This window comes from Miniopterus natalensis, chromosome 21, assembly GCF_054644295.1.
Source record: "Miniopterus natalensis isolate mMinNat1 chromosome 21, mMinNat1.hap1, whole genome shotgun sequence".
Lineage (NCBI taxonomy): Eukaryota > Metazoa > Chordata > Mammalia > Chiroptera > Miniopteridae > Miniopterus > Miniopterus natalensis.
Genome location: NC_142101.1, coordinates 9,729,657 through 10,000,000, shown reverse-complemented (window position 1 = coordinate 10,000,000; position 270,344 = coordinate 9,729,657). Strand labels below are relative to the sequence as shown.

At 42.8% G+C, this 270,344-nt stretch overlaps 8 protein-coding genes across 9 annotated transcripts in view; 4 read left to right on the top strand and 4 right to left on the bottom strand.

Annotated features, from left to right (window-relative positions):
- PLD5 (phospholipase D family member 5) overlaps positions 1-65,596 on the top strand; it is a 143,752-nt gene extending 78,156 nt beyond the window's left edge. The window contains exons 3-10 of the mRNA XM_087828989.1: positions 12,730-12,898; positions 22,187-22,298; positions 38,366-38,493; positions 51,238-51,435; positions 54,166-54,302; positions 57,018-57,183; positions 59,828-59,942; positions 63,862-65,596. Coding sequence (XP_087685115.1) covers positions 12,730-12,898; positions 22,187-22,298; positions 38,366-38,493; positions 51,238-51,435; positions 54,166-54,302; positions 57,018-57,183; positions 59,828-59,942; positions 63,862-64,118 — 1,282 coding nt within the window. The 3' untranslated portion in view covers positions 64,119-65,596. The remainder of the gene's footprint in view (positions 1-12,729; positions 12,899-22,186; positions 22,299-38,365; positions 38,494-51,237; positions 51,436-54,165; positions 54,303-57,017; positions 57,184-59,827; positions 59,943-63,861) is intronic.
- A 21,002-nt stretch (positions 65,597-86,598) lies between these two features.
- On the top strand, positions 86,599-94,741 carry MAP1LC3C (microtubule associated protein 1 light chain 3 gamma). Its single transcript, XM_087829052.1, has 5 exons — positions 86,599-86,747; positions 86,845-86,900; positions 87,045-87,151; positions 89,081-89,387; positions 94,664-94,741. The coding sequence occupies exons 1-5, from the start codon at positions 86,690-86,692 to the stop codon at positions 94,739-94,741; spliced, it is 606 nt and encodes a 201-aa protein (XP_087685178.1). The 5' UTR covers positions 86,599-86,689.
- A 1,058-nt stretch (positions 94,742-95,799) lies between these two features.
- Positions 95,800-97,110, bottom strand: BECN2 (beclin 2). The gene has a single exon (XM_016201379.2). The coding sequence runs from the start codon at positions 97,108-97,110 to the stop codon at positions 95,800-95,802; it is 1,311 nt and encodes a 436-aa protein (XP_016056865.2).
- A 6,189-nt stretch (positions 97,111-103,299) lies between these two features.
- On the bottom strand, positions 103,300-123,926 carry EXO1 (exonuclease 1). Of its 2 annotated transcripts, XM_087829037.1 has the most exons (14): positions 123,516-123,926; positions 122,555-122,728; positions 121,034-121,153; positions 119,371-119,494; positions 118,001-118,138; positions 116,752-116,964; positions 115,776-115,963; positions 114,963-115,059; positions 112,862-113,087; positions 111,223-111,469; positions 109,109-110,102; positions 106,825-106,926; positions 104,867-105,060; positions 103,300-103,764 (listed from the first exon to the last, which is right to left on the bottom strand). In XM_087829037.1, the coding sequence occupies exons 2-14, from the start codon at positions 122,713-122,715 to the stop codon at positions 103,623-103,625; spliced, it is 2,946 nt and encodes a 981-aa protein (XP_087685163.1). In that variant the 5' UTR covers positions 122,716-122,728; positions 123,516-123,926; the 3' UTR covers positions 103,300-103,622. The 2 variants fall into 2 exon arrangements, with proteins under 2 accessions (XP_087685163.1, XP_087685162.1); XM_087829036.1 differs by lacking the exon at positions 106,825-106,926 and having other exon boundaries at positions 123,516-123,924.
- Positions 123,927-137,953: 14,027 nt separating this feature from the next.
- On the bottom strand, positions 137,954-192,631 carry WDR64 (WD repeat domain 64). The gene is made up of 28 exons (XM_016196045.2): positions 192,483-192,631; positions 190,728-190,858; positions 186,055-186,157; positions 184,263-184,366; positions 181,474-181,503; positions 180,112-180,222; positions 177,899-178,113; positions 176,324-176,458; positions 169,835-169,914; positions 166,424-166,563; positions 165,332-165,458; positions 163,473-163,621; positions 162,918-163,041; positions 160,894-161,069; positions 157,412-157,588; positions 156,890-157,020; positions 154,240-154,341; positions 152,871-152,940; positions 151,694-151,730; positions 150,993-151,129; positions 149,462-149,567; positions 148,539-148,597; positions 146,987-147,096; positions 143,791-143,979; positions 142,463-142,568; positions 141,353-141,433; positions 140,219-140,332; positions 137,954-138,527 (listed from the first exon to the last, which is right to left on the bottom strand). The coding sequence occupies exons 1-28, from the start codon at positions 192,625-192,627 to the stop codon at positions 138,444-138,446; spliced, it is 3,273 nt and encodes a 1,090-aa protein (XP_016051531.2). The 5' UTR covers positions 192,628-192,631; the 3' UTR covers positions 137,954-138,443.
- A 6,001-nt stretch (positions 192,632-198,632) lies between these two features.
- OPN3 (opsin 3) lies at positions 198,633-232,326 on the top strand. Its single transcript, XM_087828990.1, has 4 exons — positions 198,633-199,012; positions 223,448-223,767; positions 228,344-228,595; positions 231,504-232,326. Exons 1-4 carry the CDS (start codon positions 198,655-198,657, stop codon positions 231,765-231,767), a joined length of 1,194 nt encoding a protein of 397 aa, XP_087685116.1. The 5' UTR covers positions 198,633-198,654; the 3' UTR covers positions 231,768-232,326.
- Positions 199,886-208,643, top strand: CHML (CHM like Rab escort protein). The gene is made up of 2 exons (XM_016196042.2): positions 199,886-203,835; positions 204,571-208,643. The coding sequence occupies exon 2, from the start codon at positions 204,905-204,907 to the stop codon at positions 206,858-206,860; it is 1,956 nt and encodes a 651-aa protein (XP_016051528.2). The 5' UTR covers positions 199,886-203,835; positions 204,571-204,904; the 3' UTR covers positions 206,861-208,643.
- Positions 232,327-234,172: 1,846 nt separating the features above from the next.
- KMO (kynurenine 3-monooxygenase) lies at positions 234,173-265,392 on the bottom strand. Its single transcript, XM_016196065.2, is given in 16 exon segments — positions 234,173-234,235; positions 234,238-234,375; positions 235,653-235,712; positions 235,799-235,900; positions 237,235-237,317; positions 239,176-239,233; positions 240,809-240,956; positions 242,601-242,722; positions 243,879-243,950; positions 247,078-247,243; positions 249,152-249,239; positions 252,637-252,685; positions 257,534-257,623; positions 258,806-258,903; positions 259,205-259,274; positions 265,339-265,392. Coding segments are annotated over 16 exon segments (1,461 nt in total).
- Between the last annotated feature and the right edge of the window lie 4,952 nt (positions 265,393-270,344).

Here is a 270,344-nt window from a genome sequence, read left to right as displayed (position 1 = left end):
AGCCCCACTGTGGCACGTCTCTGTTACAAACTATATTGAGAACAAAATGGTGTCTTTGGAAATTGCAACCCCCAAAATAGGCACTGATTTTAAGTGTGCTAAATGCTTAGAATACAGTAAGTCATTTAATGATCAGATGATAATGATGACTGGTATTTATTGTGTCATGAACAATAAACAGTGTTAGACGCTGTGCTGAGCACTTTCTACCCGTAATGTCATTTTCTTCTTACATCAATAGTGTGGACACTGGCTCCCCTTTTTACACCAGAGAGGAGTTAAGGAACTCACCAGGGTAACCCTGCCCTGGAGTCGCTAATATTGATAATACCCTGGTATAGATGGTGTTGCTGACCGATGTCCCAGCCACACAGAACGGTTTAGAGCTCCTGCTGGGGGTGGCTTTTTGCTGAAAACAGTCAATCCTATAACCAAGTGAGCTTTCGCCTTGAAGTGTGGACTCTAGAAGAACTGTTGAGTGTTCTGTTGCCCTGATTCAAATTTTACATTGTACCTTTGCCTTTTATCGTGACAAGATGTTCTCGGTGACCTTTTCCAGGTAAAATATTCTTCCAGTATCTTAAAAAATCCAATAAATTACTTATTCCCCTCAGATAGGACCTTGCTCAGAATATCCGTATGGACCAGTAATCAAACCCTTGGAAACTGTCACCCTTAAACTTGATCAGAAATGACTGATTGAATTGCAGTGAGGGAGTCATGGGGGGATAAAATGAGGGAAGGAAGCATTTCCCCTAATGAAGTTTGAATTCTAGAAAGACAGTCTGCGTGTGCTCGGCACCCTCTGCTTCTTGAGTGTAGCCTTTCTCTCAGTTTAAGTTTCCATTTGCTAAAGGCTGGCCTCCCATCATGGAAATGCCAGGATGCCAGTGTTCCTTGATTGCTTATAACTTTCTTTCCCTTTTCTATTTCTGCCTTACGCTCTAATTTTATCTCTACCCTTTCCTTCCATCTTCTCCTTCCCTCCCTCCCTCTCCCCATCCCCGCCTCTCCCCACAAAAAGTCCCAAAATAATAAAATGCAGAAGGTTCATGGCATGTCAAAGCTTGAGAGTGGTGAAATGAGAGGATGAGAGTCGCTCTTGTATTTTTCTAAATGCAGTGATTAGGCTATTACTGTTTCCCGATGGGGTAAAGGTTCAGGAGTGTGGTGAAAGACTGAAAGTACTAAAAAATGACTAATTATATAAGTGGTTCCTAGTAGTCATAGTTTGAAAACATTAAGATGTTTAGAATTTAATGGTGTGTGCATGTGTGTGTGTGTTTATCATTTTATCATTTAAACTGAGAGCATATTGCTCACATTTAACTGTGGTCTTATTGTATCAGCAAATTATTTCTCTTTTCAATTTTTTTAAATTTATATTTAATGATTTGAGACAGAGAGAGAGAGATTTGTGGGTCCATTCATTGGTTCTTTCCCGGATGTGCCCTAACTGAGGATCAAACTCACAACTTTAACATATTAAAACAACGCTCTAACCAACTGAGCTCCCTTGCCAGGGCCAAATTATTTCTAGTATTATATATAATTCTATCTGTACATACACATATATACACCTTGTAATATTTTTAACAAGTTTAAATGATTTTCTGAGTTTAGAAATTTATAATTAAGAGTCTGAACTCTGGAAGGGACCTTAAAGGGACCCTCATTGCTTTATATGTGAAGTTGTTTTCAAAGAAATAACTTGAGTAGGAGACAGACTTTGGCCGAGAACCAAGTTCCGATGACCTAGTTCAGCATTTCTTTTATGAAACCCTCACGTCTCCCACACGGATTCTAATTATATCTTATGAATTTTTAAACTTCCGAGATTAGAGAATTGCAAGATTGAAGTTTTTCATAGACTGGTTGTAATGAGAGCAAATATAAATTAGAAGGTGATTTGGAAGTGAATGAGGAGCCTAAATTTATAGCTTCTGGGATGCTACTTAAATTAAAAAGTTAATTATAATGTGAATATGAAGGAAAGGTTTATTGCTCATTATTTTAAATATTTACATATTTATAAGAAACTTCATAGACCACTTCGCTGTTCATTTCTCTTGTGTCTATAATACCTCATAACTATTATACTTTATAATAGAGTTCATAAGTTTTAAAATATGTTGAAATCCATCAAGAGTTCAAGGCGAGAAATTATACCCCTCAGAGCACTGAACACTCTTTGAAAGGATGCATAACAGCTGCTGGAGAAAATGGAAGCTAGATGTGGCTAATTAATGTGGCCCTTTCAGGATTAAAAATCCATCCGTGTGGATTATAGACAGTTATTGGTGGTGGTAATAAATACGTTTTATTATAAAGCAAAAAAGAGAACAAAGGAGATGAGTGTTAGCGGGTGGTGAGTGTTAGCATTCTCACTGCTGTCCCCGCCCGGCAGAGCAGGGCTGGCTTCTTCACTGTTGTCCTGTGCACACTCCTGTGCACACTCCTGTGCACACACAGGAGGGAGGCTTCCACGGGGCGCGTGCCGAGCAGGGCAGATGTTGGTGCCAGACAGAAGGAAGGCTGAAAACTGATTCTACTATAACTTGTGATGTTGGGTTTCTTACGTTCCACTATTTCCCCAAAACTCATTGTGTTCATCTTAAAAAATGGGAGTACTAATCCCTGTGCCGCAAGGTAACATGCTCATGTCTGCAGAGTTCCTGGCACGTGGCACACTCAACAAAGGGCAGCTATTACTGTCATCACCAACGTCAGCAACAGCACCACCATCATCATCATCATCATCATCATCATCTTTACTATTTTTCAGTGTAGGGTTGTATTAGGAACAAACCAGCAGCCTTTCCCTCCTGGGTGTCTCCTTTACTTACTCATACAGAACACTTCAATTCTGTCACTTCTGGTCCCCAGATGCGGGGGGCTTTTCCCACAGCCAGCAATCCTGTGCAACACCAGCGGGTTGTTCCACAATTTAACTCAGTTTGATACTGTCTGTATGAGATAGCTTCAGACCCCACAGTTTCCTCAACCTCAGTCCCGTGAAACTGTCCCCCACTTCAGATGCCAATTGCAAGTCCTAGGTCCCCAGGTTACGCACAACGTCTGTCCGACTTGGCTACAAATCGGACGTTCCCGTGACCTCCTCCCTCCTGGATTCATTTACTTGCTTGAGCAGCTTACAGAACTCAGGAAACACTTATGTTTACCAATTTATCAAAGGACATGCAAAAGGACACATGAGCAGCCAGATAGAAAGATTCATGGGGTCTGAGAGGGTCCCAAATGCAGGAGCCTTTGTCCCTGTAGAGTTGGGTTGGGTCACGCTCCTGGTCCATGGATGTGTTCTGCCTCCTGGAAGCTCCTCGAACCCCATACTGTTGGGATTTTTATGGAGCCTTCCTCACATAGACATGATTGATCTTTAACTCTGTTGTTAGCCCTTTCTTCGCAAGACACTGGGGGCCAGGGCTGAACAGTCCAAGCTTCTAATCACAGCTTGGTCGCCCGGTGACCAGCCCCCATTCAGGAGCCGTCCAGGAGCCCACTCAGAGCCACCTCAATAGAACAGAAGACATTTCTTCCACCCAGGAAATTAGAAGACTTTCAGGAGCCCTGTGTCAGGAATCAGGGACAAAGAGCAGTATTTATTTTTCTGTTATTTCACGATGGATCTATGGGTACTAATGTGCATTTTTCTCAGTTGAGCGGTAGTGTTGACAGCAATCAAGTGTACAACCCAGAAATTCATTCAGCCCCACGTGGTGCTGCAGGCGCTAAACAGTTAAAAAATAGGGGGATTTGGCTTAATATTCTGTGCTCAGACCACATGCTCCGTTCGCACCTGCAGTTTCCTTTTCAGTGACATTTTAAATCCCTCGCCAGGAATGAATTAACCGTTGACCGAAGCTTCGTCCTCCAAACTGATCATGAGAAGAGAGCCAATGGCAGCTTAGCCCAGAGCCACATCTCTTAGCCCCCTGATTCCTCCTCTGAGAAGCTTAGTGTGATTTCTCTATCAAAAGTTAGTGGGAAATGCATTTTCAGACCGGGGAGTGGGGGTGTGGATGTCATGTAAAGGGCTTGATGGGATGGGTTCAGCTTTACATGACCATCCTGTTTTAAGTCTGTACCTTTAAAAAAGTGTTTGTGTGCATCAGTATGTGTTTTAACCAACTTATTGTTTCCCTTGGTGTGGGATCGGGCTTTTTTGTTTGTTGCATGGTGGATGGGTTTGTTGGTGTTTGGAACCTGTTTTGAATTTTAATTTTGTATGTTCTACTCTTTGAGAGAAACAAATGCTTATTTGTGCAGGCAGATGAGCACGGGTTACAGTCAGAATAACATTGGTTAGAGACCACCACATACATATACGTATATATGTGTATATATATATACACACACACACACACACACACACATACATATATGTAGTATTGATATTAGAGAGGGGAGAGGGAGAGAGAGAGAGGAACGTCAATGATGAGAGTCATTGATCGGCTGCCTCCTGCACGCCCCCACTGGGGATCGAGCCTGCAACCCGGGCCTGTGCCCTGACCGGGAATTGGTCCTGGGTTGACCCTCAACCACTGGGCTACGCTGGCCGGGCGAGACCACCACTTCTCGCTTCCAGAACAGTTTCACAACAAGGCCTCTGGTCCCTGCCAGAATGTGCCAGTTGCAGCCAAACGATGTCCCCATGGGGAATTCCTTCAGCTTAAGCTTAGTAGGCTGGACAGGATCCTGGTATCTGTCTGGCCCATTATAGCACCAAGTGCCCCATTTGTGTTATGGGAACAGGTCTCAGCCCCCAACCTCAGATTTACAAGAAGTTTCATTTATGTCCTTAAATCAGATTCAAAACGTCTCTGAACTGCTAGGCTGGTGGCTGGCAGGAGTTCAGTCTTAGCACTGATCGCCTGAGGCTATACAAAATTCCTGAGCCTTCCCCAGCAGCAGATCACCGGGAGGCAATTCGGGATTGTCCTCACTAGTTACCTAGACTCTATTCAGCACTGTCTTATGGCCCTGTAAAGGTGAGGCCCCAGAGCCCAGGGTCCAGGCTCCCTGGGTGCACCTCAGGACCTTGGACCTCTGGGAGCTGGCCATCTTCCCATAGGCCTGGGCCAAGTGGTGGGTCCTGGGCTGCTTGTAAGACTTCTCCCCCCTTTCCTGTCCAGGGACTCTCCTCTCTACCCTAGTGCTTCTCAGAATCACTCCTCTATCCCTCCACCTGGGGGGGCACACAGTGTCATCTCTTCAACAGCTCAGGATTTTGGATAATATAAAAGAGAAATGGAAGCAGCCTGTGGACAGCCTCTGCCTTTGGCCTTGAACTAAAGCTCTCTGGAGGTCCTGACTCCCTCCTGATGAATCAGTGAAGGAAATGGGTGTCTAAATAACTTACCCTGCATGCTTTGAAAGGTCCAAATATAGAAAGTAGGTACGTTCATGAATGTGTATGCACAAAATATCTTAGTTGCAGGAAATAGCAACTAGAGACAATAATTGCCCCTGGGGCAGGGAACTAGAAGCCAGAGCAACCAGGAGCGGGGGTGGAGTCTTAATTTTACACTGGGGATCATCCCTATTGTTTGATGTATACATGTACTGTATACATGTGATGCTTTTTAAAAATATGAAGACGTTTCCTTGAGTCTTAAAAAATAGGTGAATAGATTTAAGTCACCACCATGTTTCCGCCAGGCCCTAGGCTATTGTGGTCTTTTAATCGGTCTCCTGCTGGGACTCTTATCCCCCTGCAAATGTCTCCCCACAAAAGTCATTACAAAATTGTCCCATCCCTTTTAGCATCTCAACTCAGAAGAAACTTAAAGCATATTCTGTGAGAAGACGCATTTAGAAAAACTATTTTAAATCTCTGGAAATGGCGCATGTTCCGCCAAATGACGCTGACTGCCCTTGGTGGACTCGAAATATCGCAGCCAAAATTGTCCCCTGTACCGGGCAGCTACACTGTACAGCCAACTGGGCCCCTGTAGAGACCTTTTGATTTAAGATTGATTCACAGCGACTGTGCTCCAGTGGGCCACTTAGTTGGCATGTTCCCTGATTTTCAGAAATCACCCTTTGGTTCTAGAAGTAATGTCAGCTGCATACAACGTTCATGAACAAGAAGCTGCTGTGGCCCTGCCAGTGTGGCTCAGTGGTTAGGGCGTCAGCCCTCGCACCAAAGGGTCCAGGGTTCAATTCCCAATCAGGGCGCATGCCTGGGTTTGGGGTTCAATCCCCTGTAGGAGGCAGCTGATCAATGTTCTGCTCTCACATCAATGTTTCTCTTTCTCCCTCTCCCTTCCTCACTCTAAAAGTAAATAATTAAAAAAAAAAAAAAAGAAGCTGCTTTGTTCCTCTGAGGACCCTTCTCGCCCCTCTGCTTGCTTTCAAGGTTTGGAGAAATCTCACTGAGGCATAGAGAATTTACCCAAAACAAGCTGCTGTGCTCTTCAGTGGCCACCAGGCAGGTTGTCACTTAGCTGGTGTCAGTGGGGTACAGGTCACCATGACATAGTCCATGGTGAGCAAACAAGAATTTGTCAAAATAATGGGATTTATGGATTTGGCCTCAGAGTCTGAGAACTGCTGAGATTCAAGACAGAGGAGGAAAGAAAGGGAAACAGAATTGCATACAACCTCTGTTTCATGGAACAAGATTTACCCCTGGCCCTGAGCAATCTGAGCAAAGCTTAGCTGCTGGGCAGTTACTAGGTAAGACCTAGTATTAAGGACTCGGTGACTCTCCTATCTTTTTGTTGGCCCTTACTTTGAAAACAAGTACTACTAGAAATAATAGATGGTGAGTCTTCAATTGCTAAAAATTTCACTGTGCTTTCAGTGGAAGAGACAACTTGAATCCAAAAAGTGTTTGAGTCAAGAGCTTATTTTATAATAAATTCCTGAACTCTTATCAAGTTGGGCCAACTTCCCATATCTTGTACCAAGTAGTGTTTGGAGATCTGAAGGCAAAATTTGAAATTATAAAAAAAAAATCACTCCGTTTGTTTCAATTTTAGAAAATAGTACTTACCTCTTTTAGAAATATTTTCAACAAAGTTCGAAAGAAAAATGGTTTTCTGGGCAAGGGCGGGCTAACCAGAAAGCGTTACTTAGCTTCATTTTCTAATTTGCCTCAAAATTGTCATTCAGTTACATCCTGTCTGCAACGCCAGTTGTTAGTAGCTGCCTGGAGCAGCAGCCTGAGAGAGAATATCATGATTGATTTTCAGGCCTGTGTTGGGCATGATCGTGGGAGGGGACATGCATATCTGTCATAATAGACATAACTTTCCTATCAAGTCAGGAATAGCATTGGGATTCTTAAGCACTGCCCAGCAACGGCCTTCCTCATGATCATTTTTTAACCTATTCTTTCCATTGCAATTGTTCACTCTAGACTCTGACCTGTGGTTCCTCATGCCATCAAAATATCCAGGGGAATTTACTATATTAGAATTCCAACTCATGCCCATTTTAGGGTCCCTGATGGGGCTCTATAAATAGCATGCTTCTTTCTGAGCAAAGAGTAGCAGGTGGAGGCTTAGCCAGACTTGGCACCCAGCCACTGTCAGCACTGGACTAGGGTCAGCTTGGACACGAAGGGTCTTGTCCAGGCACAACTTGTGGGGGCTGGGGTGGGATGGCTTTTCCCAGAGGAAAAAGGGAAGAAGAAGCTGAATATGTTTCTCAACCTCCCAATCAGGTAATTCCCTCTCCACCCCCTCCCCACCCCAGAGCAGGGTAAGTAAAGGTCTAGAGAAAGGCAAAGCTGTGCCACGTCACAGAGCACCCTTGAACCTGGACACGACGTCAGGAATGGGGCAGAAGACTTTCCCTCCATAGTGCCCATGTTTCTATCTGCTTTACCTTCAGAATGTTCAGTGTTTATTACCTGCCTTCCCCACTAAAATGTGAGCTCCTTGAGGGCAGGATCTGTGTGTCTCTGCCTTTCTCCATCTCCAGGATTCACACCCAAGTTGAAGCCACACCATCACCTTCACATGGGCCCTAGTCAGTCTTGCGCTGTAACACTTACCTCCCCGCAACCCTATAGTTTTTGTGAGGAAACCACAAAAGTCAGAAAAATCCTTATAAAAGGTAAATCAGATCATGTCCCACCCTTGCCCAATCCATTTTGTGTCTTCCCATCACCCTCAGTGTAAACCAGGATGGTGTGTTCACAAGCTTCCCCAGGCCCTCTGATTCCTCATGGGACAGGTGAGTCTGCCACCTGGGCAGTGGGTCACCTTCTACTTCAGTGTCAGAGACCCAAGTATCTCTTTGGGAAGATTAACTTTTTGCCTTGTCAAGCCTGGGCTTTCATTACAGCCGGCTGACCCACAGTCTGAGGCTACAGATCTGCATCATTTTACTTTGAGTGCAAATCTAGTTGTATTGATGAACTAAGGCCCTCTGTTCAGCTCATTGATTAATTTCGTCAGATAGTCAAGATCTTAGGAATGAATGTCAACGAATTGACTGCCGGGCAGCCTGTGTAGACCATCAAGTGCCAATAACCTACCCATTGCACTGGGCAATGAAAGAAAGCTCACATTCACGCTGAAAATACCAAGGAGGTTCCAGTTTCTAAGATGCCTTTTAGCCAATGTATGTAGATTCTTTGCAGTAACTCCTATATCGGTTTGAGAACTTGGAGACTTTTTTTTAATTGCTAGTTTTTAGACTTAATTACTTCTTAAAATTCTGTCTTTTATTTAGTGCGTACTAGGAAGCAGGCACTAAGCAGAGAACTTCACGTAGATGATTTCCTCTGATCTTTGTAATAACTTTTATTCTCAGAAGTGGAAACAGATTTAAAGAGGTGGTTAGCCCTGTGTCCAAGGTTTCATAGCTAACAACTGGTAGAGCAGGGTTTTGTCTACCCTATTGCATATCCTTTCCTCTTTAACATTTCTCTACAATATTACCCAAATCAAGTGTGAAAATATAATACCTGATAAAGATTCTTGTGTTTAACACACACGTGTACATTTTAAAGCTAGCAAATGCTGGGACTGCACTTCTTAGTAGCTTATTTGAGGGGAACTGTAGGTATTTCTTTTAAAAAGTGAAATACTGTTCCTGAATGGAAAGAGAAATTTTGGCCCAGCCGGCGTGGCTCAGTGGTTGAACGTTGACCTATAAACCAGGCGGCCACGGTTCGATTCCCGATCAGGGCACATGCCCTGGTTTTGGACTCTGTCCCCCACTGGGTGACATGCAGGAGGCAGCTGATCCATGACTCTCTCTGATCAGTGATGTTTCTATCTCTCTCTCCCTCTCCCTTCTTCTCTCTGAAATCAATAAAAACATATTTTTTTAAAAAAAAATTTTAATGATCACATTAATTTTGGAAAATAAATACATACAATTATTAAAAACAGCCTTCTATTTTAAAATCTACTAACAATGTAAAACTCTTTTTCTTATATTTATTCCCTCCACCTCAGCTCCCTGGAGTCACAGTTCAGACCATTTGTCATTTCTCTCTCAGTACCATGAAAAGAACCATGAAAAGATTTTTGCCGCATCGTGTCTGCATACACTCGGCCTTTCCCCTTGTTATTGGGCATCAGAAGTAGCGTTGCTGCCTGTTGGCAGGATGTTGGCATCCCTGGGGCTTGGCCAAGGATGGATGGTAATGGGGTCCGCCTACTCCTTTCCTTGCTTGAGAAGTAAGCACAGAGCAAGGGCCACTGCCCCACGAAAGTGAGTCCTGCGCGGGTGCTAATTAGATCTGCCCCTGGAGAGAAGCGGGCTGTTGGTTGTTAAAGGAAATAAAATGATAGGTCACAGAAATCAGGCCAGCATTTCAAAGCTGATTTCTGGAGGCTTCTGAGGGGCAATCAAGCTCTCCAGGGCCAGGTCTTGTGGGAGGGGGAGAGCGCGGAGGCCAGCAGTGTCTTTGTCCTGCCCATTCATTACCCAAACCTAAGTGTGGGCCCCAGAACAGGTCTTCTGTTTTTCTTTTTCGTGGAAATTCATCATTTATGTTGTGTTAGTATTTAGTAAAAACCAAAATAATAATAGACTTGGTCTTCCTTGGCGCCCAGGGAATTTCACTCTCCAACTCTTCCAGTCCTTCCAGTGCTTGCTTCTGTCGTCTTCGCCTGCCCCACTTTCTCTACCAACCAGAAGGGATTAGATGTCTCCCAGACTTGGCTTTGACCCAGCCCTCTTGTCTTGAAAGTCTCTCGTAGTGATCTTACCCACTTCGAAGGCTTCAGTAGAGGGGAGGTTGTTTAATAGGAATGTGTGTGACCTAGAAAAAGGAACAGATGATGCCTTAAGCCTTTCTGTGCCGGAGACCCCTGTGGCAGTCGGATGAAGCAGGGGGCCCCCTTCCTTGGAAAATGGTTTTAAATTAAAATACCTCGAATTACAAAGGAGACCAATAATGTTGAGTAACGTTATCAAAATATTTAAAAGAAACAAATTTGGGACCTGTTCCATAATAATTCATGGAATCACGAGATCTGATGACTACCATAATTTCAAAGTAGTGGTGAGTGCTTGGAGATGTCAGCAGTAACAGTAGCATGGCCTGAAAATCCTTAATGGTGGCAGAATCACAGGTTCTTCTGATCTCCTGTGATTTTCATGGCCTGTGTTTTTTCTTTATGGAAAGTATTACAGACGTTCCCCTGTTTTTCTCCATTGACCCCCTCGGCCCCGCACCCACAGGCCTCCAGGCCTTCACCTCACTATTGTCTGAGTCCCTGGGATAGGCACATGTGCCTAAAAGTTCTTTAGTTACTCTTTTCCCACCCCACCCCCCTTTATGGCCTATGTTTATAACTGAAGGGGGTGTTAAATTGCAGTTAGAGATGAGGGGAAATGCAGATCAAGCTCCTAGATCCCCCTGAATTCCATGGATCCAAGGTTAAGGACACCTAGTCTAAAGATTTCTAAGAGAGATTGGGAATCCTTATTTGTACGCCCATCAGAAGCCTCGGGGGATGATGTGGAGTCATCTACAATTATACAATCACTCTGCATTATTATTTCCTATTCTGTTTAACTGGGCTTCATGCGTCTCCTCTTGTCTTTCTCAGCGTGTCTTTTATATTGAAGTAAAATTGAAACTAGTCAGTTCTGTTCATTAGCAGCTGTTGTATTTTGGTTTGGGTTGTTTGGGAAGATTCTTTTTTGTTTGGTTTTAAAAGATGTTCATTAGTTGTAGGGGATGTTGAAACTGCTTCAAAGGATTCAGTTACGAGGTAGAGTCTAAGAAATGGTGAAACAAGAGCAAGACGTGTAACTAGATGGGCAATGCATCATCTATAGAAACACTGGGGCGTGGGCAGAGAGGAAACATTAATTCTGGTTGGGGGCACCTAGCTGGAGGAAGTGGGACTTGAAATGAGCCTTCAGAGCTTTAATTTTTATGGTCAAGCTGGAAGAGAAAGGAATTCTCTAGAGGGGAGCGCTTGTAAAATACAGTGTATTTGGATATTTGTGAGTTGGTGAGCCCAGGGGAGTGTGAGGTAGGAGAATTATGGCAGGAGCTCGAAATGGTAGGGGGGAGGGGGTTGACTGGATCCCCAAATTATGGCTATCTCTGAGTCACACAGCAAACCCCATTCTGGCTATGACATTCATCAGACAGACAAGGACATTTCACTAAGAGCACTGTTTTTGTTTTTTTTTAAAAACTGGCAAAATGGAAAAAGTCTCATTAATAGAAACAATTCACAGTTTTACTAAGAAGTGCTAGATTCCATGTTGGAACCTAAAATTCATTCTGTAAGTATTTCAAGTATTTCTTGAGCCCTAATTATGTATCTGGCACTGAGGATGCCCAGCTATGATTAAAACAGATCTGTGTTCTGGGAGCACTTATAGGTATCTTTATAAGAGATTTCCCATACAGAGTTCAGGAGAATTTACATTTCTTAAGCTGGAAACAAATTGTTCATTTCTTTATTAAAATGTTATGGGTTACCTGGCTAAGTCATAAGTAAAAACCATGCAGCGTTAATTGCAACACCAAAGAGAGCCAGGCATCGTGAATATGTTGTCAATATATAAGGACATATAAAAAGAGCAAACACATTTATTAGGATAGTGCTGATCATAGTTTATTTAGGGCCCTATTATTACTGTTATTTTCTACATTCCTTATCTCCATCTTTAATAAAGCCCCGAAACAGGTTTAAAATTTCCTTTTCAGTATCATTTTATGCCTTAGGCTGGGAAGCATCAATAGAGGTGTTAAGCAATAATCCTAACATTTATTATTTCATTTTCTAATAGTAATAAAACTAACAATATTTTAGCTTATAAACTAGTTCTAATATATACCCAATATTGTGCTAGAAATGGAGATGTGCATAACTTAATTTATGATCTCAAGTAGCTCACAGAAGTAGTATCTTATATATGAGTTGCATTGCTATAGGGAATAAAAATAAATATATTATTAGAGGCAGGTGCTTATGTAGGAAGCTCTGAATTTTTTTTCAAGGCTAGTTTGAAACTGGACCTTAGGGACATATACCATGAATTTATGAAATACGAATTCTAACTGGGGAAAACAGGGCATAAACTCTTGGAACACAGTAGATTAGCATAGGGGAGATGCTAACAGGACTTTGGCGGAAACTGTAAAGTATGAGCAATGTATACATTCGGAAAGAATAAAGGGTGTTTCTCAGATGTCTCTGTATGCATGTACAAAGATCTGTGGCTTCCAATTTGACTAGATCTTGTTTTTGTCTGTTTTTCAAAATCTTTTCTAAGAGTTGCCCTGGTGGAAAATATTCCTGAAGGCCTTAACTATTCAGAAAATGCACCCTTTCACTTATCACTTTTCCAAGGCTGGATGAATTTACTCAACATGGCCCAAAAGTCTGTTGACATAGTGTCTTCCCATTGGGATCTCAACCACAGTCATCCATCAGCGTGCCAGGTAAGCCGCGTCCTCTGCGTGTGTGATGATTTTACTGATGTGCATTTTACGCCACTTAGTGTTCTTGCCTCCACTTCTCAAGGTCAAGCTCATTGTTTAGCCTGCCGTCACCCATGGTACATGTACATCGTTGCATTTATGTGTATGTGCTGTTAGTCGTATGTTGCTCAGCCCCTGCTAGGATGCCTGGATTGCAAGGGCAAAATCATGTTTCATCTTTGCATCTCTATAAGCATTGCTGTGTTGGACAACTTTGGGGGGCACCGTTTACATCATGGTACCGTTGATGGCGCACCCCAGAACTCTTCTTTGCACAACATGCATGTGTACACTTCTAATCCCGTAACCGCTTGCTGAGACATTTGGTTGGTTATGGGTGTCATAATTTGCCTTTGGGACCCAGAGCCAGCTTTTTTAATAGTAGAGTCAAACTTTCCAGTATATTTGTATATTCTTTTTCTTTCATTTTTTTTATTTTTCAGTTTCATTTGACATACAATATTATATTAGTTTCACGTGAACAACATAGTGATTAGACATTTATATAACCTACCAATTGATCACCCCAATAAATCTAGTACCCATCTGACACCACACGTAGTGATCCAGGGGGTCGTTTTGGAAAATATGAGTCAGGATCCTGTCTCTGCTCAGTAAGTGCTAGCAGATGCTTAGAAAGACTGTGGAAACGAGCCCGAAGAGGAGCTTAGGCTTCCTTTCCTCCTGGTTAGCTGTGTCACCTCGAGCAAGATGCTGAACTCTCTGTGCCTCAGTTTCCTCATCAGCAAAATCAGGGTGATTACAGAACCTATCTCATAGGTTATTGTGCAGGTTCAGTTGGTTAATATACATAATATAGAAGAGTGTTTGACTGTTTTAGTGCCTATATAAGTGTTTATTGCTGTCATGAATGTTGTCATTCACATTCGCTTGTTTGTATACACACTGTGACTCTAGTTCAAGTTCAGTTGTACTAATGAGTTCTTATTATCGGCCTTAGGCTATGCTGGAAGCTGGGATGGTTACCTTGTGAAATTAAAAGGGAGTATAATTTCTGCAAGTGTGAGATTCTGCATAGTTAAGAAGGACTTAGCAGGTCATTTCATAATGACTTTCACTTGATTTATTACTTACAACTCTTTACGTGCACACACAGTCCCGCTCCCATCCATCTGCGCAAGCAGCTCTTGGTTGACACATCCCTGCAGAAGTATCTGCTCTGTTTGGTGAAGACCTGGAGTGACTGACCTCCAAAATTTCAACTTCCATTAAGGGAGCTTAAGGGAATTTTACCCAGAATACTAATTCAAGTCATTCAACGGGGTTTAAGTTTAAAAAAAAAATTTTTTAGTGGAGAAAGAACAATGGGCATATTTTTTAAGTAGATTCTTACCTTCCTCTCCCAGCTGGGCAGTTTTCAACCATGACTACCTGGCCACAATAACCTGGGGAGTGATGGAAATATACTAATGCCAGCCCCACCCCACAGTTAAATTAGAAAGAATCAGGCGTTGATACTTTTTAAAAGAGGACTTGGGAGTCCATTGGGCAGCCAGGATTGAGAATCACTGCCTTCAACCACTCTAGTCTAATAAACATTGTTTGATTTTTATAGATTTCAAGACAAGGGCCAGGTTGGTTCCCTCACTCATCCAGTTTGTCAACCCAGTTTTACCTGTTTCAGTTTAATCCAGTTTTTTCCTACTGTTCTCTTGGCGATGGTGAGAAAGAGCAGCAACTTGAGTTTGAATATTCTACATATTCCTGGCCTCCAGGGCCAGTGTCCTATTAATTCTTGTAGCTTTTTTTTTGTCTGGCACGTGGCCAGGAAGAGACGGGATTGCTTGTGGATTTACAACAGATTTCTCTCCAGCCTTATCTCCAGGCTAAATATTATTTCAGCAAAACTGGTGCAGTGTCAGCGTGAAAATTACATAACCTTGTGGAAAGAGTGTCCCCGGTTTTCAAAATAGCATCGTTTCCCTGTTCCCCAAAATCGACACTCAGCAAATACATATAAATTAGCATTCTCCCATTTGAAATGTGGCTACAACATCATTTTCAATGTGCCTTTATTGAACGAGAGTTTATGAAGGTTCTGGGCTGTTTGCTGGGGATACAAAATCCAATAAGCATGGTCCCCACCCCTTTCTGGTAGTGTGGTGGGGAGGCCCACAAAGCAAAAGTGGGAGCACAGCGGGAGGGTGGGGCCTGCAGGCTGGGGAGGGGTGGCCTTGGCCTTGGCCTTGGCCTTGGCCTTGGCCTTGGCCTTGGCCTTGGCCGAGCAGCTGAGCTCTGCTCCTGTGAAGCCCTGTCCCCCTCAGCGCTGTTCTTTCTTGGTGCATTGCTGTCGCTTCTCCACGCTTCCATTTCCCCATCTGTTGAGTAATCCTAATTATGTTCTTGCTCACTCCCCAGTATATTTCCAAGGGAAATCATCATTCTGCTATAAACTCATAAGCACTATGATTAGCAGGAGTTTAACCTCTTTAATTCTTTTTTAAATCCAATCATATGGACATGAATAAATCATGAGGCCAGACAGTCTTCCCAGTGATTTGGATTAAATAATGACTTTTCTTTAAAGTTGTTTACCTATACTCTTGAGTGTTTTCCCTCTGGATCTTCGTCTCTGGGTTTTCCATTTCCCTAAGGTCAAGTTGTGGTTTTGGAACTTTCTTTGAAAAAGAATAGATTGGATTCCTTTTCTCGTTATAATAATAATAGCTTCTTACTATAGAAAGTTTGGAAACTACGGAGAAGCAGAGGAGAAACAAAATTATCCATCAACAAAAAATGTTTTAATACTTTTATATTTTACACAGATTTACATATGCCTATATTGTATAAAGAAATGCATACCTTAATTTTGAACTTAACATTACACCATGAACACCTTTCTGTGTTATTAGAAACACTGGTAAACATTATTTTAAACTGGCCGCATAATACACAATATAGTGGATGCACCAGATTAAATTTCTCTATTATTGAATATTTAAGCTATTCTTTTTGTCCATTTCTGAATACATTCTGCTGCAGTAAATATCTCTGTGCCAAGCATTGTTTTCTTTTTTTGTTGTTTTGGGGGTTTTCGTTCGTTTGATTTTGTAAAAAGTTGACTTTCTTTGTAACTTTTCTGCCTTATCTCAGTTATGCCATTTTGGCGTCCTAAAGCATTGTTTTCTTCTGGCCCATTTTCCCAGGGTTAATTCTCAGGAGCAGAGGGCTGAGTCTGAGCTGCTTTCTTTTTTAAAGAACTTTTTTTTTATTTTGAGAGAGAGAGGAAGGGAGAGGGAGAGAGAATGAAGCGTAGACCAGCCGCCTGCCACACGCCTCTCACCGGGGATCGAGTCCCATTGATTTGCCCGACCGGGAATCGAACCGGCAACCTTTCAGTGCACAGGGTGACGCCCAGCCACCCAAGCCATACCTGCCAGGGCTGAGCTGCTTTCTTAGGACCTTGGGACTCCAGGGAGAATGTAGAACAATCCTCATAGTTGCTCCTGGGGAGGCTGGGATCATTGGGAGTGAGGCCTAGAAGGAATTCTTCCTCCTTTCTGGGGGCTTGGGGGGACTCTGCCCACTTGAAACAAGTGGCTGTGGAGGCGCTGAGTGTTTGGCATGTCCTGGTGTCCCTCCCTGGCCGCAGTCACATCCCTTTCTCTGCAGCAGGAGTGCCGACTGGCTGTGCCATCACACGCTTCCAGACACTGCCAACTGGCACTGCCAAGTGGCACTGCCAAGGTCACATTGCCCGATTGCCTTTGCAGCCGGCCTAAACGCTGATGCACCCGTGAACCTACTTTCTAGCTGCGGTGAGAAGCCAGCCGCCGAGGGCCCTGTTTCAAACAATGCTCCTGATATGAAGTCCTCGCTATTCCCTGGCCCATTGTTGTCACGATGAGCTTACTCAGCTCTCTTCACCTGCCCCTGGCCAGGATGGCTCTGTTCATACCTTCAGGGTGCGTAATTGTGATCATGGTCATTAGGCAAGGCCTTGACGATTCGGTCAGAATAATTAAATCCCCTCCTGGGATGGAACCTGGGATGCAGAGACTGTCTGCAGGCATCCGGCAGCAATCCTTGTTGCTCACTGCCCCAAAGTGGGGGTCCCCTACCAAGTTCCTGAGCTGTGACTGGTCCAGGAGCTCAGGACATGTGTGAACTGAGGTAATGGGCCTCATCTCCCGGCTTCAGATGAGAAATTCATATTCCACAGGCGTTTCCCAAGAGCTGCTGGGACTCTGGCCACCATCCCCAACTCCACTGTCTCTCTCAAGCCCAGGCCTCCCCATCAGGTTCATCACAAATACCTGAGATCCTTCCGTTCGTTGGATTTCCATTGACACGACTCTCAGGCCACACGTCTCACCAAACCAGCCTTCTGATTGTTTTTGCAGCCTCCAGTCTTGCCCTGCTTCATGCCTTCTCCAGTTTGCAATCAGACGGCTCCCTCCCTCCCTCCCTCCCCCCCCATCCATCTCTCCCCCCCCCCCTTCCTTTCTTCCTTCCTTCCTTCCCAGAACAAAAATTCAGTCCTGTCCTTCCCTGTCCAAAATCCTGCAGAGGTCCACATGCTTTCCAGATAAGGTCCGAACTCTTGACCCTGGCTTAGCAGAGCCTGCTTACCTCTCTGCCACAGGTCTCCATCTGGAACAGTCTTTCCTTCCTCCCTTCCTCTGGGGAACTTCCCCTGAGGGCCTTAGGCCGGGTTGCTAGGCCCCTGTCACATCTCCCCCTAAACCTGTACTTCCTCCATCCTGGCTTCTGACACATTGGGCTCTCATTTATTAATTTGGCATCTATCTCCAACACATATCCGGCATCCAGTAAGTGTGTTGAGTGAATATGCTTAAAAGACACTGTCCTGTGTATATGAATAAAAGTTGACACTGACAAATACACAAGGAGATACTATATTGGTATTTAGATTCCTGGCAAACTTTGTGTATCTCACAAACTGAAAATTTCAGTAAATAAAAGGAAGTAAATAAGGATCAATCTTATAAATAATTGAACTTGTTGATTAAATAAACTAGGAAACAAGAGGCGATTTATGCATATATGGTCTCGTCTCTGAAGTCATAAATTTTTTAAAAGGCAAGGCAAGTGTATTGCTTCAGAATGACACTATGGTTTAAAATAAATTTTAATCTTGTTTTCTTGTGACTGTATCATTAAATATGTAATATGATTAATCAGTCATGTGGCCTTTTTTCTTTTGATTGAAATTTTACACGTGTATCTATGTAAGGATTTGCACATAGGATAATAGTACAGCCGAGATATAGCCTGTATTTTTCCATGAGCGTGTAATCATAAACACGCACACATGTCCACACATACACACACACTTACGTTTCATTGGCATGTTTCATTCAGATGTGGACCCCTGAGTGGAAGGAAGCACTATGTCAGGGTACCCTTTCCTCAAATTGCTGCCAAGGCTAAATGTTGCCGCTCATAAATGTTTGCAGCCTCTCTGAGTACTAAGAGATCTCTGTGCTGCTTTGCTTTGAGCTTCCCTGGCCTCCAAAAAGCGTCTCTTTACCCTTTATGTCTCAGCCACGCAGGCTTGCTTTCCTTGGGCGTGCCCAGTCTCCTACTGGGGCTGTTGGCCTTCTCTTATTAATTTCTAATACACTTTTGTAGAGCCCAGCTATAAACCCATTTCTCATTTGCGTAGCAAATATTTTTTCCTAATGTGACTGTTTTTCATTAACTTGTGGTATTTTTTGCTCTGTGTTTCTTTAAACTTTCAGAATTCTGTACTTCTCTATTACCTTATTGCTTCTGCGTAAGCTGGCTTGTGTGTTCGTTTCCTGGGGCCACTGCAACAAATCGATATGGGCTGTAGTTTAAAAAAAATGGACATTTTTTCTCTCACAGTTGTAGAGGGCAGAAGCCTGAAGTCGGTTTCACTGGACTGAAACCAAGGTGTCAGCAAGGTGACTGTCCCCCCAGAGGCTCCAGGGGAGATACACGCCTTGCCCCTCCCAGCTTCTGGTGGCCGCTGGCCTCCCTGGCTTTGCTGCTCCGTCACTGCAGCCTTCAAGGCCAGCACCTCGAACCCTGCTCATCTCCACATCGCCTTGTCCTCTGGGTTTCGCATTCCCTCTGCCTCTGGCACAAGGACACTGTGGTGGCACTTAGGGTCCACCAAGATGATCCAGGATAATCTCCCCCTCTCAAAATCTTTTATCACATCTGCAAAGATCCTATTCCAGATAAGGGGATGTTTTCCTGCTCCAGATTAGGACCTGACATCTTTGGGGGTGATCATTTCACTTCCTCCAGCTTGGGTAAGGTTTTCCCCGAGCCAGGGCTGTACATGTAGTCGCCTAGATGTTCTTAAAGGTACTGACGCCCTCATTCTGCCTGAGAACCTGTTGTTTTATGTGGTGTAATAGAGGGGCCCTTCCACTTGGGCCAGATTAAACCACTTTATCTTTTCCCGGACTGAATTAAAAGAGCCCTTTTGTTATTGATAAAAATCACGTTTGTATACCGTTTCTGGATTCTCTGTTGAGTTCTATTTTGATTTCTCCATTCCTACGCCTTGGCCAGATTAATGTGATGACTGTGACTTTAGGGTATATTCTTTTTTATAACGTTGAAAGCATTCACAGGTACACATTTCTCTCTGACGCAAGATATTGCTTCATTTCGTGGCGGCTATGAAGTGCTCACTTATTCATAGTTTTCTAGAGACTACACAGATTCACTTTTCTGTTTGTCCTTTGATGTAAGGATAGTATAAGAGTGAGTTTTTCAATTTGCAAGTAGCTAAGATTTGTCTTACGAGTTACATATTAATGGCCGGTTTCCCATTTTGTTAGATTACCAACAGAGAGTGAAGCTTGTGGAATACCTCACTTTAACTTTCGTTCAGGTTTTCTGAATGGCACTAAAGAGTTTTTGTTAATGTTCCACAGGCAACAAAAAATTGTTTTGAGGGGTTTAATATATAGAATGAGAAATACCTCTATAAATGTATACATATAATCAAGTTTGTTGATAGTATTATTTAATTTTCAAATATCCTTATTTATTTTCTATTAGATTGGCCCAGTTTTGAGAGACGTATTTAGAAGTATAATATTGTGTTAGTGTTTTAATTGCTTTATATATTTAGCTGGTGTGCTGTTCGGCGCATACTGATTTATAACCAGCTCCATAAATTATGCCATTGCATAAGAATGGCCTGCTTTTCCCCATTACATTTAATTCCTTCCCCCAAACTCTTATTCTGATCTTTACGGAGATTCTTTATCCTTTGGTTATAGATGAGTATTTCTCAACTTTCTTTTAAGGAGTTTTTTTTAGAATATTTTTTTCCTAATCCTGACACCCCCTCCCATGGAATTTTAACACCACAGATATATTTCACATTTACTGTATGTATACGTGTGTTTTATTTATAAAAACAGTAACTTACACACACACACCAATTCTCAGCTCCTTTAAGCCAAAAGCAACACCCCACTGAGAATGCACGTAAGAGATTCTCAGCAGACCTCGCGCCATAAGGTGTCTCATCTGTTTCCAGAATCTCTAGCGTGTACATCAAACACATCTCCATACTATATTGCTCACCACCAGGCCTTCTCCCCTTCGCCCTCCTGGATTGTGTTTGGTATTATTTCCTGTTTGGTTAGAGTCCATCCTGGAGTATATTCCTCGTATGAGTTGTGTAGTTAATATAGTCTCTAAATCTGTATATAGCTGCAAATATTTCTTTCATTCACCCTGGCGAGTGAAATCCTCGCCTGGGCTTCAGTCTTTTCTTTCCATAGTCTGAATTACCTTCATGGTACAAATGGTTAGCTCCATGCTGGGCTGATCCATTTTCCTTGATAGGTAACTATTTTGGTTTGGGCCAGAAGTTTGTGAGATTATTTGTTGGTCCTCTTGGCGTTGAGTCATTGTACAGAATGTGCCTGGATGTGTCTTTCCACGTTCCATTTGCCTCCATCATCCATTATCTTTTCAACATGTAGACGTAGGTCTTTCCAAAAGAGGAACTATGATTCTTCTGTTATTTGCGAACTTACGCTTTTTTGCCTCTTTTTTCTCTCCCAATGCACCTGTTGGTCACATGTTCTATATCTTCGATTTAATCCATCACCCTAAACCCCTATCACCCTTAAATTTTCCTGCGCGCTCCAAAGCTTTTGGGTTTTCATCTTGGGTTTATCTCTCTTTTCCAAGATTGAACTGCAGGAATCGCTGCTCTTCCCCACATTCTTCCCTCTTCTCAGCCTCTAGGTCCTCTCTACACAATCACAATCAACAGTCCATTCTTATCAAAGGAAGATAAGACTTTGGCGCTTGGAGGCCATTAAGAACAAAGCTTTGTGCCTGACTTGACCCTGAAGGCATTTGAGCTCGTGGGTGAATAATAAAAATACTGAAAAGTCAATAAAAGAAAACCAGTTCCCTTTTGTGATTGGGAGGGGGAGTCCATAAAAACACAGGAGGGAAAATAAACGGGATAATGTTGCAACCCACTCACCTGAGATCAGGTGTATGGACCTGTCACTACCCCAATTGTTCCCGAGACTAAAACTTACTATAAAAATTTATATGCTTGTGAAAATGTGTTTTTTTAAAGTCATTTTTTACTGTTTTTATTTCCGTTATTTTTAGGCTGTGCTAATAATTATAGATTGCTCGGCAGAGCATTAATTGAATTCAATAAAACACACTTTAAACAAGATGGTAAATTCAGGCAGATCACTGATAAGTAGCCTTGATCCCCACCCCCCAAGAGCTAATACTTAAAGGAGACTGACTTACCACTAACTCTTTTAATTCTCACCAAAGCCTTTGAAAGTAAATACAGATATCTACATGTTACTGAAGGAAGAAACTGGAGATTAGTGAGATTAAAAAGGCGGTGTGTAACTTAGAAAACCAGCTGGAATCCAGGTCTCTCTGGGTCCAAACACAACTGTTTTACATTCTCTGCTGCCTCTTCATGTGTAAATAACATCAGAGCTCATGAGAATGAAAAACAAGGGTAAATTTGCACTGTAGCTTTGAAATTATTATTGCAGTAATTGTTGAACTGCACAGTACAATAGTCAAAAAAAACCAGACTATAATCTGTGTTCATGTTACTACTCTACATAAACTCGTCTGATAGAATTTTCAACACCAATTGCTGAAGTGCTTTGCTTTCAAAATTTGAATGAATGGTTTGTAATAAGTTTGTTTACACCTATTTCAAGTAGCATCCATTTCGGTGTTCTGACTTTCTTTGTCTCTAAATATTTTTTCTAGGGTCAACGTCTTTTCGAAAAGTTGCTCCAACTGACTTCACAAAATATTGAAATCAAGCTAGTGAGTGATGTAACGGCTGATTCAAAGGTATTAGAAGCCTTGAAATTAAAGGGTAAGGCCAAGGTTGATATGCTACTCTACCACCGGGTATTCTATTAAGATACCTTTAATTTCACCTAATACATAATTTCTTTATAATTAATACATTTCACTTAGTGTACTTATTTCTCCTTTGAAAAAGTGTGAGTAAAGCCTTTAGATGAAAGAACTAATTAATCAATATTACGGGATTTTTAATAGTGCTGTTGCATATTAGTTGATGCAAAATAATCTACTGGCCATTAAATGATAGTTAACTAGAAAGAAGGTTCTTTTTTCTTTGAACGTTTCAGTGATGTAATTAGAGGAAAGAGCCACTTCTGATCAGAACAGACATTGGAATTCTGTTTCTCTTTTGTTCCCCAAATGAAAATTATCCTCCTGCTGCACAGAAATCGAACCTTGATCTCCTGGATCCTAGGTCGATGCTCAACCTCTGAGCCACGCCTGGCCAGGCTGATAATATTTTCGAAAAACTGGAAAAGGCCTAGTTTAGTGGATTGACAGATACAATCCACATGGATCAGAAATGTATTATTACCTTTCCTGTTTAAAAAACATGAACTTGGGTTCCCACTCGCTGAAACTTTGTTATCTGACACATTTGTGAAAATGGATTCCTTTTCGCTGACTCTGGGCACCTGAATCTGCAGATGAGTTTTCTCGTGGAGCCTATTTGCGTGTACTTGGGCTTTGATGATGTGTGAAGGGACGGAATGCAGATGAGTTAGAAGAGAGGGAGGGAGCGGACGAGTTCTGTGATTTCCTGACTGTACATCTGAAAATCTGTTCTTTGCCACAGCTCATCCTCAGCCTTGTCAACACAAGCGAAGTTAAAACCTGGAAATACTGGGGGGCGTAACAGCCTAATAGCTATTAGTGAATTTATGGTAAAGACATGGTTTCCATCTCTTATGAACTATGAATTAAAACTTCAGTCATTGCTTCTCACAAAATAGGCAGTGTTTGAATTTCACAAGCTTATGTATATATTACTACAACTTAGGTTCTTATTATATAATAGGAGTTCTTACCAAATAAGAAAACAAGTGATTTTCCTGCATAATAGTGGAACAAGAAACAGGACCCTAATTCCTCATAGCTATTTTCTAGGTACCTATCTAGGCCTATCTGGCTTTTATTAACATACATATGTGTCTATAGTATCATATATATATATACACACACACACACACACACATATATATATACACATATTTACACACACATATATATATAATATCTTTACAATACAGTTGTATTTCTCTACACTCATTCTCTGGCAGAGACATATTAAATCATAACAATGATTTCAGAAATATTTTTTATGAAACCATTTTAAATCTGTGTTTGAAGACCTTTCTTTCTTAAGGTTATCTTTTAATTTTTTAGGAAGGAAGCCTAGTCTTTTGGTGAAGTTACAGGAAGGGTTGTCCAGAAATAGTCCACAAAAGACAGATAGGCGTGAGGCGGCCATGGGCACCTTCGGGTGTGAGGAAGTTACTGCACATAGAGGCTAACTAGATACCCTGTGAGAACAGCACGACTGAGGCTGCCCCAGGAAATGGCCAGGTTGGGCGCAGGTGTAGGCCCAGTGAGGGCCAGGCAGGCTGGAGGGGGGGGGCAGCCCTCCCCCAAGGCCACAGCGCCCTCCGAGGGTGGGGTGACACCCAAGGCCATTCATCGTTCCTCTCGCTGCCCTCTCCAAACCTCTCTCTGGACTCAGAGTCAGAAAGATACCCCCCACACACACACACAAACACAAGTGGCTCACACAGGGGCTTGGAGATGGGGTGCTTTTGAAACCCAACCCTCATGCCGTCCATGAACCCAGGGAGGGGTTTCATTTTAGACAAGTCTCCTTGTAAATTCAAATAGCTTTACTGATCAGTTTTCCTAGTTTCCTTTTCGAACCATTGCCACTTGTATCCCCCAGATGCATCTCAAAGGCAGTGCATCATCTTAGCTCAGTCACTTTCTGTCCCTCCCCCAACAACCTCACCACCAGCAGTAACCTCTTTCCCTGCATTTCCACACACACCCAGTCACTCAAGGCAGAAACTGAGCTCCACACCCTCATTCTTAACCCTTCAAGGTCCACTATAGGTCTTACCCATAATATTTTTTTTAGACTTCCTCTCTTTTCGCCATTGGTCAGACCATCTTCTCGTCCATTGTTCATTTATTACGTATTCAACAACCATTCCTTGAATATCTGACTTGCCACAGGCTGGGCTTTAGAGATAGGAAATTGCAGGCCATGAGCTCTCCTCTGTCCTCAAAGAGCTCACAGTTTGGTAGAGAAGACTGCTGTAAGTGACATAAACTGACCAAGGAATTCTTAAAACATCTGCATAGAGCCCAGTGTTTCTGAATCTCTTCTTGTGCCTGAGTTGATGCCCGTGTTTTCCACTCGTGACAATGGTCTGTAACTTTAAGAAGCAGATTCTCTACTATTGTCCCTTTTTCTCTGAGCAGACTTCCATTCTGCTTGTTTTTGAAGCTTACCAGAAAGTGTCAAAAGATATTCTGACAGTGAGCGAGCCTCGGGTTCCTTCCTCAAAGGGCCCATACGTGATTTGTCGACTGAATATTGAGAAACTGCGGGAGACCTGTCATAACACCAGACTAACAATGAAGGCCATCAGGTGGCAACTGTCACTCTGCCACCCTGTTTACACCAATCATTAGATGTATCCAGTGTCAGAGATGTGAAGATGGGAAAACAGTGCTATTTTAGAACCAAGGACATATGGAAATGAGGATTGCTTTAAAATTCAGCAATAAATTAGAAAATTCAACTTAGAAACCCTCAACTTTAATAAAGTCAAATTAAATTAAGCCCGGCCCTTCTGAATACCTGCACTAAGGGAGGCTGATTCTAAACCAACCCTTGGAACGGGGCTGCTTTTTAGTGCAGTGATTGTACTCGGTGAATGGAAATTTGGAGAATGCAGGGTATGCTCATTCTTAAGAAACACAAAGAGATCTCTAACAGAATTCTTGCTGGCTGACGCGTTCAGTGATAGGAAGTGTTCCTATCAGGAAGGAAGAAAAACCTGCTAAATTACCTAACGGAGGAAAGAAGTTATGCAAGTCAGTTTTTTTTATGTGCAAGTTCTACAGGAAAACAACGTAATGAAACCAGAAACCTGAGATACACTGGAGAAGGGAACATCTCCTCCTAGGAATACAGCACCATGAATATTTCAGAAGGTCTGTCACTGTCCAGGGGAAGGACTGTCCTAGCAAATGCCATGAATGTGGAGTCCCTTGGGCAGGGGAGCAGATCGGGCTGCCTTCTATGAAGTCCGCTCTGGGAATGGCCCAGACGAAGGTCAAGGTGCTCTTGGTGTCACCGAGACATGCTTTCCGTCCGATTCTGCCTGCATTTCACACCTGCTCCAAGTGGAAGCCACTCTGGCTCATGCTCGGGTGCCCGTGAAGGCCGGTGCCCTTGTTCTGTCCACAGCAGTCAAAATTCATTGCAGGGAACTTTGCCCCCTACCTTTCTTTTACAGAATACCAAATATTTGGCAGCAAGGCAGGACTTTCTTTCGACACATTATATTTCGATGATAATTAGAATAATAATTAGCATAGCATTAGGAGCTTGGGCTTTGTGCGAAAATTCTGGGCTTGTCGTTTGCTCTTTGACGCAACCTTGGCCAAGTTACTCACTTTCTCTGAACCTCAGTGTGTCTTTCAGTATAAGGGGAATAATAGTGGCTTTGAGGGCTCTCGGAATTAAATTAGATGATCTATAAAAAGCACCTGGTGCAGGCACATAGCTCATAATAGCCTGTTCATAGGTGGCACATGGCCACTGTCCCTTACCCAGGTGTGTTTTTGTGTTTCACCATCAACCCCTCTTGGTCCAGCTTGAATTCATTTCTGTGTCCAAAGCGCACACCCAGCCCTGATTTCTCCAATGAAAGGAAGGCTCGGTTCTAATCACATGTTACAAATCATCTTATTAATGCAGCTGCCTCATTTGCCTTTACAGTTGGGCAGTAACTCTAGCGGGCTTCAGCTTGGGACGGGAATTTTCCAGCTGGGGACACCAAGGCCACCCATCTGTCTTCTCCCAGTCTGTTAGCTCCACCCAGATTAGGTCGGAGCTCATTGTGTTTAACCTCTCGGAGGGGCCCATCTGGCACCATCTAGTCGTATCAGTCATACATTTGCTCTAAAACGCAGAATCTTGTGCTAGGGTTTTATTTTTTACCCTTAATGCATAAGAACTTGGCAGGCATGACATTTTTAAGGGAAATTATATGCACATTCAGAAGCCTCATGACATTATAGAAATGAGGCGAATTAGATCTGTTCAATCTAGTGGTGGCTTTATGCATTTCCCTTCTGGAGATACTAGAATTTGGAGAGGATGTCCTTTAAGAGGTAATGAGGAATGCAAGTATAAATATAAATAGAGGAATAAATAAAAATGTTCCTGAAAGCCTCATGATTTCTAGGGACCGTGTCACCATTGGTAGCAACCAGTTCCCTGCTAGGTGACGCCTGCACTCACCTGTGCTCCGAAGGAAACCGAGACAGGTTTCCTCCTTGGTCCGCTATTCCCTGACTCTGAACGGTTTGCTTGAAGGAGCCCCACAAGGAATGCATTGTGTGAATTAGCAAAGGCCATCTTTCACGTCTCTGACCTTGTGTCCCTTTTCAATGTTGGTATCCTAACTAGACTGGCTTTTTTAATCAACGCCCTTAAAAAGTCGTGTGAGTTAAGGTGCAAAGCTCTATTTCTGTGGTTTCCAGCATTCTGCTCAGCATGAACCTTCAAATTTCTGTGCCTTCCTTTGTTTGTTGGGGTTTTTTTGGTGGTTTGTTTTTTTGTGTGTGGGGGGGGTTTAACTACTTTCCTCCAACCCCCTTCCTAATGCCTTGTCAATTCTAACATTTTCCTCTCTCATCCACAGCAAATCACTCCAAATATTCACAGCTCCTCTAAAGTCTTCCAACTAAACCTATCCCTCTTCCTAAGATCTTGTCTCTTTCTTATTAAATATGATAAACAATCTAGAAGCTGCCAAATCGGGGCTTTCCCAACCCAACGCTTCATGCCAGTCAACTTGTCTACCTCCAAGCTCATTGTCACCTGCCTCCGTTCAGTCTCAGAAGAGGGGCACCTCTGCTTCTGTTCCAAGGTTAACCCTGCCACCTGGGGCACCTGCTTCCCCTTTCTCCGGGATTTCATTCTATCAGCTTTCCCCTCTCTTAAGGGAAGAATGAGTTCATGCAAAATAATTATAACGGAATGTAAAGTAACTAATAAATAGAAAACACCTGCACAATAAATCACATAACTATATAGAACCAAAGACAACAATAGTTCAGTAAGTGCTTTGATCGAAGCTATAGCAACTTGATAAGAAGCATCGAGAGCAGAGGTGCTGTGTCACAGTGCGATTTGTGCCATCCGATGACCATAGCCTCAGCCAGGACAGGATTCACTTGGGTTGGGGTCCCACTGCGGCCAACCCCTTCCTTATGTTTGGGCTTTTTACCTTCAGTGGCTGCTCAGAGTTAGGTTCACAGACATATGTATACACATGTGCACTGCAGCACCCTTCCTAAACATAAAAAGAGATGGGTGTGTAAACACTGTGTTGTCTTTTCTACGTAAGTATAGGGTATAGGCTAAAATCAGATTTTGGAGTAGCAATGTGTCCCTGGCTCTGCCACTTGGGTGACTTCCATGAATTTTTTTTTTTTTTTAACCCTCACTCGAGGATACTTCTTCCATTGCTTTTCAGAGAGAGTGGAAGGAAGAGACGGAGAGAGAGAGAGAGAAACATCAATGTGACAGAGACACATCAATTGGTTGCCTGCCACATGTGCCCTGACCAGGGCCAGGGATCTAACCTGCAACCCAGGTACGTGCTGTTGGCCAGAATCAAACTGGGACCCTTCAGTCCACAGTCTGACGCTCTAACCACTGAGCAAAACCGCCCAGGGCTGAATTTTATTTTTAATCGAATTTTTTTTTATTGTTGACACTATTACAGATTGCTCACCCCTTTGCCCACCGCAACGCAGCCCCCCGTCACCCCTCCCCTGGTTTTCACCACTCTGTGAGTTATTTAACCTCTCAAAACCTCAGTCTCCTGATTTCTACAGTGGGCTGATAACAGTAGCTACTGCCTAGGATTATTTTCAACATTAATGAGATAACCCATATAAAGTATTTAACACAGTACCGGGCACATGATATGAATTTTTAAACTTTTTTTTTAAAAAAGCATATTTTATGAGTGGGGAAATGCTGTCAAGGAAGGAAGGGAAGGAGGGAGGAGGGGGGTTAGTCACTCTGTAAGTGCTGCCTGAAGACACAAGCCACAGCAGGGGCGACTTGATGGGGGAGCCACAGTGCTGGGCCACACTAGGGCTAGAACAGATTTCCCTGCTCAGCAAGTCTCTGCCTGGGCCATGTGGCCTAAACACTACTCCCGGGGACATTCTCTTGTTTAAATCCTAAAGGGCTTCTCATCTGAAACTGCCAACACTTACGGATATTGGATTGGAGGAGTGGAAGCTACCAGCAGGGGCTGGATGCTTCCTGCGGTTTGAGGAGGTGGTTGCAGAGACTGGGTTCAGTTACTCATCCTGACAAGCTTGGGGATGGGCCTGCCCTTCCCTGGGAAGCCAGACTCAGCTTTCCCCAAGGAACCGCTGCCACTGAGCTCCACGCACCTGCTGAGCAGGCAGCCCTTGATCTAAGGCTGTTGCATTCAACCAAGAGCCGAGGAATGGATTTAATTATTCACAAAGCAAAGCCAGCCTGTGAGCATGAAAGGTCTATACTGCTGGGTTCCCGTAAGCCAATTTCCTGTAACGATGCCTAAGTGAAGACTACGTATTCAGCCGGGAAGACGTTATTAAAAAGTTTCTGTATCACCTTTAATCTGCTTTTATTTATCCTTGAATGCAAATTATGCTTATCTTTCAAATGAACCTTCTCTAGAAGGCTTCTTATTTTTTCTTAATTCACACAAGTCAATATTTTAGTGGTTCAAGTTTGAAAAATAGGAGTGTCCTATGTGCTAGTAAAAAAACAACAACATGGAAATTTACTTGGAACAACTTTTGAGGTTCCTAGTATAATCAGTAATGATGAAATTTGTTCAGAAGCTGAGTAGAGTTTTACATGATTAATTTATGATTGGAAAACAACTCAATAACATCTGGAAGTTTAATTAAGGTTCTGAGTTCCCTTTGAGTTTCTGAGTTTGGTAGTCATACTATTCTGATTGGAAATTCAGCTAGAAGTTTATTTTCTGATTGGTTGTTATTGAGACCACATTTGAGGAAGGACGTCTTGGTCAGGGACCGCTCATGGCTCAGAAGTTTATATGAATTCAACAGACAGTGGATGACCACCTACTAAGGCTTCATGAGAACTTGAGGTCTTGAGCCTTGAAATCTCAGAACAGCGGTGAGCTATGCTGACACTCCGTATCAGGTAAAATATACAGATGTGTGCATAGAACCTCAAATGGAGAACATAGCCATTCTCAGCTTGTTGTGCGACTTGGAAAATGGTCTAGAAAATACGGGAGCTTTGAGGAACACACAAGAGCTGCCCCTATGCTTCCTGGATCGCATTAAACGCAGGAAATGGAAATGCCAGCTGCTGTTCAAAAACATCATGGTTTTAAGGAACTTGTGTATTCGTTTTACAACTCAAGAAGTAGCTGGTATGTGAAGCAATATGCTATTACAATGTTTCATATTAAAAAGCAAAAAGCTCTGGAATCATTAACAGGATATGCTAAATCACTTTTGTAGCCTTGGGCAGAGAAAGAAGCTCCATGGAGGACAGTACACAGGCCTCCATCTGTAGAAGATCCAGAATGGGCAAGAGCTGAGCCAGAAAGAGTTCCCCAAACTCTGTTTCTCTCCCATCATCCCTTCCACAGCACCCTGAACAAGAAGGCACATGGTTGGGTTGGGTTGGGTTGGGTTGAGTTGAGTTTAATTGAGTTGAGTTGAGTTGAGTTGAGTTGAGTTGAGTTGAGTTGAGTTGAATGAATTGAATTCCCTGCTGTGTACGTAGAACTACCAGCGCTCAGTAGATATTTACTGACTTAATTTCCAGACAAGACTGGATGCTGGCTCTCCTAAACCAAGAGTAGGCTCCTGTGATGATAAACATCTCTTTCTGAGCTGTGCCCATTTATTTGCCCTCTGGTTTAGCTCTAAGCCCTTCCCAGTGTGTACCCTTTGTCCCCATGGCTGCAGTTCAGAGCCACTTCATTTTATTTGCACTTTAGGAGAAACCAAGAATGTCATTCATTTCTAGATTCCAGAAAGAAGTTGTACACACGCTGGGTCCCTTCTTCTCCCGCCACTCTGGTCACAGACTCTCCTTAAACTACTTTTTCCCGCCTGAGCCTACTCCCTGCTCGAGCCCCATCTTTACAGTCGCCTAAGTCCCAGCAGGCACCTGGCATATGGTTCAGTGTGTGCCAACCCGCCACCGTGGCACAGCAAGCTGTCTGTTTGGCAGCCTCAGATGCCTCCTTTCCTTGTTTTTACTGTTTTAAGAGTCTGTTTAGTTACTGAGATAAAATTGCCTGAGAGCCATTTGGTATCTCATATATGTTGACTCCTTGCTAGGTGAAAGTTTTTAAGGGGCTAAAGAGAGAAAGGTGATGCACAGACTCCCCAGTATTGAAAACTTGCTTATAATCACCAAGGGAGGGGATATATATTCAACTGTCAACTTGCTAGAAAACCTACAGATTAAGGGTAATAATAGGATTTACTAAAAGTCTCTTTATTTATCAAAACATTCACACACACACAAAAAGTATTTTAGGTACGTTTGCAATATAATTGTAGTTAATAATAGTTGCAACGAATAGTTAACTGTTGTTCTATATACTTTACATGCATCCTTTTTGAACCTTCAGACTTCCCTAAGAGGTAGATGCTGTTACTGATTCCATTTCCCAGATTGACTGAGCCTTAGAAAGGTGAAATCATGTTTCTAAGGTCCCATGGTTAGTGGGTGACAAAAGATGTGTGTTGTGCTAATTCTTGGCAGAATGCCCCATACATATGGTTTTGGTCAATACTATTGGACCTTTGTAAATTATACATTTAGCAGAGAACTGAGAAAATTACAAAAACATCCATTCTCTTTAGCTGAGCTCCTTTGCCTTCTAAATTAAATGAAACAAAGAAATTAAATGAAAATTTCTAAGAAATTTCATTGTGGTACACTGCATATGAAATGTTGTGATGTTATAAGATTAGTTTTGAAATTTGGCAAAGCATGGTGGTTTTTTTATCTCAGCACACATGCTTAAGAGTGGGACTGGCACCACTCCTGGGTCCTAGGTAAAGGTATAGATCGTGATGAAATAAGAGACTCAGGTTTCAATTCTAGCTCTGAATCTTGAGCAAGTTGCTTTCTTAATCATCCATTCATTCTTTCTTTTAACAGGTATTTATTGTGTTCTTACAGCATTCCATGGATGAGGCCCTGGTGGAAATAACTTGATCTGATTTGGATTTTTAAAAGATTTTTGTGGTGGTTGTGTGGAGAATGGATTGGAGGGGAATTGAGGCAGGGAAACCAGTTAGTGGGCTGTTGAACTATCCCCAGGCAAGAGATGTGAAGGTAGAAAAAAAGAAACATTTAAAATATATTTTAGAGATAGAACTGGCAGACATTGATAATGTATTGGCTGTGGGGATGGGCTTAAGAAAAAAAAAGAAATTAAGAATTACCCCCAGGGTTTAAGTCTGAGCAACTGATTGGAAGGTGCTATCATTTACTGAGACAAGAAAGGTAATAGGATAAATGGGCTTGGCATTTGGGGAAAATAAAGAGCTCTATTTTGAGCATGGCAGACTCTGTTTTGTGCTTATTAAACATGCAAGCAGAGAGATTAATTCAGGTCTGACCTCTCCTATGAATCTAAAGCTCAAGAAGGGTCAAGCCTACAGATAGGATTTGGGGAACCATCAGCATGGAGATCACGTTTATAGCCACAGAGCTGAGCAGGATTCTCACAGGAGTGAGTACAGCTGTAGAATGGGGCCCAGAGCCAAGCCGACGGGCTTCCTAACATTTAGAGGTTTTGTAGAAATGGAGAAACTGGCAAGAGAGACTGAGAGGAGGAACAGTGAGGGAGGAGAAAGGAGAGAAAGGTTTGTCTTACTTTGCTAAGAAGTAAAGGTAGCTAAGGGCAGAGGAAGAGCCATTGGATTTGGCAGCATAAGTGTTCATTGATGAATTTAACAAGGGCATTGACAGCCAGATTGATGGGGGCTGAAAAATGAGTGGTTAGATGAAGGATGAGAGACAGGTATGGATAACTCACTGCAAACGTTTTGCTATGAAGAGAAACAAAGCATTGGAGAGGTAGCTATAGTGGGAGATAGACATCAAGCTTGGTAGAGAAACTAAAAGGATTGTATCATAGTATTGATTGGGATCATAATTTTAAATTGGAATGGATGGCCATGATTGTGAGATTTTCTCCAGCAACCTTTAGCTGTTCTGGTGAAAGTACAGGGAAGGCAAAACTCAGAATTCATCAGAGGTTAAGATTGTACTAGAAAAATGTACAGAGAGATGACCTTGAAATGTAAACTTGATAGAGAAGTAACCACAGGAGTCGTGTGATGGATGTTGCAGGTGACAGGAGCGGCACCAGGTGGTAGGCCCACGGGGTTAGACCAAACTTGGGTTCAGCAACCTCGGTACTTGGGTTCTGGCTAGGAAAGAATTCAGAGCCAAGACTCGAACTCTAAGAGGACATTTATTTGGTAAAATTACAGACGTGGAAGAAGTAATTCCTAGAAAAAACGGGCTTTGAAAACAAGTTGGAGATTAAGGAAAGGGCCTTTGGAGCTTGGGACTGAGCAAGCTAATGGTAACATGCCTGAAAGGGGGTGAGGCACGGGCATGCTCCCTGGAGGGAGAGCGCTGGGTCCTCGGTCCTAATGGTTTTATCTTAGGGGACATCCCAGGGAAAGATCTCATTATAATATTCAGCAGCTTCCCAGGTGTGTCCTTTCAGGGTTGTGGTGTCCACTGATTGGTTGATTGGTTGGCTCCAAGGCGGGGGCCATCATTCAATACAGCTCGTTCTGAGGTCAGCGTAGCTGGTTTTGTTGCTTTTCTGGGCCTGGAGCTGAAACACAACTGAGGCCTAGATGTCATCTCTAAGAAGGAAAGTTCAGGGGTCCAAACTGCATGACCAGTGATATACTAGGGGAAGAAAGGCCACCCTGGGGGCCAGGTCCCACCCTACCATTGGCCTTCGCTAGGCACCCAGGGCTTTCCACCCCGATGACCTGTACCTGGCCCATCGTCCTAGCTCTGCTCATGTCTGTCTAACTGCCTATCACCGTGGACACTGAAGAAATGGCCGAAATCTCAATGGTGTCCAACGGGACCCTAATGCAAGTGAGCTGGAAGGAGTGAAGGCAGAGGTCAGAAACTGTGAGCCTTAAAGTCAGCATTTTGAATGTACATTTATTGGTAATAGCAAAGCCTAGGATGCGATGGGGATGGGTTACTAAAGAGAAAGTGACAGAGAGATGAGTGGAGGTGTCAAGACAAAGTAGCCAAGGGGCTGAGTGCTGGTTACCCACGTCATTGTTTGTATCAGTGACAATAATACGGGGGGGGGGGGGCAGTGAGGAATAGAGCGAGCGGTTAGCTCAAGTCTTTAATGAGTGACTGGAAAGTGGAGAAAGGAGAGCAGTGAGCAGCAGGAAGGGGGAATTCAGCCAAGGGGCATGAATTGTAATGTGCCTGGGGATTTCGAAAGATGAAGGAAGCATAGTTTGGAAATGACAGAAGAGATTAAGGAGAACACGCACTTTGCTTCCTAGCCCTGAGGTCCTGGCAGTGTAAGAGATAAAACAGCCTCCCAGTAAGGGGGTTGCCAGTGAATGAAGGGCCTTAGAATCACTGAGAAGGGCTTGGATGGCCTAGCTTGTTTCAGACTAATCCTCCCGCAGAGAAAGTACAGTCACTCGAAAGGAAGCTATTTGGATGCATCAGGAGCAATTAAGGCATCAGGTCCTTGTGGGCCAAGATCTGACAGGAGGAAAGTTCATGAGGATGGGCCCTGTGTTCACAACCAACTTTTCTTTTGAGGAATTTGTTGGTAACGTCCCAGGGAATTGAGGGCAGACAGGCAGCAGACGCCTGGACTTGGCTTGAGCAGCTCTAGGCCGATAGGCTCATTTGCAGGAGCGACACCTCTGCGGTGTCTGAATAGGTCGGGTTGTGTGCAGTTTTGAGCAGGAGGGCGGGAGGGCCTTGAATGTCAGCTTTCTTCCTAGAGCTGTGCGGTCAGCTGGTCATTCACTTGCCAGAGACTCCATCCCTGGTGCCCGTCTCTAAAGATCCTTGCGGATAGCACACCAGAGAATGAGCGAGTTCTCTGGAACCTTTGTCATTCTTTGCAACAACACGGAAAATACTACACAAATACGAGGAAGCATTGTTGCTAATCGGGTTGATTAATATTATCATTTTTTCTCTTTTAGTGATGAGCCGAAGACATCTCTTTTCTTGAACTAACTTGAACAAGCCCTTGAAAATGCTAAGATCTGATGATTTTTTTTTCCCTATCAATTATATACATTCAGGATACATAACCTCCAAAATTATATACATATGCCCCTCCAAGTTATAAACATTATTTAAAAAATGGTTCATTTCCTGGAGGAATTTGTACCTTAGTTGGGAAAACTTAACGGTTCGCTGACAGCAATAAGAAAATGCTTAAGAACCTGAATGTCCTTGGGGTGGGGCTTTAGAAAGGCAAGAGGTCTCAGCCCAGCTTCCTGGGGCTGGAGCCTGGGATGCAAAGTGGTGGGAGGAGGCAGGGCCCTTTCCTGAAAGGAGGAAGTTCCACTAAAGCAGATTTGAACCACCGATGGTCTTTATGTGGCACTGGAGAGAGAATGCTGCTTATCTTTTTATTATTATTGCTTTTTAAAGAGCTATTTATGTGCTTTTCTTATTTTTGTGATTATAAAAATAACATGCTCACTTTCCAAAATTCAGAAAATCAGGAAGGTAGAAACATAAAAAAAAATAATACCCCAATTTTCTCTCCAGAAATAAATACCTTTATGACTGGTGGTGTCTCCTCAGCACGGAGGGGTAAGAGATGGGAAATCATGAGCACAGGCTCTGGCTGCCAACCTCCCAGACCCTGTCATAGTTTAGTCTAACCCATGAGCCACTGCAGGTCATGTTTTTGCCTGTGTGTTTTGAGTGTGGAGGGCAGAGACAACTCCCAGAAAATACCCTCGTGAGTCTAAACCCATAGGCTAAAAGCATAGTAGCAAAGGCAACCTGGGAAAAACTTGCTAAATAGTCTTGACAGTATTTGAATAGATATGTTAAAACTGAAACTGAAATGTGCCCTGAGATTCATTTTCTCCCCCCATAACTGGAACATGTAATTGATTACCTTAAAATCTTTCTGAATACCACCCACTGAATGATTTGAATGTCATGACAAGTGCTTTTCACCCTTTGGCGTCCCCTTGCGCCTTCAAGCCAATGGATTCCTAAAATGTTGCTTATTAAATTGATGAAACTGTGCTGGTTTTGTGAAAGCTCCCAAGAACGGGCTGGCTCTGACCTTTTTTTCATTGCTCACACAAGCTGATATATTCAGGAGAAGAAGCAGTTGATTGATGAGACAGGTCCCTGCTGCAAACTTTGCTCTCAGGGACCACCTGAAAGCCTTCCCAGAAATCTATAATTATTGATGCAGATGCATTTCCCTTCTATACACACAGAAGCTGGTGCTAAACTCTTTACAATGCTCTTAGGGGCCCATGCACATGTGATACGATATTTAAAAACAAGACAGTGGCAAACACTAAACTCAGGATGGGAGGAAAGTGGCAGGGGTGTGGAATCAAGCAGAAGCTCACCAACAGCCTTAATGCAGGATTTCAGACCCTTGGGGCCGTCAGCATGTGGGCAGCCTTAGTCTTTGTTGTAGGGGCTGCTCTGTGGATTAGCAGCATCCTTGGCCTCTACCCACTGGATGCTGGTGGCACTCCTCTCGCCAGTTGTGACAACCAAAAATGCCTCCAGAGATAACCCCGTGGGCCCCTGGGACAGGATTGGGGCAGGATTGCCACTGATTGGGAAGCACTGCTTTATTGTTTTGTAAATATGTTTTTATTGACTTTAGAGAGAAAGGAAGGAAGAGGGGGAGAGAAACATCGGTCAGCTGCCTCCTGCACCCCCCCACTGGGGATCGAGCCCACAACCCGGTGACCTCTTGGTGCGTGGGACGCTGCTCAATCCACTGAGCCACACCAGCCGGGCATGGGAATCACTGTTTTAATAGGACTATTAAGGTTCTAGTTTTCAGTAAGATGGAAGGTTTCCAGGTGTCTATATGTATATGGTGCTTCCTAATTTACTTGTAATCTACATATATCCTCTTGCATCTATTAATGTGCTTTCAAAAAGCAACTTTCTGGAAATAAACTTGGAGGTGGGGCTTGTCTGATTTTCATCATGATGATCCACGGGGAATGTGGAACTTTATTTTCCACTTTTTAACCCCAAGGTACTAGCGTATTTCCTTTTGAGTCCTTCTGATGGGTATTTTGACAGGATGCTTCTTTCAAATCTTCAACATTTGAAACATTGAATTGTGCCATTTGTGCAACTTGCTAAAAATTGCAGGAGCATTCAGGCTAGAACTGAATGTTTTTAGTCAAATATTAAAAAATAAATATATAAAAGTTGTGGGACTTCTAGAATTATGTGTGCACAAAATAAAGTACAAAGTTAGCTAATTAATACCATAAAAGTAACAGTAAAGAAACTGAACGCCTCCAAAACCAGCTTAAATAACAAGTACTTTGTTCTGAAGATTTAGGGGAACTCAAGGAACAAAGTGGAGCTGGTCTGAGGGGAAAGGACGGCCGTGGACTCTGTCCCACCGCTGCCTCATTCTCTGTTTTACTCTCTTGTCCTTTTATCTCTTCTTATATATCTGGTCTCTGTCTCTCTCTCTTCCTCTCTGTCTGAAATTTTAATGGAGTATTCTCTCCGTTGAAATTATGTATGCACAAAACAAAGTTCAGTATTATCTGGTTAATACTGTAAGAATAACTTTGCAAAGAAACAGAATCCTTCTGAAACAGGAGCATTTTCTATTAAAGTTCAACAGAACATCTCTGTTAAAGCTCAAAGAAGTTGTAACAGTAGGTTGGGATGGTTTGGCTTTTAATGCTTTACATCCCAGGAAGGTGTAAAACACTGGGATTGCCCACTTTATCTTGATGGGTGCAACAGATTAGGACCTGACTGCCCCCCATGACGGCAGCGCATCTGTAGCTTTTTAAGGATTTAATTAGGGCTTCCTAGACATCATGAATGTACTTTATAAAGCAATTATAGAAATAAGTACGTACTTTAATTTTCCACTTTTGGGCATCTAAAAACAGTAGTTTGAATTGCCAATAATCTTACTAACCATTAGTTCATCAAGTAGGTGATCAGGCTAAACAGGAGGACCTGCAACAATCCAGACCACCACCACCACCACCTCCAGTCTTGCACAGCCGCCAGCCAGTGGGCCTGGAGGTCACTGATGCTGGGATGCGCATGCATCTCTTCCCGGTATCCCGGGCCTCTGCACAGTGGGTTGTAGGCTGCAGTCAGAGAGGCTGGCACATTATTTTCTGTTAAAAATGAAATCTAGGGCCTGGCCGGCATAGCATAGCTCAGCAGCTGAGCATCGACCTATGATCCAGGAGATCGCGGTTCGATTCCTGGTCGGGCCACAGGCCTGGGTTGCAGGCTCCTCAATCCCCAGTAGGGGGCGTGCAGGAGGCAGCCAATCAATGACTCTCATCATTGATGTTTCTCTCTTTCCCCCTCTCCCTCCCTCTCTGTGAAATCAATAAAGATATATTTAAAAAAAAAAAAATAGTTGGCTTCCCAGAATTGTAACTGTCGCACACCCTGAGTGTTGGGGCTGGTGGATGACTGCTTGCTAGTCCAGGGCCCGGACCCCGAGGCTGACGGCATGTCCTTGATCCTCCCAGGAGCCGAGGTGACCTACATGAACATGTCCGCCTACAACAAGGGCCGGCTGCAGTCCTCCTTCTGGATCGTGGACAAGCAGCACGTTTACCTCGGCAGTGCTGGTTTGGACTGGCGATCCCTGGGACAGGTAACCTTTCCACCCGTGTATTCGCTCGGAGCTTTGTCTGCATCAGGACCGCCAGGCCCAGCCCTGGCCGGTGTGGCCCAGGTGGTTGCGCGTTGTCCTGTGCGCCTGAAGGCTTCTGGCTTCTTCCATGCAGGGAGGGGACATACAGGAGGCAGCCCATCGATGTTTCTCTCTCTCCTTCTCTCTCAAAACTCAAATCTTTAAAAAACTGCCATGTCCCTAAAGCATTCAGTCACCTCTGCTGTTGGTTGAGGGAAATAAACCCACGGGATTTATTATTTTAACTGCATTAAACCTTTGGTTAATGTGGAATGAGAAACCTTTCCTGGTCAGAATTATCTTACCAAAAAAAACCCCAAACAAAAAACCTGCTTTAGTGCTTTTGTAATTCAGGTAGGTTAGATTATTTAGAGCAGGTCAGCGTGTGATTCCTGTTACCTAAACCTAAATTCCCAGGATCAGATTCCGTAATCTAGGAGACAGAGGGAAACGTGTACATTCTGTATAGTATACTATGTTTTAGAATGGTAATTTGTGTTACCCTTTTAATAAATCTAATATGGAAAATACAAATTCTGATTTTGTATATCTCATGCCTGAAGCCCCTTCAAACACACATATAAAAAAATATTGATTATAACAACTTTGGCTCACCTCTGAAATAAGAAGTAAAGCGATAATAGTAAAAAGCCTCGTTAATTTAGAATATTTAGAGAAAAATAGACTAATTTATGGAAGTATCTGAGGTCATCTTTTGCTTTTCTGTACTTACAGAAAGCTAATCATAAGCATCCTTTGCCCAGAAGTTTTCAGCTGGATCACCTCTAAGAAATAGATAAAATTGGTTCTGTAACAGTATTGATTATATATAAATTCTGCAAATTTTGCTGTTTTTTGAAGATTCCCTTCCCCACCATCAAATTATATTTCCTTTCTTATTCAGCCACCAGTGATTTTAGGCCATGTGGGACTTCTGTAGAAATCTGCATTCTTCTGATGGTTATAAATTTAATAACAGGTTAGACTTCACTTGGGTAGAGGAATTGGGAGGAGGTGAGTAGAAGACATTTTTGCTTCATTTTTTCCCCCCAAAAGTCTGCTATTTACATGCTGGACACCATGTTAGTAGCATTGCATCTACTCATTCCTTTGTCGTAGCAACCTGAGGGTGGATATTATTTCCATCTCCCAAATGAAGATGGTATTGGAAAATAAAACCCAGACAGATCCTGTTGTTGCTCTGCTCACCTGTAACAGTAAAACGCTCTCTAATTGTTGGGAAGCAGGCACTCGGTCAGCTCGTCTGCAGATAGTCCTCCAGGTTGTTTGTTCTGTAATTCAGCTGGGTTTTTGATGTGGTCCTGGGAGGAGGCGAGCACAGCGCCGGCCTGCTCTGCCGTCTTGACTGGAACCTGGAGATGCTTCCCGGAGTCTTTAGGTTGATGGGTAGGTTGGCAGAATCTGTCATTTTATTCCTGGCAACGTGGGACTCGGGTATGAATCAGCCTAAGGTTGCCATTTTCTCATCTCTCTGCTGCTAAACCAAACCCAAAAACTAAAATAAGTCTTGTTTCTGTCCTTTTAACAATCTTTCCTATTTTGCTCCTGGAAGGGACTATGTATATTCTTTGATGGGGTGGAGAGGAGACATAGCTGAGGAGGGAGAGGGATTTTAAACTCTTTTGAATGAACATTTAAAATCCCATTAGCTCATTAGCTCCCCTGCATCTGCTGGTCAACTGCTAACCTACTGGAGACTTGTCTCCTCTCCACACTTATGCACAAATGCTTTGTATTTGGGATCATGTTATTGCACTTAATCATTTATCTGAAATTAGTTTCTCTCTTGTTTTTTTTAAATGTACCTTTATTGACTTCAGAGAGAGGAAGGGAGAGGGAGAGAGAAACATCAATGATGAGAGTCATGGACTGGCTGCCTCCTGCACGCCCCCTTCTGGGGATCGAGCCCGCAACCCGGGCCTGCTCCCTGACTGGGAATCGAACCACGATCTCCTGGATCCTAGGTGGATGCTCAACCGCTGAGCCACACCGGCCGGGCAAATTAGTTTCCCTTTCAACTGTGCTTGACTATGTGGGGCTTTTCTTGGTCTACCTCAGTGTGACATAAAACTCTGCACAGCAGGACCCCTGCGTTAGAACAGATTTTAACTTGAGCAGAGGTGAGTGTGAGGCTAACAATTGCATGAAGAATTATAATCCATTTTCCAAGTGACAAATTCAATCCAAAACTACTGATTTCATCATAGCTGCTATTTCTGACGATAACGGTTTGGTGGGATATTAGGGAGAGCTACACTCCCTCTGCCTCTGCCAAGCCCAGATTTCTTTCAAGCCTCCCTAGAGGGTGAAGTCATAGCCGCACATCAGCAGCCAGGAGAAAGGGTGCTAAGTCTTTCATTGCCTCTTCTAGTCTCTCTTTCAATTAAAAGAACAAAGGACTGAAGAATGGTTTTGTAGACCCAGTGGGCGTGCTGGTGGGCAGGAGGAGGTCACTGTTCTTACAGCACATCCGGCTAACACTATGCTGACATTTCCCTCAGAATTTATGAGGTTCTAAAGATGTGTCTTAGCTCCTAGGAAAGTGGCACATTGTCAGTGCGGATAACTAGATATCAGAACCAACATGAAGAGAAACCAAAGCAAAAGGCAGTTCAACTGCAGGTCCAGCAGAGAATAATTAATACTTCTTAGGCAATAATGAAGGGAAACAAAGGAGCAATTAATTCTCCTAGTGTTGATTTAGAAGACTACCGAGGCTGCACAGAAAGGTGGTTTTTGCTGGCCTATGCCTTTTATTTATTTTTATATTTCTTCTCCATTGAATAAAGTTTTTAATTGAATTTATTGGGTTTTAATTGAATTTATTGGTTAATAAAATTATCTAAGCTTCAGGGGCACAGGAGGTGGGAGAGGGTAAAAGAGGGAAAATGCTAATTTAAAGTAAATGAGGGAATGGAAGATGCTGCTTCTTACAAAGAAATGTATTAGCAGACTGCATTTTCAATGACAAAGTTATGCTTCTTTTTGACAATTTCTAAAGTAAAAGTTTGGCAGATAACACCGTTCAAAAGAGTTTACTTAGAAAGCCTCTCTCCTGGTCTCCCATGGGAGACATTCTCACAAAGCTCGTTTATTATCTGTTATAAAATAGGCTCAACTTGTGCAATTACAAGAAGAAGTAAGAGCCCCATTTGCCCTCTTTTCTGTTTGCTCTCCCATGACGAGATTTAGTCAATAGGTCGTTCCCACTTATTTCCAAAATTCTCCCTCATGTACCTCCAACCTTAGTCTATTTTTACAAATTTTTTAAATTTTATTTTCCCATCACCATTTATCCGCCCTATGCCTTCTTCCCCCCCCCCCCCCCCCCCGCAATCACCACAATGTCCAACCCGTATTCTAAAGGGCATGATCACCTGCAATATCCACGATGGCTCCTCATGTGACATGTCTTGAGATTTTTTTTTTTATCTTGGCCCCTTTTTTTCTAGACATCATCCATTTGGTTAAAGTTCCTCTTAAAATATGATGCCTAAAATTCCATGCAACACTTCAAAAGTAGCCTCCCCAGATGGACTTTGCTCTGTATGTTGGGCTTGGTGAAGACTGGTGACCTCCCCCCAACTCTGGTCCACATCAATTTAGCAACATTTCTGACATTGCCCTCATGATGGTTGAGAATATATTATTCATTATAAAAAATAAAATTTTATATGCAGAAAACTAGCACTTTAAACTATGGCGTTTTGCCCGGCCGGGCGTGGCCCAGTGGTTGAGCGTTGACCTAGGATCCAGGAGATCTCGGTTCGATTCCCGGTCAGGGCACATGCCCAGGTTGCGGGCTTGATCCCCAGTGGGGGGCGTTCAGGAAGCAGCCGATCAATGACTCTCATCATTGTTGTTTCAACTCTCCCTTCCTCTCTCTGAAATCAGTAAAGATATATTTTAAAAGCAAAAACAAAAAAAAACTATGGAGTTTTGTTTTGTTCTGTATTTAATATTGAGGTAAAACTCTATGGGCAAAGTTCATTGAATATACACGTACAGATTTCATTTCCTTCCACAAAAGTGTATTTAAAATGTTTCACCGGATTTCTTTGAGGGCTTAGTCAGCCCTAACTAAGCAATGCATTTATTTTAACGACTATATTTTAAAAGATTCACGTAGATGAATTGTACTGCCCCATTTTTCTTACCTCTCTGCTTTCATTTTCTAATTGGGAAAAATTGGAACGTATTATCTTGATACAGTGACCTGCGAGAATGCTACTCATACCTATAAATCATTCTGCATACTTCAAGTGTTACAGCTCAAGCATCCATTATAATTAGCTGTCACTTCGGTCCTTTATTGTTGAATTCACCAAAATGTAGCTGTCATATTTATCAAAACCTCTGAAGTTTAATTCCCACAGCAATTGCATGTAGAAAATTAGCTCCATTGCCTGGTCCCATTGTAACGTGGCCCTCTTAACCCCCGCCCACAACTGCTAAACCGCTTCTATGTTGTTTTAGCCAAAGGTGAACGCACCATATTTGGACCCTTAAGAACTGCCTAAAAATACTCTTTTGCTCCTGAATTGCCCCGGGGCTGAATACGTTTGTTTTACAAGTGGTGGGTCTGAATTTCATTCTCAGAACCCTGTGGGACAAATCGTGCTTAATGATAAAGCAAGATTAAGATAAGCCAACCGCATAGGTAGAAATATTAACAGGTCGTAGTTTGGAGTAAGAGCTTATACTTTTGGGAAATCTCCCATGAATGTTGATTTGTTTGGTCCTCACAGCAGCCCTGCGAGTTACCCAGGACAGAACCTGAACCTTGGGGCCAGAAGTTCCTGGGGGATCCTTGGTCAGGGACAGGAGGCAGGGAGAGGAGCTTTCACCATCCTCCCCTCTCCCCTTCCCTCCCTCCCCCTTTCTCCCAGTTCCCAGTCCATGCATCCAGTTGGTTTGCAAGTGCTGAAGATTCAGTCTTCACTGTGCATCCACAAATGTAGTCACCTTTCCATCCAGGTGACACTGGAGTGCACCCTCGGTAGTCTGTCCTGGGACTAATTAGCCCACAAGGACGTCTTCTTGCTCTGGCCTCTCCCCATTGTCATTAAGACCCACCCACGGATTCCTGTCCCTGCATGAATCACCCCCTCGAGCACCCGGAGACCACCAGTGACCGGCTCAGCCTGGCAGTCAGAGGTCTCCTCACTTCATGCCCACCCCTCTCTCTCACTGTAACCGCTCTGGCCCCGATCACCCCTGAGAACCTTACTAATGATGCCCCGGGCACGACCCACAGTCCCCTTCTCTGCCTCTGCACATACGCTCCCCTCTACGTGCAGCGCTTTCCCGGATCATGCTGCCTGGGGACATTGCCCCCCCCGCCACGCTCCCGGGTGTAAACCATGAAATATGTACAGAGGCTTGTTTATAATGGCTGAAGAAGGAAGGAAAGGGAAGTAGCCTAGGAATCTAACAAGGTAATGGCAAAATAAATTATGCTACATGCACTTAATGAGATACCATAAGGGCATTAGGTATTATGTCTTCAATAAATAGTTAATGAAAAAAGCAAGTTTCAAAATTATATATGCAGAAGGATACATATATATATATATATATATATATATATATATATATATATGCACATAAACCTAGTATTAATAGTGTATATATCATGGATACGATTGTGCATATTATATATACTACATATATACATAATAGTGTATATGCCAGTTATGAGTAAGTCCAGATGCAAGGAGCAGCAATAAAAACTCAGGCTGGCCTGAATAGCTCAGAGTGCGGTTGTTCTGCAAAGTCCGGGGCTGGACAGCTCAGGGCTCACCTGGTGGCTCAGTGAGGCCATCGGGGACCTTGAGTCTTTCTGTCTTGATGTTCATGTTTATTGCATCAGGCTCAAAAGGCAGCTGGAAACCTGTAGCTCTGTCACCTGTAGGCCCAGGAAACAAGCGGGAGAGACAGTGGTCCCTAAGTCAGAGGGCAGAGGGGTTCCCCCCACGGAGGACGGGCTCTGCGATGGGGAGGGAGGTGCCCCAGGCACTCCTGCGTCTCCTCGGTTGCCACGTGGCCATCGCCAGCTGGGGAGGAGGGACTGAGGCTAGACCCTGGGTCAGCCAGCTGACGGCACTGGCCTCAGTGGACGTGTGTGGAGGGGTCACTTAAGGGCTGATTTTTACTCTTTAGACTAGAACAGTACACGTGTTCCTTGGGTATTAATGAAGGTTTTTGATAAGGAGCCACCTACCCTCATATTTTGCCTTCTGCTTTAGCTGTTTCTTAGTTTCTCATGTCTCAGCTCTTCTTACAAAATATAGAATATAGATTCGTACCTAGCACATAACATCTGATCACCTAGTATAACAAAATTGAATTCATATTTTATTAAAACTACTCCATCACACGGTAGCTGCCAAGACACTGATCATATCGCTTTTTCCTTCACACTCTGGTTCCTTGCGGCTAATGACCTGGAATTGTCGCCAAGCACCTATTTATGAGGAATCACTCTGAGCCGTGCTGACAGATGCTGGTTCCACAACCGTCATCCAGAAGCCACGGGGGCCTAGGGACTTCTGGAATACTGTGAACACCCCAAGCTGTGACGCTTTTCCATTCTTTCCAAGAAAAAAAACAAAAATAGTAAAAGAATCTCAAGTTAAATGTAAAATGCCGTTCTTTAATAAACTAAAAAGCAGAGAGACTTTTTCTTTTCATTTCAGCAATACAGCCAGTGTAGCGTATGTTAGAAAATAAAAAGAGAGACCCATGAAAGTTCTAATTAGGGGAGATAAAAGACCCTTACGGGGCCCGTGGAAGTGTGAGTCTCTGACAGCTAAGCAATTTCCCTTCTATGCCCCAGGCAGGCCTTGCGGAGCTGTCTTACATTATTCTGTCTTATCTGAAAATAAAGCAGACTCTGGTTTCTGGCCATCAAGAAAAGAGCTGCAGGAATTCTCCTGCCCTCCTACCCCCACGTTGAAATGATCAGGAGAGCAGGAGGTAGTCACAGTTTGTTTTGTCAATATTCTTGGTCAGAATTCTCCTAAATAATACATGCATCTAGTTACCCCGTTTTAGAAGTTTCCCGACTGATGTATTGATAATTGCTTTAACCCAGCATCTTTTTCCCTTTCGCTCCTTCATTCCTCGGTTTTTAGAAGCTCCCAGCCTGGGGTGGGTCCATTGCATTTGGCAAATGAAGCATTTTCTTTACGGGAGCGGTGTGAGGCTGGGCTGCTCTGATTTTATGGGGCCAGTTCATTCCTTTCAGGAACAGACTGTGATGGATGGATGTGTTCCCCAGTGGGTTCCAAATAACATAAACATAGGCAGTCAGCTGTCCTAGTACATTACCCTTGTTTCATGCAGTGTGGTCCTGAGTAAGTCGGTTAAGCAAGCTCCTTTGCTTAAGAAGCCTGTACAAGTTGGAGAAGATACAGTAGAAATTAGGAGAGCGAGTCCTGGAGCTTGGTAAGGAAGTTCTTGCACCCACTCCAGGCTACAACGTTTGCATGTGATCTGTTGGTGATTGCCTTTCATCTCAGGAATCCATTTCTGCTATCCCATATGAAAAATAGCAAAGTACTTGTTGATGTAAGAACATCCGAACCTGTAAATAACAAATTGCGTAGGAGTTTGTTAGAATTTATTAGAGCCAAACTGAGGACATGCCCAGAAACAGGATCTCAGTGAACTGAGAAAATGCCCCAGAGAATGGTAGTTTGGCAGTTTGTCTTAGGCACTTGGAATCAAAGTAGAGGGTGTAAGGAAGGTTTCGTGAAATCCATTGGTAGCAGATTAAGGAGGCTGGAGAAGGCAAGGCTGACAAATCTCTATGGTTGGTAAACAGTAAAATGGGCAGATGCATAGTTCTTTTACATTGAGGTGATTTGTGTGCATGTTAAAGTTGAGTATCGCTGTGAACAGTGGTTCTCAGCGTGTGATTTGGGGGCCAGTACCAGCAGTATCAGCATCACTTGGGAAACTTGGGGGCGCCAACACAGGCCTATTGAATTAGAAACTCTGGGGCCAGAAATCTGGGTTCTAACAAGCTCTCCAGGTGATCCTGGTACACCTTTGAGTCTGAGAACCACTGTACTCAAACGTCTTCCTCTGAAGAGAGAACTCGAGCAATTAGCCTCAAATTTCCAGTCCTGCAGCAAAGTATCTTCGTATTGGAGTAGAATGTGAAAGAATCAAAGCACACTATTTTCCTGAATTACAAAATGTTCCCGTCCGTTCTGCACATACAGTTAGATCAGTGGCTTCTTGATAAGGTCAGTTTTAGTACTTATTTTCTAAAGTCGATTATCATTTCTGTTTCATTCTATAATAACCCACGGATTCTGCACCATGGCAGCAGCTTGTAATTCTGCGGAGGTTACACTGTGACTTGAGTGTTAATGCATTCGTAGCTGGCAGCCTATTATGAACATCCTGCTCTATAAGCAGGGAGGATCATTGAAATGACATCTTGTCTTGCCTCAGAACCTATACTTGCAAACAGCCTGGGAAAGTCAGCATGATACAGGAAAGTATCTAGGAAGAAAAAGAGAGTCTTGAAATGGATTCTTTTAAGAAAAATTCCCATTTTACTAGTTTTATTTTTCCCCAGAACAAAGGATGGACCTCATAGATAAGACAAACAGCAAGTGGAGTGTTTATTTTTAACTAAGATACTTGATGGCATTGCATCAGGACTTATGGAGTTGTGATTGGAAGCTGGCACGTGGGCTGGGCTAGGGCGCCAATAATATTTACACAAAGGCAGAGTAGCTGGGGTTTGTAATGAATATAAATATATATTATTAGTTCTTTTCTGAGAGGAAGAGAGTTGTTCTTTGCTGGAAGCTCTCTCCCTGCTCTTCCTACTGTTTGCTTTCCCCTCCCTCTTTTTTTTTTTTCATTTTCTTTCACCTTTTTTTAAATGCACGTTTAACGCAGGCCAAGTACTGAGACACAGAGAGGAAAAATTCTGGGAAAAAGAAAGAACAGACAGCAAGCTTCACAGAGTAAGTGATGTCACTGCCCAAGTTTGAATTTATGACCAAGAATCTCCCTTACTCTCCTGACATGTTGATCAAGCATCCTGACCCTCTCTTTCCATTTTTTTGGTTCTTTCCATTCTAATTCAATTTCTTTTTTAAAATCCACACAGAATCTCTGCCCTCTCAATGGCAACAATTAAGACTTAAGGAAACCCCGGCCGGGCGTGGCTCAGCGGTTAAGCATCAACTTCGGATCCAGGAGATCAGGGTTCGATTCCCGGTCAGGGCACATGCCGGGGTTGCAGGCTCCTCGATCCCCAGTCGGGGGCGTGCAGGAGGCAGCTGATCAATGACTCTCATCATTGATGTTTCTCTCTCTCTCCCCCTCTCCTTCCTCTCTCTGAAATCAATAAAGACATATTTTTTTAAAAGACTTAAGGAAAAAACTTCCCTCTCTCCTTTTCTTTGTTTACATTCCCATGGGTTCCTTAATTCTTTTTGCAGTCCTAAGATGTTTATGGCATTCAGAATCACCCGGTGAAGACCAGTTGATCCAAGGATTGGGGTGGACAAGGTCAGAAAGCTGCAGGGTATCTGACAACTATTTTTGGCAAGGATGATATTGATTATTGTTAATATGATTTTTTTTTTGCATGTATTACTCTTGTTTTCAGAACATAAATGGGCGACCCTGATGCCCTCTTCATCTTGCCAGGTTGGAGGGTAATTTTGCCACCATGCTAACAGCTCCTCCCCACAATACCCTTAACCTGAAAATAATGCCTGTGCTTTATGATTCCAGTATGACTTAAGCTGTTTATTCTTTCTAATTTAGCAGAACCTATTTTGACAGCTTTATTATTTTAAGTGAGCCACAGCAGCGCTCCTTGTAGCTTTTTAGTGCCACAACCTTGATCCCAAAAGAGAAGCCAGAATGAAATGTTTATTAGAAATATTCAAATGAACATTTTATATCACTCATTGCTGGGATCTCATCATTGGGCGATTTTTTAATGCATTAAAGTTGCCTGTAGGACTGAGAAAAGGAAATACTCTAAGCCTGAGAAATGAACACATACTGGATTCCGGGGAACTGGGGCTAGGCCATTTTCTCTGCATTTTAGCTTTCTCGGTTACACAGTGACAATAATCATATTAACCTGCTTCCTAGGTAATGGTTGCAGTCGTCGTGTGGCAGCTTTTAAACTAATAAATTAGTGCCCTGCAAGGAAAAACGATTGATGGCGTGTAACAATGAAAAGCACTTTAGCAGCGACAGCCTCAGCCAGAAGCACCGAGTTTATTCAGAAGGGAAAGAAAGCTCCTTCCTACCGAGTAGAAAACAAAGGTTCCCGCCTCTGTGTTCCCCATTCTCTCAGCAGTGATGTCAGTCTTTGGGAATTTTAATTGGAGATTTAATTCGGGGCCAGAGTCAGAGGAGAATTTAACTTCCAATCCCAGCTTGTTAGTTCAATTCATGTTGCCCTTCGCTTCGCGACTGAATTCGTTTTATATATTTCTTAAAATTTTGCCAAATGATTCTGTATGTTGCCTTTAAAACGTGCAGAAGATGACAGTGGTGGCCCCGTGCCAGGGCTGAGCAGCAGCGTGTGCTGGTTTAAGCTCATGTTCTGGGCAGTAATGCGATGTCCAGGCTTGTGGCCTAGAGCAGCAGGCTATCCCACGTCGCCGGGGTGTGCCATAGGCTCTGCCATCTAGGCCATGCCCCCTGTGATGTTCGCCAAACAACAAAATCGCTTAACGAAGCATTTCTCAGAACATGGCCCCATCATTAAGCAGCACCAGAAGGAAGGAAAAAAACGACACCCCTCCTTCATCCGACAAATGAACCCCCCGTGTGGGTGCCCTTTGTCAATGAGGCACAGCTTTGTTGGGCGCAGGAGACCAGGACCTGACATGAAGGACTTTATTCCGTGATCCTGCATGTCACTTGCCCTGTGGGGTCCTCAGTTTCCTTAATTTGGAAATAAGGTCGAACTTGCTGTTCTCCAAGGATCTTACATTCCCCTCTCTCTTCAATTAGCCGTGTTCTTTCTGCCAAGCTCGGTGACAAAGAAACTAAGATGTCAACAAGTTAAGTGGCACAGACCACCCACCCTGGGAGGGAAGGGGCCAGAGAGGACACCTCTGAGCTGCAGGCGGCCTTCCAGCTAAGATTCAATTCTTTATTTCTGTTCCCAGTAACAAAAGTTTCACCTTGAGGGCAGAAACAAAATCAAGTTAGAGCTCCTAGTAATTAAATTTCCTGCAGTAACTCAGAATATAAATCAGCAACTAACTGGGTGCACGTTAGTCACTCGCGGTTGCAGGTTCTTTTGTCTCTGTCGAGAATATTCAAGAAACGCTTGTTCACATTTTTTATGAAACCATGAAAACAACAAACCAGACATTTGTAAATGATAAGTCGAGCTGTGATGAGGCTGATTGGTATCAGTCATTTAGAATTACTGCGGCGAAGAACGGAGCTTATGCCTCTCCTCCGGTGGTTGTGCTTTGAAACCGGGAGCACTAATATAAATAGAAATTCCGGGGTGGCAGAGACGAGGGCACCCCCACAAACAGTAGGCCTTGGCCTTCACCCACCCACAGGGCGCTGTGGTTTACGGGGGCTCCACTTTGTAAGTAGTTCTCCCGGAAAATGAAATATTAAACTGGTCTGTATCATAATCCCAGCTTCCTGCTCTCTAGCTGTGCATTTGGGCAGGTCCCTTGATCTCTTTGCACCTCAGTTTCCTTCCCTGTGAAATGGGTTGTTGCGAGGTTTAAATGAATGCAGACTCGTAAAGCATTTAGAACAGTAACTGGTGCACGGTAAGTGTTATAACCACTACTGTGGTTATTTCTCCCTAAGCAGTAGGGTGATAGCATCTCCTGGATTGTGTCAAACCCAAGCATTCCACAGGGTCTCCCATAATGTCCAAGTGCAAGGGACAAAGGGGAGCCATTGATAGAACTCAAGTTTTAAATAAAGTCATTACCTTTAAGAACAGCTTCTTGGCAGGGTTCTCCAGGTGTCCGAGGTCCTAAGCCTCTCTTAGTTCCATGAGTTGATCACTAAGTCTTTTCCTAAGAATAATTTTCTTCCAAAGAATCATTGGCTAATTAATCTCCAGCTTTTTCAAGATTATTTTATTTAAATAGTTGGACCGTTCAACCAACTGTTAACTGTGTGATTGAACTGAAAAATCAGGGCAGCCCATCATGATCGTTGGTGGGCATGTTGCTGGCATGTGGCTGGTGAGCCGCTGGCATGTGGCTGGTGTGTGGCTGGGCCGTGCTGAGCAGCCCACCAGCAGACAGAGGACTGATCCCTGACATGTAAGGTTTGTCTTACGGGTAAGGTAGCTTTAAGAATGACTCGGCTGATCGATCAGTCACCCTTTATATAGCTGATTTAAAGATTCATACAAAAAATCAGCATTAAGGAAACAAACCTGAAGAGCCAATGTGAAAATGTAGTGAATGTGGGAGAATTATCTGTAAGAGCCCAAATGCAAAAGGAAAGCAAAAGTTCTTAAATGTTAACTATTTTTATGATGCATCATTTCCATATTCCTCATGTTGACTATATCTACATACTTCTGTATAAAGTACAAAAAAAAAAAAAAAAATCTCACCAGTACTTCAGCATTGTTTTTTCTCTGAAACTAACCCCATCAGACTCGTGGCCTTGACGCTCCCAATTTTAATTTCGCAGATGAAGGAGCTCGGTGTCATCTTCTACAACTGCAGCTGCCTGGTCCTGGATTTACAAAGGATCTTCGCTTTATATAGCTCGTTAAAGTTCAAGAGCAGAGTACCTCAGACCTGGTCCAAGAGGCTCTACGGAGTCTATGACAATGAAAAGAAATTGCAGCTTCAGTTGAACGAAACCAAATCTCAAGCATTTGTGTCGGTGAGTGGCCGCCCTCTTTCCCCTCCTGTCCTTCCCTCCCACGGGCCCTTGGTTAAGGTGGAATATTCCAGCGTGATCTTACCTTGGGCAACCATGAATTCAGGGGTCAGTTCTGTCCCATTCCTTGGAGGGTTCCAATCTGGCCACTCTTAGGCTCAGTCACATGCTGCTCCTAATGATAGATGTTAATAATCATTCCTAATCCCAGATTCTCTGTGTGATCTGATTTGACTCTCATAATTGTCCCTTAAGGAAGACCCAGGATCGTGACCATGTTACAAATGAGGATCCTGAAGCTTACCTGCTGTAGCACAAAGAGCCTCGGGTGGCAAGTGCCCGGAGAGCCACCGGCACCCAGGTCTTCTGCACCAGACCGTATCTTTGATGCCCCACATCAGTGAGGTTCAGACTTGTTTTTAGCCATAGAACCGTTTGATGAAACAAATCTGAGGGAACCCCAATGGGCAAAGCAAAAAAAAAGCAAAGCTCTTGTACTTGATTGAGGCTGGAGGGAAAGAGGCCCTCCCCTGTCCTCCAGGAGGGGTGGACTCCTTGCATAGCTCTCAGGCCTCTGACATCACGGAAAATCACCACCCCACCCACTTTCACTCAGGGCTCCCTAAAAGCTGCAGTAAATGTTGGACCGATTTTATTAGTGGTAGTATCAATAAAAAGTTCCAGGATGCATACAGTTTTCTGAATAATACCTGTCAAACAGGTGCCAAGACAAATTTATTTAAATTCAAAATATTGTAAAATACCTTAAAACAGTGTATTTTATTTTTATAAGGTGACAGTCCCACCTAAATTAGCACACACAAAAATATATATATATATATTTGAAGACTTTATGAATGACCATTTCCAAAATTAGATTTTCAGTGATTAAACTTAGCATGGTTAAATATAAATTTCAAGTTATAATATAAATATGTATTATTTCTTTCTTTTTTCCCACGGAACACAAAAAGGTTAAATTTAACTTGGATGCAGATCATCCCAATTCTCTTACACTTCTCATTGAAGTGAGAAGATGGAAACCATAGTTGGCTGAGCTTTTGCCCTGTCTTGTAGATTTCTTTGAGGTTATGCATTTGCTTTTCAAGATAAAAACTAGTGAGTTCCATGTCTATTCTTATTGATCTGGGTGCTAGACTGGTTTCACTTCTTGTTGTTTATTGTTTAGTTCACTCACCCATCCGTCGTGTTTACTGAGATGATTTATTGAGTGAAGGTAGGCTTTAAGTAGAACTTGCTATGCTATGAAAAATACCACATTATATTTCTCTTTAAAACCTCTACTGTGTGTTGCTAATTGCATTTTTAACAACTTTGTTGAGATATAATTCACATACCATAAAATTTGCCCTTTTAAAGTATACAGTCCGTGGGTTCTAGTATCGTCAGAGTTTTGCGGTCATCTCCACCCTCAAGTGTTAGAGCATTTTCATCAGCACAGAGAAACACCAGTCCCGTTAGCAGTCGCTCCATTTGCCCTGTCCCCCCGCACCTGTCAACCACTGACCTACTGTCTCTCCAAGGAGCCCTTGCCAGTGGAAAAGCAATGAGAAAACCAAAGTGCGTCTTTTTTTTCTATAGCAACTTGGTCTAAAGACACCATACTCTTTTTAATTTTATTTTATTTTTATTAATCTTCATTCCAGGATAATGTTCTTACTTATTTGAGAGAGAGAGAAAGAGAGAGAGAGACATCGATCGGGTGCCTCCCATAAGCAACCTGACCAGGGATCAAACCCACAACCTAGGTGTGTGCCCTGACTGGAAATCGACCCCGAAACCTTTTGGGGTTTGGGATGACTCTCCAACCAATGGAGCCACCCAGCCAGGTAAAGACACCATACACTTTTTTTTTTAAATATACCTTTATTGATTTCAGAGAGAGGAAGGGAGAGGGAGAGAGAAACATCAATGATGAGAGAGTCATTGATCGGCTGCCTCCTGCACGCCCCCTGCTGGGGATCAAGCCCACAACCCGGGCCTGTGCCCTGACCAGGAATTGAACCCCGATCTCCTGGACCCTAAGCCGCCGCTCAACCGCTGAGCCACACTGGCCGGGCAACACCATACATTTTTTAAGATGGAAACCGCTTTGAACAAGAGAAAAATACAAGTACAATTTGCCTCTTTTTTATTTTGCTGAAGTCCTTCAGAATATCTCCCTTCCTCGTCTCTCCTGATGAATTTGGGCATCTTAATCACGCTGTTTTTCCTCTAGAATTATTGATGGTCCTTTCTCAACAATCCATACTCCTCTTCCTGACTTGATGAAAGAAAGATTAGGGGAGGAAAACAAGCTTTTTAGATGGTCTTGAACGTTTGGATAGCCATGTCAACTTTCAGATGAAATGACTTCTAGAGTAAATTGCCTGCTCTGTGTATATGGTGTTATCTAGTAATGCCTGAGGAAATGAACAGCTACGTGTGAGAAGGTTGTACGCCAGGGTCACACGTTTAGAGCTGGAGCTTTCCTCCGAAAACCAAAGGTGTGTGTATTGAAGGCAAGAATTTCCTCCCAAAATAGTCTTAACGGGCAGATTTGAGACCAATCCCACCACGGTTTGATGTCTGCGTGCCTCAACTTTGATAGAATTGAATAAATATTTGTCTTATCTCATGAAGAACTGGAAAGTCGGTTTGCAAAAGAAGAGAAACTAACTCCCAGATGACAAAAGTTAATGCACTGAAAGTTGGATTTTTATGTCTTCACAGAACTCCCCCAAGCTCTTCTGCCCTAAAAACAGAAGCTTTGACGTCGACGCCATCCACAGCGTCATCGACGACGCCAAGCAGTATGTGTACATCGCGGTCATGGACTACCTGCCGATCTCCAGCACAAGCTCCAGAAGGTCAGTGCAGGGCCGGGCGCTGAACTGGGGACCGCTGGCGAGGCCAGGCTGGACGCTGAGACGCTGTCAGGTCACTTAGGTGGCACGTCACTCAGATCGCTGGGTGGGCAGGCGCAGCTTAGCCGTGACGCACCCCTTCCCTCAGTCCGTCTTCAGGACTCAGGGCCTCGCCCTACAGAAGCGCCCCAGTAGTTTACATCAGAGGCACAGGAACGACTTCAGAATGAAGATCGGGTTGTTTTCAACTTGGAAATGATTTGAGAAATAAGGTAAAAATTATTCGAAAAGAATTTTGAGCCCTGCCGAGCGTGGCTCAGCGGTTGAGCGTCGACCTGGGATCCAGGTGATCAGGGTTCGATTCCCGGTCAGGGCACATGCCTAGTTGTGGGCTTGATCGATGACTCTCTCATCATTGATGTTTCTATCTCTCTCTCCCTCTCCTTTCCTCTCTCTGAAATCAATAAAGATATATTTAAAAAAAAAAAAAAAGAATTTTGAAAATTTTTAGTTGAGATGTACCTGAAGGGCATCCTGCACCTGAGTAGGTCTGGCAAGATGTTCCTTAAATTAAGGATGCCTCGTATTCACGTCAGTCTAAATTTTCATAATATCTTTTCAACTTGAAGCAGAAGGAAACTTAAAATGTGTATGTTGTCAGTCAAGCCACCCCTCTGTCTGAGGAAGGGAGCATCTAAAAACGGAGATCTTTTTCAGTAATTCCTCAGTAATAATTCAGGGGCAGAATGCATACCTTGCCTAACTCACGACGTGCAGAAATTCGTGGCTATGCCCCAGATATTCCCCTCTTTTGCTTCCTTGCTGGGAATGCCGAGGTTTGCATGCTTGTAAATGTTCTCAATAATACATTTAATCCAGAAAAAGTATTCCAAGTGCACATTTCTGGGAGTACAACCTGAGCCCTTTTTAATTTGGAAAATTACAATTTCACAATAACCACTTACTGAGCTGAAATGATTACACCCGCCCTATGTTGCCTGAATACTTTCCATGTTGCCATCTTCACGTGTGCATAATATGCAGCTTCTTTGTGCAGATCACTCCTAATGACTGTTGGCAAGCATTTAAAAATGCATATTATTAGGGAGTAGAGAGTTGAGGAAGACCATGACCAAGAACCTCAATTTTGTGAATGAAAAAAGAAATAAGTTTCTCTAGAAAGGGTAAAATTTGGAATAATCAGAGAAAGGCACCAGAGGTGAAAATGACCCAACACAAGGCTAGGGGTTGTTGCATGGCATTGAGCTTGTGTTGCTCCAGTCTGCACAAGACTGATGTGGTTTGTGGTTATAGACACAGACCGAGGGAATCACAGCACTTATCCGAGATTTAGATTTTGCCAAGACCCAGAGGAAGGGAGAGGGGCGAGTGTCCTTCAAGTGACCAGAGCTGAGGTTCCTCTGATCAGGGAAAGAAGACCAAGAGGTTCTGATGGACCAGGAAAAAAACAGAGGGATCATGGATCCGGGCCACCTGGGTGACAGAGCTGGTTAAGTGTGAATAAGAGACTGGAGGGGCCTGAAGGACAGTTGGAGGTGCGATGATTACAAAACTATTGGGCTGAGGTTTTGGATAATATATCATTAGTCCAAACAGTGGATTGGCCCAGAATTAGGAAATGATTTGAAGGAACGAACAGAAGGTGTACAAATGGCAGGGCCTAGGGGAGAGAGACCGACTTGAAACTTATCTTTAAGACGGGAACGTTTATTTTTGTGAGTGTTTTTAACTGAGGATTAAGTGTCAGCTGTGGAAGCAACATTGTGTGTGTCGGTTGGGGGTGGGGGTGAGGGAGGCTGACCTCAAATCCTAAACCCAGTGGGCAGGTTGTGGTAGAAAATACGCAGCAGAGCCTGGCCAGCATGGCTCAGCGGTTGAGCATCGGCCTAGGATCCAGGAGGTCGCGGTTCGATTCCCGGTCAGGGCACAGGCCCGGGTTTCGGGCTCGATCCCCAGCAGGGGGCGTGCAGGAGGCAGCCGATCAATGACTCTCTCATCATTGATGTTTCTCTCTCTCTCTCCCTCTTCCTTCCTCTCTCTGAAATCAATAAAGATATATTTTTAAAAAAAAAGAAAAGAAAATACTCAGCAAAACTTCAGGAGGAGCTGTGGTTTGGAGAAGAGTCAGAACTCAGTGCAGGCAAACGCTAAGGATTCGAGGGCGAGGCTGAGCCTGTAGGGGGAACTGCCTGATGGAGGATTCCCGGGGCCCAGAGTGCTGGGAGGGGGGAGACAGACTGGAAATAAGAGTGTGGAAAGCTTGATAACCAGAGCAGAAGCTCATTTGGGGACAGTTATCAAAAAACAGAGGTTTGAACGGTGTGGGAGAGGGGTTGCTCAAGGCTCCTAACTGGAATTCTGTTGAGAAGTTGATTCTTGGAGCACACGTCGGGTTGGAAGTGAGGTGAGGGTGGCACATGGTGGTTGTCAGTCTGTCTGTGTCCTCTCCCTACACAGCCTGAGGCCTGGTGCTGGGAGACCTCATTTTAGGCAGGAGCTGGTCCCCATAAAGCACCCCTCTCCGAGCCCTAACCCAGGAGGCTGGCATTTTTTTCAAGGCATCCTACACGTTCATGTGTGTATCACAGAACAAGCAATGATCAAACTAATGTCAGTGTTCTCTGAAGTCTAGTAAATTTATTTTCCAAAACTAACTCGCTTTCTTTATTTTTATCCACATGGATATTACTTCTACAGGACTTACTGGCCAGACTTGGATGGGAAAATAAGAGAAGCGTTAGTTTTGCGGAGCGTCAAAGTTCGACTCCTGATAAGCTTCTGGAAGGACACGGACCCCCTTACATTTAACTTTATTTCATCTCTTAAAGCTATTTGCACTGAGGCCAACTGCAGTTTGAAAGTTGTAAGTATTACGTTGACTTTGCTATTATAAAAAAGTTTCTCCCCTTTGCGCATCCCTGAACGCTGTGAGCGCACACATGCACGTGAACTTCCAGTTAAGAACAGGAATAACAATCTTTGTTAGTGAAAAACACTTTAAAAGGTAGAGTAGGACCCTGACTGGTTTGCTCAGTGGTTAGAGCGTTAGCCTGCGGACTGAAGGGTCTCGGGTTCAGTTCCAGTCAAGGGCATGGACCTTGGTTGCAGGCTCGATCCCCAGCCCTGGTCGGGGCGCATGTGGGGGGCAACCAGTCCATGTGTCTCTGTCACATCGATGTTTCTCTCTCTCTCTCCCTCTCCCTCCTTCCCCTCTCTCTCCCCCCTCCACTCTCTCTGAAAAGCAATGGAAAAAATATCCTCTGCTGAGGATTTAAAAAAAAAAAAGGTAGAGTAGGTAATTGTTCAAAACAATCACACACCCAAGAAAGGAGACTAGAACCCAAGTGTCCTGGTGCCCTCATAGTCTAACCCTCTCTACACACACTTTCTGTTGTGTCCTCTCGTCTTTGAATGGCCTCCTTCAGCTACTATTCTCATTTGTAAGACTGTGACCAACAGCATTGGAACGTGCTCCAGCCGGACTCCCCCAGCCTTCATGTCCTCCTGGCCCGCTTCCTACACTCGCTCCAGGTCCCTTGGGCCACTTGCTAACCCAACTCTGCATCCTTGAGGGAGCCAGACTGGGAATTGCTATGCTCTAAACGTGCTGAGTCTCTAGCTCTGGTCCTCACAGGTACCATTCTCTCCCTCCCCTCATGCTGTTCCCTCCGCCTACAGCACTTCTTTGTGTTTTCCCTGACTCATGCCACTAATCCTTCACCTCAAATTCCACCCCAGCCATTCAACAAATGGAGCATTGAGACCCTGCTGTGCCAGGCCCACTCCCAGGTGGTGGGAGTGGCCGCCCACCCCTTGCTCTGTGGGTTTTATCCACGAGGGGACTCATGGAAAGACACTGTAACTCACAAAGTTATCCCAGTCGGCTGGGTGTTTACTTTTTAATAAATTAGCAAATCACTTTTGAAATGTCTTTGCTGTCACAGCATATTCTGCATCTAATAGTATGTCAGTGAACACAATATAATTTCTACTGTCATTTTAGTCTCCCAGATAAAGCTGTTTCCTTCTTTGGGGCCATTTTTAACTTTCTAGAACAAATGGGTTCTCAGTAAAGCCTCCAGCTGCGATGCCATCCCTGACTTAAATTAGGATGTATGTTTAATTCTTTTTAAAGTCATTCTCAGCCCAGCCCATGTGACTCAGTGGTTGAGCGTTGAGCCATGAACCAAGAGGTCAATGGTTCGATTCCTGGTCCGGGCACATGCCCAGGTTGCAGGCTTGATCCCCGGGGTGGGGGTGGCATGCAGGAGGCAGCTGATCAATGTTCCTCTCTCCCTCTCTCTAAAAAATCAATTTAGAAAAATATGTTAAGAATAAAATAAAATCATTCTCAATTTGACATGCCCTCGCCGTTGACTTAGAGCATTCACAGGTTACTAAGTCAGCCTGAAGAGTCCACAGAAGCAGTATGTGAATCCTCCAAATGACGTGGATTTTGCAGAAGAGGGGAGCTGAGGAAGTGAGGTGACCCAGGCAGGACTGCCTGTATCCATGGCAGCGTGGCCCTGGGAGAATGGTCCTCGGTGACAGGCGGCACACAGCGCTTGGGTAGTAGATTCTGGACTGTGCACCGTTGACTTTAAGGGTTCTACAAAAAAAAAATCAGAATAAAATGTTCAAGGCTGGAAAGGACCTTAGTGATCACCTATTTAATAGCCTTCTTTTCGCCCCTGGGAAGGCGAAGAGCAGTTTCTTATTTCCCCACACCAAGTCTCAACACTTACAGTTTTCAAACTATGAATGATGTTTTCATTCCTCGGTATTGCTCTATTTTTCTCTCAAACACACGTGATTCCTCCACCGCTGTAAGGCATTCCGGAAAGGTTCCATGTGGTCCTGAAAATGTCCAACTTTTTCCAATGTGCCAGAGACTTAGCCCCCCTGGAATGCTGTTTTTGGGGTCACATAGTTGAAATTCAGGATTCGTGGTTTGAAGTTGTGATTTTTTTAAAATTTTATTTGCCTATTAAAAGAGCCTTAGATTTAGGTGTTTAAATGCAGAGTGTTTGTTCCTTCGGCAGAATCTCTTTTGACCTTTGCAAATCCCCAGTTTAATCAGCTAGTCATTGACATGGACCTGCTGCTGAGCCTAATGTGTGCAGCCGTAAGAATATTCATTGAGTTCATTGGCATGCTTGCCAGGAGCACCCCGAGGCCCCCTTCAAAAGCCAGTGCACCCTGATGAGTAAGGCAATGAGACTGAAACAGCCTTCGGGCCCTCACCCCGTGGAAAGAATGAATGTGTGTTCATTTTGTACCTTAAAAGTGTTCATTATAGTTGAGCTTGCTCATTTCCTCTCGTTGCCTGTACAGATTTGAGAGCGAAAATAGCTGCATCTGTAGGAATTGACAAGATTGTGCCTTTAATAACCCAATACGAGGCCTCTTGTTGCTACGTGGGTAATAGACCCTTTCATACTCTCGAACCAGACCCAGAATGTGCTCTGTTCGCCTGCTTTATGTATTTACCTGGTTTTGTCTTCCAGAAATTTTTTGATCTGGAAAGAGAGAACGCTTGTGGTACAAAAGAACAAAAGAATCTCACCTTTCCTAAATTAAATCGGAACAAGTACATGGTCACGGATGGGGCCGCTTATATCGGTAGGTGCCGGGACTGCCGGGCTCCTTGGGGGATCCTGCAGGTCAGTGGTGGTCCAGCTGTGCTCTGTCCCCCACGGTGGCCTCGGGAGAGCCTACTAGTGAAGCGGGGAGGGGGCCCTGGAGGTCAGGAAACAGGAGGGTGAGTGAGGGCAAGGAGGTCTTCAGCCCAACATCTCCTCTATGGCTGACTCGTCCACTAAGAGACCATATGAGATTTTTTTTTTTATAAATGTTTTGCAGGAAATTCTTTGGTCCCTTTGCCTCATTTTATAGGTGACTCAGTGACTGGCTCATGAAAGGGGAGTCTTGGCACTTGAACGAGCACATTGCTCCTTCCCCACACAGTACCACAGCCAGCCTGCCGTGGTTGGAGTTCAGTGCCCATCCCACCCCTGCCGTTGTTTAAATGTCTAACTTTAGACAGTTCACTTAAGCTCTCTAAACCTCAGTTTTCTCCTCTGTAAAATGGGGCTAATAATAGCTTCTACTTCATTGAATGAAGGTAAGATGGGATGCCATATGCAAATGACCAGGCACATGGATCATCCCGAGTCCTGTGAGCTGCTTTCAAGTTTTGGCAATTAGGACTAAACTGCTATAAACACCTGTGTGCAGGTTTTATACCAAGCAGCAAGATAAGAGTGTGTTTAGTTTTGTAAGACGCTACCAAAGTGTCTTCCAAAGTGGCTGCACCAGTTTTGCATTCCCAACAATGAATGAGAGTTCCTGTTGCTCCATGTCCTCAGCAGCATTTGGTGTTGTCAGGGTTCTGGATTTGGGCCGTTCTACTAGGTATGTGGTGGTATCTCGTTGTTTTAATTTGCATTTCCATGATGACATGTGACTCTGACGTGGAGCATCTTTTCAGAGGCTTATCTGACATCTGTTTATCTTCTTCGGTGAGGTGTCCGTTAAAGTCTTTGGCCCATTTTTTAATTGGATTTTTCATTTTCTTATAGTTCAGTTTTAAGAGTTCTTTGTCATTTTGGATAGCAGTCTTTTATCAGATGTGTCTTCTGCAAATATTTTCTTCCAACGCATGCTTATCATTTGCTTTCCTTGACAGTGTCTTTCACAAAACAAAAATTTTTAATTTTAATGAAGTCCAGCTTCTCAGTTCTTTCTTTTATGGATCGTGCCTTTGATGTTATATCTAAAAATTCTTCACTCGGCCAGCATGGCTCAGCAGTTGAGCATCGACCCAGGAGGTCATGGTTGGATTCCCGGTCAGGGCACTTGCCTGGGTTTCGGGCTGGATCCCCAGTAGGGGGCGTGCAGGAGGCAGCCTATCAGTGATTCTCATCATTGGTGTTTCTCTCTTTCTCTCTTCCTTCCTCTCTCTGAGATCAATAAAAAGCATTTAAAAAAATTATAAAAATTCTTCACCAAACCCCTGGTCATCTAAATTTTCTCCTAGGAGTCTTATGGTTTTGGCATTTACATTTAGGTCTGTGATCCACTTGGAGTTAATTTTTGTGGAGGGCGTAAGGTCTGTATCTAGATTTAGTTTTGCGTATAGATGCCCTGTGGTCCCCGCATCATTTATTGAAAAGACTGTCTTTGCTCCACTGTATTGCCTTTGCTCCTTTGTCAAGATCAGTTGACTATATTTATGTGGGTCTATTTCTGGATTCTGTTATTTTAATGTGTTTTTAATTGAGTTTATTTTACACACAGCATTTTAGTAAAACATTAATTCCCTAGAGTGAAGCATAGTTCTAGTATAAAAATATTCAAAGGGCATCAAGAGGAAAACTTCATTGATAATTTAAATAATTATCAGCATGTTCTGGAAAGCTCTTAAGTCATCACTCAGACACCCGCTGAGAATTCTGAATTAAGAAAAATCCTCACTAGGCCCTGCATAGAATTATAGCTCTATGAATTTTCACGAGACTTACAGAAGAATCCCCAAACAGTATCATCTCTCTTAATTTTTAATTCTTCATAGTATATTTGAATCAAGCTTGGCAAACTCATCTGGAAGATGGTCTGAATTAGAAGGCTGATTAGGGCTTGTAGCTTGATTGAAGGCACTGAAGAGGCTCATGAAGCCCATGTACCTTCCCAGTGAGTTCATTTGTACCATCGCCGTGGTGTTCCTGGGGCTGACACCACAGCTCTGGCATCAGGGGCCTAAACCTGCATTCTGGAAGCTGAAATGGCCATCTCACAAAGAGCCGCATGAAGCCATCCCAACTGAAAACAATACTGAAGCATATACTGTGATTTTGAAGTTCAGCCAAGCCATCAGGAAGAGAAAGATAGAACATGATCAGCCCGGCCAGCGTGGCTCAGCAGTTGAGCATCGACCTAGGATCCAGGAGATCACAGGTTCGATTCCCGGTCAGGGCACATGCCCAGGCTGCAGGCTCAGTCCCCAGTGGGGGGAGTGTAGTAGGCAGCCGATCAATGATTCTCTCATCACTGATGTTTTTATCTCTCTCCCTCTCCCTTCCTTTCTCTGAAATCAATAAAGATATATTAAAAAAAACACACGTGATCACACTGGGTACAGGAATGCGTCTGAGGGCCTGTGAAAATAGCCAACAGCTATAATTCCTGAGAAGAACCTAATTAGAGCTTTTGAGAATCAATAGAGATACAAGATTTTGGCTTCATCTATTGTATTGAAGGAAAAAGCTGAATTTTATAGATTAAGGATCTCACCCCTTCTCAACCCTCATCTCTTCCCTTTCCCGGGCTACCCCAAAGCATATTTCCATGTATGTCTCCTTCAGAAAATGTGGTCTGCAGATGAAGGGAGTAGAGGTCCCAGTGTGGTCCCATGTGCCAACCCTGGGCTGACCAGGGTGGAAGTGCAGGGTGACACACCCAGTCAACACAAGGTGTGCCTTTAGGATCAGAGGTGACCTGGGACGGAAGGTGCATGTGGGCTGTGCAGTCAGACCTGGCTTTGAACCTCGCCCTGATACGTTTTCACTCCCACCTTGGACAAATGACACGGCCTTTCTGTGCCTTCATTTCTTCGTCAATATAATGGAGTTAGTGTCATCACCATGAGGGTTGCAGTGACGACTGAATGACATCATGTTCACGAGATAAAAATTTTACCCCGATTGCTCCAATGCCTGGCACTTAGCTGTAGGGATGAGATTTTAGGGTCTTACCCAAAAGTTTTCGAGAGGCAGGAGCCTTTTGCTTATGGAATGAATAGAAGATGCCACCTGTCAACAGGCTCCAGAGTAACTCGCCACCTGCAGGAGCCCCTCCCCAGTTAGAGGCCCAAGCCCGTGTCACCCGGCACTGAGCACTTGCGCAGAGCCAGGGCCTCGGGGTGCAGCCACGTGTCCCAGCGCAGCACCAGCAAGGGGGGGTCTGTGTGCAGAGACCCGACGGGATGCCCTGAACCTTTAATAGACGTCTCATTTCTCGCAATAAGGTTCATCCGAGCGAGGAGTGTGCTTTGCGTAATCAGATGGGAACTGGTCCTGGCTTCAGCTTTTACTTTGATGCGAAAGCTCCCAAGCATTTTAATTAGGATCCACATTGGTAACATATGGATTAGATGTCGTCTCTGAGAAGGTAGTAATTGTTCACAGGATTTTTAAGTGGATTCCCGTATATTTTAAATGTTGCCGTATTTAGTGCGTCTTGTGAATGTCAATAAGAAATAACATTTACAAAAAAGAGCAGCAGATTCCTTGTTTAGAGTTTCAAGTCGAGCGAAGCTGAAGAAAATGCCAAAATAACATGCGAATATTAATCTGCCATATGGAAGGCTTCCTGGATTTTTTTATTTCATTTTTTTTCTGAGCTGTCAACACAATTTGGTCTCCCCCTTACCATCTCGGGTGTTGATGTCATTATTTTTTTAATGGAATCTGCTGCATATTTCGCTGTATGGGGGGGGCGCCCCCAGTGGATCCTCACCGGGTTTTCCTTTGTTTGTTTGCAGGGAATTTTGACTGGGTAGGGAATGATTTTACCCAGAATGCGGGCACGGGCCTGGTGATCAACCAAGCGGATGTGAGGAACAACACGAGCATCATTAAGCAGCTGAGAGAGGTGTTTGAGAGGGACTGGTACTCACCCTACGCCAGAAGCCTACAGCCAACCAAACAGCCCAACTGCTCCAGCCCGCTCAGGCCCAGACCCCCCTCAAACCAAACTGCACCCCACAGCGCGAGTGGGAAGGACCCTGCTGGTGTATAACACGAACGACCACACTGACGGGCCTCTGGTGTTTCCCATTTATACATAAAGGACCAGAGGAGAGGGGAGCAGTTTAATATCTCTTTTTTTTTAGGGAAAAAGCACACTTATCAAAAAATAACCCCAACGCCATGTCCTATCTAACCACATCTGAGCGGCGGGGACACTCAGTTTAAGACTTCAGCGTGTGTGGCTTCCGACGGAGGATGTCATCTCAGCGTGGAATTGGTTTTTAGGTTTGCATACAGATTTTCAGACGTGGCCGCCTCTTCCTTTGTACTTTTAGAGCACGTCTGCTGACCCCGTGGTCAGGCCTAGGGAGCTTAGCATGAGGTGAGCTCTCTTTTATTCTGAGAACTGACTTGGAAGAGAATGGATTTCACCTCGGACAAGAGGCCAAACCAAGTCTTTACCCTTGTAAACCATCTCCAAGGCCTACACCGTCATCTGGCCGTGAACTTGTCCTGCCAGCCTTGGTTCTCCTGAAACATACCTTTTTCGCCGCCTTGCTCTTTTCCTTTTGACGCCATAGATTTTATTTTTATCATTTTCTCTTCTCACCGAATGTTGTCATCTAGTGTCCCTCTAGTCACCTCCACACTAGTTCCAAGTATGATTATCTCCTGAAAGGGTATGAATTCCTCGGAACGGACACAAAATGGAAATAGCGGTCTTTAAGTGTCACCTTTCAACTGCATTCTTCGTCTACCAGGTGGAGATTTTCAAACCACAGCCAGCAATATGTATCCTTTCTCTCAAGCTCAGAAAAATGATGCAGCCACCTGCTAATACGCAGCAAGCTATGAGGTCTAGTGGCTTTCCACATTTTTTTGTTTAGTTTCCGCTATTAGAAAGGAAAGATCTCTGTGCGTCCGTGGACTTGAATTTCTTTAGAATCATGCTGTTAAGAGTATGCCAGCAAACGTTTATAGAGCTATTTAATATACCTTCTGCTATTTAATATACCAAATGCTTTTCAGAGAAATGCAATTTAAATACTGTGCTTAACATATTTTACTAAGAAACAAAAACACTGGATTATTGTTCTATAATGTCACTGTGTGTTGTTTTATATCTGTCTATACAATATATAATGTGTATTTACGGAGACTTGCTACACTAGACAGAGGCATGGTCTCCTTGGAGCCCAGAGCAGGTGGCCTCAGGATGCCCAGTCTTAACGGTGCACCTGACTCTGTCCTTGGCCTTGGGTTTCTATTGGTAACGTAGGGACAGCAAATACCTACCTCGCGAAGATGTTGTTACGGTAGGAAATATTTATAACTTGTTTTGAAATCAAAAGAACCTATATAAATGCTAAGCATTATGATGTAGAATATTTTTATTGAAATAATCTTTGTGGTATCCTGATAGAATCAATACCAGGCTCTCCCAGAGAACCTGCAAGACAGAACCATTTCACAGCTTCCAGTTGCAAGTGCGGAGGAGCACGGCCATGGGGACACCCTCTGGATGGACATCGGGATCGTGGTCCTTGTGTCCGTCACTGTGGCATCAGTGACATCAACATAAACCTTGACATGTGTGAAGGATTGTTCATTTGGAATGGCATGTACAGGTGTTTTCAGAGCAAAGAAAGGCAATCTTAATTACTTTTTCCTATTTCTAGAGATGTATTTCTAATATACCATAAAGAGTGATGGAGAAATCCATGAATCTTATCCAGTGGGTTCGCTTGGTGTAGGATGGCTATTTTTTTCCCATTTTTTCTATCTTTTCTATTTTCTTCCATACAACTTATTTTATTGAATTTTATTTTATTTTAATATATTCTTATTGATTTCAGAGAGAGGAAAGGAGAGGGAGAGAGAGAGAAACATCAATGAGAGAGTCATTGGTCAGCTGCCTTGTGCACACCTCCCACTGGGGATCGAGCCTGAAACCCAGGCACGTGCCCTGACCAGGAATCAAACCGCGATCTCCTGGATCATAAGTCAGTGCTCAACCGCTGAGCCACGCCAGCCGGGCGAGACCTGTATTTTTAAGGGTAACAGGTTTTTATGAATGACTGGGGGATTCTTAATGAAATTCTTCATCAATAATGGCCAGCCCATAAGACACTAAATAGTTACCATATACCCAACCCTTGTTTGACTAGGGGGTCCTCCATCCAGACATCTCAGTAAAGTATGGGTGGTTCTGGTGATGCTTAAGAAAGAAAGCAGAAAAAGAGTAGGCGTGGAGACAGACATACAGACATACCACGTTCCATCCCGGGCAGACGAAAGCACGCTGGGCTGGGCTTGAGGACATCGGAAGGGAGGAGAGATGGCTGCTCCCTTGTTAGCTCTCTAGCTGTCTCTTGGAGTCTTTGTCACAGCCATGGGACAAGCATCGGCGCGGTGTGAGGGGGCCCCTTCGCTGTCACTATCTTTTGCATGTGATAAGAGAAGAGAATTCTGTCCTTTATGAATTGACCATCATTGTCGCCCCCCTTTGAGCCCCACCAGGAAGGTAGCCCCAGGAACTGTGCCCGGGTTTTCTGCCAGGCCCCAGCAGTGTCAGAGCCCTACTCGTCCCGGCAACCCCCCTCTTCCAGGCGGCCCAAGCAGCAGTGACCAGGCCACTGCCTCCAGGAGGCAACGCTGGCCCTCCGGGGCAGCCAGGAAAACAGCCCCTGTGCAGAGTGTCACAATTGGGCCCATGTCTCCTAAGAGAACATTTGTTTCTGCCCAACTTTCCTTTTCATTTGGATGCTTTGTCTACCCCTCTAGAAACGGTCTTCCTCCCTTTTAGTGTCTGTGCTAAGTAGACTCCCGACTTCATTTCCCCCTGCAACGAACATCCCAGGAATTATCTCCCAGGGGGTGGGGGAAGGAAAGCAAACCCAATTTGAGACTATATTTTAGATTTCTGTGCCACCTCCATTAACCTAGTGCCTTATTTACCTCAAGCATTGATTTTTTTTTTTTTTAACTTTTTATAATTTTTATTTTTGTTTAAAGTATTACAGATGCCCCTTTTTCTCCCCAGTGACCCATTCCCCCCCACACTGATGCGCTGCATGAGAGCACTTCAGCTAACTGAAGCCCTTCTGCTGGGCCTTCAGGCGCAAACTTGCCCGTGAGCGTCAACAGATTTTATGCAGCCTGCTCTCTTCCCAGGCAACTCGGATCACCCCCAAATCCAGTCACTGACACGCTCTCGATTATCAGTACTCTTGGTCCCCACTGCTCTGCCACAGGCCGCTGGCCTATCAAATAATTGCATCATAGCTTATCAGTCACTGGAGAGGACATGGGACATTCTGGATGTTATCCGTGCTCTGTAAACAGCACACTTGGGTGTACCTGAAAATGATAGAAGCCAGGCGCTGAAAGTGTCCACTGTCTTTAAAGGACCTTGTAAAGAGATGCTCCGGGGACTTCCGAAGTCTCATAGGACCCAGAATGAAAACTAGCGTCTTTAAAAGTCACAGCAGACTCAGTAAAAGAAATGGAAGGGCTGTGGGGAAACGTTGCACCCCTTTTCCCGTGCGGGCTGTATTTGTGACCTTGTTTGTGTCACTGCTGATTTGGTTCTTAGTGAGATGGGTCTGACCACAGTTTCGGTTGACCTTACCCTTTGCAAATGTGTTTTGTTACTGCAGTTAAAAGTGCCTCGCAGAACCTGGGGCTGACAGGAGCTCATTTCCCACCAGCCTGTGGTTATTTTCAAGTGACTTTGAGTCATTCTGAGTTTTCTCTTTGTTTTTAAGAATTTCCATTGAACTAAATTCTAAGGAAAAAATTAAAAGACTAAGAATTTCTCGGTAAGATCAGACCCAGGATCCGGCTGTCTCAGGAATTGTATCCCAGGATCTGCCTTTTTGATCATATGTGTGACCACTTGTGTGAATTTCTTTGTCCAAAATTCGTTCCATTATTTTTAGCATTTAAGGAACGTAAAAAGCTGCCTTCACCTGCAACAGAACAATTATCTTCTGTACTGAAAGGAACTTTGCACTATGGTATCCAAACTCAGTCCCTTATAATCCGCCCCATATATTGTGGACAAAATTCGACTCTTTGGCTTTCTATGCTTATTCTTAGTGAGCTGGTATCCGTTATTATAAGCCTTTTAAAAATCATTTTTATTTGAATATAGTTGGCATACAATCTTATATTGGTTATATCAGTTTCAGGTGTATAGTATAGTGACTCAGCATTTTTATATCTTGCAGTGTGGTCGCCCCACTAATTCTAGTGACCATCTGTCACTCTGTTAACTTACCATAATATCGTTGACAATATCTCCCACCTGCTCCCTCTGGGAACCATCCCTTTGGTCTGTTTCTTTCATTTTGCTTTGTTTGTTTGTTTTTGTTTTCAGATTCCACACATAAGTGAAACCATACGGTACTTGTCTTTCTCTACCCGACTTATTTTAGTTAGTGTAATACCCTCTAGATCCATCCACGTTGCCCCAAATGGCAAGATTTCATTCTTTTTCATTGCTGTATAATATTCCATTGTGTATACGTACCACCTTCTTTTTTATCAATTCGTCTATCAGTGGGCACCTAGGTTGCTCTCAGAACTTGGCTATTGTAAGTAACACTGCGATGAACATAGGGGTGCATATATCTTTTCAAATTAATGTTCTCCTTTTCTTTGGATAAATACCCAGAAGTGGAGTTGCTGGGCCATTAGTTTTTTGAGGACTACTCATACTGTTTCCCATAGTGACTGCACCAGTTTGCAGCCTCTCCAACAGTGCACAAGGGATACTGTAAGCCTTTTTGAAGGAGAAATTAATATAATGTTTATTTGGCCTAAGGTTGATTGAATACATTAATTCATATTTAGCATTTTTCCATATGCTGTGATTTAACATCTTTTCCTTTTATATGTTGGTAACCAAATAGCTATTTATTATTTGTACCTTATTGGTTTAAATTGGTGGAAACTTTTGAGTAGCCCTGAAGTGAACCCCAGTTCATAGCCTATCTTTCCCATTTGAGAGAATTTCCATCTTTGGCTGAATTATGAAGATACTGAATTTTATGGTGACTACATAGGCACTCTTCAGAAGTTTCTCAAAATTGTAAAAACCAAACTTTCTCATTTTTGACCCATTAGCAGTCTTGCACTTAGAGAGGTTACAAAAGGTCACTGGTTGCTTATCCACCTTTTGGCAATTTGATGAAAAGAAATCTGAGATTTAATAGGCTATTATGCGTTTTCTTTTGCTATGTGTAATTACTAAACTTTAAATTCTTTTACAAAGGATATCTTGAATTTTTTAATGTTTCATCATGTAAATAGGATAAAGTTGTACCTGGATATATCTATATTATCAATCTTAAGATACCTAAATAAATTGGTGTGATAAAGGGCTGAATTTGGGGACATCATTAAAATTCTCAAACCTTTCCTGTAACCAAGTGCTCAATTTTTTCAGATAAGTATTAGATTTTTTTTTTTCATTCTGTGAGATGAGGCATTTATTTTGCCCTTCAGCTTGATTGCAGAAACTATCCAGTCTCTTCCGAGTATCCGAGCTGTGCTCAAAGTGTTGAGTAAGGTCGATGCCGTTTCCCAAGGGGCTGTGTTCCCACCACTTGGTATGCCCGAGGAAGCATCCTTGTAACAATATTCCTCTCTCTATAAAAAAGTTTGTTTCCAGTATATCTTGGTTTTGAGTAAATAAATGATTGGTGGTTTTGGGGGGGGTGTTTTTTTGCTTGTTTGTTTTTTAAGTGAAAAAACCAGTGTAGAGACCAGGCTGTGCGTTCCGGCCCAGCAACAGAAAGGCATTTGTGGCTACGATGTCAGCTGCGTCCTGCACTTCCCCGCCACACTGTCTTCTTTCCAGGCTTAAATCCATAATCAGAACACCTGGTAGCTGCTCAATAAGCCCGTATTAAATCGCAGGTTTAGAGGATACCTTGAAAGCCGCCCAAACTGACTCCTCTGAATGCACACATTTCTTCCCCATTTGGCCAATCAGAAGTTGAGGGTCTACTCGAGGCAAACATGTTTGAGCTCTTAGTGCAGTGCCTTTCATAAGACCCACACGGAATAGTTCTGTTGATTTGCTAAAGTAAATTAGATGGAGGCAAAGTCTTATCTCTGAAAGACTATGTGCATACTATGGGTGACCTTTTTATAAAGAGAAGAAATCTAAAGGAGCATACTTTTTAAAAATACATATTTTTATTCGTTTTAGAGAGAGAGGGAGAAACATCAGTGTGAGAGACATCAACTGGTTGCCTCCATAAGCACCCTGACCGGGGTCAAACCCACAACCTGACCTCAGGGAGTGGAACCGGTGACCTTTCGGCGCATGGAATGACACTCAGCTAACTGAGCCTCAGCGGCTAGGGCTAGAGGCATACTTTTTTAAAGCTGTCATTTGAGAGTTTAGCAAAGGCTTAATAAAGCCAACTTTCTGAATCTGCAATAGTCAATAATAATTTGATTTTATCAGCCTTTTCTGAATCCTTCAATTTATGGGATTTTTTTTACTTGAGCTAACAGTCTGATGAGAGAAGATCCTGTGCAAGGAATCCAATTAAAGCAGAGTAAGGGTGAAGGTTATTTATGATTCATTTTTATGCCATATGAGAGAAAAAATAGCAAGGAAAACATTTTCCGTCTATAAAATGGATATCTGGCGCTCAAACCCATTCCTTTTAGCTCCAGACATGTTGTAAAATTGTTAATTCCTTTATGGACTCTGCTGTCTTCCGTGGGTGGAAAGTTCTAAGGAATGATTGAGAAATTTTGAGCTTATAAGACACAAACACCGACACCCCTGGTTTCTAATTTGGGGTATCCCCACATAGGTATACAACAGATCTGAGAAGTATGACCTCAAGTTTCAGGGTTAAAAATACTGACATTATATGTGACTTTCCGATATGAATGGGAGAAGATCTTTAGAGACAACTCAGAAAATATGCTCCAACCATAGTTGTGTGAATCAAAGCTTAATCTACCATTTCACTTACTTCTACCGAAGAGTGGAGCTTATCTGCTTCTTCAGAAAGCACATGTTACTGAAGGCAACATCCCCTTCCAAAATGCGATAAAAGAAAGGCAGCCCTGTAGTTCTAGTGTTGGCAGAGCGCTTTAAAAATCTTGCATGTTTTCCATACTTCATGGGTTGATCTATAGTTTTCCTGGAGCCCTGGACAGACCACACCCACAGCTGCAGAATCACATTTTCTCTCATGTGAACTCCATGCTGGCCACAGTTCATTGGACCAAGGTTCATACCTGGCCCTAAGAAACCCATTTCCATGCCAGGGGGTTATCTTGTTGGATGGCACCTGGCCCAAGAAACCAGCGGCCTCCTTTATGGAGTCTCAATAGGAAACACAAAGTGAATGAGTGCCCCTTGGAGCAGGGATGGCAGCTACTTCAACAGCTGAGACAAGGGGAGCCCTTGCGCATTCCCTGTTTCTGCTCTTAGGACACTGGAGTCACGGTTGTTGATTCCTAAGCAGCAAGGCTGGGCTTGGAGCTGCTGGGTTGCTTTCTTAGCTTCCTTCCTTTCATTTGTATCAACACAAACAAACTCACACTACTCGAGAGAACCTGACTGCGTGTCTGTTGCTGGCCATCCCGATGGGCCTACGTAACACACTCAACTGAAGTTAAAGCTGTCCTCATTTTTAAGTAGCTTGGGAGTAAATGAGAAAGTCAAAGAAGCACTGTAGTGTAACGTGCTTTGATTAGACGTGGACTCACACTGGAAATCTTCTTGGTAAATGGCCTGGATCCACTCTGTAAGTGTTAAACAGCAAGTCAATTGTAACCAAATATCCTAGATTCATAAAGATAAATTAGAAGCATTGAAAATGGAAATTAAAGAGCCGTTTAGGTGACGACCATGTGACAGACAGATTGCTCGAACTGGAAAAAAAATATTAAAACTCTCGAAGTCCAAACCCATCCCTTTTTCCTATGAAGAAAATGGGGCATAGAACACACACTGAGTTAAGTAGAGGCAGATGTCTCATAAATTTAGAAATCGTTCTGTAAAAAAAGATTCTGATGATTGACTTAATAAATGCAAAAGTTGCTAATAATATGCTAAATATTGGGGGCAAACGGTTAGTTTACAGGGATTTGTAAAGAGATGGAAGTGAAAATGCCCCTAAGGAGTCTGACAAAGGAACACAGGCCTACGATGCTGCAGGGACGGTTGGAGGAGGGAGGGGGGCACAGGGAGCCTGGCAGCTCTTCCTAGAAATCCAGGCGGGGTTAGTAATACCAGGCCTATACTTACGTGTTCTCACAGGTAGCTCACTGTGGGCACTCACTCGAAACTGAAAAGAGCTACCACTTAACTTATGGGTTGAAAAGAAAATTCTGTTTTTGAAGTTTGGCACTCAGCCAATTAATTTGTAGTTATTTATATTTAAAAAATGCATGAGATAGGTGGTGTAAGCTTAAGGGCTGCTGACAGTCAACTACTAGTAAGTTGTTCGGACGCCCGTGTAATCAGGGAGCCTGTGTTGTGCCACCGTGGGGTGCTCGGTCGTGTGTCCATTTGGCCAGGTAGCCGCCCCCAGTGAGTCAACGAGACATTAACTTCGGAGTTGTTGGGAAGGTATTTTGTCAATGTGGTTAAAATCTATAATCAGTTTTCTTTAAGGAAGGAAGACTGTTCTAGATAACCTGGGTGGGCCGGATTTAATCAGGTGGCAAGTCTTTTTTTTTTTTTTTTTTTTTAATGCTACCATTTCTCTTGCTCGCGAATCAGATCAGGGGGCTGGAGGGCTGGTGAGGGTGAGAATGGCCTAAGGAAGACGAGTCCTCGCCTCTGAGCTGCAGGCATCACAGTCAAGACGAGTTCTCTGGTTTAGAACCAAAACTAAAGACCAGAGAAAATGTCACAGTCAACGTGGCCACTTTTAAATTTTTTCCTATCGGCATTTTATCGCTCCACACCCTCTGTCACCTCCAGCCCCTCCCCGATTTGCATTCCCCCCACCCTGCAATCACCACACTGATGTCCATGTCAAAGAGTTCTTTCTCGATTTTTTTTTATTTTTTGCTCAGTCCCTCGACCGCACCCCAGACAGCTATCAGCCTGCCCTTGAGTTTATCTCTATTCTGCTTGTTAGTCCAGTTTGTTCATTAGATTCCACATGTGAGTGAAACCCGACAGCGCTTAGCGTTCTCCGACTGGCTTATTTCACTTAGCCTAATGTCCTCCAGGTCCATCCATGCTGTCCCAAAGGGGAAGTTTTCCTTTTTTACGGCCGAGTAGTATTCCTTTGTGTAAGTGTCCCACAGCAGTTCTATCCACTCACCTACTGAGCCCTCGGGCTGCTTCCACATCTTGGCTATTGTAACTCACGCTGCAGTGAACAGAGGGGTGCCTATAATCTTTCGAATTGGTGTTTTGGGGGCTTCAGCTATATACCCAGAAGTGGAATTGCTGAGTCGTAAGGCAGTTGCATGTTTAATTTCTTGAGGAAACTCATACTGTTTCCCACAGTGGCTGCCCCAGTCTGCATTCCCCCCAGCAGTGCACGAGGGTCCCCTTTCTCCGCACCCTCGCCAGCACTTGTTGTTTGTCAATTTACTGGTGACAGCCATTCTGGCAGGGGTGAGGTATCCCATCGTGGTTTTAATTTGCATCTCTCTGACGATTAGTGACATTGAGCATCTTTTCATACGTCTCTTGGCCATCCAGATGTCCGCTTTGAAGTGTCTATTTAGAGCCTTTGCCCATTTTTTAATTTGATTGTTTGTTTTTATGGCATTGAGTTTTATAAGTTCTTTATAAATTTTGGATATTAAGCCTTTATCTGATGTATGGGTGACTATGTTCTCCCATTCAGTGAGTTGTCTTTTCATTTTGTTGATGGTTTCCTTTGCTCTGCAAAACCTTTTTAGTTTGATGTAGTCCCATTTGTTTATTTTTCCTTTTGTTTCCCTTGCCCAAGGAGGTACAGCAGAAAAAACGTTGCTACGAGAAATGCCTGAGATTTTACTGCCTATAATTCCTTCTAGGAGTTTTGTGGTTTCAAGTCTAACATTTAACCATAATCCGTTTTGAGTTTATTCTTGCGTGCAGTGTAAGAAGGTGGTCTGGTTGCACTTTTTTGCACATATCTGTCCAATTTTCGAACATCATTGATGTTTCTCTCTCCCTCTCCTTCCTTCTCTCTGAAATCAATAAAGATATATATTTTTTTAAAAATAAATAAAACTGCCCTGAGAGGAAGAGATTTCATGTGTGGCTTCAGGATCGCTCCTGCCAGAGGTCCAGGCTGGCCTTCCTGACGGCCGCCCTATGGGTTTCAGACTTGCCCAGCCAGCCCCTTGCCATAAATCTCTCTCTCTCTCTCTAATGTGTGTATATGTGTGTTTTCTTTGTGCTGTTTCGATGGTAGAACCCTGACTCATAAACACAGCAATAGCCAATTCCAAAATCTTAGTGGCTTAAAACCACAGGGTTTATTTTTTGCTCGCACTGCACACCCATCACCGGTCAGCCCCGCGTTCCAGGTTGCTCCCCAATGGCTTTCTTTACCCGTGGCCGACAAGCTCCTCCGTACCTGGAGGAGCCCGCATCCAGCTGCCCCGGAGGAGCCCGCATCCGGCTGCCCCGGAGGAGCCCGCATCCGGCTGCCCCGGAGGAGCCCGCATCCGGCTTTCCCGGAGGAGCCCGCATCCAGCTGCCCCGGAGGAGCCCGCATCCAGCTGCCCCGGAGGAGCCCGCATCCAGCTGCCCCGGAGGAGCCCGCATGCAGCTGCCCCGGAGGAGCCCGCATCCGGCTGCCCCGGAGGAGCCCGCATCCGGCTGCCCCGGAGGAGCCCGCATGCGGCTGCCCCGGAGGAGCCCGCATGCGGCTGCCCCGGAGGAGCCCGCATGCGGCTGACCCGGAGGAGCCCGCATGCGGCTGCCCCGGAGGAGCCCGCATGCGGCTGACCCGGAGGAGCCCGCATCCGGCTGACCCGGAGGAGCCCGCATCCGGCTTTCCCGGAGGAGCCCGCATGCAGCTGCCCCGGAGGAGCCCGCATCCAGCTGTGGACAGCGTGCGCCCCTGCAAGCGGGCTTAGGAAACTCCTCCTTGCACACCCTGAGCCGTCTGGCTTTGCTACAACACGTCGGTGCGATAGCCCGTCCCCACCGCAGCCAGAGCGGCTCAAGAGCCGAGGCCTCGAGTCTACAGGGCGGCGGTTCACTGCAGGAAGGAGGCCCCGCCGTGCTCTTGCGCCTCGCGTCTGACTTTCTCCAGCAGGAATTATTATTAGCTCTTCTGCTGGATGATTTTTATCGCCGCTGTTACTCTACAGGTGGGTGACAGCTGTTTACTCATAACAGCCGCTGGCAGACAAATGAGGAAAGACGGCCTGGTTGACAGGCATGACATTTCTACAAGAGGCGCCCCTTCCCGGCCGTCGCCTGGCCCGGTTCGGGGCCTGCTGCGTAGCACAGGCCTGGGGAGGGCCCATCTGCCTTGTCACACTTTCTCCAGAGGTTGAGTCTCCTAAGGGACTGACATCCAGTGTTGGGAAAAGAGACCTAAAGAGATCATTGCACCACGTTTTGCATCTTGCAAAAGCATTTTCACGTTATATTTCGGTTGCTGTCACGGAAATCTGTGACACACATTTAAAGGCACATGTTGTTGTTAGTAGTGGCATGACGGTTTGTAGGTGAAGGCCACTGATCTCAAAGAGGTTGGGAAGAAGAATGGAGCCCTGGCCGGGTAGCTCAGTCGGTTAGAGCATCATCCCGATGCACCAAGGTTATGGGTTCAATCCCTGGTCAGGGCCCATACAACAATCAACCAAGGAGCCCGGCCAATGTGGCTCAGTGGTTGAGCGTCGACCTATGAACCAGGACGTCGTGGTTCGATTCCCGGTCAGGGCACAGGCCTGGGTTGCGGGCTCGATCCCCAGCAGGGGGCCTGCAGGAGGCAGCCGATCAATGACTGTCATCATTGATGTTTCTGTCTCTCTCCCTTTCTCCCTTCCTCTCTCTGAAAAATCAATAAAAACGTATATATTTTAAGAAGAACCAACCAAAGAATGCATAAATAAGTGGAACAACACATCGATGTTTTTCTCCCTCTCTCTCTCTCTAAAAATCAATAAAAAATTTTTGAAATGTTTGTTTCTAAAAAAAAAAACAATGGGAGGACTCTTTTATAGCACTCTTTGCTTTTGAGTAAATCATATTTAAAATATTCATGTGTGAAACAACCAAAGAATGATCTTATAATTCATTTCTCTACAAACTAATCCTATAATATGAAGTTTAAGGATAATTGAGCGTGTGTGAACGCCAGACCATGCACATGCATTATTGCAAATCGTTACCTGCAAAGGAGGCATTACTTTCACCACTTTAGAGATAAAGGAAGGTTCAGGTGATCAAACACTGTGCCCAAGGTTACTGTTTTCCCTTCTGGGTTCAAATCCAGCTTTAACTTCCAAGCCCATGTTTTGTCCCTGACGACACAGCTTCTTACCATGAATCCCCTCACTCCTGGGAAAACCTGGCCTTGCAGGAGGAAACCTCTGTCCCCAGTGCCATCACCTCTCCATCCAGGCTTCACTGCCACCCTCCCTTGTCTGAGATTTCAGCCTTGAATAGACTGTCAGATCTCTTTTTTTTTTTTTTTTAATGTCTTTATTGATTTCGGAGAGAGGAAGGGAGGGAGAAACATCAGTGATGAGAGAGTCATGGATCGGCTGCCTCCTGCATGCCCCCGACTGAGGATCGAGCCCACAACCCGGGCATGTGCCCTGACCTGGAATTGAACCCCGATCTCCTGGATCCTAGGTCAATGCTCAACCACTGAGCCACGCAGGCCGGGCTGTACTCTTCTTCCCATCAGGTCACACACAGCTGGTATCAAATCGATTTTCTCCAAAACAGAACACAGGTGCCCAAAGTGGAATTCAAATGGAGCCTTGAGGTAAAACTACACTGATTTTTTCCCTCCTAGGAACCATCCATCCTACCTACTCACTGAACTCTGGGCTGCATCGATATTTATTATGCAATTTTAGAGAAAGATAATTCAAGAAAAAACAGTGTATGATGTCTCGCCTGGTCACTAACGAAGACGGGTAAGAGGGAGGCCAGTGCATTAGGGCTGCAGACCCCCGTTTCAGTGCACTTGGCCTTGTATCAGAGTCTCTGCTCTGCGGATATAGAAGAATTCTGTAGATTCCCGTGATGGGTCCTGAGAGTGAGTCGGCAAAGGGCACCTGTGCTTAGAGAAAGACAGATCCCCAACTCCCCAGCATTGACCAGTGCTGACTTTGAAAATCCATTCTTTACAAAATGGGAACTGCTCCCCCCATAATTCTCCCTAAAAACTGAAAGCACAGCCTGCAGGATGGGTGAGCTTTTCGTGAATTTTAGGCCGGATATTTAGAAAAGCCAACGTGTCAAACCAAGCAGCTCATGGAGCCAAGCACAGTCCACTGCGGGTAGGAAGTCGGGCGTCACACGTGCTTGTAGAGAAAAGATCCCCTTAGATCATCAGGATTAAGCAACAACGGGGGGAAAGACCTGTAACTGTCACATGGAACCAGCAGACCCCACGGGCATCGCCTTACAGTGGGAGCCCAGGGTCCTCCTTGCGCACTGGCCTGGGCCCTGCTGCTCTGCCCCCGGGGGGCCAGTGTGCAAGGCAGTTCTTTATGAGCCCCACGTCTTCATTCGTGGAGAGGGAGTAACACCCTCATTGCCTCGGCGTTGACTTCTGAAAATCAAATGGGAAAATGCATTTGAAAACCCTACACATATGTTATTTATTATTAAATTGAAAAAAGGCGCCCGTTCCATGCAGAGGCCAGGAGGGTGGAAGATTCAGATTCTTCATACAGATGGTGATGTGATTTTTACTTTAAAAAAATATATATTGATTTTAGAAAGAGAGGAAGGGAGAGAGAGAGAGAGAGAGAGAGAGAGAAAAACAGTAAATCTCCACTCATAAATGAATGTGCTGAGACAATCTAATTTGGGGCAAGCGGGAGCCTGCTGCTAAAAGTGGCCGAGAGAATATAAACGGGGGGGGGGGGGGGGCAGAATTCACTGGAATGTTGGCGAGCACTGTGGCGTTGCACCTACTGGGCGACACAGTCACCCCGCAGACCCCTGAGTTATCACACCCCCTTTCTCCAGCTGCTCTCACGGGAAGACTCTTTTAAAAATGTATTTCTTAATAATAGTTGACATGCAACATTATATTAGTTTCAGGTGTACAATATAGTGATCAGGTGATGTTCATATGCCTTATAAAGTGACCCCCTGATAAATCTAGTAACCATCTGTCACCGTGCGTAGTTATCACAGTATTATTGACTATATTCCCTCGGCTGTATTTTATATCCCCGTGACTATTTTGTAACCGCCAATTTGTATTTCTTAATCCCGTCACCGTTTTTGCCCATCTGGCGACCCTCCGTTTGTTCTCGGGATCTATTCGTTTGTTTCTGTTTTGTTTGTTTGTTTAGATTTCTCCTATAAGTAAAATCATACAGCATTTCTCTTTCTGACTTCACTTGGGGAAGACTTTGAAATGCACTGAACAAAATCAAGAAAACGTTCATCAGAGTCAAAAACAAACCAACAAACAAAAAACTGGGCCCAAGCCAGGATTTCGTGCAAAGTAGCTGCGTGCTTGCAACATGGGGTTCCGCTCTCTCTAAAAAAATCACTGGGAAAAATCTCCTCGGGCGGGCATTAAGAAAAAAATAAAAACTCGCATCGTACACCTTGAATAGAGGTGATTTCCTATTTGTCGATCATACCTCAAGAAAGCTGGGAAAATGCTAATACCGGCTACTTCTGAGTGTTAGATTTAGAGGTAACCTCTGAGGCTTTTGCGCTAACTATGCATTGCTTTTGTAAAGAAAAATCACAGAAGTTATTTTTCAACCTTGGCTACGTGAAAGCAGAGAATTATTGAACACCCTCTGGGTGATATGTGATAGTGGCCTGGTCCTCTCGGTTGATGTGATCAGCAGCATCCTGCCGGTCCTCAGGCCGCGGGATGAATGAAGAGCTGATGAAACGCTGGTGAGTAACTGCCCTTCACAGCAAAGGAGTGAGCTGTGTGGACTCTGATCTATAGGGTCACAGTGGAAAACGCTGCACCGCCTGGGGCAAGGCTGGGCCGGAGAGCCAGGCTCTGGTACCCTCTTTGGAACCAAAAGCCAGCTCAGTAGTCGCCCTGTTGAGCTCCCACAGGGAAAAGTACTTTCTTTAGGCTGAAATGAAAGGCACCCTGTGCATTGCTGTTAATGGGCTCTGAAAGCCTGGGCTCAGCCAGTTGACAGCGTCCCTAACACTAAGGTTAAGGAATGGACACAGCCCGGGAAGCTTGGGCCCCTTAATTGAGAGTGTGTGGGTGCTCTGGGGCGAGATGGGTGACTCATACTCCTCTGAGGGCACCCCCAGGCCATTACTCATTTCTCCGGGCCCCAGAGCCCTAGGCGTGGGAGCTGATCTTAAATGTCATTGTCACACTTAACCCGTGAATTCCTGGATGCTCCCAATGTCTATTTCAGAGACTTCTTTTATTTATTTAGAAAGAGTAGATATGTTGTTTTATTAAAAGACCTTTAAATCTTGGAGACTTCTTTCATGCAATTAACACTTCTAGAGCCCGAGAATAAATGGGTGAGTAATAGGTGATCCCGGGGAAGGATATCCCATTGATTGACATGTGCTAATATTTGTTATGTGCCTGGTTTGGTTTTATGCGATTTATATACATAGCTCATTTGGCGCTCATCATAATATTATCATGTGTGCTTTATTGCACGTCTCGGATAAGAAAAGGAAGGCTCACGGAGAGGAGGTTACGGCTCAAGTTCAGGTACGTGAGACTAAGGAGCCTCTGGTCACAGGCAGGCGAGGGTGACCTCTGGGTGTGACGCAGCTCGAGAGTGAGTGACCTGCCGCAGGACTGGGAAGGCAAGGCTCCCAAGACCTTAGGGAGTTTTAGGAGCTCACTAAAGTGAGAAACGGGGACGGGGGCAGCCAAAGGGGACGAATTGGATTGAGAAAATGCTGTCACAACCACTGGGTACCCCCTCTGGGCAGCCCTGTGTCTGGCATTGATTTGGACAGAGTGCGGGAAGGATACAACTTTGAGCAAAAACGGAATCCTCAGCCTCCTGACCACACAGGCTAGGCAGGGAGAGTACCATTATTTAAAATCAATGTTTTGCACTGCAACAAGTGGTGTAAAAGCTTAAAACTGAGTGTTTAACTTGGCTGTGGCAGGCAGAATAATGGCCTTCAGAGACCTTCACATCCTAATTCCCCCAGACTGCATATGTTATCCCACAAGCGGGAACTGAGGGTTTAGCTGGAATTGAGGGTGTTAATTGGCCAGAGACGCTCCCGGATTATCTGGGTGGGTCCAGTGGAATCACAAAGGCCTTAAGTGGGGTCGGGAGAATCAGGGGAGCACAGTGGGAGGTCTGTGATGCGAGTGCTGGCCTTGACTAGAAGGGGCCACATGCCAAGGAATGCGGGGAGCCTCTAAAAGCTGGAAAAGTTAACAAAACAGATACTCTCCTAGAGCCTCCAAAAGGAATGCAGCCCTGCCGACACCTTGATTTTAGCCCAGGGAGACACATATCTGGCTGTTGACCTCCAGAACTCTAAGAAAATAAATGTGTTGCTTTAAGCCACTAATTTGGGGTCGTTTGTTACAGCAGCCATAGGAAACACATACAGTGCGAGGTCATGAAAATCTTCCATCAGGCGGTGCCTCTTGAACTGAGATCTGAAGGCATCTGAGACTACCTGGTAAACAGAGAGAGGGAAGGAGTCCATACACACCTGGCAGGCGCGACTGGAGCAAGAGGGGGCATGTCCCAGGAGGGGAACGAGCTCAGCAGGTGTCCGAGCAATAGGGCCAGCCAGGCAGGGTGCAGCACATTGGTCCTTCTAAAAGCAATGGGCATTCACTGAAGTGCTTAAGCCCAAAGTTGGCATCATTAGACTTGCTTAATACAGTGTTAATATCAGATTACTTCCCCACCTTACTCCACCTGCATTATCCCACACAGTTTTTAGAAGTGCACATTAGTATCAACCCACTCAATAATAAAGGCAAGTAGGCTGGGAAGGTGTTACATGATAAATTCAAAGTCAATGACAAATTATTTATGCATTACTCCAGACATCGTCTCCTCCCATATAAGCGAGAAATTAAAAGCTGAAATTTACACCAAGAAAAGCCCGGTCAGTACTTTGTTTTAAATGGTTGAGATTAGAGACTACAGTCACAGGAGATTTGCTTTCATACCAAAATCTAAATGGAATTTGGAATAAAATGTTAGGAATTTTCTGTTAAGTGTGGTGTGACATCTAGTGGCCAAAGTTACCAATTTCTGCTCCTTCCTTCCTGGCATGATTTAGACACACTACTGATAAAACACACACTGAAGCCAATAAACATTGAGCAACTCCTGTGTGTAAAACATGAAACTAAGGGCTGAAGGGGGATTCAAATGTGAAAATGTGCTACCTCGGCTCTCCTTGGAGCTTGCGGACTCAGTTAAAAGTGGGGGGGAGCCCAGCTGGCGTGGCTCAGCGGTTGAGCATCAACCTAGGATCCAGGAGATCAGGGTTCGATTCCCGGTCAGGGCACATGCCCGGGTTGTGGGCTCGATCCCCAGTCAGGGGCCTGCAGGAGGCAGCCGATCAATGACTCTCTCATCATTGATGTTTCTCTCTCTCCCTCTCCCTTCCTCTCTCTGAAATCAATAAAGATATATTTTTTAAAAGTGGGGTGTGGGGGGAGATAAGTATTTAGATATCTAAATTCTGGATTGCTAGGGCTGAGTCACTACCCCGTCTTTAAGCGGGTGTTTGGCAACCAGGTGGAAATGAGCGAAACCTGGGCTGGAGACGCATTTTGTTCGGATCCATCAGTGAACAGGGGATTGTTGAGACTGGGGTGTGGGCAATGAACGGAAACACGGAGCTGTGACTGGTACAGAGTAGTTACTCAGTAAATTCTTACTACTGTAGCCCTGGCCAGTGTGGCTCAGTTGGTTCGATTCCTGGTCGGGGCCCAATCCCGGGTTTAGGGCTCGATCCCCAGTAGGAGACATGCAGGAGGCAGCCGATTGATGTTTGGCTCTCACATCGATGTTTCTCTTTCCCTCTCCCTTCCTCTCTCTTTAAAAACCAATAAAAAGTCTTTTTAAAGGTTTGTGTTCTAAAAAAAATAGAAATAATATTTTTAAAATTTCAAATGAAGTAAGAAGTGTCTGGAATTAATATTATCACATGGACTGCCAAATTTTAGGCTGGAAAAATGTCCTGGGAATGTTTAATTTCATACTGGTTTCTGCTTAGGATTTTTACCAATTTTTTCGGCAGTTTTTAGGTATATTAACTAGTTTAGTGAATATTCAGAGTTTCATTTTTAGTACCTAAAAACTGAAGATTTGTGTCAATGCTGTTAAAACCAGTTTTAAAACTGTTAAAGCCAGTCAGGAAATTTGGTCAGTGTTTTTGTGATTTTTTTTGCTCAATTTGGAGAATTGACACTCAGAGTGATTCAAGGTAACTGGATGTGGCCAACATGACAAACAGCAGAGGGCGACAAAGACTCAGTGTCCTCAGGGTGGCCGCGCTTTACTGGGTGTGCGCGTGTGCAGACGCAGTTTAGACATTCACAGACTTCGCAACCGGTTTTTCGTTTTTCTGATTGTTTTTTGGTAAGTGAATGCCCCGTCTAGTTTCGATACAACCCAAATTTCTAATCTAAGGTATCACTCCAAAGTGAATTGTCTTAGTAACATCCCTTGCTAAAATATCTACAAGCCAAAGCTAAGGCTTTGAAAAGATACATTAGGGACAGGTGGACTGGCAGCCCTTGGATGGTTCCAGGCTCACCCTCTGCCAGCGTCTGACGCATTCGGATCCCCCCACCTGCCAGGGGTAGGTAAGGACCCTTTCCAGCTGTGTCTGGCTTCGACGGCATTGCTGAGACTGGGACACAAGCGGCCCAGCTGTGTGCAGCTGGCACAGGCAGAGAACGGAGGGCCCACCCTTCTGTTCCCAGTGGGGGGAGATGTAGCAGGTCCCTTTTTGTATCTCCCACAGTTTTCAGTGTTGGCTGAGAATAAGCCACGTCCAGGGATACTTACTGGGCCCACGTGTGCTGTTCCCTCGGCCTCCAAGCCTTGCCCAGCCCCTGCCCCAGGCCCTGCCCCTGCCCTGCTCGGCCTGGCTCCGGCCTAGTCATTCTGCAAACAGGAGCTCCCAAATCACTTCCCCAGGAACCTTCCTGACCTGCATCTGCGTGATCCCAACCACACCCCTAGCCAGTCCTTTCCGGGCCGTGACCTCCCTTCATCCTGAGGTCGCAGGGCCTGCCTTCGTCCTGCCGTGTGAGACCCTGTGTGTCCTCTTACACCCCAGGACCTACTGGGCAGTGGAGGGTGTCTATCCCGTGGTACGTATCCAATAAATATTTTTTGAGTGGTGGAATGGGTCTATTATTGCGAAGCCACAATAATTGTCTCTACTTTTAAAGATGGAAAACTGAAGCTCAGCGACAAATAACCTCTGGGAATCTGGGAGCCAGGACACGGCTGAGTCAGGTTATATTGGGTGAGTGAGGGGCCAGGCCAGGCAAGTTCCCTGGGCTTCTGAGCTGCAGACTTTCCCGGGAGGCCACTGGTACACCCTCCAGCCGCTGAGGACTCGAAAGTGGGGCTTCTGGTAGACCCCGGGACCAATGCCCAGTGTCCTTCGGGGCCAGGCAGACCCAGGGCACGACAGATGCAGAAAACAAGAAAGGACGCTGGCCCTTGAAAATGAGCTCCGCTTTCCTTTCTGCCTGCCCGCTCGGACTCCTGGAGCCTTCCCCGGCCTGTTTCCAGGCTCCCTCCTCTTACACGTTAGATGTTTTCCCTCTTTCTGCTCCCCGGTGTCTAAGGGATTAGTAAACCCTGGAATGCCTCCTGGTGCCAGAGAGCCATTTTTCAGCCCTGGTGGGGGTGGGGGGGGGGTGAACACAAGCACCTGCAGATGGAATCAGGGAGGAGAAGTGGGGCTGGCTGGCAACGCACCGTGCTGGGGTGCAGGGCCCCCGCCTTGCCCTGGGCACCACAGGGTCTGAAGCATCCTGCTCAGCCACAGTCTGAGCTGCTCGGCCTTTCCTTCCAGCGGCTGCACGTGTGTGAACAGGGGTGGGGAACTGGGGTGTCTGTATTTGGGGACATCTCTAGCACGTGGTCTGTTTTAATCAGAATTTAGGGATCCCTTATACTGAGGGCACTATGGGAAGTAAAGGAACTCAGAGAAACACAAATGCTGTACTGTGTGATCTCACTTATATGTGGCATCTAAAACCAACAAAGGCCCTGGCCAGTGTGATTCAGTTGGGTGGGAGGCGTCGGTGCCCTGAAAGGCTGCTAGCTTGAGGTTTGAGTCCCAGTTTTGGGTTCGATCCCTGGTTAGGGGCGTTCGGGATAGAGCCAATCGATGTTTCACTCAAATCGATATTTCCTCTCTCTCTCTCCCTTTAAAAATTAATCTAAAATAAAGTAAAAGTCATTTTAAAAATAATAAAACAAACAAAAAGCAAAAGCTAACAAACAAACAAAAACCCAAACTTACAGAGAACAGAATGGTGGTTACCAGAGATGGAGGTGGGGGTGGGGGTGGTGAAATGGGTAAAGGGGGTCAAAAGGTATAAACTTCCAGTTATAAAATAAGTCCTGGGGACATGATGTACAGCATGGTGACTGTAGTTAATAATACTGTGTTGTATATTTAAGTTGCTAAGAGAGGTAGATCTTAAAAGTTCTCATCACAAGAAAATTCATTTTGCAAAACTGTATGAGGTGACGGGAGTTAACTAGAACTACTGTGATCATTTTGCAATATATACAAAAATTGAATCGTTACGCATGCACTTGAAACTGATATAATGTTATATGTCAACTATCTCAATTTTAAAAAGAACTTGGTTGGAGTGTCATCGATTTGCCAAGGTTGGGGGTTTGATCCTCTGTCAGGGCACATACAGAAAGCAACCAATGAATGCACCAATAAATGGAACTAGTAGATGTATGTCTCTCTCTCTTTCTCTCTCAAATCAATAAATAAAAAATTTAAAAAGAAACTAAAATATAAAAAGAACTTGGGGGGTCCCTTGAGCAGAGGGCAGAGAGGTTCTGTGCATGTGGAGCCCTCACCCTGGAGCCGTTAGGGGAACATTTCAGGAGGCGTTTTCTCGATGACAGCAATGGCTGTTTTAAGCTAACTTTTTAAATTCTAGAGTGAAAAGCATGATATCATAATGCATATTTTGGTGGAATATAGTCATAAGCTCAAACCTCACCAGCTGAGTGATCCTGACCAGATTTTTTTAACTTTCTGAGCTTCAGGTGTTTTTTTATTTAGAGGGATTAAACCACAAAATGGCTTAACCAGCCCCGTGAGTAACATGTATATGTGATGTTAGTTTCCACCCCCGGCCCCATGACTTGGACACGACACATCCAATGAGGGAAGGTGGTGAAGGCTGTGGTGGATGCCGGGTTGCAACGTCCAGATCCCCTGGGCAAGGCCGGAGCGCTCGTGCCTTCGCCTGTGGGTGCAGTGACCTGGGGAGGCTAATTGTGCGCTGGAGATGCAGCATCTGGGAACTCGCAAGGAAAGTAATTATAAGGACTATGGAATTGTGTAGCTGTTGCTGGGCACTACTGGGTTTTAATTCCAACTGCCTCTCTTGCTAGTTGTGTGACATTGGGCAAATTCCTTCAGGATTCTTTTTTAAAATGTGTTTTCATTGATTTTAGAGAAAGAGGGAGGAGGGAGGGGGAGAGAGAAACATCAATTGGGTGCCGTCTGCACACCCCCTTCTGCGGATCGAGCCCACAACCCGGGCATGGGCCCTGATGGGAATCAAACCAGTGACCTCTCCAGTGCATGGGATGACACCCAACCAGCCGAGCCACCCTGGCCAGGGCTTGCTTTTTTTTTTGATTGATTTTAGAGACAGGAAGGGAGAGAGAAACGTTAATGTGAGAAACACTGGTTGCCTCCCACACGCACCCTGACCAGGGTATGTGCCCTGACTGGCCGGGGTAATGTTTCTGATCATAGGTTTCTCTCTGGGAAAAATGGCAGACTTATTTGTGAGAACTACGCAGCCTATTTCAGTGTCAGGTGGATCCATCGTGGCCTTCCTTCAAGATGGTTCCTAACTGAAGTACAAAACTGTACTTCACAGATGGCAGTCTCGCCTCTCCAGAGCCCCCAGCCCAGACCTAGGCTGATTATAGTCACTGATTTTATTATGAATCCGAATTTCTCCAGCAAGAATCTCTCTTGAACCAGTCATGCGCAAAGTGACTTTTTCTAACCATAAGCAGGTGGCTGCCCCATTTCCATTCTCAAAACTGACCTCCTCCTGCCCAGGGAGGGGGCTGGAGGAGGGGAGGGCTGGAGAGGCCTGATGTCACACAGCCCTACATAAGGACCTCCTTTAGGCCCCTGCAGGAGGATTGGAAGCAGCTGGGGGAATGAGTTAGGTCCTGGCTGTGGGATTTTTTAATTTTTTTTTAAATCAGACACAGACACAGCTGTGGAGCAAAATGCAGACTCCACAAAAAAGCCAAAGCCTCAGACCCTTCAAGCAGAGGAAGAGCTTGGGTAAAGTTCTCGGGTAGCGTCTGGGTTACCAGACAGGGGGGAGAGGAGAGACTTCGCCTGCTGTTTCCTTACTCTTTTGTACTCGAAATGTTCGCAGCAACCAGGCAAGAGGAAGTTGCGGGAATCCGGGCAAAGTTCCCAAACAAGATCCCGGTAAGACTCCACTGTGCCTTTTGAAAAGGGGGGTATGCTCTGTTCCTTGAAAGCCAAAACAATATCCCACTGCCTCCCCTGTTCTAAGAGTCTCGGATACTGAGAGCTCCGAGCCACGTCCTCAGGGGCTGACACTCTCGACAGGTGGTCGTGGAGCGCTACTCCAAGGAGAAGTTCCTGCCCCTGCTGGACAAGACCAAGTTCCTGGTCCCTCAGGAGCTGACCATGACCCAGTTCCTTGGCATCATCCGGTAGGTGGCAAGGTGCACATGGGAGGTGGGGAGGGTCCCTGGGCTCTTTTCTTCTGGTTGCTTAGTTTGCTTGGTTTTGAGGATGGGAGCACTCCAGGAGAGGGAAAAGGTTTCGTTTGTGACTAACTCTTAAATTCTGTAGTCCCAGAAAAGATGCTCTGAGATTCCATCTGTTTTAACCAGGTGGGAGAACCCCTCAGATAACAATCTAGAGAGTCAGAGCTGCCAACATTTCTAAGAATTTTCTAAAACTGTCTTGGCTCTAAAACTAGTCCAGGGTATCTTTCCTTCCTGATCGTGTGGGAAACCCAGTCAGCATTCTCTCAGTAGAGACACTACCTTTTTAGGGCATGTGCGCCAGGGGAGTGGGGGCAGAGAAGAGGGACAAGGATGGTGTCCCCCAAACACACTCCTCCTTGGCATAGGGCACAGCAAAGAAAACGGAGCCACTTTTAAGGCTTCAGAGAGCTAAGTGGTGTCCCCGGACCCATGCATTGAACACAAATGACTGTGGGTAATGTGACCGCCCCGTAGGTCATTCTTCAGAGTTCAAGTCTGGAGGGGCCGGCCCCTGGAAGCAGGGCAGCTGTTGCAGCTTGTTTCTTCAAGATTTCATTATGAAAAAAAGAATTCATTATGAATATGCCTTTGTTTCTGTTTTATTTTGATGAGTTATTCAAGAGCATCCTGAGTCCTCTCCTCAGAGAGACATGTCAGCCCAGGGTGAATGGAGGTGGCTGAGGGACAGAGTTAGGATTAGATCCCATCACATGATGTAACATGTGGTAACCTCCATCCCCCCAAAAACAAAACAAAAAAAACCCTTTGAAGTCTGAGAGCCATTCTTTTCCTGTCCCCAGTCAGGGGTCCTCCTACCTTCTCCACTGCCCCCGACTCACATCCTCATTGTCACATTTACGTTCACAATGTTTATTGAGCACCAACTGTGTTCTGAGTGCTCTCTGGGCTCTGTGTTTACACCAGTGAGCAGAACAGACACAGATTCCCGTCCACGGTCCTCTCTCGGGGAGATGCCACAACCCTCATCAAAGGAGAGCGTGGCAAAGACAGGTGTTGGACACACAGGCGCTGGGAATGGAACTTCCTTCAGGGTCCATGTCAGCACAGTCGCTCCCAGGTCCGCCATTCCCACTGCAGAGCGGTTCTGTTCCACCCAGAGACAGCCAAGCACCTGTCAGAGCCGAAACCTTTGGGGTCCTTTAGGGAGGGATTATCTGGTTATAAAATTCATCAGGCTCCGGCCACCCTCTCCCCCACTGCCGCATGGACCTAGATCACCTGCAGGTTCAGAGCTCAGAGGCCGGAGCGGAGCCAAGGGAGGTGTGCTTTAGGCCGGACGTGTATTAGGCCATCCTGCTGTCCGCCACGCCCGGGATGAGCCTGAACTCGGGTTGACCTTGGCATGGAAAGCAGGTCCGGCTGAACCTGGGTGCAGAAAGGGCAGGGGGAGGACAGGGCCCACGGGGAGGCAGGAGAGCCCCTTCCTAAGGCTATTTGACACGAGGCGCTGGAAGAGATTGGGGGCCCCTTTGGACCTCTGGGGAAACACCTTCCACTGAAAGCCAAGAGGGGTTACTGACTTGGAGCATTTCTGTGTTGGTGCGTCTCCCAGTTAACGACGGGAAGGCTGCCCCCCTTTGGGCCCAGCTAGGAGGCCTGTGCTGTCTTAATCTTGAGCGTCCCAACGCTGCAGAGCCCGGGCTGCTTCCCCACCCACCGCACCGACCCTGCGGGGCGGCGCCCAGGCACCCCATTTCCAACAGGCCGCCCTGGGGGGCTCGCGAGCTCGAGCGGGGAGGGGGCGCGTTGGGGAGGCTGGTGGGCACTGGCCCCGGGGCCCGGCTTTGGGCCCGGGCCCTCCCCGCCCCCACCGGGTAACCGGCCCCTGCCCCGCCCCTCCCCCGCCAGGAGCCGCCTGGTCCTCGGGGCCACCGAGGCCTTCTACTTGCTGGTCAACAACAAGAGCGCGGTGAGCATGAGCGTGACCATGGCGGAGGTCTACCGCGACTACAGGGACGAGGACGGCTTCCTCTACGTGACCTACGCCTCCCAGGAGATGTTCGGCGGCGGGCAGCCTGCGGGGCGGCGCGGGCCCGGGGCTGGGCCTCGCAGCGGGGCCCGGGGCCCGCAGGGCGCACCCGCCTCCTCCCGCGGGCGGCGACGGACCGACCCCGAGCCCGGCCTCCCCGCGGCGGGGGCGCCCACGTGGCCGGAAGTGCCGGTCGCCCCGCCCCTTTCAGTGCGCACGCGCGGCTCCCCGTGGGACCCCGCGGAGGCTCCTGGGAGTTCTGCTCCTAAGGACCCTCTTCTGGGGGCGGGGCGGTCGCAGGCTCGGGGCTTTGGGCGGCGGCTGGGTCTTCAGGGGCGGGGACCACAGGCCCCGGAGTGTGTGTCACCTGCGTGGCCCGAGCGCCCTGGGCCGCGTCACAGAGAACCTGAGCCCGGGGGTTCACTTTTCCACTCTGTGTGACCAGCCAGCCGAAACTCAGCGCCTGACGCCCTCACGACTTCATTATGCTCGTGGGGTCTGTGGGTAAGGATTTTAGAGACCACACATGCAAACACACACACACGCACACGCACACACATGCACATGCACACAGTCACACATGCAGATGCACACACACACAAGCACACATGCACACGCACACATACACATGCACACATGCACGCACACATGCGCTCACACACGCACACACATGCACGCACACGTGCACATGCACACGGTCACACACATCCGTGTGCACGCATGCGCGCACACATGCACACACACATGCACACACACACGCACACACATACAGTGTCTACAGCTGGCCTCCGCTCCCCAGTGGGGGGCCTGGGCCTGGAAGAGCTAAAAGGCGGGGAGTGACTTGAACAGCTGGGAGCTGAAGTCATCGGGAGGCCTGTCACTCTCTCGTCTGAGTCCCGGCTGCGATGACTCACGGCCGCCTGGGGCGGTTCCACGCGGCCCCTGCCTGCAGGGTTCCAGGAGGGAGCACCCTCAGGAGCAGCAGCTGTGGAGCCTGGGAGCCAAGAAGCCAAGACTGAAGCTGACCCCTGTGACAGTGATGAATTTCAATCGATTTTGGTCTAGATCTTTTTTCTTCATTTTCTTAGCCTCTCCTCAGGTACTTAGAACTAATTGGCAATTTGTACTTCTGTCAATTAGGACCACGTTTCTTTTAGGCTGTTCCTCAGTTTGTATTGATTTTTACAAGTCCATACAGTTTGGTAATTAACTCCTCGTAGGCCATGTGTATTAAGAATAATTATACAGTTCCTTTTTATCTTGGCTATGGCAGACTTTCTCATGTAAATGTTTTTTATTCTTATGTGATCTTTTCCTTTGTGGCTTATGAGGGTCATGGTCTCAACATAAAGACTCCCTCCAACGCCAAAATTATAAAAAACGTAAACCCTTCCTGTGTTTACTTCTTGTGTTATGATTTCATTTTGTTTACACTTAAGTATTTGAACCAACTGGAATTTATTTTGAAAACAGAAGAAAGTTACCCAGGTTCCATTTCCTCCAAATGACTAACCATTGTCATGTGCTTTTAATAAATAATCTGTCCGTGGACATTGAATTTGCTGTGATTGTTTATGTCTCGTCACCATAATAACTCCAAAATCCTTAGGAGCATAGACTGTGACTTCTTTGGATTCCCCATGGCTCCTAGTAATGCCAAGCACATCGTAGGTGTTTAATTAATGTGGGTGATAAATTAAGAGAGCTTTGGTGTCAACTTCAGAGGGAGACAATAGAATGACTGGCTTGAGCTTGGATTTCACAGTGATTGAGTCAGGCAGGAAAACTTTTTTGCTTTTTCTTTGCCTGTTGCAATGCATGAGTCACCCTCTCCTCACCCCCATAAAACCAAAGAGGGCCAGACAAAAAATGTGGCTATTTATGTCACAGCTAACATAGGATTTATAGCTGACCCCAGATTTACTTGAATGCGCAGACCAGAGGCCAGTAAACTGCCTCCGGCCTCCTACCTGGGGCCCATTTTTGTACATAAAGTATTATTGGACCACAGCCTCGTCACTGGTTACTATTATTGTCTCTGGCTGCTTTTGTGCTACAGTGGCTGACTTGAGCAGCTGTGACAATAGGCTCTATAACCTGCAAGGTCTAATATATAGGGGGCGGGGGGGCAAAAGATTAAATTACTTAGAGTAAAAAAAAATACTGTCTATCTGAAATTTAATGTAACTGTGTGTCCTTTATTTTTATTTTCTAAACCTGGTTACCCCTTATGCGGCTCAGACACGGGCTCCAGACAGCTTTATCCCTCAGGATGCTAATCCCTGCACAGTGCATTTTAAGCAATAGAACTACACCCAGCTAGGATGGCAAACTTTCCATAGGCTGTTCCCTTTCGACTCACTGGGAAATGCCAGCTGTATCTTCAAAACCAAGGCCAACTGGCTTCTACCACCCCAGGCAGGGGTGGCTGTCACCCCCACCTCCCCAATCCTTCCTGCATACACACCCCATTCATGCCTTTATTATTGAATTCTCCACAATGTCACTTATTGCAGTTAGTACCTTGCCTAGCAGGATCAATATGAATTAAAATTGCATATGTGAATTAACAAAGAAATGAATGAATGAATAAAGCATTATAAAGACTGTTGCATTCATTAAACAAGGGGGCCATTCAACTGAGGTGGCTCTAATATCTTAGCAACATATACAAATCAAGGTTTCTCTCTCTCCAAAATCATTCAATCAATCAATCAATAATCTAAGCCCATAAGTGCCTCAAGTTTACAAAATCAAAACGCTAAGGCTGCTCAGGCCGCTGTGGTTCACACTGTTGAGCATCACCCGTAAGGCGTTAAGCTATAGCCCATCACTTCCAGCTTGGCTCAGCTGGATTTGAATTGATTTTTGCTCAAACTCTTTAAAATTTAGTGATTTTTAGAGAGATAGAAGAAGGGAGAGAGGGAGAGAGAGGGAAAGAGAGAGAAGAGAGAAACATCGATTTGTTGTTTCACTTATTTATGCATTCACTGGTTGCTTCTTGCATGTGCCCTGGCCAGGCCTCGAACCCGCAGCCTTGGCGTATCAGGGCAAAACTCTAACCAACTGAGTTACCCGGCCAGGGCTGCTCTTAAAATTTTTGATATGCCTCAGTTTACCTTTAACAACACAGTGAACATACTCTTTAGATCTATTTTTTGAAGTAGATGCCTGTTTGCTTGGGGATAGCAGGGACGTTGCTGGAATACAAAACCATAAGTGAAGATGCTGGAAAACAGTGAAGATGTCATAGTTAACAGAGTGGAACTTCGGTGTCCAAAGCACCGTCAGACAAATACTAAAAAACCCCAGATATTTAGATCATGAGATCAGATCAATAAAGGGAAAAAGTAATAACTACAATGTTTTTGGTGATTGTATTTTTAAAGGCAGTTCTGAAGACCTCAGGGAAGGTGATTCTCAGGTTGAAACCTAAAGGAATCACCAGGCGAGGAGGGGCTGGGCCCGTGAGTAGGAGGGTGGGTGGGGGTGTGGATGGAAGAGACTGTAGAGTTGCTTCTCCCTTTATTCTTCGGGACAAATTACAATAAAACTGAGTTTCTGAATAGATTTGGAAAACCCCCAGAGGTGCCTCTGTGGTAGGCAGCTTGTTTTGAACCTACAGCGACTTTAGCCCGGGGCTCAGGAGAAACTTCTGCCCCTCCCTTAACTACCTTGAATTAGGGGCCTTACCCAAAATAAGAGATTATCAGAAATAACCTCTTTGACCCACCTACATGGCGGGGCAAACTTCTGTTTACTAAACATCTGGTCTTGTCCTGCCCTGAGCCTTTGAAGCCCCCAGGGGGCCTTACCTCATCCCGAGCTCAGAATGTCTCTCGCTGGGCTGGGCACATGGGGTCCCTGACTTTCTCAGGAATGCGGGGTTCCCACGCACAAGCACGCATTAGATTGGCTCACTTTCTCTTGCTAACCTGTCTCATGTCTATTTGATTGTTAGACCAGCAAGGAGAACCTTGATGGCAGAGGAAAGTTTGTTCCTCCCCCACGAATCCTAATATTGAACATTTGCTGACAGCAATGAGCCAGGCATTGTGCCAAGCCCTTTCCACGAAAGATTTCTGTTGTTGTTGTTGTTAAATCTCATCCAAGGAAATTTTTTTCATTTATTTTTTTAGAGAGAATGGAAGGATGGGGGAGAGAGACAGGGAAGCATCGATGTGAGAGAGACACATCCATTGGTTTCCTCCCTAACACGCCCCAACTGGGCCCGGGGATCTAGCCTGCAACCGAGGTACTTGCCCTTGGCCGGAATCAAACCCAGGACCCTTCAGGCCACAGGCGGACACTCTAACCACTGGGCCATACCATCTAGGGCGAAAGGTTTTATTTAAACCTCACAAAAATCCTGTGAAGTAGGCACAGTTATAATCTCCGTTTTAGAGATGAGACCATTGAGAGGTGGGAGGTTAAGAAAGGTCACCAGGCAAGGAAGAGGAAGGCTGGTGTGGCTCAGCGGTTGAGCATCCCCCTAGGATCCAGGAGGTCGCTGGTTCGATTCCCAGGTTGCGGGCTCCTCGATCCCCAGCAGGGGACGTGCAGGAGGCAGCGGATCAATGACTCTCATCATTGATGTTTCTCTCTCTCCCTTCCTCTCCCTGAAATCAATTAAAAAACATTTTAAAAAATTCATTGAATCAAGTCAGAGAAACTGTGGTGAAGGGAGATTGGGGGTTCAAAGGAGTTTGTGAGAGTTAGTCAGAGGCCGGCTGCTGGGGAAGGTTTTATTTCTTTCCCTCCCACTCATGAGTCACCGAGCTGAGCATATTGCCCATAAAATGTGACTGCACCTTCCCCGAGGTGCCCGAGGAATGAATGAATGAATGACAGCGAGGCGCGTTTAATACGCGCCGTGAAAGACATCACACGAAAGTAAAATACACTTTATTCCCTGTTCGCCTCTCGGGGCTCCAGCTGTGACTGATTTTATTGTGGTGACCAGGCTTAGCGCATATTTTCCCCTGCCCGGTTTCCATCTCCCTCCTGGTGGGATCTTGCCCCCCCCCCCCCCCCCGCAGCTGCAGAAGGGCCACATGCTCGCATGCCAGCTGCCTCTCCCGTTGCATCATGTGTGAGCTCCGGTTGCCATGGAAGCCTGAGGTTGGGAGCTTGTGTTTGCCTTTGCGGAGACCTTTTTGCATCGCTCGCCCCAGCAGCTAAGCATCCTGAGCTTCGGTTAATCTTCGTGTCAGGTGAAGCTCTTCTTCTGTTCCAGCTGCTTGGCACCTGACACTTTACCTAACCCAGAGTCGCCAGGCGGCACAATGCCAGGGGTTTCTATCCTCAGGGCGGCCAGGGGAGCGAGCCCCCCGGAGGCCTGCAGCCCACTTTCCTCCCTGCCCCACAGGCCGCCCGAGCAAACCCCACCCTCCCCCTCGGACTTGCCTGAACTGCTTTCAGACAGTTGGGACTCACCCGGTTAGGCCTTTACCGTCTCTTAGGGTCCTGATATGCACCGGTCAACCACTGCTTGGGTGTCTCTGAACCCCGAGATGCTGCGTGAGGTGCTCTGCAGTTGAAGGGGTATCGGGATGAACTACCTCGAGCTTCAAGGGGTCTCTGTCTGGGCTTCTTGGGGAAAGACTAACAGCGTTTAACGCTGGTCCTCTGGTTCATTTTCCCGAGAATAGTTCAGCTTTGAATGGGGGTGGAAAAGGTGAGGGAATTAAGCAAAAAAAACCCCAAAAACAAACCCTCCTAGACAACAGTGCCTTGATTACCAGAGAAGGGGGGGGGAATGGAGATGGAAGGAGACTTGACTTGGGGTGAACACACACAACATACAGATGGTGTACCCCTGAAACCTATATAATTGTATTAACCAGTGTCCCCCCCAATCAATTCAATAAAAAGAAATCTTTGAATATCCCCCCTCCCAAAGTTCTACTCCATACACCAGCGGCCCGATTACTTTTATTTTCTCAGAAGCAAAAATTGAAGCCCTCTGCTCTGTCTTTACCACCCCCCTCCCCTCCCATCTCCTTCACCACCCTTAATCCCATCACCCGGCAATTTAATCTCTTCGGTCACTTTGAATTTGCCCAGGTGGGCAGGAGGGACGTACAAGGAGTCAAAGGTGTGCTGGGAAGACAGCCACGGCTTTGGTTTGCTCTGGGCAGGACCTTAACCCCTCTCTATGGGCATTTATTATTAAAGTGATAAACCATTATATTCACTCTTACAACTGGTCTGATAAGATTTCCACAAATAAAACATTTTCAAGCAAAAAAAAAATCCCTCTCCCTCATAGAAAATAGTTATTTTCTTTATTTTATTTCTTCCCATCATCATTTATCCCTCTATACCCTCTCCCAACTACACCCACCTCTCCCCCCCAATCACCATGTGTGTTCGTGTCCATAAATTCTCTTTTTTTCTTTTTAGCTCGATCCCTCCCTCCACCACCTCCAATCCACCCCCCCTCCCAGAGCTGTGAGCCCGCTCTCTCCGAGCCTGTCTCTGTTTTGCTTTGCCAGTTCAGTTTGGTCATTAAATCCCACATATGAGTGAAATCACATGCTATTTGTCTTCCTCTGGCTGGCATACTCCACGTGGCATAATGCTCAATTAAGTAAAGTTATTTTTGATGATACCTTGAGGACACCCAATCGAGAGCCCACTTGAAATTTGTCAGCATGAGCTTGAGAGCCTTGGCCCACCGCTCCTCGGGGTTCAGGTGGGTCCGGATGGAGTAGAGGCCGCCCCCGACCCCCGGGTCTTCCATCAGGCCCCTGTCCGCGTGGATCCTGTAGGGCATGCGGAGCCCCTGCTCGCCTTTCTCGGCCCCCTCCTTGAACTGCTGCATGCAGTCCAGGAAAGCCACCATGGCCTGGTCGAACCTGCTGCCGGGGAGAGCCCTGGGGCCCCAGGCACAGAACAAGGGCAGCTCCAAGGAGTCGTCTGATAGTGACTTCAGGTAGGAGTGGCCCCCGCAGGGGACGAGTCGGTACCTCTGGAACTGCAGACCCACCGCGTTGGACAAGGCCGCCAGCAGCAAGGCCGTCTGCCCCCAGGCGGCGTTGATCTCACCCCAGCTCACAGGGACAGCGGGGACGCAGCCCAGCCTGAAGTTATTGATGACGGCCAGGGGGCCATCAACGCGGATGTCAAACGCGGCCTTGAAGGCGCTGGTTTTCGCCAGCTGGGCCAGCTGGGCCTGGGCGTACCACAGCCTGCTCTCCACGCTCCTCAGCTCGTCATGCAGTTCCAGCTGCTGCCAATGCAGTTCCCTGCAGTCCCTCTGGTGCTGCCTTTCCCGCCGGCCCAGCCTCTCGGCCTCCGCCTGGGCTGCCTCCAGGGCCACAGCCGCGCTCTCTCGGTTCTCGTCCACCTCGGCCAGCTCCTGGACCAGCCTCGCCTCCTCCAGCTCCGCGTCCTTCAGCTCCCCCTGCAGTTCCTCCCTCTCCTCTTCCTCACTTACTCGGTCCCTGGTCTCCAAACAGCGCCTGTAGTTCTCACTCTCGGACGCTGAGATAGCGAGCTGGGTGTCCAGCTGCTCCAGGAGACTGTCAGTGCAGTCCTCGCACAGGGGCTGGCCCAGATCGTCACCGGAGAGGATGTCAGAAATGCCCCCCATGGCCTTCTGGATGCTGCTGAGAGTCCTCTCGGAGCTCAGCTTCCCAAGCAGGGTGAAGCTGCTGGGGCTGAACCTGGACGGCTCGCCATCGCCAGGGAGGGGCCCCCCAGACGTACCCCCTGGAAGCTCTTCAACATCTGTGTCCTCCCTGGAGGTAGAGGCTTCCTCCGGAGTTTCTCTTGGCTCCCCCCTAGCTGGGGGGAGCTTCCAGGCTGCAGGTTCCTGGCTGCTGTCAAGGCCCGAGGTCTCCGTGGACTGAGTCAGCTTCAGGGGCTGCTGGCAGCGCTGGCAGATGAAGCGGATGGAGGCCATGGTGGAGGCCTTGCCTTCCAACTTTGATCCTAAGTCTCCTCTGGCTCCCCAGTGACTTGTCCGTTTATACTTCGTAAGATCTTTAGAGGAGTGACTTCTACAATGCATATCTCATCTCTCACTCTCCCACCTCAAACCTGACCCTCCTTAGATACCCACGGACCTCCTTTAGCCGTTTTAGACAAGTGAGTCTTTCTCAAAGGAATATCCAATTATCTCACGTTTCGAAACTTCTTTAACATTCTCAAGGCACATCTGAAGAGCAATCTCTCACATGAAGGATGAGAGTAATCTTCCTAAAAACTAAGATCTGATCATGGTCACCTTCCCTCCTTAAAAACGTTTAATGCCCTTATCTTACCTGAAGATAAAGTCTTAGCATCTTAACCTGATACCAAGGCCTCCTCCCAGGTTTCCATCTTCTCTCCCCACTTCCCGCCACCCTCACCCAGTGGCTTCTCTTTGCTCCTGAAAACCAATTTCATGTCAATCCTTCCAACGTAGCCTGTTGTTCCCTGTGACCCGACACTTCCTCTCCCTCCTCACCTGGATAACTCCTACCCATCCTTTAGGGCCAGGTTAGGTGCCATTTCCTCCAGCAAGCCTTCCCTGACCACCAAATTTAGACTCTGTGCTCTGTTGGCACACTTAACGTTCTGTATCACACAGCAATGTAATGGGCACATATGGAAAAGAGGTCCGTTTAATTAACAAATAAAATCAAATAAGTAATTTGGAGGTCTGCATCTTACCATCAGGTCACCCAGAGGCTGAGATAGATAACAAGATTATACTCCAGGTATTTGCATAACAAAAAACCCTCAGGAAGTAACAAAAAACTTTACAAAGACCTTGACTTCCATCTGTCCCCCACCCCGCTGAGCGCGCTAACAAGCCAGAGATACTTGCTCTTGCTCTCAAAACAAAATCTATGAGCTCTTTTTTTATAATCCTCACTTGAGGATATTTTTTTCCATTGCTTTTCAGAGAGAGTGGAAGGGAGAGAGACAGACATCGGTGTGAGAGACGCACATCGGTTGGTTGCTGCCTGCGACCGAGGTGCGTGTCCTTGGCTGGAATTCAACCCAGGATCCTTCCGTCCGAGGGCCAGTGCCCTAACCACTGAGCCACCGGCCAGGGCAACACCTATGAGCTTTTAACCTGCCGTTACTGACCTGGTGGAGTAGAGCCTAAAATAAATGCAGAAGGGCCCAATTCCTCAACCACAGCAAGGGGTGGGAAGCCACAGGGCCTGTCTGTCCCAGTGTCCAGCAGGAGGTGGCGTGCCAGCCACACCAGGCCTGGCGGGTGGGCAGGAAATCTTCCTGCAGGCTCTCTGCGCTGTGACCTGGGGCTACAGGTTTAGGTGCGCTGCCTCCGAGATAGGAGCTCTGGGGTCACTGGGCAGGGATCTGTCGCACGAGCCTGCCTCCCCTCACCCCGACACCCCCTCAGAGGGCTTGGGGAGCAGCAGAGTAAGGAGCTTTCAGTGTGGCCATCGGCTCGGCGTCCTGACCATCCCTGGGAGTAGACCAGCAAAGCAAGCGCACTGTCCCCTCCGCTAAAACCTCAGGCCTGGCATTGAATTTGCACCAGCCCAGGGGAAGGGTGTGTCAAGCAGGCCAAGGGAACACGGCTGAGAAGGGGAGGGGGGTTGTTGCAGACTCCGGGTTATCTGACAACTGAGCCGAGCCTCTGGAACAATCCAGAACCCAGCTGTGAGCGCTCCTTTAGCGAAGGAGTGGGTGGAACTGGAGCACGGCTCTCAGGTGGAAATTAATCCCTTATTTCTGGAGATTTCCCCTCCAGTTCGCCTTCCCTTCTCATTCCGGGGTCTCATCTGTGAGGGGTGAGGGGAACCCAGGCATAGGAGTTGGAAGCACACCCCTAGCTGGTGTTACACATCGGGGAGTTCGTGGTTCGCGGGTAAAGAGTTTCAGTTTGGGAAGATCGAACAAGTTCTGGGGAAGGATGGTGGTGATGTTTGTACAGCAACGTGAATGCACCTAATGCCAGCGAACTGGACACTTAAAAAATGGTGATATGGTATTTTGTTAGAATTAAAAATAAAATAATAATAAAAGAAATGAAAGGGCCTGCCTACTTCTATCTCTCTGCAGTGTCCCCGGGGTAATAAAAGAGTTGTGAGAAACTGGCTGAAAGACTCTACCTTTCCTGGGGATTTAGCATCCCCAGGACTCTCCGATGGGCACAAAGCGCAAGGCGTCCCATCATTAACTGAAAAAAATAATCACAGCTGGAAAAGGCTAAGTAAATATGCCTCTTGTGGACCCTGAGAAGAAAGATTCATTTGATGTGAACCCTGAGAAGTTTATCTGCTGAGATGTCAACCAAGGGTCCAAGTTTTATTATTTTTTAAACATATGTTTCTATTGATTTTTAGAGAGAGAGAGAGAGATAGAAACATCAGTGATGAGTCATTGATCGGCCGCCTCCTGCTCGCCCCCTGCTGGGGTGGCCCCGAAACCCAGGCATGTGCCCTGACGGGGAGTCCAACCTTGACCTGCTGGTTCTTAGGCAGGTGCTTAACCGCTGAGTCACGGGGGCCGGGCTGTTGGTTTTTCTTCAGTTTCCACTGGATTCACCTGGTCCTCAGCAGGCGGGAGGGGGAGGCAGCATGTCCCCAGAGAGTCCATAAAAAATCATAATAAATGCTCCAGAGACACTGTCTGCATCAGCCGAAAACTTTGAGAGGTTGGCTCGGGCACCAGGGGACTCCCAGGCCAGCCGTGCTTACCGAGCCCCTGGTCAGCTGCTTTTAGCTTCATGTCATTCTTTATTGAGTCCTCCTGGCAGGTGACGACTTTAATCCTGTAAGCTTTATTTTTCAAAGTCAGCACCATTTGCTTTCCTTGCCTGTCTTTGTTCTGAGTGGGATGCGAGCAAAGCCATGTCCTCTGCCCAGTGGTTCCAGCACAAGGAGAGAGTATTTCCCCACCAAAAACTCCCTCCCTGCCCCGAGGGGGAAAATATTCAGAGGCAAAGTGCTGCCTTTGGGCTTTTATTTCACTTCATTTTCATTTTTATTCTATTTATTGATTTGAGAGAGAGAGAGAGAAGCATCGATTGCTGTTCCACTAATCTATGCATTGTCTATGGTTGATTCTTGGATGTGCCCTGACCAGGGATGGAACCCACAACTTTGTTCAGGATGATGCTCTAAACTACCCGACCAGGGCTACCTCTGAGTTTTTAAAACGCCTGGAACCACAGGGTTCTTTGGCCTCGTTTCCAAAGTTTCCTTTGGAAAATTCTTAGAGAAATTTGAAGCCAGAAATTAAAATACAGAACCAGTGAAATGTTGAAATTAAAGAGAAAACAGCTGCCACATCAACAGGGGGAGCTCTCACTTTCTTTGGGTTTGTTAGCAAGGCACCTGCCACCTTTTAAAAACTGGTTATTCCTGAGAGCACCTTTTTTTTTTTTTTTAAATGTCTTTATTGATTTTGGGGAGAGGAAGGGAAAGGGAGAGAGAAACAGCAATGACGAGAGTCACTGACCGGCTGCCTCCTGCACGCCCCCTGCTGGGGATCGAGCCCACAACCCGGGCATGTGCCCTGACCAGGAATCAGAGCACGAAGGGGGGATAAATGGTGATGGAAAGAGACTTGATTTTGGATGGTGAACACACAGTACAATACACAGATGGTGTACCATAGAATTGTACACTTGAAACCTATATAATTTTATCTACCAATGTCACCCAATAAGTTCAATTATTTATATATATAAACCAAAATGAACAGTAAGAAAGCAGTGCTTGGAATTGCTCTTCAGATGTCAGCAATGTGGAAGAGCTGCCCTCCTGTGGAGCTTTTGAAGTAGTGTTTTAATGGTTAGAAATCAAAGAATTTATTTCCTGTGCTTGGCTCAGGGAACCCTGAAGTTGCGGTTTCTGAGTTACAGGTCACCCTCTCCAGTCTGTTTTGCGAGAGGGAAAGTCACACTCCAGCATCTTCACTGTCCCCTCTTCAGCTCAGCCGCTCTCCTGGGCTGCGCTTCACGTCCCCTGTGTCCGAGGCCCTCTGGTGCCGCCAGCTGGCTGGAGAGGAAGCTTCGGGGGATTTTGTGCACCAGGGACAGGATCTGTGGTCTGATTGCTGCGTTTCATCTTTCCTAAGGTACACCATGGTAACATTTAAAAAATAGTGTCTTAAAGTTGATGGAGTATTAATATAGTGGATTTTTTTTCTTTCAATGGTACATAAAATAATAAAAAAGTGCATCTTACAATTAATTACATCTTCAATTTGATGAAATCTTAATAGTATTTTAAAAAATGTTACAGTAAAGCAAAAAATAGGAGAAAATCACACAGACAGCTAAATGGCTTGGTAAGTTAGTATAAGGCTGACAGCTTATCTTATGATGTGGATAACTTAATAAGCTATTCTGTTATTATAAGACAAACTGTCATAAAATACACTACCTAGGTCACCATATAAAATGCTGCCAGCCACTCCCAGAATCCCCTCCATGGGCTCTGTCCTAATAATCAGTATCCCCCTGCCAGGGGTAACCCCTATCCTAAATTTTATAGTAAGCCTTTTTTATATTTCTACTGTTTTATCACCAAAGTGTGCGACCCTTAATTATCTAATTTAGTTCTGTCCATTTTTAATACAAAATTTCCCTTTCCATCCTGTTCCTTAGTTTATCTGTTGAAACTCCCGGGGCATCTAGCCTGCAGTTTCTGTCTGGATTTTGCTAATTGCACGCTCCTGCTGCAATTCCACTTGCTCTCCTGTCTCACTCGCTCAGTGTTGGCTCACCTTCCAGCAGTTTCTCTCCTGTGGGGACCCTGTCCTGGAGGGGGCCCTGGGAAATCCGCCTGTTATTCATGTGGAGACTGCTTGTCCTGCACTCACGCACCGCGGGCAAGGGCAAAGGTGTTTCCCACCCGGCCTGCTGCGCGCCCCCACGGTTCTCCTCAAGGCCCCTTCTCAGGCCCACTGGGTGCCCTGTCCCCTTCCTCTCCCGAGCCGATGGCAGTACCTTCGGGTGGGCTGTGGCCGCAGCTGGGTCGGCTTCGCCCGCTTGCATTTTGCGATGTGAGGGCCCCTGGGTTACCTTAACGGGTTGCAATGTTCGTGGCTGCAATGACTTGCTATCCACGTGTGGGGATTTGAAGACTGAAACACTACGGTACTGTCTCCATTTTCCCTTTTCCAACACCAACTTTCATTTTTTCGGCCAATCCCACTGGCAGCCTTACTTCGAGCCCCCCCCACCTGCGTCACGCCTCCACTTACTGAGCCCATCTGAACGGCTACCTCGTTGGCTTCTGCCACTGGAAACACAATTCAATGCACCACTTGCCACTTACACACGTTTCCTTGCCCGTCTCTTCTTCCATTAACCTTTGTGAATCTACAGTACGTTTCGTTCCTCTGCTGGCCTTTGACGGGCATTTTAAATGGGTGAGAAGATAAATGTTTGTAGACCATGTTTGAGTCACACTCTTAATTTGTTCTACAGAGGGAAACATTCATTGAAAACTCAGGTTTGCTTCTATTTTTTGGATTTGCTTTTTCCCCAGATTGGTTTTCATTTTTGTTCCTTTTTAAAAATGTTATGCTGTTTCTTACAATGCTGTGTTTATCGTTCCATTCTGACCTCTATAGCCAACAGTCCTTTATTTAAAATCTCATTTAAAAATTAAAATACTCTGGGTCCCTATCCTTTATCTTACATACTCTTAGAGTAGTAATTTCTTTACTTCATGTCAGATCTGCACTTGCACAGATGGTTCTCGCTCCAGGTAACTGCCTATTTCTCTGTAGAGTGTACATACCAAAGCCTTCGCAATTTTAGTATCTTACATCACACCTAGGGCACTAGGTTTAAATATATGTTAAGGAATTTCTAGCCCGGACTTCAAAAAAGACATTAAAAAAATAGGCTATTTTTGAAGTTTAAGAATATTAATGATATAAGAAGTAGCTCCTTTCACATAAGGCTAAATGCAATTTTCTTCCACTGTCAAATCTGTAACCCAACCCAGCTCTTCAGGGGTACTAAAGCAATGACCTTGAAGCCTCCCAACTGCCCCTCCCATCCCAGCAACTTTATTTTCAACCCTGAAAGATAGAAGAGGCTGGTGGAAAATTTTAAAGCTTGGAGAAATACAGTGATTTCCTCTAGGATAAAATAATTACAGAACTGTGGTTTACCATTCACCATATTTATGTCTGACAACGAAACAGAAATCTTTAGAGTACATTTTTATAAATCCCAGCAGACTTGCCCAATTAACATTAAAACTTCCCCAAATTGTCAAAAACAAAATAATTTCTCTAGTTAGCTTCTTATGAAAATATAAAAAGCTGAACAAAAGAAACAATCACAGTTAATATACAAAATGCATTCTATTTAAAAAAAGTGGCATAAATCTAAACAAATCTTTCAGACGGGTAACCGCCTCATTCCCAAGCAGGACTTTACATCGACAGAAAGTCTCTCGTAGGCAAGAGCTTCCCAGCTGCCCGCGTTCATGGGAATATTGCTCTCTGCACAAACGCGCACTGGGATTTGTTAAATATGTCTTCTTCTGTTTCAGGCGTTAGTTGGATATTATCTTTGACCGGAGACAGGGGATCTGGCTTCTTGCAAGAAGGCAGCTTTTCAGAATCTCTGCAAAATAGAACAGAATGAAATGCATGTGGTGCTTTTAGGGTAGCAATTAGAAAATGATCTCCCTGGATATATGAGGAAGACAAGACCCTTTGTTGTGTGATTTGCCTAAATTCACAATATGCACATTCAGGTTCTCTGAGCACATCAAACAAACCTGCTTCACAGTGTCCTCTTGCTTCCTAAATTACCTTTCACAGTAGGTGCTGGGTGCCTAATAAATCTATACTGGCTAAGGCGGACCGAGTCCAATACAGAAACTAGTTCTTTTCTACTTAGCACCGTTCTCAAGTCCTGCTAACAACCAATACAAGCGAGGCATAAACAAACGCTTTAGCCGATGGTTTACTCCCCGACCCCCTTTTTTGGGGGGGGGGGGTGTCTGTGTGTTTGGTTGGAAGGGGGTATTTGCATATACTTACACACAAAAAAAGCCAGTCTCACTAAAGAACAGTCTTGACAAAGTAGTAAAAAGCATTCATTTCATTAAATCTCAACCCTCTCAACTTTTAATATTGTGACAGAGAAATACATATAGTGCACTTTTGTTGGACACCGACTTTTGCTGCATGAGGTAAGATGATTATCTCAACTGAAAGCACCTGTAACACTACTGTTATTCAAATTTAGGTATTTGGTAAAGGGCTGCTCTAAAATGAAGAGAGCCTGTTTGTTACTTCCAAGAAAGCAACTAAAAGTATTCATTGCCAGTAATAACACTGAAGCTTTCAAGTGAAAATTTGAATTATGGAAAACCTGAATCTGCCACTTGACAGCTTCCGAATACTCGAAGATTTTGACATAAGATTGGTTAATACTGTAGAAATACTGTATAATGAAAGTAATTTGTTTAACAACAGGGAGACTCCCAGAGCCAGATTGGGAACTGAGGGTTTTTTTCAGTTTGCCACCTTTTCACTAAAAGAAGGCACAGAAATTGAAGTTAATATACTTACAGTCAGCTAAAGGAAATGGGGGAATATAATTCTCTTAGGTAAGAGACAAATAAATTGACTCACATGGAAATACAAAGAGTTGGGAGATGGACTGAAATTACAGAAAAAAAAAAAGTACCCTATTTTAGAGTAACAACAAAACTCACTTTTTAAATCCAAAATTTTTCCAGAGCTCGTTGATTTTTATCTGCAAGCCCGGCTTGTTCTCGGCATCATGATGCTTCCTCTTCTGGCTTCTTGCTGGCCTCCTGCTCAGCCCACTGACTCTGGCGGGTACCAGAGATTTGATCTTGGTTGTAGGAAGACTGTCCAAAGAACTAGATTTATAGAGCCCGGGAACCTGAAGATTAAATGCCCGTTTTAATACTATTCTGTTAAAGCAACTACCTTTAGTTAAATTTCAAACTATTCTTTATACTCTGGAACAGAAAAATAACATAAGCAGTGTGTCAAAAAATGTGCTATTTATAAACATCTGCAAAAATTATCATAATTTTAAAAGGTAATAGATGCAGCACCTGGCACTAAATTTAAGTTATAAAATAGAGAAAAGTGAGCCCCTCCCTTTCGCTTTCATCACCTCTCTGCAATCGCTGTCTCAATCCATTTACAGTCGGCACCCCTTATTCGTGGAGGATGTCCCAAGACCCCCAGTAGATGCCTGCAATGTGGACAGTGCCTAACCCTATAGATACTATGTTGTTTTCTGTACATACATACCTGTGATCAAGTTTAATGCCTTTTCCATCTACAGTAAGCCCTGAACACACCCTGCAGCTGTAACTTTTGCAGTTTGAGGTGCGAGAGCAAAACTAGCACAAATTCCTTTTCTTTCTTCACAATTTCACAATAGAAGGTTTGTCCTTACCATAGATCTCAGCAACCTCAGCACACAAATTTTTCTTTCCTTAGTAAGTCGAGAACATTCACTTTAGGGCTCCTCTTCAGCATGTCTGAATTGTAGTAGTAGCATCCCTACTCTTATGCTTTGGGGACATTATTAAGTAAAATAAGGGTGACTTGAGCACAAGCCCTGATAACACGACAGGCGGTCTGATAACAAAGACGGCTCCTAAGCAGCCAACGGTGTGTAGCGTACACGGCGGGACTCCACTGAACACGGGGCCTCGCCTCCCAGGCGGGATGCAGCGAGGCGTGGAATTTCACTGTGCTACTAGAACATGACATGCAATTGAAAACTCATGAAGTGTTCATTTCTGTAATTTCTCATTTAATATTTTCAGATATTTAATAATACTTTTCAATATTTAATAATAATGACCATAGGTAACTGAAACTGCAGAGAGTGAAACCATGGATAAAGGGGGACTGCTGTACACACACACACACAGCAGCATAATACACACGGTTGTGTACATTGTGTTTATCACCTAATATATCTTGACTTTACTTAATAATGTGTCTAGGAGACTTTTCCATTTCATACATAGAACTAAATTTTGTTTTGAATAGGTTGCCTGTTCTTCCACCGTATAAATGAGCCATAATTTACTTACACAGATCTCTATTGACATTTAGGTTGTTTCCACCGAAGGGTTGATTTTTATTGGGTGAAATGTGGGGCCGTTAAGGTGTTGGTGTTTTTAGGATAGTAACAAGGAGGTATATAAAGCAAGTGAGGTATGTAAAATTGATGGAGCTGGCAGGCGGTGTACAAAGAATGAAAAGATTCACACACGAAAGGTGGAAATCCTGAGTGAGGGTGTTGGTGACAGGAAAAGGGAGAGAGTAACAGACAAGACAAAGAAAGAAACAACCAGAATTTGGATAGACGTTTGGTCGTTTTTCTTTACCCCCTGCAGAGGAAAGATTATAAAGAAAAGGCACATGACTCTATAGTCATTACAAATAATGCTAAGTAAGCACATGGAAAAAGATCTTTATACCACAAGGGAAAATAGCAGGTTTCACAACTTAATCACCTTCAATCAAGCACAAACATTATTGATCTAAGATTTGAAAGCAGACATTTTTGTATAAATGAAAATACAGGCACTTTAATTTTTAATTTGCTTATATTTCTCATTTTCTGGTAATAATCATACACTGCTTCTGAAATTAAAAAAATAAATAAATGTTTTACCTTGCTCCTTAGACGCCTGTCTTTGTTTGAAAAACGAGATAAGTGTACCTTGGATTTCTGATTACCCTGATTGCCAAGTGACTTAAAATTGCAACCAGATTCCTAGATCCCCCAGGTCAAAAAAAAAGTAAAATTAGATTTTTAATATGGGATTTTTATGACAACTAATCAAAACTCAACAAAACATAAAACGAATGAGAAAAACCATATAAATAAAATGTAGTTTTTCAGAACAGAAAGTATAACAAGCTTGGGATAGAATAAAAGATAATGGACCCAATGTGGAAAGAACGAGGTTTGCGGGTTTCTTACAAGTCAAGTCCACGCTACAAAGGGAAGGCCTTTCTGCACGGTTTCTGAAGCCAGCCCAAATGCTGAAACTCAAGGTAACAGCCTCCGCCTGCGCGGCCTGCCTAAGTTTCATCAATCCCCAGCTCCACAGCGCTGAGCCAGGGCAGTTCTACATCTCACTATGTAACACGGTCAACCTTAAAGAGAAAAAGGTGCCTGCTTCCTAGAAGTAGGGCAGCACGGAATGGAAAGCAGTCACTTTTAGCAATGACTGCAAGACCCACCCTCTACCCCAACCCCATCACGGAAGACTTTTCTAGGGACAGAATCATCTGGATTCCCACCAAAGTCAAATAAAAAGGACAAGTGGAAATTTAGAAAACTACATTGCTGCATTTTTCATGACGGTTTTCTTTTAATATTTATCTTGGGATTCTACACAGTATCATATACTTAAAAAAAACCAAGGTGAAAAAATACTCCAGAAACTGTAATATTCTTCACACACTGGGAACAGGAGTGGTGACTCTGGGCTAACCCATTTTCTTTTCTTTTTTTAAGTCTTTATTGATCTCAGCGAGAGGAAGGGAGAAGGGGAGATAGAAACATCAATGATGAGAGTCACTGATGGGCTGCCCCCTGCACGCCCCTGACCGGGAATCGAACCACGATCTCCTGGTTCATAGGCTGACTCTTAACAGCTGAGCCACGCTGGCTGGGCTAAACCAATACTTAAAAAGATCACGAGTAAGGTCCTGAGGTTAATCCACCTCAGATGGGGTCACTGACCTCAGTACCCACAGAATAGATGGCTGCTGTCTGTAAGTGAACCATCAGTGGAAATCGCCACTACAGAAACATTCCCTTGAGAGCCACACAGTAAAAACTGACACTCAAATGGAAGGCCCAGTGCACTGTGGCTTTCTGAAACAGTTTCTGGATGAAACACATTACACAGTCTTTGTTTTATTACTCTTTTATCCTAATAGGAATTTACTACATCCGGAGGCAAAAGACCACTTAAAGAATAATTTCTAGTTTACTTTGTCTTTTGCTGAGGGGAGAGGATTCATGTTTCTATAACTAATTAGTACAACAAATGGTCGGCCAGAAGACAAGAAACTTAATAAAAAATTTTCCTTTTGAGAAATACAAGCTATGCTGGTTTGTTAGATGCTGTCCAAAATTCAGGATTATCAGACACTAAATTCTGTCCAATACCACTGAGGCTATAATTGCTCTCACAACTTGGCAATTATAGTCGGCAGATACAAAATGAAGTATGTTACACTGAGATATCTCAAACTGAGACGCTAAAGTATTTTGAGATAACTCAGATTTGAAAAAAGCTATTATGTTATGTCATTTTAAAATATAATGTCACTGGGTCTCATGAACAGTACTTACTTAGGGTTTTAATTTTATTTAAGTCAGATTAAAAGGTATTTTATAAATAAAAAATGATTAGGATGCTTTTATTAATTCAAAGCAAAATAACATAAAATCTCTTGTTTTGTTTTGTTATAAAGGGGAAATTAAGCAAGAGTAAGAGTTAATGAAAATATATTTCTGAAGTATTAAAACTTAAGATGGACACCATCACATTAATAGGGCCATCTCCTTATAATGTTTCAAATGTTCTCTGAATTCAAGAGTTTATTAAGGAATAAATATTAAATTTATAACAACTTTTCATTTCATAGCTTATCATTCTGCTTAGGTCTTAACTTCCACAACTTCAGACACCTATCACCGGAACACACAGCGATTCAAAAAACAGAGAGTAAATGTACAAGAGTTTAAAACAGGAAAGATACAGAGACATCCTTCAGATGAGTAAAATGTGCATTTTCTACACAGTAACATCTAGAATGAAAAATCTAGACAGCCAATTCTTTCCATAACATAGGCAAACTTTTCTCAATTATATGATAAACACCCTCTTTTGTTCCACACATACATTAGAAAACAAAGGCTTCATGATGCGACTTACCTCTGAATGGAAATCCTTGCTAGAAGGCTGAGAAAGTTTTGACTCATTTAAGCTGTGTGGTGATAATGCCACGCTCTCCTGAGATTGTGAAGACCAGTCCAGTTCATGTACAGGGTGAGTTTCACCATCTGACTCATCACTCTTTACCTGAGACACCTCGGGCATCTCACGCTTAGGCAGAGAGCTGGGGGAATCGCCCTTTCTCTGGAACTGATGCAACAGTGTGCTTGGAGAGGGGCTCGGAGTTCTTGAAAAATCTCGAAGACTTCCAGACCAACTAAAACAACTTCTTAGTGTCCCCAAAGTAGGTGGTGAAATGGTCCTTGTGAATCTGCTGGTCTTGAAAAATGGAGACTCTTCATCAGCAGTCACAGTTATACCCTCTGGAATATGTTTGCTTGGATTATGTGCTGCATTCCTATCAACGAGCTTCTTGCTCTCTAGACAATCTGATTCATCGAGATCAACCAGCTTCTTGCCCTCTAGACAACCTGATTCATCGAGATCGACCAGCTTCTTGCCCACTAGACAATCTGATTCATCGAGATCAACCAGCTTCTTGCCCTCTAGACAACCTGATTCATAGAGATCGACCAGCTTCTTGCCCTCTAGACAACCTGATTCATCGAGATCGACCAGCTTCTTGCCCTCTAGACAACCTGATTCATTGAGATCGACCAGCTTCTTGCTCTCTAGACAACCTGATTCATTGAGATCAACCAGTTTCTTGCCCTCTACACAATCTGATTCATTGAGATCTGATTCACTGAGATCAACCAGCTTCTTGCCCTCTAGACAATCTGATTCATTGAGATCAACCAGCTTCTTGCTCTCTAGACAACCTGATTCATTGAGATCAACCAGCTTCTTGCCCTCTAGACAATCTGATTCACTGAGATTGGTCTTTTCATCTGTGACAGCAGTTTCATCTAGAGGCTGGCTGCCTTCTTTCTTTGATACAGAGTCCATAGAATCCAGAGAATTGCAAAAAAACCTAACAGAAAAAACAGAATGCATAAGTATTATAGTTTCCTCACAAGGTGATAAGATTCAGAAAACGGCCCAGTTTCTTTTTAAAACAAAGTCTCGTAAATAATTTTATAATTAAAGGCAAAAGAGAGCTTGAACGTTCAATTGAGAAATTTTTTTACACAGCAAATTTTTAGCATTTTCTAAAAGCAATCATGTCTATATACACGTAGTTAGAGCTTGTGTATCTTATCGATGCCTAATCACTGCAGAGATATTCTTTCTGCAAACCTTTCAGCTTCCAAACTGACCACAAGCTCCCCGAGGACAGGCACTGCCCATGCCTCTGTAGCCACCATAATGCTGAAACGGCGGCCGCACAGGCCTGGTGGCCAGATTCCTGAACAGGGTTAGAAATACGCAACAGAAAAGACCATTTACGACGACCGCCTCATATTTTGTAGAAAGCAAAATGAAACCAGCCATTTACCCCTCATCTTAGGTTATTTCTAGCAGCAAACCATTTGGGAACTTGTAGGAGAGGGCTAATCTACCAGCTTTTTATACACCCTATAAACTTCCATATTATTTTAATACTGAGGTCAAGACTTTCAAATCAATCATTAAATTCTTATTTAATGCAGCAGCTTTTTTAAAAAACATCATTTAAAAATACTTCAATACAAAGGAAAGAAAGCTGAGTATCATTATTGGAGAAGATGTATTTAAGGACAGTTTTTAGGATTAAAAAGAAAATCCCAGGGTACACCATCAGATAAACTTAGATAACACTTAGAGTTTACCTTCTCAATAAGCACTATTGAGTTCAAGTTCAAGATATAAGCAGAATATTTATTAAATGCTGGAGAGTAAAACCCTCTCTCTCCTTTCATCAAATCCCCCAGTAAGGTCTACAATTCTCATTTTGGTTCTGCATAAAGCGATGACAAATGTCACAGAAGTTCAAGGGAAAAGCTGTGCATTTAGGTCTGCACTAAGGCAATACATGATAAAAATTATAAGTGGATGCAGTCAGGTCCTCTAGCTTCCCCAACTAGATTCAATGTTTATTAAGACAATTAAAACACCTATCAGTGGAGTATGTAATACAGCAGACAAACAGCATTCTAGAGATGTAACCATACCTGCTTCTGGTCCCTGGAACCACAACTGCACCACTCTCTTCATTTTTTCTCTGTAAAAATGCTGCAAATTTGTTTCTCGTCGTAGGTGGTGTGCTTACGGTTTTTTTAATAGTAGTTCCGTTTACCAGGTCAGGCATAAACGTTTGGGAGGAGTTCAAGAATTTACTACCTTCGCAACTGTTCTTCTTGGTCTTCTTTGTAAATGAGAGAGAATATTGGCTCAACAGATCATCTTCGGACAGCTCTTCTAAACAGAAACAGAGTTACCAATAAACCTGTGGTCACAAGCAGGTAGAGATTCCACTTAAATTTCACAGTCCATGTCCCTTTGTCCTAAAGATGAAGTCTTTCTTTGAAAAAAACTGCATCAGGAAAGGAAACCCAAGGATTTAAAAAATAAAAAAAAATTCCATAGCTGTGTTCTATAATTTCACAAGTTAGCTACGATTTCATGTCAATTATTTGTATAATTTTATGTGAAATTACCCAAACCAAAATGTCAGGACACTCAATTCTGTAAGGCTATATATTCATTCTACTAAGGGCCTAATTTTGAATGTAAAAAACAAAACAAAACAAAAACAATTTTAAGGACATTTACATGTAAATATATAATCAATTTAATGTTTGATTTAAAAAATGTTCCAGTAAAACCAGTAGTTCTTTATACACACCATCTAAGGGATGTGGTTTTTCAGGTATTGTGATTGTCAGGTAGTCAGAAGTAATTTGCACTGTAGCTCTGATCTTATTACCTGGCTCTGGGCCCTAGAAGACTGCATGGCAAATGTATTCTGTGGTATTAGAGAAAATAAAAAACTAAATAATACAAAGGCTACACCCCGAGATGGGCAAACATAGAGAAAGCAGTAAGTATTTTTAAATTAGTTCAACTAATTCTCAGTCTGAACACCTTCCATTCACATAGGAGTCAATGCTCGTTACTCTAAATGTCAGTAAAATAGTTAAGGGCACCAAAATACTAGAGACAAGAAGCTGATACCTCAAATTTTAAAATGTAGACTTTTAAAAAGCTAGAGATCGGTAAATTTGATTTTGGCTCCTGGCAAAAGCCTAAATGTGTTTTTTATGAGGGAATTATGAGCCCTTACAGAGGAGGAACAAACAGATATTGTAAGAGCCCCAACAAGGCTTCCCCAAGAAGCCACACCAGACTAATTTCATCTTCTTTTTGTGACAAGCTTCAGATTAGCTACTCTGAGTAATTCCATAGATGTAGCATTATCCTGAGTTGAGGTAGACACTCGGTGTCTCTCCTGTTATCCAGTAGAAAATACAGACAGAATCTATTGTATATTAGTTACGTGGATTAGCGGCAGGTTGAACAGCCCTGAGAGACTCCTGACAATTATGAGCCTGAAAGGAGATCTGTCTCTATATAATGCTTCAGGTTTCTGCACTTGCTCTGAGTCAGTTCAACAGTACATAAGCAAACACATTTTAACACTAGATAAGCAGAGCTTTAAGACACAGGAACCAATGCTTCTCAAATTTCTAGCTGACAAAGATAATACCCATATATTAGAAGATAATACAAATCTTAATGACCTTGGGTTTAGCAAGGATTTTTTACAAATGATCAATACTAACTAATATTTCACAAAAACGATATACATACCACTTCTTGGTCTTTTCACAATGGCCAACTTCCTTGGAAGATTTAACCCTTTAGTACTAATCACTTGTTCAATGCCCACAGTACTTGGCCTTTCCTTCAATCTTGTTGTGCCTGGAACAATACCCAGCTCAAGTCTAGGGCAATAATTCCTATGCCAAATGCTATTAACATTAGATGACTTCTGAGATGTTCTGTCATCCCAGCTACGACTTCTTGATTGGGCAGGCTAAAACAGTAAAAGACAAAAAGTTGCTTGAAGAAAAACAGTCAATTTATTTCCCTCTGTGTCAACATAAATTATAAGCAAATAATTAAATCACCCTTAAAAACAACAGCTTTTTCATGAAATATCTGTCCTTTAATAACATTTTCAGCCCAGCTGGGCGAGGCTCAGTGGTTGAGCGTTGGCCTAGGATCCAGAAGATCGAGGTTCGATTCCTGGTCAGGGCACATGCCCGGGTTGCGGGCTTGAACCCAGTCGGAGGCGTGCAAGAGACAGCTGATCAATGACTCTCTCATCATTGATGTTTCTCTCTCTCTCTCTTCCTCTCTCTGAAATCAATAAAGATATATTAAAAAAAAATTTTTTTTTCATTTTCTAGTCCTACACTTTTCTGTTAAATGTGTCTTATACTCTTAGGTTTGTTTCTCCTCTAACAAAGGTAAAGTGACCTTGTTAGCTCCTTTCTAAGAAATAAGTACTCTTAAAATTTGAGTATTATTTCAATACACAACATTAATTAGTTTCATAATCCCCTGACAATAAGCCTCTAAATAATCATTTACATACCCTTTACAAAGCACCTGAAAGTTAAAACCATAAAATAATGTATTTAAAGTAATCAACTACTGCACCTTTAGAAACGGGGTGAGTCAAATCAAAACAGCCTAATTTACAAAACATTAGTTTCTATTAAACCCATGATTGGAACCATCTTTAGCGGACAATATGAAGACTTTCTCTGGGGAAGGGCTTATTGACAGGTAGTAGTGGCGTATTTACCACATTTATTTGCTGAATGAATGTCTCTTTCATGCATGAGTTACATGATCTCTTTCATCCTATCAGACCAGAAAACTTGGAAACAAGCTGCCTGCTTTCACTGCTAAGTCCCTTTGCTTCTTTTAGTTGTCTTTCTGGTGAACAAGTTTTTTCTTTCCCAGTTTCCAGTCCAATCCTTGCTCTTTCCCATCAGTTCAGTCCTTTCCTAAGCGCTTACTACGCATGTTAAACACATCAGGTTAGCTAGTGTTCTGGAGCACAAGGAAAAGAAACTATAACCCTTGCTTGTAAGGACTTAGCAATGGAAGACCATAAAACCCTGCCTTTATGAAGATTAAAGTCTTTTGGGAAGAATCAGAAAATAAACCACAGAGACATAAACTACACAGTAGTTAAGTGCTAAAAAAGGAAAAAGAAATCTCAGGGAAAGCTGATGAGGATGAAGAGTTTGTCTTTGTGGATAGATTTAAGGTTACAAGACATTATTTACGCAGAGATTCAAGAGACATTTAGAATGATGTGGCTGGTACACAGACTAGAGATTGGGTTAGAACAAATATGAATGAAAAGAGAGCAGAGTCTGAATGAAAATATGAACAGAAAAGAGAATGGTGGAAGAGTGGACCATAAGGGGTATCTATATAATTGGGAAAAAGTAGAAGAAACCAGGAAAGGGCTTAAAGAACATAGCAGGGTGCTCATTAAATATCTGCTGAATTGCGAATGAGTGAGAACCATCTTATACTCCCAAGGGTAGTGTTTCTAGATCTGGGTCTTCAACACCACCAATGACAAAAGCTGAACAGGGTGAGACGAGAAGAACAGCATCAAATGCTTGGTATAGTCAAATGAAATGTTCAAGTCCAAGGTTTGATAATATATAAATGTGGTCACTTTTTAACTTAAGGAAATTAACTAATACACCTGTGTTCTACGAGATATAATTTCCCTGGCACAAGTTGTTTCCAATCTACACTCTGCACAGTGCCTGGATACAGAAGTGCTTAACAGATATTCACTAAGTGAAGGTCTGCTTTTAGTCACGGCTCCCAAGACATAACTAAATGTGCTTTTAGAAAGAAGCCATTAGAGGGTTACCGTAGCAGTGTCTGGACTGTAGTCATCAATCTGTTCAAAAGTATTTATATCTTTATTTCCAAGTGCTATCTGAAGAGCTATGGAATCATCAATATACCTAGGTTGGTAAGATTAAGGAAAAATGCTTTTATTAACAGCCAAACAAAAACCACTGTATTAAGACAGAAAAGTGTATTCTATTGTCACAGAAAATCTTCAGGTTTATAACGTCAATGGCCCCTACTTACCTCTACACTCAGCATTACTGAAACTGCAAGCATATTTACTCATCTCTACTTGTCACTGCAGTAGTTGGTTGTTTCTGAAACAAAACCCCAGGTGACTATTACTCCCTTTCAAGAGATGGAAAGTCCTGGCCCCCAGCTGAATGGCTCAGGGCTCTGCACCACCCGAGTGTGTGTGCCTAGTGGCTGTGGGAGGGGCATCCTCAGCTGCAGTCCTCACATGCCCACAATGCCCCTCCTAATCCATCCAGCTTGCTTGCCACGAGTGTTTCTCTTAGGTGCCACCTTAGGAATATGTTCCTTAAGTGACTGACGCTGGACATGTTTCTATTGTCAATCTAAGTAATTAGCAAGTTCTAACAAACAAGTTATAAACGAGTTCTCAAGTTTACAGTTCTCAGGTTTATAAACGAGAAGTTGCTCTCAATTTTCACTAGCATGGTAATTAAAATGAACTGAATACAGATTTCGCTATAAAAAGAAAGCAAGAAACAATTTGCATGCTGTTTACTGAATATCTCACTAAAAATGCCATCATAAACACATGGAGGCACTGAAAAATTCTACCCCTCTGGTTCAGAAAGGATACTGGCCAGCATAGCTTAGGGTTGCAGGGTCAATGTCATCTCCATAGTCATTCAGAGGGATGAGCTTCCTTCTGATGGGATCAAACACTAGCTGATAAAGGAACGTGTTGTTGGCCCGAATAAATCCTTTGATGTAATCTTCTGGTACAGTTATATTCATCTTGAGATAATGTCCAATCTTCTTGATAACCTAATAATGGATGCAATGATATTTAAGAGTTATCTGCAAATAAAGAGTACAGACTATACCAGCCTCAAAACCAACAGGTTTACATGAGAGCAGTGATGTGAGGTAACTGAGAATTTTCCAGAGGCTCCTTGACATGGGACATCACATCAGACTGCATGAGGAAGAAGATATGAGAACCCCGCTGTCGCCTATTAAACCAGATTAGAGATTTATATAAATGTTCAATTCTTCTCACAATTTTCGTTTGTTTTAGAAGATGTGGCTATTTTTCATAAAAATATACAATTTGTGTTAATATGTAATGAATTTATTATTATTAATTTTAAATGAATTAATAAAACATTTCAACTTTTGTTTTAATTCCTGATTTGGTAAATGTCAATAGCTATAACCCATATAAACAAAAACCACCACTACAAAGAACTTTTAAGAGTATAAAGGGATCCAGAGACCAAAAGTGTGAGAACTACTACTACTGCGTATAGGACAGAAATCAAAAGATGGTACGTTTTACCATCACTCCTACCCCAGAATCCTTTAAGTAGCCCTAACTCTCTTTATATTACTCTTCCTTTTAAAAATCACTACTACTTATTTGTCAATGGCTGAAAAAATGGTTCATTAGCAGGCAAAAGCAAAGTTCTAGCGTGTGAGTCATTTTCTTATTTCAGGGAAACATTATTGGCCATTAACGTAACAGAATCTTTACAATCCACATTCTGAGTTGTTTTACCTGTTATTTAAGAAATGCTTCAGAAACTGGATATGACACTTGGTAAATCGCTTACCTTTACAATGTCTGGGTTATTGGCCAGCCTCAGCACTTTGCAGGCCTTTGCCAGTCCAATCCCGCGCAGCGAGGGGAGGTAGTCGCAGCCCGAAAGAATACACATGTAACGGAACTTCTCTTCTGTGAACACATCCCCCAGCTGTCTGCACATGCCCAGCCGAGCCTGGTCAATTTCCAGTCCGTTTCCAACCTGGTCCATTTTTAAAATCACCTTCGGAAGGGAGGGAACTGTTAATGCCTATGGGGGCCACTTTTCTTTTTATTACACTGTCTGCTGCGAAACTTTTAAGGCACCTCTCGTTCCTCACCCCGGCACTGAGAGCAGAGGCAGCAGGGCCAGCTACCACCGTCAAACCGGCACAGCAATTAAACTGAAGCGCCGGCTGTGGCTCTGACCGACAACTGCCCTCGCCACACTGTTACTTCCTACTGACATCGCAGGGCTGACACGGTGACCAAACAGCAATTCCTATAGAGAGCACTTCCCCAACCTTCTCCTGTTACTTTTTTAAAGTAACCCTTTTTCTTATTTTTAAAGTAATACATATTCATTACAGAAAATTGGAAAACACAGAAACTTAGGAGGAACAAAATAACAGCTGTCCTAAATCTCTCATCTATTAATTACCCAGCATTAACCTTTTGACACAGATCCTGCTAGACGTCTATGAAATATATGGATAATATGAATAACCCAGTTAAGATCACCTTATACTTCTGTATCTTAATTTTCCCCTTAATATATCACAAAAATTTCCACTAAACAGTTTTATACACAATCCCATTAATGGATAAGTTAGTTTATTTACCTAATCTAATTGAAAAATATAAAGCACATAAGTTATCATTATTAAAAAATAAGACTGATAAGTCTATATTCTACTAACGAATTAAGACCAAACAACAAAATGCTCTAATCTAAGGGCTTACTCTGGAAAAGCACTCAGGCTATACAAATGTCAAGCAGCAAAACCCTTCTTTCATTTTAAATAAAATTAACACTAAGTAGATATTAATTTCAGGTATTAAACATAATATTACTGGAGGGGAAAAACTTTAGCTCCTTGATTTACACTATACAAATACCTTATTTTTTTCCCCCCCCAGCACTAAGTCGAGTTCTTTACTTCCCAGAAGTGATGGCTAAGGAGAGGAAGAAGGGGAGGGTAAGACGAGGAAGACAGAAAGAGCCAGAGAGAGCGAGGAGGTGGAAAGAGAGGGGACAGTAAACCACTGTTGTCAAATACCTTTTTACAGCCAAAAGCAAGGAGATCAGAGTCCTCTGTGATTATAGCCTGTACGATGCCCGCTTTGTTTAGATAGGCCAGCTGGGCATCCGCTTCGTACGGCGCCACGAGACAATCTACTCCCTGAGCCCGAGCCGCCTGTGGGAGAGGACCAGTCAATGTGCAGAACAGCACCTGGAAAGAACTAGACCACTTCCTGTTTCAAATCTATTTTACTAGCCTCCACATGCACAATGCTATCTGCAAAAATCACTTCCCTTGAAGAATGCTTTTTCTACTCTTAGTCCTAGCATATATTGAACCGATCATATAACCACTAAGTCTTTTAAAAATCAATTTATAAATCTGGAGAAAATAAATACTGCTATACATGGGGAGGGAGGGGGGAGAATGGACACGGACAGGCAATAACTACAAGCCATAAAATTTAATTATTTCAAATTACAGAAAGCTTCCATCTTAAGAATGGTTATGCTCCAAAACTGCATGAGATGTTTAGATCTCTGAATATATTTTCCCCATAAAAATAACTGGTTCTCTGGTCAGACTACAAAAGTCTTATCTGACAAGATAAACTATGGACTCTAATCACTGTATATATTTTCCCACTTGTTTATCAAGCAGTTTGAACACAGGCCTGAAAAGGGGAAGGGAGGGCTGGAGTTGTGGGCACATGGAAACTAACATTCAGTGACACAAAGGACGCTTCTGCCCGGCCGGCATAGCTCAGCGGTTGAGCATCAACCTAGGATCCAGGAGATCTAGGTTTGATTCCTGGTCAGGGCACATGCCCGGGTTTTGGGTTCAATTCCCAGTAGGGGGTGTGCAGAAGACAGCCAATCAATGACTCTCATCACTGATGTTTCTATCTCTCTCTCCTTTCCTCTTTCTGAAATTAACAAAGCCATATTTAAAAAAAGAAAGATGCTTCTAAGCAGAGCCGATTAGGTAGCGTAGCCTGGCAGTCTGCAGAGTTCCTGAGTCAGGAGGTTGGCTCAAGGTCTCTGACAGTCGTCCAGGAGTGGAGGGTCACTAAGTGTTGAAAATTCTATGCCAGTGGGGTGGGACTGACCCTCCAGCAATGTACCCCTTCCATCTCTACGGGACATGCTGATGAAGTTTATCTAAGCTACTTATTTAAAAAGGGAGAGCTCGGCTTATTCCTTAGGCTTTCTCCCTTGGAAACTGCTGAGTCCCTCTATCTGAAGATGCTGTTCCCTTCTTCCTCTGACATCAGCCTTGTCCAGGAGGTCAAGACTACAATAATCTTCCTCCCTTCATGTCCTTGCTGTCCCATTAATTAACAACTTAGAACCAGCTTCAATGAATGTCATTGTTTGTCACTTGGCATTATTTCTCATTTGGCTTACTTTAATCACTTTGTGGGCCATGGCATGTGTGATATTGATACAACGGGTAAAACATTCTCTGGCTTCTGAGATTTTCCCCTCACGAAGAAGCTGCTTTCCCTTAAGAAGGTTGGCTTGTCGTCTTCTGCAAGGGAACAAAAAAATTAAGAGGTGGAATCGAGAAACTATAATAAAACTAATTCAAGACATTTTCCTAGAATAAAAAAAGTTTGACTCATTTGAAAGTGCATACCAGGTCCTTGAGGATATTAACCCAGATCTCCTGGGCTTCTAGGCAAAAAGAACAAGTGATTTCTGATACAAGCTCACACATCAGCTCATCAGGCTTTCCCACAGCAATGCTTTATGTCAGAAGAAAATGAATTAACTAAGACACTTAAGAAAATGTGAGTAAGGCTTCTACACCACCAAAACTACTTTCAAGTATAAAGGACGGAACTTTATCAACATACAAGAAACCTGAGGAATGCTGTTTCGGTGAGCTTCTCTGTGACATCTACTAGAGAATGAACTTCAGAAAAAACAAAATATTAGGGCTCAGTTCCACCTGGGGTTTCAGGCATCCAGTGGGGGTCTTGGGATATATCCCCACTGAGTGAGGGGGAACGACTATAATTATAAGATGTTCTAACTTTATCATCCCCTGGACCCTTAAAAGCAAGGAGTCTCAGTATGGAAGGAAGATACTGATGCAGTACAGAAGATAAGTAAACACCTGTACCCTGAATTTGAATTGGAAGTTATCAGTCTGAACTAATGAGGTCTTTTAAAATTAAATGCATACACATATATACACACATTCCCTGGTTCCATTTTTAGACTGGGCTGAACAGATAAAGAGACTTTATAGAAAAAGATTATTGCTTCATTGTACCACAAAAACATAAGAGATTCTAAATTCAAATGCAACCAATAAAATAGCTCCAAAATAAACAAAGCAAAAAGTGGACGATGGCCCTGGCTGGTGCGGTTTAGCTGGTTGGGCATTGTCCAGTGCACCGAAAGGTTGCTGGTTCAGTCCCTGGTCAGGGCACATGCTGGGGTTGCAGCCTACAGCCCCAGCAGGGGTGTGCAGGAGGCAGCCGATTGATGCTTCGTTCTCGCATCAATGTTTCTCTCTCTCTCTAAAAATCAATAAAAAAAATTTTTTAAAAATGGACAGATGGAAGGAGACCTGACTTGGAGTGGTAAACACACAATGGAATATACAGATAATGCATTATAGAACTGTACCCCTGAAACCTATGTAATTTTATTAAGCAAAGTTACCTGAATAAATTCAATTAAAAAGAGAACAAAAAGGTAATTAACAAATCAACTATTACAGTGAAATTTTAACATTCTTTTCTCAGTTATTGATGGATTAGAAGACAGACACACAAAAAACAAATAAAAAAACCCAAACAGTAAAGATATGGAAGATCTGAACACTATAATCAACAAGCTTGATTTACTGGACAGGAAAATCATCCACTCAGTAATTAGAGAATGCACATTCCTCTCTAGCACACGTAGAAAATTTAAGGAAATTTGCTCATGTACTAGGCTATAAAATAAGCCTCAATAAATTTAAAAACACACACATACAAACAACTAGTATACAAACCATATCATCAAACCTCTACGCAATTAAGTCAGAGATGAAATGGATTCATCAACTTACTCTCTTCTAGACTTCTCCACTTCCTTTTTAGAAGGTAAAGTACATCCATCAAACACAAGAATAGGCTTGATCCCATGAGACAGTAACATATTTACAAATTTCATACAAAATCCTACATACCTATGAAAATAAAGAAAACACATTTAAGTGTTTTGCATCTTACAAGGTAATACTTTTGCTCTTTTTAAAACCAGATGAAATGAATTATGGAGAGGTTTTTATTTATTTATTTTTTTAAATGTTTTCATAGGAAATGGAAACCAATCTAGACTTGGGTTCAAATCCTGCCTTGTATCCTCATAAGCTATAAGTCATTCAATGAGTTATTTTACCCTCCAAGCCTTGCTCTCTTCATCTGTAAATTAAAAGGCTTTGATATCTCTTCTAGTTCTAACAATTTATGGTTGCAAATCTTGCCTTTCCCCCCATTTTTTTTGGGGGGGGGGGCTTGGAAAATTTTCAAATCTATTAAAAAGCAAGAGGACAGTAAAATAAATATCTAATTCCTCCAACTATACCATTATCACACCCAAGAAAATTAACAGTCCATATTAAAATTTGTCCAACCGTCCCAATGTTTCGTGTAACTTATGGTGTCCTGGTAAATGTTCAACAACTAGTTCTGGCATAAGGAGTGCCTGATTTTAGTATGTCAATTTCCCTGACATGAATATTTTACAACGATGGACAAGATACCAATGTGGGGTCATTGAACTGGGAGAAGACAGGGTATAAAGCAAACTCATATTAATTGACTCCAACACGGCACTGCTACCATTGTTTCCCCCAGACCAGGATTCAAACAAGGACCAAGTATTACGTTTAGTTTTCTATTCTGGCAAGGCAATTGACAAAAATAGCTGCATTACAACTCCCATCATTTCATTAATTCCTTCTAAGAAACAAACAAGATTAACACATTTTACCTACTGTCTATTGTGCTTAAGTCAGTCATATTCCTTCAGAAGATAAATTACATATTGCAAAAAAGGAAATACATAATTAGTGCCCAAATCCCTGCGGAAAATCTGTCTGGAAACTGTGCTTGTTTTTCTAATGTTCCTATTTAAAAAATAAAGAGGACAATAGTCCTGCCTCAAATGAGGTCACAGTTATAACTGGATGTCAGCATGGCCCACCAGCTTTGGCCCCAAGTGAACTAAAAGACAGTCAAAATACCTTGCCCCTTTGAGGCAAATGCCTTGCTTTGGTAACAGGGCTCAGCAAAGGAAACTAGAAGCCTGAAATCACTATGGATTTTCAGTATATTGTTAAAAAGTTTATCTTAGAGAAGAAAGGAGACGATCTTTGGTTTTTGTCCATCAGTGTGCTGATAGTCCTGCTTATTCCAAATAAAAACTAGGCCTATATCACAGAAGGACGTCATTCCTGATTTGGCAACCTTCTAAAACACACACCCTCACTTCCTGATAAAATGGCTTGAAAATGATCCTTTTCTGAAAAGAAGGCACTATAGTCTCGCTCTTAATGTCAACGAGTTAACATGAGGCCCAAACTTACTTGTCGGTGGGTTCACCTTTGGCCAGCTTTTCTGCACAAGCAATCGCGCCTTTGTGAAGCCAGCAATAGGTGTCCACAGCTACTACTTGCCCTTTGTACTTCCTCACGTGGATGGGTTCAGACGCTTCCTTGATAAATTGCAGTAATCCTTGTATCCCCATCGTGCCAACGTAACTACATGATGTGAAAGAAGAAAGGGAGGACAGCGATATTTAAAGCAAATATATATTCACCCAAAAGTTTCAGAAGAAAATTTTTACAAAACTGATAAAGACCTGTTCAGATGTTGGAGAATCAATGTTCTCAAATACTTTTACTGGGCTGCGACCTGTCAAACAATTTCCATAGTCTAGAATTTTTATACTAAACCCTAATGCTATCTCCAGTGCCACTTGACAGTCTCTTAACGCTTATTCTTTCCAAAGTGCTTTCCCACTTGGAATCATGTGTGCTCCAAGCCCTAAACACAGTACGAGACACATGGAGGTGCTAAAAAAAAAAGTAGGAGTCTCTCTTTACCAAAAAGGCATTGCTAAAATCTACAAAACTGTTCTTGCTATGGCATCACAGTCCCTCTACACAGGCATTATAAGCGCCAATGTGCCAATTAGCACAGGAGTTCAAAATGGTTTGTAGGAAGGTAGGCGTTTCTACTGAAAAATACAATAAATGCTTCAGGACAAATGCTTTAAGTTACACCCCCTCCCCACCACCACCACCCTTCCATTCAGGTTGCAACCCCTAAGCCCTTTCTATACAGAAACTGTGGAACCGCCCCAGTCCTTCCAGAAGCAACTACTCTCCCCAACTCCCCACGATGAGAAGAGACAGCGATGGGCCCCAGCAGTTGCTTGGCATTTCCTAACCTAAATCCCTCCCCGCCCCTAAACATTACGTTTGGGGGGGGAGGGGGGCGTTAAGGGAAGAAAGCAGCCGGCACAGGCTCAGAAGTCAGCCTCACCCTGTGGACCCTGCACTGAAGCTCTGATGCTCTAGTCCAGAGGCTCCCAAATTCCAGCAGGTGGCACGTTCTCGATGTGAACCGCAGCAGGGGATCTGGATGCGGGTGGTCCTCCAGCCGCGGTTCCCGAACAACAATCAACGCGCCATCCCTCCGATAAGGTCCCTTAAAGAGAGTTTTCCTGCGCTCGTGGGAAAGCCGACACACTGTCTATTTCATGAAACGCGGTTTCCCCTAAGCGGGGCCGACATCCTCGAATACAGGGTTCCCCTTCAGCGTCCCGGGAACGCCCGAGCGCGCAGGGCACGGACGGTCTCAGGCCCACCGGCGGCCCCCGAGCCGCGCCGGCGGCGACATCCCCGCTCTATTCCTCCGTCGCACGGGGACGATCGCGGGCGGCCCGCAAGCCCATCCCAGAACGCACGTTTTCTTCGGCCTGCGTGAAGGGGGGGAAAAAATGTACTTGTCAACACTGGGAAGCTGGGAGGTCGCACGTGAAGGCGGGGCTGCCAGCCGGGCAGAGCGACCGGAGTCGCACGGCCGGTGCCGGGCCCTGCAGGGAGCGGCCGCGGGCGCGCCCCCCGTCCCTCGATCTGCAGCCCCGGCCCGGCCGAGCGCGCCGCCGGACCAGACACCCTCCCGGACCCCTCGGCCCGCCGCGTCCTCGGCGCTTGGCTGCGGGGTCGGGGAGGCCACGCAGACCCGCAGTCCCGAGACCGCGAGGCGGGGACGAGCAGGAACCCGCCCAAAGCTCCCGCACCAGGGCAGCCGGGTGGGGGCTCCGAAAGCCAGCCCCACGGCCCCACGGCCCCACGGCCCCACGGCCCCAGACTCACTTCTGCCCGCGGATCCGAGGCGGCGCCGCGAAACACACGGAGACTGCAACTCGCGGAGCCGAGCGGGCGCCACACGAAAGGGCCGCCCGGACCTTTCAATTTGCGCGGGAGAGCCCGGGGCCCGCCCAGCGGAAGTGACGTCAGCGCCCCGCCGCCCCGGCCCCCGGAAGTGGACGCGGTCTGCAGCCCTGAGCCTCCGGAGGTGGCTGCCCGCCGGAAGCGTTTGCAGCCTTTTGAAGGGGCGGGAGGAGCTGAGCCGATGGCCAATAGGGAACAGCGCCCAGAAGTTGGGGGTTGCTCTCGCCAGGGCTGCTGGGAGTTGTAGTTCTCTCCAGCCTGCAGCCTGGTTTCCCAGCTGTTGGAGTTCAAAGAGCGCCGCCGCCGCGTGTCTGGGTTGACGTTTTTAAAACCTGAAAAAGGGCTCCAGGGAAACGGGAGATGCACCTTGCGTTCTAGTAGCTTTTGGTCCCTTCCTGTAGATTTTAGGAAGGGAGAGAGGTGGCGCTTGGCAAATAATGTAACTAAATGACAAAGATTCTCTCCCTTACCAGACTCAATCTAGGCTCCTCTAAGCCCTGTTCTTTTTTTAAAAATATATCTTTATTGATTTCAGAGAGACAAAAGGAGAGGGAGAGATAGACACATCAATGATGACAGAGTCATTGATCGGCTGCCTAGCCAGCAGCCCCAGCATGTGCCCTGACCGGGATTCGAACCCAGATCCCCTGGATCCTAGGTCAGTGCTGAACCGCTGAGCCAGGCCTGGCCGGGCTAGGCCCTGTTCTTTCTTAACTAGGCCTCAGCCTTGGACTGTAAAGAGTTGAAAACCCGCTAACGTAGCTCAAGGCCACATCCCTAGGATGACTCTAGCCCCCCTTACAGTGCCTGCCTGAGAAACCTCAAGGCTGCCAGAGGAATCTGCTGTGTGTTCCAGCCAAGGCGCTGAGACAGGGCCCTGTCTCCTGCAGGAGGGTAGGAGCCCAGGTCCCACGCGTGCTGCTTGGCAATGCCAGCTGGGGCTCTCCCTCCCCTCCCTGTTTTGGTAACTTTTCACTTCCCTGACCCTACTGAGCCCCTATGCCTCACTCTCTGTAAACCCCCAGTCATCTCTGTGCAAAGGAGTCGAGTCCAGTTCACGCTGGACTCTTTTCCTGTTGCAATAATAGGATCAGTGGCTAAAATCTGCCTTTTCAGTCAGCAGCGTGGGAAAGCTGTTTCTCAGAGACCAAGCCAGGGAGACAAAAAACTGGGGATGAACTCAGGTGCTGGGCCAGCCAGCAGCCGTTTGTCACAGAGTTGTGAGGCTGTATTTTCATCTCCTTCCCCTATTGCATTCCATCTGAATGATGTTAAAAATGGGGTGCTTAAAGCATAGAGGGGAAGGTGCTGCTGAGAGGCTGGGCTGTGGTGGTGAGAGACAGGCATGGAGCAGAATGCTCTTCTCTGACTGCTCACTGACAGCTCGAGTTTTCTAACCGAGGAGCTTATTTTTAGGTGTTCGATTTATAACTCAATTAGATTGATTTTTATTTATATTAAATTGTTTTTGCATTTTTAAATTATTTGAATTGAATGACTTGTTTTCACTGTATTTTCACAATTACTTCTATTATGATTCCTATAGTGTTAATGTGAAGTTTGCTTTTAAAATGAGTTAAAAATTAGTCAGTTTAAAGAAAACCTATTAAGGAAATAATAGGACAGGTGTTTCTCTTTCATGACAACTATGACTAAGTGGAATTTCCAAAAACAGTCATTTCTCCCATCTTTAAAATAACCCTTCGACTATTGTCCTGTTTCTCAGCTCCCCTTGCGGTAAAATTTTTTGAAAGAATTGTCTGTACTTGCTATCTCAAATTCTCCCATTCACTGCTGTATGTTTTTTCTTTTTAAAAATTGACATATACCGTATGTGCAGGAAGTTGCACAAATGCTAAGTGAGTGATCACAAAATGCACACACCACATTCCCTCCTCTCGGCCCTCCCAGAAGACCCCTTGTGCCCTCTTTCCCATAGCAAATATCTATTTCCTCCTCCAGAGTAGCTATAATCTGTCTTCTAACTGCATGTATTAGTTATGCATTGTTTGTAAAGTTTATATAAATGGAATCATGCCGTTTTTATTATTTAGCATTTGGCCTATTTTACCTAACATTGTGTTTACAGGTTTGGCCATTGTTAATCATGCTCTCATGGGCATCCTAATAATTTCCTGTGTATGTTTTTTTTCAAACTCCTCCTACTCTTGCTCTTGCTTTCTTCACTTTAGCCACACTGGTGTCCTTTCCAGTCCTGGAACATTCCAGGTCCACTCCCACCCCTGGGCCTTTGCATGTGCTGTTCCTTCTTCCTAGAATGCTCTTCCACTAGATGTCCACAGCTCACTCCTTCACTGCTCTCAGGCCTTTGCTGACAGTGTCTCTCTCAGCAAGCTCTGAATAATACAGCTATTTGCAAAGCTCTGTTACAGTCAAATTAAACAAAAAGTTATCAACGTGAGTATAATTTGAATACTCTGGGACATAGGTTGCAGAGAGAATAAACTATGTAATTCAATTACCCAAAATGATAGCTGTAAAAAATAATAAAGCTGGCCCCCAAATATACATTTTAGAGAAATTGGCATAAGTATTTGGCAAAGCTGTCTTTTAGGGAATTGATATGTTAGGATAAACAGTCTCTCTCCATCTATCTAAATAATAAAATTTTCTGTGAGAGTTCTGAATTATAACTCTTAGGAGGACTTAGTATGTTTGAAGTTTGTTGTATAGGTTTTACCTGCTTAACTCATTTCATACTCATGACGGTGCTGTGAGGTTGGTGAATTTATTATCCTCATTTTACAATAAAACAACTGCACTACAAGGGATCTGAGCCCAAGGTAGCTCGGCTCCTGAGTCTGTGCCTTGATGGCCACTATATGTGTTTATATAGAAAGAGATCGTGTTACCATTTTGAAAGTTATCAATTTGCTGATCCCCTTCAGAATTATTTTGTTTCTTTTTAGAGATAATTTGGGAAGAAAAAGGAGCAACTTTTATTTAGAATCCACTATGTTTTGCATGGGGAAGACAATCATTCCCCTACTTACAGAAGAGAAAACTGAAGCAGAGAGAAGTAGATAAGTTGTCCTATCCTAAAGCTTCTCTGATGTGAATCAAAGGTGATTGAAACCTAGGTGGTCCTCACTCCAAAGGCCCATGTTCTTCACGATGACACATAAGGAGAACTGGTGGCACCCAGTGAGCAGGGGAGACCCAGGAGAGGAAGAGCCACGTGCAGTTCCCGCTGGGAGCAGACTGCAATGGGGCCGTGGGATCAGGAAGACGGTAGACACAATTCCAACAAGAATTTCTGGGCCTTTTTCTAACTGTGGCCTTCAAAGCTACATTCTCAGGTGAGTGTTCCGTGAATGGATGGAGGGGGCCCCTGTAATCACAAGCAGGCTAACTCTTCACTCTTGTATGAGATCTTGAATACATCACACATCCCGGGCCCAGTGGTTCAGACCGAGGAAGCTCCTACTTTTGGAGCAGCAAGAGCCTTTGTAACAATTCTCAGAGTTACTACAATTTTTTCATCGCTCAAGGTTATTCCCTCATCTCAATGATTCAACTTTTTTGTTTTGTTTCATGCATTCTTTTGAAAAATAAAAATTAAAAATTCAGAGAATGCCATCCACTTTCCTGGGGAGCTTGGGGTCAGTCACACCAAAGGCACAAATGCATAGGGCTTTTTTGACCTCAGTGGGAAGGTGTGACTTGCAATCAGATATCACAATAGCAGTTGCAAGGTGCTGAGCTGACAGGGGACATTCCATTCACCAGAGAGCTGGAAAGGACACTGCTCCTGACAAACTCAGTGAAATAGAACCTGAGGCAATGAAACAGACATCAGTGCATCAATGGGGTGAGAGAAACAACCAGCAACAGGGTGCTTAGTGGGGAGAAACACAAGAGGGAGAGGCTCTGATTGAACAAAGGGGTCACATCGATTGAAAGAGGGTCCTCAGTGGGGAGAGCCCGGTTCTGCACGGAGCAGCTGCTCTCAGGATGGAAGAATAATGAATTCCTGTCCATTTACTGGTCTTTCAGCCGCCAGGGACTTACTCAGCCAGCAGTTCTATTTTCAGAAGCAGAGAACAAACACATGCTTTAATCTCACCATTTAAAATCTAATAAATATTTTTATTGGACATCTGCGACCGATTTTTCCAATGTTATTTTGCATATCTATGCACATATCTGTATCTCTGTAGTTGTGGCCTGTTATCTCTTGCATCCTGCCCTGCTTGATTAGGAGCTTAAGCTTGCCTGGCTGGCATGGCTCAGTGGTTGAGCATCAACCCATGAACCAGGAGATCGGGGTTCGATTCCAGGTCAGGGCCCATGCCTGGGTTTCGGGCTCGATCCCCAGTCGGAGGCGTGCAGAAGGCAGCCGATCAATGACTCTCATCATTGATGTTCCTCTCTCTCTCTCTCCCTCTCCCTTCCTCTCTCTGAAATCAATAAAGATATATTTTTTAAAAATAATAAAATGAAATTGCTGTTCTTTTTGGAGTTCTTTTGGTCAATTTCATTCATAACAGATCTTGAGCCCAGTTCACTTGCCTACCTCATCCTGAGCCTCTGGTTTCACTCTCGAACTACTCTGAAAAAACGGAATTAGTTAAGTAAAAACTGTGCCTGTGCATATATGTGTTTATCAATCCCCACTGAGGACATGTTTTTTTAATTAATTTTAGAGAGGAAGGGAGAGGGAGAGAGAGAGAAACATGGATCAGTTTGCTCCCATATGCACCCCAACTGGGGTCGAACCCTGAAACCCTGCTATGCGCCCTGACTGGGACTTGAACCCACGCTCCTCTGGTGCATGGGATGACTCTCCAACCAGCTGAGCCACCTGGCCAGGGCGCCTGTACATATTATTACCCATTTCTGGAAACTTGCTAGAAATGATCAAAGCAATGATTACCTAGAAATCCCGTTTGGGTGGAGACTGCAGCGATAAGGAGAACTTCCTTCATGTTTGCAAAGGCCACGGGCTCCATTCATCAGCAGTCCCGGGGCAGGGTGACCTCTGGGCATGGAGCGTGAGTGGCACATAGACCGTGTCCTGCTATTTTACTCTGCAGATCATCACTCCTCTCGATGATCTGGATGCAGCGGTGGGAGTCCCAATGGACCACAAGCACCCCCCCATCCGCTGGGCTGGTTTTTCCTGAAGTTCGGGCTTCTGCAGAACAGGAACCGCAAAAACGCCCCTGGCACTTACTGTGTCACCTCCTTAGGGAAGATTTCTGCTTAGCCCAGATGTCATGTCCTTCCTTCTCAGATGTCCTGTCCCTCACAAGTCAGATGCCCCTGTGCCACCTAAATCAATGCATATCTTCCAACTACAGTAGAAATAGATGTTTTTGTAGTGACCTTAGGAAAACACAAAAATCTGGGGGGGAGAAAAAAAATCCCCAGTAATACCGTAATACTGCTCTTCAGAGAGAACTACTGCTGACGTGTTATGTATTTTCCAGCATTTTTCATATATTTCTGCATTTTTTCAGACATCATTACTTCATGAGCATTGTCCTGTGCAGTAACTGCTCTTTGCACGCATCATATTACATATCCCTTCACTACGAACGGGCCATAATGATTTAACTCTTTGCTTACTGTTGGATGTTTAGTCTCCGTTTACCTTTTATTATAAATATTGGCTATATTTATATTTACATAAATCAGGTGGTGGTGCATATCACATTTAATTCTGCTTCTTAGTTTTACTTAGCAGAACTTTAAAAAATCCACCTCTGCTGCTCTGTCTGCGTCTAGGACTTTCCTTCTAACTGCTGCTAAGTACTCTCTGGAGGGTGCTCCCACCACATTTACCCCAGGTGCTTCTCTAATGAGGGTCACCCTGATGCCCCCCAATTTCTCCCCCACCCCTGCCACTATAAACAATGCTACAGTAAGCATCCTCCTACATACCCTGTTCAAGCTTGTGAGGGTATTTTTGGAACACACACACACACACACACACACACACACGAGTGGAATTGCTGGTCATACCTAATTTGACTAACCTGCCGAGTGCTCTTCAAATAGGAATTCCAGTATTAATTCCCACCAGCAGGGCATAAGAGTTCCTAAACTTTGAGTATTGCTTTTTAGGTTTTTCTCTTGTGTATATTGCCAAATCGTAGCCTTTACCTGTTTTTGTGTTTCCTGTTTTTTCTTGTAGATTCCCAAATCTCATGTACTCTTTGCTCTATTTTTATGCCTTGTTTGTTAGAAGTGTTTTCTCTAGTTTACTTACTTTTAATTTTGTTTATGATGTTTTGTACATATCTAAGTGGTTTTTTAAAAATATTTTTTTATTGATTTTAGAGAGAGGAAGGGAGAGGGAAAGAGAGAGAGAAACATCAATGATGAGAGTCATTGATCGGCTGCCTCCTGCAGGCCTCCTACTGGGGATGGAGCCCGCAACCCGGGCCTGTGCCCTGACCGGGAATCGAACTGTGGCCTCCTGCATCCTAGGTCGATGCTCAACCATTGAGACATGCCAGCCAGGCTACGTATCTAAGTTTTAAATTTATTAGGTAGCCAATCATACTAATATTATTATCTGATTTCATCTGATGCAGTTGATATCTGGCAAAATAAATTGTGTCTTTTTGTTTTCTTCTGCATCAGCAATCTCTCTGCTTGACTGCTTTCCACAAATACCTTCTTCCCGATATGTCAGCCAGTTGTTCAAAAAGTGTGTTGTCGCTTCTGAACCACTAGAGGACAACACTTGCTTGAAAGAAACCGAAGCCCTTTATCAAAACTCCTGTGCTTTTCTCTCTGAAAGAGGAAACTGGCTAAAATAAGCCTTACAGAAAAAAACTAATTTCCATTTAAATTAAATAACTGGAAATTATATAGAGGAGCCTGGACAAAATGAAAAGGCTATTTTTAAAGATAACAAGTTTTTTAGTGAAAAAAATGAAAGACAAAGCTACACATAAAGCAGTTAATTTTTAAAAATTGACTTAGGAGACAGTTTTAGTTTTAAAATAAAAATAACAATGGTCCAGCTTCTACCCCAAAACTACATTAAACATCAGTAAATAAGAGGTGAATAACAAGAAATGGCAACAAGGGCCTTTTCTCCTGTTTCCCCTTTTTTGCTGTGAAAGGCCAGGAGGTGGGGCGACCCGGCCTCCCATACTCTCTAGGGTCCTACACACGTAACCAAGTGGAAGGCAGTTCCCAACTAAACAACAACAAATCCAGTTTTCATTCAAACGAAGTGATGGGTAAAAAAGGACCATGCGGGTACAAAAGCAGTCACTGAAATGTGCTTCCTCTCTGAGTCTCCCGAGTGTCCTTAAAATCCTGTTTATGACACAAAAGCAGACAAATCCACAAAGGCAGGCAAGCAGGCAGGAGGAGTTAACTAGCAAGACTGAAATTCTAGTCTATGAAAACACAGTAGGACAGCTAAAAACAGTTCTTTACATGTAAATAACTGCTTATATTTAGACCTGGAGAAAGCAATCCAGATCAGATAACTCAAATGATAACCCAAAGGCTATAAAAAGCAAGGTACTGTGATTGGACACAGAGGGGGCCTTTTTCCCACTGGGTGCTGGGGGTGAGGTCCTGATGATATCTTGCGAACAAGAATCTTCTGAGACTCGCTCAGGAGGACGAGTGATTTTTATTTGTGTGGAATTATGTCCCTGGGCTTCTAAAGCCCCATTTCTCTTAGTCTGGTCCTAGAAGAAGTGTAGCTGGGGTTTCAGTAGAGCTAGAAGCAAAGCCAGTGTCCAGAGCTTCCTTTCCGTGTTGGAGCCAGGCCCAGCCCAGCATCAGGCCAGCTGCAGGCCATTGGTGCGCTGTGTGGGGGCTCCACATGAATGAGGGGCAGGGGGAGAGAGAGAGGGAGAGAGAGAGAGCGAGAGAGGGAGAGAGAGAGAGAGAATTTTACCAGAAAATAAAAAGTAGTGAGCTCTTGGAAGTTATTAAGAAAATTAAAAAATCTATGGTGCCAGTTGGGTACTGGAAATATTGAGGGAAACACTATAAAGTAGGTGATTGTCTAACCACTAAGCTGTCCACCTGAAACCAATACATAACAGAGAAAAAAGAAAATTTGAAAACCTAGTTAATAGCCAAATATACATAATGAACCAGGAACATTATGGACATTAACATTTCTTAAATCTTTTCTATTATGGCACCTCCATTGAACCTGAGACTAAATTGTCCCTAAAGCCGTGACTGACACAGTCCTGGGGCATGTCCTTTAAACCTGTGTAGCAACAGCTAATGAAAAGAGAGGGCCTCTGCCCCCTTTCCTGCCAGCAGAAGCTGTCACTAATGGCCAGTGACCATCCTGACCTGCTTATTTCACTCAGCCAGAGATGGAAGGTTCTCACTGACTCCACAGAAGGCAGGGGGAGAAAAGGGGAACCAGAGCACCGCAGGGTTCAGTGCAACATGACTCAGTAGCGGACTGTCGTCTGCTAACAGTCAGCCTGCTACTGAGTCATATCAGTGGCTTCACTCGCTTGGGCACACTTCCTTGCTGAGCTGGCTCCCTTGAAGGTGACATTGCCGACTTAGCTCTGTGATTGTGCAGAGTGAGGGTTCAGGGAGTTTCTTGGAGGATTTAGTGGCACTCAGGGTAAGTGGGGGTGCTAGTGAGATCTTCAGACTCGCCTGGACCCAGATGGCCAGTCCCCTCTAAAAGAACTGATGGAGACCCCGGTCAGTGTGGCTCGGTTGGTTGTTGGGCATTGTCCTGGGCACCAAAGGTCGCCGGTTGGATTCCTGGTCAGGGCACACGCCCGGTTGTGGCCTTGATCCCCAGCGGGGGACGTGCAGGAGGTGGCCAAGTGATGTTTCACTCTTGCATTGATGTTTCTCTCTCTCTCTCCCGCTCCCTTCCCCTCTCTCTCTGGAAGTCAATAGAAATATTAAAAAAAAGAACCTATGGAAGAAGCAGGGACCCCAGATCTCAAACATATTCTGGTCTGGACTGAAATGGCCTGGTGATCTGAAGAGAAGAGGGATTCTATTTATTGGAATATTTTGTGGGCATCACATGATTGTCCCATGGTACTGGGGAATTTGAAGCATATATTTCTACTGGTCTGCATGCAGTATTTCTTACCATTCTGCTAGCATCTGCAGAAGCATATAAATAGTAAAATTAACGAAATCTCTTATCTTTACAGTTTCAGCATACACTTTCCCCATCCGTGGCCACCTATCTGTAAGACTGTCCCAGTTAAGCAGAGCCCAGGGAATGACCTCCTCTCTATGGGATGATTTGTGGCTGCCGGACAGCAATCTGCTTCCCTGGCCAGGACACGCATTGACAAGTTGTCTTTCGCAGGCCTGGTCTGGGTACTAACATGCCATGTAGAAGTCAGGGTCACATTATTTCATTTGCTCATCAAATTTACAGATACCTGTTATATGTTTCTATTGTTTCATGGAGCTTTCCGGACTTTCCACACTAGCTGGTGAGGAAGGTTCTATCTTGAGGGCACATGTGAGAAAAGCGAGCCTTGCAAAGGTTGAGTCATTTGCTTTTACTAGTCACACAGCTAGTGAAAGAGCCAGCCAGGCTTTGAAAACAAATGTTGTGCTTTTTTGTTCTTTAAAGCCTGACCTACAATGTATGTGTGTATATAGGCATATAATTGTCTATCCACACTAGATCTTATCCCACAAAAGGGATACATGAATGTACAAAAATACATATAATACAAATGTAAAATAAGTTCAGCGGGCAACCTGGGCCAGAGGACTAGTTATACAAGAGTATGAGGTGAACTCATGTCCTGAAACAGTTGCCAAGGGAAGGATATGAATTTGGTTCTCAACTTTCTTAGCCTTCAGAGAAAAGAGAAACAGCATCCGTTTATAGAAATTATGTGTCCACGAGATCAAAGCAGATTAGTTCTTCAGATAAAGCACAGCCTTTCCTAACCCTGCGCCCTGAGAAAGAGAGAGTTGTCTTGAGTCTTTGTAAAAAAGACCATGTGGGATCCATCATCTCAGCAACCTTGTAATAACTCTCCCAGCAGCTTCTGTTTGGCTGTTTCTTACTGTGCTCCTCAATTTAGGTCCAACAAAGCCAAACTACAAATCAGTGAAAGCAATTCAGCGAGTTACCAAAATAAACCAAGTATGCAGCTGTGGAACAAAATAATATGATACGGGGGACAAACATGTATTAAATTGCTTTTCATACATAAGGAATTGTTCTCTTAAGAAATGAAATGAGAAAAATCATGTTATAATTGGGAGCTCTACAGAGGAAGAACTTAAGAAAGGAAAATAACATCTTTTATTCTGTACGAAATGAGAGCTTTGTGTCAGCCCTCCTGGGACTGGGAAAGAAAGCAAAGCTATTGGGGAGGTAGTTTGCAGGGATGTTTTCCGTAATAGGGAGCTAGCTGCCCATGGGCATGGAACTCCAAAGACCCAATATTTTTCTTTTTTTTTCTTTGTGTTACTAACATTTGCTTATCTGTTTGGCTGCTAATAACATGGACCTTTAAAGCGATGACTGGCAGGCAGATTGAGTTTTTGCTTCAAGAGGGACTGGAGAGGCTGGGACTTCTGGAGCCCTTGGTACTGGTGGTGGCTCTGCCCTTGAATTAAAGAATTATTAGAAATTCACAGTGTGTCTCTGTTCTTCAATTTCCACCGCCTTTACTTACTATGCAGTCTAAATGGGCCTATCAGTGAAGGGCAAACGATTTCTTTTTCAGTTTGGTTTTTTTTTTCCAATTGGAATGCGATGGTTAGAGGACAAAAATCATGAAGGAATCTCTGTATAAATGCAAAGGTATATTTATATTCATGGTTTCAAAGACTTTATTTTATAAAGATATAAATTCTCTTTAGATTATTATTATTTTTAAAAACCACCCAAAAAATCAAATGACTTAAAACTCTAATTGTTTTACTTGCTGATGATTTGGGGGGTGAGTGATTCGGGCTGCGGCCAGGTTAGCAGTCCTTCTGGTCTCACCTGGTGTCACTGCGGCGAGTGACTGGATGGCCTCAGATGGCCTCAGGTGGCCTCCCTCACATGTCTTGTGCTTAACGCTGGCTGTTGGCAGGACCTCTCTATTTGGTGTCATCCCCAAGGAAGGTAGGCCAGAATTCTTGATGGTCTCAGGGTTTCAAGAGGGTGAGAACATTGTGTGTTTTGATTCTAGAATTTCCCTTTGGTTCTTAATCAACAATTTCTGGTTCTCTGTTGAAATTCTAAACCTTGTGTTTTATCTTCTCCAATACAGCAAGCACAGTTGTTTTAAAGTCTATATTTGGTAAATCCAATATCTGGAGCCCCTGGGTATTTGGTTCTATTGCCTGCTTTTTTTGTGTCACTTCTAATTCTTGTTGTTTTTCTCCTAATGTACCTGGTCACTTTTTATAGTGGGTCAGACATAATTTGGGATACTAAGGATATAGTTTAAGGCCTCAGATGATGCCATCTCTCTCCACAGTACCTACCCTTGCTCCTGCAGGCTCCTCAGGGCTCTAGCAATTGAGGATTACCTTAGTCCAATTTCAGGGGTTGAAATGTTGAAAGCTGAACTGTAGTCCCCAGGGAAGATGCATCTACCTCTGTGTCACTCATATTTCTAGGGTGCAGTGCTTTGGAGCCTCGACCCAAAGTGAGAGCAGCTTACCCCTCGATGAGGCCTGGATCCCATTCCCTGCCTCCTGTGCACCCCCTATTGGGGATCAAGCCCAAAACCCAGGCATGTGCCCTGACAGGGAATCGAATTGTGACCTCCTGGTTCATAGGCTCACACTCAATCACTGAGCCACGCCAGCTAGGCAGGCATTTTCTTAAACGATTCATTTAATTACCCTGTCATTCGACAAATGAGGGAAAAGACAAAATTTTCTACATATTATGTGTATCCCTAAAATTTATAATTATATAATTAGTTACACTGCCATTCTTAACAGTATACTGACTGATGTAAAATCTGTTACATAATATGCAAAATCACTAAATTTTTTTTAATTCTAAAACATCAAGAAATTGTATATTTGTTAAAAGAGGTTTGAGAGAATTGCTCAGTCAAAAAGGGAGGTGAACGATAACTTAGAACCTCAAATGCCATATTGAAGGGATTGAGTGCATGGGCAGGCATTCAGTATTGTCTTGTTTTAGGAAATCGATGCCTAGGGATAAAATTGTCTTCTTTAAAACTGAGATTGAAAGGTAGGAAATGGAATCACTTTTAGAATTTAAAAAAAAAAGCATCTTCTGGGGCAAAAATGGGTGAAGGGGGGTCAAAAGGTACAGACTTCAGTTATAAAATAAATAAACCCTGGGCTGTAATGTACAGCATGGCACCTATAGTCAATAATACTGTGTTTCGTATTTGAAAGTTGCTTAGAGAGTAGATCTGAAAAGTCCTCATCACAAGAAAAAATTTCTGACCATGTGGTAATGGACGTTAACTAGACTTACTGCAATAATCTTGTCCCATTATATATTAATATCAAGTCATTATGTTTTATACCTGAAACATATAATGTTATATGTCAATTATACTTCAATTAAAAAAAAGAATCTCTGGCTTACTTAGGTACTGATAGTGCTAATTTTCCATAACTATACTATGTTTTTTCTAAAGTCTCTTATTTGAGTAAATTAAGCAAATTATAAAAACATTAAAGGAGTGGGGGGTAGATTAATCAAAGAACTTAGATGCATATATGCATCACCTATGGCTGCAGACAGTAGTGTGGAAGGCCTGGGGGGAGGATGCCCAGTGGAGGGGATCAGTAGGGGAGAAAAAAGGGGACATTTGTAATAGTTTCAACAATAAAGATGAATTTAAAAAAATAACCTTAATGTTCAATATTTTCTTTTGGAACTTTAGCTTCCTGTGTAATTAAAATACATGAAGAAGAAATTAAAAGTAAAAGGCAGTTAGTAGGGGAAATTGCATTCCTTGCGATTTCACAACAAAAATTAGCACATGCCTAGAGATAAACATAAAAAGAGGTGTGTAAACAAAATTTATATGAATAAAGAATGTCTTTAGTTTTCTAGAATTGTTGGGATTTTAAGAACTATAGAACCCTTCCCAGAATGGAAAAGCAGAATTAAACGCAAGGACCACTGGTTTTTTCTGTTTGTTTTGTTTTTTAACAAATGGCCTGCTCCTTTGGGGAAAGGAGGTTAACCCTTGATGTAGGAAAGCCTTCCTTCTTCAGAGCTCTGAATCATTTCCCGAAGAGGCCCAGGCCAGCCGATCAGCAGGCTTCAATTCTGATCCTTTCCTCAGGCCTTTGACTTATTTAACATCTCATTTATTATTGATCAAATTTAGATGCTTTTATTTTTCACATGAGTTCCACCATTGGTGAAATGAAACATTTGGTCAAAATAACAAAATCGATTAATAAAAGAATTAATAAGTGATAAACCCTAGGAAGTTCAGATAATTATTCAAGTTTTATTTGTCTGGTGTCATTTCTGGACGAAATGTAAACTACTTCTGACTTTACCTAAGAAACTCTGGACATTTTCTTCCATATGACATTTCCCTAAATAAAAAAGACAAATAGCTGGAAGGTTGGCTGGTACATTTTCCTTTTTAATACTAATTCTTCTGTATACCACATAGCATGGCACACAAGCAATTTGCTTCTTAATGCATACATTTTGATAGTAAGTCCGGTTATGAATTAGGGTGAACAGTGGGGAATGTGGAAAGCTAATTATTATAACCATATTATTTTCGATCTACTTATGCTATTGATTTCCTTTGTTTCGTTTGTCATTTTGCTGACAGTGAAGACGAAACATTGCCTATTCCTTAAGTAGATTTCAATGTACGAAAGAAATTGGCCGCCTGGCTGCTTGCTGTTCAGAGCTGAGGCCACCAGAACTCGATGAGCAATTTCTCTATGGATAAGCTGGCCTGAGGGTTCAGAGGCAGGAGACAGGGCTGGTGGCCCCTCGCTTTCACCCTGAAATAAAAACTGGCCTATCATTCAGACCTCGCCATCTCCTGTGCAGCTCAGACCACGGCAGCCAGCTCTGATTTTTCTCTTATTTGGAGATGGCCGGGAAGAAGAAAGAAGCCAGGTTTATATGTGGGACCAAGGGTTTTTTCAGACTTCTCCTCCGTTGTGTCTGTGAAATAAAGAACATGTCAGTTAATAACTGGCCTTACATGACAAAGATAATTTTCTAGGGTCAAGTTGCACCACTAATTTTTACAGATTTTAATCCTCTTAGAAAGAAAGTCTACTTATTTACTTAACTATCCTGTGTGCTTCTAGGGTAAAATATGTTAAAAACAGGAGGTGGTGCTCCAGAAGGGCGTGGGTGGAAGAGCTGAAGCTTTAGAAATACTTGACTGGGCCTGGCCGGCGTGGCTCAGTGGTTGAGCGTCAACCTAGGATCCAAGAGATGGAGGTTTGATTCCCGGTCAGGGCACATGCCCAGGTTTCGGGCTTGATCCCCAGAGGGGGGCGTGCAGGAGGCAGCCGATCAATGACTGTCTCATCACTGATGTTTCTCTCTCTCTCTCCCTCTCCCTTCCCCTCTCTGAAATCAATAAAGATATATTTTTTAAAAAAAGGAAAAAGAAATACTTGACTGGGCAGCTATTCATTCTGTCATTCAACTGCCCAAACTGTAAAGAATTGGTTAAAACCAAACAAAACAACGAAGCTTGCTAGCTTGCTAGGTTGTTGTAAGGCATAGAGATATTGTATAATAATATCATCAAAGTCCAGTGACTTACAGAAAAATAAAATTAAGTGATGATCCCACAAATGAGAAATAAAAGTTGGTTTGAACTGGATGTTTTCCGAAGACATACATATAAAATGTTAAGCTCATCTGATTTAAAGATTCAGATCAAGAAGTGTCTGATATTATCAATAATGCTCAGCCAATATTTACGGTACACGTCAATTTGATTTTATGGCCTATTATGGGAAAGAAGAGAGAAAGAAGATAAAGGGAAGAGGTGATCTAGAGAGTTAGAAGGTAAAGAAAAAGACAGAATGAGCCCCAAGGGCAAAATTTAAGCCCCTAAAGATCCCTTAGGGTTGGACACTCACAGGCAACGTGACTGCTCCTCTTTCTCTCGAAGACAAGGTGGGAGGCTTAGTTCCCCAGATCTATCTGCTGAACAGCAGAGGCCACTTCCTAACTTCACTGACCTTTCTTTCTTTAGTTTTCTATGTATTTAATACCAAAATGAGGTAAAACAATGCAAATATGGGGCATAAAATACAGGAATTATAAAACCCCAAACAAATACTCTCTTATTACCAGTTAGCTTGGGATTATTTGTACCACTGTGTTTCAGCCATTACTTAACAAATGAAAAGTAAATGATACTATTTTTATAAAAAAAACTCTTCTATTGCCCAAAATTCTTATTCAAATAATTGGTAGAACTGATGATAACAAAAGTCATTCACAGTCTCACGAAGGGCACGAGCTAACAGAATTATGGTCAAGTTTCGATATTAATTAAGTAAAGCAGCTCGTTGTTGCTGTTGTAGCTCCGTTTGTGACCTGTTGCTCGTTTAGGTGCAGGCCACAGCAATTCAAACAGAAATGGGATACACCACGGAATTCTTTTTTTTTTTTTAATATATGTTTATTGATTTCAGAGAGAGGAAAGGAGAGGGAGAGAGAGAGAGAGAGAGAAACATCAATGGTGAGAGAGTCACTGATGGAGCCCGCAACCGGGGCATGTGCCCTGACTGGGAATCGAACCCCGATCGCCTGGATCCAAGGTCGAAGCTCAACCGCCGAGCCACGCCCGGCCGGGCTACACCATGGAATTCTAAGTACTGACTCACCTTTTCCTGTTGAACATGACCTCCCTTCTTCCTTCCAGGAATGCCATCTGAAGACTCCTTTATCACCTCTGAGCCAATGAGTGGAAGGAACCTTAGACTAGTGGGGCTGGGTACCTGAAGCCATAAACAAAGAGTAAGACATACTAAAGTGGCTACTTCTGAAATGTGAATTCAGGGGTGGGGGACAGGGAGGGAGGGGTTCCAACTGCTTTAAAATATACTCCCCTTCACAGTTGCCACTATTAATTCTTAATAGTTCACCCTGCCATCATCGGTAGCTTAAGCGTTTGATACCCACACAGTGAAGGTGTTTTTGGCAAGGAAAAGTAACGCTTTAAGAAATAATAAGTTAATCAGTTTATTTTGTTCTTTGGATTCCACATGTAAGTGAGATCATGGGATATTTGTCTTTCTCTGCCTGGCTTATTTCACTTAGCGTAATAGTCTCCAGGTCCTGGAGCTGCGGGTGGGGGTGGGGTAGAAGGGGTCAATGGGGAATAAAGGGGACATCTGTAATACTTTCAACAACAAAGGTTAAAAAAAAAAAGAAATGATAAGATTAAGTTGAAGTGTGTTATCTTCAGTTTATTACTCTTGGTTAATTAATTCTTTAATTTGACAGAAGTTATCTGGAATGGAGATTTGAAGGATTAGTGAGGATTTGGAGGGAAACAAAGGATGGATGAATTCTGGGCAGAGGGGCAGCACAGACAAAGTCACAGGAGAGGGTAAAATACTGATGCTTAAGGAATGGCAAGTCATTTGGCCTGGCTGGAGTATAGGGTACATGGGCGATTGTGGTAGAAATGAGGTCAGGCTGTTCAGGCAGGGGCCAGGTGATGAAAGGTTTGTATGCCAGGCCAAAAGCATTTGGATTTTATCCTGTAGGTAATGAAGAGCTAGGGTCAAGTTCAAAACAGTATTCTGTGGTGTTGTTCAATGTGGAATGCCAGAGACCAGTGATCAAGGGCACTGACACACAGAACCGAAGACTTCTCTGGGATTGGACACAGCATCGGTCAACTTGGTTATGTAATTTTCTCCCAACCTGGCTTGATAGCCCAGGGTCAGGAATGACATGTGAGCTTCTCTATTGTTCCCTAACCACTCTAGTCCTAGAAATGGTCAACTCACCCTATATATAGGCAGAGAACCAAAAACAATCCCCGCCTCTTTGTTTTCAGTCATGAAACCTTCCAAGGAATATTTTCGAATCTGCAAAACGGAGGAGTGAATGTTTAATGAAAAGGGTACACCCCACATATGGCAAAATTCCTGGGTTCAAATTCTGACCATGCAACTTACTAACTGCATGACCTTAGGCAAGTTTTTCCCTGTTTAATATTTATGAGGTTCAAATGAGATGGTGTGTATAGTAAGGTACTACTAAAATGAAAGATTTACTATCATTGTATTATTACTGATAATATGTCATAAATTAGCCAAAAAGAAGTAAATAGAGAAATAATACGTAATTGATAATGAAAAGAAATGGGCAAATGAGATCGCTGATAAAAATCAGAGGTTCCTAAGTGAAAGGTACTTTAACTCAACATTAGTATTAAACCTTTGTTATTTTACCAACCAATTGAGAAAATGAAGGTGTGGCAAGAAGAGGGCAAGCCTTGTAATCTTGGGAACATTTGTTTTAAGAGCTTTAAAATCTTTCTAGAGATTTCCCCAAGTTTACTTGTTCCAGTTAAATTACTTTTAAAAAATATTTCTTATTTTTGGTGAGCAGAATAATGGCAGCCAAAGATGCCTGCACCCTACTCCCCCAACCACCAACTTGTAAATATATTGCTTCACTTGGCAAAAAGGGCTTTGAGGTTAAGGACTTTGAGATGGGTCATCCAGGTGTGCCTGATCTCACCATAGGATTTTACCAAAGCACAAAACCTTTCCTATTGTGTCAGGGCCATGTGACCACAGATGAATGGTCAGGAAGATAATACATTTCTGGCTTTGAAGATGAATGAAGGGGCCACAAACTAAGAAATAGGAGATGCTCCCCGAGAGCAGCCTCCAGGAAAGGAGCACAGGTCTGGTAGCACCTTAGTTTTAGCCCCAGGAGACCCAGGTCAGACTTTTGACCTGCAAACAGTCAAATAATTCATTTGTGTTGCTTAAACTACCGAGTGTAATAATTTGTCACAGCAGCAGAAGACTAACACACTCTATATATCTAAATTCAGGAAAACAAAAGTGAAGTGTTTACAGGCGTTTGTTTTTTTTTCAAGTTACCTTGGGGGAAGAAAGAGACTTGAAAAACTTAAAATCATGTTCCACTTTAAAGGGCTTGGTAGGTGCACGTTTGAAGAGCAAAGACATTGAGCTCATTTTATCCCACCTGTATACAGAGACACAAGAAAAACTGTTAAGTTCCTACCCACACCTTTTCTCTCTGTGCCCCAAACTCTCCAGCTTCCATGCCATCAGCCTGATGATGCCATCTTTGCACTTAAGTCTTATTTCACTTGGCTTTCCAGATTTCCCTCCAGGTAAACTAAAGAGATTTCTACTAGGCCCGAACATTCCATGTAGTTAAATTCATTAATAGCCATTGGAGAAAATACTGTAGAGTAGGGATGAGGAACCTTGGGTTCAAAAACCAATGCTTGGTATTTGGGTCACTTGGGGAAGCTTCCGCTGCAGTTAAAACTTACTGATGTGTATATTTAAAAAGCCATAACTGCCAGGCCGGTGTGGCTCAGTAGTTGAGAGTCAACCTATGAACCAGGAGGTCATGGTTTGATTCCCGGTCAGGGCACATGCCCGGGTTGTGGACTCGATCCCCAGCAGGGGGCATGCAGGAGGCAGCCGATCCATGACTCTCATCATTGATGCTTCTATCTCTCCCTCTCCTTCTCTCTTCCTCTCTCTCAAATCAATAAGAACATATTTTAATAATATATCTCCACTCATTTAAAAAAATAAAAAGCCATAACTAAGCATTAAAAACATTTAAAAAATAATATCCCACAAGCATCTCAGACTTCAACCTGTCCAAAACCAAACTCATTGCCTTTTTCTTTTTCTTTCTTTCAATTTTATTTTGTGTTGGTTTCAGGTGTACAGCTTAGTGGTTAGACAGTCACATACACTATCTTTTCCTTCAGACCTGCTTTTCCTCTTGTGTATTTTGTCACAGTGATTTTGATAAAGTTGAACATTTTTATGTTGGCCCATAAAAAAGCTCATCTTGCTTTAGCCTCTATAAACTTTTCTTGTTTTATTTTTTACAATGTCCTCCTACTTGCTCCCTGAACTCCGAGCCTTGAAAGACTATATAATAGTCTTTCCTTATTTTGTGCCTTTGCTTAGGCAATTGCCTCTTTGGTCTTCTTTATTTGGATAAATCCTGTTTGCCCCTCTGTGATTATCTTAAGAATTGACATTCTTAGCAGTGCTATTATACTGAATTAGACATTTTTGTGTAATCTTCTGCTGGATTGCAAAATTATTGAAAAGCTTCCAGTTTTTCATGTTTGAATTCTCCCCTCCCAGCACAGTTACAGTATCGTAAGAGTTTAGTTCTTGTCTGCTCTCTAAAGGAAACCCAATGGTCTTACCTTTGCCGGTCAAGTATCAGAGGATATTCGTATTTTTGTTTATGCTCTGTGAACTTGCTTTCTTCTTTTATTTCTATGGGATACTCATTAACATCACAAGGCAAAATGAAATCACCTGTCTGTGAGATGTCAAAGGATCTTTGCTGTCCAAAATATCCACAGTAATGGCCATTGAGGGCATGCCAGAGCCTGAGGAAAGGCAAAAGGTAGGGAGGACAGAGTAACCAGAAATCAGTGGAAGTTATTTTGTCACTGATCAGATTTTCACTGGTCCATCGTGGATTTTAAACTTGAGCCCAAGACTCTTCTTATTAAATATATGGAGCTAATCATAACATGAACATTTTTATCAGTTAGAATTCTAACCTACAACAATTTTGGGAAATGTCAGTTTGAATCTATACTTATGATATCCGTTCATTAAAGCTGAAAAAAAGAAACAGATTTCGCCCCAAATAACACTGCTCATTTAGGCTAATCGGAACCCACACCGACGGACAGTGCATTAGTTAAATTAGATCTTCGAATGGGTGATATCTCAGCTGTCTACTTTCTGAATCAGCATCAACAGAACGTGCCAGAGGAGATACCTCTGGATGCTTTTACTATGACCAAAATCCTCTCAACCTCCATCCATGATTCCTACTATTGTGGAAGCACCATACTAATTTTACAACTGGGTTCTGAAATGGGATCGCAAAAGAGGAGGCTCTTCATCCATATGCATTATTTCACCATCAATTCATTTCTAAAGGTCCCTCTAAATAGTTCACATTATTTATTTATTTATTAAATGTATCTTTATTGATTTAAGAGAGGGGAAAGGAGAGGGAGAGGGAGATGGAAACATCAATGATGAGAGAGTCATTGATCAGCTGCCTCCTTCACGCCCCCGACTGGGGATCGAGCCCGCAACCTGGGCATGTGCCCTGACAGGGAATCAAACTGTGATCTCCTGGATCCTAGGCCGACGCTCAACCGCTGAGCCACGCTGGCCAGGCAGTTCAAATGATTTAAAGCAGCGAGTTTCAACCAGTGTGCTGCAAGAATTTTTAAAACATGTGATACCTGACTACTTAGGGGCACTGACTCCTTTTCCCTAGATATCAAATTAAAAAGATGACAACCACCAACACAACAATAGCCATACAGTGTAAATGAATCAAAATTATTCCTGTTTTTTGTGTTTTTTTGCCAGATCGGCAAAAAATATATTTTTTGGTGTGCCACAGAATTTTAGTAATTAGTTTATGTGTGCCCTGAGATGAAAAAGGCTGAACATGTCATTAGCAGGAGCAGGTGCCCTCTGTCTTATGGGAAGACAAGACAGTATTTGGAAGATCTTCCTTTTGTCTTGATTTCAACCTCAGAGCAGCAAATCACAGCAACAATCACCATGTACCTGCTGCAATGACCCAAGAGAAGCATAAACTAAATGAACTAAGAGCAGATTCCACACAGAAGCTAGAGGCATGGGACTAATTGAGGCCAACTCTAAATTCGTTCTACGTAGGCAAGGATGGAAGTAACTTTGGTTTCCGTGTTTGTGGCGGTTCCTGTTCCGTTTCTCCCAGATGACGGATCCTCCCGCTCAGCCTGATGTCCTGGGCCTCAGATGTGAATCCTTAGCCCCTTCTATGCTGGGACCCAGAGGTAAGCCTTGGTTATGCTTTTTCCTATTATAAAACTATAATCTTTTTGACAAACAAGTTTGGAGTGTTAAAACTACTTCTTTAGAAAGTGACTTAGGATGTGGCTTAGTGATAAAGAGCGTGTATTCTGAGATAGCTGTTAATAGAGCTAGGTTTTAAAAACTGAGTATCTGGGAAGATCTTTACTCGAAGGAATCATAAAAGTAATTTGTCCATGTCAAGGCTGCTTGGTTTGAGCAGGGACTTCTTGTAACAACAGAGGTGCTCACACATGTGGTGTGTGTGCATGTGTGTATGTGTGTATGTGTGTGCATTACAATCCCCAATTAACACATCTGATGTCAGGCAGCTGAAAATAAGCCGGAGCAGAGACCCGAGGGACAGAATTGTAAAAAACATCTATAATGATGTAATGTCATATTCTTAATTTTCCCTATGAATAAAACAGCAGATCTCCCTTCTGACTGAAGAAGCAGCTGTTTGCCCCTGAACAGGACCTTCCCCCGACCTTGAACTCAACATTTCTAAAAGTTCTCCTTCATCTTTACACATTTTAAATATTTTCCTCTTTTAGTGACTCCTCTCTCAATGAATGGCACATTTTTTAATAAGCAACAATTTGTCTGATAATTGTCATGGCATTTCTTTTCTATTCATACATATTTGTGTTTTTAGCATTTTATGTATGTATATTTAGCATTATCTAGGCAATTAAAAACAAGTAGGCTTTGTACGTCATGGTGACTATAGTTAATATACTATATTGCATATTTGAAAGTTGCTAAGAAAACAGAATTTCAAAGTCCTCATCACAAGAGAAAAAAATTTATAACTATGTGTGGTGGTGGATGTTAAGTAGACTTGATGTTAACTAGACTTATTGTGGTGATCATTTTGTAATATGTACAAAAATTGAATCATTATGCTGTATACCTATAACTAATGTTATATATAAATTATACCTTAATTAAAAAATAAAAGCTAATTCTGAAGAGAGGTTCTCTAAAGGATGTACTTGACCGAAGTCCTGGTGTAAGTCATCTCAGTTTGCCCCTTTCCAGCACTGTACCAACCCTTTTGAATCAGGTGAGGCAGCCGTGAAAGAAAAAAAAAGGTAGGTTTTGCAAAATCAATCACATTGTCACTGAAACAATGAGCTCGCTTGCACTTTTCTCAATATTAGTTCTTCTCTTTTATGACTTTTTTATGACTTCTGTGCCTCTTTCTGTGGTCTTCCCTGGGCTCATCTCTCTGAGCTATCCACCTGGCTTACTTAGTTCTTTGAAAGAAGTCTACAAAAAGCACTTATTTAGAGCATTTTTTCTACATTGTAACATAGATGAGCATGGCATCTCATTTCCTTAGGCATGGGAAAGAGTTCCAAATCAATGGCCGTCTTCTCAAAGTTGTTTTGTGCCACTCTCATTTGTTGGTTTATTTATTTTAGTCAGTTAAGATTGCATTTAGGGTGTGCACTAAAACTTTAGGTTAATATAGCCTTCCTCGCATGCTCAAAGCCCTGAATTCAGTGTGAAAGTCCATACCTTACTGAGCCATCGACGGAGGCAGTGAGCACCACTTGCTTTTCTTCTACATAGATTGCTTGGAGAATTTCTAAAGCATGAGCACGCCAGGCAAGCAGCTGCTTGAATTTCTAGATGGTAAAAATAAAGCATGTACCTTGGAATAAGTATGTGCGGATCAAAATTCAATCTTGAGCGAAACGTTAATCATTAAAGAGCCCAGCTCATGAGTGAATGGTGTGTGCATATTACCTTTTTTCAATTGCTGAAAAATGCTTTCAAATCAATTCCACTATTTTTCTAATTCATTAGGAGCGTATAACTTTGTTTTAAATACTTTGTCTGAATTTTGAAAGGTCTTGGTTGCCAGTTGGTAGAAAGCCATTTACAAAAAATGACTTGTGTTAAAATTAATAATAGAATATTGATAATCATACCAAATAGGAGAAAACAATTGGATAATATTCTACCTATACACGGTTCAAGCATATGATTGTTTTTGTTTGGCTGACAGCATACTTGATTACAGGACATTTATAGCTGTTGAATAACTGAAATGTTGTGCTTCATAAGCTGAACCTTATAGTTTTCCATTTGAGACCACTATGAGCTATATTTGGAAAGAGCATTGGGTTAGAGAGCGAGAACCCCGTTTCTGACCTTGACCTCATCATTAACTGTCTATGTCATTTTAGGCAAGCCACTCTCTGATCTGCTCTCTGCAAAGTAAACATAATCACATTAATGCTAAATATCTGAATTTTATAAAGACTACAATAGATTCTTGGAAACCAAAAAACCTCCATAGATAAAATGAAATAATGTTTGAGACAATAACCGCTTTAAAATGCTCTGCAAGAAATCCAATCCTAATTCATATGTTAATACCTATAATCCAAAAATAAAGCATTTCTATTTAAGCTCATGTTTAGCTTTTGGATATGAAGTATTAGCTTAAAGGGAAACAAACCTATGCTAAAATAGTGTTTCCTGCTATACTCTTGAATTAGTGTTGAGTCTTTATAATAAATGTATATATTTGTATATCCACGTACACAGAAGAAGTGCTTATTTTATGGTTATAAAACAAGATGGTGACATTTACACTACATTAACACAAAAACTGGGACATGTATGTTTGAATTACAAGAGGGATTTAGACTAGATATGAGAGTTTCCTAAAAATAATAATGGTTGGACATGAGGTTAGGCTTGCAAGGAAAGGTTATGGAATTTTCTTCTATGAAGATATATAAGATATAAAAGCTGACTGTGGAGGACTAGGTGATGTATAAACTCTTTTAAGCTCTGGGTTTCTGCATAGATTCTCACAAATAAGTCAAAAGATGAAGTAGGTGCAAAGTGACCAGGGGCTGGCTCGCTCACTCACTCACTCATCCCTTCTTTTCACTAGTGGACCATCGTTATTTGTCATATAGCTTAAGTTTCAGTAGTAGTAGTAGAAGGAGGGGTAGGGAGTCTTGGCTTGTAGATCTTTCGTGATGTCTAACACAGAGAAATGCTCAATAAATATGTGCTGATTCACAAATTAAACTAAGACTAAAGTTCTTACCTTTTCATCATGAGGTGGATCCAGGAAGGAGCCAATACTGCAAAGGATAACATGCCCTTCTGTATAAAATTTAAACATCGCAACATTTAATCGGGCATTCTGTTGTCTAAGTAAATGCTACCTAGACTGCCAAGATATTTTGACTCAGGCATTTATAATGGTAAATAAAGCAGAATCTGAGAAACCAGAAATGAAAGAAGAAATTTCGTATCAATTTTTATATGTAGGATTCTTTTTTGTTTCTGACTTAATAAGTCAAAATGAGGTTGCCTTATACAATCTAAGTGAGAGTTCTTCTAAGACATCAGTGTAGATGAAATAGGAATGAATACACCACGACCAAAGGGAGTTCAAACTATTATGGAAATAATATTCCTACAATCCAAAGGGTAGTTACGACAACTAGATTTTTAAAGGCAACAGTGACTACCCCTGGGTGTATCATATTCAAACTGCAGAACGTCAAAGATAAAGAAAAAAATCTTGGAAGAAAACAGAGGGGAAAAATTCACCTTACTTACAGAGAAGCAAAGATAAGAGTGACATCTGACATCTCAGAAACCATGTAAGCAAGAAGAGAATGGAGTGAAATATTTAAAGTGTTAAGAAAAAAAAAACCCACCAACCCAGAATTCTGTATCCTTAGAAATTATCCTTCAAAAGTGAAGGAGAAATAAAGGGCAACAAAATCAGATAAAATAAAGATAACCTTAAATATAGAGACAGACTCATAGGTAGAGAGCAGGCAAACTCATGGACATTCATTGTTCTAGTCATTCAGCAAGCCATCCACAGCACCCTCAACACTCTCATTTGAGCACCCCTCTTACACTTTTGAACCAACACATGCCACATATTTTCCTTTTTATATCTTGTAGGTTGAGATACCTGTGGCTGACTACATAAGGGTAATAATGACTTACCTACATTGCCAGTCAGTAGTATCCTGGCACAGGAATCAGTATACAGACATGTCAGAGAAATGGCAGAGTGTTTGGTAAATGGTAGCATATCTTTCAGTAGTCTTCCCTGCATGAGGTATAATAACAAATTCTATAAAAAGTTCATACTGGGGTGGAGTTTCTCGGTAAGTAATCTATCTAAAGAATTATGTCTATTACTGAAACACAAGTCTATTTGTAATAAAAGCAATTTGAAATTATCCATAGGAACTCATTTTCTTGAAATTAAATATTCATAAAGATGTAGACAACTATGAATGATTACCATCTGGACTCTGATTATCATCGATCATTTCTACACTTGGGGGTTGTTTTCAGGACTTTGCATGCCCCTTTCCATGCAATTCCTCAGACCTGTTTTCCAGTTATACGTTCTTTTAAACAATCATTCTTTTTCAGGTTTAAGTGTATCTCACTTGCTTTAAACAGGAATATTGTAGCTGCCCTTTTAGAAATATCTATTTTTGAATATCAGGGCAAGATGAGAGATTGTAAGAGATTCAAATTCAGCAGCCTGTTTTTAGCACTTAGTATGTCAACATTGGGAAGAGTGTCCACATGCATTGCCTCACTTAGAAGGAGCATCCCAGCTAGAGAAAAAAGAATTTGAGTCTGTTGCTCATTTCCTGAGATTGTTTGGATGTAATCTTTTCCCCTCCTAATTCTCTCACTCACTTATTTCTCTATCAGAAAAAAACAACAACGCATTGCTCCAATGCCAAGATCATCTCAGGGAAAGTTATTGTCACAATACTTTGTCTTCAAACCAAGAGTTTCCCCTAATAAGCTAAAATCCACGGACTTGGAGGTTTTATCCAGCACAGCGATGCTGCTCTTTGTTGTTGGACTCCACTACATGTCACACAAAACTGTTGCTTTCTTCTGGGTTTCCATCTAGAAAGGAGCCTATGAGTGGTACGTCCTCTCTTCCCTCTCTATGGACTTCACTATCATCATCACCAGTCTACTCAAGATCTTTCCTTCCATCATCTTCTGTCCTCCAAGCTCAAACTTCGCCTACCTTCCACCCCAAGTTATTTAAAAGCTTCTAGTAGTAAAAGTTATACGTATTTTTCATTATGAAATGTTTAAGGACACCCAATACAATGTAATGGCTTCTTCTAGTAGTTTGGATAACTAAAAAATTATGGATACTCAACATTTGAGTATTCTTATATTACTTTACTATGATACATCATTAACATCCTCTGATATTCAGCGGCATGTACTCATAGCTCAATTTAAAGAAAAGATAGATGTGAAACAGTTAACTTGGCACTTTTGATGATTTGATCTCGAGTTACAAAGCGGGCCTGTTGTAAAGTTTGAGTAGCATGTTCAGTGAGCAGGCAGCAGAACCAGTAACTCGGCTAGGAGGTTAAAAATACTAAAATCGGATGCTCTGTGGAAGCTTGGGAGGCTAAGGTGCATTTAGTAATCCTTTTGCCTCTCTTATCCTTTGCTATTCCAGGTAAATAACGGGCCTCGTCACCTCTATAGTCCATAAGCGGAGGTGTCCATCCTCGTGAGCAGTGACCAGCAGAGGTAGCTGAGCCTCCGTAGCACCGGTGCCTCCGACATGTTTCTTCTCCACTGGTTGCTCTCCCACGGTGATATCTGTTGGCTCATCTATTGAGAAATTAATGAGCTGCCACAGTGTTTGCTATATTTGGAATTCAGAATTTTATAGGACGCAACAGAGGAGGCAGGTAGGAAATACCACAAACAACACATTCTTTCTCCTAGATTTTTTTTTTTAACCCAAGAGAATTTCCACCAGGACAGAGGAAAACACAAGCATTACCAAATGGAATTCCATACTGCTGGAAAAACCTAAAGAGCTTATTTTTGGCCCTATTGCAAAGCCCCTTCACTGTACCTAATAGCTAAAACTATATAAACATCCAGCTTAAGTGTTCCACATACAGAATGGCTTATGAATCTAGGAGAAGTTTTAGAAAAATGAGATGGAGATTAAGAGCCTTGGTAATAGTTTGGATTTTTAAAATCTAGAATTAGCATTTCAAAGGGCATGATCGTAATGGAAATTCCGCCTCTTCGGAGCTGAATCTTACAGCTCCCCAACACTTAGTCACACAAAGACTATATATTCATTAAGAGTATTCTGTCACCCAAGCTCCCTATTGCAAAGGAATCGTTTGGTACAAGGAAGAGAGGCGACTTCATACTGACCTTTACTGTCACCGTCATGTATGCTCTGTTTGCTTCCCTGGATTAGGGTAGAAAAAAGATATTTCTATGACATTCACATCGTAAGGGAGTGAAATCTACTGGATCAGTAGATCCTTCAGATAGTTAATACATTCTAAGCATTAAAGTTATTTTTGAATTAATTCTTTGAAATACGCATTGCAGAGATTTTCATGTTTGTACGTTGGGTACCTGTAATACGACATTTTCCCATGGCTGAGAGTAATAATGAGAGTAATTAAATGCCCACCGCATGTCACGTTCTTGGTGTTATTTCAAATTCTATTAACCGCCATGCAAGTTGGTCATTTTCCCCTGATGAAGAAATGGAAACTCAGAGATTACGCGCTGTCTCTAAAGCTAATCAGATAAATGGAGCACTCGGATCGGATCCTCAAGTTCAAGTCCATCTGACTCCCAACATTTATATAAGCTTGCTCTTTCCACCAGGCCAGTGGTTTTAAAATAGTTTTTATACTGAAAACTTCCCTTTAAACAAAACCCTAACTAGAAGTATCATGTGTAAAAATATGCAAAACTGTAACTGAAAACACAATTTGAAAACCACACATTACATTGTGTTGCCTCTCCCCGCTGGGAAATGTGTGGGATACTTTTAGCAGAACAGGTACTCTAAAATTACTTGATTTTACAAACGTAAAAGTAGCATAGTTCATTTATTTTATTTGCGATTCTGTATTAATTATTTGAAGTTATGGAAGCCTTCAAAAATAGGGAAAAAAGGGTGAAAACAGTTTAGACAATGCTGTTTTTAAAAATATATATATCTTTATTGATTTCAGGGAGAGGAAGGCAGAGGGAGGGAGAGAGAGAAACATCAACAATGAGGGTCATTGATCGGCTGCCTCCTGCACGCTCCCGACTGGGGATGGAGCCCGCAACCCGGGCCTGTGCCCTGACCGGGACTCGAGCCCCGATCTCCTGGGTCCTAGGTTGATGCTCAACCGCCGAGCCACACCCGGCTGGGCTAGACAATGCTTTTTAAGCAAAAAAAAGTTTGACATCCATACACACTTACACATAGGAAAAAGTTCCCCTTTAAGTCCTATCAAAGGAAGGGCTGAAGTGCAACAAACCACGATGTTTGAGCCAGCCCTGGGCGTGTGGGGAAGACGTGCTCTCCCTGTTTCTTGCTTACCTTGCTGCTCTGGGGACCCTTACTAGAGTCACACTGCGACGAAGAGCAGACGGAATCCTGACTTGACCTCCTGCAAGGACAGGGAGGAAGCCCAAAGAGGAAAAGTTAAGATTCTTTCATCCTCAAAGGGTGCTCTTCTCCGCTCTTAATTCAGTTGGTTCCTTCTTCCAGTCTCTGCAGATACTGAGCCACTCGTTTATAAAACAAAGTATAACCCCGTACCTTGTGTAACCAATGCTCATCTGTCTGGTGTTGGGGGAGGCTGTTGGGGAGCCTCAGGAATTAAGGCTCATTGCTGCCTGGTGTGGGAGCTAAAAGTCAGCCCTGTCCAGCGGCTAAGGCTAGATGCAGTCCCAGAGGCTCTGACCCTGGTAGGAGTGGGGAGGAGGGGTGATGGGGGTGGTAGGGGCGTCTGAGTAGCCTGGCTAACTTCTGCTTGACAGTTTCCAGTCCTGGCTGGTCCACTCTGCTGGAATGGGCTGAAAAGTGCCTTGGGGTTCTGGTCAAGCATATCCAAAACAAGGCCTCAAAATATTCTTATAATAGGGACATTTGAAGCCAAAGGCTAGAGAAGGTGTTATACTCTGGCTCACTGCTGGGTGACCCAAAACTAGCACAGAAGCTTTTTCTTTAAATAAATAAGTAAATAAATAAATAAATAAAATTATTGATTTTAGACACAGGAAGGGAGAGGGATAGAGAGAGAGAAACATTCATTGATCAGCTGCCTCCTACACACCTCCTACCCGGGCATGTGCCCTGACTGGGAATCGAACCCTGACCTCTTGGTTCATAGGTCTATGCCCAGCCACTGAGCCACACCAGCTGGGCAGGAAGCTTTTGACTTCTCTCCAGAGATGTGTTGACCATGGCGTACTGATGGAAAATCAGAGCTCACAAGCAAATATAAAGAGAAAAAAATACCTTCTCTTAAATATTTAAATAACGATCTCCTGCTCTCTCAGAAATGGATGGCGATTACTCAGTTTTAGTGGATGGCATATGAGACCTGCTGCCGTCTGGTCTGCCATATTGGCCTTGCAAGTCCGTCTGCTTCACATCCGTGCTCACAGAGTTTGACTTTGGCCACAGGTGTGGTCAAGGGAGCATTTTCCCTTTTTGCTACTGTTGCAAAGGGCGCTGTGAGTCTGACAGAGTCAGGGAAATTCAATTCTCACACAGCAAATTAGATCCCTGGGGACCACTCCCTACAAAAGACAGTGACAGGGAAGAAAGCTGAAACCATGCAGTCTACCCAATTTATCTTCCCTCAACTGTACCTTCCTTAAGGCTGCGATGGGGAGGACTCTTTTTATATCACCCAAGTAAGACCCACACAGTCTATCTCGATCAGTTAGTACCCAGTTACCTTGCACACTCAGGGGGACGGAGGAGAAACAGGATGTCATTAATTCTAAAGCGTTTGGGATCCAAGTCAGGATTTACAGTGAAGCAATCTTCAGGTCTGTATCTGGAACGAAACATACATGTCCATGATAAACATTTAAAAATTAGGTAATTTATGTTACGAATATTACATATCTCGTGCAGAGCTAATCCACTCTTAAAATGTTGATATGATCAAACGTGAAAAGTCAGAGGTGTAGAGCTTGAACATACCTTTCTTAATAAGGCTCTGTATAACAGCATGATCATTTAGTGTTTAAAAGTCTTTCAATTCAACTAGCTGGTCTAGTCTTCCTAATTATAGGTCAGAGTCGCCTTATATAACCTCCTAGATCTTTCATACAGTTTAAAGAATAGAATTCTACTCTTTGAATAGGCAGAGTGACAAATTTGAACAAAATGTACTTACTGCCATCGAGGAACTTAGAACTGAGTGGAGAAGACAAGCAGGTAATTCAGTAATTCTACTACTCAGAGTCTCCCATTGACCCAAATTCCAAAGACCTGAATGCCTTCCTAGGCAGTTTCCTGGGAGCACAGTGATAATCCCTGCTCACCTGCACTGGCACTTCATGCTCAGCTCTTAAAGTCACACTTAACATTCCTTACAGCAAACAAACCTTGTAGCAAAATATTGCTTTTCCTTTAGTGGAAATTGCCTCTGCTAATATCTGTTGAGTGATGAAGGAACCTTTTGGTGGGGTTGAACCAAGCTCAAAAGAGGAGCTTGTGGGCTTGATGGCATGTTAAGCTCAAACTCTACATATTTCTGCTCTGCAGATTAGCTGAATGGTGCAATGGATTATTAACTGGCAAGAACGATTTCTAGTTTGGTCCCCAAAGAGCTTTGAACAGGAAGAGAAGAGCTATTTCTCCTGACTGGTGAAGGGATCTTAGGCAAAGTTTGAGGTAGAGGTAGAGACGGCCTCCACCATGAATGTGGAAACATCTTTCATGTTAGAGCCTTTAAAGTTAGGCCTAAATCACATTAGACATTTCTGTAATAAATTATATAAATTATAAAAATATTCCAGTGATTCTAAATCAATTGGTTTTATGTAATCATCTTTTTCTAAGAAGGGGGCTCTGTGTAGGAAACACTATAGTTAGTAATTTCTCACCGATTAGATGTTGAATTTGCATGGACCCCATGGCAAATGCCTAGCACTTCAGCAGGAAGGCTCTCCACCTTTAAGCTGGACATGTCCTCAGGGTGGCTCCCACCTCTTTAGGGTGTGCCATCAGGACTACAGTCTTTGCCTTCCTTGTCTATCTGATTTCCCTTGGCAGTGAGTCACGCACAAGCTGCCACTTAGAGTGTGAGAACCATATTAATGAAAGGGTGAGAAGTTGTGCAGTGCCTGTTCAAATGACAAGTCTGCAGTCTGTGGGAAAAGCCTACAGAAGAGGGTTGAAGACACAGAGCAGCGGGGTGACAGGAACACTAGGGGCAGGGGCCAAGAGAACAGGGGCTGTGGCACAGAGGGAGGGAGTTGCAGAAACATCTACTTTGGCTAAAGGGTCAAAGGAGAATCCAGGGTCTAAACGAGAACAATGCATGTCCTCTCAAAAACTGGTTAAAAGTAATGACTCAGGCTTAGGTTGGAAAGGGGACGGAGTCCGGGTAGACCAGTAGTATGTGAGGCGCTGTGACATAAAGGCAGAGACTTTTTTGCATTTTCTTCTTCTTGTCCCTTGTCCCTTCCCACTCTCTTTTTCCCTCCTTTATACCTCTTCCCTTCCCCCAAATGCTTAGATAAACTTGACTTTATGGTGATTCATTCATCAAAGTTCTCAACCACCGAGTATCTCACAGTACAATCTTACAAACTCCTTTGACTTATGGTGCTCACACATGGCCTTGCTTTCTAGACTAATGGCATAACTGCAGATCGGTTATTATTTGCAATCCATCTGTAGCAAATAATACAGTGTTACATCATTTCCTTTACAACCAATGGCGAGAACCTTCAGAAATGGATGGCAGGGAGAGGGTCAAGTTTTTGGCCGAGATACGAAGAAAATCTGATTGGTTGAGATTTAGGATTGCATATGCCATGCCCTTGTTAGCACTGACCTGTAATGAATTAGATGTGTTGGGGTGGTGAATGAGAAGGGACATCCATCTAGAACGCCTCTCACCATTGGGCTTTGGTGACTTAGTAGATGGTGTCACTGGGAATACAGGAAGGGGACCTGTTTGGAGGAGGGGTAGTTTGGAGCAAAGTTTGGGGCATGTGGGGCTTGAAGGGACTTGGTAATTGCCAGATATGTATGTTTGAAGCTCAGAGTTTAAAATTAGTGTGTATTTTAAGTATTTGTTGAGGTTATGAATTTGGACAAGATCACACATGAAAGCAGGTTTTAGGATGAGCAGAGAAAAAGTCAAAGCACTCAAGAATACAAACTTAAGGCTCATCTTATTTATATTATTCTGGGATTTAGGCACTTAGAACATACTCTCCTTATGACCATAACCCCAGGAAAACCCCCTTGAGAGTAATTACCACTTTTATTTATTACTTTTGGTGGTTTGTTTATTTTGGTATTGGATGTTACTTTGGCTCTTCTGTAGTACAAATGATATTGTTTCAGGAAAAGATGCGACTTACAATTCTTTGACAGTGGATGTTACAAAATTCCATAAGATGATCACACCATTTAAGGTTCCGGCAACTATCAAATTATATCCGTCTACTTGTAATAAATCTATGCAGTTCACTTCTGTATTAACTGCTGGATTCTAAAGAAGAAAGGAAACCAACTCACTGACTGTGATAAGCATAGTATCTAAACCACAGTACAAGCGCTATGTGTCTACTTTGTTATCCTATCATCAACTTAAAATATCTTATGATTTTTCAAAAAAATTAACTGATGTATAGTTGGCATACGATATTATATTTACAGTGTACAGCATAGTGATTCGACATGTATAAAATCCATTGGTCATGCACAGTTATTATGATGTTATTCACTATATTGCCTGTGCTGTACATTACATCCCCATGACTTATTTTATAGCTGAAGTGAGGTGATAGTGCATTATAATTCACTGCATTATTTTCTCTATTTATGTATGGGTTTGTAGTGTTCCCCAATAAAAAGGAAGAAAGTGAAGAAATGAAACTTACATTAGCATGTTGAGGAAAGGTTTTCTCAGCTATCAACGTAACATCTGGAAAAGGCATAGTTACGCCCCTATCTTTAGTAGATGCCTTCAGGCGCACGATATGATTACCATCTTGGAGGACAGGTACAACATCAGGCAGCTCCCATATCACCGCGAGACAAATATCATTTTCTTTACCCTTTAATAGAAATCCAGTGAGTAGATGAAAATCTCAATTAACTATTTTATTTGAGTCATTGTAAGAATATAGAGAAAACCAGAACATACCATGATGTATCTACCACCCAGTTTTGTCAAATCTTAAGTTCTCTCCATCCCTCCCTAATATAATTTCTCTTTTTTCTTCCCTCTCCAGAAGTAACTAGTAATCTGAGTATGCTGTTAGTTATGAAAGTTTTACTATTTCTACCCAAACATAAACATATATTATGTTATATATGTGTACATAAATATATTGTTTTCAGGCTTTTAATTTTTTTTTTTAATATGTCTTTATTGATTTCAGAGAGAGGAAGGGAGAGGGGGAGAGAGAGAGAAACATCAATGATGAGAGAGTCATTGATTGGCTGCCTTCTGCATGCCCCCTACTGGGGATGGAGCCCCCAACCCGGGCATGTGCCCTGATCGGGAATCAAACAGCGATCTCCTGGATCCTAGTCCTAGGTCGATGCTCAACAGCTGAGCCACACCCAGCTGGGCTTCACCTTTTTATAAATGTTATCAAATTGTATAGATTCTTCTTCAATTTGCTTGTTTCACTTAAAATTTTATTTTTGAGATTTATACAAGTTATTACATAGAGCTCTAGTTAATTTATTTTTAACTGCTTTAAGGTATTGTATGAATATACTACAATTTATTTATCCAGTCTCTTAGTGATGAACGTTCAGGTTGTTGTCAAATTTTTGCTGCTCGTTTCTATGGACAATTGCTATAGCTTCTAGAGCAATGTCTGGTGTAGAATATCAAGTTGTAAGATATGCACAGTATTTCCAAGTGACCCTTCAAGGAGTGTCATCTATTTTCAATCTCACCTGGAGTAGATAAGGCTTCTCCTTTCTTCTCATTCTAGCCAACACTTCGTTTTACTTGATTAAAACGATTTTTTTTTTTTTTTGCCTATCTGATGAGTTTGAAATGGTACATTTAAAAATTAATTTTAAAATTTATTAATTATATCAATCACATTTTCTGAATTAGTGAGTTGAACTTTTTTTAAAAAATGTGTTTATGAGACATTTTGAAGTCGAAAGCAGCTACAGTAAAGTGGAGAGAATACTGGTCTAAGCATGAAGACAATAAATTCCTAGTCTAGTGCTAGTGAGAGGTTGAGGCAAATACATATCTTCTTAGGGCCTATTTTCCTAATTTGTAAGATGAGGCTTGCAGCTAGTTGACAGACAAAAGTCCTTTCATTTTTTAAAAGCTTTTTGTTTCTGGGTGATCTAACATCTCTGTTTTTTTGTATTTATGCTAATTTAGAAGTATGGGCTAATGGTACTTCTGCCTACCAGTTGATTTTTTGGTTAGAGTTTGTGCCATTGAAGGAATTGCAGCCATATCCAAACAGTGAGCAGACACTGACAACTTCAGCGACAGCTCTGTTAGATTCATGCTCCCCTTGATGATGAGCTGACTACAGTGGTTTTAACAGTTAGCTGGTTTCATCTGAACCACGTAGGACAGTGACTCTCAGAATTTCTGAATTTACTGAGCAGTAAAAAATTTTAAAAATTGAAATATTGACTCACAGTTACTAAGATTTAATTTTACCAAGAGGGGATGTGGGAAAGAAAGGGACCAGAATCACTACTATCATCATTTTATAAAAAGAAAGGCTATATTTGAACACAGAAGAGTAAAAGTAGGAAAGATACAATCTTAAAATTTAAAAAGTCAAATTAGCTTTATGAAAATAGTATCCCTATTTTCTTCATTTACTCTGACTTGCGTTGGCAGGTAGGCCTTTAGGAATCGGTGCTCTGGGAAACAGCCGTTCACATAATGCTAAGAGCGGGTCTTATATTAGTTGTTCTACAAAGAAAGATCTTTTGCTTTAAGGGACTTACAAATAGGGCTACATGAGTAAACTCATAAAGTAATGTGGATGGAAGGAAGGGCAAATAAAGAGCAGTAAGTGGGTCTTTAGAATTTGAACTGTTTTGGTTTTTTTTTAACTGTTTAATCAAAATCTATGAACTCCCACAGTGCTTTGTTCATCACGTAAGGACAGCAATCTCTCACTGACCTATGGCTTTTATCAACTAGGGTTTGGGGGCAATTTATCCCAAATTAAACAAAAAATTATGTAGGCAGAATGCAAGCTTATCTTCTTAAAGCTGAGGTCATGAAAACATAATTGTTTCCTTCTCTTGGTTTTTATGAAGTTGTACTAACAGGCCCTCCCATTACATGGCTATGAGACCACACCCAGGAAACCTAGCACTTTTCTGAGGCTTGAGAAGATAAAATCAGAATATGGGTGCAGAAGAGACATTACATTTCAAGCCATTAAGGACTGGTTTGAAGACGTTAAAAAGAAGTACATAAAACTCAAGGGATTCTGCCTTAGTACATAATGCATTAGCAACGGTCTCTGAATGGCTGAATGTGACTATGGAGGCCGTGTTTGCTGTTTGTCTGTTTGCTGTTTGGTTAATGCAGCTGAGAGTCTGGGATGGAGGTTTGGCGCATCTTTCCTTCCCTCCACCCCCAGCTTCAGCTCTAGGAATGAACTACATTCCTGCCGCATACATTTGCTACTGTAAACCTTACAGGAGGTGTCTTATGTTTCTTCATGGGAAGATTATACTGAATCACTTTTTTCCAGCAGTAGGTCCATCAGTCATCTTAATCAGTGCTGGATTTCTTTTTTCTGATCTTAGCTTTCAGAAGGGGAAGAGTGATGATGATGATGATGATGATGACAAATAATAATGAACCCTTGAGTTCTAGGTAGGGAAAGATTCACTCAATAGGCAGCGTAAATGATCTGGCCTTCATTTTAAATATGAAGAAGGCATTCTTAGGTAGTAATAGACTCACAGGGAAAATAAATTAGCCTATCTCAAACTTCCCAACACAACCCAGAACAGACATGAACCTTAAAAGTAAACAAAGTGATTCTGGTGACAATCTGAAAAAGTGTCTTGAGCATCCCTGAATGCATTATGGATTCTAAGGGACAGACAGGAGTCATCGCTCCCTCTCACAGAGCCAGTGGGGGAGCAGCTCTGCCAGGGAATGTTCCCCAACTATGTGTAAATTTAACCTTTCTGATTCCCGCTCCTGAAATCCTACAGCAAACGCCGGATGGGCAGGGCCCGGGCAAGGTTACTTAGGAGCATCCTAGGAAGGTTGGTGGAGAGATGCCACCCTCAGCTGGCTGGCAAGAGAGGAGTTCAATGGGGATGATCCGCTGACTCAGTGGGATTTTCCCAAGAAGAGCAGGGCAAGTACAAACATCAATACGAAACTGCAAACCTGCATCATTTTGATCTTCCCGCTGTGATCCAAGGCAAGAAGCAAATGCTGGTGTTTTTCTGGCACTTTCAGAAAAATGAGCCGTTTTATCCAGTGCTCTTCCTCCTTCCAGTCCTTCCCTTCGGGCAGTATTTTAATCTCCTGCCCGCTGCCAAAGTCCCAGATTTTAACTGTTCCTGAGCACACAGAGGAAAGACTTTGTGGGTGAAAAAAATTGATAGAAAGCGTGGCTTTTATCTCAGAGAAAATTGATCTCATTGGAAGCTCTCTGCCAAAAAATTTACCCTATATCTATTTCCCGCTGCAGTGTGAGCCTCCTTGGCCTTACTGTGCACTTAGTATACTTCTGTGCACCCTGATTTGTCCCAGGCTGATGAAAGCTAAGCAGGACCGGGCAATGTCTTGAAATGGCAAGTTTGCTTTGAGTGCAGACTCTCCTCTCTGAGCTTTCTGTCTTCAATGGATCTTTTCTGCCTTTATTCTCCCAAGGTTTTCCAGTTCGCTCAACACCCCCCAATATCTATCCGTCTGTAATATCTAATATCACGCCACAATTATTAATAGTGCAGGTCATCCTCGCAATACGGTCCCAGTTCTGAAGCTGCTGACGTTTTTTAGGACTTCAGTTCCCACTGGGTAGTAAAAGGTTTAAGAGAACCCCAGCAGATAAGAAGTGATCAAGCTTTAAGTTGTTTTGTAGGTTACATGGGGAAAAAATACAAAAGTGCTGAGTTTCTCTTTCCATTTGAAATCATAATTTCTTTTGAGTTAACTTCACTCATTTAATTAGGGGATCTTGAAAAAGGGGCCAGGAATGGTGATGACCAGTGTGCTTGCTGGATGCCTAGTTCAAGGTCAATCAATGCTCAGTGTAGAGAATTATCCTTTAACACGGTGGTCACCTCAGGGTTAGACCTAGTGGGCTGCCACTCATAGCACTTTGCCTCCCCTCTCTTAACTGTCACTATTTAAAAGAACTCTGGACTCTGGCACTAAAGAAATAAAATATTATGCTTGCATGAAAATAGCACCATCTCAGTCAGGTTGAACTGCTTAATGCTCTTGCCTGATAATAGTTGTGTACATTGCTCAGAATTTCTATTATGACTAATTTTCACAGCGTGCAGGGGATGCTGATAAGAGCAGTGACTGCATTCTTGGAACTGTCCCACGTGGAAAGCAGCTGTATTCATTCACACCCCATCAACTCAGCAGTCACGGTTTTATTTCACGTGCATCGTTATCTGCTCACACATTTAAAAATCACTTTTATACCAGGGTGTTCACTCAATCCATCAGTTGGCTTATACACCAGCATTTATTTAGTAAATATGTCCCTAGAATAAATGTATTCTGCTTAGTGCATGCAGTTGGTCTAGATAAAGCAGTTCTTGTCCAGGAGTTCAGAACAAAAGGAAGTGAGAGGGGAGGCAGGCTGTAGCTTCCTAGTTCCTAGACGTCCCATGGGATGCTCCCCAGCATGAGGGACATCTAACAACACAGCACAGCCTGAGCCTCCAATATGTAAATGGCACATGTCCTCAAGGAGCTGGCACATATAAACAAGTCCAGAGGAGAATTCTAGGTGTTATGTGACAGAGCTGGCTGGATATGTTATCTGGCCACAAAACCCAATGTTGATAAAAATATTACCAGCAATCACTGAATCTAATGTCTGTCTCTTAGCGGATGGTACCCAAAAGTAGGACCAAATGGATCAGTGCAACACAGATAAGTTCAACCAAAGATGGAGTGAGATTGTATGTGGGAGAGACTTTTGCAAACTGTAAAGCAGCTATATAAGTATAATGTAAAGTACTGATTGTTTTGAACATTGGCATCAGGACAGTGATGCCCATCAGAGAAGAGTTTACTATTCTTTGGTCAGGCTCCACAATCTCACTGGCATGGTTATGTTTCAGCCTGATTCATGCCCTTCCTGTAACCCAAACAACTAATGAGTTCCCAGAATAAACTCTCAGAGCACTAACACGGGGAGGCCGTATTCTCAATATTAGTCTGACCATTATATGCTCCTGTGGCAAAAAGAAATCCACTTTCATCGATAGCTGCAGAAGTCAGTTCAACACTGAAGCCATGAGGGTCTAGAATCTGGTATATTTGGAGGCCAGTCTCAAGTTCCCATACCTGTAGGTAAGAACAAAAAAATCACATAACCCACGTGTCCTTCAGTTCTCATCAAAATTTTACAATATTCAAAGCAGCTTCAAAATTGGGGCTATGTCCATCTAACACCTCTCCCAGCACCTGTCATGGATGTTGATTTGATCAAAGAAAGTTCTGAAAGACTCAATGCTGCCTAATAGCTACTGTGCTGTCCAGGAGTGTGTCTGTTGCGTATGTAGGTGGCTGAGACAGGCAGTGACTCTCTTCCAGGAAGCCCCTGGCCATAGATGAAGTAGTCAATTGCTCTTATAAGTATGAAGCAAGATAGAAATGTAACAGTTATGAGTCCAGCAGTGACTTTAGTCCTTCAGTCCCTTGGTCTGAATCTCCTCTCTTCATGGGAGTCTATCTGCATTGTCTTTTTTCCTTCTGAAGAGTCAGCATGTGCTTACCTTAATTATGGATTCAGAGCAGATGGTAAGGACTTGGTGAAAATATTTGTTGTACAGCATGACATTGATTTCTCGTTCATGAGTGTGAGGAACCTGTTTGGTATCTTGTATCATCCTAGCCAAAGGATACATGTCAATAACAGTAGATCCTGGAACAGAAAGAAGAATCTCATAAATACCGAATAGAAGTTTTGAATCACAAAGGACTTGATCCAACCAGTTGTGTTTGGAGATAGCCAATCAACGAGATTAGTAATATCAATGCCTAGGAACTCTAATGAGGTGAGAATGCATTCGTTTACTCTAAAACAATTTTGATATAAATAAAGCAAATGTGATTTAGCCAGAGAGAAGCATTCATTTTGGGCTTCATTAATTTTCAAGTGCAGGCCACTGGGATTTCACTAATATCCTCTTGTCAGTGACTTCTATTTTCCCATTTATTCCTTTTTAGAGCGTCTCTCCATCTGGTGTAGAGTAATAATGGAGATAGAAATGGCAGGTAAACTGCCATTCAATGATTGAAACTTATTGCTAGAGATCCCTTTTCAACCAATGAATGAAAAAACAACAACACTGTAAACATGGTCTTATTATATGCAACCAATGAGAATGATTGTAAACCAGTGCTTGCAACATTAATATTAAATAAGATTATTTCCCAAGTCACCATAGTGAGGTAGATGGAGAAAGCAGGGATTTCTTACTTGCATTCTTCTAAGGGTGTTTGGTTTGGTTTGAGAGTATACAGTAATCTGTAAGTACGATTTAACTCTCAAAACCCACAAACTGTGTATCCTGGTTGAGTGTAATGTCTGGAAATATGAATAAGAACCCCAAAGCATCCCATAGCCCAGACAAAAAGAAAACCTCTTTCCTTTCCTGGTGTGCATTTTTTTCTTTGCATTGAGTTTCTCAAGTCTCTCCAAAGAAATCTCAACTTTAGGGAAAGTTTCAGCAGGAGTTAGGAGTTCCTAAACACTTTTCTCAGGTATTTCAATGTTAAGATAAAAATCTATTCATGTGTAAAGGACTGCGATGAATATTTTTCAGTTCAAATACCTCAATATGGAATTAGGAGAAATATGGAAACCAGCCAGTCAAATAACACCATTGGCTTCTTGCCCTAATTAATCTCACGGGAAGTCAGAGCAGGTGGTCATTGGGAAGCTGCTTAGGAAAAGCATCCTAGGTTGGCGTTCCAGAGGAAGATGTGTTAACACAGTTCATTTTCTTTGAAAGCCTGAGGGTATTAATAATACTAGTATTCAACCCAAATGCTTAGCGGAGTCCTTTGTCTTTTTAGTAAACATGTGTTTCTAAGAGGCAGCAAGGAAAGGGGGCACCAAATCTGTTGGCATCGGTACTGGGGATCGGTCATTGGGGCCTCTACGCTCTCTGTCTCCACTGTTCTTTGTCTAGAAGAAAGGGCAGGTAAGGTGGTCAGCACCCTTCTTATTGAGTAACTACTGTTTCGTTATTGGAATGCCTGGGGCCAAACTGCTTGAAGAAAGGGGTGCATCTGCTCTAAGGTGGGCCATATTCCTGCTCCCGAGAGTCAAACCAGAGCAGAATTTTCCTTGTCTTAGCAACAGGTTGCATCCCATGTCTCTGCTTAACCCACGCCACATCTTTCCAGGTTCAAGAACTTAGAGCAACGACATGGTATTTCCAGAGAAGGACAGTTACACATTTTATACACCAGCCATGGAAACATAGGTGGGAACAGAATTGAATTAAATACCTACTGTGATGAATCAAGGTTCATAAATCCCCCTTCTGGTTTTGGTTTTCTTCTAATTCGTGCTCAAGTGCTAGTTAGGGTACGAGTTTTGTTTGCCACTAATTGGGATGCTTACCTGCGATAAGCATGCCGTGGTTGGAGTCGTATATCATGGAATAAATCTGCATGTCCCCGGGTCCTCCTTGGCTGTCATGGAAGACTTGTAATAGTGACAGAGTCTGTATATCCCACACCCTGAAGACCTGGGGGAGTAAAGAGCACAGCTCACTGCCTTGACACTTGTCCTTCCCCACTCAGAGCTGCTTACCTGAAGCATTTTCAGAGTCTGTAATATGCTCCTAAGAACTTGCAGCAAAATATGACTTCTATGATGAGCACGTATTTGCTAAACTCTAGTTTAGCTCTTGGCTCAATTATTGATACTTAAATAATCCTGATTAACATGAAATATATAGCTTACTTTGCTGGAAAATATCTTAGAGTATAATATCTCTATGCGGAAACATAGGACATCCTTCTGTTTATGTTCTTAAATAAAAGTGCCTCAGAAAACTTCATAGTTATCTTCTACTAATAGGAACTATTGCTTGCTAAGGTTATTTTTAGGTATTTTGGAATATTTTGCCCTTATAAATGCTATCTGTCTGCCCAATTTTTTCCAACTGGTTACTGCTCTTCCATAGAAATTTATTTTTAGAAATTGCTATTATAACCAGCCACCTTATTAAACTTATTTTAAAATTTTAAGCTGATTTTATTAAAATTTTCAAGCAATCCCATTAGTTGCAAATATAATAATTTAGTCTCCTCAATTATAATATTTATAGCTTCTTTTTCCCCTTACTTTATCACATTGGTTAGAACATTTAAACACCGTTTGATGGCAGCAGCAACAACAGAAATCCTAGTTTTTTGTGCATTTAATGATGATGTTCTGTCTGTCATGGGAGGCCTCTTGTGTGACTACTGAGGATAACATTGGCTCTCTTCCCAGAGCTGTATTCTTTTTAGTCTTTAAACATGCCCTTCCTTGTGCTATCATCAGCAGAGACAGAACAGCGGCTCATCATTTCCTTCTCCACACTGATAATATTTTTCTCAGGGACTGTCAGCTATTTCAGTCAAAAATTGTCTGTATTCTAGATTTTCCAATAGTTGATTTTAAAGGAAAGATGGCTTTTTCTTTTAGTTGTTTTCTCTTTGTTACCTTGGCGGAGGAGAGGCTGATCACGAGCTGGTCTTTCTCATTGGTGACGATCTCGGTGATACTGAACATGTGCCCCACGAGCTTCCCCACTGGCTTGGTGCTGATATTGGGGTGCCACAGCCGGAGCACCTTGTCATCTCCTGAAAGGGGCAAGGAATAGTTACTTATTTTCTCAGGGATGCAGGTGGTCACAGTTTAAAGAGTCTCTTCCCATTTTCCCCACCCCCAGCCCCTGGTAACCACCATCCTACTCTTGTTTCTACGAGCTCAGTGTTTGCATATATATCACACAGTATTAGTTCTTCTCTGACTTATTGCACTTAGCGTAATGCCCTCAAAGTCCATCCATGTTGTCCCAAATGGCAAGATTTCCTCCTTTCTCATGGCTGAATAATTTTCCTTTGTGTATAACATGCCACATCTTCTTCATCCATTCATCTGTTGACAGACACTTAGGTTGCTCCCGTATCCTGGCTGTTGTGAATTAGCTGCAATGAACATGGGCATGCAGGCATCTCTTGGAGATGCTGGTCAAAGCCTACAGACGTCCAGTCGTAAGGTAAATAAATTCTGAGGATCTAATGCACATAGTGGCGATTATTGTTAATAATACTGTATTATAGACTTCAAAGTTGCTAAGAGAGTAGATCTTAAATATTTTCACCATGAAAAGAGAGATAATAATGTGACGCAATGGAGGTGTTAGTTAACACTGTGGTAGTGATCACTCTGCAATATAAAAGTGCATCAAGTCAACAGGCTGTACAACTTAAAACTTACACAATGTTATATGTCAATTAGGCCCCAGTAAAGATGGAAAAAAATAGTCTGTCTCTCACTCAACCATATTCTTATCTTTCTTCTCATAGCAAATTGCAGTCGGTTTCACTCAATCATATTCTTATCTTTCTTCTCATAGCAAATTGCAGTTGGTTTCACTCAATCATATTCTTATCTTTCTTCTCATAGCAAATTGCATCTGTTTCTTCCAGGATGCAGTCTGGGACTTGCTGAGGCCAGCCTTGTTTGGGATCTGCTGCTTCTCCTCAAGGCTGTTTTGTAATAATTGTATTTACATATGCAAATGTGAATTCTTGTAAATATTTGATGAGCCCTTTCCTTGATTCAGTACTTTCCTACTCAATCATGCATTAATGTATTATTTATACTTTATTTACTTTCCCAAAGCATTTCAGGCAGCTGTTCTTTTGTTCTCACATTCTTAAATTATGCAAACATTACAATAACAGAAGAAATCAAAGGAAGGGGAAAATTGCACATAATCTATACCATTATAATAAATCATCTGTTTTCATTTTTCATCTTTCTTTCTAGCATATATATATCTGCACATATAATCTGTATGTAGTTACTAGCATAGCATAGATACTGTTTTTTTATTTATATTTATTGTTGAAAATATTACAGATGTCCCTTTTTTTCCCCTTTGACCCCTCCACCCCGCATCCACTCCCACCCCAGGCCTTCACCACACTCTTGTCTGTGTCCATGGGTTATGCATATATGCATATAAATTCCTTGGTTAATCTCTCCCCCCCACCCATTCACCCACCACCACCTTCCCTCTGAGATTCGTCAGTTTGTTTTTTAATTGTTAAAATCATGCAGGTAGAAGATTTCTATAATATGGAAGGGTATAATTTTTTACTAAAAAAAATCTTTTCCCCCATAATCTCTAGTTCCACTCCTGATAATTAGTGTTAAATTTTATTTCTCTCTTACAAATAGCCTTTTTATTTTTAGAGCTAAGAATAACACGTTTCCATTAATATTTAAGTACTTTAAATTAGGAAGATTGCCATTTCTCAACAACAAAAAATCACTATCACTAATTTTTATCTTGGATACACACCTAAAAATGTGTTATAAATGTTGACAAAAGGGAAAAAAATCACTGTTTTAATATGCATTTTTACCAAGAAATTACAGCATGCAATATTGAGCGCACAGGGACACGGACCAAATTAAAATCTTGAAGAGTGGATTTGTCATTTTGTTAATACTTGTAGATTGAAGGGAAAGTTGCTTTCTTTTTCTGTCCAGCTTTAATGGGATATAATTAGCCTATAACATTGTGTAAGTTTAAGATGTGCAGTGTGATGACTTGATGTTTGTATACATTGTGAGGTGATTACCGTGATAAAGTTAATTAACACACCCATCGCCTCCCATAGTTACCTATTTTTTGTATGTGTGGTGAGAACGTTTAACATTTACTCTTGAAACTTTCAGTTACACAATACGGCATCGTTACCTACAGTCACCATGCTGGACATTAGATCCCCGGAATCTGCTCATCTCATAACTTAACTCAGGAAGGGACAGCAGGGATCATGAAATTGTGATACGAGCCTGCCATTTCTTTTTTGGAACACATCTAATACTGGTATTTGTTCCCTTATGTGTCCTAGACTTGGTGCGGAGGTCTTTAATGATAACCTTAATTAGGAGAGTTTAAAGACGCAGGTTCCTGTTTGTTCTTGGAATCATCGCTGCAGGGCTTCAGAAAACTTGTTCAGTCTGAGCCAAGACCCCCACATGCTACTCCGCAGACTTCTTATAATAACCTTATGAGGAGGTACTATTATCAGCTCCATTTTACAGGTGAGATTGAAGCTTAGCAGAGTTAAATAACCTGCCCAAGGCCATGCAACGTGCAAGTGAGAGAGCCAGGGTTTGTTCCTAAGTCATCTGACTCTGGGGCCCAGGCTTGAAGCCATTGCACTATATTAGAACCCCCACATTACAAATGGGGAGTCTGGGGCTCAAAGAGTACTCAGTCGTCTGCTTCTTATATCCACACCTTGGCCCTTACCCTCAGCAGATAATCTGCCCTTAAATGTTGGCATTTTAAAGGCTATGTCCGTGGCCCTCTTCTCTGTTAACTCTAAGCCATAGCTTCTTGACTTTCTTGGTCGTGGACTCCCATTGGCAATTTGTTAAAATTTTGAACTTTCCAGAAAAATGCACATTAGACACACAAGTGTCGTTGAGCTTCAGGGGCTGCAGGACTTAAAGCCCACACGTGAGTCCCAGGCTAAGAACACAGGCTCTCACACATTGAAATACGTTCTAGATAAGTTAAAGAACTAAAGTTAAAACATAAAATGAAGCAATAAAAACTTATAGGAAAATACAGAGGAATTTGTTTCACATATTCTTCGGCTAGGGGAGGCCTTTCTAAGAACCCAGAAGCCACACACACACACACACACACACACACACACACAAAGGCAGTCAGATTTGACTTTATACACATTTTAAATTCTCTAAAAGGTTTTTCCAGCAGTAAAATTGTACAACTTTATGAAAATTCTATGACTGTGTTAAGTAAGAAGAGCACAGTTTGCAAAGGAGAAAGTCTCTGTGCAACGTGAACTGTTTTCTTACCTCCAGTGACAATGACGTTGGCTTTTATACAGTAGCAGAAAGTGTTCGCTCCTCTTGGCATGGAAAACTCTCTGACAGGCCTGGGAAACACAGATCTGATGTAAAACATGGGATTTCCTGCATGAAGCTAATTCCAGTTTATAAAGAGATTATGTTCAACAGGTTCATTTCTCAGTTGGTTATAAATCCATTTAGCCACAGAAAATATTATAAGTAATTATTAAATCCCCACAGAATCTATTTTACTCCACAACGTGGTGATATGAGCACAACACTTTGCATTGTTTCTACTTAAGAAAAAAGAAAAAATATCCAGAGGGAAAGGGGTTGGGGGGGCTGGGTGAAAGAGGTGAAGGAATTCAGAAGTGCAAATCAGTAGTTATGAAATAGTCATGAGGATGTAAAGTACAGCAAAGGGAATATAGTCAAAAATATTGCAATAACTATCTATGGTGCCAGGTGGGTATTTGAAATATCTGGGGGGATCACTTTGTAAAGCATATGATTGTCTAACCACCATGCTGTACACCTGAGACTAATACAAAATAATACTGAATGTCAACTGTAATTGAAAAATAAAATGTAAAAAAAGAGATCTAAAATAAAAAATCCAGTCCCTGCCCCCCTTAGAGTTGTGGTCGTGTTGGTGGTAAAGACGGGCAGAGATATATCACGTCTTAATCCAGAAAGGGTATTGGTGGCTAAGTGGGTCCACTGGTGGCACGTATGCCAGGGACACATTTGGAAACTTCCTCCTCTCACCACCCACATCCAATCTGCTATCAAGGCCTGCTGATTTTGCCTTGAAAATACACCTGAAATCTCACCCCTTCTTCCCATTCCCACGGCAATATCTTGGTTCAACCCTCCATCCCCGCAACAAACTGCTGTTTCTCAGCTTCTGCAATTGCCATTCTCTTTTCCCGTTCCCACCCCGATCCCATCGTCCTGCCACAACCAGAGGGATGTGTGCAAAACATGAATTTGCTCACATCTCTTCTCTCCGCTGGCTTCCCAAAGCACTAAGAAGAGCCCCATTCCTTCACAGGGCTCACTGGCCCAGGTGGCCCCTGTCACCTTCCTGGGCTCACCCCAGGCCCCCCTCTTCCCGGCACTTTATAATCCAGCCACAGCCGCCTTCTGGCTGCACTGAGCTTTTCCCCTTCTCGAGAGCTTCTGCACGGGCTGAAGATGTTCTCCCAACCATATTAACCACCACCTTCCTGCAGGTGTAACCTTCTCAGAAAGGCCTTTCCTGAACTCCACCCTCCCACCCCTACCAACTAAATAACGTCTTGTGGGTTATTTTCTCTCCTGGTGCCGTGTTATTTCCCCTGAAGCACAGGCATCTATCATATAATCTCAGTATAGATGTTGGCCCATGTCGTCCATTCTGTAACAAAATAAACTGTGGATACCATGGGACTTGAATGCAGAAGGCTCCCAATAAAGATTTCTTTGAATGCCCTTAAGGCACAAATACCTAGTTGACAACACCACTTTCCAGAGTCACCCAGAAGGAGATGTATTGATTCTGGCAAGTGTTCTCTGAACTTTTCCCTTGATATAATAGCACTTTGGAAAAAGAAAGATTTTCCAACAATTTTTTTGAAATAGGAAAAAAAAAACACCCCAAAACACCCTGCTATCAAAAGACCCTGCCTGGATGACAGCATCCTTCATCCCAGCTCCCCCTGCTGGCGTTATGCATATTTGCGAGCTCTGATCTGGGGAGGGAAGCCGGGTCATCAGATGGAAGGTAAAGAGGTGACTCTACAAGGGCCCATGTTACATGCCTGGGGTTGTTTAGTGAATGTAAGATGACGCCCAGACATGATGGCATTTCCAGGGGGATCGTGTGCTCCCTAAAAAACCAGGCTGGCCCAGCTGATGTGTCTCAGAGGTTGAGTGTCAACCCATGAACCAAGAGGTCAAAGGTTCGATTCCCAGTCAGGACACATGCCCGGGTTGTGGGCTCCATCCTCAGTAGGAGACATGCAAGAGGCAGCCCACTGATGTTTCTCTCTCATCCGTGTTTCTCTCTCTTTCCCTCTCCCTTCCTCTCTCTCTAAAAATAAATAAAAATATATTTTTTAAAAAGAGCAATGTCAGTGAGCAAGCAGTGTGTCCTATCTTTTCTCACCTTGGTCATGGGGGTGGTGGGTGAGAGTGACGGCAGGGGCCAAGGAAGAAGGCATTTTATTGTCTCCGTGATGATGTGGGGTAAGACAGTTCAGGGGGCCTCAGGTGAAGGTATTTTTTTTAAAAAGTGGCCCTCTCTCTGGATTATCAGCTGTCGTTGAATTACATTGTGCCCATTCCCAAGGGAGGGTGCCGTAGAAAACTCTAGATCAGGAAGGAGTTGGCAAACTTTTTCTTTAGGGAACCAGATAATTAATATTTTAGACTTTGCCATACAGTCTGTGTTTCATAGCTACTCAACTCTGCCATTGCAGCACAAAAACAGCCATAAATAATACATAAATGAGAAGGCATGGCCGTGTTCCCATACAATTCTATGAGCAATAAAACTTGAATTTCTTATTTTTATGGGTGTGATATGTTCTTTTCCTTAATTTTCTTCAACCATTTAAAACTGTACAAATTATTCTTAGTTAGCAGATGCTACAAAAACACATGGCCCCCTGAACTTGGCCCCCCAGCTTTTCTGACTCCTATTCTAGAAGTGGGAACACAAAACCCCAAGCAGTATAGCTCTATAATAGCTCCACCTGCTCGTCTCAGTCTTTTCTTAGGTGCTTTGCAGTATCTTTATTTAGGAAACAAAACGAGAAACTTAACATTTGTTGAGCACCTTGTGCCAGACATTAAATCAGGCATGCCACGTGAGCAAACTTAGGTAACTTTTGTAAAATGGAAAGGTAGGTATATTTGCGCCCATTTAAAGATGGAGAAACTGAGGAAGAGCTCATGGTAAAGGTGACAAAGCTAATGAGCGCTGGGACAGAAACCAGCTCTGCCTGGCTCCACAGCAACCCCACCCAGAGGCACTATATACTTCCCAATATAGTAATCTGCCTCTGAACTGGGTAACTGACAAAAATGAATGCCTAGCAGTTATTTGCAATTTTTTTTTGCAAATTTTCAAGCTAGGAAAGGGTGAAAGTTTCAGCAGATGTCTTGCAACAGGCCAACGTGCTTTGCGTGGCATAGTTAATTGCAGGTGTTCATCTTCTTGCTGATAGAAAACTTCGTGAAATTATCACACAAAATTATAACCAGAATAATAATCATTTTTGAAATGGAAAATTTTTTGAGAGGAGATTTTTTCCCCCAGCCTTTTGGGGAGCTGTGCGGGCTCCCATTTACCAGCTGGCCGATTATGGACTAGCATGAATGTAGCTTCATCTGCTTCAGCTCGAGACTCATTATAGGAAATGACAGGAATTGGCATATGTTGCATCTGGGGATGGAGTGGACCCGGGTCTCCTCCTGCTGAGGTGGCTGACACTCTAGTGGCAGTGTGGTTCAGGAAGACATGATTACACAGTATCCCTTGAGAGCTCTCTTTAGCTTCCAGATTTAGGAGGAGAGGGGCCCAAGGACGCAATTGAAAATCTCAGCCAGAGCCTCGATGAATAGATCAGTGATCACCGTTTGCTGAAGCTGTCTGGGTACTTTTATTTCACAGTCGACTGACTCCCTTGGGCTGAATGTATCATCAACCAAATTCCAGGAGATGTGACAAATCCTAGGAAGTCAGCGTCAGGCTCAGAGACAAACTCCTGACTATGGCAAAATGGATGCTTTGCAGAGCAAAGCAGAAAGTGCTGGCTGTTTGGAAAAATAAAAACCTTCTAGATAACCTCAGTGTTCACAACCACTAAGTGCTGAATCTATGGAACAGGACAGAGAGTAGGAATTTAAATTCTCCTCAATACTATTACAGAAATTAAAAACACATAACATTTTGCAGGGAATATATAAACAAAAGGATACATGAATCCCACTGGGATGGTTGCCTGTCTGTGCCTTTGTGTTTGTGTGTGTGTGTGTGTGTGCATGTAAATGAGAAAATGGAATGGGATAGAAGGATCAAAAGAAGAGAGGGAGAGTGTGAAGCTGTGACTAACTCAGTTCTGCTCTTGAGGTTACTTCATCAAAAAAACAAAGAACACATCAGATTTACCTAGAATCATGCCAGTTGAAGGGCATATTTTCCCTGACAAAAAGTAGGTGTCCAATCTGAGTGAGATAAAAAACATTACTACCCCACTTAAAATCTGATGCAAGAATTCACCACCTGATCAGCAGATCCTAATGCTCAAAAAAGAGTTTACTGGCTCCATTGTAACTTGTTCCCAAAAGAAAAGATTAATGCCTCTCCTTTGTTCCAGTATTAGAGTATTTATTATTATTATTATTATTGATTTTGACAGTACATGAAAATCAAAGTCGTCTTTAAAAATCTATTCTTCATGAAAGAGCTTAAATGTCTATAAGCAAATAATAATACTCTCAACTGTTACAGTGTATTATAGCTTTCAGAGCACCTTCACCCATCTCAGCTTATTCGAGCAACACAAAAGTCCTGCAAGTTAAGAAAGTCAGTCTCATTCCATTCATAAATGAGGTCATTGGGGTGCCAATAAGTTAAGTCACATGCCCAAGACTGCTTGGGTGATAAACACGTGGGGAGAGTGGCTCATTGCTCCCTCACAGACTTACTGCTTTCCTTGCCTTCTCTCTGTCTTGGTAGACGGCACAGCCGTGCAGACAGTCCTCTGGACCAGAAGCCTGGCAGGCCCTCGCTGCTCTAACGTCCCCTGGCCATCTGCATGGCTGCTCCTCCGCTCCCAGACCTCAGCTCAGATGTCACCCCCTTAGAGCATCTCTCGTGACCATCCTGTCAGAACCACTGCCTCCCATCCCTCTCCACGGTAACCCCCCTTCGTTTCCATCACATGCTCGCCTATACTTGCATTGTGTAGTGTGTATTTGATTATTTGCTGATAGATGTGTCTCCCACTAGAATCTGAGCTTCAGGAGAAGAGAGAGTTAGCCTTTTTTATATACCCCTGTATCACTTCTTGGGACAGTTTTTGGTCCATAACAGGCATGCAATAAATATTGCTGACAATGAAAAAATGAAACTTAGCTTCCTCTCTTTTCTTTATTGCTCTCTCATCTAGTCGGTCACCAAATCTCGTAAAGTATACAAGAATGGGTTTTCTCTCCCTCCTTCCTTCCAAGCCTTCACCATTTATTTTCTAAGCTATCACCATGTCTTCCCAGGTGGTCTCCCTCTTTTCAAGGTGCACCTTTTCCCCTCTCCAGTCCCTACCTGGCTGCTCAGGTGCTCTGTCAAAACACATATTTTATCACTGTCCTGTCTACAGCATTCAGCGGCTTCCCGTAGCTTTTAGGCTAAACGTCCACGCTTTATTATGGTTCGCAGGCCTTTCGCGTCTGCTGTGCCCAGCCTCGTTTTTCCAAGTCTCTTCCCTCTCCACGCTGCAGTCCTACTGAGCCACTTCCACGCGCTAGAACGCGTCACCTTTTCCATTTCCATGCCCTTGTGAATGCCATGTCTTTAATGAGGCTATTTATCCGCCCCACTCACACTCTGTGGCTTTTCTCTTCAAAGCTCCACACGCATGACACGCCTTTTAGGAAGCCTTCCCCAAGTGTTCTCCCTTACCACCCTAACTTACGGCGCTCTGAGCAAATGGAGATGCTGGGAAGGTACTCGTAAGTCCAAAACTCATGGGTTTTGCACGGGTAACTTCAGTTTCCTCCTGCAGGTCTAATTGCGTCCAACAAATGGAATAGCTAACGTCTGATTTTTCTAACAACTAATTCGATAGCTTGGGTTTTGTTAGCATATAGGTATTATGTGTTGGAGAACAGGAACATTACCCAAGAATTGCATAGAAAGTGAGAATTTACTTTGGCTAAGGACAGAACTCTAAAGAACACCACCATTTAAGAGCAGATACAAAAAGAGGAATCAGGGAGATGTAGTTATGGATACGCCTGTATTGATTTACTCCAATCGATTATATAGCAACAAACAACAAATGAGCAAAATTGCTGCAAGAGGCCCCATCCTGTTCAGATTTGCACGGATAACTTCAGTTTCCTCCTGCAAGTCAAATCGTGTCCAACAAATGGAATCGCTAACATCTTATTTTTCTAACAATCAAGTGGATAGCTGCAGCGCTGCCTGGGGCTTATCAATAATAAAAAGCCTGAAGTGCAGTCTCCCTCTGGGGAGCACGGCTGAGCCTTTCCCTTCTCCCTCCTCCACCCCTACCCAGGATATTGCCTTTGTCTTTCTCCCCACTAAGCTCCAAGGGCCCTTCTTCTGCCTCTGTCACTTGTTTCCTGAGCCTATGCAGTCCAGCTGGCTCATTTCTACTTCCTCTGTAACTCTCTAAATAAACTTTCTCTTATAATTTGAAAAAAAATAAAAAATACAATCCTGAAAGTGACATAAAATTCACGTATATAAGCTATTGCACTTACGCACTGTCCTCCAGTCTCTTCAAGGTGTCCAAAACTAAGGAATGAACACTGTCTAAGGAGCAGGATCCAAAGCAATTTAGGGTGGAAATATATCTAACTTTCATAACCCAGTCATTATGCAGCTTCCTTTTAATGCTGGGAATGAAAAGAAAGAAAGAAAAAAAGGGAGAGATTACGTTAGACACACAGACACATCATGCTGAGTGTTTGTCGTTTCAACCTGACATTAATCAGACTGCAACTCTGAACTGGGGTAAAGCCGGCATATATAATACCGCCCTCTGGATTATACCACTTTTAACTGTTTAATTAAATGTTCATAATCTAATTTATTTAAAATGGAGAAAGAAAAGATTAGCATTACATTTTGAGCTATAAATTAAGAATTTAAAAAATAATACAGAAGAATCACAGTCCAATATTAGTACCATCTTCTTTACTGAAAAAATTATGGTCATCTAAATGAAGACCTGCGTTTCATATTATTTTTTATCTTATATGAATCCATCCATTTTTGTATTTTCCAATGATTACTAATCATTTAAATCAAACCATTCCCCTACTGTTGGACACTAGATATTTTACTATCAGAAATAATACTGTGAGAGATATACTTATATCTTTCAGCTCATGGGGAACCCAGATCCCAATGTACAAATATTAAGACACTGGATGCACCTGCTCAAGTGTTTTCCACAAAGGAATCCAGCACGTAACCTCCACCACCAGCGGTAAGTGAGAATGCCAGTCTCATAGCATCTTCCTCATTTTTAATCTTTTCTGATTTTATAAGTGAGAAATTATACAGAATTTTAAGTGGTATTTCTTTTGCTTAATAGAGAGGACACATTTAGTATAAAATTTGTTTTTTTGCTAATAAACGAAATATATGCCTTACTCTAAAATCTTCAGAGACACTACAGACAATAAAAATCGCTCGTGACCTCATCAGTTGGAGATAACTGTTAGCAAATTTGCCTGATGAGCGTGTGGAAATGTTTCTTGACTATTTGTACTGTGTGTGCATGTGTATGAATTATCTGTTCATGACCTTTGTCTCTCTGGGGGAATTATGGTTTCTTTAATTGAATTCCAATACCTGTGAAAGAGTATTTAACCTATTGCCTATCATATTTGTTACAAATATGTATTCCAGTTTATTTACTTTACGAATGTTATCTTCTGGTGCCCAGAGGTTTTCTTTTGTGTAGAGTCAAATCTAGCAAACTTTTTCTTTGAATTTTACATCCATTGCTTTTGTTTAGAAACTTCTTCCATATTTAAATGCTAGTAAATAGTTACATAGATCTGCTATAGTTTTTCATAATTTAATTTTATATCTAACTCTTTAATTTATTTAAGTACTTACAGATTTTAATGGTCAATAGCACTTAGAACAGGAACTTCATTGGCTACTTTTCCTGTATATCGGAAGTTCTTTGAGATCAGAGGCATTTCTTGTTCAGTTGGATGTTTCACATCTTTACCATGTGGTCTGACACATTGTTTTGATTACATAAATACTTAAACTATGTCTATTTTAAAACAATGGGACTACCCGTGGAGTACACTTACCTTTTAAAGTCCTTTGAGTCTAAGACCTGATTTTGTACTTTTTTTTTGGTCTTTGCCTGCTTTAATCCAAAGTCGTCAGTATTTACTGTGAATTTATTCACAAATCCACCATCGTCCCCCAGCAGGATGTCGTCTCGGCTGAGCTGGTCGGCGACGGGCACGACACACACGCAGAGGAGGCAGTGGTCCATCGGCTTTATGACGAAATAGTTTTCCTGGAAACAGAAGAGCACTTTCAATAAGCTATCACATTTCTCTAAATACATAAACATTACATTTAAATATTGTCCCTACACATCCATTGCCCCCCTGGAACTCAGTCTCTATCTAAAGCAGAAAAAATAGATACTTAAAAAAATTTAATTTGTTTTGTTCCCTTTAGAATGAGTGAGATGTGAACATATGTAGAGATTCATTTATTCGTTCATTCAGCAAATACTTCTTGAGCACCTACGACATGCCAGGAACTATTGTAGGCACTGGCCATACAGTGTTGAACAAGACAAGTTTCTGACTTTGTAGAGCTGCCGTTCTAGTGGGGGAGGCCGATGAATAAAGTAGATCATTACAGAGAGTGGGAACTGCAGGTAAGGAGATAAACCACGATGCTATGGTGAACAGTGACTGAAGAGGCACATTAGGTCCCCCGGGCAGGGTGGGTGACCTTGGATCTGGGACCTGATTCAGAGGAGTTTCAGAGGAAGGAGGCTAGGAGGAGAGATTAATGATAAAAAATTACATATCTTGAGGATAGAAGCTATGGAGATTTTTCCTGGGTCAGGAAGGAGGGCACCAGGGTGTCAGATACAAGGGTATTTTGTCTGCAGAACAAGGAAGGAAGAGAGAAAGCAAGTAGAGGCGTGTTTCTAGTTAAAGTTGAAGGTGGGGGGGCTGGACTTTGAAAGCGGACAAGCCTCCCAGACTCAGTTTTCTCAGGAAAATAGGGGCAAGTTCATCGGTGAGAAGGAAGGAGAGGGCCTGAGATAAAGAATGGAATCTGGGAATACTTGCCAGGAATGGGAGAGTGAGTGTGCAAGGGCAAGAAACAGGCTGATGGGAGCCAGCGAGCACCCGGGCGAGTCCGCAGGCCCTGAACTTGAGGTGATGCCAGCCAGCGTTTGTCTCCAGCTGTGCCAGCCTCTGAGGGACCAGAGAAGGGCTCCAGCATCCATCCAGGACGAGAGTCCTGAAGGACAGAGACTTAATAGGGTGGAGAGGGAGCGTTGCTTCAGCCCAGGTGATCCCCTCAGGGGGTGCAGGTGAGATGGAAAAAGGGGAAGCAGGAGGGGGCCTGCAGAGCTGAGGAAGAGGCCTCTGGGGATTGAAAAGCAAGAGCTGGACCGAGAACAGGTTGCTATCAAGCTACAGGGCATGAGAGACGGACACATCCCCTAATAAAGTACATTAAGCAAGCAGCTGCCTTCCTGAAAATCACTCTGGCCTCAATAGATGATTAAACCCTGTGGACAAGCATAAGAGGTTCATTTTTCCACCAAGACTAGGGGCCCTATGGCACGAAGGAGGCTGAAAGCATTTCTTAACCCTTCATGTCCTTCAAATCCGCCCGCTTCCTGAGGGTCCTGATTTATATCCTTGCCTCTCCCTGGGCCCCTGTTCATTTGCTCATTTTGACTGTATGACTTTCTGTACCATTACATTACATATTACATTTATTCATGAGGTCCTTCTGGACTGCATTTGGTGTGAGTGCGAGGAACATGCCCATTACTTCCATACGTCTGCAAATGCTCAATAGTCAATACTGTGAATTGGTTAAGTGGTAACATCTCACCCACTGAAGGGCTTAACATTAACATCTGTCCCACTAGATTTTTTTTTTTTTTGCCCGAACAAGGCATTTGATTTAAGTAGATTTCTCACCAAACAAAGCTGGGCTAGAGAGAAAAGCTGTGAACTTGATAACATGAGCATAGGCAAAAAGCTATTACTTGGATTCAAGAGAAGGGTATAAAAGGGAGAAAGGAATTAGCCTCTCTCTCTATCAAAAAAACCCCACAATACCCCCAAATTAAATACACACTAAGTGAAAAAATATTAATAGTGATATTAATGCTGAGCTTGATTATTTAGTTAAACTCCCCTCATTGTACATATAGGGAAACTGATGTGCAGTAGATAAAGGTTGGTGCTCATATTCTACCAGCATGGAAAAGACAATCTCTTGTCTTTGAGTTTTTCTCTTGGTACAGTACCTGGTTGCTCCCTTGAGCTTTATAATCCCAGACAATAATGGTCCTTTCTGTGGTGGCAACAATTCGTTTCAGCTGCGAGAGGTAATCGCATCCTGTAATCCAAGAGGTATCCTGATAGAAAAGCATAGAATTGGAGGGGGGCAGAGGGGATGTACGTTGTGTTTTGTCCTACCATATAGTGATGGTTACTAAAAAATAGGTTAGTTACATTAAAAACCCCATTTTTGCCTCCTTGTTTGCAGAGGAGCCTCCAAGTATCTCTTCTGTGATGTCTTGAGAGGCTCTCATCTTTTCCCCTCTCACCCTTCCCTGGAGTTTCTCAGCACTGTCAGCTGGGGGACAATGGAGCTAGTGCCCGATGCAGCTCTGGAAGCACAGGGCGGCTGGCAGAGCAGCATCTTTGTGCCCTGTTCACTTAGGTGACAGCACTTCTTCACAGGGACACACAGGGAGACTAGATTAACCACGGTCTCTGGCCCTGTAGCCGTGCTTAAAATTTATATCTACAAACGACCTCAGTGATCACAGGTCTATGATCAAGTTGAGGTCAATGAGTTTGCCTGTGTCTTGCCTCAAGCCACCAAGTTGGGTAGAATCAGCAATATCTAGGATAGCACACTACTGAGCAAGGAGAACAGCTCCCCTTCATGGGAGCCAGAAACTGCTGCGTGTTTCAGGCCTGCCCTTGGATCTTCCGTAAAACACATTAGGAATCTAACAGGTTTTCTTCAGTTTAAGGAACAAAGGTGCAGAGGCCTAGGGAGAAACCAGACTGCTCTGCCCCGCCTGATGGCCTGGCCACCTCCTTTGTAGTTCAGTGCACCGGGTGCAGGCAAGCAGGGGGGCAAGTCAAGCATCTTCGGGTCTCAAAGGAAGGCATGTGGGATTCTGGGAGCAGCCCCTATAGCTTTTCATCTGCTGCTAGGTTACTTATCCAATTAGCAATGTAGAGCAAGTAGATTACAACACTGCACTCAAATTTTTATGCTGTTTTCGAGTTTAAAATAAAATGTCTTGATATTATTTATATTGGCTCTTTCCTTATTCTCACAACTTGGGTTGTGTCTCTTTTTTTACATTTTTGAGTAGAGGGTGCTTAGAAAAACTTAAGCGATTTAAATCAAAGCTTCCCAGTGTAATCAGTTTCCAAGTAATTCTCTTCAATCAACTGAACTCCACAAAGCAAGATCTGGGTCCCCTGTGCTGTTGCTCAAGGTTTAGTTTTAGTCAATAAACCTACATTTACAACGTAGGAAAACATCTTATTTTCAGAGCATTTCACTGAGTTTGAGATTAGTTATGGAGGAACCATCACCACAGCCCTACATTTGACTTAATTGGGAGTTTTCAAAATGTACTCACTGTGACGTTGGTGCTGGTCTGCACTCTCATCTGTAAACGAAGGAAGAAAGCAATGAAACCTCGTTGGCTAAGGGTGCGAATGCTGACGCCTACATGGCACAGCATCTCCTCGGTTTACTCTCACTTGCCATTCCCACCTCCACCAGCCTCCTCCCTGTCTCTCCTTCCCCTAAGGGTCTAGCTCTGTGGACTGTGCTCTGCTGGCTTTGGCCAAGGTGTCTGCTCCTGTGACTGGTCTTTAAGCCTGGTGGCCGCCCTCAGAGTCTTACATTTTACTGGTTCTTTTGTTCCTCCCATTTGCCAATTGCCTCCCATCCTTTAGATGCTTAGAGCAAATAAAAAATTGGGAATGCAAAATAATACTAACAGCAATGGCAAGAGTGATTTAAAAAAATGTGAAATAGGCTGATGTGAATATAGATTGATGTAGAAAAAAACCACATTGCTTTATTTGAGATTTATCTCTCAAGTTATTGAGGGACTTAACATTCTGCCCAGTGGGCTTCCTCTTTTATTCAGTAAGTTCCAATTGAATATCATGCCCCGGGTACTATAATAGTTGAGGATCACAGATTTGCTCCATGCAGAGCTAGAATGGACACGAGTGGCCTCTTATACCCTTAAGGCGTGTTAATTAATTGTTTAGTTGACGTATATTAATGACCTGGTTTCTTTTGGATGCTCAAGTATGTAGGGAACGGCTGCCCAGAGGGAATGGATTATGTGGAAAAGTGAAAAAGTCAGGGCCATCACTGTTAGTGTGGTCATCTGGTTGTGTCTTTCATCTGAAGAGTTCACAGAGGCTTTCCTGCCAGGGACTTATTTCTAGATGGACAAACTTATAAGGAAATTGGTGAGCAGAGAGCAGGACGCCTGTGGTTCCTCCTCTTCAATCTCCCCAACTTCATCTTCAGCGAAGTCACTCAGGGTCTCTTATCTTCTTTAAAAGTTTATCTTCTGAATTTTTTAAAATCAGCCTTTTTGTCAGGAATTTTTACCAAGGACATTTGAATTCTAGATTACCAAAGCCTCCAGAGGGCACGAAGAAAATCCTGGAATGTATTTATTCGATGTCAGATAGAGCCTAAATTATGGATTAAGCTGTTATAAGATATTTTGCATTATTGACTACCTAATAAATTATTCCTGTGACCTCCCTTACCAAATTACTATTCTCATAGAATGTGTCATCCTATTTGTAAGGCATGCAACATTCAAAATGCTATTTAATCCTGGTGTATCAAGTCTTAAAATAATTGTTTAAGCAATCTTTTCTCTTCAATTACAGTATCTTATAAGAAACAGATGTGTCTGTGTGCTTGTGAGTATACACATGTTCACCTATAAGCATGTGTGTGAGAGACACATTTCTGCACATATGAAGCCACCTCACTTACATCACATGATCCTGAACTGTTTCATTAGAAAGTTCATGATTCTCCTCAGATTCTTATTTAGATACCATCTTAGTTCTATTTTTGAGGCAATAAAGAAAGAAAAAGAGAGAGAGAGAAGGACCGTAAGGCACTGAAAAAGAGATCAGGAAGGACTTTCTCATTCTGTTTTCATATCATTGGTTCATAACCCTAATTGTCAACATTCACTGAGTGCTCACAATGATGCCGACCAAGCACTTTCTGTGTATCATCAACTTATTGAATCAGCGCAACTACCCAGGAAGGGAAGTTGTCTGGTTCTCAGTGAGGAGGAAGCAGGGCATGGAGATAAATAGGTAACATGCACAGTTGGGTGGGGACCCAGGCCCCATATCCACACCCAGAGCCTCCCACTTCGGGTCCTCTGGGTGAAGGCAGCCCCCTCCTCACCAAATCTGGCTGCTTGTAATAGAGATCACTGAAGGGCTGACAATTTTTGTACACATTTTAATCATGTAATGGTTTAGTATATTTTACTTGTATAAAGCTTGCCTCTAGTTGGAAATCAACTAGTAACTGGAATTATTTTTTGATATTCACGTTGTATTTTCATAGCGAAATGCTATCTAGACTATTCCTCCATTAAAATCTCTCCTCTTTTAAAAATAGAAGTCCTAAACTTATAAATTTAGAAAGCAATGACATTAATGAGAGCAATGCATTACATTTATATGGGGATTTATTGTTCATAAAGTGCTTCCACATTCATTATCTCATTTGACCTTCACTACGATCCTCTGAGGGAGAGAGGACTGGTCCTATTGTCTGCATTTTGCAGATGTAAAAAAAAAAGAAGTGAAAAGATACGCTGGCTCCTTAAGTTCCATACTTAACATCATAGCTAGTAAAATCAAGGGGCTAGAACTTGAGCCCTTTTTTTACTCCAAGGTTCTTGTTTGGACCCTTTATTATTTGGTAGGATTATGACAAAATCACTTGGCTTGTGAATTTTTCTGATTTTTTCTGAGAAATTACCCAGGGTCATCTGTTAATTGTGCTGATGCCACCTGGTTCGTATGATACACGAGGAACAATGCTAAATGCAGTTACTAAATCTCAAAAAGTGCTCTGGGGTTCTGGAGACTCTTCATTTTAGTTATATTTAGTTTGATTTTTTGGAATAACTCTGAAATACGGTTTATGATTTCTGCCGTATGTGATACGTATGTATAATGCATAGACAAAACAAAAGAGGAAGGAAGGAAGGAAGGAAGGAAGGAAGGAAGGAAGGAAGGAAGGAAGGGAGGGAGGGAGGGAGGGAGGGAGGGAGGGAGGGAGGGAGGGAGGGAGGGAGGGAGGGAGGGAGGGAGGGAGGGAGGGAAAGGGCAGGAGGAGTCCAAGATTTCAAATTACCTGGTTATTAAAGACTGTTATTAATCCTCTCTGAGAAGCTGCTATTAGTAAATCCAAGTGCGGGATCTTGACAATGCATTTAATCACATCCCGTCTCCTACTTCCTGTCAACAGCATAATATTCAGTTCAACTCCCAGCAGCAAAGATCCTAAGAGTCACTTGTTAGGTTTGTTAAAAAAGAAAAAAAAACCCCACCAACTCTTTCTGAACTGAGAAAATACTGCCTCCAAGAAGGTGCCAATTGGTGCTTGGGGGGGTGTGAATGAGTCTCACTATTTTTGTGTACGGTGCATAGATATACATAGAGCACAAAATCAGATACTCAGTGCTGTCGGGTGGGGGGAGGGCGCTGGGAGGGAGTTTGGGGCGAGAGGGGCCCATAGGAAAAATGTCTAAAAGGCTCCTTAGGGGATCAATAATGGAAAAAAGGCTGAGAACATACTCCTATGTCAAGACACTGCCAAATCTCCCTGCTTCGGGGCCTTCCCCATTATAGACTATTTTCAACACAGAAGCCAGAATAAACATTGAAAGTATAACTCAGATCCTGCCCCCCCCCCACCCCCTGCCCCGTATCTGCAGCCCTCTTATAGCTTCTCAGAAGTCTTTAGCTTGGCCACACACTCTCTGGTGTCTCCCCCTCTTCTGCTCCTACCTGAAGCGTATGTTTTGCTTTCTCATTAACTCCAGGTCTTTATCACTTGCCCAGCGTGGTCTTCCCTGACCACCCACTTAAAACCCCTACACCGTGTTCCCATCTCCAAACCAACTTCTTCTCCCCCAGCCTGCTTACTTAATTTTTTTTCTGTCCCACTTTGTACCGTCTGACCTATTACATATTACTTCTTTGATGTTTTTCATTGTCTATCTCTCCCCATTGGAATGCAAATTTCATGATGTCAGGGATTTATGATTGTTTGCTCTCTGCTGTGTCCCCAGCACTTACAGAGCTACCTGGCTCACATGGGAGACGTTAACACATGTGTGTTGAGTGAATAAATGAACTACAGAACCCAACTGCCATCTAGGAAGATATTTTCAAGGTTCTAACCTAGGATGCCAGCAACATGTGTCCCCTGTTCACTGGCCAGCTCAGTGGTGGTGGCAGCAGGGACAGCCCCCTTGTTTTTCTTCTATGCTGAGGGTTCCCATGGCCAGAGTTTGGGCTCTGGTGAGGCCTCTGATTAGGCCAAGGAAGGGTCGAAGACAAGGGTGGGCTTGGGTCACAAAGTAGTGAAGTAAGTTCAGGTGCTTTCGAAAGGAAGACTGGGTGGGAGTTGCTGGGGACCAGGCTCAAATTTAAAAATAACTGACATGTAAACTGGAGACTTTCTCAAATGAGATAACACACTCTGTGTTTGGCCCAAATGCACATTTTCCCATCTAGGGTTAAACCTCCGTGAGGTAACTGAGGATGAGTGTGTGAAAAGGAGTTCTAATTAGTGAAAAGTTGAAAATTAAATTTTAAGAACACTGTAAAAAAAATGTGATTCCATTCGGTACTGCAACCTGCATTACTGAGGTGCTATTATAGAGAGCTTTACCTTGAGATGTGCTCCTCCTCAGTAAAATGTGATCCCCCTCCCCCAAATTCTCTATTTAGTGTCCTTCAGAGCAATGACAATATTTCAAACTCAACTGCAGGTACAGTTTCTTTTGATATCGCATATGAAACTGTCACAAAGTAAATAAAATGAAAAGTGACTCTATGGAAATGTTATATTCCCAATATTCATTTTTGAGAACATATTAAAACCCATATCAATTTGGAAGGGAAATGAACAATATCACCTGAAATTATGACACGCTGTTTTCTAGACACGAGGAAAACCAAATTTTCTTCATCCAACTGGGAAGTAAGAGAGTCGTCTTCAGAGGAGTAATATCCAAAGATCTAAAATCCCAAACAACACATGAACATATTTCAGAATCCACCGCGAAGTAACAGATTGGGTGTTGGTTGGATTTAAAGTCTTGGATTAACAGTCAACACCTTGCTTTATAAACATCAGAGGGTCCGCATACGAAGGGAAGGCAGTTTAATACATTCAACACACAGTGCGCTGTCCCTGATTTTCCTTTCTGAGGAATGGACCAGACTGGTGTCCCTGCTCAGACTGATAGTTCTATTAGGAGAGCACACTTGGTTGGAGATCAAATCAGCCTTCATCAGACAGGGTCCCAGTTGAGACTCTTGACATTGAATTTGGCCACTCTCAAAGGACTTTTCCTATCCATTTTCCACAGATCTTCCTGGGCAAGATGTTTTATCCCTTTTAGGGGGAGTTTTGGAATTTAAGAAACTGTAGAGCTTAAGACAGATGTTCAGTTGTCTGACTTTTGCCTTTAGCATATTCAAATCTTTCCTGTCTTAAAAACAAAAATACAACAAAGCTTCCAATGGCAATCACAGGTAATAATCTTTGGTCTTTCATTTGAGTTTATCCAACCTCCTTCTCCAAGTGTTGTTCCTCCTTCCACTGCTATTGAATTTGAATCCCTCTCATCGCTACACTTTGGTTTTTGTTGGTTGTAACAGCAGACATAGGTGTCTTGAACTTTGACACTTTCCCCTCTGTATTAGTTTTTTAATTGCTACTGAAACAAATTACCACAAACACAGTGGCTTACAACACCCATTTACTAGCTCACCAGTTCTGTAGGCGAGAAGTCCAAAATGGGTCTCATTGGGCTAAAATCAAGATGTCAGTACAGACGTGTTCTTTACTGAGGACTAGGGGGCGGGGAACTGCTTCCAAATTCATTCAGGTTGTTGGCCTGAATCCTGTGTTTTCTTGCTGGCTGCCAGCTGGGGCTACTCTTAGTTCCTAGAGGCCTCTCTTCAGTCCTAACACATGGACCCTACCTCTGGGCACCAGCAATGGTGTTGCAAATCCGCATCACATTTGGAATCTTATTTCTCCCTTCCTCTTCTGATTTTTAGGACTCATGATTACACTGGGTCTAACCAGATAACCCAGAATAATCTTTCTACTTTTAAGGTCATCTGATTAGACCTTAATTATATCTGCAAAAGTCCCTTCACAATAGTATCTACATTGGGGCTTGATTGAATATCCAAGAGACAGGAATCTTGGAGGAGTGAACCTTTAAATTCCTGCCTGTCACATCTTCATTTTATAAATGCAACTCAGTACAATTGAAATGACTTGAGCCAAATACAACCAAAGATTGACCAAAGTCAGCAATTTAACCTCAGATAATACGTTTCAGAAAATAATGTGAAATGACTATGGGAGTGATGATTATTTCCCTGCTACTGAACATGTATGTTTCTCAAGGATAGGAGAATGCCACACGGGTGGGTTGTCCTTAATTGGAAAGGACACTCTCTATATTTCTATAGTGCCTATATTTTCAAAAAGCAGTTTATAGACTGTCATTCAACTCAATTTGTAATTTTAGTGTAATTTTTATGGAGATAGTGACTTGGTATCTGATAAGTGTTCAGAACAGATGTGGGAAGAAACCCAGGACTGCTGTCCTGTATGAGGCAATATCTGGAGCTTTTTACTTGGGCCTGGGTCCAATTCCAGTTCTACTGTCTGCTAATCACATTACCTTAAGGATCTCAAATTTCTCTTTCAACAGTTTATTTCAGTCTAGTAATTATACTTGTGACATGCTTGGAGCATTTTATGATGCGTTTGAGTATTAATTTTTTTCTTTTAACTGTGTTATTTAAAGGGCTGGCTCCATGCTTTAAGTGATTCATTTTTTTAAACTATACTTTTTTTTTGGATGAACATTTGGAGAAAATGAAAAGCAGATAGAAGAGAAACCAAACATGTATGCAACTTATATTTTAACCTACCCTGGAGCACTCTTTTAACATTTTTGAAGTTAGCAGATATAGTTTTAGATTTATAATTCCCTTGAAATTCACCCTTGAGGGCCTACAGCTATAGGCATCCCTTATGGTGTTGGATGCCAAAGAGGCCTACTCTGGATTAATTTGAGTGTTTTCATGACTTGCCCACTGGAGACACAGACCAACATGGTATTGTAGCAAAAGCATATTGTAATTGTACCAGAATTTTTCGCTAACTAGCTTTATAAATTTAAGACAATCACACTTCTTTGGATCTCTTTGCATCTAATTTTTCTAAGTATAAATTAAAGGGGCAGGTCTAGATGATGTTTTAGTTGAGTTTTAAGGTTTCATTATCTTACAGATGTCAATTTTCCCAAGATCATTTGTACCAAAACCTAGAAAAAGAGAGTTCACCTTTTTGGGGCATTGCTACAATAAAGAGATTTATATTCAGAATCAGGTTGTACCTTTGTGCCTGACTTTGAAAGAGTAAACCTAGTTCTTACTACCTTATAAGATTACTGTTGGCTGGTAAAAAAAGCAGGTAATTCATCCTGGGATGAAATTAGTCTTCCAGCACTGAATTTCCACTTTACTGATGACGGATGTGAAGCCCAGAAAGGTTAGGTCACACGACTTGAAATAGAAATGCCTCTTAGGAGCATCGGCACAGATAGTTTGTGAGGAAAGTAACAGGAGGACAGGAAAAGAGGGACCTTTCTGCACCATTTTTTCAAACTTCAAGTTATTCTTCAAATACATACAGGGTGTCCGACATTCAGCCTCAGTTTTTCTATGAAACTCACATATGATTTACAGGAACCCAAGAAATGTAACAGGATAATGTCATGAAAGAAAGAAGGAAAGAACAGGACATGAAAAAGTAGTCAGCATAACAATCAGAATTCATTATATTTTGGGTGGGTTTTTTTTTAATTTTCACCCAAGCACATGCTTAGAGAGGGGGAGGGAGAGAGAGAGACAGAGACAGAGAGAAACACTGTTGAGAGAGAGAAACATTGATTGGTTGCCTTCTGTAGGTGCCCCAACTGGGGATCGAACCTGAAACCCAGTATGTGCCCTTATCGGTAATTGAACCGGCAACCTTCCGGAACACAGGACAACGCTCAACAAATTGAGCCACTCCTACCGGGCCAGAATCCATTATCTTTGATGCATGAACCTGGTACTCCAGGAGCCCCTTTCCACTTCTATCTTCATCTGGGTTATATGTTTTCATATATATTGTGCTTTCATATTTTTCACTTGTAATGTTACAGTCAAGCAAAGATCTAAGTGAAAATCATAGTTTTAATTTTCACGTCTTGCAAAAATGAACATGCTTTAGAAATATGCTCCACAGTAGAATCCTCATGGTGCTCTGTAGGTGTCCAAGGCTTTGTGGGAACTCACCAGAAGTTCGTGAGAATGGTTTTCAATTTCTACAGGCAACCAAAAATATTCGTAAGAATTATCGAAAAGACATAGGATGTACCGAAATTCAATTACTGATGTTTTGGAGTATCTCTATTAGTTATAACTGCATTAATTCTAAAAATCTGTTTTATTGAAATTCTATTAAATTTTTAAGTGAATTTGGAGACAGTTGGGATCTTTACAAAATTGAGTCTCGGTAATTTTCCAGATCTTCTCTTTGTTGAGTGTTGTCCTTCAGTCCAATGTCATAGTCTTGCATGTTCCTTAAAAGATTTATCCCATATTTTTTGCTATTTATCGCTCTTGTGAATGGAAATTTTTTTTTTTTTTTCCTATTAGTGATGTGTATGGGAAGGGGGAGTTATTGATTGTTGTTTGTGAAAGTTATTGATTGTTGCATGTTTATTGTCTTTGAATTCTAAGCCTTGGGTTCAAAGTTCTATTTATACATATCTACCAACTTATTAAATGAATGTTATAGTCAAATTTCTTAAATCCCTGCTTTTTCTCTTATCTACTGTACTCCTGAATTTTAAGAGAGAGCCAGATGATTTTAAAAATCATTTTAATTACTATGCATGCACTGTGCAATTTTTTAAATTGTAAGCTACTGCAAATCCTTTTAGAATTAGAATCTAGTTTATAAATAAAGCTACAGAATGTCATCTTCTGTGAGTTTAAACGAGGATCAGAGGCACTTTCTCCCCATTTCCATAGTCCACTTAACCAGCAGACATGCTTCTCGAGTTGTCCCAAGAACACCAGGATGATATCTTAGGAGTCATCACTGTGCCAGTCACAAAAGGACTCAGGAAATGGAAGAGGCAGCCAACCATAACCTTTTCTTCTCTTACATCCAGAATTTGGATACACTGGAATTTATATACATTGACACCACTGAAAAGGAATATTTCATTTAGAATGTAAAGAAAACCATTAACATCTTGGTTGTTAATAGCATGTATAGTTCTTCCAATGGGCAACTTGGTCTAGAAATATTTAAGGGTTACTCATTAATGATACAGTTAACCGTCCATCTGGTTTACCCACTTTTCGTTATGGGCAGTGGTCACCTCTGTACTGGTGTAGGCATTTAAACCTACCATCACGCGCGTTCATCCTCTGTGGGAGTAACACTTTGAATTAATTATTTATTCTAAACAGAGAAAAATAATACATGAACAGCGACTACCTCACACCAGTCTGTAGGCGCGTCAGGGTTGTTGCAGAGTTTCCTGTAGAAGCATTTCACGTCTTGGTTCTTCACCTCCGGACCAAAGAGGGCCTGCACTGCTGCATAAAACTTCTCATAATCAATCATGTCTGCATTGCAACAAAGGGGAAAAGCATCGTCATCAAATCGCAACAACTATATTGCATTTTTCAGCTGTCTTTATTATTTGCTAACCTATTCCATTATTTCAGCCTACAGGAGCCAGATTCTTCTGCACTTTAAAGATTTTTTTTCCCCACTGGAAATATAACTGGGGACTTGGCTAAAGTATTACGTAGTCAGAAGAAAATACTGTATTTTACTTTGGTGTTTAGCACCTCCTCCGTAGCTTTTGTTGCAACTATTTTAGGAGTTTTGTTCAGGAACAGAAAGAAGAAAGTGAGTTACTTCTTTCTTGTTGTTAAAAGTTTTACCAACCAGGAATTTCTGCTGGAGTGAGCAAAGAGCAGTTCTTCATTGGTTCGCTGACACTGTAAACACGCAAACACACAAAGCACACAAACACCCATTTCTTAAATATGGATTTTGCCAAATTTGGTGATTCACTGGAGTATGACTATTGAGTCTAAGGACAAGAAGGAGTTTGACACAAAAATGTACTAAGCATCTGTTATGTGTCAGAACTGAGCTAGATGCTGGACTTAGAATGGAAACCTAGACAGACAAGATCCCTCTTTTGGGAAATTTACATTCTAGTGTGAGAAACAACATTAACAGGGGAACAATGAAATAAATATCTACAGACTGCTAGAGATAGACATTAGATTAGTGGTTCTCTGTATTAAGTTGAGAAGGGCATGAAGGAACTTTCTGGGATGCTGTAAATGTTCTTTGTCTTGACCTGGTTGGTAGCTACAGGTTTTTTTTACCAATGTTCAAAAATTTATTGAGCTATGTACTTCTGATTAGTACATTTTATGGGCTTCACTGTATGTATGCCATACCTTAGTGACAAAGTAAAACTCATTACGTATAGAGTGAGATAAATGCTAGGAAGGAAACCAAGAGGGATCTGTGATATGCAGTGGTGAGAGCATCAGATAGTGGGGGTGGGTGGAGGGGAAGCCCTTCCTAAAGACCTGGGGGGGGGGGGGGGGAATTAAACTAAGACCTGAGAAACAAGAAGGAATCAGCTAGGAACTGAGGCTGGAAAGGTAGGTTGAAGCATGATTGAATAGCCCTGGATGCCAAGTTAATGTATATGAATTTTAGAGGTGAACTAATAAGACGAAAATGTGGCCATTTAAAACATTTTTAAAGGAAACACTCTTAGCAGAAATAGAGAGGAAGGAATGAACTCTTGGAGAGGAGACTGTTATATTGAGAGGCTGTTGTAATAACCCAAGTGAGATACCATGAAATAGTCCAAGGTTTTACCGAGACACCTAGCTTAGGAGACCAGGTAGGTAGATGATGTCTACACTATAAGACTGAGAGAACACAGGCAAAGCTCAAGGAAAGGGAAGCAAAGACTAAAAAGGGGGAAAAATAAGAGAATGGTCTGATGAGAGACACAGAAAGGAGAGATTTCTGGAAGGAGAGGCAATTAAGGTTCAGACAAGGGGGAAAAACATCCCCAAGATCACTTAGCTCTTTCAGGGAGGACTCAGGCCCCCTATTAAGTGTCTTTGCTATTAAGCTGTGTTACTTCTCTCTGGTGGCTTAAAACATTTTCTGGTTGTAATCAACAGACCCAACAGTCACTGTCCTTACCTGCTTTTTGGACAAACAAGCCTGCTCTTTCATCTCTTTTCTGGGCCGCTGTACGTTCAACCAGTTTTTCAAACCCATTTAGGGCTGCCTTGAAATTGTTCATCTGAAGTGCAGCATTGACATGCTTGTCCTCACTGGCATCCATCGGGACGCAGGGAATCTTTTATTTCTGTACAGGGAAAAGAAAGCAAATTTGCCAACTTGGAAAACCTCCCAGTTGTTACATTTCTTTCCTGCTGTCTCGAGTGTCGCCCTGGGTCCCATTCCTTTGCTCATCAAGTCCCATTCTGTGGGCAGGAGTACAAGCTGCCGCTAGGATGTTGGCAGGGAGGAGCCCGAGAGGTCTAAGGCATGTGACACAGGCAAACATTTCAGTAAAATTCTGACCTCACAATGTTACCAGTGTTCTTCATAGGGCACCCGTTGCATCACAATATCTCTGTAATATGCTCCTTCCTTTGTAAGGAGGAGGTTGAGATCTATTTTTCCACAAATTGTGTGTGTGTGGTGTGTACACTGCCAGAGAAGGAAGAAGGGGTGAAGACCAAGAAAGGAAACTGGGCATGACTTTCTCCCTCCTCTATCGGCTCTCAAATCCTCTGCCTTCCTCCTGCAGACACCGTGGAGAGTAACACTCTTGCAGCTGCACTGGGTACGAAAGCATGAAGTTCTAAAGATGAAGATGTTATTTCAGCCCTGGCTGGTGTGGCTCAGTTGGTTGAGCGCTGTCCCATGCACTGCATGGTCACCGGTTCCATTCCCAGTCAGGGCACATACCCAGGTTTTGGGTTCGATCCCCTGCCAGGGTGCTTACGGAAAACGATGTTGCTCTTGCACATCGATATTTCTCTCTCTCCTCCCTTCCTTCCACTCTTTCTAAAAATTCATGAAAAAAACACATATTTTTAAAAAATGTTATTTTAGCATCTGTCCTTTCCATCACAAATGGAGATATTTTTAGAGGTCATGAAGAATAAAATGACTCTTATTTCTTTAGGTATTGCAGGGAGCAGCCCATCAATGACTCTCTCATCACTGATGTTTTTGTCTCTCCCTCTCCCTTCCTCTCTGAAATCAATAAATAAATACTAAAAAAAAACCTAAAAAGAAACTGAAAAGATGGAGTTGTCACTCATTTACTTTGGGGAAGAAAGCTGGTGGGAGGAGCAGATTTGGGGGGACAATTAAGAGTTTAATTTTGGAGATGTTAAGTGGGAGATGTCTGTTAGATAAGCAATTGTAGATGTTAAGTAAGCAGATGGAAGAGAGCTTGAGCGTCATCACCGCTTAGATGACATTTAAAGCCATTCGACTAGGTGAGGTTACCTGGGATCAATGCAGATGAGGAAGGAAGAAAGCTGAGGACCGAACCCTGAACATATCAGTGTTCAGGTCAGAGTGATCCAGGAGCACCAGTGACAGAGACTAAGAGGTGTGGCCAGTGAGGTAGGAGGACCCAAGGGAAAGCTGTATCTCAGAAGCCAAGAGAAGAGAGTATTTTAAAAAGAAAGGGGGCCTTGGAGGGACCATTCCATTTATTCAACAAAGAAATTGCATAATGTTCTGGCTGGTGTGGTTCAGTTGGCTGGGCATCGTCCTGTGCACCAAAGGGTCACAGGTTTGATTCCTAATCAGGGCACATGCCCAGGTTGTCAGGGTGCCCACGGCAGCCACCGGAGGCAGCCGATCGATGTTTCTCTCTCGCATAGATGCTTTTCTCTCTCTCTCTCCCGTTCCTCTCTCTCTAAAATCATTTAAAAATGTATTGGGGGGGGGAAGAAATTGCATAAGAAGAAAAATGGAGTGGGACATACAGATTTAAGAGAACTTTAAAGACATACCAATCAATCATTATGAATAAACTTTATTTCGATCCTGACTCCACCAAACTGAAAAATTACAACATTTATGAGACAATTGGAAATTGGAGCCCCAACTAGATATTTGATGATATTGAGAAATTACTGTTTATTATTTTAGATGTATTATAATTTATGTTATATTGCTATTTATGTGACATTCTGTTTTAGAGCTGCATACTGTTCCGAAATATTTACAGATAAGCATTCAAATACAAAGGAGTGGTAAACTGTGCCAAATAGTGCTGGTAAATGAGGACTGAAAATTAAGCATTGAAATGTGGATTATGGAGACCTTGAGAAAAGCTATCTTAGTGGTACAGTGGATTAAAGAGAGTGGGAGGAGGGGACGTGGAGACAGTAGGTATAAATGCATATTATGGCACTGCTTTGGGGAACACCTTAAGAGTGTATGCTGACACAATTCACAGCTATTATGGCTCTTTATGGAGCAACAGGATGCATTTGTACTATTTTCTCAATTGCAAAAATGATATAACAACAAATTTAAAGAACATTAAAAGCAATCACCAATGTTCCTACCATTCTTACAAAACTATTGATTTTCGAATTCCTCCTTCTAGGCCCAGGTCACATACTTTCCTAACTGTATGCAGTTTCAACAGAAGCATGCACATTGTGTAAATATTAATGTATTATTTTATAAAGCTGGACCCATGATTCTAAAGTCCTTTATAAGTGTAATTTTTCTTCTTTTCCTTAATCAAATATTTTATTATTTTATTAATTACTTTTCACATATAAGTGATTGTAAAAGGTGATTGACATAAAAATTCAGAAGCAGACCTAGCCGGTTTGGCTCAACGGTTAGAACGTGGGCCCGCGGACTGAAGGGTCTCGGGTTTGATTCTGACCAAGGGCATGTACCTTGGTTGCAGGTTCAATTCCCGGCACCCATCAGGGACTGTGCAGAAGGCAACCAATTGGTGTGTCTCTCTCACATCAATGTTTCTCTCTCTCCTACTCTCTCTGAAAAGCAATGGAAAAAATATCCTCGGGTGAAGATTAAAAAATTTTTTTAAAAATTCACAAGCAATCACACCCTTAGCTGTGTAAGGTAAAGTAGCATTACCCCTATTGGAGAAAGGCTGTAGGAAAAAAATAGGTGGAATGGTTTCCCTGAGCAACTATGGCTTCAGCTTCTATGAGTCTCGTTAGAGCAGTGGGTGGAAGTCAGAGGGAAGGGCCATGACTCAGGCCTGTGGTTAGGTCACAGACATGGCCCAGGCACCGGCCATCTGGTAGAAACCTGATCAGGAGAATAGGTAGCTCTGCATTTTCTGCCTGAGTTCACCAAGGCCAACTCCAGTTCTCAGGCCTTCTCTGGGCTGAAATGAGGATTCTGAGTTGATGCATGTGACCAAAGAGAGGGGGCAGAAGTTTCAATGGGAAGGACACTGGCTGACCAAGTCCTGGGAAGAATCTGGGCCATGCTGACGCAGGCATTTTCAGGATAAAAACATGATACAAGAGCAAAAGGCATCTTGATAACACTCCTCCACGTGTCTCTCAAGTCACATTCCTGTAGCCCGGGCCGATCGATGCCTTCTATAACGTCACGGCATCACATTGCTGTCACACTGTTATCTTTCTTTGCAGTCATTTTGGGAATGCCCTTGTCTTCTCTCTTCTATTCTATGTCTTTCTTTTCCATAGTTTATTCCCTCATTTTGGTGACTCACATCAAAAATAGTATCTGGAAGATAAATTTTTGATTCCTTGCATGTCAGAAAATATCCCTAATCTCCTCTTGCAATTTGATTGATGTTTGGTTGGGTGTAGAATTCTATGATGGAATTTGCTTTCTTTCAATATTTTGAAGGTCTTCTAGGGTTGCTGTTAAAGAAGTCTATTTTAATCAACTTCTCTTGCTGATTATAAGCTATTCTGATCTCTTATCCTTTGAACATAATTTAATTTTTTAAATCTCCCCCCACACCCAGTCAGGAAGCCTGTAAATGCTCTCTTTGACCCCAGTGTACCAAAATTTCACTATATAATGGATATCAAAGTAGAGATTATATATATAAAAAAGCTTCATGGACCAGCTCCTTCTAGAAAGTGACTGCTTATTCTTCCCTAACTACTTAAGCCAGGTTCCTTAGTAGGTTGAGGAGACCCTTAGGGAAGACTTCCTTAAAGAGAAATTTTCAGAGTAGTCAAGGTGTGATGATTTTTCCACTTATTTCCACCCAGTGGGGACCGAAGGGGAAAGACTGGGCTGGCCAGTTCTCCACAGCAGACCATGTCCAGAATTTGATGGAGCAGGGCTGTGTACATATTTCCAGAGAGCCAGATGCTAGACTCTGAGTAGAGGAGCCAAACTGGGTCATCCTGGGAGGGACACAACTGGAGATGGGCCTGTAAGGTCTAAAGGGACCCTAACCAGGGTGTGAAAGGAGACCCAAGCAGCCAGCTGACAAAGGCATCGCCCCTCTCAAGGGAGTTTCGTGAGAACGATCCCCAGGGACTTCAGGTCCTCTAGAGAACTCACAAGTCACCCTAGATGTCAAAATTCTTATGCATTTGCCCAAAATACCTTATTCCCTTTTCTTTCACTGCTATTACTCTCACAGGGTGGTTGCGCTGGACTTCACTCTGATAGAGTAGAAGCCAAAGTCCTTTTATTAAAATGCCCAAGGCCCTGCATGATCTGGCCAATCACTAGTCACCCACCTCTCCGCCCCCATTTCTCAATTCTCATTCTGCTCCAGCCACATTGGTTTCCTTCGTTTTTCTCCAACATGCCAAGCACAGTCCGGCCCCAGTACCAGCAGTGAGGTTATTCGTGACACCCTGTACAAAATAACCACCTCACCTGCTCTCCCAACATCATCACAATTTAAGCTTTATAAGGGCAGGGACTCAGCACCAAAGAATGAATGAATGAATGAATGAATGAATGAATGAATGAATGGTTTTAGGAAAAAGTACAGTGAGTCCTTCTTTATTCATTCACTCAACTAATATTTATTGAAAACTTATTGTAGACTAGACACTATGTGGAAAACGCAGTGGGCGTTAAACATACAGCACTTGTTAAGTGGTCGTATAAATCTAAAATATAAAATTGAATGAGCTTTTTAAACAGGTGGTTGCGTCAGACAGTCTCATAGCTGGCAAATCCAAGCTGGAAAGACTGAAATGAAGGTTTTGAGGGCAGAGCCCACTGCTCCTCACCGATTGCTCCATGCACCAGGGTGGGGAGCGGACTATTCCTTGAAGATTAGGTTTTATCTCCAGGGAATTGGGGGGGCGGGGGTTCATCACAGGTCTTTTAAACAGAGGTGGGAGGGGTAAATGCCCTCATCCTCAGGGAGGGCACCTCCTTGGTCCTTCCACAAGCACTGTGCTGGTCACCAGTGCCCAGGGCGGCCTGCAGGTGGGGCTCAGGACTGGGGTCCCCCTGTTAGGGACCGACAAGGCAGCGGCCCAGGCACTGTCCCTGCAGTGTGATCACGTCCACACTCTGTATTTGACTTGTAGTCTATTTTCATCGCTGCTGGGGAAAGGCCAAGTGGAAAACGCGTGCTGCTCTAAAGAGAGCACCTACGTACCTCTCCATGGCTGCTAGGTGTGGGCTGAAGCTGGGGGGCTGGGCAGTCCCCACTACCAGGGCGCATCCACCGCAGCGCCAGGAAACGCCGCTTAGCAGCCCGGGGTCCAGCCTGGGGCTGCCCTGACCGGTGACTCGGCGACAGCGCTGCAGGCGAGCTCCCCGGGCAGGCGACACGCCCGGGCGGAGGCCCTCACCCAGCCCCGCGCTTGGCACAGGGGAGGCGCAGGCCCCAGTCCACGCTTAAGGCTGAGTGTGAATTCGCGAGGGGGTGAGTGCACGCTCGGGGCGCCTGCGGGCCGGGAGGGGAGGCAGGGCGTGGGAGGCGGTCCCGGCGGCTTCACCCTCCCGGGAGCGCGCTGGGGGGGCGGGGGGACCTGGCCACCGTTGGGACCGGGAGAGCGTGGCAGCCGGGCCTGGAGGCGGGGCTCCGAGAGCGCCGGGGGCGTGGCCACGAGGGGGCGCGGGGAGGGGCGTGGCTACGAGGGGCGCTGGGAGGGCGTGGCTACGAGGGCGCGCGGGAGGCGGGAACGTCCCCGCGAGAGGGGCGTGGCTACGAGGCGCGCGGGAGGCGGGAACGCGCCGCGGGAGGGCGTGGCCAGGAGGGCGCGCCGGGCGGAAGAGGCGGACCAGCGGGCACAATGGCCAAAGCCGGCGGCGGGTCCCGGGTTCCAGCAGGTGGAGAGCGCGCCGCGGGCCACGCCGACCGCTGAGCGCCTCCCGCGGGCGCCGGGCCATGTACTCGGGGAACCGCAGTGGCGATCGGGGCTCCTGGGAGGGCGCCGAGGGTCCGGAGCCGGCGGGGACGCTGAGCCCCGCGCCGCCCTTCAGCCCGAGCACCTACGGGCGCCTGGCGCTGCTGCTCGGCTCGGTCGCGCTGCTGGGCGTGGGCAGCAACCTGCTGGTGCTCGTCCTCTACTACAAGGCCCGGCAGCTCCGCTGCCCCACCCACCTCCTCCTGGTCAGCCTCAGCCTCAGCGACCTGCTGGCGGCCCTCTTCGGGGGCAGCTTGGCCGTCGGGTCCTGCCTGCGGAGCGGCTGGGTCTGGGGCGGCGCGGGCTGCGTGTGGGACGGGTTCAGCAGCAGCCTCTTCGGTGAGTTGGGCCGGGAGGAGGAGCGCCCTCCCCTCCTCTGCATCCCCCTCCCTGCACTGCCTCCGTGTCGGTGCCGCCTCGCCCCCCCAGCCCACCGCCCCCCGTAGCCCTCGGCCCCGTCGCCCTCGGCCTCCTAGCTGCAACTCTCCAGCCCGCCCTGCCGTCCCCTGCCCTCCCCTCCCTTCCTCTCCTCCCCCTCCTCTGCCCTCCCCTCCTCTCCCCTCCTCTGCCCTGCCCTCCTCTCCTCTCCCCTCCCCTGCCCTCCTTTCCTCTCCCCTGCCCTCCCCTCCTCTCCCCTGCCCTCCCCTCCTCTCCCCTGCCCTCCTCTCCTCTGCCCTACCTTCCCCTCCCCTCTCCCCTCCCCTGCCCTCCTTTCCCCTCCCCTGCCCTCCTTTCCTCTCCCCTGCCCTCCCTTCCTCTCCCCTGCCCTCCCTTCCCCTCCCCTGCCCTCCCTTCCCCTCCCCTGCCCTCCTTTCCCCTCCCCTCCCTTCCCCTCCCCTGCCCTCCTTTCCCCTCCCCTGCCCTCCCCTCCCCTGCCCTCCCCTCCCCTCCCTCCCCTCCCTTCCCCTCACCCTGCCCTCCCCTCACCCTGCCCTCCCTTCCCCTCCCCTCTCCCCTGCCCTCCCCTCTCCCTGCCCTCCCCTCCCCTGCCCTCCCTTCCCCTCCCCTCCCCCTGCCCTCCCCTCCCTTCCTCTCCCCTCCCTCCCCTCCCTTCCCTTCACCCTGCCCTCCCCTCCCCTCCCCTGCCCTGCCCTCCGGCTCCGGGACCCAGGCAGCCGGGCGCCCCTTGCTCCCTCCTCCTGCTCTGCCCGCCCCACGCCCGCCTCCACCGTCCGTGGCCCCTGCGCCCCGCCCACCGTCAGCCCCGGCTTCTCCGCGGCTCCGCCCCGCCGCTGTCCGCTCACCTCATTTCTGTTTTCGCCTCCTGCCCGGTGTCATCCAGCAGGCACGGAACGGCGCCCTTTACACTTTGAGGGAAGAAACGAGGGACTCTAGAGTCAGATTCAGGAACGAAAGGGACCTCGAGAAAGTCGGAGGGCAGAAGCCTCCCAGAATAGCAACGTGTGGTTTAAACAAGGATGTGCATTAGCCATTGGGAACGCTGGCGGCGAGGTCTTTCCTTCAGGCCGCCGGGATGCAAACCCGCGTGTGCCCTGGGAGCTCTTCTTACTGTAATTCCCTCCTTAGGCACCCCAGCACCAAAGCCTAAGGAGCTCACAGATGGCTGGGGAACCCCAGCCCAGGTGACCAGAAAGCTAGCTGTGCAGCAGTCGGTTTCATTAAAGTAGGACTCGTTTGTTAGTGAACATTTATTTCAAAAAATACTCCTAATCCTCATGGAAGCTTCAAGTCCCACTGGGGCTTGACCTTTCGAAAGGGTGATCCACTCCGCATATCATTGAAAACGTGATTTTCTAAGCTTGGGAGAGAAATGATCTTTGTGTGTGTGCGCTCCAGGAACAATTTGAAAAATATGTATTTTTCAGGTGTTAAAGTTCCTTTTAAAAAAATCCTGAAATCCATTGATATTTTATTACTGTTTTATTTTGGCAGGTGTTTTTGTTGTTGTTGTTTTTAAATGGAAAATTCATTCTTAAGTTTATTGGGAAAGTTGAAAAATGAAAGAATGGTTAAGAAAAAGTTTTAAAAAGTGAGGAGAAAATATTTGCATTATCACACAGCAAAATATATTATATTGCAACTCTTTAGTAACTAAAATGGTATGATGCTAGAAGGAGAATTATGAACCAAATCCATGCAGAAATGAGGATCTGGTATGTTACAAAGATGGCATTTCAGATTAGTTGGAGGAAAGACAAAATTATTAAAGACGTGGCTTTTGGACAATTAACTCGTTATTTGAAATAAAGTAATTTATCTCACCCTGCATACAAAGAGAAACACAAGATAGATTAAAAGTTTAATGTAATATATAAAGTCCTAACAATTGAAAAAACAACTCAAAAGAATTTTTTAAAAGGAAAGCAAATGACCGATTTGAGTACCTAGAAATAAAAGCTTCTGCAGAATGAGAGACGGTTAAAAGACAAATGACAGATTGGGATAAAGTATTTATAATACACGCTTAACAGGGTCCTAATGTCTGGTGCACGCACAGTCTCTACAGACCAATGCATAAAGCCATCCAGTCCAGTGAGAAGCTGAACAAATTATATGACAGGTAATTCAGAGAAGAAATACAAGTAGCTAATAAATGTAAAAAGATTACTCAGGCTCAGAAGGGAATCAGGGAAAATGCAAGTTAGAACAGCAATGAGAACAATTTTCTTTTTTTTTTTTCAGATGCCGTTTTGTATCTGTCAGGCTAGGGGGAAAATTGTCCTGGCAAAGATGGGGGAAAGTAAGGTTCTTTCCAGCTCTGTTAATAAGAATGCAACTTAATACAATATGAGGGGGTTTTTTTGGAGGGCAATTCTGCATTACTTAGCTCAATTAAAAATGCATAAATTCTTTGTCTTATAAATTTTATAGAGGTTTCTACTCCAGGGAAGTATTGGTATACTTTGATAAAGACAGATCCACACTTTGTAGCATAGGTTTGAACCATTTTGAATTAATTTATATATATATATGGTGTACAGGAAGGGTCCAACTTCATTTTTTTTGCATGTGGCTATCCAGTTTTCCCAGCACCATTTATTGAAGAAACTGTCCTGTCATCATTGAATCTCAGCACCCTTGTCGTTTGATTTTTTTCAGCGATTCCATTATTCTAATAATAATGCCTTTTCCCTCCCCAATAAACATTAATCTGAAAATTTCATCTGTACAGAGTTGAAACTTGGGAGGGCAGTAAGTGTATGTAGGTGGTGGGATAGGTGGCTATGTGATTGCATTCCTTGTGTTTATTTAAAATACTGATCAGGCAATTTTTATTTTACTTTATTATTTTTTTTTTTTTTAGGCAGGGCTAAGCTTTAACGTGAGTGATTCAAGCTCAAGCCTAGAGCATCATCAGTTATGCTCCCTAGAACGAGCAATGGGTGTTTGGTCACAGACCCGAAAGTTCTTACTTCTAAGAAGGGCCTTTTCTGTGCTAGGAAATTCTATTTCTATGCTGACTCTGAGCCTGGGAGTTTGGAAACAAGGGTTTATTGAGTTCTTTTTTTTTTAAACCTCATCTGAGGATATGTTTATTGATTCTAAAGAGAGAGGAAGGGAAGTGGGAGAGAGAGAGAGAAACATTGATCAGTTGCTTCCGGTATTTGCCCTGACCCAGGACCAAATGCAAAACCCTTTTGGTGTACAGGACAGTGTTCCAGCCAACTGAGCAACTCAGCAGGAGCTTCAGTTCCTTTTATTAGGACCACCATCCAGCCTCTTCCTCACATCTTCCCTCTGCGACTCCACCCTTCCCTTTCTCCTCTCTGCTGTCCCTTTTCACTCTTGGTCCCTCCTGGGATCCCATCCCAATCAGAAGGGCTATTCCAAGGCTGCTAGAAACGTTCACCACATGGTATTTTTTCCCAATGACGGCTTTATCTCTCTGGGCAGTTAAATAGTGTTTTCACCCACTGCTATCTGCTTGTGAATTAGAGGTGGAAACTCTGGGGTAAGAGGTTAAGACTTGTTTAAGCCCTGGGAGACAAAGTCAGTAGTGGGGTTAGAATGGGACTTTAAAAATTCTTAGCAAAGATTAAGAATTTCTCTGCCTGGCGTCAGTTCTAAGGATTGTGCTTCTAGATAAGAGCTAAAGATGGGGAAAGGGAAGTTGCTTTTTCCTTTGTCATCCCTGGGCAAGGACTGACCAACCAGGGAGCACTGAAGGGGAGGAAATGGAAAATGCCTAACGTGGTTGCTTGCTTTTAGAGGCTCTGTCATGTGGAAAGACCACTGGCCTGATGGCCTGAGCGTGGGTCCTGCTCTTGACCCTGTGGCTAACCCACGGTGTGCACTTTGCCTTCACTTAATCACTTCAGCCATCATAATACCTCTATTATGGGATAATTGAACTAAATCATCTTTAATGTTGTCTTTTCTACGCGCCGTGTATTTTGAGGGTGCGTTTGATAGTCGCAGGTTAGAAGGTGCCTGGTTTTAGCACTTAGGGCTAGTGTCGTCTTCTCTTGCTCCCACCCTCAGCCCTATCCCTTATTCACGGTGTGTGCTTATATTTCTTCATAGACTCTCATGGGGTTTGTCTTTTGCACGCCCTACAGGAAGAAGGCGGAATAAATAATCGAGACACACATATGCATATATGAAAGGGTCAGGCAAGCACTCCCTTCTGTGCTTAATTCCTGGTTTCTCAGGGAATGTCACAAGCGGAGTCCCTAACACTCGGAGGCAGAGGCTTTGACTAGACAAGACTGTTAAGACGGCTATGCCGCTGAAACTAACCAGTCAGTTCAGTGAACTAGTCAATTGAAATTCTGATGGAATGACTTGTTTTCCAGATGGCCTAGATAATTAGTCATCTCACCCTGGGCAGGTTTGTGCTAGCAGTTTGTACTGCTCTAGATTTTAGTAAGTTTAATATTGGGGAAAATCAGAGCTCAGAGAGCTCTCACTCTTGCTGTGCAATGATGGATGATACCAAGTCCCCCTAGCATGTGTCATTCTTTAGCCTGAAGACTTCCAGGTGAGTATACCTTTCACCCTCGTGGCTGCCCTACCTCTGGCCACACGTGGGGCCACCCAGGTGTTCTCCACATGAAATATAACCAGTGTTATGCCCAAAGCTACCACTTCCTAGCCATTCAGAAACAACAAACAACACGTTAATGTATAGACAGAGGATATTTAAACCTTTATCTCGGAAGACCAAGGTTCAGGATCACAGAGCCAGGATCTGGCAAAATGTAAGTCACCCTTATTCAAATGTTAGAAGTAGGTGTTATTTATGTTAAGATATGTTAACATATGAACCCAGGAATTTCCCTTAACTTACACCTAAAAAACACAACACACATATGTACATTCATATGAAGACTTGTTAGAAATACGCTTTCCCTTCAGTAGACCTTTTATACACTTAAATATTTTAAAATGCCACTTGTTTTACTGAATCAATGTTTTTGTAATCTGGTTAATTCAGTTGAAGTAGTCTCATGGTTCCACCACAAGATCCTGAGGGTAGATGGGGTATGGAAAAGTCTTCTATGCATCTGTCCTAGAATCACCCACAGACTGTATTGGGCCTGGGATATTCCTCATCATGACAATGTGCTCATTGTGTGTAGTCTGTTTCCACAAGCACAGTGGAACCACACATTTCTTAGAGTCTAAGCTCACAGTCATGTACAGTTTTATTCAAATACTAGTTTTCTTAAAAGCAGGAGTTACAGAATTGTATTATATTCTTTATTTTTGTGGGACATTATATCCATTCATTATTGAATTGCCTGATTTGGGAAAGTATCTCTTGTTCATTTCTAAGAAATTAAAAAATATGTGAGAAAGTATTTAATGACTTGGTTTAGTCGAGGCTTGTCCTGATAACAAGTTAGGCTTCTATGGATTGTAATTACTGTTGCAAGAAATTACTTGTCTCTTAATATTGTTTACAATTGTATTTCTTGAATTTTCTTTCACAGAAGAGTTCCGGTCACAAATGCATATGTGATGCATTTTGACATGTACTGCTAAGATGACATGCAGAAATGAAAGCCACACACCTGTTTTAGTATTCTCAGATGTGATTAGATGTACTTTATCATGTCTTTATGCTGCTGACCTATAAGAAAAAAACAAAACACTAAAAAAGGGTAACTACAGCTAGGACCTGCAACCTCGATGCTTCTGGGATGACCTGGGACATGACAAGGAGAGATTTTATTACAGCACATTCACACCTCATCTGAGCCCTCAACCTGGATTCATACACGTTTCCTTCATTGGCAGTTGTCACCAGACACTTTGCCTTCCAGGATGGCAGACAGTCTCCCTACAGAGTTTGATGTGGTTGTTATAGGGACAGGTTTGCCTGAATCCATCCTTGCAGCTGCGTGTTCAAGAAGTGGTCAGAGAGTTCTACATGTTGATTCGAGAAGTTACTATGGAGGAAACTGGGCTAGTTTCACCTTTTCAGGATTGCTCTCCTGGTTGAAGGAGTGTCAGCAAAACAGTGACACAGGGGACGAAAGTACTGCTGCATGGCAAGACCTGATCCATGAGACAGAAGAAGCCATCACTCTTTGTGGGAAGAATGAAACCATACAGCACCCAGAAGTGTTCTGTTATGCCAGTGAGGATGACAATATTGAAGAGATTGATGCTTTGCAGAAAAATCCTTCCTTGGTAGCATCTAGTACCCCTAGTAAACCTCTGGATTCTGCATGCCTACCTGAAGAAGCACATTCATATGTTACTAGCCATGAAATGCCTGCCAAAGACACTCCAACACATGATGGAGAAAGTTTACCAGAAGTAACTGATATAGCGGAAACTCAGGAGAAAGAAAAATATTGTGGAGATACTATTTCTATACCCACAGTTTCAGATGGAGATAAAGATGAAAACAAACCTGTGGTAGAAGACAACACTGTTCACCCAAAGAAAAATAGGATTACTTACCCTCAAATAGTAAAAGAAGGCAGGAGGTTTAATATTGACTTGGTATCAAAGCTTCTGTATTCTCAAGGATTGCTAATTGATCTTTTAATCAAATCCAATGTTAGTCGTTATGCTGAATTTAAAAGTGTCACTAGGATCCTTGCGTTTCGAGAAGGGAAGGTAGAGCAGGTGCCTTGTTCCAGAGCAGATGTCTTTAATAGCAAAGAGCTCACTATGGTGGAAAAGAGAATGCTAATGAAGTTTCTTACATTTTGCTTAGACTATGAACAACATCCTGATGAGTACCAGGATTTTATGCAGTGTCCCTTTTCAGAGTACTTAAAAACTAAAAAGCTAACCCCCAACCTCCAGCATTTTGTCCTGCACTCAATCGCAATGACAGAGTCGTCCTGCTCCACAATAGATGGCCTGAAAGCAACACAACACTTCCTCCAGTGTCTTGGGCGGTACGGCAACACTCCGTTTTTGTTTCCCTTGTATGGCCAAGGAGAAATCCCCCAGTGTTTCTGCAGGATGTGTGCAGTTTTTGGTGGAATCTATTGCCTTCGCCATAAAGTACAATGCCTTGTAGTTGACAAAGAATCTGGGAGATGTAAAGCAATTATAGATCACTTCGGTCAGAGAATAAATGCTAAGCATTTTATTGTGGAGGATAGTTTCCTTCCCAAGGACACATGCTCAGATGCGCAGTATAAGCAGGTCTCCAGGGCAGTGCTCATTACAGATCATTCCGTGCTAAAGGCAGATTCAGATCAGCAGATCTCCATTCTCACAGTGCCTCCAGCGGAACCAGGAGCGAGCGCCATTCGGGTTATTGAGTTATGTTCCTCAACCATGACATGCATGAAAGGCACCTACCTGGTACATCTGACCTGTTTGTCATCTAAAACAGCAAGAGAAGACTTAGAACCGGTGGTGGAGAAACTGTTCATCCCTTATGCTGAGGCAGAAATAGGCAACGAAGAACTTGCAAAGCCAAGACTCTTGTGGGCGCTTTATTTTAACATGAGAGATTCCTCGGGGGTCAGCAGGAGCTCCTATAAGGGCTTACCTGCCAACATCTATGTCTGCTCTGGGCCTGACTGTGGACTGGGGAGTGAGCATGCGGTCAAGCAAGCTGAAGCTCTTTTCCACGAGATCCTTCCAGGTGAAGACTTCTGCCCCCCACCTCCAAACCCAGAAGACATTATCTTTGACGGTGGTGATAAGCAGCCAGAGGCTCCTGGAACCAATACTATCATAATGGCCAAACCAGAGTCCTCTGAAGGAAGCAAAAACCTAGAAAGCCCAGAGAAGCACCTTCAAAATTAGAGGGGAAAAAGGGAAACTGGAAATGCTACTTTGGGCCTTCCCCTTAGCATCAGAATATCTCATTTAAAGGACAGTTTCCTAGATGAGCAATGAGAAGTGCTTGTATGATGGTGCTGTGCAGGTGCTGACTTTAATGCTGTTTCAGACATTCAGTCATTGAGTGTCTTTGTTAACCTATCATTAACGGATTTCTTAGTTATTGGACTGTTTTTTGTTTGTTCCAGAATGTTCCATGAACCAGAATTTTAAACAGGGTTAGCTTTAGCTTAGTATTGGGTATATATGTAAGGGTTCCATATTAGCAACTCTGCTTAAAGGAAGGTAATACTGTATCTGCCGATGATCTTCAGATTTTTTTCTCTACAATGACAATGTCTAAGGAGTATTGTACTTTCCAGCTATTAAATTTGCACCTCTGAGTAAAACACACACAACAAATTATGTGGGTCTTTTGTATATAATATAGACATATTTATGGTAGCAATAGCAATTAATACAAGTGCCAATATAAAATACATTTGTCTAATGAAAAGATTAGCTTTGCATGATCCTTTATTGTGAAGGTCTGATGTTTACAGTATGTCTTACTGTTGAATTCTACTGGACCCCTGTAACCCAGGAGGCAAGGTTGCCACCACAATCTCCTACATTAGAAACAGTGCCAGAGAGTTCGGTTACTTGTCAAAGAGCTCATTCCTAGGAGGTTCAGTCACGGAAAATCTAGGGGATAAGATTAGTTCTGATTTAATACTTCAGAAAATTTCTGCAGACCCCTGCTCTGGCACCTAAAAGAAAAGAATTTCCGACCAGTAACTCAGGCAAAAAGAAAAAATAAACTTGCCCCAGGAAACAGATACTTCAGAATGACTGTTGTGAAATTCCCAAGGAGAAACCTTGTGTGTCCATTTTAACCTGGGGTTGATTTGCCCAGCTTTCAACCACAGGAATTAGCAGCACTAACTGCAACTGACAGGAACGAATGTAAGAAGAATTTGCCACGTCCCTTGGGTTGTGCCCACCCCAACTGCCTTCATAATCGCTCTGCCTCTTGACTGGGATCTATCTAGAAGGTTGAAATACATGTTTTTCCAGAACCACCAGAAGTCATAAAGCTGTTAGTCCAGTGGTGAAAGCCTGTGGAGCTGTCAGAAGAGGTCAACTCTCTTTTAGTCCCATTGCATTCCTCAGTCAGAGGATGGGAATTCTGTAGGGAGAGAGCCCTGCAGGGACAGTTTCTGTTAAATGAGCCTTTACTCTGTGCTGGGCATTTACATGCTCTCTCATTACGGCTGCTCAGCCCTGAGAGGCGGGTGTCATTGGATCCATTTTCAAAGAGGAAATCAAGATTTCATTCCTCATTTGCTCAGAGCCTGGTGTGTGGAAGAGCCAGCATTGGGATCCAGGCTTTCGTGATTTCAAAGTCTTTCCACGAACGTCGACTTCGAAGAGCGCAGGCGCTGTAGAAGGAGTGCTGCTCAGGAAAGTCAGCCTAGTTTTGCTGGTGAGTAAAAGGAGACAGGAATTGGTCTCCAAGCTCATCACTGAATCAGAAAGGCGGGAAGATTAGGAGTAATTAAAAATAAATTTAGCTTAGAGCTGTGGACCTCACTGAGACAGAATTTGGCTAAGTTTTGACAAAACAGTGCTTTTTAATAACGTATCTTTTGATCTGAACATCGTGTCATAAAACAATACAGATGTACTAAGCCAAAAAAATGCTCTGAATAGTCTTTGCTGCTCCCATGTATGAGGAAAATGGAAGGAGAAAGACTTAACTAATTTACACCTTACACCTTCAGAAGTCATAAAATGGTATTTTGCTATGTTGAAAGCCATCTAAAAATATTAATAAAAGTCCACCATTAAAAATCCAAATGGTGGATCCTAATGTTTAAATCCAGCCAAAATGCCTGAAATAGACCTAAAACTTAGTCATTAAAATGAAAAAGTATTTAAGATGATAAATGAGATGGAGGTGAAGGTCATCCAGACCTTTTGAAAAAATTTTGGTTTCCACACAAATATTATAAGAATGTGAGGAAAGGAACAATGAATTCCAAAAGATGACAGAGACAGACATAATCAAAACAGGAAAAAAGTGTTAAACAAATCCAAGATAAAGGTGATTTTGAAAACTAACAAAATGAGTATGCTACTTTCTACTTGGATGTAAAATAAATCGGAAGTGAGAGAAGTAACCAATACAAAGCCTTGGAAAACTAGGCAGTGTTATAACCTGTAATTTCCTGATGAGTTGGAAACCTACCCTAATGGGCCTATTGGTGTAGTTTTCAAATGTTCAAAGAATAAATATCTCTGTGTCCTGAAAGACCATAGGCTGATATTTGCATTTTGAAAAGGATTTCGTTCTGAATACATGCAAAATATTGCCAAGTAATAACAAAGTGCAGGCATCCCTCATTTCATTGCGCTTCTCTTTATGGCGCTCTCTAGAGGTTGTGGTTGTTTTTTTTTCCAGTTGAAAGTAAGACCCTCCACTGGCAAAAAGATTATGACCTGCATTTTTTAGCAATGAAATATTTCTGTAGACATGCTATGCACACTTAATAGACTACAGTGTAGTGTAAACATAACTTACATGCACCAGAAAACCAAAAAATTTGTGTGACTTTATCACTATACTCGCTTTATTGTATAACCGAAATCTGTGGGGTATGCCTGTAACTAGTCACTATGACTCAGGATTATAAGGCCAGTGTTCAACAGGGCAAAATAGTAAAAAATTCAAGCTGTTAAATACAGGTTACTTTAAACATCTGAGTAACATTTATCATTCATCTTAGTTTTAATTATCTCTGGTAATGCTTTTGTTGGTTTCTCATAGTGTGATAAGTAATTACTTAAAACCAAGAACTAGCATTTCTACTGGGAAAATATATATGAAATATTTCTCAAGCAGAAATCAAACAGTCTTGACACCGTTTTTATTTATATGTGGTTGAAGGAGCTTGTAATAAAACCTTAATGCGCATTCACAAAATGAGAAAGACAAGGAAAGAAAATATTTTCTATGACATGGATTTGTAACTAGTGAACCCAATAATATATAAACTGACAATAAAAGACTATAATTAAGGAAGTCGCAGGATATACAATCTTCAAGAATTTCATTTCTAGATTCCAACAGTGACAAACTAAAATTTAGAAAGTGTTTGGATATTAATATATATGAGCCATCTAAAGAAAGTTATACAACTCTATTGGGATAAATTAAGAAAGATAGAAGCAGGTGGAGGGAAATAGGGAGTCCAAAAACCAAAATTAGAGTCCTCACCTCACTAATTACCGGTTGTATGGTCTTGGGAAAATCACTCCTAGCTTCTCTTTCAGCATCTATAAAATAGAAGTAATACTTCACAGAATTATTCTGAGGATTAAGTTAATGTACATGAAATATCTAAAAAAGGAAAGGCAATAGGTGACGTTAGGATGCAGGATTTACCTCATTGCCACTTAACATTCCAAGTGGATGCTTTAGATAATATGACAGAATTGTGATAAATTATGTAGGAAAATAAACAAGCAAACTTAAGGGAAAAATGGGAGTCATACTTCAAATCCTTAAAATGTGCTATTAAACAACCTTTCTAAATATACTATGCACTGAGTAGAAAGTTTAACAGACTAATAAGCCAATTGGAAAGAAAGAAATGCATGACTGCCGGTAGAAAGACAAGCTGGATGTCAGTATAAAAAAAAATTACACCCACATTATATAATAACTTCATTCCAGATGAATTAAAATGTTAAGTATCAAGGTAAAAAAAAGCACTACAATTCTCATCCCAATAACAGTAGAAAAAAAAACTTTATTGCACTGAAAATCATTATTGACTGGTAGATGAGATTAACTAAAACAAAATGGAAAATATACTAAATAAGAAAACTGAAGAAGAGATGGGATTTTAAAAAGCTACGTGCATTATATATGAATCAAGTGCTTAATATCTTTTAAAAGGGAGGTGCAAATCCATCAGGTTTTCTACTCTTTACTAGGCAAATTTATTGAAAGAATTGATTCAAATGAGAAAATACAAATAAAAGTAAATTCTTAGGATGATATTCAGATCTCCTAATATAAAAAAATGCAAATTGAAACAACTTTGACCTAGTTCATGCTATAGCAAAAGTGTTTCAACTGCATGTTCCTAATACCAGTAGCATTGTTATATCAGTAGTTTTTTAAGAGAACTATTTAGAAAAATATAAGAGATCTATAACCAGTCTCTCTTTTGATAGATCTAACTCACTTGAGAAGCATATGTAAACTACTTGCATAAAGATATTTCTAGTACTTCCATTCATTGAAGTTGTTTTTTAAAAAGCCAAGTAATTGGGAAATGTCTAAATACAATTTTGTGTATTGCTATTGCTATCAAAAACTGTTATGTAGCCATTAAATGATATTCATATATGTAAAATTGTATGGGAAAATGTTTAAATGAGACTCAAAAGTGTTAGAACATAAATTATATTTACTGATTATATTTATGTACCTTGAAAAGGATCAGAAGAAAACAATATTGGAATTTAACAGTAAGAGGTTATTTTTTTTTTTCTGTAAGATACTGATGTGTGCAATGAAAAATAAAAGATTAATTGTGTAATGGTGTACTGAATTGGTGAGAAATTATTGATTCCTTGGAAACGCCTAAAATTTTCCTTTAAGTTAAAAAATATATATATTTTAAAATGTTAAATTCAAAAGATAATCTCCAAAAATGTTGATATAAAGTTTTACAACTGCTGGGAAGCATTCTTGGTCAGAATGGATTTTGTATCTTTTGTGTATTTTCTGTTACCCAGCATTAAGAAATAAGGAGTTATTTTGTGGTGGCACTTTTTTTTTTTTTTAATGGAAACTTCAGAACCAGAGGCGGAAATATAGAAATAGTATTCATGCATTCCAGGACACCAGCATGAAGACATTGCATACTAGCTAATGTTCCCAAATCCAAGAGTACACTCCATGTGGGCATCTTGGAGGTCCGGGAAGTGGTGGTTGGATTTGGGTTCCTTCAAGTGGCCAAGCCTGGGTCTGAGGAGTGTTTTCTGGGAGACCTGTGCTGAGGACAGATCTCAGGGGACTGAGGACACTGGCTGACCTCTCTTGTCAGCCTGAGAGATCCAAATCGAGGTGACTCAATTCTACAAGCATCCGTTGGACATCAACTGTGGGTTATCCGTTGGCATTATTCTAGGGATTACAGATAGAAAAATAAGACAGGTCCTCTGTACCTGAGAACCATTCTCGTGGACATACATAGCTTTTACCATAATGAGAACCAAGATGTTTTCCACCCATCACCCCACCCCAAAAAAAAGCCTTTTATTAAACAGCTGGAAACAAGTAGCTTAAAAGTTAAATGGTAGATTGGTTAATAATTTCTGAAATCTCTTTCAGCTAATGATCAATTAATTATGAAGTTTCTGACATTAACCAGAATTTTATGTCTTGCCCGGGGGAAGGAGTGAATGTACACAAGACAGGGCCCCAGGAGCCCAAAGACTGCGAGCCAGGGAGCAGGACGTGGAAAGAGACCAAAAAGAGAGAAGCCCTTAAGAAAGGTCCAAGACCAAGAAATCTGATTGGGATCACTCTTGTTTACCTTCCTATTGTCAGCACAAATGGAAGATATGCTCGTGGCATTGAAGCAGTTGCTTCCTTTTTGAAGATCTGAAAATTTCTGAGCCTAGTATTTTTACTTTTATTATAACAAGGCATTGTTTCCAGTATCCTTCTTACTGACTTTTTAACCAACAACCCAATGTATTCACATTTCAACAGCAGGGGTCACAATACCTCCAGCCTTCCCTAAGGCCTCACCACAGAAGCTGAGAGGTTCAATTGAAAGAATTGGGCTCCATCATGAATATTGTGACAGCTATTCTGCTACAGCGTGCGTAGGAATCCTGCCTTTTCTCCTGACGTCAAACTGCATTTTCTTATGTGACCCTCAGGACAACTGTGTAAGGTAAGAAAGGGCAGATGTTTATACCCATTTTACAGCTAAGACTTGGCCGGACTAGTTCTCCTGGTAAGTTCGGATCCGTTCATTAGAATTGAAATGTAACTGTCCTGATTTGCCTTCATTACACAGAAAGATGCATATCACATAAATCACTATTTTAAAAGCGGTGGCTTCTAGAATTTTTGAGTACATTTATTCTTCAACAAATAAAACAATCATCCTATAAATTAAAACTTGTGTAATTAAAGTGGGCGGACATATGTTGGGAGAGGGAGAAGGCAGTTGATTATTTAAGCTCACACCTGAAACCAAAGCAAACTCGAATGAGTGTAACACATTTAACCAAGATTGGGAAAGGGTTTGGAAGACAGCAAATGGGTTTGGTTTGGGTCATACAGGTGACCAGGAGATGGTTCTGGAAGGTCTCTGAGGGCTAAGGGGTTCTGAATGTCTTAGCAGAGCAGTACTTCACGTTACTAAACAAGGAGGCGGGTTGCAGTGGGATCTATAACCCTGGTATCAGGGAGGATGATTCCAGGGGGGCAGGAATGTAGGAAGCAGGCCAGACAGAAAGCTATTGAAATAGTTGGGGTGAGATGATGAGGGTCTGAACTGGGGCAATAATCCTTAGGACAGAAGGACAGATTTGAGAACTGAGAAGATTCGATCAGTGTGGGTCACTGATTGGGTGTGAGAGCTGTTAGGAAGGAAATTGGAAGACAACTGAGCAGGAGCTGGCAGGTACAAACGGACCTATTGACATAACTCCTGCCCCTGGATTGGTCATGGACTAGGGAAATTTCTTTTCTAGGTAAACACTTCTTTTTCCCTCCTGGGCTTCTTAAGCCTCAAGGATGTGAGTCAGAGGCTGCCTGAGATTTAGGCCAAATAGGAGCAACCGAGCCAATCAATGATGGGGGGGGGGGGAGAGCCCTAACATTACATTAGTCCCTAGCTTCCAGGCTCGCATTATATTTCTATTGGACACCATGCCCGAAGCCACTGCCACTTTGGACTTCCAGAGACATACGATGATCTATTTTCTTTTTCCTTGAAGTGAAAAAACCAAAAGCTGGCATAGACAGAGGAGATGGGGCCCTGGCAGGTGTGGCTCAGTTGGTTGAGTGCCCCCATCCACCTGAGAAGTTGCCAGTTCCATTCCAGGTCAGGGCACATGCCCGGGTTGTGGGCTCGATCCCCCGCAGGAGGTGGCGGATCCATGGTTCTCTCTCATCAGTGTTTCCCTCTCCCTTACCCTACCTGTCTCTACAATCAGGAAAAACATATTAAAAAAAAAGAAAAGAAATAGGTGAGGGGTAGGAGAGAGGGCTTAGAAGTGAAGGGGAATTTCAAAAAGAACCTGGTATGAAATGTTGATACTGCAACAAGGTTGGGTAAACTAAGGTTTTAACGATTGATTTAGTAATTGAATCAAATGGGAATGCCTTTAAAATACTGATTACCAGGCCCCACGCCTGCATTCTGGGCCAGCGAGTAAACAGGGCAATTGTAAGTGGTTGCTGGGCAGTGGTTGGTTGTCATGCTTTGTGACATAATTAGAGGGGGGGAAACAACTATCCGGCGATATGGTAGTGGGGATTTAATTCATCTTCAAGTAGGTATTTTGACAAGTGGTGTTAAAAGCATTAAAAATCTACACACCTTCTCACCTAACAATTATATTGCCAAGAGTTTATCCTAAGGAGGTAACCAAGGATGTGTGTAAATACAGGGCTCATGGACTGTTCAGTGTGCACCCTGTGCCAGGCACTGTATTGTTGTTAAGTGATTTGTCATATTCAGTAACTGTTAATCTTCACCACAACTCTGAGTAGTTAGGCACTGCTGTTGCCCCAGTTTATAGTTAAAGAAGTGAAATCACCAGATTACCTTGTTCAAGGTCACACGAAACATGGAGGCTATGGAACCTGAGCTTCGTGTGACAGCCTTTTGTGTCCCGTGGATACTGTTTTGTGACTTGTCAGCTCAAAGGGATGGTCCAGTTCAGTGTCTCTTATGGGGGGGAGTTTACAGACTCCTAATATGCAGCCTCCTGAGCTTGGATTGAAAAATACAAGAGAGCCCAGAATGACACTGCTGGGAAGCTTCCCTGAAAGTTTTCCAATAACAAGGGATTTGGAATATGGAAAATATAACAAAGAATTTGATATAGAAAGATCTGTAGAGAACAAAAGATTACAAACGTAAGAGGAGTGATAGCATGAATTTCAGGGTGTGTTCTATTTCCCTGCCTGGTGTGATCCTGTTGTATCTGAAAATACATATATAAACTGGTCTCTCTGCTGAAGCATATCTCTACACGCTATTAATTAAATATGTAGGATCCCTTGGATGAAAGATGTCTAATAATAATAAATGAACAAAAGGCAAAATAATAAAGCGTGAAGATGAAAACCACTGAAACACTACGATGTGTGTGAAAATCGCATCGAAGAGTCACCCCACACAACGCTGCGGTCTGTAAGCATTCCCAGCCCTGTGCTCCCCGCTGGACAGACGCCCGATGTCGCTGCCCTGCTGTGAGGGATGAGGTCATGATGGGGAGACTGCGGCTGAAGCAGAGATGGGCCACCTGCGGGCAACCCTCCACGCTGGCTGGCGTGGGTGCAGGTGACACAAAAGGGAGCCCCAGTGCACCTCCCGGAGCAGACTTGAAAGGGAAGGAACCAGGGACATCTGTCGTGGTTCCCCGTGCTTTTCCATTGGTGACTGAGGCTGTGGAGGAAAAGCTGGCAAGTGAGCAGAGAGCCACAGGGAGGTGCTCTGAAGGGACATGTGACTTAATCTAGAGCGACCATTCCCTAAATCGGTGAGGATCAGCAGGGCTGTCTCCTGACCACACGGGCTCTCAGGCTGCGTCCCAGGTCCAGGAGAGCGGAATCCTCCAGGGCAGAGCTGGCAGTGGGCAGTTTAAGCTCTCCCCAGGATTTAAACACTCCCCCCCCAGGATGCTCATTTGTAGCTGTTTCTCAGCTGTTCCTACCCAGGGAGAAAGAGCTGCTGCTCAGATCTAAATTGGGCATGGAAAGGGACATTTAAATTCATAGGTGACGCTAACATAAGAAACCATTCAAACCTGTGAAGAATTTCTTGTGAGTTTATTTGAGCCAAACTGTCAGCATATGGCGGGGGAGCCAAAATCTCAATGGACTGAAATAATGCTCCTGAGCATGGCAGTTTTGCACCTGCTTTACAGATTACAATCAAAGGGGGAGCCCTAAGTGGGTTACAGGAAATCCGTTGGTGGTAGATTAGGGAGGTGCCACGAAGCAAAGGGGGAAACCTCTGGGATTGGATAAAAAGTGATAGACACACACTTCTTTTACAGAGGCGGGTGCAGAACAGTTAACAGTCAACAGTTAACTAGGTATCAATAACAATGAGAGGATTCCTGGTCTCTGCCCTGGAGCACTGAGGGCCCCCCCCCCCCCCCCCCCCCCCCCGAAAAGGGGGAAATTACTTTGTTTTGCAAAGGCCTGCGTTAATCAGGCATTGAATCTCAGATGCAAAAGACAATCCATAGGCTTAGTTAAAGTGCAAATTAACCTTTGTGAAGGAAAAATACCGCCTCAGGGCGTGACTACCTGCCACAAACCGCTTAAGTTGAAAAAAGTTTGCATTTCAGACCACCCTTTGTGGTTTCTTTAGGTCTGAGTTTGCAAGGCGGCCACGCAGGCCTCCCCGAGCTTGTCAGGTTTAGTTTGTGGCCCCTTTTCGTCCACAGAACCCAGTCGGACTATGTGGGAGAGAAGCTTGAAACTGGACTATGAATGGGCCTGGCTGCCAGCCCTGCTCTCAGCTCCTGGCTTTGCTCTGTGGCCTTAGGCAGGTGAAGCCTCCCTTCCTCGCCTCCAATTTCTCTGGCTCTTCCTCATTTGACGTCCTCAGCTCCGGATGACTAAGACCGAAAGAAATGACACTGGCCTGCCTGTCCAAACTGTCCCACACTAGTCACCAAGATGGGCTTTACATGTTACCACCTTGCGGATGTGTATTTTAAACTTAAATCACTTTGTCCCTGTATGGCACTGCCCGGAATAGAGCAATTATGTTTTTCCTTTACGCACCCTGACAAGCTTCTTATACACACACAGCACACACAATTACAGCTGAGTGTGCTGTATTTGTTCTAAAGAGAAATTTAAAAAATGAGTGTGTTTCAAACTCTCTACCCAAGTCACCTGCATGGTGGCAGAAAGGGGCTTAAAACAGAACCAATGTGCTGCCACCTGCTATAAAGCCTAAACTCCGAGCCTCTTTGAGAGCTTTGTAAATCATAAATGACTGAATTAACATTTAATTCGGTGCCTCTGAGATTCCCTCATTTTAATGTGCTCTTCTGGGCTATCTCAGATTTTCTTCACTAGGTGCCAGGTTAGTAATCCAGAAAGGACCACTTGGAAACTAGAATTGTCGTCGTAGGTGTGGAGTCACATGGCTATCCCATAACTTATTCATGTGTTGAACTTTTTCATAGAATTGAAAAGATCTCAAGCTTCCCCACTGAGCACGACTAGCTTGCTCTATCAGATCTTTCCAGAGACAATCCAAATGGGACTCCAGAGGTCTGGGCTCTCTTCCAAGCAGAGCCTTACTGATCTTGTGACCTTAGACTAGTCATGAATCTCAGCCCTTTTCCCACACTCTCATTCATTAAATGGGCATAATGAGTCCTTCCTTCCTCACATGTCTGCAAAGATCTAATGAAAAAAATACGTGAGACAGCATTTTGAAAATTAGGAAGTGCCTTACTTCTGCTATGTTGAATTATTGGTAGGAATCCCAATGGTACAAGCTCTGTCAGGCTCTCCGTGTTCACACAAGCTGTTTCCTCTTCCTGGAATAGAATGGACTGTCTTTTCCCCTCCCCACTCTGACCCCTCCTGACTTGCCTGATTAACATGTGCTTAATATTCAAGACTCACCCTGGTGGTAACTCTTCCCCTCCTACTGTCAGCCTTGGAGTTTCTCCTTAGACCCCCTTCTCTGGAATGTGAGCTCCTTGAAGGCATGGACACTGTCATATTAACTTTTTAATCTAACACATAGGAATTAACCGACCTGGGGTGTGGTCCAAGCAATACCTGTTCTAAGCAGCTGTTCTGTTTGGTGTAAACTTTCTTACCTAGAAAGTTTAGGTAACTCTTCTAGAGTCTAGACCATTGACTATTCCATGTGGACATCTACTGGCCAATGGGGGGAAAATGGCTTTTTTCTGGAACATTTGTACATATAATTACCAGAGTCATACATTTAAGCTCCAGACTCTACCCATTCCTGTGCTTTTTGCCAACTTTCTTCCACTACTCAACTGTTCAATAATAATAATACCTTATATATTACTGTTTTGACTAAATATATTTATATTCTCATTTAATATACACACACAGACAGCATTTGGTACAATGATTCCTATTTTACTGGTGAGGAAACTGAGGGTCAGAGATGTTAATTAATTTTCCCAAGGTTGTGGTAATTAAGTATCGAAATTGGAATTGAATCCAGGACTTGAGCCTCAAAAAAATATACCTCTATTATAGAATTTATCTCATTGTGTCATAATTACTTATTTCTCTGTTTATAATTCATCTTTGTTTTTCTACTGCCTAGGATAGTTCCTGGTATGTTGTATGTACATGGTATGTGATTTTTAAAATTTATTTTTATTGATTTCAGAGAGAGGAAGGGAGAAGGAGAGAGAGATAGAAACATCAATGAGAGTCATTGATCGGCTGCCTCCTGCACACCCCCTGCTGGGGATCGAGTGCTCAACCTGGGCTTGTGCCCTGACTGGGAATCGAACCGCGATCTCCTGGATCATAGGTTGATACTCAACAGATATGTGTTTTGATAAATGTTGTAAACGAATGCATAATCATCAAGCTATATCGCAAAGAACTCCACTCAAACTGATACATGGAGTTAACACTTGAATACCTCTTTGCACTTCCATGTTTTGTATGCACTACACCCTTGGCCTTGAAATATCTTGACCTTTGTCAACTTGATAAACTCCCTCCCATTCATAATTCAAATCTTGCCGTCTCTGAAAACCTCCCCAGTATTTCCCCAGGCAGATATAAGTACTTCCCTATTGCTTCTCCAGTTCCCCAGACACAGTTTTGTTTTAGCACTTACCACTTTCCTATAATTGCTTGTTTACCTGCCAGTCTTCTCCTTCAGCTGTAAGATCTTTATCCAGCATTTTAACAGCAGCATCAGTGCGGCCAACTTCCTATACGGCTGGCAGTTTGGGGCATGGTGTGTACCCTCATGTAAGCAATGCAGGAGGTTAAGCAATCTTGATCATGTGCCAATAAGATTACATTTTATACACTGCCGTCTCTATTGGAGTATGGATACCTCTGGGGGCACGTAAACTGGTCCTAATGGCTATGCAGGCCTAGGTTTATGAGAGCCAGTTTCTGAAATTCCCCACTTCCCTTTGTCTTCCTTCCTAGATATCAGCTCCCTGCTACCCAGACACTCCCTTTCTCAATTGCCCGTCTCCCACCTCACCAAGAAGGGTCAACTCTTCACCCTTTCCAAATTCAGTCTTACTGTGCAGTATTCCCAGTGCGGGTGGGGTGGCTGGGGAGAAGTCCCAGGGCAGCAAACAGAGGAATAATTTAAAATATTGATGACGATCTTGAGGAGCAAATGACCACTCAGGTGGTTCCCAATTATTTGCTTTTAGTGAAATTGAGTTGCTAGTTGGTAGATGACTGAAAATGGTTTTTGACAACACACACTCTAATTTTGGCATGTAAATTCAGGAGAGGTTAAGTAATTGATTATAGAAGAAATGTTCTTGTAGTCAGTAAGATTGAACAAAACAAAAACTCTTTCCATTATCTTTGGATTTACACGTGATCAAGAAATCTCTCTTTAACTTTATAAACAGGAAAAATAGGAGTAGAATTTATCCTATATTATTGTGGTATACGTAATAGTAACCCAGAGATAGATAAATCCTTTGCAGTGAGGGAAATCTACATTGATTATTTTAAGAGATATATTTCTGAGTAAATTTTTACTCAATATTTAACAAAATATTTTGATCAGTTTTATACTAATAGAAATTTTAATAATTTTAGGTTATTACTTTCTTTTTTCCTGGCTGCCTTGAGAATTCTTTCTTTATCAACTTATTATTATTATTTTTTTTGGTATCATTAACTTTTGACAGTTTTAATATGAGGTGTTTTGGAGAAGGTTTTGCACTGAGATAATTAGGTGTTTTCATAGTTCTTTTACTTGAGTGTCCAGTTCCTTTCTTAGGTATGGGGAATTCTTATCAATTATTTCTTTAAATAGGCCTACTGTTCTCTTCATCCATTTTCTTCTGGGATGCCCATTATCCTGTTCTTTTTAATGGAGCCATTCCTCATGGAATTTTTTCATTTAAAAAAAAAAAGAATCTTGATTCTTGCTGCTCTTCTACCTGAATCTTTTCTCAATTTCTATCTAGCTCATTAATTTTCTCTTCCATACTGTCTTCTCTATTTCCAGTGCTTTCTAGTGAATTCTTCATCTCACTTATTGATTTCTCCAGCTCCAGAATTTCTGATTGGTTCTTTTTTATAGTTTAAATCTCTTTGGGAAAGTACTCCTTCTGTTCATGAATTTTATATCTGAGCTCACAGAAGTGCCTTTCTGAGTTTTCTTGTATCTCTTCAAATTTCTTCCTGACTAGTATTTTGAATTCTCCATTATTTAGATGTGTCTTCCGTGATTGAGTTTGGTTTCTAGAGAACTGTCATTTTCTTTCCGTGTTACCATGTTACCTTGGTTGTTCACGGTGTTTGATGGGTTGCTCTTCCACCGTTGCATTTGAAGTAGTGGACACTTTTCTTACCTAGGTACCATTTTGATTTTAATAATTCAACAGTTCAATTAGTTATTTTTCTTTTGCTTCCCAGTAGCTGGTGATATAGTGCAAGTTTTTGTTTTCTTTTAAATGTTTAAAAAAATTTTTGATTACAGTTTACATTCAATACTATTCTGTATTAGTTTCAGATGTACAGCATAGTGTTTAGAAAACCATGTACTTTACAGAGTGGTCCCCCAGCCCTCCAGTGTTTCAAGTACCCACCTGGCCCCATACATAGTTATCACGATATTATTGACTATATTCCCTATGCTATAATTTACATCTCTGTGACTGTTCTGTAACTGCCAATTTGTACTTAATTTCTTCACCTTTTTCACCCAGCCCCCCAACCTTCCTCACCTCTGTCAACTGTCAGTCTGTTCTCTGTGCCTCCAGTGTCACTGCGGGGAATGTCATTGTGGTCACAGGCGTCACTGCCTGGGTGACCCAGGTGGTGGGTGCCCCTACTGTGTCTGAACCGCCTGGTTCTAGAGGGACCACCAATGTGGTGGGGGAATGTGGTGGGTGGGGGAGAGCCAGCCCAACTTTTGCAATGCTACCTAGTTCCCTGTGGCTGTTGGTGCTGCGGGAGGCAACAGATGTGTCTCTGCAGCTGCTAGTCTCTGCTGCAATTGGGGGAGGGGGCTGGATTCTCTGGTGAGGATGCTGCTGCTGCTCCTCTTACCCTCCACCAGATGGTGGGGGGGGCTCATCCTGCCCCTTCACCTCTACTGCATTATCTGGAGCCCTGGGCTCAGTCAGGTAACCACGCCTATGGGCACCATCCCTGTCCTTCCCCTTGTCCTGCTTCCCCAGCCGTCCTAATATGCCCCTCTTCAGATGTCCTGATGTGAGGATCTCTCAGGCATCCTAGTGCACTGAACAGAGGAACCTTTGCTGGGTTATAGATGTCGCACTAGCTGTAGATTTATGGGAAGGTACAAAGGGGTTGTCACACTTTGCCATGATGCTTCATTTTTTTATTGTTATCTCTTGTACAACCGTATGTAAGTTCCATGAGGCACTTACTTCACTCACTTCTTTATATCTGTTTTCTAGCACAATGATTGACATGGAGATAAGCAATAAATATTTAATGACTAACTAAATGAATGAAAGTTAAAATTATACCAGCTTTAACCGTAAGAACTCATTTATTTATCTATGAGGTACACTGAGATTTGCTGACCTACTTGTTTGCAGCAAGCTTTCTTAGCTTTGAAGGGCTAAATTATATTCAAGGTAAAGTAACTAAAAGTTAAAGGCCAAACTATGTTTTAACATTTAAAGGCAACTATATAATTAAATATCATTATTTTTATTAAGAAAGTTTGTAAACTAAAAAAGCCAACAGTATTTTGTCAGAGTCAACTTATGTCACTATCTTTAGGTTTGTAGATGTTCCTCTAGGAATATATTCAGTTAAAGAAAAGATGAGTCCTTAGTAGAAATTTAATAAGCTGAAAATAGATTCTTATTTCTGAAGCCAGCACATCTAACTTGATATCTTCCCCAGAATTGATTATAATGTGAATTTAAGTTCATTGTTTGCTATTATATCACTACTTTCTGAAATACCTCCGCTATCATATTTCAAAACCAAATTTTCTTCCAGTCACTTTCAAGCTTAAAAAACATGATGTAGTAACCTACTTATAATTTACTCTTTTATACAGAAAAAGGTGTTTTTGTTTTTTTTAAACAACAACAAATACCTTAGCCAGAAATTAAAAAGTCTTCCTCAATATGGCTTCATCTGCTCTTTCTAATTTTCTCTCTGCATCTTCTCCAAGCCCTGGAAGATGAATCCCCTCATCATTTTTAGCCCCTTTGATGGGCTCGGTGCTCTGGGCACAATTCTTCATTCTTCCTGGGATGTGCTTCTACTGCCTCGTTCACAAAGGCCCCCTTTCCTGTGAATCCCACAATACAGTGGATCAGAATTGTAACACTTACACCTCGTGCAATATTCCAGCTGCTCACACATCTGCATTGCCTCCCGACAGCTCGAGTTGTGTGCCTGCGTCATCATCGAACCTCCTGGGTCAGCACCGTGCCCCGCACACGCGGTGCTCAATAGGAGCTTGCTGAGTGAATAAATCACTTTGGGGAGAGGCAGAGAAATAAACAAATAACACTGTGAAAGTGTATCTGTTGCAAGTAGAGGTACAAATGAAGACCGTGGGAGCGTGGCGATGCTCACATGTGAGCAGTTGGTAGGTTGCCATCTGCCAGCAGTAGGGTGAGGCCTCCTGCGTGGTGTGACCATCACTGTGGTCAGTTTACACCGCGGAAGCCACTTTGACTTTACTTCTAAATAGCTGAGTGAGACACAGCTGCCAGAAGGAAACACCATAAGAGACACTCCCATTAGTGACGCCCCATGACTTGCTCCGGAGTTTCTCTCTGCAGGAAATTTAACGCAATAGCTGCATCACCAGGGCGGCTAGTTTTAGGGCTTTCATTTTTGCCCTGCTGCCATCCACATGATATTTTCTATCCCACATTTTCTTTTATGGATAAATATATTTCCAGACCAATTTCCTGGGGGCAGTGAGGCAGCGTTCGTCTTACCCATTTCAGCATTTGGAGCACCTCGCTGGTTCGGGACACTGAGGGTGTCCCAGTGGAGAATGCAGCCCCCTGTCACGTCTGTGTCCCCCGTGCATTGCTATAGTATCGCACTTTCTCTTCCTGCAGGGATTGTTTCCATGACCACCCTAACTGTGCTGGCCTATGAACGTTATATTCGTGTGGTCCATGCCAGAGTGATCAATTTTTCCTGGGCCTGGAGGGCCATTACCTACATCTGGCTGTACTCGCTGGCATGGTCAGGAGCCCCTCTCCTGGGCTGGAACAGGTACATCCTGGATGTCCATGGACTGGGCTGCGCTGTGGACTGGAAATCCAAGGACGCCAACGATGCCTCCTTTGTCCCTTTTTTATTTCTTGGCCGACTGGTGGTGCCTGTGGGCGTCATAGCCCATTGCTACAGCCATATTCTGTATTCCATTCGAATGGTGAGTTGAAGGCTACAAATGCTCCCCCACCCCAAACTGTGTCCAGGGTACAAAATTCTGTGTGGGGTCAACAACAAGAACGAAATTCTTCCTGAATGGTCAGTAGCCGCCCACAGCTGCGCGGCTCTTCCTGTTGGATAGAATTTTGCACTACGAGTCACTCTCCCAAAAGATCAATGAGGGTTGCCATGTATTCTCTCATCTAAACCAGGAGGAAGCCAAGGGGTTCTAGACAGAAAAAAAATCAACAAGGGAAAAACAAAAACAAAAAAGCCTTTGTTTTCCAGCACACTTAGAATTTAAGAACTCTAACGAAGGGAATTCCACACTCCCCATAATTTTATTCATCCAAAGGTCACGTAAACCATTAAAGAAGAGTGCAGGTGTTTTGTCAGCGGATCACTTGAAAGTCAAAGAATGAGAACTGACAACCAGCAGATTTCCTGTTGGGTGCAGGAGTGAAGCCTGAAGTAACAGGGTGTGGGGCAGACTCCATGCTCCGGTGTCTAACTTCAACCACGTGTGTGTGTGTTTTTTACTCAGGCCTTCTCCCTACTGTTTCTTCTTTCATCAAAAGTCCCCTGTAAAAACAAAAAAAATAACAACAAAAAACACTCCCCTGTCCCTTCTTCACTCTTCCAACTCCTCTGGCTTTCACTTCTATTTTTTAAATCAAACTTGGCCACATGTATTACTCTAAATCATGACCCACTTCCCTCAACCTCCATCTTCCAACTTTCTTCCCACATATCTATTTTGTAAAAAAAATAAATAAAATAAAAAATCCTTGGATCAATGCAACTCTGTTTTCTCCATGCCTGTAGTCAATCTACAAACAAGAGCTGGAGAAAAACCATACCAGGTTCCCAGTGTCCGTACACAGACGTCCTCTCGATAGTATCTAGCAATCTTTGGATGGCAAGATGGTCCACTCTCCTTACACAATTGCCACTACAAATTCTCAATTCTTGTTTTAATTTATTTTCTTACTACTGTCTCCATGACCTAATTCTTATCAAAAAAATCATGCTTCTTATTTATTAGGCAAAACAGAGCCATTATCAAGAAATTCCTCAACTCCCTTCTTTCCTTTATATAAATCTGTATATAAATCACTCTTAGACCCTTCCTTTCAGTTACAGGGTAAGGGGAGAGGTCTCTCAGGACCAAGCTGACCCTAGATTCTGGTTTTTGCCCCCACTCCACTCTTTGCCCCAGGGAAGTCTCTTAAGTCATACTTTTCTTTTTCGCTTACATCTTCTATGTCTCCCATACTACTGGCTCTTTTACTTTAGCATATAACTGTGTTAATTTAATACAAAAGCAAAATACACTCTCAACTCCCTCTAGTTATCATTTTATTTCATCATCACTGATAACCTAAAGAACCATTGGTGGCTTTTGGTGCTACATCATCACTCAATAAGAATTCATTTAACCAGTATTTATTGAACATCTAAAATGTACCAATTACTGTTATGGACTGAATACTTTGTCCCCCTAAGTTCATATGTGGAAGCTTTAACCCCCAATGTGATAGCATCAGAGATGAGGATTTGGAAAGTTAATTAGGGTTATATGAAGTCATGAGAGTGAGGTCCTTATGATGGGATTAGTGCCCTTATAAGAGGAAGTGAGATCAGAATTCACTCTCTCTCCACATGCGAGAGCACAGAGAGAAGGTGGCCATCTCCAAGCCAAGAAAAGAGGCCTCAGCAGGAAATCTACATTGCACTTTGATCTTAGACCCCTCAGCCTCCAGATCTGTGGTATTTCAGCCACTCAGTCCATGGTATTTTGTTATGGAAACACAAGCCAAGACATTTTCTAAGCTCTGATGATGCAATGAGTAAGATGCAGTCCTTGCCTCAAAGAATTTGTAGTTTAGTAGATTCACCTAGCATTTATTCTTCAACCCATTACACATTGGCACCTCCTTCCTCTACCACATCCTCATGGACACAACTCTCATTAAGATCATTGATGATCTCCCAAAGGTTACATCCAATGGGCACATTTCTATTTCTCTTTGTTTTCTGGCATCTGAGGTATTTGAACCTTCTGGCATTAGTGACAGCTTCCACTTAACTATGATTTCCCCCTCCCTTTGTTTCTAGGATCCCATTCTCTCCTATCTTTATTGCTGACTATCTGGCCCATCTTCTCAAGTCTCTTTCAAGGGCTTCTTTTGTGTGGGCCTCCCCAGCATTCTATGCCTAGCTCTCACCTCATGCTATGTACTAGCCTTGGATAGTCTCATAGACTCCGGGATTTCTCCCCCTAACAATAGCTTAGTGACTTTGAAATCTCTGTTTCTGATCCAGGGTGTTCTTCTGACCTCTATCAGATTCCCAGTCAATTGCCTATTGACCACTTCCAGTTGGATGGTCCATGGACTAGTGAAATTCCACACTTGTGAAGATGGATTGGTCACCTTTCCCCCAAAATCTACTCCTCCATTCCCTTTCTCAGTGAATGGTCTTCATTCCTAGCTACACAGAAATTGGAGAGTCATCTTTAACTGTTCTTCATCCTTGTTTCACCCCACATCCAATTATCAAATTTTATCTATTCAACTTCAAATATTTTTCTATGGACCACTTTCCCCCTCTCCTGCTGCCACAGACACAATTGGAAAGGATCTTAGCTTTCTTCCTTCATTCTTGCTTTCCTCTAGTCCATTTTCTTCACGCTGCCGCCAGAGTAATTGTTCTCAAATCCAAATATTCTCATGTCACTGCCTAGCTTAAAATCCTTTAGCGGTTGCATTACCTTCATCATTAAAAGCAAAGTCCTTGAGTTTGACTACCAGGTCTTGTCTGCCTGTCCAGCATCGTTTCTCGACATTCCCTCCCTCTTGCCACCTCAGTCTTCAGCCAACTGCAATATTTCTTGTTCCTAGACCTTGACATCTGTTCTTTTACCAGTTTTCCTTAATGCTCTTCTTTTCTCTGGAACATTCTTCTGTCTCTCCTCCTTACTTGGTCAACTCCTACTCACCTCAGAAGGCTAAGCTTGGGATCTCCTTGCTCTAACCCAACCTCTGAATGGATTACCCATCTGGTGTATTCCCATTGCCCTTCCTACTCACCTCCCCCGTGGCCTGTGTCACTTACCGAAGCAGTCTGTGTGATTGTCACCCTCACCACATAGTGAATTAATTCCTCAAGAGCAGAGACCCAGTCTTATTTTTTTACATAGAGTTGGAACAATGCGGGCATGTGATAGGTGACTATTTTTGGAATGAGAAGCAGACAGAGGGCATAGAAGGGGAAGTGGTGAAAGTGCAAAGAGGACCTGTCTGGGAACTTAGGTTTTCTGTGGTAGCAGGTTCAGAGTCTCTAGGGAGCACAGAGCTAGAGACTCTGTGCCTTTAGCCCAGCTGAGGGTATTTGCAAACCTTGGAGATCCAGTTTGAGCATGAAACCAGCTCCGAATCCTAGTCTAAGAGGAGCCACCTGGGTTTTGAGAAGGTTTTGGTTAATGGGCAATAGACCTTTGGTCAACTTCCTTTTCGGAGTCGTGGTCTATGTAATGTTTGGGAATATTATATGTGAGAAAAGGTGAGAAGTATATGTGTTTAGGTTATGATTGTTTATATGATTAAAACATTTTTAGATTCCACAAACTCAAAGGAATTTGAAAAAGCCCCAAGAAGAATTTTTTTTTTTTGTATCTGTATCCAGTCCCTCTACTCTAAAAAAAACCCAAAAAAACAAAATAAACAAGAAAAACAACATTTTAATTATATGTTATCTTTATTCTTTGTCCATGGGAATATAAGATTCTAATAAGAATCTAGTTTCTTAAATATAACTTCAGGTAGTTTCAGTAATTTAGATATATTAGTTCAAATATATTTTTAAGTACTATAAGCACATGTTCTAACTTATTTGGAAAATTTTCCTTAATTTTCATAATAATGCTAGAAGTAAAAGGAACACTTAGAGTTTGTTGAAATGCAGTAAATTTCCCAGTTTAAAATTACCTACTAAGCCTCAACAGTAGGCCAGGTACTGTTTTTAAAATCAACATTTAAAGAATTTATATTTTTGTAACATAATGAGCTTAATATAGCCAGAAATAACCATTTAATTTAAGAGCATAATTGTGGTGTACAGGAATATTTCTCCCTCCCCTTAATAACACATGTATAATAATAGGAGGAACTTCTAAAGCACATTTTATCTGAGGAACTTTGTCATATAACTGCTTGCTCTGAGGGTCTGAGGATCATGCCCTGGATAAAGCAGTTTCCAGGGTCGTGGAGAAATTGTTCCAATTTATCAAGTCCTTCAGGTTGTCTTTTAATGAATTCACGATTCACTTTATACTTCTTTAAGTAAATTAGAAAACATGAAAAGCCATTAAAGGATCTAAGAGACTATGTAGTGCAATGTATTATTTAAAAATGAGGAGACTGAGGCCCCGAGAAATTAAGGGCTGGGCCCCAATGCAGGTCCTGGGTCAGAACTCAGCCCCTGAAGTCCTGCTCAGTTATTTTTCCATTAAGGTGGGGCCAAGAATTCTGTTAGAGAAACAACAAAGAAAAAGATTCCTTTCTTTCTTTCTGCAGCTTCGTGGTGTTGAAGATCTTCAGACAATTCAAGTGATCAAGATTTTAAGATATGAAAAGAAAGTGGCCAAAATGTGCTTTTTTATGATATTCATCTTCCTGATCTTTTGGATGCCTTATATTGTGACCTGTTTCTTGGTGGTGAATGGCTATGGACACCTGGTCACTCCCACAGTGTCTGTTGTTTCCTATCTCTTTGCTAAATTGAGCACTGTATATAACCCGCTTATTTATATCTTCATGATCAGAAAGGTGAGCTTTGTAATCAACCGACTGTTTTCACCCTGGGGGTGGGGTGGTTGAAAAATGTAATATGTTTATAGAAATAATTCAGAGCAGCTTCCATGATAAAAACCTGAATCAAAAATTTTACAGGAAAGGAAAGGCTTCAGGAAGACATGTAGGATATTCCCAACGAAAATGATAATTCTACCATTGGAGGTTCATGCTTGTTAGGTAAATTTCCATTACAATTAATATTTCATTCACTAGGAAACATTTTTAGTGATAATAACAGCCACAATAGAAGCTAATAATACAGGCATACCTAGGAGATATTGTGGGTTTGGTTTCAGACCACAGCAAATAGAGTGAGTATGTGCATTTAACATTCTTCCTGTACTATGCAGGTTGCACCTATCGTCACAGAACTCTATGACGTGGGCACTGATGTTATTCCTTATTTTATTTATGGATTATTAAATATGTTCAGAGAAGTTAAATAAGTTGCCTGATCTGGGAAGTGTTGATGGCTGGGTTTGAACTTTGTTTGCTTTAATCCTATAAATTCACCCCCCTAGCTCCTCGGTTGGGGCTCTAGGCACCGTTAGCAGTTGGTTGGGCTGTTGTTATGCCACGGCCCACGTGGAGCTAAGATGAATTTGGCTCAAGAAACTTAATCCGGGAAGTTTATTTTCTGTTTCTGTCGTAGGAAACTGTGACATGCACACACCACTGTAGTTCTGGCTTGACGGTGGGCGGTCATGCCTCAGAGCGCCCTCACTGAGACTGATACGAAGCTGAGCCTCTAAGTCACAAAGTGCCAAGATCAGAGAATTTAAAAGTTACGAATAACAGTTCATTACGATATTGGAATTTTTAAGTAACAGGTCATATTAATAACAGGCAAAAGAACTACTCTGACTTTTAATGCTTCCAGAGTTTGGAGGAAGGGGCACTTTTATATTAAGTTTATAATCTTCACTGCTAAATCTTCTTCTTTTTTTTTTTTCTTTTTTTAATTTATTGATTTCAAAGAGAGGAAGGGGGAGTGAGAGAGAGAGAAACATCAATGATGAGAGTCACTGATGGGCTGCCTCCTGCACGCCCCCGGCTGGGGATCGAGCCCGAAACCCGGCCTGTGCCCTGACCGGGAATCAAACCCTGATCTCCTGGATCCTAGGCCCATGCTCAACCGCTGAGCCACACCGGTCAAGCTCTTCCTTTTTGCTTATGCCTTTCCTTGACCTTGAATAGAGTTGGTTTACCCTCTCCATGAGCTTGCTCTCACATGGCTTCCATCTCCTTTCACTGGTGGTCTTTCTCTCCCTTTCATGTAGTCTTCCACTTGCCCATTTCCTTGACCCCAGAGATTTTTTAACTTGGGAATGTGTTAGAACCTAAGAATTCCTTGAATTGGCCACAGGGGAGCCACTGGAACTCCTAAAACTATTTATAAAACTCTGAAAATTTGCTCATGTGAATTTTTCTAGTGAGATGGATTGTAACTTTAATTTCTGAAGGAATATAAGACCTCCTTACTTTAAGGACTACACCTCAACAGGCGGGAGAGTACACTTTAACTACATTAACTAACACTTTTTGTGCCCTTTCTCTGGGCCAGTGGGCTATGCATCAGTGCTTTTAAAACTTTAATATGTGTACACCATACCTGGAGATCTTGTAAAAAATGCATATTCTCATTTAGTGTGCTTGAGGGCCCAAGATCCTGCCTTTCTAACAGCTCCCATGTGGTCCTGATGTTTCTGGTTTCTGGGAGTAACTTAATAAACAAATGAACAAAAACAACTAAATAAATAAGTGAAACTGGTCCTGTCCTCAAGGAGCTTACCATTCATATTGGAAAACACTCTCTTTGGCATACATGCTCTATTTAACACTTATAATAATGTATCTTTAGCCCTTAACCTGACATACCAAACAGTAGATTGGTGAATCAATAAAGTCTCAAACAAATAAATATTTTAAGGTGAGTATAAATTAAATGTTAACAAATATAAATGGGCTTCAAAGACTATAGATATCAATGTAGCTATTATATGTTTTATTGATATTTCCTGACCTGGGAAAGCCCATGTATTACTCTAAACAAAGGAGATAAAAATTAAAGTAACTAACGTTTTATTTATATGGTTGATTGGTCATGATAGACTGTCAAAAACCTCAGCATATCAGTGGATTAACAAGAAAAAGGTTACTGACGGCTCATTCAGATCAGAGTCCACGGGCCACTGTGGAGAAGGTGGGGTCTGTCCCATTCAGTCACTTAGGAGTGTGAGTTGTGACCAGCTTCACACCTTGACCTTCAAGAGTCTTATGGATGGGGGAGGGCAAGGAGGAGCCCCTGAAGGGGGCTGAGAAATAGTGGTGTACCCAAGACAGAGAGAAAACACGGGGGTGCTGGTGGACACTGGCACTCTCTGTTGTAGCGTTTTGGCTCCAACTGATTCATAATCTTGATCGAAAAATAATTCTTCACCCAATTAAAGGAACATTAATGAGTCCATCACACCATTTTCTCTGCCAGGAAGGGCCTTGCCTGTCTTTGCTGCCCACAGGATCCCCAGGTTCAGTGACTGTCGCCTAGAAGGCACAATGCTCACTGAAGATTTCTGGGATCAATTTCTGTTCAAAATCCCTGACAGAAAGAAATCTAGTTTCCCTCATAGATGTTCCACGCAACTTGAATCTGCGGAGATTATAGGTATTGAAACATTCCTACGTGGTCTAATGCATGAGAATTATAATAAATAAAAGGAAAAAAAATGCAGGGTTGCTTAGGTAGGTCTGAGTATGACCACCCCTCTCAGACAATAAATAGAGAAAAACCCGCATTAAATGTAACCGATTGTCTTGACTGTTAATCCAGTTTGGGGGCTACACTTTTCTTGTTCTTCAACGTCATTTTCTCTCTGCCTAGTTTCGAAGGTCCCTTTGGCAGCTGCTCTGTTTCCGACTGCAGAGGGGCCAGAGGCCCGCTCCAGACCTCTCAGCAGCAGGGAGCGAGATGCAGATCAGGCCCATCGTGATGTCCCAGAAGGACGGTGACAGGCCAAAGAAAAAAGTCACTTTTAACTCTTCTTCCATCATCTTTATCATCACCAGTGATGAATCGCTATCAGTCGACGACAGTGACAAAACCAACGTCTCCAAGGCTGATGTGATCCAAGTACGGCCTTTATAAGAACAAACACGAATGGAGAGGCGACATGGGGACTTCAGTTGAACACCACTCTGAGACTCCCATCACAAGGACTGTTTTGGAGTCCCCACCGTTTGGAACATCAACCACACTTTTGTGGCCCAAAAGGAAATTCGAGTCGTTCGTATATATGGTCTCTAGCCTCTGGGGCAACTGAGCGAGACCAGTTCTTTTAGTCAACAGGCACTTTACATAGTGAGGCCCGTGGGCGCACGACTGGCATCTGGCCCCATCAACTTCTAACATGTTGGAAACTTTCATTTTAAATATAGCTTTAAACGACGGCATTTTACAAGGCACACAATACGTTCTTCTCGAAAACCACGTTGCTGTAAAAATAACTTTGGCTCCCACCCTGGTGCGAAATCGCTAGAAGATCTTGGATTTTCTGTAGCGTGGGTTTCTAGTCGGTGTCACTTCAAGTGTTTGACCAACCAAGTTTTATCAGAGACCCTTCCAGGAAGAAGGGGAAACCAAACCCCGAATTTTATAGGAAACAAAAGACTTTCTACGTGATAAAGAGGAGCTTCTGATAAACGTGGTGCTCGGCAAGGTCTAGAAGATGCTACCAGAAAACCACACAGGGGAGGGGAGCGGGGAGCTGGGTGAAAAAGGTGAACAGATTAAGCAAAGAAAGGAAAAGTCACAGACACAGACAGCAGGAGGGTGATGGCCAGAGGGAAGGGGGTTGGGGGTGCGAGAGGGGAGAGGGGGGTAAATGGTGATGGGAGGAGACTTGACTTGGGGAGGCAAACACACAGTACAACATACAGAGGATGCAGGGTAGAATTGTACCCCTGAAACCTGTATAATTTTATTAACCAATGTCCCCCCAATAAATTCAATTTAAGAAAAAGGCAACACAGCCAAGAAAGCAAGGTGGTGAGTTTCAGGGAAATCCTGGAGCGTAGGCCGTCATGTATGTGCAGGGGACACACCTCCCCATATGTCATTTCAAACACGAGCAGGGCAGGATCATCTCTCCTCTCAATAATTTCCCACACTTTTGCCGAGAGTTCTGGATTTTAAAAAGGAGTTGCAACCAACCAAACCAACCGACATTGGAAGGGGGAATGAAAATTAGTCTAGAACTGTACTTAAAAAATGTGTTATTTAATCTTTATTGGTCTTCAATCAATCCACCGGATAATTTAATAGTGTAGAGGCCACTTTTCCGTGAGTCACTGTTTAGACCACACGTGGATTATTAGAACTCAGGCATTTCTTTGACAATATAGAAGAGAAACAGTGAACCGTTTTACTTTATTGCTTGATATTTATTTCTTAGGTGACTGTCCTATTCATGTCCCGTTTTCATAATTTATCATGTTTGAAAGATTTCTAAGCGATTCAGTTGGCCTGTTGAAGAAGCGACAAGCAAAGAAAACATTTTCACTGAGTGAGCTTTTAAAAATCAGTTTATTTCTGGTTTGCCACAGCCTAGAGTTCAAACATAAGTTGGTAGCCCTGGCCGGTGTGGCTCAGTTTGGTTGAGAATTGTCCTGTGCCCCGAAAGGTCACTGGTTTGGTTCCTGGTCAGGCACATACACAGGCTGCAGGTTCGATCCCTGGTTGGGGTGCGTGTTGGAGGCAGCCGATCGATATTTCTCTCTCCCTCTCCCTTCCTCTCTCTCTAAAAATCAATAAAAATATATTAAAATATAAGTTGGTATATTGCTCCTAAAAGTCTGAAATGGAATAACATGTGGCTTCATATTTATACGAATGCCCTCTCCCTGTTTTCCTTTCTAGGCTCTTGTATATGTAGATATTTGGTTTATAAATACACCCCTTCCTGTCCCTCACTTAGCATGGCATTAATAGATTTTCCTAGTCTTCGAAAGGTAACACTGGCCTTTGGAGACTGGGAAATAGTATCAATTCATGGGAACTCTCTAGAAAGTCCCCAAATTTCTCATTTATAGTCCTAGTTTCCATCAAATGAATCTGAGCCCTGTGCTTAGATACGTTGCTTCCAGGTGGTGAAAGGGCCATTAAGATGTCAGGCAAATGGTTATATGGTCCCAGATGTTGAGTCAATCCTACTGTGACTTCTATTTTGTCCCTTAAAGAAAGTGTGATCGGTGTCTTCCTCGATGCCTCTAGACCTTGCTTTTTGAGGAGTGAAAGAGGCATTACACGTTAATATTTAGAAGGACTTGACATAAGCATAGTATTGTGGGGAAGCTGCTTATTGCAACTTGAAGTGGTGGCCTTTTTAAAAAAAAAAGTGTCAGTGAACACATGGAAATTCTACATTGAAATTAATTCTAGGCTGACAAACACCTGCCACTGGAGAATTAAATAAGATGATGGGAAACATGGTTCTGATCCTTAGATTTGATTACAGAGAAATCAAGTGTATTTGCTACTCCAGCACCTTTCTGTCACCTGCTAATTACATCGGAGACTTGTTCTAGTAACTCCACGGAGTTTGCAGGGAAACATGTCCTGTATTCTTGAGGTTAGTGACCCAGTCCCATGGTCTCCTCAAGTAGTCCAGGTGTCTCGGTGACATGGAGCACAGAAGTAAGTAGGTACTGCCAATGGCTATCAGTGTTCCAAAGAAAAGGGATCCTTTCTTCATCACCTGTAAACACAGCAAGAGCTCTCCTGTTACTCATCCAGGGATTAAAATCTTGAAACAGCAATTTAACTTCATGACCACTAATAGTCTTGCAGTGGCTGGTAAGGTCAAGAATTTGGAGCTTCCCTCCTCCCTTTCTCCCTCCTTTCTCTCTTTCCAGAAACGCCTGAATCCATGTGTTCTGTATAAGGAACTCTTAGCACTCAACTTTTGTACAGCCATTAAAAAACCCCACAGTTTAGAAAGGGAGCTATGAACTGTCTGAGAAGAGCTCTGTGCTGAAGCCACAATCAATTCGCTGCTCGGGCCCTGCACAGGTGTCCCTGAAGAGTGTGGTGACCGTGTTGCAATACACACAAATACTGAATCATTATGTTGGACACTTGGAACTGATATAATGTTATATGTCAATGATTCCTTACTAATTAAAAAACTATCTTGAAGGCTCTGCTCACCATTCCAGCTCCTCATCTAGCCATTTTCACATGTATCTGCCACCTTCCAGCTCCCCTGAAATGCTGGCCATCCCCACTCTGGACATGGGGAGAGGGTTTCTGCTACCTGCCAGCTCCCCTGAAATACTGGCCACCCCCACTCTGGAGATGGGGGTGGTTCTTCAGCTTCCAGGGGGCTTGGCCCACCTCTGTTCTCCTCCAGGGGCAGTTCGAGCCTTTCTACTGCAATTTTCCACCACCCCCCCCCCCAATCTCAGAGCTATGTAAAGGGGAGGGACTATTTCTTGTCCATCACCATGCCCTTGCTCAGTTTCTACACTAAATAAAACAACTGTTGAGTGGGTGAAGCTGTAAAATTTCCAAGGGGGAAGATAAGGAATCTAAATGTCCATTTCCTGGCTTCTCTAGAACAAATGCCCAAGACGAACGTGGCAGAGCATTACATCAGAATCAGATTCTGTTTTATAAGCGGTTCATTTTTGTCCAGTTTTACAAATTAACTCCATAAGAGTATCACATGAAATGAAAGTCGGTTGCTTAAAAAAAAAAAGCAAAACGTCCCTTGGCTAAAACAAAGCAGAGTTAGCACCCATTTCTCTCGGAGTCCCTTTCCTTCCACAGCTCTTGCCCTCTCTCTCTTTGCCTCTTTGTAACTTTGCCCCTTGGGCTGGTTGCCGCCTGTGTACCCAGGGCATTTCTTATGTGGAAGACAAACATTTCATGCCTGCCACATGCTTTCCATACCTGCCTGCAGCACCCATAACCAAAACACTATGAATCTCAGCACATCCAATCAAGGAAAGAAGAACTGGAGTCTGTGCCAACCTTTTTTTGCCAACGCCAGCGCAGCACCGCCTCGTGGTACCTTATTCTAGAAAACGTGACCTGTAGGAAAGTGTGAAGAGGGCTCTGTATTCTTCAGTGGCCGAGCAGGAAGCTCAAATAGGGAGAGCCTGACGTTCAGACCTTACCATGGAATAGAGAGGAATAAAGGTAGACGGCATGAGAGCGTGAAGAAATCTCTCTAAGTTCTTCTGGAAGATGAACCATCTGGAGTTGACATATGCGCGCATCTGCAATAATGCAAGTTTCAGAGAATATCTTGAGTAAAATACCTTTGTTTCTCTACCCTGACTTATCCATACCCTTTACCACAAAGCCAGGCACAAAGTAGTTCCAATAAGCCCTTATTTCCCAGTCCCTTTTAGGCCATTACCTTGAAAAGGCAGAGCAACTACACTAAACCTGTTAGGGAACTGTTTTGCCCAGGGGTGTACAAGGAAACTCAGGAAACTCGACTGCAGTTTGTTGAGCTGGATCTGTTGGCTAACCGTGAGCCCAATGATTTGACTAATTTCTGTTCTTCCTGGTTGATTTAGAATGTTCTTTATGGCAGGTAGTGATCTGATTAAACCTATTCTATATTCAGGACAAACATTGAGTTGTAGCTGTCTCGTTTTTAAAGACACAGGGACGACACATTCGGGGGCCTTTTAGTATTTTAAGAACCCCCTTGGCCACATGTGAAAGCACTCTACTCAAGCTGAAGTCCACCTGCTTCTTGTCTTTAGGAAAGATGGAAAACAGGGACACTCTCTTCTTTAAATTTAACTTGGAAATTTTTTCGTTGGATTATTTTAAAACTAGAAGCACAACAATTTCTGGTGAGCTTTTCACATGACTGGCTCAAACTGGAATTCTGGTTTTCTTCAGAGGATTAATCTCTTACCCATGAATTTCTTTGGTGTTACTTCTTTTTTTTTTCGGTGCATAATACCCTAAAGAACATTCAAGGCTACTCTAAGGGTGCAGCTTATAATGTGAAGAGTGGCAAGGCCATTTCTTAGATTTTTCAAACATGTTAACACATTCAAGTTATTTTTAAATATTAAAGTTGTATTTTCATTAAAATAGCATATCACTAACTCTAGTAAGCATCTAAGGTTGGAGTTTGTGAATTATCAGAGGCTGAACCAGGCGTCTTGTATTTCACCATCTTTGTTGCCTCCTGAATGTCATTGAATGTAGGTGATGCGCATGGGTCATTGTCACTGTCGACACAGTCACAGTCCACCTATGTGTAAGGAATGCTGTGTGTACGTGTGTGTGTTTGTACCTGTTCTTTGTCATTGCTGTTGACGACAGCCTACGACAGATGTCTCTGATTTTCCCCCTCCACCAAAACCCTGCCCCACCCCAGGCTTTCCCCATACTATGGTCTGTGTCATGGGTTATGCATATATGCAGATATGTTCTTTGGTTAATCTCTCCCTGTCCCCTCCTACCCCCACTGAGATCTGTTATTCTGTTCCATGAACCTATTTTGTTCATCAGTAAATTTTTGATAAAAATTTGTTAGAGTGTCAATGAGTGACCTCATGGAGCAGAGCCGAACCGTCTCACTCACCTCTATGTAGTTGTACATGGATAGGTCTGAAACCGCATGGTCATCTGGAATCCTAACCCTTGAGAATTCAGGAAGACATAAACCTACAAGCCAAGTTAAATAATGCATGTTTTCCAAGGCAGTCTAGAAAAATGAGCTGGGCTCTGCATAGGTAGAATTAAATAGTGTACTCTCTCCCTAACTTCTTAAAACTGTGGGCAACCCGGCTGCGTGACCAACAATCTATGACTGCTGAGCAATAACACATAAGTATTTCCTATTGCGAGTAAATAAAACTTGTGACAACGATAATGTAACGCAGACTGGTTGATTAGAAAATCATTATTTTCTTATTTCACAAGTGGAAAGCAGTTCATATGACTGTACATGACCCCCCACCCCCATCCGGCCTAGAATTTGCTGTTCCCTTGCCGCCCCATGCATGATATTTCATTGCGCCTAAGACACCTTATTAGCTGAAACCACAGCTCCCCCACTATTCTGTGAGCTACCAGAAGCAGGCCCATGTCATACTCGTGTCTGAAATCTTCACCTGGTATATAGCAAATACTGAATAAATATATTTGATAAGTTACTGACTAACTACTATGACTTCCACATGGCCAAACAACTCTAGCTAGTAAGGAAGCCCTTTCTAAAGTGGGAGAATCTGGGTGCAAGGCCCGGTTTTACCACTTCTCAGCCACATGGCTTTGTGCAAGTTACTGTGTACAAGTTAGTTGCCTCAGTTGTGAAATAGGAGCAAGAATAGCACCTATCCCGGGTGTTCTTTAATGAGATAATGCATTGAAAGGACATCAAGCCGCCGAACACATGGGATGTTGAGCGATGTTAGTTATTATAACTGCCCTATTGTTATTGTCCTGTCTTTCTTCTCTAGTGACCAAAGCCAGTAGTGACAGAGGCTACTGATACATGTAGCCTCCATATTCCTCGGTCATTGGTAGCACATGACACCAATCACATGAGGGTTAAGAAAGGGGGGAAGCAATATGAGCTGGAAGAAAACCAGAAGCAATTTGTCCTAGAACCTGTGCTCTCTTCCGATGCAGGCACCACAGTGCCCATGATTTCCTACAATAAGTATTTCCTGTGAATTTATTTTGCACCAGATTTTTTTTTAAAAAAGCTTCATGCAAATCATTTAATTTTCACAACAACTCTCTGAAGTTGGTGTTATCATCTCCACTTTATAGATGAAAAACATATTCCCTGAGACTTTAGAAAGATGAAGTGACTCGCTCAAGGTAACACAGCTCGTTAGTTGGTGAGTCACAACTGGCACCCAGTGGAGGTTTAGAGCCAGCTCTCCTAGTCCATCCCTCACCTGGAACAGGTTTAGGTTCAAAGGGTGCCTTTGAGACCACATAATGCTGAGAAGCAGCCAGAGCTATTCGGTTCTTAGGCCACTGTTTGCAGTTTCTTTTACAGGTGGAAAGTGTGTACATTTAATTTAATTTCAGAATTACATATAAAACTTTTTAAGCTTTTATGTTTGTAAAATTAACATATTGGTGGGGTCAATTTTAATCAAAAGGCAAATGGAAGTATTGGATTGAGACCTTTGATCGGGCAAAAGGCAAGAGAACACTGGAGCTTCTGACAGTGTATCTGAGGGCAGCTATAGGGGTGCTGGCAGGGTGGCACCCAGGTTGAATGGGAGAGAAAGGAGCATCTCTCCGCCAATTTCTGGTCTCGGAGCTTTTATCTTTGTGTGGATCACTGCCTAGACCTCCATGTACAAGAAACAAAAACTATGTTTCCCTCTCTGGGTGTTCTTTGACTGATATGGGCAGTGAGAACAGCAGAATCTATCAGCAGAAACACTTATAATCCTGACCAGGAAATATGCAGAGGGCGGCTGTGACCACCCAGGATCAGAAACAGGTCCACAATTAATGAGCAGGGCTCATCCATGTCCATTTGAGAAATTTTACTTACTAAGGTCATTATTGAATTTATCCATTATCTCATCAAACACCAGGCAGTCTTCAAAGCCCTGAAATAAGAAAACAAAAAATGGGAAAAATAAACTAGAAATAATGAAAGCTTCTTAGCAATTTTGAGTAGGCTTTCCATTAGTAGTTCATAGGATGTTTACCTCAACCAGCACACGGCAGCTGAACAGTCATGCCTGGCATTAAATGATGATTTTAAAAGACCATCAACTGCCTGCTTGATGGTTTTGTCTTTGCCCAGTTCATATATATGTTATCTATAATTTGGAATTTGATCAGAATTTTAAATTACTCTTGCAATTTTTTATGGATTCCACTGCTTCTTCAAGAAGTAAGAATAATTATATTGCTCTTCCATGAGTATTAGAATTATATTTAAACTATCCAGGTCTTTAAGATTCAGATTTAGAGCAATTTAATGAGAGGATAAAACTCTCATATTAATTTAGTTCCTATAAGCCAAGAGTAAAGCAAATTTCCAATATTAAGAACTCTACAAAATTAGTAAGGTGCAATGCTAAATACAGTGGGGAAGAAAAAAGTCAAAAGCTGTGTTTCCTGCTTTCTAGGAATTCAAACTACAGTTTTAAAGGCAATATAATATATGTAAAAGTTAATGGAATAACCTTTACATCAAATATAGAGATTACATCTGAAGCAAATAAACTTACTTGTCAGTTATATAGACTGTTAATTTAGATGTGAGAGATACCATATAGGACTGAGATAATAACACTTTTAAATTCTTTACTTAATTAATTTATATACATCCCAAGAATCTCTATGAGGTAGATACTATTAAAATCCCAATTTTACAGAGGGAATCAAGGTAAGTTAGTTATGCAAAAGCATATTTTAACAAATTGTGGAGTCAGGATTTGAACCCAGGCCTTTTGATGCCAGAGCCTGGGCACTTACCCACTAAAATTGGTGTGCTCTTATGTTTTCGTAAAACAAAATGTTTATTTACCACTGCTTTGTAGGAAATATAATCGATTGGATTCATAGCCTATTCATACTTGGAATATATCCCAATAACCCAAGCAATAAAAGACTATGATTATAAAGTTATTAGTTATCAAAGACACACACATGATATTTGAACACCATTTCTTTTCTGAAATAGTTTTTTAGCCAGAACAATAAAATTTCCATGAAAGCAGTAGTATTCAACATCTAATCTGTTTCATAGTTTTATTTAACCCCATCAATTGTGGTTTTTTCCATTCCTTTGTAAAAAAGTGAAGGGAAAAAAGATAATTTAAGATGGTTTCTTTCTTTGAGCCTAACATTTATGTACTTACCCATAATCTCTAGGAAAATATTTAAAAATTAAGTCTTATATTGCTGCTAGTCAAGTCTCTGAATTTTAAGCTATCAAAGCGTTTGCTAACTGTACAGATGACTGTCTCAGGCTTTACGCTTTTTTCCTCTACATTAAATGACTGGATCAACTCATTCAAGTCTTGACTATAGCTACTGATGAATCTAGTTCAACAGCAGTTACGATTGTAGAATTGGTTGTGTTCACAGAGACTCTGTGGGGACAGTTTCAGACATGTTTTGGTTTTATTTAAGGGTTTTCGGGTGGGATTTCCCGGGGGGAAAGAACTTACCGCGTTCATTCCTTGCCCAAAGAAGGGGACAATGGCGTGGGCTGCGTCTCCCATCAGCACACAGCGTGACTTGAAGTGGAAAGGGGAGCATTTCACAGAGATCATGGGCTGTGCCGGGAGCAGGAAGAAATCCCGTGACAGGGCCTGCCTTCAGAGAAACGTGGTCAGGATGGAAAGACGTTAAACCGGGCACCGGGCACTGCCTGAGTCTTTCACAGTGACGGGCTCTACCACCGTAGGATTTTATTGACAAACACGCAGATGGCAGGAAAGGGAGAGACTGCATTTTTTTCTGATCTGCAAATTTCGTTGGTTTGCAACAATATTAATCATAATCAAAAAGAACACGTTTGGCTGCATTTCAATGATCTGAAATATGTCTCTTTATGTATATGTCGTGCAAATTTCACGTGCACGGGCCACGCAGTTTTCAGCGGGGTTGGTGCGTTTAGGTGTTCGTGGAAACATCAAAGTGCTGCTGTGCGTTTGATTAAACCACGACAAACCAAAATAAAAGTTAATGTGAATTTATATGTATTTGAAAGCAGACAGTTGGAATCAAGCTGGTGTTTGAAAAGCGTCTACAGAGGTTTCGTGGAAGCTGTAAGTAGAGAAACAGTATGTCACCTGGATCCTAAATCTGGACGGAAAGGCAAGAAATAGCTGTGGGATATAAGAGCTAAATTTCGGTGTGCAAACAGGTTTCCATCAAGGTCGGAGTAGGGGAGGTCAATATAGACTGAATCAGGCGGCAGGAAAGGGTGAAAACTGACCATTTTTCCAAGACTTGCTATGGGCTGGCAATGGGCTGCCCCTTTTACCTAGTTAGCTCATTAAATTTGCACAAACTGCCCTAAAAAAATAGGTATTCTGACGCCAATTTAAAAAGTTTTTTAACTGATTTGAGAGAGAGAGAAGCATTGATGTGAGAGAGAAACTGGCTGACTTCTGCACACCCCCTGCTGGGGATTGAGCCGCACCCCAGGCGTTTACCCCGCCCGGGAACTGAACCAGAGACCTGGTGCATGGGGCGATGCTCAGCTGGCTGAGCCACGCCAGCCAGGGCCGGATGCCCATTTTAAAGATGAAAAACCCGAGACTCAGGGAAGTAGGGGGCAGAGCAGTATTAGAGTCTCGCTCTTTCTGCAGCCTTGTGCCTCCATGAAGACATCGTTGGAGGGAGGACGTGAGCTGGATCCCAGGAGGGGCGGAGGCCCTGAGTGAGACGAGATGACAGAGGCCCCCGTGGAGGGTGATGTTGACTTGGGCCCCAGGAGCCGTGGGTTCTAAACAAGGCAACCAATACAATTAGCTATTAATCTTGGGGGACTTCATATGGGCCAGGCCCTGCGATGGCTGACTGATGGGCACGTGTCCTTTAGTCCCCATGGTAACCCTTTGGGGCAGGTATGTCACTATGGCCCTTTTCCTGCTGAGATGCAGGAAAGCTGAGGCAGCTAGTAAGCGGTAGACCTGAACTTGGGCCTGCTGGTGCCTCCTGGGCCACAGACTCGCTTATCCACCAGGGGGTCTGCCAGCCCGCACAGGATTCAGAAAGGCCTAGGGACACAGGTGACTCGTCTTTCCCAGAGAAAGTGGCAGTGGCCTGGGCTTGCTCAGCTAACTGCTCTCAGCACAGCATCTTCTTTTGCTAATACAGGCTTCACGTCTAGGTCCCTGCGCCACCGGACGTGTTTGAGCAAAATCGAAATGAGGTGCGTGACCTTCATGTGACATGTCAGTAACTCAAAGCCATGGAGCAAAGGACACGATTGCACAGCTTGCGACTTACTCTCCCATGAGGGGAACGGCGTCCGGAAAGTACTTGTGGAAGAAATCCAGCACGTCGCTGCCCGTGAGAAGCTTTTCAAACTCTTCAAAGGGCATGAACAAAGTACACGTGAAAGTTTTGTTCTGCCAGGGAAAGAACAGTGAGAGAGGGAACAGGAGGCCGTGATGTAGGCACAGGTGGGGACCCCCAGTCACAGGGTGCCTGCTGTGGCCGAGGGGGGCCTGGGAGGACTGTCCGGGCGGCCGGGAGGGGCCCCCTCGCTCTGTCCCTCGACTCCCAGGGAAAAGCTCTGCCAAGTCTTGGGGCTACTCCCCAGCTTCTCAGTTATCAGGAGAATTTCTACCCTGTAAATTCCAGACATTTTCACCAGGCAAACTCTACACCTTAGATCACTAGTATGTTAGTTGGATTTCATTTCTCCTTTTTTTTCTCTGTTGCTTGTTTTATGACAGTATTAATAGGCCTTGGACCCCAGACTGATAACAAGAGAAAAAAAGGTAAGAGTAAAAGACCCACCAGAGAATCAGATACCTGCATGTATCTATATTGCACATAATAACAACAGCAACAATAAAATAATAATATACAATAATATATATTAATATACAATAATATATATACAATAATATACAATAATATATATATTTTATATATTTATATATCAAAAAAGTGTAGAGTCTCATGAAAGAACAGCCCTACTTTTTTTTTCAACTATGTCTTTATTGATTTCAGAGAGAGGAAGGGAGAGGGAGAGAGAGAAACATCAATGATGAGAGAGTCATTGATCAGCTGCCTCCTGCACGCCCCTTGCTGGGGTTCGAACCCATAACCCGAGCACTTGCCTTGACCGGGAATCGAAACGCGATCTCCTAGATCCTAGGTCGATGCTTAACCACTGAGCCACACCGGCCAGGCAGCCTTACTATTTTTTGATGACGAATATTCCAATGTTTTATAAATCTTAAAGGCTGAAAGTACTTTCTAATATACAACCTAAGCCTCTGGCTTTGTTTGGGGGTCATGTCTTCCTACACTGTCTTGGGAAAGATGACAGGCACCACCAGACACAACCCCCATTAGTCACCACGTATGTTAAACCCCCTTTCCAAAGTAAATAATTGGGATGATTTCAGGATTTTCCTCAGTTATCCCAAAGTTTCAAATATGTAGTCACTAAATAGACTAAACCATGGTGAGATTAATTGGGGAAACACACATTAAGTGCAAACAGCATTAATTATAGATGCAGAATTACATTTGATAAGAGATTCTATCTACCTTGTTAGGAAGTGCAATCATCATGAAGGTATTTCTCGGCCAAATGTGCAGATAATTAGGTTCCATGGCAAACTGCAGAAAAAATGTATATATATATATCTTTGGTTAGTATATTAATGCAAAACATCTATAAAACTGACTCTGCTTATTCATATTTTTTTCCACAGCAATTTAAATCAGTATCATTCATGTGATATCTACTGCTACATAATGTAGAAATAGTCTTAGAAAATACTTTGTGTTCTACCTTTATAAACTCAAAGTTAGGTGAAAAAAAAAAATATATATATATATATATATATAAAACCATTGCCTTTTATTACAAAAGTACATGATCACTTGACTTCAAAACGTTTAAAATCAATAGCATATTCTGCATGCCAGTATGGTGGGTTTTTGATAGTAGGTATAATTGAAGATTTGAGAACAGGCTATAAGATGCTCTCTCCCTTCCTTCTCTGTATTTCCATACACATACATACATAAAATATATATTTATACACATATAAGCTACATATATATGGATATACATATATATATGTGTACAATATTTTTATACTCTATGTTCACCTTATTTGGGGACATATTTGTATGGATGGAAAGGTTCTAATTTAAATTTCATGGGCAAAACCAAGTTTTACAAACAAACTTGTTTCCCACGTCACAAATAGTAGATATTTGGTCTTGTCAGTGCAACAGCAGCCTGAGTAAGTACTGATTACTTGGGTAGATCAATGGACCCAAGACCCAACTGACCCAAACCCTTATGGTTCCCAGGGATAGTTTATACATACAAGAAGATACAATCATTTTCCCAACTATTTCAAGTTTGCATTACTTTTTACAGTTGTTTAGAAAGCACTTGCCATGTGTACATTGCACAGGGTAAGGGACACGGGAAGCACAGCATAGTCTCCTAGCTAACATTTGCATACTTGTTACAGTTATTTGTGTGTTAAGAGAACAGAATGTTCCTGTCTGGCTCTTTAATCCCCAGAACCCCGAAAAAAGCCCAATACATAGACATAGAAATGAATAAGTGCATAACTCTTTGACCTCAGAGACCTCACGATGCAGTCAGAGAGGCAACATGTATCCCCACGGAAAGCCAGGTAACTTCCCTTTACCAGCAGTTCAAGCGGGAGGTGATTTGGTGCTAAATTAGAAGCATAGGAAGTAAAAGTGGGCAGGTAAGAAATTTGGGGGGGGGAGTGGTTAAAGCAAGGGGTTCATGGGAAAGGAGTGCAGGGCGGTGGGGAAGGGCTGGGGCTGCACAAGTGAGCAGTGTTTGAGATGGGCACTAAAGAGGCCAGTCTGGGGGAAGCTTTTCCCTCTTGCTATCTTTTGGCCATTTCCACAACCTTTTAGAGCTCCAAAAACAGGAAAGAGCAGAGAAATGACCGCTGACCAATTTATCATTTACTGGTTAAATTTATCATTTAACCAGCATTTAACCTGCTGGTTAAAAACAGTTTGGAAGGTAATATGTACCGCCCGTCTTCCACACTGGCATAGATAATAGTTTACATATTGTTTTGAGAAAGCCAAGATGATGCCAAGAACATTTTGGTGTTCATATACATATTTCACGACTTTGCAAAACAACCGTTTAATTTTTCACCTTTTATTTTTATTTATTTATTTATTTTAAATATATCTTTATTGATTTCAGAAAGAGGAAAGGAGAGGGAGAGAGAGAGAGAAACATCAATGATGAGAGAGTCATTGATCGGCTGCAGCCCACAACCCGGGCATGTGCCCTGACCGGGAATCGAACCCTGATCGCCTGGATCCTAGGTCGATGCTCAACAGCTGAGCCACACCTGGCCGGGCTAATTTTTCACCTTTTGTTACCAAGTCATACTCTCAATAGACATTTTCATCCAACAGCTGTCCCCAGGTTGGGCTTGTAGTAATCGCCATTGGTCCTCTCACCACAAGTCCCCCCAAACACGAAGTCTAAGCAAAAGCATTTTGCTTGCTGTGCAAAAAGAGCTTTAAGATGAGCCTCCCATTCATTTCCCGAAAGCACCCCTCTAATATACACCCAGTACTGTCACTCACCCAATCGCTCATCCCCATTTCAGTCATCAGAGATGGAATAAGAGAATCTGTTACATTAAAGAAAAATGAAGAAGGAAGGAAGGAAGGAAGGAAGGAAGGAAGGAAGGAAGGAAGGAAGGAAGGAAGGAAGGAAGGAAGGAAGGAAGGAAGGAAGGAAGGAAGGAAGGAAGGAAGGAAGGAAGGGAGGGAAGGCTAATTTTCAGTAGATTGTTTTTGGGTGACATCAAAATATTCCCATGGCTGGATCACACTGCTATGTCAAAATAGTGGTTTTTGTATTATCCTGTAATTCAGAATTATCAGATGCTGGGCCATGAGAACAGATCTTCCAGAAAACCATAGAATCAGCACTGAAGAATTAGGAAACACGTTTTTGACCAGAAAGAAGTAGAAAGACAAAATCTTAAAGGATGGATTTGACTGATGGATACAGTTTGGTGTATAACTGGTATAGAATACCACTATCCCTAAATGCTTAGCTATTTTACAGATATCTGAATTTCAGACAGATAGATTAGATCAGCACTTTTAAAAAACGCATGTTTTTATATGCAAATCAAGTATCTAACTAACACTGTCTACCGATTCTTGCTTATAAGCCAAGATCTTCATTACTTTCTTTGGTATTTTAGCTTTCCTTAATAAGTTCCTACAGTTACTTGCTTATGACAATATAAAACATACATATCACATATCTGCCTCAGGCCACATATGGCCCAACACGGGAACAAGGGAATAAGAAAAGTCCCTGGAAATCTCTTTGCAAGGCCCTGCTGTTCACTGTACTTAATAACTGTTACTGACTTAATCACGAGGACAAGGCCTCTGGACAGTCAGTGTTCAGAACTGATTCCCAACCCCCCTTTTTCTCTCAAGAGAAATTATATTATTATGTAGGACACAGTCCCTGTGTGTTTCCAGTACGGTGGTTGCTAATCCTCTCTTTCTTTACTACTTAAGAAAGTATATCAACAGGTAAGGGAGAGAGAGGGATATTATTAAAGGGATATCTATACTCCAATTTCTTATTAATGACAGAGTACTTGTGCCAACCTCAAAACTGACCAAGACATGCGACTGAGAACAGCTGCCCTAGGAGAGGTGGGGTGTGGGGATGGGAAAGGAAAGGACTCACATCCCCATCTTTAGGTGGAATGGTCAGCTCCATGTACCCATGAGGAATGAATTGCTGGCTGTAATCAAAGCGGGGTTTCCTCATGAGGTGAGCTCTGACAGTTGAATAGGCTCCATCACAGCCTACAATGAGGTCATAAGTGACATCTTTGGGAACTTTGTCAGATCTGAAAAATACAAAGAACCATCCAAAAAAAAAAAGGTGAGTCAGTGGGGCTGCTACTCCCATTTACAAACCTGCCTTCAAGCTTTGAGTTGACAGCTATGAAATGAAGATGGTAGCACTTCTCCCTGTCACAGGTTTTCTTCCGAGAATGAGAGAAACACAGAGCCGCACTGCTTAATGGAGGCGTGCGAGGCTATGGAAGTGTGTCTAGGGGTTGAGTTCCCTGCATGAGGGAGGAGGGATGCGACCAGGACATTTTAGGAGAACACATTCGGCTTGAGCAGAGGGGAGCAGAAGATGCACTTAAGAATACAGTGTGAGGAGGGCGCAGAGTGAGAAGATAATTTTGAATGTTAAGACAAAAGATTTAAATACATTATCCTGGCAAAATAATTATTTTTTCCCATTGGGGAGATGATGTATGAAAAGTGGTAACTTAAGAAACCTCACTCACAGGGGACGTGCTGAAGTGGAGGCAGACCGTAGAAGAGATGGGAAATGGAAACCAGGTGACCGCAGTAGCCTACCTGTGCAGATGTGATAGCCAAGGACTGCGGTGCTCAGGAAGAAGGCGACATAGACTCTGAGGCCAGTACAAAAATTCAGAGAAAATAGAGGAACGGGCACATGACAATGATTCTCGTTATCTGGGTAACAGTACTAGGGCAGTCAGGAGTGGGACATGCTTGGAGAAAAGCAGGTGATCAAGGTCTCAGGCAAGTTTTAGGTCATGGCAAGAGGTCCCTATGAAGATGTTTAAGGAGAAATTAACACTGATTAGGATTGAATGTAGGACTGAGGATGAAGGTACAGGCCTGAGCTAGAGAGGTACCTTTTAGAGACATAAATTTATCAGTGGCTGTTGAGTGGACTGGGAATCCATCATGGATCTCAAGAGTAGGTCATGAGGCTTGGAACTTTAGAGGAAATAGAGTCAGCTAAGGAGAGGCAGACAAATAGCATCCAGAAAGAGGAGAAGCAGGGCTGAGGAGAGGCATCTGTTTCCAGGGAGGAGAGAGTTTGAAGCAGAGTGTGGTCGAATCTGGAATCTGGTTGGAGCAGAGTGTGGTCGAATCTGGAATCTGGTTGAAGCAGAGTGTGGCCGAATCTAGAATCTAGTTGAAGCAGAGTGTGGCCGAATCTAGAATCTGGTTGAAGCAGAGTGTGGTCGAATCTGGAATCTGGTTGGAGCAGAGTGTGGGTCGAATCTAGAATCTGGTTGAAGAGAGTGTGGTGAAATCTAGAATCTGGTTGAAGCAGAATGTGGTGGAATCTAGAATCTAGCTGCAGCAGAATGTGGTGGAATCTAGAATCTAGCTGCAGCAGAATGTGGTGGAATCTAGAATCTGGTTGGAGCAGAGTGTGGTCGAATCTAGAATCTGGTTGAAGCAGGATGTGATCGAATCTAGAATCTAGTTGAAGCAGAGTGTGGTGGAATCTAGAATCTGGTTGGAGCAGAGTGTGGTGGAATCTAGAATCTGGTTGGAGCAGAGTGTGGTTGAATCTAGAATCTGGTTGAAGCAGGATGTGATCGAATCTAGAATCTGGTTGAAGCAGAGTGTGGTGGAATCTAGAATCTGGTTGGAGCAGAGTGTGGTCGAATCTAGAATCTGATTGGAGCAGAGAGTGGTTGAATGTAGAATCTAGTTTCAGCAGAGTGTGGTTGAATGTAGAATCTAGTTTCAGCAGAGTGTGGTTGAATGTAGAATCTAGTTTCAGCAGAGTGTGGTGGAATCTAGAATCTGGTTGGAGCAGAGTGTGGTCAAATCCAGAATCTGGTTGCAGCAGCCTTTTACTAATCATTTAACTCTTTTCAAAAGAGCCAAAGAACAAAGTTTACAGATAAACTTCTCCACTCGAATCCCTCTCGCCTCCCTGTGAAGTCAACAGGCTGGGGGTGATTGATTACCCAAGCACCGTGAGCGTTCCTTCCTCGGGGTTACATTTCAATAGCTTGTGGCCAAAGTACATCTTTGCGTTGGGATATTTCTCAACAGCTGAGGAAACAAGGGAAGAGAGCAAACAAAAGTAAAATTCTAATTCTTATTTCACTTGATGAAATTGAAATAGGACTCGTTTTCTGACAGTATGATACGGCTATTTATTTTTACCAGGCAAAAATGATTAAAATGGTAATTTTATTTGGTAAAAAGTTCCAGGGTAATTTGATAGTAAAAGACATGGATAAAAATCATCTACTCTCATTTCACAAAATAAATCAAAATAAATAAATAAATAATAAATCCAACTAACTCCATTATGCAAATTCTTACATTGCTGAGATTATTGGCACCCTGGAAAGTAAACAGGCTGTATATATTTTAAAAGCTCCCTATAACTTAAGGCTTTCATTGTGATTGAAAATATTCAGCCAAACTCTCTCACACTGTGCCTGCCCTAAGCCCTCCAGATTCCTGATTCCAGTCCTAACAAATGTAGGCTATTGACACGAGTTCTTTTTATAATCACACACCCGGACACTAGGGAGGAAATAAGTCAAACTGTTGGAACCTTCCTAATAAAGAGAATCAGGTTATGTCAGTGTATTTTGTTTGTTTGTTCTTGTCGGAGTAGTAAAATATGACTCTTGTCATTATTTAGTCTCAAGGATAGGAAAGCTATCATTACAGGCTTTTTCTTGTTTCCAAAGCCACAAATCAGGAGGTAAGGGTTAGTTCAAAGCCGTTCATCTGATAAGTGGAGTTATGGAGACCCTGGAAGGAAAGGGAAGATGCCAGAGGTCACAGAAAAGAAAAAGACAGGGCCCATGTACCAGAGGTTCTGGCTTTCAACTCACTGTTCCTGCCTCTACTTGCCTCCCTCTAGTCTCAGATTTTGGATCTTTTTGTTTCATTTTGACTGAGCTTGATTCGGGGTTTGAAGCCTTTAAGATTCTTGAATGTGGGATTGAAATCTGAGGGGCCTTAAACTGAAGACTTATTTATGTATAAGAAACCTTTTGGCAAATAACTTTGGAGAAACCGGAATTTACCTGAACTGCCAAGCCTACCTTTGACAAACAGAAGGCATTCGTGGCATCGACTACTTTATTCTTTCTTAAATGTATTCTAATACACCCCAAAGGATTTTTTCACAGGACAATAGTCCTGGGATGTGCTCCCTAAAAGACAACAAACTGGCCTGTGGTCAAATCCTTTTGAGAAATGCTAACTAACACTCTGACCATCCTGGCTGTGCTGGCTGGGTCTCCAGCCACTTGTGGTTCTTGCGTGTTTGAAATGTGGGGGCTGGTCCAAATGGAGATGTGTTGTATGCTTTGGATTTTTACAACTTAGTACAAAAAAGTGTAAGAGACTGAAAATGTCTCATAAAGAACTGTCATATTGATTACACATTAAAATGATAATATTTGGACATGGGGTTGAAATACATTGTTAAGTTCGCCTATTTCTCTTTAGGTTTTTGTTTTTTTTAATGTGGTTAATGTTAAATTTAAAATTATACATATGGCTGGCATTTGAGGCTACATCTTGGACAGCACTGCCCTAGAAGATCTGCAACGCAGACTAGTCCAATAAAGGCCCTGAGAAGTACTGTAAGAAGAAAGACTTAAAGCTTGTTTGATGCAGGACTTACCAGACTCACTTGACCCTGTGTTCTTTTTCTTTGTGTCTTGCTTAGCAATTACTAATGTTCCACAGAATAGCAAATCATTAAAAAGTCCCTCAAGAAATGCTGATGCGTGAAAATGCTTTAGTTAGAATGCCTCAGGCAGGAAGAAATGAGCACCTACAATTAATTGGCAACGTAGAGTGGGCAGCTCATACGTTTGATTTTTGTAAAGCAATAAAGAACTTTACATTCCAAAGTGTAGGGGTCAAGAGGCTCAGCATGCATTTTGCTAAGGTATTTACAGCATTTGTGAACTCGTGTGCTGTGCAGCACATTTCAACGCAGGCAGTGCGGGGAGCTTCTGATCTGTGCACCGAGGCTGGATCTTCCCCATACGTGTCACCTCCTTAGTATTAGCAGATGTTTCATATATAATATTAGAGGCAATGATGGTAATTTAAAAGCATGGGCTTTGGAATAAACAGACTTAGGTTTCAATCCATATTCTACCACTTATTAACAGTGTGACCCGTTACCCTGTGGGGCCCGTAAGCCTCCCTCACCATCTGTACAACTGAAGTAAAGATAATTCCCACCTCACGTAGTTGTTGGGAGGGTTATAGAAATCCAGGCATATAAAGCATTTAACATAGTGCCTGGTGCCTCAATGAATATTTGCTGTTATTTTCATTGTAATAAATTCAGAAAATACTATAAGGAGATTGTCTTAGGCCACCTACACGACATTTTTAAGAGGTGCCTTTTGGTTTATCTCTTTTCTTAAGATCCACATGAATCTATCTAGCCACCTAGCCCCACCCCACCCATCTGCCCATCCAAAAGGCAATCTTACAAACGGAGGGAAAGAAATCGAATTAAGAATGCTAAGCCCAGTTTCTTAAGGCCCTCGCGAGTCACCTAGAATGACTTTCTCCAAAACTCCTCCTCCCGGTTGAATTCAATTCAATTCAAAAGACATACTGCAAACTGGCTTTGGATAGGGAGCTGCGGAGAAACAGATAAGTCGTTGGAACCTCTGCTCTCCAAAGAGCAGAGACTACTGGGCCCCATCAAGGCAGATTGATTGAGGAGACAGGGGGAATACTTAAGGGGCGTGCTTTGCAGGGAGTGACTCTGTTTGGCACAATTGCTGGAGAGGAGAGAAAACTGCTACAATCAATGGCTACTGGGGTGTGACTGGATTTAATTACGAATCCAGGGGCTTTTCCGTGAATGTGTAGGCCTTTGTCGTTACTCAGGATCCTCAGGGTTATATTTTACTCCTTCCACTTCTTCAGCCTGCTTCTCCCTCTATCTACTGGGTCTCCTACAAATGCCATGAATCTACTCCCTTCCCTCCAACCCGTTGCTATAGCTTTAGTCCATGGCCTCGTTTTTTTTTTTGCACCAGGCATTACCCAGTACTCTGAAGATCTCAACTCTCTGATGGCCTCTGCATTACTGTTTTTTGATTTTCTGAAATGCAAATCTAACTTGTCACTTTGCAAATCATCAGAGCATATCTGCTGTTTCCACTAGACTGTGTGTTACTCATCAGGAAGAGCCCTCATTCATTCCAGTGCCTGTAAGATGATATGAATTCAATACTCATTGAACAAATTATTTCCATCTAGATCACTGAAAAGATGAAAAGAGGATGCATCACTGCTACTTTTCAAGAAGGACTTGGTATTGTACATAGTCCTGCTCTTAATTACTCATAAAAAGAAATAGTAAACAAATCCCAATAAATCATGTGACAAGATTAGTCTCATGTGCTATACACAAACTGACATCTGGTCAATAAAGCATTGGACTTACCAGTTAATAGATCCTTGTTTAGATGTTCTCTGCTTATAGAAAGAATATACTGTAAGAAAAATATAGTAGATACATTTGTTTCTGGAGAACAGACAAACATGATTCTATATAACTCACTCAGAAATAGGAAAAATTTATTAATTAGCAAAAGGTTGCAAGCTCAGTTTTATGACCGTTTAGCTAACTAGCTTTTTAAAAAAACACCCACACACAAAAACACTTTAACCAAATACATATAATGCGATGCTTAGTTAAATTTAGGCTTCTTCAAAGTTGGATACTATAAAAACCAAACCCTTATCTTGTAGGAAAATATTATTTTCACTCAGTTTTGTTTTAAAAATAAACTGTAAATTTCATAGTTTTGTCTTGGGTCTCCAAATTGAGCGATTTAAAAAAACTTCAGGGCTGGCCGGCTTGGCTCAGCGGTTGAGCATCAACCTATGATCCAGGGGATCCCAGTTCGATTCCTGGTCAGGGCACATGCCTGGGTTTTGGGCTCAATCCCCAGTAGGGGCTGTGGAGGAGGCAGCCGATCAATGACTCTCTCATCATTGATGTTTCTGTCTCCCTCTCCCTCTCTCCTTGCCTCTCTCTGAAATCAATGACAACATATTAAAAAAATAATTAAAATAAAATAAACTTAAGAAATGACAACATCTCTAGAATAAATGTACTATTCCCCAAAGAGATTACTTTGAAGGCCTTCATTTCAATGTGAAAATGTGTGTGTGTGTGTGTGTGTGTGTTCATGGTTGTGGCCAGAAGGGGGTTGGTAGGAGTGGATCAACCCTTCCTGGACACATGTTGGTGGTTTGTGACTTTGTATTTTGTAGGACAATTCACTGGGGTTGATCGTTTCATAAGACATGCCAGGTACAGTACTTAGGGCCCACCATACATTTAGGGGTACACCAAAATGTTTTAATTTTAGTTTAGTTTAAAATCAGAAGAAAAATTAAGTATAATGAATATATAAGAATGAATCTAGCCTAGATTGTGTTAATATTTATATCAGTACACTCATAAAATCTAATTTTTACTATTTATCGTTTTAGAGAGAAAGGGGCCCCCAAAGGCAGGAATGCCTACCTAGGTCCCATGAAAGGCATAATGCAGTCTTGCAATTCAGGGTAAACCTATTGCTTTAAAATTTTTAACCATATAATTTTCCATAGTATGGCCTTCTACATTTAACACAAATATACTAATTTATGAATCGTCAGCTCATCCAAATGTAGACATTTAAAATTAACAGTTAAATCTATACTTGGTATAAAAATAACTTGGTTATGCTACCGAAGCAATGACAGGGGAAGAGTTTCCTGCGTCTTTGCTATAAATTGAAATTAACAGGGACCTATTAATTCTCTCTCTCTTAGTTCTGTTTTGCAGTTTTCTATGTCATTAATCACCTCATTTCAATGGAAGAAACCACACTTATTATTCAGAGTATATTAGGAAACATTCTAACTATAAAAGCTTATTTACATAGGAATATTTTTTCCATATCAATAATCGGGCTTGATTGATATCTGGGAATGATAGACACATGGGTCCTAGAGGAAGAGTACGGAGGGTCCCTGTCTGGTCTACTCTATATCCTTGGGTAGTATTTTTTCATAATCAAAAGTTAGAGTAACTCCCATCAAGTCTTTCTAACTCCCACCAACCTTTCTGAAAGGTTGATCTTATGAAAAATATAATAAAAAATGGCTCTTGTAACCAAAATCATCTTCATCATCATCACCACCATCATCATCTAAAGGAAGTCGGCTTATCTCCTTTGGAAATTTGTAAGGCAATAGTTGCAGTGCTGCCTTTTTCAAATATATTCACATTCTAGGTACCGAATGCCTTCAAGTGAGAATGTTTCCTAGGAGGGGAGCACGTTTGCTTTGGGCTTGGAAAATTAGAAGTAAACATTGGGAAGCTCTGATTTGCTCTGTATATTAGGGAATATTTTGACAGTTCCCAGGGCAGTTTGGGAGGTGGGGATGGGAGGAACCAGCAAGACAGGAAGAGCCTGGACGCTGCAGGACAAAGGGCAGAGAAAACAACAGCTAGAGGAGGGAGGCTCAGAGAAGGGGTTTAGATGGATTTTGGAGATTAGATTGTGCACATTAGGGATTTCAAGGTTGTTTGCTGTTCTGTGTGCAACGTGGGCTCTCCAGGACCCACAGGTCTTTAGCATATTCATGTGTCTCATGAGTGAGTGTTGTTTGCAGAAATTGGTTAGAGGGGTGGACTTCGTGTCTGGACCATGATGGTGCACAGCCAATACTGGAGGAGAGGGAACGGACACCAAGAGGCAGCGGATGCAATAGGAGGTAGGCTCCCTGGGGATCCGGGGAGATCCTGGGGTCAGGCGGGGGGCTTTAGACTTCCATAGGCATGGAATTAAGTAGTTCAAGGCAACCGTAAAGGGTAAGGAGGCCCCCATGCTTGACTCAGATGTGAAAGCAGTGCTACAAACCAAAGAAAGAGGGGTGGCTATAAATTTAGTCTTGACCCAATTCTTAAGAATTGAGAAATAGTAGGATTGGTGGGGAAGGAGTCATTTCCTCCTTCTGTTGTATTGAAGGCCCCAAAATGGGAGCCCCCACTGACGCTGTCACCCCGAAGCCAATTGTCATCTCAGGTCCAAGTCACTCTCCTCATCAAGCTTTCCTGATAACTTGAGCCATATTTCACTCCTCCGTCTATTTATACTTTATTGGTTCAATCTTTGCCGAGGGAATGGGTATGAGGAATTGGTCTTCCTCAGCACACTCCATGTTAATCCAGGAAAAAAGGGGTACCCAGGTCTCCTGTGAGGGCCTCGGACACCACGCTCTGCTGGCTGTTGTCTCATGGACAACCTGCCTCGTTTTTCCTTTGGCCTTGACCTCCTGTAATCGTGTGGCCTGTCTCTTCATCTGTAAAGCAAGGTGGTTGGATTCAATGAATCCAAGGTCGCTGATTCCTGTCGGACCCTTTTTTGAGAAGGTGCATTTACACGTTTTCTCGTTCAATGCACACTTGGCACTCAAACACGCATATTTTTTAGAAATCTGGTCTCACCCAACTTCCCTCCATGGATAGGCCCTCGCTTGATTGGGACAACGCTGTCTCACTGCTGATTTAAGATTTCCACTCATTGTCTATCTCAAATCTCACTTTCTCTGGGAAGACTTCTCTGAAAACCAAAGCTTTCCTGCTTCTCTAAACCACACAGCCGAGCATCCCTGCCACCCCTCAGCTGAGTTCACACACGGAGGGTGATTCCTTCCTGCCCTGACCAGGCTGCAAGCTCCCCTCCCTACACTCAGCAACCGGCTCAGGACGGGGCACACAAGAGGACAATTCTTGTTTACGGAAAGAAAACATTTAGTAAGGAAGGCAATAACATTCTGCTCCCCTGCTTTTAGGGATATTGATTTTAAGCTGTTTCTTAAGAAACCAACGGCTCAGAAAGAAACTTTAACCCTTCCCCCATTTCCTGCCAAGAGATTCAGACAAAGACACCCGCTGCAAGAAGGAGATTTTGGGGTGTCCCCTTAGCCTAATTTGAATTAAGTATGGGAGACGAGAGGGCTTCAGCAGGTGCTTAGCTAGATCCCCCTGTGCACCACTGTCTCCGACTGGCCTAGCAAGGGTTATCTGGTCTTGTGCATTTCCCTGTAAATCGCCCACTCCCACTTCTGAAATCTAATACTCGTTCCCCCACCCCTTTCTCCATTGTCCAAAAATGTCTTATATATCCATTTTTGCCTCAGTGTCTTTGGGACTTTTCATGGACTTATTCTGTCTATGTGAATTCCCCATGAGCATGTATTAAATTTTGATTTTCTCCAGTTAGTCTGTCTCTGTTAATTTGGTAATTGGCCAAACCAGAAGAATCTAGAAGGTGAGAGAAAAAGTATTAATATTTTTTTAGCCCCCACAGTTAGCAGAGCTTATACTTGACCTGTGTGTGTACATTGTTTCTTTCCTATAACACCAAGCTCAATTTGGGGCCAATGAGACAGGATATATTAATTATCTGAAAATGTTTATCTGACTTATGAATGGTCAGAGGACTTTCTACCCCTTTATTCCCCTGCCAGGCTCATGAATGAAGATTCTGTATCTATGTTTTTATAATGCCCAAATAAGCAGGTTATTATTTCTAAAAAGTCATTAAATAGAAAACTTGATTCCTCCCTGCCACGTCCTTCCCCAAAGCCCTTAGTTGTTGGAATGCTTTACTTCTGACCCACTTTTGAAACATATTTTAATTGTGGCAAAATACATATAATACAAAATAGCATCCTTTCCATTTTAAATATACAGCTCATTAAGTACATTCCCAATGTTGCACACCCAGTGCAAAATTTGCCCAACTCTGTATGTTACTGTGTAGAAGATAAAAAGAAAACACAAAGCAAGATAAGGATTTTCTTCCATAAATGCCTACATCACATTCTGGACTCTGATGTTTTTGAAATTATACAATACTGAAAGCATTTTGGGTTCATTCTATAAATTCCATTGTAGTTAAATTTTGGGTGAGAGAGTCAGGGAAAGCAACATCGTAAAACCCTCCAAAGTTGTTTTTGCATATTATGCTTGACAGTAAATACATTGCAATGTTCTCTGGGTAACTGAGAGGAGATGAGAAGGCAAGGGCATCCTGTATGAGCAAAGCACAGAGACAAAAAACAAGGTACCAGGGACGACAATAGCTGATTTATTGGGTGTTTAGTAGGGACTGGGCCCTATTTTCAACATCTCTTGTGAATTAACTTGTTAACTAGTTTATATTCCTGGCTTCTAGACTGTGGCTGGAAATGTCAGAAACAGGTCCAAGTGCAAGCCATAGACTTTAGACTTTGGTTAGGCTATAACCAAACAAGTCTCCGAAGGGTCAACCTACCTGTGACTTTGTCCCATAGGGAATTGCAGACTTTCTTCCTGAAAGGGAGTGAATCATTCTTGCTCTCATGGGAACACCTTGAGATACAATCTGCAACAAAGCCAGAAATACCCATCTCAGCGTCTGTAGCATGGCATTATGCAAATAAGATGGTTACCAATTTTAAAGTGTGATTTTTAAATATTTTCAAAAATAAATATAACGTAAAGGACCATAGGGCGCACAGTATGGCTCAAACTTCATCTATAAGAACTGTGCTCCTGCAAATTTTTTGCATTTTTTTTTTGGACCTTTAGATTTTGGAACCGATTTAAACTTTATGGGATCCAAATCAAATATTACACTCGAGGAAAGTGTTTCATTGCTGGAGAGGTAAAATGATTTTCTTATGATAACAAAAGAAAGCACTCCATGGGGAGTAAAACCCAGGACTCCTGAAACCCAGTGCAGTGTTTTCCTTCATACAGACCTAAGAAAAGTGTAAAAATGCAAATAGAACTTATATTGACTTAATTATCATTTCGAAGACCATTGTCGGCAAAAGTTCTATCAAGAAAAAGGCATCATTTCTATTCACATTTTCAAGCTGCGTGATAGACAGTAAGAAGTTCAGTGACATTGAGGCCACGTAAGGAAAATCTATTACAGGCCCACAACCCTTCTCCAAAAGCTTGGGGCCCGTTGGTTTCAGAATTCAGAGGTTTTCACATTTTTGGGAGGTAGTTTAGTGCGAATGTGGATATCACATAGCTCCCAGCAGAGTCTGGGGCACTGCTTCATAATCAAGTAAAATATTTCTGTAGTAAAACAGTCACACTAAGTGGAAAAAAAATGTAAGGTCATAAAAAGCATCCCATCAGGTCAAATTTTCTGCCAAATGGGTGAGGAAAGCTTTCTATTTTCGGAGGTTTTTGGAGTACAGGATTGTGGGTGAGCGATTAGGGACCTGTATAGTCAAAAGAATAGAGTTGGCCTGCTCTCTTATTTTAATGCCATCTCAGATCTCTTTCTGGAGGCAGAGCTCCACCATCCTGCTGAGAGCCCACGTCAGAAGAAATGACCAAATTCCTGGAGTTGGCAGGGTTCCTCTGCCCCATGTCACTCCTCACTCTCTGGATCCCCTAGATGCCTCAAAGTGTCAAATGTTCAGCCTCTTGCCAAACCTTTGTGGAGTGAGGCTCTTGGCATTCAATAGTGCTTTGGACAGGAATGAGATAAAAACCATGCCATTGTTGGTTTATCTCCTACAAGGAAAATGCATTAACAAGGTACCTGGTCTTCAAGGCCAACGGCTTTCAAGGCTTGTCGTCCTCTGTGAGAAAGGGCCAAGTTAATGCTTCTCCCGCGTGCATATTTAGCCACTCGCATATCTGAAACATTGGAAGCAGGCTCCACGTTACACACGTTTCCTTCCATCCTAGGACAGGACGGGCACGTAGCACCTGAGCAACGGTGTGCCCGGCACCAAGTTCAAAGACCTTCCTAACTCTCTTAAAGAAAATGCTCATTATAGTAAATTTGTATTAAATGAATTTAGATACTTGAGGTTTAAAAAATTCTAAAAGTTCCCCCTTCTTCTTCTTCTTTTTTTTTTTTTTAAATCTTTTTAAAATCTAAAGAGAAAGAGATCAGAGAATGAGAACCGCATCTCAGTTTGCAGCAAGGCCTTACCTTCCCTAGCTTCGTATACATCCACTTGGAAATTCCGCTGTGCCAGGAAGCAGGCATTTAAGGATCCCACCTAGGAATCAAAGAAGTTTTATCATATTTTCATCTGACTCCACCAGGATGGAGAATTTTCTCCGCCGCGTGTGGCTTGGCTGTTACACTGATGTACTCAGTCACTGCTAGAAGGCTCCGCTTGCAACAGTAATGGGATAATTCAAGATTGAGTGCTATGAGTTGAGAGAGAGGTTTCTTTTTATTTTATTTTTTTAAATCCTCACCTGAGGATATTTTTTCCATTGCTTTTCAGAGAGAGTGGAAAGGGGAGAGAGAGAGAGAAATATTGATGTAAGAGAGACACATCGATTGGTTGCCTTCTGCACAAGCCCCGGCCAGGGCCAGGGACCTAGCCTGAGACCAAGGAACGTGCCCGTGGCAGAAATCGAATCCGCGACCCTTCGATCTGCAGGCCGACGCTCTAACCACTGGGCCACACAGGCTAGGGGTCTTTTTACTTTTTTTTTTTTTAGCAAGATCTAACTTTCATACAGAAAGACCATAAAACATGTATATAGTTTAACCAACAATTAGAAAGCAAACACCCATATAACCATCACTCTGGTCAGAAAGTAGGACGTTGCCACCCCCCTAAAGCGACCCCCACCTTCCCCCAGTTACAATCCCCAACCTTTCACCAAAAGGTAAATATTGTGTTGACTTTCATGATAACTCATCCTTGCTTCTTTACAGTTTTATCACTTAAATATATATCCCTAGGCAATCTGGGTTAATTGTCCTTGCTTTTTAAACCACATCATTAAAACCACACGTGTGTATGTTTTTGCACCTTGCTTCTAACACCACAATATGCCTATGAGAGTCATCCGTGTGGCTGCAGGTAAACTCTGGGTGATCCATTTTTATTACTGTCCGATTCGTCATTGTGTGAAATCTCACAGATGATTTAGCCATTCTACTATTGAAAGGCTTTCGAGTTTTCCCTGGTTGGGGAATATTACCAACAACGCTGCAAAGAGCATTTTTGTACGTGAATCCTAGGACACGGGTGCATGACTTTTCTCTGGAGTCTTAAACTAGGAAGGGGAATCCCTGTTCAAAGGCTTATGTTTTCTTACCTTTATTATGTTACGTGTTTTAACATTTTATACTAATGTGTTTTTCAACCAGCAGCTTCTGAGAGTTCATGCTTGCCAGGACTCCATGCTCTCAAATTTTTATTTATTTATTTTTATTATTTATTTTATTACTATTATTTTTAAAATATATCTTTATTGATTTCAGAGAGAGAGGAAGGGAGAAAGAGGGAAACATTGATATGATAGAGAAAATCGATCAGTTTCCTCCCATATGCTCCCCAATTGGGGATCAAACCCACGATCCAGGTATGTGCCCTGACCAGGAATTGAACCCTCAACCTTCTGGTGAACATAGGGGACAGTGCTCCAAACCAACTGAGCTACCCGGCCAGGGCCTTAATATATATTTTAAAACATATTCTTAATAATTTCATACTGCATGATTGTCTTGTAAAAAAAAAAAAAAAGACAACTAAAACTAATCCGCAATATTCGCATACACATAATTTTAGAAATATATATGTATTAATAATATGTGTCTATATGCTACATATACACATAAAGCTTTTAAATATATATATATATATATTCAAGGGAATGATAAACACAGGATTCAGGGCAATGCTTCTAAGGGGTTTGAGAGAGAAGCCCAGAGGCAGGTATAAGCCTTTGGCAATGTTGTAATTCTTGTGTTGAGTGGTGAGTTCAAAGGTTACAGCTTCAGCCTGTTATCATTAATAAACAAACGAGCAAAAATCTAAATGAAAATGTCTTCTCCAAGGCCAGTCCTAAGAATGGGCCCTGAAACAAAGATTATGATGACCCCAGTTCTGTGCGACTGAGGTTCGCATAAAACTCAAAGAAATTAAATATCGGTGGATGTCACAGATGTTCAGCCAGAAGGATTCAGAACGTGGCTAACGAAGGACGTCTCACCCTCTCTGTTTCCTCTTCTCACTTTCTGTAAAATGTGCTTATTTGGGAAAAACCGCCGGTACCTTCTTTAGCTGTTAAGCTGTCAAAAAAAAAGTGCTGAAAGTACCAAGAGATGAAGGTATAAATGGAAAGGAAAATGCGCGTAACCACTCTGAGGCCACCACAAACTCTGGTTGAAAGCACAGCTGGTTCCTGAGGATAAACAGGGAAGGGTGTTGAGGGTGCTGAGAGGAGTGGAGAGGCCGGGGGGTTAGGCTCCTGGGGGCAGTGAAAGCTCTTGGTAGAGATAGGACCCCTCTATGAAGGACCTGGGCGATCAGGTTCAATTCCTGGTCAGGGCACACACCTGGATTGTGGGTTCGATCCCCGATTGGGGAACAATTGGTTCTGATGCCCCAAAAGTCCAGGATAGTAAACCATTCTGGTCATCAAATGATTTGTAAAATCAAAGTTTTATTCACAATTGGTCTAGTGTTTGGGTGCGTAAGCAGAGCTCTGAGGAGATTCCTTGGTTACCTAATTGTGGATTTACCCAATTTTCTGTTCTTCCATTTTCCCTTGTTTTTCTGTCTCCTCTTACTTCCTTCTTTACAGAGCATGTGCTTTGGCCCCACCATGCCCATGGTATTGATGACTAAGCTACCAATTTAAAAAGTTCTTTCAAAACTTTTTCTTTTTAAATATATATCTTTATTGATTTCAGAGAGAGGAAGGGAGAGGGAGAGAGAGAGAAACATCAATGATGAGAGAGTCATTGATCGGCTGCCTCCTGCACGCCCCTGACTAGGGTTCGAGGCCGCAACCCGGGCCTGTGCCCTGACCGGGAATCGAACCATGATCGCCTGGACCTAGTTGCTGCTGCTGCTGTCTGCAATATCCCATATTTTTAATCTTATCTCTCTATATATTCTCACGTTATCTTATAGAAACAGTACCGACTTAGACGATCAACAACAGAGTGTGACTGCGTCTTTTCTCTTTGAGTTGAACAGATATATGAACATGTGATGGATGGATCTGTATGCAAAGATGGACAAGCCATCTGGGAGTATTTGCGATAAGCGAAAAGGAAAGAAAAACACATCTTTTGCAGGCAGCTAACAAAGCTCTGAGCTGTCTAGAATTATCGGTTCTATACCAGAAACTGCTCACGAGGTAGTCAGCGAAGTGAACTCTGAGAGGGGTGGATTCTCGGTCAAGTTGCTTCCAAGGCAAATTCATCAGCAGAGGCTACTGACTTGACTTGGACACCAGGGGCGAGAGCAGGATTCACGAGGCGCCTTAGGGGTCCAGCAGGGGAGCAAAAAAAATCTCAAAATGTTAGCCAACGATATTGGAGGCATACGGATACATAAGCAAGACAGCTAGAAGAAGGAGTGAGAACATCTGGAGTGCAAGCAAAACGACAAAAGACAGAGTAAAGCTAACAGAGTGAGATTGGAACCTGTCCCCAGCCACTGAGCAGATTCAGAATGACTCCTAGATCCACAAAGAAATGAAGAAATTACTCCACTTCTGCTGGTAGGAGGCGCTAGACATCAGGGCAGAAAGGAAGGCTCAGGGCCTGGGGAGTAGAAAACGAGAGAGAAGTGAACAGTTTTGCTAAAATATTAATAAAATAAAAGTAATAAAGGCTAATAGTAATTAAGTTCTTCACATGATTTATCTCATTAATATTTATATAAAAGAAAAAAAAGTATTTACTTGAACCAAGCTATATATTCAGACCTTGACCCAAGATTATAAGACCTTTAACAGTGTGTGTGTGTGTGTGTGTGTGTGTCTAGGACTTACTTTGGGAAATTAAAAGTTCTGGGTGACATTTGATTTCTGGTTTTATAAAGACTAGATTTAGAACAAAGCTAGAGACCTGCCAAGTGAGGACGTATGACAAAGGAGCAGTGAGATTTTAGAGGTAAAAGAGTTAGTGACCTAGTTTTAGCCCGAGATGGGGAAACTGAGACCCGCTTGGCATCAAGACAATTTCGAGTGTCTAAATCCACGACAGAAGCTGACATCTCTAGCGGTGAGACCCACACTCTTCGTGTCAAGGTCAAGTTGCTTCAAAGGCAAATTCATCAGCAGAGGCCACTACCTTGGCTTGAACACCAGCGGCAGGACACGGCTATCAATAATAAGTCATAAAATGCATGAGTTGTCTCAGCCTGATGTTTTGAATGACTTTACCCTTTAAATATCTTTTAACGCGAATTTTGATGGGCCAAATAGAGGAAGAATGAATCACAAAGAACCCCACTAGTGTTTTGTAATTCATTCCTCCTCTGCCTAGGACATTTAGTTGTTTCCTAATACATGTGCATTAATTTGTCTTCCATTTTCTATCCAAACAATGAGAGTTCAAGAGCTATTCAGTGAGAAATGCATGGGTGATATCCACATTTTTATGCCTTCAAAAATCATACATCCAATCACATATTTGTTACCTTTCCTTGGATTTCTAAGAGACATTCCTGCTGCAACCCTTGTCCAAGTCTTGGACAAACACGACAGCCTCTTAATTGCTCTACCCTGTTTTTCTAGAAGTTGTTCCAGTCTTTCTCCACCTAACAGCCTGAGAAAAATTTAAAATCACAGCTTGCTTTCCCACCTGAAGTCCTGCAATGGCTCTCCACTGTGCCCAGAATAAAATCCAGCCTTCTTGCCTTGCCCTCTGAGATCTGGGAGACACGACCACCTCAGGGCCTGCAGCCTTGGCAGCTCCTGTTCCCCAGGCTCATTCCTTCTGCCTTTCTGTTTGCTCTGTCAACGTGCCCAGCTAATGCTCACGCTCTTTCTGTAGCCCTTACCGCCGTGGCTTCTTTCTCAGTATTCGGGTCTCCTGTCACCTAACCCCTCCTCCGAGGGGCTGTCTCTGACCCCCTGCGTATCAGATACTCTACAGCAGCACCCTGTTTGCATTTCTTTTGCAGCATTCTTGCTGAAAGTATTTATTTCACCACTGAATCCCCAATATCTAAAATGACCTTGGCATATAGCAGGCACTCAGTAATACTGATTTGGTTTAATACATGAATTCTCCGTTTATGATAGGAATTTTTGATAGGAAAGAATTAGGCTGAAGCCCCATATGGAGAAATGACAACATACGTCACATGCATTGACCAACACGGCGTGTAACAGCATTCCTTAGCATTTTGAAATGTGGAACTAGAAATGGTAGAGGAACTGTCGTAGTACTTTGGGGAAAAGACAATAAGGAAGGCAGAACCAAAGGCAAAATTAGCTGTATAAACATACGTGTGGTATTAAATATGCTAATCTATCTACGGCCTAGAACAGCGTCTGGCACGTATAGGCCCTCGATAAATTTTTGTTGAGTTATTAAATAAATGAATGAATATCTATGAGCTAACTGCTCAATGGTTAGCTCAAAGGTGGAAACAAAATAATTAAATTTTAACTAATGGGGATATTCTGTTTACTTGAGGTGGCCCCGTGTTAGACAGAACCGGCTTTGGTATGATGACAGTGGGTGCAGAGAGACTCCCTCCTACATCTCACTATATGCCGGGCAGGTCCGCTGGAGGTCATCCACCTGCTCAGTGAGGGGGCTCCACACCCCAGTGCCCGAGGTGCTCCCTTAGACCAGCCAAATAAGGTGACCAGACAGAGCTCATTCCCAGTCAGTCAAATGACTAGCGAACACCCGAAGCGACCATTTTGCACTAGCTGCATGTTTCTTGACTCTTTCATTCTTATTAGACAGTATAAACTGAGCTATTAACCAAAGTGAAGCAAATGTTCTCATTAAAATGACTATTTCCAGGAATATTTTTTTAAAAAAACAACAGTCAACCCGGGAATAAATGAATTCAGTTATCTCTATTTTCTGTTTGTTTTTTAAAAAAATGCTAAATCAAAACGAGGAGGGAAAACACACACCTTTGTATCTAATGGAAGTAAAATACCTTCCCTAGGAGACAGCAAGTGGAAGCTAGTGCCTGATTTAAAATATGAATATTTAAAGATCAGGAAAGTCAGCAGTAGAAAATGAACGATTTGTAAGAGTGACTAATAATCATCATTAAGAGTGATGATAGTAACTGTAACACCCCTAAGAGGAAAAATATCCAAGTGGATGCTTACCAGGCCACCACCAACGACAGCTATTTTTATGCTCTGCGTGTCAGATGGATCCATGACTGCCGAGGTGTTTTCCGTGGTCACCGCAGCTCCTGTCACAGAGACGCGAGCTTCCCAGGCACAGGTTCCCTCCTGGTCTTTATACTGCTCCTCCCAGGCACAGGTTCCCTCCTGGTCTTTATACTGCTCCGCCCGGAGCCCAGCCAAGTGTTTGAACTGGGCTAGTTCCCCTTGAAGTAGGAGGTAGCATTTAACCCCTTAGTAGCCCAACGTGCAACCAGCTCTGCTTCAAGAAAAAAAGAAAGTTCATGACATTAGCTACATTTTGGAAAAATGCAGCCAAGTGGAGACATGCTCTGCCTTGAGGTTAGACACAGAAATCTTGAAGCGCAGGCTTAGGGTTTTTCTTCTTTGTTTTCTACCCCATGTATTTTCTTGCTTTCTCACTTTCGTTTTCATTCATAATTAACCGTGAATGAAACGTCCCTCGTCCGCAGTTCCCAAGCATCTTCAACTTGCCTTAGAGAGGGAGATGGCATGATTTCGTAATTGAATCATAAATTATTTTTGTCCTTGAGACCGGTCAGGAATTTCACCTAAAGGATTCTCACCGATTGCCTTTAACAGACTCAACCGGGGGACAGTGTTGTGCCTCCTCTGAATAGTCTCCCAGCAAGATTTTCAATTTTGTGTCTGACTGTATTTACCCCCCAACCCCCCTTTTTTTTCCATGGGACGCTAGAAACTTTAGAATCTAATTTGTGTGTTTTCACTGGGGGAGATGATTAATAGTATGCTTCTTGTAAACTCATTCCTGGCTTCATATTAACTCTCCACTTCTTTGCTCTTATTTTAAACTCACATATATATTTGAAACATGATGGGAGTTCAATAAACTAAGAATGTAAAAGATAACACTTGCTCGCTTCCTAGTGAGAGCAGGGTGGATTCAGACGGGCTTTCCCCTGGTTGGGAGCTGAAGCTGAAATCATTCAATAGCGACCCCTTGTGGGTACGTGTAGAGTCGATTGGGAAACTTTTGTGTAGGTATTTTATTTACTCATTCACAAGGTCTAAAATTCAAATGACACCCAAGGATATATGGTGAAGAGTCATTCTTATGACCCTGTGCTTTGGCTGCCTGTTTTTCCTGCCCACAGACAATTGCTATTTTGGTGTTGGTGACGCCTTCTTCTGCAAGCATCTCTCTACACCCTCACCCCCACCTCCCTCCCTCCCTTTCCTTATATAGTAGCAAATGTCACATACTTTCCACATCTTTTTTGTTTTCTTGTGTGTTTTTTTTCTTTTCATTTTGATGCAGGAGAGTAAGAAGTTAAGGGAATTCCTTGGCAAGTGGAATAAGCGAAACGGAGACAAAATAATTAAACAAGGCCAAACAATTTGGGCGATTTATAGGCCAGCTAAGGAATCACAGGGTTTTATCTTCCCCAACCAAGGACACTTAGGTGCAAACGGTTTACACTTTCCAGGCTTTCCTGGGGCAGACCTGCCTGGGTCCAGGTACCTCTTCAATGACATTCATGATGACGCTCTTTAAAAATGAAACTAACCGGAAAATAACCTCTGACCCCTCTATAGACACGTTTTGATGAATCAGCATATTGAAGGACACACCTTGAAAGCTAATGAGTATTCTGTTAAGACCCTCCCTGAGACCTCCTCCCTTAGGATTTCACCAGCCAAAGAGAGATAAAAAGCCTCAAGACAAAGGACCCAGGGCTGGCTCTGGCTACAGCACACCCACGCTTTGTATCTCTGCTGCCTTCCTCCTAAACTTTAAGGGTTCCCATGAGGCTCTCAACCAGGGGAGCAGCAGCTCGTCCAGGGTTTACCCCCCTGAACTTGTCTCCAAGGTTCCCTTTTTCTCTGATTTTCTCTCTCCTGTTGCTTCTTCTACCTTAAGCCCTTCCTTTGTTTCACTGTCTTCAGCTTTAATAAACATACTCTCAAAATCACCGGGACTTGTGCTGTGAAATCTTTCCTGCATGAAGTCAAGAACCCACACAGCACTGGCCGCCCGAGGCAGACCCACACCAGGCCCAGACCTCATCTGGTAACAATGTTACAACACATAGCTCAAGAATTCTTTAGTATCAATATACAGAGAACAGTTTCATTCATCTTTTCAAAAATTATGGTCTGTAGTACACAAAAAGTGAAGTACATAAAACGCAAGTGTCCAGTACAATGACTTATTGTGACTTGTGTTACAAGTACCCATGTAACCCCCACTCAGGCCCAGGAAAAAGACATTCCCCGAACCCCAGACTCTACAGGTGCTCCAGTCATCATCTCTCCTCTGCAGAGGTAACTGTCATCCTGACTTTACATTTCCTTGCTTTTATTTATAATTTCACCGCCATAAATGCATCCGTAAAAAACAGTTTAGTTTTGCCTCTTTTTAAGCTTTACTCTAAACGAATTCATGTTTTTCCTTACTTTGTTACAACGTGCCTCTTTTTCTCATTACGATGCTTCTTAAGATCCCTCTGTGTTGCTGTGTGTAGTTGTAGTTCATTCGTTTTCATTGTCGTATATCGTTCATCCATTCTATGTGGATGGACATTTGGGTGTTTCCAAATTTTTAAAATTGACCTTTACTGTTTAAAGTATTACAGATGTTTCCCTTTTCCCCCTATTCCAATTTTTTAATATCATGAATAATGTTGCCTCCCCGACCAATCTTGTATATATACTATACTGCATGTTATATATGAGTATCTTCAGAATTATGTGATGTGAATGCATATTTTTAAAACATATGTTTTATATTGATTTTGGAGAGAGAGGAAGGGAGAGGGAGAGAGAGAGAAACATCGATAGGCTTCCTCCTGCACACCCCGCACTGGGGACTGAGCCTGAAACCCCGGCATGTGCCCTGACCAGGAACAAACCTGCCCCCTTTTGGTGCATGGGACGTCACTCCACCCACTGAGCCACACCAGCCAGGGCTGTTGATGCATATTTTTAATCTTCCTAAATAAACCAAAGTTATGTTCTGAAGTACTGTACTTTTACTTGACACAGGGAATTTCTAGTTTTTGCAGGTCTGTCTGGGGAGTTTGGACTAGATCTCATTGTCATTTTAATTTGCATTCTTTGTTAATGAAATTGAGAACCTTTTCACCCATTCATCCCCAACTTGCTTTTCTTCTTTCGTATACAAGTGCTTATTTTTCTTTGAGTAGTCTCTCTTTTTTTAAGCGACGTTGAATATGAGTTTTACTCTTTACATATGTTGCAAACATATTATACTCTTGTAAAAATATAAGTTTTATTCGTATATGCATTGCTTTTTGCTTTCTTAGTGGTGTCTTTTTATAAAAAAATATTCTTAATTTTAACATATTTGAACTGATTTATTTTTCCCTTTGTGGCTAGTGCTTTTCCTATTATGTTTTATAATTATTTTATAATCATGGGATCATGAAGATAATTTTCTATGTTGTCCTCTACGAGATTTATAATTTACCTTTTATTTTTAGGTCTATAATCAACATGGGGTTAATGTTTATGTATGCTGTGACACAGGGGCCCAAATTTTATTTTATTTTCCTAATAAATACCCAATTTTCCCCAGTGCTCCTGAACAAAAAGCCTTTCCTTTTCCCATGACTGCCTTTGCCAGTGGTCCAGTGCTCACGTGTGTGGGCCTGGTTCTCGGTTTCTGTTCTATTTATTCTGTTCTGATCTATTCTACACTTGCTTATACCAAGGCCAATTCCACGGCCAAATTACTGTGGCTTTAAAATAAGCCTTGATACCCTGAATAATTCCACCTGCCTTGTCCTTCAGTCATTTTCTTGACCACTTTTTTAGTGCTTTGCATTCTTATCTAAGTTTCACTTTGTTAATTCTACCCAGGGGGTGAAAAAAGCCCTGTTGGGATTTTTTTTTACTGGAATTGCTTTGAAGTTTTGAATATTTCTGGAAAGAATAACCTATTTAGAATACTGAGTTTTTCAATCCATAAAAATGGTTCCTGTCTCCATTTGTTCAGGTGTTCCCCAAGGTCTCTCAAAGTTTCCTACCTCCCCCCACCCCCACTTTTTTAGATTTACTTCTAGGTTATTAATATCTTTATTTTACTGTAAATGATGTCTTCAATTTCACTTTCTGCTGTTGACGGTATGTAGAAATACAATTTATTTTTGTTGGTTGAGTTTATATCCAGCAACAATGCAAAACTCTCTTATTAATTTTAATCATCTTTAGAGTCTTTTGTTGCTTTTTCTTTTTCACCATAGGGGTAATGATAGTCATTTTTTCTTTCTTTCTTATTGATTGAATGATTCTCTTACCTTGCTGGCTAGGACTTCCAGTACAATGTAGAACAGAAATGTATTTAAGTTCCAAATAAATGGGATTCCTAGTCATCCGGTTGGTACTGATTTCTAGAAAATTTCATTGTGGTCGGAGAATACACTCTATTTATCTTCAGTCATTTGAAATCGGTGGAGATTTGCTTTATGCCCAGCAAAAGGTAAATTCATCTAAATGCTTTGCATGTGCCTGAAAACCTGTGTACAGCATCCTGCAGGTGCAGAGTGCATTTTCCTGTCCATACACATTAGGTCGAATCTGTAGTCATTTATTCAAAGCTTTTGTATCCTTACTGATTTTTGGTCAGCTTCTTTTGTCAATTGCTGAACAAGATGTGTAGAAAAAACATACTATAACTGGTATTTATCTCCTCAGATGAAAACTGCTATGTTACTGCCCAAAATAAAGCTTTTAGTATTATAAAGCAAACTCTTTCCCTCAAGGGATGATTTTTGCCTTGAAGTTGAATTGTCCGATATCAATATGACCTTTCTGTATTTAGTTAGCATTCACATATTACATCTGTTTCAACTGTTTGATTTCAAACTGTCTTGTATCCTTATGTTTTAAGTGTGGCCTTTAAAAACAGTGTTCAGTGGAATGTTTTAGAAACCCCAGAGGAGCATACTTTACAGGGTTCTTTCCTTTACAGGAGACTCTGA

Coding starts and splice junctions, on each gene's coding strand:
- WDR64 (XM_016196045.2), bottom strand. CDS start 192,627: ATGGATGCCAGTGAGGACAAGCATGTCAATGCTGCACTTCAGATGAAC. Junction 190,859..192,482: donor CTTGTTTGTCCAAAAAGCAG/GTAAGGACAGTG, acceptor GTTGCAATGCAG/ACATGATTGATTATGAGAAG. Junction 163,622..165,331: donor CCACGGCATGCTTATCGCAG/GTAAGCATCCCA, acceptor TTTCTGTTCCAG/GATCTACTGTTATTGACATG.
- MAP1LC3C (XM_087829052.1), top strand. CDS start 86,690: ATGCAGACTCCACAAAAAAGCCAAAGCCTCAGACCCTTCAAGCAGAGG. Junction 86,748..86,844: donor CAAGCAGAGGAAGAGCTTGG/GTAAAGTTCTCG, acceptor AAATGTTCGCAG/CAACCAGGCAAGAGGAAGTT. Junction 89,388..94,663: donor GGGCGCCCACGTGGCCGGAA/GTGCCGGTCGCC, acceptor ACCGTCTCTTAG/GGTCCTGATATGCACCGGTC.
- OPN3 (XM_087828990.1), top strand. CDS start 198,655: ATGTACTCGGGGAACCGCAGTGGCGATCGGGGCTCCTGGGAGGGCGCC. Junction 199,013..223,447: donor GTTCAGCAGCAGCCTCTTCG/GTGAGTTGGGCC, acceptor CTCTTCCTGCAG/GGATTGTTTCCATGACCACC. Junction 223,768..228,343: donor TTCTGTATTCCATTCGAATG/GTGAGTTGAAGG, acceptor TTCTTTCTGCAG/CTTCGTGGTGTTGAAGATCT.
- EXO1 (XM_087829037.1), bottom strand. CDS start 122,715: ATGGGGATACAAGGATTACTGCAATTTATCAAGGAAGCGTCTGAACCC. Junction 116,965..118,000: donor TTGCTTTTGGCTGTAAAAAG/GTATTTGACAAC, acceptor TCCCTTCCGAAG/GTGATTTTAAAAATGGACCA. Junction 106,927..109,108: donor GCAAGGATTTCCATTCAGAG/GTAAGTCGCATC, acceptor TGGGGGATCTAG/GAATCTGGTTGCAATTTTAA.
- CHML (XM_016196042.2), top strand. CDS start 204,905: ATGGCAGACAGTCTCCCTACAGAGTTTGATGTGGTTGTTATAGGGACA.
- BECN2 (XM_016201379.2), bottom strand. CDS start 97,110: ATGGCCTCCATCCGCTTCATCTGCCAGCGCTGCCAGCAGCCCCTGAAG.